This window comes from Dermacentor albipictus, chromosome 7, assembly GCF_038994185.2.
Source record: "Dermacentor albipictus isolate Rhodes 1998 colony chromosome 7, USDA_Dalb.pri_finalv2, whole genome shotgun sequence".
Taxonomy (NCBI): Eukaryota; Metazoa; Arthropoda; class Arachnida; order Ixodida; family Ixodidae; genus Dermacentor; species Dermacentor albipictus.
Genome location: NC_091827.1, coordinates 96496867 through 96785224, shown reverse-complemented (window position 1 = coordinate 96785224; position 288358 = coordinate 96496867). Strand labels below are relative to the sequence as shown.

The 288358-nt window shown below is 46.0% G+C and overlaps 2 protein-coding genes, 6 long non-coding RNA genes, 1 other non-coding gene and 2 pseudogenes across 12 annotated transcripts; 8 read left to right on the top strand and 3 right to left on the bottom strand.

The window, feature by feature from the left end:
- Nucleotides 1-5992: 5992 nt before the first annotated feature.
- Nucleotides 5993-22375, bottom strand: LOC139047554 (uncharacterized; annotated as a pseudogene).
- A 3183-nt stretch (nucleotides 22376-25558) lies between these two features.
- LOC139047553 (uncharacterized) lies at nucleotides 25559-35444 on the top strand. The gene is made up of 6 exons (XM_070521380.1): nucleotides 25559-25901; nucleotides 26025-26113; nucleotides 29107-29217; nucleotides 30508-30735; nucleotides 33485-33562; nucleotides 35340-35444. The coding sequence occupies exons 1-4, from the start codon at nucleotides 25718-25720 to the stop codon at nucleotides 30646-30648; spliced, it is 525 nt and encodes a 174-aa protein (XP_070377481.1). The 5' UTR covers nucleotides 25559-25717; the 3' UTR covers nucleotides 30649-30735; nucleotides 33485-33562; nucleotides 35340-35444.
- Nucleotides 35445-40632: 5188 nt separating this feature from the next.
- Nucleotides 40633-44714, top strand: LOC139047552 (uncharacterized). Its single transcript, XR_011507208.1, has 4 exons — nucleotides 40633-41059; nucleotides 41750-41820; nucleotides 43855-44065; nucleotides 44540-44714. It is a non-coding gene; the product is annotated as an uncharacterized lncRNA (long non-coding RNA).
- A 9506-nt stretch (nucleotides 44715-54220) lies between these two features.
- LOC139048101 (uncharacterized) lies at nucleotides 54221-241864 on the bottom strand. Its single transcript, XR_011507504.1, has 3 exons — nucleotides 241802-241864; nucleotides 69360-69414; nucleotides 54221-54521 (listed from the first exon to the last, which is right to left on the bottom strand). It is a non-coding gene; the product is annotated as an uncharacterized lncRNA (long non-coding RNA).
- On the top strand, nucleotides 74800-79932 carry LOC139047551 (uncharacterized). Its single transcript, XR_011507207.1, has 3 exons — nucleotides 74800-75154; nucleotides 75925-76011; nucleotides 79766-79932. It is a non-coding gene; the product is annotated as an uncharacterized lncRNA (long non-coding RNA).
- On the top strand, nucleotides 144459-226424 carry LOC135897110 (uncharacterized). 3 transcript variants are annotated; one of them, XR_011507501.1, is made up of 7 exons: nucleotides 144459-144619; nucleotides 156039-156178; nucleotides 156267-156373; nucleotides 168488-168586; nucleotides 173149-173332; nucleotides 225670-225918; nucleotides 226014-226424. It is a non-coding gene; the product is annotated as an uncharacterized lncRNA (long non-coding RNA). The 3 variants fall into 3 exon arrangements; XR_011507500.1 differs by lacking the exon at nucleotides 226014-226424 and having other exon boundaries at nucleotides 144460-144619; nucleotides 225670-225998; XR_011507499.1 differs by lacking the exons at nucleotides 225670-225918; nucleotides 226014-226424 and having other exon boundaries at nucleotides 144461-144619; nucleotides 173149-173408.
- LOC139047550 (solute carrier family 2, facilitated glucose transporter member 8-like) lies at nucleotides 180108-181297 on the top strand (annotated as a pseudogene).
- LOC139047549 (uncharacterized) lies at nucleotides 196771-201602 on the bottom strand. The gene is made up of 2 exons (XR_011507206.1): nucleotides 201331-201602; nucleotides 196771-199571 (listed from the first exon to the last, which is right to left on the bottom strand). It is a non-coding gene; the product is annotated as an uncharacterized lncRNA (long non-coding RNA).
- Nucleotides 207794-207985, top strand: LOC139048199 (U2 spliceosomal RNA). Its single transcript, XR_011507625.1, has one exon. It is a non-coding gene; the product is annotated as a U2 spliceosomal RNA (small nuclear RNA).
- Nucleotides 234826-262452, top strand: LOC139048100 (uncharacterized). 2 transcript variants are annotated; one of them, XR_011507503.1, is made up of 6 exons: nucleotides 234826-234982; nucleotides 235095-235208; nucleotides 239223-239365; nucleotides 239455-239537; nucleotides 256424-256522; nucleotides 262193-262452. It is a non-coding gene; the product is annotated as an uncharacterized lncRNA (long non-coding RNA). The 2 variants fall into 2 exon arrangements; XR_011507502.1 differs by lacking the exon at nucleotides 235095-235208 and having other exon boundaries at nucleotides 234832-234982.
- Nucleotides 253901-255605, top strand: LOC139047548 (uncharacterized; the record flags this gene model as incomplete). Its single annotated transcript, XM_070521379.1, has 1 exon — nucleotides 253901-255605. A coding segment is annotated over exon 1 (1287 nt), but the record flags the coding sequence as incomplete, so codon positions are not given.
- Nucleotides 262453-288358: the final 25906 nt, after the last annotated feature.

Here is a 288358-nt window from a genome sequence, read left to right as displayed (position 1 = left end):
ACCATGTCCAGTCGTGATCGAACTAGGCTCCTGTAAAGATTCAATAAACACTATCTGTCGCTACTCCATGTTGTGTGGGATTAGATTTTAAGTAAGTTCATTGTTTTAAGACATTTTGCTTTAAGATATTCTATGTGTGGGATGAATGTAAGCCTGGAGACAAGTATAACGCCTAGGAATTTGTGTTCCTTGTTTACGGGCATCCGTTGCCCATATATTTTAACAGTGGGACCTACAGAAAACCTTTTTTCACTGGTGCAAAGAAAGCAAGAACTTTTGTTGGGGTTCACTTTGAACCCGTCTTCGTCCGCCCACTTGGAAACTCTGCTACAGCACTGTTGTACTTATCTCTCAGAGACTGTTACGTTGAAGGATTTGAGACCTACTTGTATGTCGTCTACGTAGACGGAATAAAAAATATATTGGGGTAATGTTTTACGGAGCGTGTTCATTTTAACTACAAGGGGCATGCAGCTCAGTACGCCTCCCTGGGATACCCGTTTCCTGTATGAATGCACGCGATAGCGCATTACCTATATTCACTCGGAATGTACGGTTGTGCAGGTAGCTTTCTATAATGTTTAACATAGTACCGCTAATGCCCAGCGTCGATAGGTCACGCAGGATACCGTAGCGCAAAGTTGTATCGTACGCGTTTTCCATGTCGAGAAACACGGATAAGAAGGACTATTCATGCGCGAAGGCGTCGCGAATGTTTGCTTCCATGCGCAATAGATGGTCGGTTGTAGATCGTCCTACTGTAAAACCACACTGATATGGATCAAGAATTTTATTTAATTCAAGGAAATGTAAAAGTCGACGGCTTATCATTTTTTGAAAAAGTTTGCAAATACAATTTGTGAGTGCAATTGGGCGGTAACTTGTTACTAATGTGGCGTCTCCCTATTGCAAAAACCAGCGCCTCCAAGTGCCTTTCCAGTGCGTTTTCTGCACTGGGAACGCTGTGAATGCGCTGGAAGCGACAATATTTCACTGGGTGGCACACGCTGTGACGCTGGGAGTGCTGATTTGCACTGGTTCTGCGCTGGGCCAACGCTGGCATCGCTGTATTTCACTGGTGCCAGTGCGCAGCGCACTGGATACACAAGTTGTAGGCGGCACGCTGGGACGCTGGGCGCTGGAGCCAGTGCAAAATGCGCTGGGGGCACCGAAAAAGGTCTGCAGTCGCTGGTACACTGGCACGCCGTGCGCTGGGGCGCTGGGGCCAGTTCGCTGGAGAGGCATGCACTGGTTGTTGGACGCTGGGAAGGTGGCGCACTGGGCCGCACTTCAGCGCTGGGAGCTGCAACGGCTGCGAGGCCTGGCGACATGGAACGCTTCGCGACTGTGATGTGTTGTGCACGGAGGACGACTTCGTAAGCGTGTATACATGTGCGCGAATAAATGTACGGTGAGAAAAAGATGGATAACCTCACGTTGAAAGTTCCTTCGACGATCGGGGAGATATATGCAGGTGAGCGCGTATACCGCAGTTGCTATCGGGAATCGGAGCTCTAGCTCTACGGGCGAATCTAGTTTGTTGCTACATTATCGCAGAACCATTAATGTATATATCGAACCGCGTTCCGTATAAAAGCAGCTGCATTGTCAAAGCACGGTTGATCGATCCGTTTTGATCGAGCTGCCGTAATCACCACGCCAACTCGACTTGATGCGCGTACGCGCTCACCCTAAACACGCTCGTACGATGCGCAGAAATGACATTTTCGAGGCTATAGCGTAGCCTGTGCACGAAAGCAGATATTGTGAATCTTCGTGGATCTTATGCCTGCCACTGACATAGTGTTTTGCTCGCAGAAGTGTATATATTACAAAGCTTACGCTCGGCCATCGGCCGGATCGTGCTACCGTAAAGAATTGATATCCGATAATCACTAGGAGCGGTATGTTTCCTTTCCACTTATTCAAGAGTCCCGAGCGCATATTTAACTATGGGCTGGTAATTCCGAGATCTGCCGGCCGGCGGGTGCAAACCACGCGAACGTTAAAACTTGACATTTACGGCAGACCAAAGTGAAACTGCATGCTGATCGATCGAGCTAGCTTCATGGTTAACTTAATCTGTGACAGATTTCTTTCTCGGCGCAGCACGGTCGCATTCAGAAATTTTTAGGATACTAGGTCATCAGTCCTATATCGGGGAAAACAGCTACATCACGTACTCCAGCTAATGGATCAATATAATTAATTGCTCGTGAAGTCATTTGATCGTTCCCATAAACGAGCTGCTGAAAGCAGTTTTGCAATGCTGTGCCGACAGAGGTTGTGAATAAGCCCTGTGTGTTGCTGACTTTACAGAAATCTGTATCAGTTTTTTTTCTAATTTTTGGGTTAACGATTTCCACTGCATTATTATTCCATAACATATGCACAGCAACATATTTGCATACCTGCACTGCATATGCCACACTGTTTAAAGGAGCTAGCTGGTATTACAAGCTGTGCTGTCATTACTTTGAAATAAAGTGGTTTTATATTAAGGGTCCTGTCAATGTGGTTCATAACTTGTTAATACTAAATCGAATCTCATTAAAACACAGGAGTCCGCACATATTGTTTAATTCTTTGGATTGTGTACAGTGTGCTTGATGCATCCTATTACTTTTTACGTCATCACAACAATGCCTATGAAATCAACGGAAAGAAGTCGGGTACATAAACACACCAGTAAATATTGCAGAAATGTCCATAAAGCAAAACTTGCTGCATAGATAAAATAAACATTGAGCATAAATGCATTCAAATTACATTATTTTCAGCTTGCTAACTTGCATGCTGTGATTAAGGCAGTGTATCAATTGGTTAATGTAAATTTAAACTGTGAAAGAACGCATAACTTGTTGAAATAAGTTAGTCACCTTCTACAGCAGCATATGCGCTGATATTACCAATTACAAGTCAATTAAGTTCATGAAGTTCATGTATGTCAAGAAAAGGAGGCTGGGCCACTTAGGAAGATTGAGCAGAGGATTGCCGGACCTCGCAAATCCTGTATTACATCTGCAGCGTAGCTGCATGAGCTAATCTTCCAGTCAATATAGGCCTTGAGGTAAGTCAACACAGCTGATGTGAACAGGACTAAAAGCTCGACCATGTTCTGCAGCAGTGGCATATATCTAAGATGTGGTATATGGGCTAGGTGGTGGATGTAATGAATGCCTGGTGGATATCAGTGCCTCACGCCGTCCATATTTGAGTCCACTGATAGTTATTTCATTAGACTTTAATTATAGAGTAATTCATATTTGAGTCTAAAATTGTTGTTTTCCTCACTTATTGCACAGGCTGTCTCTGCAGGCTTTAGACAAATGATTGTGTGACATATTGTTTGGCTCCACAAGATAGTTAATTCATTATATCTCATAGATACACCAGTTTCTTTCGTTGATTTTTCTACACGATGTGTTGCAGTCACGTATTAACACTGCATCACTGAAAGCTCATTTGGTTGTTTAAAGGTACTCTTCTTTTTCACCATAGTACTGAAATATATAATAATTTAGATGGTTTATTTTAATTGCTTGGAAACTCACCCGAGGTGGTCTTTGCTCAAAAAATTGTGAACTTCATTCATTTTTATTTGCTCAGCCATTTGTTGATTACCTACATTTTTCTTTTAGTAAGTGTTTTCTTGTAACTGAGTGGTTTTTCATTTCACTTCTTATATGTACCCACTCCTACTATGTCTCATTTCTGAGATACCAGTATATGTAAATAATATGCATGTACAAAATGGTATGCATACTTCAGATTAATTAGGGAAGCGCAGCACTATAGGCGATATAACAAAAGCCACTGTCACCTTCACCCATACTCCAAATCATTGCTTCAGTTTCACCAACCACAATCATAAATGTCGGCCTGAGTACCCCAAAAGTACACAGTGGGCTAGGAAGGATGCCACAGTTGGAATCTCGGCCTGGAGCTCTTTGGTGTTCATCTAAATCAGGGTCGGAGTATTTTTGCAGTTTGCGCCAGTGCACAACACCCAATAATCAAAGCTGTGAGCTAACGCTTTTATATAAACCTAATGCCTCGAGTCCCAAGTCAGCACAGCGGGTAGACACAGCACCATGTATAGTGCACAAGCTTTCAAGAGATATAGATACAGCGGGCTTCCAGTATACATGAACTTTCGATTACTGTCAAAGAATCAGTTGTTCTAACTTGCTACTGACAAAATATCAGCTGTAGACTACTTCGGTTATGCTTGTGGTTGATCTGGACCTGTAATGTAAAAGTTCTAGCCATTCACCTGCGGAAGATTGTTAATCAGCTATAGTGCAGACAGTTTGCTACATTTTTCTCTGTATTCATGTCTGTTTTGCAAGTTTCCTGTTACGTTACGAGTAATGCAAGACTTGTTGCAGCAGCTTGGTATTTAGGACCACTAGCATGAAGTGATCAATGCGATGGAAACCTGTCAGCCAGGGTAGGCTGGAGTTTTGTAACAGACACAGTGCATAGAAAATACTACAGAAAGGGTAGAACACAGTTTATTATGCATATATGCTGCAGTAATTTGCCATATAGGATACAGGGTCCGTTGGTAACATTTGTATTCATGAGAAATAAATAATTGAGTGGAAAAAACTAACAAATATGTCAGAGGCAAGTGGAGTGACACATCATCTTCCTCGGGTAAAAATAAAAGCTACTGTATTACATTATACAGTGACTAGATATATACATGTAAAAGAACCTTTCAGAATATTTCTTGCACAGTGGTACAATATAACAGCCTTATACATTGCTAATGGTGAGGCATTATTATAATACACAACAAGTACAACCACAAGTGAGCCTGTGCTTAGCCCCTTACATACTTTCTATGCCATCGTGATCCCTTCGGAAGCACCGTGCCATTCTACCTCCCGGATTGGCTTCCTCATATTTCACCCATGGAGCCCGTAGGGGCATTGCCTGCCCAGAATACCTAAGCCACACACAAGCAGTGGCCGGCTTGCAGAAAAGATGAAAAGTTATGTGTGCGTGTCTGCAACTGTTCTAAAGCATGACAAAATGTGCTTGCCTGGACGAAGCAGTGGCCAAGTATAAAGCACCAGCTGCTGCATGCAGAGCCGAAAGACACTTTCATCTGTGACACTGGCTATGGACATACGCTTCCTGGGAAAAGTACAGATGAGCCTGTCCTCACATATTTGTTGTTGTGCTTAGTACTAAAACTTTAAGAACGTTTTAGAAATCCAGTAGCTTGCTTTTCACAGACAACTGCACTGGTCGAGAGCTTCATGCACCACGTGTTACTAATTCGGTTAGCTTGTTTTGTGCATCGTCACTGACAGCCAATAGATTATGATGTGGCTGTATTTCAACTGCTATGTAATGTATGCATTGTCCACTGTATACTGCATCCTGAAGGCTCAAAGAGCATGCAATTCTTGGAAGCTCGATCAGCATCATTTTGATTATAAATGCGAGATAGCGACTTTAAGAGCATTACTTTGGCGTAGATGGTGCTGAAGTGCTGCAACAGTGTGAAGTATTCAATGGTTGATTATCATGAGAAGCTGGTAGAAGCATTGCCAAGTTTTTTCGCTCTCTGTTCACTAAATTTGCCTTTAAGGTTATGACCAAGGCTGACAATTGATGCCAAAATTTTTGCAGTGAAGCCACTGCTACGGATGGTCCACAATATTTAGCTGCTAATGATGGAAATAAATGTATTTGTGCTGCACTTTTCAAGTTCCATATTACTTTGTCACAAGGCTAGCATGCAATACCTCTTCAATATAGAACGAAAGTGCACGGAAGCACCTTAGAATAAACGAAAAGTTTCTTATGCTTGTTTATTTTTTGTATGCATATTATTTACTGCTGACACAATTTTTGGCAGACTGTTTGTGCCAGTGAAAATGTTACTGGCACTTAGATTTATAAAGCAATAGAATCTGTGCAGATAAAAGGGCCAGCTACAGCACATGCCACTTTATAATGTCGTCTCTTCTATTCTGGGCAGGCACCCTGTATTCTTGGCATGGATGGGCTGGCATGAAAGTATATAGGAAACTAGGGCCTGTACTACAAGCAAAACCTGAACATGCAGACAATGTACAGGCTACATAGAAATTAACTTATAACATGTTTATAAAAACAACCTTTTCCCCTTTACCACGATTTTTTCACTGTAACGTATATTGGCTGCAGACCAGCAACAAAGCACTACTGGTCCATGCTCACACACAAACCTAATGTAAAATTTTTCCATTAAATTCAAGAATAATGCTGCAAACTACCCTGCACATGACTGAAAAAAAATTGTCCGAGCTCTACGAGTCTCATCAGTCATGCACAGCTTTGCCCCAGACAACAAATAGTTATGACATCCTGGTTGACAGCGCACATAAGTGTACCATGTTGTGTAGCCTGTGAGCCATCAGAGGCTTTCAGTGACCCGTTGTATGACGTGCCAAGTGAAAGGTTGGAGAAAGTGCACCTAGAAGAAGCCAACTTTGCATCACTGTGTTGTCCCCCTCGTTTATATTAGTAGTGGTGGTACTAGGCAGTGCATTCACTGCTAGCAGCGTGTTCACTTTACGTAACAAATGAAGTTTAAAGCAGAGTCCACTGAGTGCTTGTGTGCATGACACTACATCTCGTAAGTGGTTTGCAGCACTGTAGCAGATAAGAAGTGTATACAGGCAATATCTTTGCGCAGGCTTAACTGTCTGATAACCGGCGTGATTAGATTTATTTGTGCTTGACACGATACATTGCAGCGATATACAAGATATTAGACTCTTTGCACGTGCACGTCGAATTACTGTGCCAGCTATTGCTGGTAACATTAATAGCCACCCTAACCTCGATTACACAGCAACATGGCAGCACCCCATGCAAACCAGACTGCCCACTTTGATCCTAATTCGAGCTCGTTACTGGCTCCCCACCCTGACTGCAACAAATAAATGATAAAATCTACCATCACTTGGTCTCATTTCACGCTGAGGACAAAGCATTAGGTATATTTGGTCATTACTATTGAGATCAGCTGTTTGTTTTGATGCTGCTAGGACTACAGAGGCAGTGAAATTGCAGTAAACGTGGTTCGATTTCAATTTAGCAGGTGCTGCCACAGGATTAGAGTTGGTGATGCGTTGACGATGCAGAATGCTACGAAGGCTTAATTGTTAACTGCATCAATAATTTACTACTCCGCTCTAGTATGGTACGTACATGTTGACGGTGGCTAGTAAACGCCAACTAGATGCCGAGCAGATGGTACGACATGTGTGAACATTTATCAGGGCATTCGATCTTACTAAAACTGGCTAAGGGCGTGAAGGGCGTTCAGCCTTCTTATTGGCTGAGGAGCCCTGCAGCTTCCCCAGTGCTGCAAGGAATTACTGAGATGGAGTATAGTTGAGCATTCTTTTCAAGTAGAGCGCCACCAACCCGTGGTGGCGACTGACAGCAAAGTATGTGTGAAGCGGGTCACCCGGACTGGCGGACTAGGACTGAACATGGCACAAAATAAATGCAACTGTCGTACCTCTGTTCAAAGTGAGGCTTGCAAATTATTTCACCATTGGCAACATGACACTGAGTGTGCATAATTTTTTCTGTAACGCATGTGCATGCGGATCTCACTGCCTCATTAAGTTTTCACACAAAGAGAAATGGTCTTCCATGTGACACGCCTACTCATTAGTTCCTAACTATGCGCTAGTGTTCATACAATCCTTTGTGCCGAAACTCAAGACACTTCAGCCGCTGACACTCAAAGCCACGAAAGTACTCTACAAGAAACAGGCTGACCAGCGCCAAGCTATCAGCAGGATCATCACCTAAGTCGCTAAGCTGCTTCAAAAAACTGCCAGTCCTTTTCAGCTTGAACATTTACATGCTTCAAGAAATCAGAAAAGCCCGAGACTGTTAATCACAGTCAAAAATAAAATATACATTCAAGAGCTCAAAGCTGTGCAAGCTTCTTGCGTGACATATAATGAAAGGATCTGCAACACAAAATCAAGAATTACATGAACTTCAAAACTAACCATCTAGCATTAAAAAAAACAGGAACATCATCAGTGACCGGAAATATTACCGACCATGACAGACAGCTTCTTACTACTCCATTGATCATAACAGTTCAACGACCACCTCTAGCTATCAAACTACCAAAAGCTACAAAATGCTGAATTCGATGGAGACCGCTCGTGGCAATGTTATGGAACTGGCTTGAACTGAATGTTCACACCAGTGTCCTATTTTCAGCATCCGAATTCTAACACCTGATGAGCTGCTTCACAAATAGAGCTGCGCTGCCATCAAAGGGCTGTTTTTTAGCAACAAGCTAAAGCATCGGGGTGCAGACTGTCACTGAGAAATTCAGTAAAGATGTAATAATTGAAAGGCACGCATTGTGCTTGCTTGGCATGCACCCAATGCACAGCTTCTGTAGCATCAAGAGAGAAAGGACGCTTTACAATAAGCAAAGCGGGAGCCTGAAGTCTAGAACCAATGAGAGTGTTGCCAAGCACTTACGACACGCTACTACTGCTTCACAAGAAGATATCAAGCAAGCTCTGCCTTCAGTACTTCAGAAAGATAACCACATCTGTATATGCAGATTACCTTCTCGAGTTCTTGAAATTTTGCAGGCAATGCTAGAAACCAGGGAAAGTCCAACTAGCACACCACTAAGCACCAAGCACAGATGTCCAACAGAAGCATCGCGGTTTCGGAGAATTTTATGCAAGAAGTGCTAAAGTACTGCATCAGTGTTAAAGAGTAGTGAACCATGAAATCCCATGCACCTGTCGCACGGCAGCGAGGGCTCTTGCTCTTAACTATGAGACACCTGTTACCGTTGAATAAGAAAAAGTAAGTACTACAGAGTAACGAGCACTGCCACAAGTGCTCAAGAATAAAGCAGTGGGACTGCAGGAAAAGTGGCTCGAGGGCTCCAAGTACTCAGCCTAACGTATCACAGGCATCTGTGACTAGAACAAGCAACTGCTGCGACTTCCTTCAGATAATGTTGTTGTACCTCCCAAGTCAACCATGCAATAACTGTTGCAAGTGGCAGAAACATGAGGGAGCAAACCACATGTTGCTTCAAACAGCATAAGCTTAGGCAGAAGGGCAAAGTAAATGGCCCTTTTGTTCTGTTCGGCAATTGCAGCAGAAGGACCTTCATGCTGAACTGTTCTGCCAACTTTACTAAAAGGGAAAGCAAAGTTTCACTATTTACTATTTAGGCAGCTACAAGCTAATCGCCAAGAGAGTGTCAGTAAGTAAAATTGTGGCTGCATAACATGTACGATGCCAGAGTGCATTTCAAAGCACTCTAAATTTGTGCGCTCTGCAAGGACTTCCTACTGCTACCACATGACTCTACAGCCAGCCTCATGGAAAAGCAGGGGCTCCGACTTGCTGACTACGCATGAGCTGAACTTTGCTTTGGCATTGGGAGTCTGGCCACTGCTCAAGCTGATGATTACTATGATGTGAAGAGCAACAATGACAGGCACATAAATTACCGGCTCGTGGCGGTCGAAGACATTCTCAGCGGTACATTACAGGTAACAGCACTTGCATTGTTTGCTGTGACTTATTTCACCGCTACAGGAGCGATACAGGTGTCCATAAGCTTTGACCATGACAAGCGCTACCAAAAACCAAAGTCGTCATGAGAGCTCAGTCATTTGGTGATAAAGAACAGAGAAGAAATAGCCAACCTGAGCATTCGATAACCTTGGAGTGTTAAAGGGACACTAAAGATAAACATGAACAATTTCGAATAATGCAATATGTTTTAGCCCTCTTTCTTCTTAAATTTTGTGGTGACTAGAACAAAAAATGAAGCTCAGAGTTCCATTGTTTTCAAGTTCATGGCATTCTTTAACATTTAGGCCAAGTAGGCTCAGTGAAAGTTCCTGAAACTTGCCATATTCATTCTGGCTCCTTTAGAACACAATGTAGTTAATTTTTACCCATAAATAATTAACTAGGCCCTAGCAGACACCATCCAAATCTATAACATTACACTGAGCTGGTGTGAGAACTTTAAGGCGGCAGTGCTACTCATTTTTCCTTTTTGTGCCTTTTTCCACTTGCCAAGCCTCTTGCAGTAAGGGTGGCATTTTTGGTATCGTATAAGGGTAATTTACTAATGAAAGTGAAATCATTTTTTCTTTTTCATGTCCCATTATATTCCATTAATAAATAAAGTGGCACACACGTCTCCAGAATGCAGTTCAATAATCTAGAAAACAGTAATATGTCTGGCGCATCACTCTATTCTTCAGTCTCTCTCAATCATGTTAGGCATAGGGCACAAAAATGCTTTGCGTGTGTTGCTGAATTCTAGGTACACACAACTTTTTTAAAATGTCTGATGGCCTGAGAACTTTTGGTGGAGCCTTTGCTGACAGGAAACATGGCCGGATGTGCTGCGGAAAGCGTTGGTCATCCAGGAAAAGGACTTCTCGGCACAGCAGCAAGCAAGTGTGACCTGCCCTCAACAACACACGAACCATTTTCTCTATGCGGAAGAAGCCTTCTGATGTTTGCACAAATGTGCTGTCGCTTTTAGTTGGCCTTTTGTACAGTGTGCTGTGGTACATCTGTTTCTTAAATACAAGCCTCTCGTAGCACTCAATACTACTGCCACCATAGCCAGTATTATTGAGTGCTTGCATTTCGGAAGCACTGAGTGTAGCATGCTTGTTCAAGCCAAGAAACGTTGTACCACCTTCTTCAACTGCATTCTGGATATGTGGGTGTCCAAGGAAACTATCACAAACTGCCCTGTCCTCTTCCGAGATATTTGCAGTGGCAATGAAGTGCTCTAGATATTGCCCCATAACCACACGCTCAACAATCTGATGGGGCAGGCCATGAGCAGCGGTCACCGACTTTACAAGATGCCCATTCCCACTCTCAAATGAAAAGGCAGAATGGCCCCACAATGGCCCCAAATGTCGAACACTCTCTGCAAGGTGGTAGAGCTGGTGCACATTAAACGTCGCTGCTGTCACACCATACAGTGCCTCACAGCGTGCTGCAAACATTGACAGAAGGCGCTCCGAAAACAATAAAATGGAGCAATCAGAAAAGTGAATTTTTGTAATGTATAGAAAGCTTGAGGGTCTAATCACATTTGCTGCAGTTGAGCTTATATTTTGAGTGGAATTACAAGCATCTCCAAAAGGCAGCACCTTAGCGAGCATTTAAAATAAAACATTTTTGATGTGAAAGCATCAAATGGCCCAATGATCGAAAAAAGCAGCGCCTGTGGCAGCGAAACATCACTTAAGTTGGCACTGGCTGCAACGCGACATCACGAGCAGATGAAACGGTTACCTGCTGCTGTGTTAGCGTGCCAGGTGTTGTGCGAGGATTGCACTTGTGTATCTATATTTGTGCTGACACAGTCACTGTTGTGCAGAGACCTACTTTGAGGCATCCTAAGGACCACATGGCCTGCCAAAATGAAGCATTCATTAATATACGCTACTTATGACAAATGGTTTAGTAGTGCGTAATCATCATGCTCTTTCTCTGGCACAACTTTCACTTTCCTTACTCTCTTCTAGCACATTGCTTCAACATTTTAACATTGCATCAGATGCGGCTACATGGTTGATATACAAAATCTGATGATGTTAAATGGACACTAAAGATGAACACTAAATCCGTGTAGACCGACAAGGCACGCTTTCAAACTATTTTCGTTAATTGCACACTAAAATTTGATTAAACAAGGAAAATAAGGCCAAACCTTTTTTTTTAAACTTCACATTGAACCCCAAGCACCAGAACATCAGTGTGATGTAACAGATCTCAAAGTGTTTTCTACTGTCCATTGTATCACACTAAAAGTTCTTGAAACTTGCAAATTTCAGTCTTTGCCTCTGTTTCAATACAATGTAGCCCAATAAACTAGGCCTGAACAGACACTGAAAATCACTGACATCACGGCAAGCTGAAGTGAGAACTTACGGTGGCGTTGCCATGTCTTTCCTTTTGCATCATGCTAGATTACCAAGTTTCCTCCTATGGTAAGAATGGCTTTTCGTGTTATACAAATAAGGGTTATTTGCTAACACAGCTTAACTTTCCTCTTTAGTGTCCGCTACCCCCGTGGTTGCTTAGTGGCTATGGTGTCAGGTTGCTAAGAATCAAATCAAGGGATCGAATCCCAGCCACGGCTGCCGCATTTCAATACAAGAACACCCATGCACATACATTTAGGTGCACATTAAAGAACACCAGGTGGTCGAATTTATTCGAGTGCCTCATTACGGCATGCCTTGTAATCAGATCATGATTTTGGCACGTTAAATGCCATAATTTATATATTTTATCTTTAGTGTCTGTTTATCACTACTACCAAAATGCTAAATTATGCCTTTTACATTTTCTAGAAGTTGTGTGGAGAGGGGCTCCAGAGAAACTGCATAATGATGCATAATTGCAGAAAAAGTACGAGTGCTTGTTAGTTTTAGGTATCAGCATGGCCCACAACAAAACATGGACAAACATGTGGCACAAACAGGAAAAATTAGCATCATCCTTTAGAGCAAAAAAAAAGCACAAGAACATGGCAAGAATAAAAGAATGTTTGAGATGCCCAACCTAATAATCCCCTAGAGCTACGTTTCAATGAAATCTAGAGCAAAAACTGACACCACAGACCTTTAAGTGCACTGACACCAGTTAAATTAAATGTGAGTGCACACAAGAGTGTTGCAATCTTTCTAATATATGTGCTTGGCTCACAAAATGGTGAAAATCTTTGCATGCAACAAGAATTTTCTATAGCTGGCAAAATAGATGTCGGGAAGTCTTGTGGCTTCCAGAATAGAAGCCTCTGTCCTCTAGGAGCATGTCCATATAAAACTGTGATTACAAGTTGTGCCCCCTTGAGAATGTTTTTGATCTTTCCCTCATGCTATTACCCCTTTACAGTTATGCAGGCAACACTTTCTTTTTATGACCTCCAGGGGGAAGGCACATTTTCCTTCCAGCTCAGCTAGAAGAAACACATGCAAGGAAAAACATATATGCACACTCCACACACTAAGAAAATTCGGAAGCGAAGCTTTCAAGAGCCAGCAAGGGAAAATGCCATATTATGATGATGAGACACACTGCAGATTTTAGTGATGAATGCATCCCTCAGCCACCATGGCCGACCTTGCAGAGCAAGCAGAAGTTTTATACGGCATTAAAACATGTTAAATTGCAAGATGAAACATGCTTGACCTTGTAGAAATGCACCACTATGTGATAAGTGCAGCTAATTTTGGTAAAGAATGTGTCCCATAAGTTCTATCTGGTTTACACAAGGGAAATTCTTAAGGGTGTTTTGTTATGTCTTTTCAGGTATGCATCCAAGGCTTAAAGGTTAGAGCATCAGGCTTCTGTGTTGGGGGAACTAGGTTTAAACTATCCATCAGATGTGTAATTTTATATATTATTCACTCTTAGGCATATGTCAAGGCCATGTACACATCCAGATAGAAACACACAAACCGCAAAGTCGGTAGAATAGCCAAAGAAAGCTGGTAGAGCATGGCAGGTATTCAACCTTGTGGACCTCTCAATACACCCCTACTGCATTGCACGGCATCACAATAAATACGGTCGTAGAGCATGAACATTTATTTTTACTTTTTGGTGCACTATTTTCATTTTCGAACCATTTTAAATCCTGCTTATCAGCAGCAGCAGCGACCTGTTTTTATGTTTACTGCAGGATGGAGGCCTCCCCCAAGTAATCTCCAATTACCAAGTTGTGCATGTGAATTTTGTGATGTCATCATACCAGACGCAATACTCCGCCGTCCTCAATTGCGCTTCCATTTCCTTGGCATCCATTCTGTGACTCTACTATACCACCAGTTATCTGCCCTACATGAATGGTTTGTCCAGCTCCATTTTTTTCCTCTTAATGTAAACTAAAATATTGGCTACCCCTGCTTTCTCTTTAATCTACACACTGTCTTCCTGTCTCTTAATGTTATGCCTAACATTTTTTGTTTCATCACTCATTATTACAACCTGCTTATTGAAAATTTTGCCAAGACAAAACTCAATCTTAATGCACCCAAGTTGAATGCACATAAGCCGTTTTACACCAAGAAACTTTCACATCTGGTGGGCCAAATAATGCAATTTACTAAAGATGCATAAGTAATTGCAAAGTAAAGACATACAGACACATATGATTACATAAGCTCTAATCTGTGCATGGACAAAGCTTGGTGTTGAAGTGCACATAGTTGCATCTATACACACCCCTTTCAGTCCATGTTTCTCATACTGTGTCACAAATCCTTTATCAGTAACTGTTGAAGTAGACTAGCTTTCCACAATAATAAAATTTAGGAGAGGGGGCTTACATGATTTTACAAATTGCAGTGTGGAGGTGTAGAACATACATTTTAGAGTGCAATAAATAATACCCAAAACAAAGGTGAGCGAAGCCAGTTGCTTTCAAGAGTGAACTTCAGATTTTTGTCTATAATGTTATCTTGGGTAACAGATTCACACGTATATGTACTTGTTGCCAAAATTCCACATTTTAAGTACATTTCAACAGGATTTGCAGTACGAGTGAAAAGAACAGATGTATACGGAGGTGAGCCTTGTTTTCTGTTTAACCTGAGTACTTCTGCAATTTCTAGTTATTAGCTATTGAATATGACTGATAAATCAACAAACAACCAATACTTACTGTGCCACTCCCAACACATAATTTCTGAACAAAGATTACAAGCAATTATGGTGAGCTATGACGTGGATACTTAACCTACATTTGTGCAGTACTTTACCTGCATGGTCTATCTGCTGAGTAGATATCTCTTCTCTAAGCAGAATATGTACTGCCTCCGACAGCTTTACGAGGTGACGCCAGTACTCATGGGGGATCAGGCATCAAGGCATGGCAGGGCGTAGAAAAGAAGCCAGTGCTTCCATTCTGAAGCCTTCCAATGAGCCCTGTCATCGATGCGACGGGGTAGACGTGTGATGCAGTGAGGAGGTTGAATGCTTAACAAGCGGTTATGAACTTCTCTCACAGATGATGGGCTGCCTGCAAACATAAAAACGGCACAATGATTAATTATACAGAGCATTTTAAGTGACCAAGATGTCTCTCCAATACAGTAAAATTAAACCCGAAGAATGAAATCACCTTATCCATGGCACGTCAGTCAGAGTAACATATGCTTAAAGCATGCAAGTTACTGAAAATGGCAAAAAAGAATTACTTCCAGTCATATCTAGACTCAATTACATTGGTTTTGGTGTGATTTGTGAAGGTGTATGCACTGGTGAGCAGAGCTCTTCATTGTTGTATTTGGTGCGTCAACTACACGAAACTTTGCAGCGTATCAGGCAGCACTTCCTTATCAATACATTTAAAATAATCTGTACGCACTTAACGTGGCATGAAGCACTAAGAGCATAGCAATGCTTCCTCCTCATATGTTTTACAGCCACCTCATCACATTTTTTTTACATATTTTAAATAAGCATGCAGATTGCATACAGTGTACTGTGATGATGCCAAAAATTAATAAACAACCTCGTGCTATTCTCCGTGGGCTTTTCCAGTCACTTCACACATGCTACTCACCTAATACTATTCTTCTAATATGTGCCATAATACAGCAATAGTTAAAAGGGTCACTGAAATTATTTTTGTCATAACCAAGTGATTTATACGGTGGTCACACCTTTTAAAGCAACCTCACAAATTTTGTAACAACACACAGCACCAAGAGAGGTACAAGCAATTATAGATTCAACATGTACGCTGTAGTGCAAACACATGGCGAGAGAAAAGACTGGAATATGGTACAGTGTGTGCCCCCTTTCCACTAGACTGTACACGATGCGATACCAACTAACCCATCAGTCTATACCATTAAAGATTACTCTCCACAAAAGCTACAGCCTTCATCCTCAAAACCTATTCCACACTTGTGTTTACATTCAGCGTAAGATCGTGTGGTTAACATCATAAAGCTGCACACGTGCTGCGAGGGTTAGTGTTGTGGAGAGCTCAGAATTTAGACTACCTGAGGTTCTGTAGCATGTACTTTGGCTTTTCCAAAGCACAGCACCATTGAAACATGGTTACCATGGCTACGATTGAACCTATGACTGCCTGTTGAGCAGCTGAGTGTCATAGCCACTGTGTTAGTAGGGCATTTCTGTCTTGTAACCTACCAGGCACTGTATAACATAGCTTTGCAAGCGTTCTCTACTTCTAGTCCAATTTAACATGTGTGTTGAATTATCTCTTGCTTATGGCACACAATTAACACTTTTTGTAATTGCTGACATGTCGGAAGTCTCTCGTAAAGATCAGCTATGGCGCTTGCGTGCCTTTATGGGGGATAGCTCCCAGCCTGTACTTCCTGCACAAATAGTTCGCAACTGATCCATCGTAGTGTTTGAGGCACAGGCAAGCCACAGTACAGCAGGAAGATGTAACGGTTATACCTTTCTTGCTGCACAAGACGCTGCTGTACCAAATTAGTTTCTACAAAACCTAGTCTCGTAATTGTTCCTTACAACTAACACAGGATAGTCCATCAGCCACCAGTAACTACTTTCAGCCTCTGTTGCTTTATTTATCACTCCCTACCCTCTGTCCATATCCTTCAACAGGTCTTGTCCTTCCCTCCAAAGCACACACTTGCAGAAATGTGCAAATAACAGCTGATGCTTGGTCCTAGTTCTTAGCCATGTGCTTGCTGAAGATTTGAGCAAATGTCTGTGTTATAGCCTTCTATGTTCTGTTTTTTCTTTGTTTTGTTTTTGCTTGCAAAAATGATAAATAAGCATTACAATATGCTATTGTTGCATATCTGCACTGCTACATTGCAGTTGTTGCAGATGCTGCTATGCAAGAAGCAATTAATATACACACTTAAGTGGCATCATCAAGCCATTCAAGCAAGATGAATAGAGATAGATGAAAAGTATACAGAGCAAAGTCACTGAAATCAGCACATCTACAATCTTCAGAATCTGTGTACACTTGAACATGACGCCCCCCCCCCCCTACCCCCATAACAGTCCCTAGAAACTTCCCTACTGGATAAGAACAATTTGTATGCTGCAGTTACGTAATTCAGTATTAAAAACCATAATATGTAAAAGCACAAGCTATATTACTGCAGAAGTAACTGCTCATTGTCATTAATCATTCTATGCTACATTATCACTTAAGAATGCCACAGAACACATTTGTTTACAAATGGCACTCTTTTCGCAAAATACAATCTTTTATTCACTTTTCTATCATCGTACTCATTTGTTTTCTGCCTGTCTTAATAACGTTGCTTCTCTGTTCACCATTCATACATCTCATTTATATAGTTGGTTGATTAAACCTGCTGCATACTGCTTTGGTTTGTTTAATCATTCAACATGTCCTCTATCAAACTCCTCGTCTCACAGAAGCTACTTCTGTAAGTGTTTGCTACAGCTGAAGCCTTGCTTGAATATTGCAAGTATAAGAAGCATGAAACAAAGTTTGAAATATACATACCGACGTAATACCGTTCAGAACAGTTAGTTGTACTGAACAAGGCCTCGCTTATCTGCCTTGTGACTCCTAGCAGAACACAGTGCATGTATTCGACGCTGACTCCCTTGACAAGGTTGAAACCTGAAAAATTACATTCAAAACACACACACTTACTGATTGAAGTCACCCGACGATAATGCTCCTACCAGAAAGGAACCAGGCTAGTGCCCTGCACCATAGGCCTCAGCCTGATATCAGGTGTTACTATATACAGAGTACTACCTCCCTGCCGCCTGCACTATGATAAATATGGAGCAGGGAAGAGCTACCTGCTTAAAGAGCTCCTAAACAACCATGAGCTCGAAAATTGAGTTACATAGTGGCTGATGAGCACTAGTCCATTATGAACATCATCAGCCTATTTTTTTGTCCACTGCAAGACGAAGGATCTCCAATTACCCCTGTCTCGCGCTAGCTGATTCAAACTTGCACCTGCGAATTTTTTAATTTCATCATATCACCTTATTTTCTGCCATCCTCGACAGCGCTTCCCTTCCCTTAGCACCCATTCTGTAACTCTAGTGTTCACTGGTGATCTACACTACGCATTACTTGGTCTGCCCAACTCCATCTTTTTCTCTTAATGTTAGCTATGATATCAGAAACCCCCTTTGCTCTCTGATCCACACCGCTCTCTCCCTGTCTCTTAACATTTCGCCCAACATTTATTGTTCCATTGCTCTTTGTGCAGACGGTAACTTGTTCTCGAGCTTCTTGGTCCACCTACAAGTTTCTGCCCCATATGTTAGCACCGGTAAAATGCTATGATTGTACCCTTTTCTTTTCAACAACAGTGTTAAGCTCCTAGTCAGGATTTGGTAATGCCTGTCGTAAGCACTCTGACCCATTTTTATTCTTCTGTAAGCTTCGTTCTCATGGTAAGAGTCTCCTGTGAGTAATTGACCTAGGTAAACGTACTCCCGTACAAACTTTAGAGGCTGACGAGCGATCATGAATTCTTGTTTTCTTGCCAGGCTATTAAACACTGCATTTTTCTTCTGCATACAAAACTTTAACCACACTCTTGCACTTGCTCAGTTAAAGTCCTCAATCATTTGTTGCAATTGATCTCCACTGTTGCTGGAATATGAACACGTGGCGGCAAGAATATTTTTAAAGTGGTGCAGTAATACCAAAGATACAGGCGTTTGAACAATGAAAATGCAACTGCTACTGTTTCTCGCGCTCTTTTGCTACTCTCCCCATTTGCACTATCTACTCCTTGTCACATACTCACCAACACTACGCAGTCTAGTGAAAGCTACATCTCGCATGCAGGCCAGAAAAAAAGGGTACACGATTGTCCACCCCTAATCATCATCAGCGTGAAACTTACTGTATAGAAGCTTCATAAAAGGTTCGGTTGAGCACAGTGGGCAAGCATCCCTCCATTCTCAGAATACACAGTCAGCTCTTGCCAAGTTGGCACTGTCGTTCCTCAACTACTGACCAATCAAGAGTTTTTAGCCCTGCTGACACCACCTGGAGCACCCTGTTGATGCGTGGTGGTGATGCACAAAGGCAGCAGCAGATAGGGCAAGGGAGCAGTACAGGATTGTTTTTTGAATTAGTGGCATTTCCTGCAGCACATAGGGCTGCAGCATTCGCTGGTGATTATGGTCACAGCATTCTCCAAGCGACGAGCATGTTTGTTTGAAAAGTGTAAAAAAATTTTAGATGTTTATGGGCTCTTTAAGGCTTCATAAGCTGGTTTCACTTCCTTCTTAAGACTGTTACAGCTGGTTGTTTAACACACCACCACATAAAAGCATAAAAGAATGCCGCTGCATGCTTACCTTTAAGGCTCATTAAAGCCGATGGGCCCTTGAAACCATTCACTGTGTTTTCTGTGATGTATGCAATATGCATGTCTCTGATTACTTGACTATGTGTCCTTTCCTCAGCCGGCTGGTCAATGTAGCGCATGCCACCTGAAAATAATGAAATGGAAAGCTTGCTTGTACACTTTTACAAAGGCAGTGCACTACATAAACTATATATGGTGACAACCAAAATATTAATAAGTTTTGCCCACAAAACCACACTGTGCCTGCAGGCTATGCATCCACAATCCAAAATGTAGTTGCAGAGAGACACCACACTTTCCAATTATGAAAATGTACCTGACATTGCTACGTTATCTGGTGCAAACTACAAATTTAAAGAAACTTGTACGTACATGCACACAGTTTATGACAAAAACTGTTATGCTGTAGAGTTCAGAAGTTAGAGAGGGCAGGGCATTACTACTAATTTAAGTGACTGTGACTTGACAGTAGGGAATGATGACATTTGTTAATTTTCAACCATACAATAGTATTTGTTTTTGGTAAAATGTTAAAAAGAATCACTTCATTGCTTTTCAACTTCTTGATTTTTATGAGCCTGCTGCTGTGGGTTTTCTTCACCACCCCGTGTTTTCTTGTTTTCTGCAATCGTAACATTGGCGACTGTGCCAGCTATGGCGGCAGCCCCAACCACGTGACACCTGATTGCGAGTCTTTGCAAAGCATGCTGGTGTGCTTGCCACCAATACAGTCACAGTACTTCAATATGCACCAGAGTGCAATTGTTTTCAGCAACAACATAATGCGATTTGCCTTTAGCGGCTACATGAAGCCGCAGCATCGTAAGGCTTATGTAAGCTGCTTATGTAATGCAGGTGTGTGAACACAAACATTATCACAAAGACTCTTGGCAGCTGTCCATATTTATTTGTTGCAAACTTGTTCATATAGGGTTGCCAACTGTCGATGAGTGGACACAGTTGGAATGGATGGGGAGCGCCATTCTATTATTAAGCAGAAAAAATCAAAGTTGGGACATTTGGTTATCGAAACTGGATCAAGTCACAACTTCGGACATTTACTCAGAAATAGAGACTGTCTCGCTGAATTCAGGACGGTTGGCTACAGAGTACTTGCTTCTACCATAACAAGAAACCATCACCTCTAACAAGCTCATAACAGTATGTACTTAATGTAAAAAGAAAAAAGAAAGCAGTACTGTTGTCTTTTTTCTTTTCGTGTTAAAAATTAGATTGGTATGATCTTGTTACTTGCATGGATAAAAAAAACTGCAAAATGTGGTAACAGGGACGACAGATGCTTGTCCTCATATGCACAAAATTAGCTAATGAACCTATGAGCACATTTACAGTGAGCTCGACAGAAATGAGTTTTGTCGAGGTATGTTTATTTTTGACACTGGCTTTCCAAATTTTCCTCACAGACGTGGTAAGTGAAAGTAACACATGGCACAGAAAACTGGAAAGTCACAGTATCTCTACTGCTGTATTTTGCCTTAATGGCAAATGCCTTGCATGTGTTACTGCATACACACTCATGTGGCATGTTTTGCCACACGTTTTAAGAAACGTAGCATGTCTATCACTTCATCCACAGTCAAGCTAAGCCAGGTTTTTGCACATAACAGACTTCCCAGTGAATATTTTCGAACTTAATTACTTGCACAAATATTCTCAAGATCCCACAAAGAGCATGCTGTGTGTTGAAAGTTGCCCTTGCTTCCCAAGTCTTTGGGTGATATGAGGAGCAATATCTGTCTTGATAGTTGGCATTCTTGTGTGCAGCTACATCTTCTACACCAGTATTCTAGACTGAAAATATTAAAATAAGAAGACTGTTCCGTGCATACAAGAGACACCACTCAATTACAATAATTACGCTATATAATACTGCAATTATAAAAACTGTTTGGAGATATCAGCACATTTCTTACCTTCTCTATGCGTTGCCATCGTGAGGCACCGAGGGGAGCCATGCAGACCGTTGAACTGAATCATGTTCAGAACGGCAGCACGTGCAGGTGCATCCACAGCACAGCACAGCACAAAGACTCTAGATTGGTGTACAGATGATGCAGTCTTCCATGATATGGGCTTCATACTTTTTACCTGCTCAACAAACTTTGCAAGAAATGTCTGCATATTTGGGTGGGTTCTCCCAAACCATAGTGCTGTCAGAACAGGATTTTGAAGTCGTTTGGCAGGTGGTAGCTCATTCACCACAATTTGCAGAGGCCACACTGATGTCTTGGAGGACTTGAAAACTGGACTTCCATCTGTGTTGATGGTCAGAGTCAAGTCATCATAAGTCAAGTTCTCAGCTTTGCTAAGCTCATGAAAGCAAGCAGCACTTGTTATGTCAGTGACAGCATCACATCGCTGGCTTCTCTTCAACAACCCTTCTTCCAGGCTTTCCTTTGTCCTGTCAATGAGAAGGCAAAGCTGACTTGCTGTGTCCAAAGTCACAAAAAATGACCCTTTTGCATGCACATTGGTGACATTTTCTTTGGTGCCACAGACAGTGCATAGTGCGTTGCCGTTTTCCACTGTCAACACAGCCTGACAAACATCACAAAGGTACCAATAGGTAACTAAGCCGCTTTTCTTTGTTGACCACAGCTTTCTAAATGCGTACTTGTTGCGTGGCAACACGTCAGCTCCTGCGATGCTGTTCACCAGCGCAGCCAGATCGCCCAACGCTGTCCACGTCAAACCATGCGTAACTGCATATGACATGGCCATAGCAGCAGCTCCTGCCTTGGACGTACCAAGGTTTGGCAGCGTTTCCGAGCTGAGTGCAGCAAATGTAGGGGCCAATATTTCCTCTTCGATAAGAGGCGGCGGCGATCCACTCTCAACTGAGTCGTCGCAGTCTTCTGCTTCCTCGCGAAACATGCAGCTTTCTTCAGACCCGACGGGTGAGGGTTCGCGGGACAGATCGTCGCCGGTGCAGGAAGGCGAAGCGTCATCCCCGCACGTAGACGGCTCTGCGCTGCTCGGTGCGCTGGAACAATCCGCGTTCTCCTCGCCTTCTTTCCAACGTCTGTAAAAAGTCGTTTTCGGCACGCCGAGTTGCTTGCTATGGTGCAAGTAGGTCTTGCGCGCCTTTTTCGACGGAACGTCGGCCATCGGCTCAATCTGAGCGATAAAACACACGTAATGTGTGCAAAACTGCTGCTACATAGAATAATTAACTAATCATTAATCGAACAGTGAACAAGCTACTAACCATTAATCGAAGACTCCATCGACCCTCAATTGGGCAGCGTCTAATTAGAGTCGCAAAACAGGAGGTCAAGATCAGTCGTTGGTCGTGGCCGCAGCTATCACCGAATGCACCAACCACAGTACAAGGCCTTCGGATTAACCCCATCGGCTTAATCCTGTATATTGGGGGCGAGCTCCACCACTGGAAAAGCTGGCGCCACCGTCGGCATGACGTGACATGAAGGATCACGTGGACACGGCGGCCGCGTCGGCTGCTTCGGAAGCGCCAAAGCGACCTGAAAACGAAAGGTTAATTAAGTCCCCCTTGCGCTGCAGTTCTGATTAAGTGGGGAGGCTTTCCCGCCTTGGGTGTCTGCTTGACAACATCTGAAATCACTATAATCGGTAGTGGCTATACCTTTGGAAGCGTGCAGTATGGTAGGCTACTGCTCGTAGTCGCATTGCCGGACGTACGCAACGGAGCCCGGTGCCAGCCTTATTCACACGTAGCCGCAGGACAAGAAGCTGCGTGAAGCTTGGCCCGCGAAACTTAGAACGGGCAGACAGCCATTGGCTACAACTCGGGTATGCAGCAAGCACAGACACAACGAAGATTTCTGCTACGGCGCCGGGTCTGCGATATTCGGTGAGTAGAAGCAAACGCGCACTGAGACCCTCGCCCGCAATCGCTGCCCGGCGTGTGTATATATATATATATATATATATATATATATATATATATATATATATATATATATATATATATATATATACTTAGATTTAGGTGCAGATTAAAGATCCCAAGATCCCCATGTGGTCGAAATTTCCGGGGTCGCGCCTCCACTAAGGCGTGCCTCGTAAAAGTGGTTTTGGCACGTAAAACACACTATTAAATTTTTTTTTTGGAATGGAATAGGATATAGGTAAGAAGCATATTTAAAAAAGGCGTATATGGTCATGTTTCTTTTATGAATTAACGCACTGGATTACGAAAGAGAAGCAGCGGGAAATTGCCCGCTGCATGAGAATACCAATAAACATATACAGTGCGATCGCTGCATTGAGACTTCATTCTGTTATGCGCCATTTGTTTATACGACAGTCCGCTATATGAACATATTTCACATAGCTTGCGCTCAGCGACTGCCTACCTTTCACGCAAGAAGCCGGTTCGGGAGACTCCATCGCCGCGACCGCGTGCAGTGGCGTTTACTATACGTACGTATTCGGTAAAGAGATAGCGTCTGTAAACGATTCTGTGCTTCCAGTTTGCCAATATAATTACATATCGACAGTTATATAACGAAGGAATAATTCTGTTCCGCGGTTCTATTGTGAGCTGCATATGGTGCCACGAGGTGACCGCATGCACTTCGTTATAAAGGCGTTCGACTACAGCTAGGCCTGTATATTCGATCGTACGTGTTTCTTATAAATGTGAAAATATCACTATTAAAGTACACCAAACAGGTTGTCTTGAGGGTTATGTATATACATATACGCTTTATTGCCGAGAGCATGTAGCTTGTCCTTAAGGACAAGCTGCATGCTCTCTGCAACACGGCTTTGTCCACGTAGTACAATTGTACTACGTGGACAAAGCCGTGTTTGTTGTTGTGGAATATATATTCTACAACAAATGGTGATGCTGATTATGTCAGCATAAGGTGAAGCGGACCGGTATACCGCTTTACCTATGCTGACATAAACGCATGTGGTACGGAGACACTCTATCCCTGGTATATGTTAATTGACGCAGCGTCCGGTTCTCTTGCTTTTGTCATATGTATACATATATAGCGACACGTCGGTATAGATGAAATTAATGTTTATTTTGTCGACCGCTGATGACAAGACTACGAATACTCAACGTTCATACATTTCCGCTGGCACATAATTGATACACGCGTGGTAAGACGCAATCGCGTCTGATTGAAATTCAAAAACGGTTGAAGGCAAAGTGCAACATAATGTACAAGAGGTGACAACCCTGTTAGATCTGACCATGGTGTAAGAATATTATGAGCTGTGATCTGATCTGGGTTGAATTAGAGTGAAAACTGCGTTACGGAAACGGCGGGGACAGTGGTCTTTCGTGCAAGTCGGATTCCTCGTTTCCGTTGCAGCTTTCGTGCATCGAAATATGACGTTTGGGTGCTACTTCCTTAGGATGTAAATTGTGAGCACGCATGCGAGCTAAGATCCTCTGTTCCAGCTCGCTCAGGTCTTTGAGAGATGAATACGTTCTCACATCTACGGCTGCACTTGTCTGCCTCCAACTAGTGCCGCCCTATACGCGCTATCGCGCTCGCCTATCGCAGTCTTCAGCATGCTTCCGGTGAACGACTTCATCGTCACTGCAAATCGAAAAATTGTGATAACAAATTTTTCCACGGCGTTTTCCACATCATTACTACCTTTATTCTATGCTACTACTTCATGGTTAGAGCCGGTAAGCTTTCCATATTGCACTAAAATGTGGTTACCATGAAAATTAGTTGTCAGTCGCTTTAACGATTAGGCCGGGCACTGAAAAACATTTTCGTAGATGTAAATTAATGACACCTGCTTAAGCCTTTTGTAAACGAGTGTATATAATGATATAAACAAGCCGTTTATTTGTAGCGCAGCATACAGACGCACTTTCGTCCCCGTGTGGTGTACTCATCGGTCGTGGACGAAGCACGAGAATAAAACCGATGAACAAAAAAAAAACTTAAATTTCGGTGGCTACGCTTGTGACTTTATACGAGAAATAAACATCTGCAACACCCACCTTACCATCGTAAAGAGCAAAATCATTAACATCGGGCAAAAAAAAAACTCGTTACTGGCGCCATCTAAACTTATCTACCACCATGGGCGGCCGTGTCCTTTAGACTAGGTCTGTATGTATGGTAGGGCTTTGTAGTAACGCTGTAGTGAGACATTTTGCATAGGTGATCTGTGATTTTACAAGTAGCTGTTTTATCATATCTATATTACATTTATAGTAAACTGTAATTATATCCGCGGGAACCGTTGCTGGTGCTGATAGTTTGTCGGTCGTGAACGAGCGTTCCTCGTGTGTCTCGAAACTCCGCCTGCACGACAATCGGTCGACAATGTTTGCATGTGTACAGTACACAGAAGATAAGGAGCGGGCAGCGCTGCCTGTGGCTCTTATAAGAGATTTCGAGCCACAAAGCACAAGTGATTTCAAAAAGGACGACGTTGTCATGGCGTATTGGGCGAACGAAGATGGAAGAGGCGAGAACTTTTACCCGGCCAACGTCACTGCACTCGCGGGTAAGCCGACGCGTCGCCGCCGCAGGCCATTTGCACCTAGAGTAGGTATCTAAACACGTGGCCCACCGTGCTGTTCTTATAGTTTGCCTTCTTTCATTTGAGTTCTGTTTTAATCATTGTCAGACACCCTTGAGGACCTTCTGTGCAAATTGAAGAACTCCCGACATTCATTTCCAAGAGTGATATTGGGAAAGCTGCACAAAGGCAACTTGGTAAGATTTTTTTCAATTATAGTTTACAATGTGCTGTGTGGACGCGTACATTAGTTTTGGTTGGTTATGTCAGTGGTAAAACACCTAATGGAATATATATATATATATATATATATATATATATATATATATATATATATATATATATATATATATATATATATATATATGACTTGAGTGCATCTTGCACATTAAGCTTTTTCGGTTTTTAGCTATATTTGATTCATGTGTGGTTCATTGTACAGTCGCCCAAATCTTTAAATGGTGCGCGGGAGCGGCGACTTTTCCGGGCGTCAGCGCCGTATGACGCGGCGAGGCTGGAAACAGCCTAGTGGACGATGGGCCCAGCTGAGCGCGCTTTGTCCGCATGCGCTTAGCCTCAGACTGTTTCCAGCCTCGCCCCGTCAAACGGCGCTGACGCAAGGAAAAGTCGCCGCTCCCGCACACCAGTTAAAGATTTGGGCGCCTGTACCATCCGCACTATTGCATAGTTTGCCTCGTCGCAGATGTGAATGCTGTGGTAAAAGAAATGCCCCTGCACTGCAGTGTGGTACAGTCACAGTGCATAGTTGCAGATAGTGGTTGCTGAGGTCATGCTTGCTGGCCTGTCTTTGTCTTTGCACAAACAGTTTTGTAACAAGGCTATGATTTTGGCTGCTACCTGGCTCCTTGGGAATGTGCATGAGACCTCTTTACCACACATGCACATGTATTGTGTGGCAGAAAGGTCTTTGTTTCTTTCTCTTCAAAGTTTGGTTACACATGAATATTGCAATTATCAGGTTGAGGCACCGAAGAATGTGCACACATTGTACTCCTATCTTATTCAAGCTGCGTATACCTTAAGGGCTTCTATGTCATTTGTGCGGAATTCCTGGTAACTACATCCCACTAGTCTTTCTTCCTGGTTGGCTGGCTGCCTGGTCTTGGTCTGTCAGGTCGCACATGTTGCATAATGGGGTTGATGGGTCACCGTATCTGCTCTTGTGAGGTTGACAGTGACCAAGTGACCACCTGAGCTTCAGTGTTTCACTGAAGATATGCTGTGCACCCACTCTCTTTGCATGATTGGCACAGTTGTAGTCTTGTTTTTTTTCACACATAACTTGAGGACCATATGGGAATGAAATAAGCCCTTAGTTTTCTATATCATCAACCTACTGGGTTTCTTACGAGCGTTACTTTGCTCCTCAGTTAAAGCTTACATAGCAAAACAGGTGCAGCTGCTGTAGTTTATTGCTGAGTTATCAAAGTTCAGTTCAGCAGTAAAATAAATACTGCACTGCAGCACCATCTTGTGGTACTTTGTGTTGTTCAAGACAACTTTTCAAGGGATGAAACATTGGTGAATCGTGCTGTGGCCTGCTAGTATAATTATACACTGAAAACGTTCAAAAGCACTGCTTTGGACTACAAATAATTTGCTAGTGTGGTGTGCACCTGCGCATATTATTTTTCATGATTATTATTATTATTACTGTTATAATAATAATTATTACTATTAGCACCCACAATTAGCTGCAAAATTGAGAGCAGAAGTGCAGCTTGGCAGACCATTACTGCTTACTTTAAGCATACCATTTGCATCAAGCCATCGCTTTAGCCTTCTTGGTGAAACTTGAGTATTTATTGTGATGTACTCTTGGCGTCAAATAAGACGTGAAGATTGGAGCGCATGGCCAAACCATAATGGAAGGTGTAGTGCGCACCATCCAGTCATCACCATTGACAGGAGTGCAGATCCTGTTGACAGCACTGCACAAGGATGCTCTCCCTGTGCTGCAATATTTTCGTTTGTGTTCTGCTTCTCTTTTACTTGAATGCAAGAAAACAAAAATAAAATGCAATGGAAGCTGAAATATTGCAGTATAGGGCGAGCATTATCACAGTGCGACGAAACTGTATGTCCTATCGGTGTCAATTGAAATGTGAACAGCAGCGTCATCTTTTCTTGCTTTCAAATGAAAGAGAACCAAAACAGAAACATAAATATTGCATCATAGGTGGAGTATCATTGTGCAGTGCGGTCAAACTGGATGTGTGTGCGTGTCACTGGTGCTGACTGGATGGTACACATTATACCTTCAATTATGCTTTGGTCACGCGCTTCACTGTTTGCGTTTCATTTGATGATAGTATGTTCATGGGGGGTTCTAGCTTCCTTTTGTGCATTCAGTGGCTTGTGCAGTTGTCTACTTGTGCTATTAATTTGTTCTTATTTTTCCTAAGTGTTGCAATGCTGTTGGTGATAACGCCCTGATTATAAGGCCCCAGATCTTATACATTTGTAAAAATGCTGCATAATTGTGAGGCATATAGCGCGTTAAAAAGACAAGGACGAAAGGGAGACGTGATACACACAGGCACTTTTTAATGCGCTATATGCCTCACGATGTCTTACCAACAAGCCCAAATCACTGCTTTACTGCATAGATGTATGATACGTAATTGCAAAAACATGGCTTTGGAGGCTATGATGTGGTGCTTTATTGACCTTGTAGAGTGTAGCAGTAGAACTGTTTCAAAATGTGCAGCTGCTACCTTAATGATGGCAAGTGCTTTTGCAATGCATAGAAAGAGGCCTGGATGAAATCAAAAGTCAAGTGACATCTAGCCTGGTCAGGGCAATGTTTAAGTCAAACCCAAACATAACAAAAGGGGAAGAGGAAATAAAAGCTGGCCAGCTATGATTAGTGCCACACTGAAAACCTTATTGCACTACATGTGTCATTTTCTTATTTATTTATCCACCTAAAAGCGCAGTTAATTTCCCTCGTGATTTCTTCAGCTTTACCATCTCTATGGGGCTGCTAAAAAAAAGTCAGTTCCCCTGTTTCCTCTCATTCAACCACACACTTTTGTTGCAGTGGTCAGTGTTGGCTGCTGGGAGAGTCCCTGCAGATATGAAGATAAGAAATAGATCCCGATGCCTGCATAAATGTTCTTCAGGAGATGTGTTGAGTTTTATCTTGCATGCCTTTTTTATGGTTAAGGCTGATGAAGGGCTCTCCAAGAGAGAAGAGAGCAAAAGGAAGCGAGAAGCTGCCAGGAAGGAACTTGGCAACATACTGAAGGCATTGAAGCAGTCGGAGAACTCGGAACTGGTAAGCAACATTTATTTGAGCCCAGCTACCCATTATTGCTGTCAACATTCAAACCTGATGGCGATGCTGAAACAATATTTTGGTTAAAGCTTAAAGTAGCAGTTTACCTTGCTGCTTCATTATCATGTCTGTGATGTGATGAGGGGGCTGTGATTGTGCCTTTTACTTTGTTATTAGTAGTCTTTTCTTTCTGCACATTTTCATTCAATATACAGGTCTGTGTAATTTGGCCTTCTGGCAGCACAACATAGCACTATTTTCAACTGGACACGACTAGCATACACGAGACTGCACACATAAAAAAAGAGTAGTATGCAATATTTAATGTTACTTTCACCTGTTCATCACTAAACCATACAAGGGATTGTTAAAAATAGAAATATTCACTAAATGCCACTTGCATTAGCATGTGCAAATAAAGAATTGTATGTGGTGTGCAGAGGTAATGGCAAAACCTTTGTGGGAAAATAAGAATAAAAATATGCATCACTTGCAATGCACAAATGGTGCCAAAGTACGTCATAAGATAAACTGTTGCCTTGATTTCCTTGGCTAGTACAAAATCCTACTTGGTGCTTTATAGGTGGTCATGCATGGAAAACTTGCATTATCATAATCAAGACAACCTGCCTGTGCAAGATGTCATTATTACCATAATTTTACCTGACTGGTATATACTGGTATTTTTAGTGTGTGGCTTCCTTTGTGACCTCAGAAGTGACACACTGCATTGAAAAGTAATTGCAGTAAAACAAGTTGTAAGGCTAGTTGGTGCATAGCTATAAAAAAATGAAGCACCAACGGTAACGGCACACTAAGAAGGAACGGAAAGACAGGACAAGGCGCTTCCTGTCTTTTTGTTCCTTATTAGTGTGCTGTTACCGTTGGCGCTTCATTTTTTGAAAAGTAATGCCACAACATGTGGATGGGTGAGATTTTACGCACCTTTATGGCTGGCTCATGTTGGCCTGTCTCATTTAATACCAGTACAGGTGTTGCCTGGTTTGCCAGAAGTGCACTGTCGATTGGCTGATACACATTTATGGATTTTTATTGCAGCACATATTTCCTTTGATTCTGGTAAACACTGCTAATCAGAGATAACTTGGTGATATCTGGTTCTGATTTCTGGTAGTAAATTATTGGCTTGCATACGCATGCAACTAAGTGACTTCTTCATAGTTCGTATCGTTATTGTATTGTTCTAGCGCAGTTCAAGTATTATTCATAGTTTGCTCTTGAGAAGTCTCGTCATTCTCCCAAGGTTCATGGTGTCATGTATTATTGCAGTTTCAAGACTTTGACGATGAGAGCAAAGAATCTGTTGAAAATCACACTAAGAGCAAGAAAGATAAAAGAGCTTCCCATGAAATTGAGTGGAAAAGATGGAAGCAAGAATTGAGGACCTCGAAAAAGAACTACAAAATATAGAAGCTGAGAAAGAGGAGCTTGCTCGGCTGTTGGAAGAGGAGCGAGAGAGGTCAAGAAGGCTGACGGATGCCCTCCTCAACAAGATTGGTAAGTTGCAAGCTCGTGTTTGAAGATGAGTGTTGACGTTTGCTGCTATGTGAAATGACCGAGAACAAATTAGTGGACACACAAACACAGACTTCAAGAGTCACTTTATTGGAAACAGATGCACATACAGGCATGCAAAGCATGCTCACTTGCAAACAAAAATGCAATGCCAACACAAAATCGCGTTGAGAAAAAACAGTTCATGACAAAGCAAGCGAAAGCATGCTCACGCATTTATAATTAGGCTTGCTGTTCGGGCTACTTCAATGACCAGCCTAGTGAGTCCATCTCTGTGTCTCGGCACATCAAAGCCTTTGTTAAACAACGGCTCACTGCCACATGTCTTGCAACAGAGCCAACCAACCACCGCATGCTTTCATATGTTGTTGCTGTGGTTTCTCAGTTTGTCTTTTAGGCAGTGTTTTATATGGCCTACCTAGAACTTTCCGCATGAAAGTGCAGTATGATGCACAACACGATCTCTAGTTTACAAAGTGCATTTTATTATGCCTGCTGCAGCCAGCCAATAAAGCCTTAAAGTTAGTGCTTGTCTGTGCAATTGCTAGTCCTCAATTTCAGTGCGCTTATACAATTCCAACTCATGTTCGTGTAGCATGACTTTTTGAAGTGAGCTCCTTAAATTCATTATTTTTTAACACAGAAGCTGAGAATGCCTAACAAGTGCCACGCAACAGCGATAACATGTTTCAGTATTCAATGAAAGCAGTAAAAGCTGGGGATCAAAAGGAGATTGAATAGACACAAACCAAGTAAGAAACATACGTGCAGCTACATAGGCATGCACTGTAGAGTGTCATATAATCAATAAATGGGTGCATATCTATGAGCCAAGTATAATACAGAAGCATCTATGTTTTGTCTTAAAGGTGCACTGACACAATTATTAAAAATCTATTCTTAAAGCTGCCAACTCTATAATAAGGCCTCAGTTTCTCAAACATGCAATAAATCATGAATTATACCACATTTTAATGCAATTAATTTAGATTGGTACCATATAGAGTACAGCTTATTTACATACCATTCGTTTGCAAGGGCTCCTCTACACAGAGAAAGGAAATAAACTAGGAGGAAATGTCACATTGCATAGCTGGCCTTTGTAAACCAATTATTCTTGGATCCATACCCTTCACTTTCTTTCTCTTGGCCTACCGCATGACCCTGCGCTCAGCAGACTTGGCATTGTAAGCTTGGCTCGTGGTAGGTTTTAATCAACATAAAGGCGCCTACAAAAGTGGTATACTGCAGCGGCGTCGCTCGGTATTTTGGCGAGCTGAAGCACGAAACATTGAAACGAGTCAAGCGACATGCCTGCAGATAATAAAGGGCACCGATTGGCTGTCTCGATCCCAGGTGCTGCCTGTAGATGGCGTTGCGATGCAGTTTGCCGTTGCTGCGGCTCCCGTTGTGTGGAGTTTACCACTTTTGTTGGTGCCTGTACATGTGTTTGGGGGCTTTGGTAACTGCCGTGTGATTACTTCTTTGCAACATGCTTACGCAACTTAGGTATCTTATGCTGGCTTGTACATTTAATAGCCATTGTGCAACAGTGCAGTTACTATCACACTCATTTTATTTTCAGAAGAGTGCAGTTAGTGCGGCAGTGAAAGACAGTAAAAACTGTCTTGACAAGATCACTTGTTGAGTCAACTTTTTTTGGCTGCAATTTTATCCTATGGTGCTCTATTCCAATTCTTTCATTCCTTCTAGCTTCACTACATGTGCAAATTGTGGTTATGTGCATGTGTTATCACTGATGAGTTGTTTGGTGCAGTGGTAAAAGCACAATGTTATAGAGTTGTGAAAGCTTTTCAAGGCGAGAAAGCTTTAGATGACGAGGAATAAGTTACCGAAGGGGAGGAGGGCAAAGGGCACTGCACATTCTAAGAGACAGTAGAGGGCCAAGCTTTTATTATTACATGTTGAATGTGAACAAGTGGAAAGAATAGGCCACGTGGTGTGCTTCCAGCTTGCGGCAACACGGTTATTTTGTGGCTTGTGAACACTGTATCATCAGGCTCATTTGTATGTCAGCAGCTTGTGATACCATGTGAGCATTGCCTCTGATATGCGTGACATGTAGAGAAACCCTTGTAAAAAAACCTTAGGCCAACTGATCGTAGCATTGGAAGAGGATATAATTAGCAATTCTTTGTGCATTTAGGGAATTCTTTTGCCATACTATGTTTCTCAGTTCAGCAGTTATCTAATGAAGCATGGAAAACAGGATGCAAAAGTATTGTACCAGTACTCTTTTAAGTTGTGGTAGGCTCATAGTGTGCATCTGATTTTCCAAACTGAGTTCATGGCAGATCATTTATACCTGACATGCTGTCAGTTCCTGGCCAAATATTACCTCACTTCTTGCAATATTGTGGTATATGTGCATGTAGCAGCTAAATCAACATTGCAGGTTATGTAAGGCTTATGAAAAATATACTGTGTACACTGAATGCATGACTGCGGGGCTCATTATCTGTGTTCGGAGCATACAGCTTTGGAAGGTGGGAGCTTCTGTTCTTCATTATTGTAAGCACCATGAGTGGCACACGAGCCACGTATGCATCTTAGCCACAGCTATGTCCACAGGCACGAGCACATATAAGGATTTTGCTGCACCATGTTGTGCATTATTTGCAGCCATTGGCAAAAAAATGTCTGGCTTTTCCTTGTTTTTAATGCTATTTTCTTAGCTGGTGTTTTATAACAGTAATTGCTTTTCATGCAGAAATCGCTCCCACTGCCAAGACAGCCACAATCGCAAAAGAGGTTGTTCATGAAATCTTGGTGCCAGATGTATCCCCAGGTTTGCTCATCAGCTCTCTCTCACTTGGTTTTCCTGTTCCAGACGTGGCATTCTTTAAAGGGCCCCTCACCAGGTTTAGGCATTTTGAACAGACAAGTGTGACGCATAGATCACTCTGTGGAAACTGTCTGCAAAATATTGAAAGCTACACGGTGTAACAGCATAAACGTCACAGAAAAGCTTGCATGCCCTTTTTTTTCACGTGAGCTCTGCTTCCAGCCACAGAGTCAAGGTTACATGCACAAATGCCTCTATGTAAGATGCACTGCCTGCAGCGTCACCAATTATGGCTTATGACCTTGGTATTTTGCCTAGCACAATGCTGCCACTGGTAGTATGCCACACAGCGAAAAGTGGAAGGGGAAAAAATGGAGGCAGTGCTTGTGACGTAAATGGGACAAGGTCCCTTGGCTCCACTGAGGGAGTTGGCAGGTAACAAAAAGTCGCCTGTGGGCATCAGACATAGCAGAAGGAGAGAGTGCTTACGTTGGCAGTGAGCCCTTCCCTAGGTGATGCCCTGCTACTTGCAGTGCACAAAGAAAATTATCGATTGGACTTGGTGAGGGGCTCTTTAAGCTGCAATTGTTAAGAATATGTTAAAAAATTTGCTTTTTATTTAAACTAAATAACTTCATAAAATTTAATTTTTTTTTTCATGATAAATTCAGGAAACTTTTGACCTCTTAGTTGATTGCAAGTGATTTACATCGGTGTGGCTTCATGTGACAGATATTCAGCGAGACATACTATTTAACTTCGACGCATGGGAAGATGTTAGTCTAACATACGCACAAGATGTAACAAAATGTTGCATGTTGTTGGCAGTGTATTTATCTTATTCATGCAACAGACAGGTCCTAGAATTAATTGCTATATTGTCTTCATTGTTGATATGTACAGGTGCACCTAGCTATTACATTGCCTTGGAAAAGGTATGAGTGGTTTGTCTTGACCCCTTTGGAACAGCTTCCTTGTAGACATTTTTTTAAAGCATAAAATGCTGTTAGCTCCCGTTGTCCGCGACCTTCAGCCAAATTCGAGCTGTTATCCGGGCACTCAAGATGAGAATGAGACGAGAATGGGGCAAGAATGAAACAAGAACATATGGTGCGCGATCGAAGATCTTTGTTCAATACGCATTCTGTTTGGTCGCTGCAACGTCACAAAGTGGCAGTACGCAGAATTTGCGAGAACGGGGCGGAGAGAGAAGCCAATCTGCAAGTGGTGAACTCCCCGGAAGTCTACTTCACTCGTTTGTCATCTGCTTGCAGAATACTACAGTTTGTAACTATTAGTTTCTCTGCGTTGTCCCTAGGTGGTGTCACGCACAGCGAGGAAAAAACAAAAACAGAATAAACTGCTGGAACAGTGGCGCGCTTTTCAAGATCCAACAACATTGCAATGGCTCACTGGCATTCAATGATGGTGTCGAGTTAACTGCACAACCAACGCACTGTTTCGAGAAACAAAACAATGCCAGAATTCGCTTCAGTCGAAACTCAGTTTCGCCCCAGTCTAAACTCACGGTCTCTGGTCCCCAACCCTTTGTACAGGACCACATTACATATGCTAATTACTGCCCTTTAAAAATATTGCTTCTGATTTCTTCCTAATGTTTGTTCACAATACCACTCTATCAAGCTGTAACTTCTTGTACGCTGAAGTTTAATTTATCATTTCGAATAGCGATGTTCAAAAAGGCAGATACAGTGCACCATACACTTGAATGTCACCTTTTGCGCTGAAACAGGGTTGCTTGTGCTCTTTTCATGGCTAGTGTTCTATGATTTCCGTGGCACAAGTTTTGTGCCGCCTCCTGCAAGAGCTGGCAACGTGCTGAGTAACCAGGCCGACAGTGACCGGCACGCCTCAAATGGCTGTGAGTAATCGTCGTAATTACTCCAACCCATCTGATTTGCCGGTAGCTGGTTCATGCTTACATCTACTCTCGGTTATGGGAGAGCCAGCATCTTTTTACTGGACTTACTAAGTACAATCAGTCAGATAACAACATCGGGTGAATGCTTGCCAATTAATGATCCATGCTTTTTGCTGCAGTGCAAAGAAAAATCTAGTGTAGGTGCACGCACACTTAATTGGTGCCATCACAACATTTGTCTGCTGGGCTGTTCTCTGAAGTGGATGCTACCCCTGTAGTTATAGTCATTCGTCTCCTCGCTTTTTCTACATTGTCCATTACAAAGCACTGGACCAACTTGCAAAGTTTTAGCCTACTGCCACAAATGTTTGGTGAGAGCTGCATGCCAGTAAGTGAATTTGCAGCATTTCATATACTTGCACAAAATGTTTAACCTTTCCATGCCTATGCGAAAGCTCCACGTGAGTTTGGAACAAAGCAGTTATCGTCGGGCAGCACTCGCTTGTTGTCAATTGTTTGGCTGATTGTACAGAAATATGTGCATTGCTGCAAATAACTAATGTAATGATGACTTCCAAGGGTGTTAGAGTGATTTGTGAATATTTACTTAATTAAGTCAATTACAGATGATAGTTCCTCTGGCAGCATCCTTTGTAATGCTTCAAGCACCCCTAGTAGAAGTCTTTAAGACTTTTTTTGCAGGATTTGCTTTGTTTTGTTCTTTTTCGTCCAGATAAAAATCATGCAGGAGGTACAGTAGAATGTTTCTCATACTGCTATATTTTTGTTTTAGGTGGTCCACCGCAGTCATACGAAGTGTTGGCGGAGGGTTCAGTGGAAGGCAAGTGAACCCTTGTAATACTCATTACGAGTGTGTCTTTACACACTTCTTATAATATTTGTGAAATTTCATTCCACGGGATATGTGTATACATTTTGTTTATGAAATGTTAAATGGGCTGCACTATATTTTTGTTTGTCAGCTGTGAACTGGGGTTATACAACTAGCCCTTTTGCACCTCTGACTAGGAAAGACGGCCATTTTAAATAAAAACACTATTTTTTGGAGACTGCTGACAAATTTCACACTATGCTGAACCAGCACAACACTGTCCATAATCAGTATTCCTTGCTTTCAGTTCTTGTTCTCTAGAAAGTATGCCATACTTCTCTCTTCATTTCATCTTACACCAAATGTACAGAACCCTAATTATAATCATTGTAAAATGTACAGGGTCGTCCACTCTTGGTATGAACACGGCGCAGCGTGGCCGTGCAGCGCAAAGCGTCAGCGTGCACCACTTGGCCGCGCATCAAAACCAAGTGGAGCAGGCGCACAGCGGCTTGGAGGTGGGGCATTGCGTCGTCTGCTGAAGCGAGGGAGCTTACCATGCTTTAGCATACTACACAGGACATGAAGCCCTACCTCCAAGCCCCTGTGCACCTGCGTCGCTTTGCTTCGATGGGCGGCCAAGCCGTTCGTGCTGGCGCTCCGTGGTGCACGGCCATGCTGCACTGTGTGCGTGCTAAGAATGGATGACCCTGTGCATTGCTCAAATCGTCATTGAAATATATTTAAAGCACATAAAATGCTGCGACCATAACTTGCCCATGTTTGTTCCATTTGGCAGTTTCTAGCATGTGTCAATGAGTTATTCAGCTGGACAAGAACCTTCTCTGGCCTAACAATGACGTGATGCTTGCAGTTCCCTCGAAAAGAGTTTGCATGATAGTGGAAATTCTTTCTGCAGAGTCCTGCTCTATAAACTTGCAGGCTTCCCCAGAACTGATTTACCACATTCATTTACCTAGTGTATTGGGAACAGGAATATCAAAAAGTACTACAAGTTGAAGTCTGTTGCCATATTAAGGTAATTTCTACATATATAATTTATTTTGTGGGTATGTTGCTTAGGCAATGTTCTTTTTATTATCTTTCTGTAAACTGATCTGCTCAAGTACTCCTAAGTTGCATTGGGAAGTTGCACTGCCTTTCAAATTTAATAAGATTGGACATTTTACAGTACTGCAATAGAAATGTGCTATTAACAGTAAATATAATGCTGCACTGCATGCATTGCTGTGAACACATTTCTTCTCATTTTGCTTTACAGTCCACTGGCATAATTGACAATTTGCAATAAGCAAAGACATACATCTTTCAGAATATTTAAATATTCGACATAATGACCACATTTGTGTGCATCCTGCAGTTTGTTATAAGTGTGTTTAAAGTATGTGCATACTTCAAGTGAAATTAAATAGGGACAGAAGAAAGGAAAACCACCTAGGACAAGTGCTCATCCCGTCTGTTCTTCCTTTCTTCCCCCCGCCCTGTTTTTTTGCGCTTGAAGTCAAATATGCATTCTCACAAACTTGCCTAAATTTCAGCTTTGATTTGGCTAATTTGTTGGCTAATTTGTGGCTGATTGGTTAGATATGTGTGCTGTGCAATAACCAGCACCCAAGCAAGACTAATTTCTTATACTTATGTCTGAAGTTGCCAACCACACAATGCACGCAAGCTTGAGTCTGCGTGCCTTCGCATACTCAAGCTGCGTGCAGCTTGAGTATGCGTAGATAATGCGGAATAGCTCGTATGTGTTGAAGGCTGGTGCGAGTGCGGAGATCTGTTGCAGGGAAACATTAGTGCTCGGGCTGCCTTAAATTGCCATATTAGCCAAGCACCTTGCTAAAATCAATTCTCAGGGAGGCTGATTACCGTATTATGTGGAATATAGGTTAGGGCGAAATATTGGTCGACCCCCTTGCATTGAAGCGAAGAAGTCAACATAAAAACTATAAGGCACAAGACTTCGTTTATTTACTGGCGCCGTCAGACCAGTCATCTGCTTATTCATTCGAGCTGTCTGAACTCTCGTCTGAAGACTGCTTCTCACTGGCTGCGACCCACAACATGTCTTCCTTGGTGCCATCCAAGGAGTTGCTAATGCAACACCTCTTCAATGCCCGCACCACCATATCGTCGGGCAGCGAGCGCCAAGCCTGCAACACTCATGTGGCCACAGTGGCGAGGGCCGGCTGGTTTGGGTCGTCGCGTTGGCGCCGGCCATCTACTGATTATACTGTTCACGAACACGGTCTTTAAAGGGCATGTTAAGCACGACGTCCATTGGCTGAAGTGCTGAGGTCATACCTTCCGGAAGGACGGCGAACTCTGTCCTCCCGTGGTGGAGTGCCTGCTTTACACCTGTGATCAAGTGCTTGCGAAAGGCAACCAAGACGAGCATGCTCGAACACCGCAGGAGTGCACCGGGTCGCCGATTCCAGAGGGTCTTGATCCAGTTGATCATGAGGGCCTCGTCCATATAGCTCTTTTCGCTCACGCAAATGACAACATCCCGTGGGAAAGCCTCTTTCGGGAGCGTCTTCCTCTTGAAGATTATGTATGGGGGCAGCTTTCTGCCGTCTGCATCACACACGAGCATCACCGTGAAGCGCGAATGCTCATTCCTCGTTGAAAGAAGCTTGACTTCCTTCGCGCCGTGTTTGCACATTGTGGTGGACGACGGCATGTCGAACCGCACTGGCGTTTCATCAGCGTTGCCGATCTGTCCCCATGCTGCTGCCAGAGACAGATAACATATTGCTGGAATTCCACCAGCTTGTCCTCGTATGCCTCGGCATCTTCTGGCAGATGGATGTGCACCGTCAAAGTGCGAATTCCTTGCGTCGCGTGAAGCGACGAACCCAATAAATGGAGCCTTTGAATTGTTCCTTGGACAGTCCGGATTCTCGAGTGATCTCGATAGCTTTGATGCGGATGAGTTCTGCTGTCACTGGCAAGGATCTGGCACGATGCTCGCGGATGAAATCTGCCCCCTTGCCTTCGAGCTCCAGGTGCACCGCGTGACACCCGCGATAGGACATCTTCCACACATTGCAGGCAGACAGCTTGACTTTCTGCGTTCACCAGTACTGGATGCTTTTTTCCAAAATGCCAAAGTGCCGCTGGGCGGACATGCTCCCATGCATTTCAGCATATTCGATCACTTTCTTTTAATATGCTGTGGTGATCTGACGTCAAGTACTAGTACTTATCTTGTGGGTTGTCGGCAAATTAGCTATGCTAGGAACGATTACCGCACAAAAAGGGAAGATGGTGTCGGTCCAATTGCGTAGGCCGCGTCAACGTTGGGCCTCATCGGTCACCATGGAGGCGATAAAAATGTGGATGCTGAAAAGTCTGCGCTTCTTGCTGGCATATTCAGGTTGTGCCAAGGACCGGTATATATAAGTCAAGGGGTGACCTTTGAGTAATATTTTTTTGGAAAAAACGTCGACTTATATTTCGCACTATACGGTAATGTTCATGTGAGGAAGTGCTTTTTCTTTCTTCTTCGCATGGACTTTACATCCCTAAATTTAAAACAGTTACTTTGATAAATATTTAAGAATTTTGAAGCACTGTCGATAGCAATATGAAATGATGCCTGCTGAGACATCTATGTGAGAGCAGGCGCTGGCGCACGTCTATTGTAGATGCAAACCGCCATTCCTTGTGAGTCGTGGCAGGCACAAGGCACGTAGACTCGAGTTTGTGTGCATCGGCAAATAAGGCTGCCTTTTCTGTACTCCCGCTGTGTTTGTTCCATTATCGCCTTGATGAAGCATTCAAATTTGATAAGTATCTAGAATTCAGTATGATTCTCAATGTAAAAAAAATGTAGCTGTATTAAGTTGTCAGTACATCCAAATTTGCCCTACAAACTGCTGCCCTCAAGGTTCTAAACAAATTTCATGAATTTTTGATAAGTTTTCTGAAATGCATTATTCACAGCAAAGTATGTCTGCCTCATCTAGAAACTCCACAAAAGTAGTGTGTCGCTACACTCATGCACTTTTTATAAACAAAATGTTATGGTTTAAAGAGAACTTTATATATATGCTACACCCCCAGTTATCCTTGACAATTACTTTTATGACTTCATTGCAGTAGTGAAAAGTAGTTGTGTATATGTTGTTGATAGTATAAGGGGAAAATTGTCATCCACCCCACTGTAGTATGAAGCTACAAAGGAAACGCGTACCAGCTTCTCTAAACAGAGCTTTGCAGTTGAAAAATTCGTCCTTGTCCGGGATTTTCTTCAACTGCAAAGCTTTCTTTCTGAGAAACTCGTATGGGTTTCCTTTATAGCTTCATGCTACAGTCAAGTCGATGACATAGCAGATCACGGTCAAGCATGCACAAACAAGGACAAACTGAGGAGTAGAAAACACAAGCGCTTGTGTTGTCTACCCCTCACTTTGTCCTTGTTTGTGCGTGCCTCACCGTGATCTGCTATGTGCAACCAGCTAGCCCAAAAGTCGTTGCTCTTGAGGTCAATGACAATTTTTTCATCTTGTAGACTTTCCTCCAACTTGCAGGCTTCCCTAGAACTAATTTGCCGCACTCATTTACATGGTGCTTTGTGAAGTTCATTAAAGATGTGTTCAGACAATTGCATGATGTTTTGCTGGCATAGTTATGCAAAAAGTACAAATTGCTTATGAAACTAGAAATTGTGATGCAATATTGTGATTTTCAGGTGCCAGTTACAGCCATGCACTGGAAGATGAGCTTCTGGACCTGGGGAGGACAGACCAGGCTGATATTGGTATGTGGAATAACTTGCTTAAACTGTGTTTGAATGATCGTTATTGTAGAAAATTCAACATATCTCATCTAGGAGGAGGAGAAAGTTATCTTGTTTTTTACCAGCTGCTTCAAACTTTGCCAGTTTTCTGCAGATACATCCTTTAAGCCGCAGTTAACATAAAAATGGTTTCACCTGCATTACTAAATTACTCTTCCACAATACCAAAAAGGCCCTCGCGGTTACTTCCAGAAGACGGCTTAATTTTGATAAGCCAGAAAATGTGCAAAAGAGAAGGTGAGCGATGATGCCTTAAAGTTCCTGCACCAGAGTGTCTGCTAAGCCCAATGGTTAATTGTTTGTGGGTAAAAATCGGCTACATTGTGTTTTAAAGGAGCCAAGCATTGAAAATGGCAAGCTTCTGGCACTTAGGCAACGAAGCCCAAATATGAAAAACAAAAATGTATGCTTCGAAATTAATGATGTCACACTGACATTCTGCCAGTTTGGCGCGGCAGCATGAAATCCGGAAACTAGAACTTTGACCCTAATTTTTCAACTAATATTCCACCTATTGCATAATAAGTGTCCCATTAATGCATGATTATCTAGGGTAACCTGTTTGCTGCTTTAATTGTGCTTCACATTTGCTTCAATATTGCTGACTTTTTCTTGTGGGACATTCAGTGACAATATTATTTGCCTCTTCAGATGACAGTTCTCTTGCTGCATCAAGCTCTGCACCTCAAGAGCCCAAGCTGTTTGAAGTGGTAGATGGGAATGTAAGTTTGACTTAGACACTTCCTTTATGCTGTGCTTTGATTTTTTATATTTAATTGTTTCATATTTTTAATAATTGCCTAGTAGTAAGTGCTATGGCATTGTTATTTGTTTTATGTATGAGGAGCAATGCATGTCACCTTTTTCGAGTTAGTAGTTTCTAAGCTTTGCTTAGATGTACATTTGTGCCTGATGCTCACTGTGGTTATATTTCTATTTTTTACTGACATTTTTGTTCATTGTGTTTTGGCTGGCCAGTTGTCTTGTGTAAGCACTCTGCATGTTTCTCAAGGTGCATTGAACAGCATATTCATGCACACTGAGCAAATTTTCTTGCAAAGTAAACATGAAACTAACGCACTTACATTTGTTGCTGGTCTAGTCGATTCATACTGTATTACGGACCATAAGAACTATGGCCAGTTAGCGTAAATCGGCATAAAAATAAGGGGAGGAAGAGGCAAGGTGAGCGCAAACTCTCAAGTGTTTATTGGGGACACAGGTACATTGAATGTATACCAAGAACCTATGAACATGCATTTACAAGCACGCATTACAGCACCCACACAATATTTTTTCAATAAACTTACTCTCCAAGAGAAAGAAAGTAACTGATGTGTTGCCGATACATGAAGCCGCAAGTTTCCTGATGTGAACGGCTTCTGTTAATTCACCTACAGCTGCATCCTTACTTCGACCTATAATCCTGATCTGGTCTAGCCATGGCTCACACTGATGTGCTTGGCAGTGGGCAGGCAAATGCGTCCTGTCTAAATTTACTCTTTAAAAACAGCTCGTGTTCCCACGCATGCTCGTTTACGTAGCGCCAGTCTGGCAGACGTTGCTCTTACCGCAAGGTAGCGGTATTCTGTACAGCAGGAGCTTGATGTGGGTGAGCTGGTGTAACATTTGAAGAAAAACAGCTCTAGAGAGATGAGGACGAAAAGAAGAACATGTACAATGGACAGGCACTAAACTTCCAACTGAATACATGTTCTTTTCGTCCTCATCTCTCTAGAGCTGTTTTTCTTCAAATGTTACACCAGCTCACCCACATCAAGCTCCTGATGTACAGAATACCGCTACCTGCGGTAAGAGCAACGTTTGCCAGACTGGCGCTGCGTAAACGAGCCTGCATGGGAACACGAGCTGTCTTTGAAGAGTAAATTTAGACAGGACGCATTTGCCTGCCCACTGCCAAGCACATCAGTGTGAGCCATGGCTAGACCAGATCAGGATTATAGGTCGAAGTAAGGATGCAGCTGTAGGTGAATTAACAGAAGCTTTTCACATCAGTTACTTTCTTTCTCTTGGAGAGTCAGTTTATTGAAAAAATATTATGTGGGTGCTGTAATGCGTGCTTGTAAATGCATGTTCGTAGGTTCTTGGTATACATTTAATGTACCTGTGTCCCCAATAAACACTTGAGAGTTAGCGCTTACCTTGCCTCTTCCTCCCCTTATTTTTATGTCGATTTGCGCTAACTGGCCATAGTTCTTATGGTCCATGATACAAAGTAACTCACAGCTGATATTAATTTTTTTCTAGCACCTAAAATTAATATAGAAACTATGCACAGCAAACTTGCCATATTTTTATCAAAACTACCATACAGAAATCATTATTAGTAGTGCGACAACCTGAAAACGTGTTTAGAAAACGTTTTTGATTAGGACCCTTCACGGTGGCTCATGGCTAATGGGGGTGTTCTGCTCTTGATCATGAGGCTGCAGGTTCCGTACCTGAGTAGTGGCAGCTGCATTCTGAGGAAGATATCTAAATGCAAATAGATGAGCGTTTGCTAACATAAGAGAACCACAGGTGATAAGAATTCATTTGGCCCTCACTGCAGCATCCCTCATCACTCATAGTGTTGCTTTGGAACAATAAAAGCCCACAACTTAAATTTTTGCCATTAAGGAAAAATAATTAAGTCTGTCAATGAGAGATTATCACCCTGCTGTGTTTTCCCTTGTTATTGCCTGACTGAAAAATTTTACAATGTGCTTTGTTTTCATACTTTTTCATGCTTGTAGGTACACCTTGGGCCAGGCTTAACTATGCCTGAGAACAAACTGTCGTTCATTATGAAAGCTGGCCACGAGATGAAAGTGGCCAGGGAAATGGCACGCTTTTTTTGGACGGTCAACGAGCTGAAGATTCGCTCGTTAACCGGCCATTCTAGCTGGGAAAATTCTGACACCGGAAAGCAGCAGGCGACGCCTAATAAGGTGACTGCCATAATGAGTAAGTAACACTGCACAAATTCATGCCCCCTTTTAGTGTCTGCAGTATCTATGAACGTATGCTTTACAATAGCTGGAACAGTTATATACGGTTTGCATACTGGTTATATGATGGTTTTATTAGCAAATGCAACCATGTTTTCGCAGCCAAAGAGTGTGCTTGCACAGTGTATTACAAAAGTGTGTTTTTTGCAGAAGCTTGCAGAATTTGCAAACTGCTACGTCTCTAAATTTTCTGAATTATGTCCAATGGTTGAGCTCACTGCTGGTGTTGCATAAGCGACAATACGGGTTCGAACATCTTTGCATGCATAATGTGAAGGTTTGGTGAAAGTAGCCTTATATAGGGACATTTAATTTGTTGCACGGTCTATTGCATAATTCCTTTTACAAAGGCTGTTTGCATGTAGACTTCAATATAGTTACTTGATTGTCATGTGTGTTTTAAATGTAATCTGGTGCATACATTTTTCAGATGTAGTGGAAAAGCTGATAGCAGAAACTCCGAGCGACATCCCCGGAGGCAAGCGGCGGGCGCAAGCTCGGAAAGCGATCCGGGATCTCTTTGCAGAGAGCGCTCGGCTAGGCCAGCGCGCAAAAGCTGTGGCTTGAAGGGGCCTATTTTAATCTTTATTTCAAATAAATAACTTCCTAAGAAATTGATGTCATTTCTCATACATTGTCATGATGCGGGTGCAAGCCATGTGCCTTTGCTAAAATGCCATGGCTGTGCACACCAACGTCCCAGTGTGCGGGCGTCCCAGTGTGCCGGCGTCCCAGTGTGCTGGCGTCCCAGTGTGCCGGCGTCCCAGTGCGCTGGCATCCCAGTGTGCCAGTGTCCCAGCATGCCAGCATTTACTGGGCCCATAATCAGGCGCACTGGGTCCCAGTGCACTGGGTTTTGCAATAGGGCTTTGCTCTGTTTAAAGATCGGAACGACCAGCGCTTCCTTCCATGCGGTAGGGAGGTATCCCGCCGCCCATATAGCGTTAAAAAGTACCAGCAGCGTAATTTGAGGATCACTGGGGAGGTGTTTAATTATGTCGTACATGATCCTATCCGGTACAGGTGCGGAGCTCTGACATGCAGTCAGGGAGGCTCTCAACTCGGCGATGTTAAAAGGCGCTTTTAAGGGTTCGTTCTGTCTGCATTTGCAGTGGATATCTTTGCGTTCTGCTACTTTTTTGTGTTTTAGAAATGTTTTGGAGTAATGGTTAGAACTGGAAACGTGCTGGAAGTGTTCGCCAAGGTCGTCAGCTTGGTCTTCGAAGCGGTTTGCTTCACCGTTTACAAGGGGCAACGGATGAATTTCTTGCCCCTTAAGCCTTATGAGCCTATCCCATACTTTAGATTCTTGAGTATACGATTTTATACCAGAGAGAAACCTCTGCCAGCTTGCCCTCTTTGCCAGTCGTCGCGTCCTTCTTCTCGGTGATTTAACCTGTTTAAATACTATAAGATTTTCCATTGTAGGACATTCACGTAGTTTGCTCCAAGCTTTTTTTTGTCTCTTCCTCGCCTCTCTACAATCGTCATTCAACCAGGGGCCTTTGGGGGCACCTGCACGGAGGTAGATCGCCCCTTCTGCTCGGTTGGCGTAGCAGCGCTAGCTGCAACCGCCGGGGGGGGGGGGGGAGGTGCTGATTGCGTTACTGCCGCCTCACTGGGTGTGGGTCGGACAGCCGCCGGAGACGGTTGTGGCGCTGCCCCCTGACGCGCCACTTCGGCAAATGTGTTTTCGGGCAGGTAGGATACCCGCCTGCGTGCCTCCTTGAAAGTTATGTTTTCCTTTACTATCATCGTGAGAATTGTTCCCTCTTTTTTTCCAGGTTGGGCACGACCGCGAGTATGGGGCGTGCTCCCCTTCACAGTTTACACAATGGAGACTGTTCTCGCAAGCTTCAGAAGTATGTTCGTGGGCACTGCATATCGCACAGGTTTGACGGCCTCGGTAGCTGTGCGAATCGTGGCCGAAACGTTGGCATTTGAAACATCTGAGGGGATTTGGCACATATGGCCTAACATGGAGCTTGATGTACCCGGCCTTAGAGACTCGGGCAGAATACTTGACCCGAAAGTCAATATAAGGTGTTTGGTCTTGATTTCTTTACTGTCACGCTTCACCTTTATTCTTTTAACTTTGATAACATTATGGTCACTGAAGTCTTCCAAGAGTTCATCCTCAGTGAGCTCCAGCAAGTCATCGTCCGAGACAACACCGCGGCTTGTGTTCATTATACGGTGCGGGGTTACAATTACTTGGGTTTCCCCACATGACACTAGTTTTGTCAATTTCTCATAATGTTTCTCATAATCCTCGCCGCCTTGTAACCTGGACCAAACACTTCAGTCAGTGTCTTAGAAACAAGGAATGGTGAGATTGTTCGCACTGGTTTTTCAGAGTGTATCACATGAAAACAAGGGAAAGATTCTCTTTGCCGACCAAGAAACTGGAATACTCTTTTCTGAGGGCGATCAGGAAGCGGAGGGAAGGAGGTTGCCATAAAGGAATTGAATTTTCGGCAATAACGCCAGCCACCCACCGTGGAGCCCTACAAGGGGACGTTACAGGGACTGTAAGAACAGGTCCTGCAAACGCCAGCTGTACGTTATCACTATAACTAAATATGAGATAACCTAGGTTGGTTATTCGCACAAGGTTAACCCTTGCTACCTGGAAAATTGGAAGTAAGCGGAAGCTAGGAGAAGACAGGAAAGATGAAAAGGAAGAGAAAGACGAAGATTGGGGGGAGAAAGAGAAGCAGCAAAAGGCAACTACCGATTTCCCCCGGGTGAGTCAGTCCGGGGGTGCCGTTTACGTGAAGCCGTGGCCAAAGAAGCGTGTTGCCTCCGCCGGGGGGCCTTTAAGGTCCGAAAACCCGGCATCGGCTCAACCCCCAGGATCCCCCTTCCCCCGAACACGGCTGAGCTATGCACGGCTACATGCGGGAGAGTCCAGCCCTCGTGTGCTCGGGTACGTGGTGTCGCAACACACCAAACGCCTGCTGACGCAGACGCCCCTGCGGGGTCGCCTGTGGTTAATGGAGAACCAGATACGCTTGGTGCTGCAATAGAATTCTCGCAACGAATGCTGCTTTGACAGTGCTCGCTTGGGTTCGACTGCCAGGCGGCTGGCGGAGAGGTTTCAGAGGCTTGGTATGCCGGCTACAAGAGAACCGGAAGGAGACGACAGGACGTCACATCACGATGCACAGCCAGTGAAGGCGGAACTTAGTCTGGTGAATTAGTTGGGAAAAAAGCATGGCTAGGGAGGAGGGCAACTTGTAATTGACCAAAGCTCTGTTAAAGGGCCTCTCAAACTGTTCGGACAAATTTTTTAGACGCGTAGGCTACATCTAAAGTTAATTATTCAGACCACAATTTGTGTGAAGCATTGGATGTTAAGAGAGCTACGGACGATTACAAGTTACCCTCCTCCGTAGCCATGCATTTCCTCCTCATCTCGTTCGCTAAGTGATCGGGGCTAAGATCTGCCTTCACTGGCTCTGCATCAAGATGTCACGTGTCATCTACTTCCAGTTCTCTAGGAGCGAGCCTGCAAATCCTCTCCAAGCTCTCCTCCAGCTGCTTGGTACTCGACCCCAAGCGAGAGCTATTGAAGCAGCATGCATTGTGAGCATTCTGTCTCAGCGCTGAACATGTGTGGTATTCCGCTAACCACAGGTGAGCTGGGCATTTTGACAGATGGCTGGAGGTATAAACTCCAGCTGATGAAGGAAGTTTAGTGTAGACGTACATGAGCGAACTGATTGGTCTACACGGTCTAGCCACCTGTTGGCGCAGAGCTTAACCACCCAAACAAAGAGCAAATATTGTTCTAACCCAGAGTAAAACATTTTAAACATTTACAAAAACAACATGTTAACGATTACGTTCCTGCGAAAAATTTACACCAGCAGCATAGAAGAACATACTTGGTTACTGCTACTGTGTTTGATTGAGCTCTGTGCCACCAGGTGGCTGCACCGTGTAGTTTGCGCTTCTGCTCATCCTGTGAAACACCACAGTCAGATGGCCAGGCCTGGTCTCCTTGGGCTTGCATTTACCTGAATACCGGACTCGCGAAATGCTATTGTAGTAGTAATCCTCCTGGGTAGAGTGACGGCTACAAACGCACACATCCTTTCACCAATTGGATAGCGACAGTTTCATGCGCTGCAGCCACTCCGCTCGTTTTCTGCCTAGCAGAGGGATATAATGTTTCAGCTTGACATATTGCTAGTCGCTACGTTTGCAGCCCTCAACGCAACAAAGGCGAATCATGGTTCTCGCGAAAAGACAGACCGACGCTGACCGTGGAGCTCTCGTCAAAATGGAGCATGTTGGAGCATGTTGGAGCGTGGAGCATGTTGTAACAAAAGCAGACGACGCTTGCTATGTGCCGCAAGTGCTTAAGTGTAGTGAGAAATTTTTCTTGTGCATTGTCTTTGTTACTTTCTTTTTATAGAAACAAATTAACTAACATTTCAACTATTACGAACATTTCTTCAAAAGTATGAACAATTATTGAAGAAGCACCCTGGGCAGCCAGTCGGGTAGCTCACCCTACTAGCATCATTAGGGAAATTCACATCAAATGGTTAGGGGCAGCTGAATATTCAGCCGAGTGGTGTGCCGTGATCAGCAGCGATGTAAATTCTTGAAACCCTATAATAGATTACGTGCTTTACCCGGAGCACTTAGATGCGTCAATTAATGATCAGAAGGATATATACTCGAACGGTTCAGTATGTTTGTACAAAATCATCAAACTCGTTTCAGGGTCCCTTTAATGTAAGACGCTTTACACAGCTTGTTGTGCAATGCTTTACTGTAGCTGTAGCCCACGTGTCCACAAAATTTGTCTGGACCGTTTCAGGGACCCTTTAAGTGTGCCTTACCAACAAGGCTGTATGTCAACGCCTGTTAGCCTTCATGTAGTTGTGTTACTATAGTGTAGCTAGCACTGCGTCTAGTTTTGGGTGAAACTTCAGCTTTCTTTGTTATTGAAATTCATTTTTTCTAATTGCCCGATGATTTGATAAGGCTTACGCACTCTTTCGGGTAAAAAAATTTGACGGTGGCAAAAATTAAATTTATAAAAAGGAAAATTATAACTCAAAGAATTTTGATGCAATGAAGTAAAGGGCTGATTTTACCGGCTGTCACACAGGCTTAACTGTACGTGCAAATTAATTATATAAAATTCCACTGAATGGCTGCTAACATTCTGACCTGTTTTTATGCATACATACTAAAGAGCTTGGCGCCAGTACTGGGATGTTTCTCTTCATTCTGTCTCTGCTCTTTACAACACTGTGGCGCACACCTGATGACTGCAGACCCTGGCTCAAAGTACACAACGTATAGCTAAATTACTCTGTGATGATGTTTTATGACTTGCGCTAGCAGTGTGGCTTGCACTTAGACATAGTATAGGACTTGAATGTGTATTGTTTAGTGGCGCAAGGGCCAAGTATGGCCAAAGAGCGCCATGACTGATAATGTTGCGTTAAGTGCCGATTTGTGAGTTGCGATGGTGGGATGTGACATGGATGTAAAGTGGCCTAAAATCAATCCGTATCATAAAAGCGTAAAATTATATATAATATAAAATTATGATAGTGATACATATAGTTGTCTATGGATCTAGTACGCGTGATCAGTGATCGTGGAGCTAAAATGCAAAAATGTGGAAATACCACCTAAGCCTCCGGGAGGCCTTTGAGCCCAAAGGCTGGGAGGCAGGTGCTTTCTTTAGTGCAGTTATCGCAGCAGAAACCTCAGCTAAGAGCCGTGCTACGGATTTCCCGGTGATATGACATGAAAACTGTGTACATCTTTTAAAAATGCGAACAAGTATTGATATTTAAAGAGCGGTTCCATACCTATGATCATAAGAGGATGAAGGGGAATTTGTTGACGGTGTGGTAATGGAAAATGCTTTTTCCTATTAGCGTCTAATTCAGTGCATTGCAGCAGGATGTGAAGCACAGTAAGTGGCTCACCACATTTATCACACATGCGTGGATCGCTACCGGACAAGAGGTATGCGTGTGTGCTGTATGTGTGTCCTATCCTGAGTCTGCGAAGTGTTACTTCTGTGTGGCGGTTCTTTGATACCGGCGGCCAGTTGCCAAGATACGGCTTGATAACATGTAGTTTATTTTCTGTTTGTTCGTCCCACAAGCACTGCCAGAAAGCCCTTAGCTTTTTTCTTATTGAGGGCTTGAGGTCCATTACAGGGACAGTCGTGGAAGTGTTGGAAGCGTTCGCGTTGAGGGATGTGGCCAGCTCGTCAGCCAACACGTTTCCCTCTATCTCTCGGTGCCCCGGCACCCAGCATACGACGATATGCTGTTTGGACCGATAGGTTGTGCATAAGGCTGAGTAAAGAGCTAGAATTACAGGGTTTTTATATTTCCTGACAGTTTTCAAAGCATTTACAACACTCAAAGAGTCTGTGTATATAACTGCCTTTGCCCCGCAGGGGCGTCTGCGTCAGCAGGCGTTTGGTGTGTTGCGACACCACGTACCCGAGCACACGAGGGTTGGACCCTCCCGCGTCTAACCGTGCGTGGCTTAGCCGTGTCCGGGGAAAAGGGGATCCTGGGGGTTGAGCCAATGCCGGGTGTTTGGACCTTTACGGCCCCTCGGCGGCGGCAACACACCCCTTTGGCCTCGGCTTCACGTAGACGGCACCCCCGGACTGACCCACCCGGGGGAAATCGGTAGTTGCCTTTTCCTATCCCCCTCTCCATTCTGCGTCTTTTTCTCTTCCTGTCAATCTTTCCTTTCCTCTCGTCTCTTCTATTTACTTCCGAATTTCCTGGCAGCGAGGGTTAACCTTGTGTGGGTGGCCAACCTTGGGTACTCCAGATTGGGTTATAGCGGCACCGCACAACTGGCGAGGGCTTGTCTTACTCGTAAGACCTGCTCCGTCCCCATGTTGGGCTCGGTGGTGGGCGGTTGGCGCTGCTGCCGAACTCATGATCTCTATATGGCTTCCAGCAAACCACTTTCCCTTGATCGCCCTCTAAAAAGAGGGCGCACCGATGCAACCTTTCAATTCTTTTTGAAAAACAATGAAGAAAATTTCCCTAAGTACCATGTGATCCATAGTGAAAGCAACACGAGCATGCGTAAATTCTCCCCGTTCTTGGTGGCGAAATGCCTTGGCAACATGATCGGACATGGCTACAAAGCCACAAAGATGTCCAATGGAGATCTGCTCCTTGAATTTAAAGACAAAACTCAATATGAGAAAATGAATGACTTGAAATGCATAGGCGATGTAGCAGTCACTGTGTCCGCACATCGAACCATGAACACGAGCCGTGGAGTAATCTCTGAAGACGACTTCATGGACCTTAGCAATGAAGAGTTGCTTGAAGGTTTTCAGGACCAAAGTGTAATCAAGGTAGAACGAATTCTAATCCGCAGGAATAACGAGCAACATCGAACAAAGCACAGTGTACTAACTTTTGGTACCATTGTGTTGCCTAGTACAGTGGATGCAGGCTATATCAAAGTACGTGTTAGGCCGTACATTCCAAATCCTCGACGGTGCTTTAAGTGCCAGAGGTATGGGCATGGATCCCAGACATGTCGAGGAAGGCAGACTTGCGCGAAATGCAGCTCCAATGAACATCAATCAGAGACTTGCGACTCATCTCCACATTGTGTGAATTGTGAAGGAAGCCATCCAGCCTATTCCAGGACATGCCCTAAATGGAAGAAAGAAAAAGAAATCATTGCACTAAAAGTCAAAGAAAATATTAGATTTCACGAAGCAAGGAAACGTCTTTCGTACTTAGATCACACAAGCTATTCCGAGGTGGCGCGACGGGGGGGCAGCGTCACAAATACCTCGGGAGTCTACCGCGGTCACTAATAGTGGTCCGGTAATGACTCCGCCTGCCCCTCTGGTGGCAGCAGCAGATGCTGCTCCATCAACATCGAAGGTGGGCCTGCAGACTTCGGTTCCGCAGGCTCCAAAGCTAAACCGAACTCCACGGCCTGGGACGCGAGTTTCAGCGCCTAGTTCACGATCCTCCAGCGCCTCCGAGAAGGTTATGGAGGTCGATCAGAAATCTCCGGCGTCATCGACGCCGAAAGATCAGCGCTCTCAAGAGCGCGCTAGAAGAGATAAAATACCTGTAACTGTTCAAAGAAAGGGAACGGTAACCTAAACGGTTACCGTCCTTGTATACATATTTACCTAACTTTACCACGTGCTCTTGAACAAAGACAACAAAAATCTTCCTCGATATGGCTACACAAATAATTCAGTGGAATGCCAGGGGCCTATTACGCAATCTAGATGATATCAAAGATCTTCTAGCGGAATATCAGCCACGACTGCTCTGTGTTCAAGAAACACATTTAAAGTCTATACACCAGAACTTCTTAAGACAGTACATAGTTTTCCGTAAAGATAGAAATAATGGTAATTCTTCTTCAGGTGGTGTGGCAATTATAGCCCAAAAGTCAGTAGCATGCCAGCATGTATCACTCCAGAGTTCATTTGAAGCAGTGGCTGTTCGGGCTATATTGTTCAATCATCTTATAACGATTTGCTCCATATATATATCGCCTGATGAGCGGTTAGACATTGCAGAATTTGAAAAGCTGATTGACCAGCTTCCTGAACCCTATATAGTAATTGGAGATTTTAATGCTCACAGCCCATTTTGGGGTGATTCAAGATGTGATACGAGAGGACGGGCAATAGAAAAATTCCTTCTTTCATCTGGAGCCTGTCTCTTTAACAAGACAGAGCCAACTTTCTACAGTCCTACACACAACACGTATTCATGTATAGATTTAGCCATAGGGTAGCATCACTTCTCCCACACCTGGAATGGAGAGTTATCACTAATCCACATGGGAGCGATCATTTCCCGACACTCCTAGAAACAACAAAGTGCCACGATGGACCAGCTTACCCCCAAAAATGGAGACTTCATGCAGCAGACTGGTCAAAATTTAGAAACATAAGTAAACTGTGTTTAGAAGAAGTGGACCATCTAGGTGTAGAAGAACTGACTAGCTACATCACTGAACACATCCTCTGTTCCGCTCGAAACTGCATACCTCAATCCTGCACAGATAAAGTAAATCCAAAACCGTGGTGGAACAAAGACTGTGAAACTGCAAAGAAACTCCAGAACAAAGCGTGGAGTAGATTCTCACGCTACCCAACCACAGAAAATCTAATAGAATTTAAGCGGTGCAAGGCAAATGGCCGCCGTATTCGCCGAGTATCGAAAAGAGAAAGCTGGACACGCTACGTATCCTCCATAAACTCATACACGGATGTTAGCAAGGTATATAACAGGTTACGCAAACTTAAAGGACAACGCCCAAATCCTTTTCCTCTCGTCAATGGCTCTGGTGAGTCAATAGAAGACCAAGCAAACTCTCTTGTTGAGCACTTTGAGAGAGTATCAAGTTCGGAAAATTATTCCGAAATTTTCTTAAAGCATAAAAGAATAGCTGAGAATATCCCTCTACATCCAAAAAAGACATCAGAAGGGTACAATAGACCATTAACGTTCCATGAACTCAAGCTTGCCCTAGGCTCTTGTGGTAGCTCGGCTCCAGGTTCTGACACAATAACATATGAAATAATCAAGAATCTGCCTAATGAGACCCTAAACTGCATCTTAGGTCTTTACAATAAGATTTTCGCAACTGGTCATATACCTTCATCTTGGAAAGAAGCAATAGTCCTACCAATACTAAAACACGGTAAAGACCCTTCCTTAGTTAATAGCTATAGACCAATTGCACTCACCAGCTGTCTACTTAAGGTTTTTGAAAAAATTATTAACCGTCGCCTTGTGTTCTTTTTCGAATATAACGGTATATTCGACCCCCACCAATCTGGCTTCCGAAGAGCGAGGTCGACAACCGATAATCTTGTTCTGCTTGAGTCGTATATACGTGATGCATTTGTACACAGTCAATACTGTCTATCTGTATTCTATGATCTTGAAAAGGCGTATGATACTGCCTGGCGATATGGTATTCTGCAAGACCTGTCGTCCTATGGAATTTGTGGAAGTATGCTGAACATTTTGCAAGATTACTTATCTGAAAGGAAGTTCCGCGTAAGAATTGGCAATGTATTATCGCGAACTTTTATTCAAGAAAACGGTGTACCACAGGGAGGTGTGCTAAGTTGCACACTTTTTATAATCAAAATGAACTCTCTCCGCTCTGTTATACCACCAATGGTGTCTTATTCTATCTATGTGGACGACATCCAAATCAGCTTTAAATCCTGCAACCTGTCCATATGTGAACGCCAGATCCAGTTGACTGTTAATCGGCTCACGAAATGGGCCGACGAAAACGGGTTTAGATTCATTGCAGAAAAGACTTCCTGTGTGCTGTTTTCCAGACGAAGAGGCGTATGTCCGGACCCTCGCATTACGATGCATGGGAGAAGCCTGGTAAATAGAAAAGAACAAAAATTTCTCGGTGTAATCTTCGATAGTAAGCTAACATTCATGCAGCATGTAAAACTGTTGAAGCTGAAATGTCTTAAAACTATGAACCTTTTAAAGATTTTATCCCACCAGTCGTGGGGAACAGATAGGTATTGCCTCATATCTCTTTTTAAAAGTCTTGTGTTGTCACGTATAGACTATGGATGTATTGTATACCAGTCGGCTACAAAGACAACACTTAAGGTACTCGATCCTGTATATCACCTAGGTATCCGTCTAGCACTTGGTGCCTTTCGGACGAGCCCCGTCCAAAGTCTATATGCAGAATCGGATCAGTGGCCGCTGGATTATCAACGTACATATCTGGGAGTCACCTATGCAATAAGAATCATGTCACTAAAACAACATCCATGCAAAGCACTGATAAGTGATCAGTCCATAAATCAGTTGTATTTAAACAGGCCTTCACACGCCCCGCCGTTCCCGTTAGCAGTAAATTCTGTTGCAGAAAAACTCGGAGTAAATTTCACAGAACTGCAGGAAAGCGACTACGTTGAACCCATCCCACCTTGGGATGAATGTACAGTGACCTGTGATTTGTCCTTTACAGAACTTAACAAAAAGAGTTGTCCAAATGCTCTCATTCAGCAACATTTCTTGGCCCTTGAAGAGAAGTATAAATCATTGGCATTTTTCACTGATGTTTCAAAGACTGCAACTTCGGTATCATGTGCAGCCCATGGCCCGAACTTCTCCAACTCTAAAACCTTGCATAAAAATAGCAGCATCTTTACAGCAGAAGCATACGGTATTCTGATAACTGTTGAGCATATAGTACAACACAAAATACAAAAGTCTATAATATACACAGATTCTTTAAGCGTTGTCACAGCCCTGTCCTGTGGCAAAGCAAGCCGAAACCCTGTATTATACATGCTCCTTAAACACATTCACGTAGCGTATAAACAAAACCTAGCCCTTGTTGTGTGCTGGGTGCCAGGACACTCTGGGATCGCAGGCAATGAAATGGCGGATAAAAATGCCGGACAAGAGGCTCACAGGAATACCGTTGATGTAAGCAGGATGCCTGGTGTGGACATGAAACCTGTGGTACGAAAGGCGCTCCGTATTCATTGGCAAGCTGAATGGGACAAGGAATTTGAAAATAAGCTCCACCTGCTCAAACCGCAGTTAACCAAACCTTTCCCACTGAAGCTTGATAGACACACCGAAGTCACACTGGCACGACTCAGAATAGGACACACTTATGGCACACACAAACACCTCTTGACTGCAACTGACCCACCGACGTGCACACGCTGCGGTGAGAACTTAACTGTCCTACATGTCCTCATACAATGTCCTGAACTTCACCGAGAGCGAGTGGCTCATTTTAGGGAACTTTACTCAAATCATATACCTCGCCGTCCATCAATGTTTTTATCAGAGGATGCACTTTTTAACTTTAAGAGAGTGCTTAATTATCTCGCAGAAGTTAATTTTCTAGACATAATCTCATATCATCCTAACCATCAGATTGTGCCTCACAGGTGAGGCACGGTCTGATGTACAAAGTATGTCTGAGCTCTCTTGCACTTCTTGCGTAAGCAAGAATTGTACAGCAAGGGACTCGGTCTATCGGCAATCCTTTACTATAGCCAAGCATTCGAGGCTTTATATTTATCTTCGTAATAATTTTACCATTCATTTACTAATATTTGTAGATTTGTCTTACGTGTAGGCCTCTATACAGCCTCTATTTTAAGCCATAGAACTAAAACCACAATTCTCCTAAACCAAACCACATGTCCTGGCGCTCTTTGGCCTTAGATGCCTTTGCGCCATTAAACTCCAATCATCATCATCATCATATAACTGCCTTTGGGATATTAGATTCATTTATGTGTTTAACGGCAGCCAATATCGCGTAGGCCTCTGCTGTGAAAATACTTGTGTTAGGGTGCAGAACACCGGCATCTGAAAAAGATGGACCGACCGCTGCGTAAGATACGCCAAAATTACACTTCGATGCGTCGGTAAAGAATTCAGGAGAGGAGTATTTGTGCTGTAATTCGAGGAAGTACATTCGTATATGCGCGACAGGCGCGTGCTTTGTGACAGCTACGAAAGATGTATCACAGTCTATTGGTTGCCACTGCCACGGCGGGGGCCGTATAGCAGGGGACATAAGGTGGTATTCAAGCAGTGGAACCCTTGTTTATTCAGCCATGTCTCTAACACGCATGGAGAAAGGCTGTGCCACTCTGGGCCGGTTGCGGAAAAGTTGGCAACTGGACAAATCGTTTACGGTGTAATACGCGGGATGCTGACTGTTTCCGTTGACTCTAAGAAAATACGTGAAAGATGAATATGTTCTCTGGAAATGCAGTGACCACTCATCCGATTCAACGTACAGGCTTTCCACTGGGCTTGTTCTAAAGGCGCCTGTGGACAGGCGAATTCCTAAGTGGTGAACAGGGTCAAGCATCTTTAGAGCAGTTGGAGTAGCCGACTGGTAAACTATGGCTCCATAGTCTAGTCGTGTGCGTATGAGGCTTTTGTACAAGTTCAAGAGGCATTTTCTATCACTGCCCCAGGTTGTGCGTGAGAGCACCTTTAAGATAGTCATTGTTTTCATGCACTTGTCTTTAAGATATTTTATGTGCTGAACAAAGGTTAGTTTCGCGTCTAAAATTATGCCTAAGAATTTATGTTCCCTGTTTACGGGCAGACGCTCACCATGCAACACAATTTCAGGATCAGGGTGCAGGCCTCTTTTTCTAGAGAAAATGACACAGGTGCTTTTTTGTGGGTTCAGTCTGAACCCGTTCACATCAGCCCATTTGGAGACCCTGTTAAGACAAAGCTGGATCTGTCGCTCACAGATAGCAAGAGAACTTGATTGAAAACCTATCTGCACATCGTCAACATACGTTGAATAGAAGATCTTATGTGGTATGTGTACACGAAGAGAATTCATTTTTACTAAAAAGAGCGTGCAGCTGCGCACCTCGCCCTGCGGCACTCCAGTTTCCTGTACAAATTTCTGTGACAGAACACTGCCCACTCGAACACGGAATGTCCGATTCGACAGATAACTTTCGATAACATTGAACATATTTACGTGTACACCTAACTGTGAGAGGTCTCTCAAAATCTCAAACCGCCACGTTGTATCAGAGGCTTTCTGCATATCTAAGAATACTGATAAGAAAAACTGCTTATGGACAAAAGCTTCACGGATACGTGCCTCGATACGTATGAGATGGTCAGTAGTGGATCGACCCTCCCGAAACCCGCACTGGTATGGGTCCAGCAATTTGTTTGATTCTAGGAAGTGTAGTAGGCGACAGTTAATCATTTTTTCGAATACTTTGCAGAGGCAACTTGTTAATGCTATAGGCATGTAACTCGATACCGAGGAAGGATCCTTTCCGTGTTTTAGGATTGGAATTACAATAGCCTCCTTCCAAACAGAGGGGATCTCGCCGGAAGACCAAATAACGTTGTATAGGTAAAGGAGGGTTTTCTGTGTTTCAGATTGTAGCTGTTTTAACATCTCATATATTACGCCGTCTGAACCTGGGGCGGATGTATTACAACAGTTTAGTGCTGCCTGCAGTTCTGCTATACAGAATGGATCGTTGTACGCAGCACTTTTAGCAGATTTTCTTTCTAATTTTTGCTGTTCTATTTGTGTTTTGTATTTTAGGAAGGTTTCGGAGTAGTGTGAAGAGCTCAATATGTATTCAAAATGTTCACCGAGAAAGTTGGCTTGGTCTTCAAGGCTTTCTCCGTGGCTATTTACTAGAGGTAAGGAATACGTTTGTTGCCCATTAACTTTCTTCACTCTATTCCAGACTTTTGTCTCATCTGTGTACGAGTTGATGCTTGATATGAACTTCGTCCAACTCTCTCGTCTTGCTTGTCGGCGCGTTCTCCTTGCCTGGGATTTGACATGTTTAAAGTTTTCCAGGTTTTCAGCAGTTGGAGAATCGCGAAATATCGCCCACGCTTTGTTCTGGTTTTTCCGTGCCTGCCTGCATGCATCGTTCCACCAGGGAACACCCCGTTTGGAACACATGCCGCTCACTTGAGTAATACATTTACATGCGGCATCAAGTATAAAAGCTGTAAAATATCTAAGAGCGTCATCTATGGTTATACCGGACATCTCAGTCCAAGTCATATGTGTAAGAGTTCGGTATTGTTCCCAATCGGCTGAGTCAACCTTCCACCGAGGGACCTGCGGAGGAAGTTGGTCTTGTTTCGGGGTAGTTAGGATTATTGGGAAGTGGTCACTCCCATACGGGTTGTTAACCACATTCCATTTAAAATATGGTAAAAGCGTCGGCGATAAAATGCTAAGATCTATGGCAGAGTATGACTAGTTGGCTAGGTTAAAATACGTGGGCTCCTTCGTGTTCAAGAGACATGTTCGGGAGGAAAAAAGTACCTGTTCAATGACGCGACCTCGCGCATCACAGCGTGAATGGCACCACAAACTACTGTGTGCATTAAAATCACCGAGAATCATATAGGGCTCGGGGAGCTCATGTATTAATGATTCTAAGTCGCGTCTGTGAAGCTGATAATGTGGTGGTATGTACAAAGAGCAGATGGTAATGAGTTTATTTAAAAGTACGGCTTGAACGGCCACGGCCTCAAGGGCGGTTTGGAGCTTCAAATGCTGACACGCTACACTTCTGTCAGCAATAATGCCTACACCGCCAGATGATGTGACAGCATCCTCGCGGTCTTTGCGAAATGTAACATACTTTCGGAGAAAGTTTGTGTGTATAGATTTTAAGTGTGTTTCCTGTAAACACAGCACTTTGGGATTGTGTTTGTGGATGAGTTCTTGCACATCATCAAGGTTTCTAAGGAGACCTCTCACGTTTCATTGAATTATCTGTGTATCCATGTTGATAGTAAATGGGTGCTGTGTGTACAGAAAAAGAAGTAGTGATTGTGGAAATTACAGAGATTAAATTACAGAGCCCTTTCGAGGCCGTGTAATTGGGGTTTTGCCCTTTCTGGAGCGTTCGAGAGAGCCTCGCCGCTCCTTAGGCGTTTGGTGCGCCTTCAGGACAGGTGTAGTGTCCATTGCCTCTAGTGAGGCTCCGGACACGTGCTCTTGCGAGCGAGAGGTTACCAGAGGGAGTCCCGCCTTGGAGGGCAAGACCCCTGCGCCCACCGGCCCGGAGGTCGATGGGGCTCCCTGAGGGATTTGGCTGCGCCGGATGTTGCCAGCGCTGGAAGGGGCCGGGGGGGCCGGGGAGGCCGGGGCAGCCTGGACAGCGCCAACCTTCGGGGTCGATGATCCGTCATTCTGGGTTGACGGAGCAGCGCTAGCTGCAACCGTCGCGGGGGCAGATGGCGTAGCTGCCGGCTAACTGCTTGTGGGTCGGACAGCCGCCGGAGACCGTTGCGGCGCTGCCCCCTTACACGCCACATCGGCAAAGCTGCTCTTAGACAGGTATGACACCCGCCTACGTGCCTCCTTAAAAGATATGTTTTCCTTGACTTTGATGGTAACGATTTCCTTTTCTCTTTTCCAGGACGGGCAGGCGCGTGAGTATGCGGCATGCTCGCCATCACAGTTGACACAATGTGGGGTGTTCTGGCACGCTTCGGAGGAATGTTCATTGTCACTACACTTCGCACACGTCAGCCGGCCTCGACAGTTCTGTGAACTGTGGCCGAAACGTTGGCACTTAAAGCATCTCAGAGGATTGGGAACGTATGGCCGGACACGAAGTTTGATATAACCAGCCTCGATGGACTCGGGAAGGACACTTGAGCCGAAAGTGAGTATCAGGTGTTTCGTCTTGATCTCTTTTCTATCTCGCCTCATCTTAATTCGTTTAACATTTATAACATTCTGGTCACTGAAGCCCTCCAAGAGTTCAGCCTCAGTGAGATCCATCAAGTCATCGTCAGAGACAATACCACGGGTGGTGTTCATCGTGCGGTGCGGGGTTATAATTATTTGGGTTTCCCCAAATGACACTAGTGTTGACAATTTTTCATATTGTTTTTGATCGCGGAGCTCCAAGAGGAGATCACCGCTTACCATCCTCGACGCCTTATATCCAGGACCAAAGGCTTCAGTCAATGACTTCGAAACAAGGAAGGGTGAGATAGTTCTTACTGGTTTATCTGGTTTTGCAGAATGGATCACGTGGAAACGCGGGAAGGATTCTTTTTGGCGGCCGAAAAATTGGAAGACTTCATCGGTGCGCCATCTTTTCTGAGGGCGATCAGGTAGTGGAGGGAAGGAAGTAGCCATCTGTGGACGTGTAGTTTTCGGCAGCAACGCCAGCCACCCACCATGGAGTCCAACAAGGGGACGCTGCAGGGCCTGAAAAACAGGGCCTGCTAACGCCAGCTGTACGTTGCCGCTATAACCCAATATGATATAACCAAGGTTGGCTACTCACACAAGGTTAACCCTTGCTGCCAGGAAGGTCGGAATAAAGAAATGAGAAGGAGACAGGAAAGGTGGAAAGTAAGGAAAAGACGAAGGTTGTAGGGAGAGAGAGACAGGAAAAGGCAACTACCGATTCCCCCCGGGTGGGTCAGTCCGGGGGTGCCGTCTATGTGAAGCAGAGGCCAAAGGGGTGTGTTGCCTCCGCCGGGGGGCCTTAAAGGTCCAAACACCCAGCCTCAACTCAACCCCCAGGATCCCCCTTTCCCCAGACACGGCTAAGCCGCGCACGGCTACACGCGGGAGGGTCCAACCCTCGTGTGCTCGGGTCCATGGTGTCGGAACACACCAAACGCCTGCTGACGCAGACGCCCCTGCGGGGACATAGTATAGGAATTCAATCTGTTATTCTGTTACTAGAAAGTTTGAAAATTCTGCATGCATTGGTAATCATAAGCTGTATATGTTTTCCAGATTACGCATGCTCCAAATTTCCGTCTGCGAGCCTCAGCTACAACTTGAAGAGCTAGTTTTCTATGGTTGCAAAGGAGATGAAGGAGCCCGAAGCACAATAAATTTGTGATATTCTATTAAACGAATGATTCATGTGCTTTTTCTTCATCACGAAATTGTAAGTTTCTTTTCCATAACATCACAGGGAAAGAGGCCTTGCAGTGGAAAACTAAAAAATGCACCTTGGAAATGGTCCAACCCCAAGCAATGCCTCAGTGGCAAATGTCAACTTTAGTTAATTTGATGTTGCATTGCACCTTACAATCCATAAATTTATTATTGCATTGTACTTTACAATCCATCAACTTATTGCTGCATTACACATTACAATACATCAACTTATTGTTGCACTCCACATTACATTTCATGGAAATAGAATATTTCATCTATGGAAATTCCATAGGAACTCAACACATCATGATCATCATCATCAGCCTGGTTGCACCCACTGCAGGGCAAAGGCCTCTCCCATACTTCTCCAACTACCCCGGTCATATACTAATTGTGGCCATGTCGTCCCTGCAAACTTCTTAATCTCATCCGCCCACCTAACTTTCTGACTCCCCCTGCTGCGCGTCCCTTCCCTTGGAATCGAGTCCGTAACCCTTAATGACCATCGGCTATCTTCCCTCGTCATCATATGTCCTGCCCATGCCCATTTCTTTACCTTGATTTCAACTAAGATGTCATTAACTCACGTTTGTTCCCTCACCCAATCTGTTCTTTATCCCTTCACGTTACACTCATCATTCTTCTTCCCATAGCTCGTTGCGTCGTCCTCAATTTAAGTATAGCCCTTTACTTAGGCCTCCAGGTTTCTGCCCCATACGCGAGTACTGGTAAGACACAGCTGTTATACACTTTTCTCTTGAGGGATAATGGCAACCTGCTGTTCATGATCTGAGAATGCTTGCCAAACACACTCCAGCCCATTCTTATTCTTCTAATCATTTCAGTCTCCCGATCCAGATCCGCGGTCACTACCTGTCCTAAGTAGGTGTATTCCCTTACTACATCCAGCTGCCTATCGTAAACTGCTGTTCTCTTACGAAACTGTTAAACATTTCTTTAGTTTTCTGCTGATTAATTTTTAGACCCACTCTTCTGGTTTGCCTCTGCAAGTCAGTAAGCATGCATTGCAATTGGTTCCCTGAGTTACTAAGCAAGGCAATATCATCAGCAAACCGCAAGTTACCAAGGTATTCTCCATTAACTCATATCCCTAATTCTTCCCAATCCAGGTCTCTGAATACCTCCTGTAAACACGCTGTGTGTAGCATTGGAGAGATCGTATCTCCTTGACTGACGCCTTTCGTTATTGGGATTTTAATGCTTTCTTTGTAAAGGACTACGGTGGCTGAGGAGCCGCTATAGATATCTTTCAGTAATTTTAGACACAGCTCGTCTACACCCTCATTCCGTAATGCCTTGGTGCCTTAATGCCTTCCTTAATACCTTAGTAAATATTTTGTAGGCAACGGACAGTAAGCTGTCCGGTCTATAAATTTTCAAATCCGTGGCGTCCTCTTTCTTATGGATTAGGCTTATGTTACCGTTCTTCCAAGATACCGGTACGCTCGAGGTCATGAGGCATTGCGTATACAGGGCGGCCAGTTTTTCTAGATCAATGTGCCAACCATACTTCAACAAATGTGCTGTTACCTGATCCTCCCCAGCAGCCTTCCCCGTTTGCATAGCTTCCAAGGCTTTCTTTACTTCTTCCGGCGTTACTTGTGGGATTTCAAATTTCTCTAGGCTAGTCCCTCTTGCATCATCGTCGTAGGTGCCACTGGTACTGTATAAATCTTTATAGAGCTCCTCAGCCACTTGAACTATTTCATCCACATTTGTAATGATATTGCCGGATTTGTCTCTTAACGCATAGATCTGATTCTTGGCAATTCTTATTTTCTTCTTCACTGCTTTTAGGCTTCCTCCGTTCCTGAGAGCATGTTCAATTCTATCCATATTATACTTCCTTATGTCAGCTGTCTTACGCTTGTTGATTAACTTGGAAAGTTCAGCCAGTTCTATTCTAGCTGTAGGGTTAGAGGCTTCTATACATTGGCGTTTCTTGATCAGATTTTTCGTCTCCTGCGATAGCTTACTGGTATCTTGTCTAACGGAGTTACTATCGACTTCTGTTGCACACTCCTAATGATGCCCATAAGATTGTCGTTCATTGCTTCAACATTAAGGCCCTCTTCCTGAGTTAAAGCCGAATACCTTTTCTGTAGCTTGATCCGGAATTCCTCTATTTTTCCTCTTACCTCTAACTAATTGATCGGCTTCTTATGTAACAGTTTCTTCCGTTCCCTCCTCAGGTCTAGGCTAATTTGAGTTCTTACCATCCTATGGTCACTGCAGCGCACCTTGCCGAGCGCGTCCACATTTTGTATGTTGCCAGGGTTAGAGCAGAGTATAAAGTCTATTTCATTTTTAGTCTCGCCATTCGGGCCCCTCCACGTCCACTTTCGGCTATCCCACTTGCGGAAGAAAGTATTCATTATCAGCATATTCTGTTCTGCAAAGTCTACTAATAGGTCTGCCCTGCTATTCCTAGTGCCTATGCCATATTCCCCCACTGACTTGTCTCCAGCCTGTTTCTTGTCTACCTTGGCATTGGAGTCGCCCATCAATATAGTGTATTTTGTTTTGACTTTACCTATCTCCAATTCCACGTCTTCATAGGAGCTTTCGACTTCCTGGTCATCATGACCGGATGTAGGGGCTTAGACCTGTACGACCTTCAATTTGTACCTCTTATTAAGTTCGACAACAAGACCTGCCACCCACTCGTTAATGCTATAGAATTCCGGCGTGTTACCAGATCTATTCTTATTAATCAGGAATCCATCTCCTAGTTCTCGTTTCTCCGCTAAGCCCCGGTAGCGCAGGACGTGCCCGCTTTTTAGCACTGTATATGCTTCATTTGTCCTCCTAACTTCACTTAGCCCTATTATATCCCATTTACTGCCCTCTAATTCATCCAATAGCACTGCTAGACTCGCCTCACTAGATAACGTTCTAGCGTTAAACGTTAAATCTGCAATAGTGCGACAATGATATTTCAACAATTTTTTTTTATTTAGCAATAGGACTGCAATGGAATATCTACTAAAATTCAACACTAATTTTCGTCAGGGCTGAGAACCATCGACGACGGGCAGTGTCTGCGCTGTGCTGTGTTTTCGCGGCGTAGTTTGTGTAATAAATGCGTAATAAATGAACGTAGCGAATTTATCCTTAGAACAAAAAAGTTGAACTAAGTACTGCACCCGGTGCTACCCAGTCTCCTCAAAAAATGGTCTGGATAATAGCATTGGGAACTATGTCAACAACATGCGGTTAGATAAACAATTTTCTGTTAGATTAGGCATATTGGCACGTATGCCCATTTCCAAGAAATTTCGCTAAATTCCGTACCGCAAGCTAGTGTCATAAGCGTGTTCCATATCAAGAGCACCGGCACGAGCTGTTTGTGAACAAAAGCTTAGCGAACGTATGCCTCAAATCACACGAAGTGGTCAGTTGTGGATGGGCTTTCTCTAAATCTGCTTCGCTAAGGGTCAAGCAAGTTGGCCGGTTCGACGAAATGTAATAGCCGGTGATTGACAACTTTTTTAAATAGCTCAGTAAAGCCGTTTGATGCGTTATAGGCCGATAACTTGCCACAGAAGATTGATCTCTACCTTCCCACAGAAAAAAAAAATCTGTCAGAGCTATCACGTTAGACATCTAGAATTTTTAAAAGTCAGTCACAAGTTTCTACCGGCATTCTCCCAATACCATGAAGGTTATTTCCAGCAATTCAAGAATTTATACTGACGCCTTCCCAAGAAAATTAGGACAATTTAAGGTCAGTCAGGAATTGCTACGTGCGCCTATACATTACCATTGGGTCTCCTGACGGTCATTCAACAGCTTTTACAGGCACGTTGCAATCACCGTTAGAAGGCTGACATTTCAATCTAGAATTTCTACAGGCGGCTACCGAACACCGTTAGGACTCGGCCAGCCTTCCAATCCCAGTGGAGGCAAAAGAAAATGCCAGCTGCTCTGCATGTAAAGTGATTTTCGGGCATGACACAAATCGGATGTGCGCAAAATTTTCACGTCGACATTACGCCGAGTGGTCAACAAACCGTGTCATTCAAATACAAGTTTGTCACATAAAGATTGATTGATGTGTGGCGTTTTATGGCGCAAGGACCAGGTATGGCCAAAGAGCACCATGACAAATTTAATGTTTACGGTGCATTGTGAATGGTGTAGACACTGAATTCCTCATGGTTTATGTGACATGGCTGTAAAGAGGCCTAAAATCTGTTGCTGTGGATGGCGTAAAACATATTGTTGCTAAAATAATGACACCAAGTAGTGCAGTGGGTTATGGCAATGGGGTTTCGTTAAAAGCATGCTGCAATAAAACATGACGTTGACACTTTAGCTTCAAGAAATTCTTTGAGTACAAGGGCTGTTAAACTTGCGCTAAAAATTTCCAGGCGAAATGATTTCCAGAGTGTCTGTTTCACCTAAAAATTCTGAGACTAGTTTTGGATTAACAAACCGGTTCATTGCTAAGAAAAAATTTCGGGCGACGAGGTATACTTTCGCGATATACAGAAATGAAATACTTTTTCCTCTGTGGTTCTACTGCAGGGCATTGAATAAAACGTGCAGGACTGTGAGATTTTGGCCGCACTTACTACATGTCAGAGGATACCCCCCAGTCAAGAGGTAAGAGTGAGTGCCGTGAGTGTGTCCTATTCTTAATCGGCAAAGGAGCACTTCATTATATCGTGATGTTCTCTCCGATACCCAATATCCTAATTTGGGTTTTATCAAGTGCAATTTATTTGATATCTGGGTACTCCACTGTTGCTGCCAGTGTACTTTCAGCTTGTGACGCAAGTATGCTTTAACATCTGTGGCTGGGATGGGTAGGTTTATGTCCGTGTCACTAAAAGCTTCTGAAGTAGCTTTCTCGTCAGCAGCTTCGTTGCCCTTTATACCACAGTGGCCAGGTACCCAGCATAGGATGATCATTTGTTTAGTACTATAAGCTGAGCATAACAATGTATACAGTTCATTAAAGACAGTGTTTTTATGTATACGAACATTCATTAAGGCTCGGACTACACTCAATGAGTCTGTGAACACAATAGCCCTAGTGAGATTTGTTTGCTTGATGTGCTTTACTGCAGAGAGTATTGCATATGCTTCCGCTGTAAAAATACATGTGTGTGGGTTCAATGTACCGGATATTAAAAATACTGGCCCTAGTGCAGCATAAGCAACACCAGAAGAGGACTTAGAGGCATCCGTGTAAAATTCAGCGCAAGAATACTTCACCTGAAGCTCAAGAAAATGTGAGCGTATGTGTGCTCCATTTGCTCGTTTTGATATTTCTGCAAGCGACACGTCACATTCGATAGTTTGCCACTTCTAAGGCGGTGGAAGCCGCGTAGTAGCCATTATGACATTCTCTAAAATCGCCGCGCCCGTTTCTTCGGACAATGCTTCCAACCGAAGGGACAGAGGAGGTTTAGTGCCTGGGCGGTTATGGAAAAGCCTAGCGGTAGACAGGTCGTGAATAACGGAATGACATGGATGATGAAATCTGATTTCACTTTGAGGGCGTAAGAGAGACCTAAATATGTTCTTTGAAGATTTCGGAACCATTCGTTACATTCAGCATACAGGCTTTCTACGGGGCTAGTCGTGAACGCACCAGTAGCAAGACGCATACCTAAGTGGTGGACGGAATCGAGCCTCTTCAAAGCACTAGGCGTGGCAGAGTTATACACAATGGCTCCATTGTCAAGGCCTGACCCTATAACGCTTTTTTTACAAGCTCAAGAGGCATCTTCTGTCACTTCCTCAAGATGTGAGGGACAAGAGCTTCAGTAGATTCATTGTCCTCGAGCACTTTAGTTTGAAATATTTTAAGTGTGGGATAAAAGTTACTTTGGAGTCTAAAATGAGGCCTAGAAATTTATGTTTATTACTCACACATAGCCGTTCTCCATTAAGATCAATGACGGGCTCAGGTATTACCCCTCTCTTATTGGAGAAAAGAATGCATGTACTTTTTTCAGGGTTTAGTTTAAAGCCGTTCTCTTCTGCCCACTTATACAACTTATTCAGGCCACGCTGCACTTGTCGCTCGCAGATACTATTAACAGTGGTGGTCCAACTGCGCCACTTGCGCCATTCTGCTACAATTCGACTTGCCTGCTCCTGGCTGCGCCCACGCGCGCAGAAGAGCAGTATTTCCGTGTTTTTACGGCAATACAATGTTTTCAGTAGGGTTTGCAACTACAGCCAACGAACGATTTTCTGGACGCCCGACTTTTCGTACATGCCTAATAATCGGACGCATTCGCGGCACTGCCACGGTACCCCATAGTCAGTGTATAAGAATGTCTGAAATTCCTGATCCAAAAACTCTTCGCCGTCCCATTTTCCGGACCTTTTTCCATGAGCGTAGATCCGAAACGGTGTTAATCGAAGTCACCTCCGCCGCCATTTGTATTATCTTGCCGTTTAGAACAGGCCCTCTCGCACGCAAATCCACTGGCCGCCACCCGCTGCCGCGGCAACGCTGCGCTAGGCCACCGTAGCTAGGCCTATAGCTACTTCAACGTTCGCAACCAAGCTTCTTGCTGTTCGGGGCCGTGTTTTTCATTAAAGCAGTTCGTCGCTGTTAGCAATCGCGCCGACTCCGTCTTTGTAATCCTGCCCAATGGCTTCAAAGCTCTGAAAGCACGACGCGTTTAAATAATGCCGGTTTCTGAAAGTCAGCTTCTGCTTAATGCAGTATTGCTGCGGTGAAGCGTACGCGAAGCATTATTGCGGTGAACCATACCAAAAGTGGAAGGGGCCATTATCACGGGTCACAATATGTATTCATTAATTAGACATCCGTGCACTCGCTGTCCTGTCACAGTGCGAGCACCGATAAGCCTAATAAGTGTAGTGACAGCCCTTCAGAACTATTTCGAACCTGTCTGTGGCGATTTCAGCCCTTGAGGGTAGTAAAAGGCATAGATTCGTTTTTTCGGACCTTTTCGCGGCCGCTAGGGATTACGAAAATCAGACGTTACGTATCAACTATACGAATAAATTTAACATTCAAATAATTCAGTTCGCGACTCGATTATCTATTACTTTGTTTTTGCATATTGAATGAAATATTCGGCTGAGGCTGATGCATTGCACGTAGCTTAACCGGAGCACTCAGATGGTTTCGGGACAGAAACGTCCGGGACAGAATCAGTTACGTGGCTGAACCACAATCTGATTATGAGGCATGCCTGTCTTGGTACAAGGGTCGTCCGGGTAAACTCTAATCGAAGTAATTCTCATACCCGACGCCGACAAAGGCAACGGGAACGAAAGCCGAGCCTATGTGCTAAGATATAGGGCAGATTAGCCACTGTAAGGCACGGAGATCGTATCGTATACGTGTTCATGCACGCGGATTCATGCATTTGCACATGCAGTTCTAAATGTTCTGTCAATCTGCAAATTATGCGCGATTGCAGCAGCTGCCAGCTTCGACAGTTGTCAAAAACCCGTGTGCATGATCTCGGAACCGATCGCCGGTTAGCCACTCATACGAACATATTAGCGGCAAGCTTTCCGTGATGGCTTCTGGAAAGCTTGCCGGTCAAATCGGCTAACAGACAATTTTCTTCACGGCGCACTGCCTTGGCCTAGTTAGGTTTAGCCGGTAGTGCTTCGAATGGTCAGTCGGGTATAGGTGAAAAAAATTACGGTTTTACGCCGAATCGACTGGTACCTATTCGCGAGGCCACACGACACACGGGAGGCAACAATCTGCCTCACAGCGAAAGCGAGCGAGCCACATACCGTACAGAGGTACTCACCTTGGCACCCTTATGAAAATGAACCATGAGTTTCTGTAGAGGACGTGATGTGTTCCTAAGGTGACATCAGACATGCATAAGAAATGCATCGTCTAATGTTTTTTGGCATCACAAGTACGTACATCAGAGACTCAAATGACAATGCACCTTAAGATTTCTGATGAGAGGAGTATACAGCTTTTTTGTGTTATTGCTAATGTCAAAGTACATCACGTATGAATGTGTACGATGCCAAGTCGTGAAAAATTCTTTGTAATGCGATAGCATTAAATGGCTCATGAGCCGGAAAATCCGGCATTGTCGGCCTGAGCACTCGATGTACAAAGAGGTTACAAACTCTCAACCTTTCATGGGAGTTAAACCCACTACCTTTGGCGGTAATTAAGGCTACGAACCCACGACCTTTGGTGTTGATTAAGATACCGTTAATTAAGACAGTTATTGAAGATATAGTTAATTAATGCACTCGAACGCACGTACCACCCTTAGTGGAAGTCGAAGCATGTTAATGAATATGTTAATTAATGTGCACCTGATTATTATGTCGTTAATTAAGACACTCGTACCCACGACCTTTGGTGTTAATGAAGGCGCTGTTAATGAAGGCGTAGTTAAGATACAGTTATTTGAGGCACTCGAACCCACGACCTTTGTTAATGATGACGATGCTAATTAAGGCGCAGTTAATTACGACCTAGGAATTAAGTCACTCGAACTCATTACCTTGTGTGGGAATCGAACCCACGAACATTGTTGTTAATGAAGGCGATATTAATTGAGGTAATGTTAATTAATATATAGTCAATTAAGACACTCGAACCCACGATCTTCAGTGTTAATGAAGGCGGTGTTAATTGAGCACAGTTAAGATACAGTTATTTGAGGCACTAGAACCCACGACTTTTGTTAATGATGATGGTGCTAATTAATGCACTGTTAATTAAGATCTAACAGTCAAGTCACTCGCACCCAGTACCTTGGGTGGGAATCGAACCCACGACCTTTGTTGTTAATGAAGGCGATGTTAATTAAGGTACTGTTAATTAATATAGTCACTTAAGGCACTCGATCCCACGGCCTTAGTTGGTAAAGTTTATGTTAATTAAGGCATATTTAATTAATATATTGTTAATGAGAACACTCGAACCCATGATCTTGTGTAGGAGTTGTGCCCACGAACGTTGTCGTTAATGAAGGCGATGCTAATTAATGTACAGCTAATTAAGATATAGTTGATGAAAGCACTCGAACCCATGACTATTGGTGGGAGTCGAACTCATGACCATTGGTGTTAATGAAGACGATGTTAAGTAAGGTACCGTTAATTAGGATACAGTTAATTAAGACACTCGGACCCTTGGCCTTTGCTGGGAGTGGTTTTGATTCATCGTTGGGGGCAGTCTAAGAGACAAAAATGAAGAAAACGATATAACACAGCGTGAGCACCGAGTACTCTGGAAACGCTTCCGATATATCAGGGCTAGGCACAAAACAACGACGTCATTTTCTTTCCTTTTTAAAGAGCACTGTAAGATTGTGTTACTCCGTTATCACATTTGGTAAACAGTGCCAAACTATAGCGTATGCCTTGTTCTGGGCAGTTTGATTACTCGGATGTGTTACTAGTCTTTAAGTGGCAAACCGACAATTCTGCAGATTGACATGATCATGACATGGAAAACTGCGCGTAAAAAATTATGGGGTTTTACGTGCCAAAACCACTTTCTGATTATGAGGCACGCCGTAGTGGAGGACTCCGGAAATTTCGACCACCTGGGGTTCTGAACGTGCACCTAAATCTAAGTACACGGGTGTTTTCGCATTTCGCCCCCATTGAAATGCGGCCGCCGAAGCCGGGATTCGATCCCGCGACCTCGAGCTCAGCAGCCCAACACCACCATAGCCACTGAGCAACCACGACGGGGAAAAAAGGAAAGAAAAAGAAACTGCGCGTAAACGGCAGCGTCTATTTGCTGGAACGCACTGTAGTACTTGGTTGCACGCACATCGTACGCCAGCGCACACTTCTGGCATATACCACATAGGACAAATGCACGCTGCCGAGACATGTGGGTTTTTCGAGGAATCTTCGTGGGTAGCACGATCAACACAGAAGGCACGAGCGACAGGAGTGCAACCCGCGCACGTTAAACACGCCAACACGAAAGCAAGATACGGACGACAGGGGTCTAAGCTGCGCCACACGAGCAGATTTGATGATTTCCGACTGACACTGTTGCAACGGGCACTAAAACATCGCACACTGCACATGTGTCGCTCGGAGATCGCGTCAACGATGTCTGAGGCTATATAGTTGATGTGAACGACAGCAGGAAGTTATTTAAATTGAAGTGACGGCGCAGGTAGCACGGGGAGCAGCGAAATGCGTAATTAACGGTTTTTATGAGAGGTAACTGAAGTGAAAATCGTTCGAATAGCGTCACCGCAACGGCTTTCTATAGGGTTAACATTTTCAGATCTCGAAGGCCATGCTTTTGCTGGCTGCAGATAGCCGAAGCGATTCAAATTGAAAATGCGTTATAGAATTTCTTTCTATGCCAAGCTGTAGCTTACAATATAGACTTATCTTTGGTTCTCTTTGTCTTGCAACAGCTATGCGCAATTAGGCAGCCGCACAAATCCTCAGATGACGCTAGCCGAGACATTGGCTGGCCCCATAGAGTTTCTAAATAAATACCTAGAGGGAAATGTGGCGCTAGTGTCTACGGGGGTTCTCATGAGCGCTGCCTCAACCTACATGGGAATGATGGGAAGTACAGGCTTCGGATTGACTTCGATCTTTAGACTAGTGGCGTTTGCTTGCAGCGCAGTAAACAAAGCTATACTCAAATATTATCGCGTGAAATCTAATTTTATTTCTGTAATATGTTATATAATGTACAAGACGCTACATAAACTTTGTATGACTTTAAGATGGAAGCATGGTTTACTATGGTTTGTCACCAGGACACACCAGGGTATGCATACTTGTGCGATTCTGTTCCCGATTTAACCCCCAAAAATAATTATTTATTTATTTTTGTAAGAGCAATAACAACCGTGCATGCACTTACATAAAAATGCTCATCAAGTATTTATGGAAATAAAAATGTATTGTGAGAAAGTGTTGCGTCCTTGAGTGGAATGCTACAAGTGTCGTCTGCTACGACGCCTGCTCGCTGCAAACGCGAGTCTTTTCTCGCAGACGACAGGCACTTGCTAACTGTCTCTCGCTCTTTCGAAAGGCTGCGTCGGCTGTCACGATTGCTGCACGCCTTCACATACTTTTAAGCACATCTGCGGCAGTGCTAGCTAGGACGCTAGTGGCCTCCTAAGAAGGGCTCTTGGCGTTCCGCAGACTGCTCCTAACAATGCAGTACTTTATGAATCTCTATCGAGACCTCTTAGCTTAGTCGCTTCACAAAGGTTATTGATGCAAATTGGCCGCCTCAAACAGACGGCAGCTGGCCGAGCCCTTCTACAGCGCCTTCGAAAGAGATCCGAGTCCCGAGCGTACTTGGCCCTTAATACTCTTGGTTACCTGGGTCTTGACGCTAGAGGTCGAATTAAGAGGTCGAAACCACCTTGGTCTTTCGCGAGCCTCGATAGTTCGTTGGCAGTTCCTCACGTTCGTGCTAAGCGGAGTTCTCCTTTGGCAGCAACGCGTTCGCTCGTACTGGAACATCTTGAAACGGAATATGCACGTCATCTTCAAATTTTTACTGATGGCTCTGTGGACAAGGTCAGAGGATCTAGTGCAGCTGCTTTTCACATTCCCTCTTTGAACTTTGATTGGTCCGTTCGCTTCACTGCAGTCGTGTCCTCCACAACGGCCGAAAGCGTTGCCATTGAGGCAGCTCTCAAAACGCTACGGTTTTGTACGCCTCAACCTGTGGTCATTCTTACAGATTCGAAATCCGCCCTTCAAAGGTTAGAGCACGGATTCCCTACTGATGCCTTATCTCTAAGCTCCCTACGTTCGGTGCAAAATCTCAGTGTCAAAGGCTTCTCCATACGATTCCAATGGGTGCAATCATAGGCAACGAGATGGCGGACAGCCTCGCCCATAGAGCGCTGTCTGGGAATCCTTCGAGAAAAGTGCCTCAAGAAGACAGGAGACTCTTCAGAGAAGCGGTGTCGTGCCACTTCAGTTCTTTGTGGAGCTCACCTCACAAGCCATGTGTGATCAAGGGTCTCCAAAGAAACCAAGCAACCTTACTGCTCCGCATTCGCACGGGCTCTGCTCGTACCCCTGCGTGGATGTTTAAGACTGGCCTGGCGTTATCACCATTATGTTCAACGTGTGGTGTGTGTGGTGACATAGAACATTACCTAATGTGCTGTACTGTGTATAACGCGGAAAGGAGGGAGTTATTCGGGTCTCTCAAGAACACAGGACTTCCTCACAGTTCGCTTCAGGACATAGTTTTCCCGCGCGGGAACCGGTTGTGTAGGAAGGCGGTCTCTCGCCTTCTGTTAAATTACCTACAGGACACGGATTTGGCTTCAACATGGTGAACTGAGGAGTGAACATTTGTAATTGGGAGGTCTGTGTCGGATTACGTGATTTAATTATTTTAAGTGTCGCTACGGTGGAGCAATTGCCGGCAGCAACTGCAAGGCTAATCCCGCCAGTAGCCTACAACAACTCAACTCAACTCAACTATGAGTATGCTTCATCATATTTTATATTGACGTACCGCTTGCGAAGCGTTATGGCGTGGCTTTGCACTTACGCATTTTGTGACACTAGACTACAGCCAGGAAGCAGCAACCTTTCCTACCACAAGTAAGTTTGTGTTCTCAAAGACCTAAAACACTCATTTCAATGAGCCCATAAACGAGCAATGCATAATGAAGTCCTCAATAAAATTTGATTGTCAAGCCACTAGAAATACAACTGTATATGTCTTGTATCAGTAGTGCCTTCTTTTTCCTATTCTGAAGCTTCATAAAGCACGTCACGGTACAGTGCCAACCTAACACACTTAACAAACAAAAGTCCAAACGATCAAAACATATTCTTTCAACGTTTACGATGCGTCCACTTTCTCGTCAGGGCTTCGACGCCACATCGCGACACAAGCATCGTCCCAGTCGCTGGCCCAACGCGCTATTGCCACTCCGAGCAACATAACAAAGGCAGAGAGCTTTGCGTTGCGCTGTCCCACTGCAGGTTATAGCAATTGCGCTTGGAGCGAAACCAAAACTGCCAAAAAAATACTTGTAGACTAGTTTGCCAGTCAATAGAATGCCAATCCGAAGCCTGTACTTCCCATCATTCCCATGATGGTTGAACGATCGCAGCGCCAGATTTGCCTCTAGGTATACTAATATGAAACTCTGTGGCTGGCCCCAACCGACCTGTTCGTGCCGCCACCTACCGTCCCGTTTCCTATCCAATCCAATCCAATCAGTCTGTCGCTCTGTTTTCGAGTCGGTCGGGTGTGCGAGCTGCAGCAATGTGCTTGTTAGATCGTGTGTTTTTGTGTTTGCTGTAACCAAATGTGACTTAGTTCGCGTGCGCATAAGCGCCACAGACAGCTTGTGTCTCGCTGCAAACTCGCCGTGTGCGTGGCGCGCCAGCGAAATGTGGACCAACGATGTTCATGCTGTCGAGTGCGTTCCCTTTGTCTCTGGTTGTCGTGGAAAGTTGGGTGGACGTCGCGAAGAAATAGTGCGTGTTGTTAGCGTGCCACTGCTCGTCCAGTATGCACCGGTATGTCTGCTGGGAGTAGCATCGAAGCACTGGCAACTTGGAGGGCGCTTTTCGACCGCGTCGGGCCGTTCAAAAGGTGAGTAACCGTGCTTGCTAACTACACACGTGTTGTGCGTGCTTCTCGTGTGGGCATAGGGTGCCTTGCGAACGTAGGAAAGAGAACTCCCACGACAATAGTGAAACCTATGCCGATGCTTGCTGGGTGTCAGAGTTTAGTTGCGCGAATTAATTGCCATAATGCAGAATTGAAAATCTTGATAAGCGTTTTCTTCTGATGAGAAAGATTACGTTCAGAAATAATCGTGTTCATCATGCGCGCTTGTGCGTGAGCTCCTGTTTTTCTGCTGAAGTCGCATGATAACGACTCATCTACCTCTTGACCGATTCTTACTGCTATGACGTTTCCTCGCTTATAAATGATTCGACGTTGTAGATAATCTCTGCTTACAAGGTTTTCGATTTACGAGCAGTATTGGGGGAAAAAAATGTAAGCAATCACAGCGTGCTACTAGTACAGGTTTGTTTTGAAGGGGTGTTGCCATAACTTCGACGTAAGTAAACATTACAAGGGATAGTTACTTAAAGTTATGAAAGAAACTCTAGAATCGTTATGTAAACAAACATTCATGTAATGCGCTGCTGCTCCTGCGTGTGAAATTTTGCCTTGTTGAAGGGGTCCCTGTTATCGTGACATTCATCAGTAACTTTGACTTTGTGCTCTGTTGCCACCCTGCACCAGTGCAGGCATTGTTTTCATGACTGTTTTTACATGCTCCTTGCATGTGTTCACTATGTGATAGTCTTACTGTGCCACAGCTATAAGTTAACACAGAATTCTCTTTGTAGTGGTGAAGCCGTGACCCACAACAGTGTCCACATAACCCGTGGCCATGGCTGCAGCAACACGGCGTGTAATCTGGATGGATATGTCAGGTATGCTTTAAAGGGAAGCTGAAGAGTCTGTCGAATTCAATAAGACGCTCATATACGGATGCGGGAACCTTATCAACCATGTCGGTAAAATTTGGGTTTTTTTTTTCAATTAGGAGCGACGTAATCGTCGGTTGAAATTGCGCTGTAGCTCCGCCCCCCTTTGAGTGAGCGAGCGGAGCGGAGACCGGAAACCGCGGTGTTGTGACGTCAACTCTGCTTCGTTCCTTCGCAGCGTCCGCGACCGTGCCTGACCGCGCTTGTTTCTGCGTGCGTGCCATCGTGTATCTGCTTCGATCGACCCTGCATTCCTTTGTTGGTGCGTCTGCGTGTATGTAGAGTGGTAGTCAACGTGCGTGGTAGTCAACGTGAGTGGTAATCAACGTGAGTGGTAGTCAACGTGAGTGGTAGTCAACAGATGAAGGTCGCTACACGTACCGCATGAACCGGGAAGCTTTTCGCGCGTTTAAACCGTCTTTGTAGATTGCCGACAGCTTTGGACAGCGCACAAATGCCGACGATCGCATCCCCGCTTACGTTCCACGAGGAGGCATGCAGGAACACAACACTACAGTTGTTTGACCGGAAACTAGCTCACTAGATCACCGAAAGATCGCCGAGATCACTAGATCGCTTTGGAAAAAACACACTCACTAAAGAGCATTTCCAACACGAGGAGATCACAAGGCTTTGCTTTCGTTCGCGTCTAAAGCACTGCTCGCACCAGCATCGTTTGCTTCTTCGAGAGGCCGGCTCTTCGCAATCGGCTCGTACATGTAGGGAGTAACGCCGAACTCCTCAGAAAGACGCAGTCTCTCTAAATTTTCCATTACCGTCTCAGAAAACAGCACCAAACTACCTGGCACCGCGCTTCATGTGTAGCGGCAGCGGTCGGCAGCGGCAGAGTTGACGTCACGACGCAGAGTTGACGTCACAGGCGGAAACGAGACGCACGAGCTGGGCGTGTCCGCTGCTGCACTTTTCGTCAAAATAAAATATATTTGCGCTTTCTTTCGCTCAATTTGGATACGATATTCGAATTCGGAGGGTTGAAAACCATTATGTACAGATGTTCACTCATTTTTTCTGGAAAACCTTTCAGCTTCCCTTTAAGTGTACGTGTTCACAAAAGTAGGATCTCGGTATCATTAGTGGATAAGTGTATCGACATATTACTTAATGCATCTTGCTAAATAGGCTAAATATTTCTGCAACATCATTCCACTTGCTGCTTATTTGTGTTTGTAGATATTATGCACACATTATCTTGTTCTGTTAAAACTACACGTCGCATGTCCTGACGTTTAGTATTTTTCTCGCATCAATTGCTTGGCTGCAAGTCCATTTTATTTTTGCCTATTACACAGTATGTTTCTTTTTATCTTGGTTTTATTTGTTTGGAACTGTTTCTTATGCTGTAGCCCATATTTCCCTGTTTTCCTTTCTGCTTATGATACACACATGTGCTGTTTTTGTCCATGTAAGAATTCGAAGTGTAGTGTGTCATATATGTCACAGGTCTAAGCACGCAGTGTGCCTACCATTGTTTAACATTGATATTTGCAATCATGTCTGTCTTGTTCTCAGAATAACTCTCACTGGGAAATACACATTTGATGAACTAGAATTTCTTGAAATGAAATAGGAAGGCCAGTATTCATTGTGCTGCAGTTACTTAAGTAGTGAGGTGTTTTCTGGTAAGCTTTCTATTTTTTCTCTCACTTTCTCCGTATTCTTTTCTTTGCAAGCTGCCCTTATTAATGCTGGTAGGCATTGTAGCAGTTGTGAGTGTGTTTACTGCAGCAATGTCACAGCTAGTTTGCACACACTACAGGATGCCAACAGATACCCATCACTGTTTTTGTGCATTTCTGAGAACCAGCTGTGTCCACTCGGCGAAACTTGTAGTGTCCATTTGAATTTACCAATCAGTTCATGTAACATTTCAGGACAAAATTTACGCAGTGAGAGAAGGGAGACTATGCAACATGACCTTGGCTAACAACTGACTGTTTAAGTTGTTGGAAGGACTAACAAAAATAGCACTGGATGTGCACTTGTGTTGTGCACCAGTTAATTTGAGAGGGATGGCAGAAGTTATAATTCAAAGGCATAAAATCATGGTAAATGGTGTCTGCATAAAAAGAAGTAAATAGGCACAGACTAATTTCTATCCCTTGTAATCTACAAAGGATGCCTTTCTTCATGCATTGATAATGGGGGCTGGCTCACACTTATTGTTATTTATGTGGTGCGCCTGACTGATTTCTCTTGCCAATTTTCAGCCATGGGTGAAAACAGATAAACAATCCTAATCTGGCCTGAAGCCCCATTGCAGATATGTGTGGCCAAGTCGGACGAGCATACTGGTCTTTTGAATGAAATATGGTGATCTCACAGGTACATATTTAGGCACCAGCCAGTCTGCGCTATGTACATTTGACCACATGTGAAAGGAATACAGCACAGTGCCTCTGACACGCACTGGACAAATTTGGTGCTACCTTTAACCAAGCAAGCCTCGTTTGCCTCCTTGCATTTCTCGATTCAATTTTCAATTCAATCAGTTCATGTAACTTTTCAGGACAAAATTTGCGCAGCGAGGGAAGGGAGACCATACAACATGACGGTTGTGCATATGCTGCCTAATTTATTTTTGCTGAAAATATACGTGCATTGCAGTCCACAAGTGAATTGACAAAGGCACCCAGGCATTGGAGGCTTGCTTAGTTAAAAATACCCAAAATTTGTCTCGTATCTTTCAGGGTTAATGTAGGCTACTCTTTTGATCACGTGCATATTTGGTCCAATGTACATCGGGCACGCTGACTAGCCGGTGCCTCAGCATGCGCCTAGGAGAGCACCATAATTCACTCAAAGGACCAGTGTGCTCGTCTTATTTGACCATGCATTGACACGACAAGCTGTGCACTGGATTTAGCTTGTTTATCTGTTTCGTTCGCCTATGGCAACCGACTAATACAAGAAAATCAGTGAAGAATACCACAGCCAAAAATGGGACGTGTGTCAGTCGACGCTCATTATGATTGCATGACAAAGAGGAATACTCTCTAATGACGTGGCATAGCAACCACCATGCTTATTTATTAAATTATTTTTATGCAAGCTTGTTTGTCATGCTTCTACGCATTTGTTTTTCAACTTGTGCCCTCCCTCTGAAAGCAGTGCTCGGGTGTAAATGATAAAAAACCCCAGACATGGTGTGGTGTATTTCTTGAATGGGATACATGCCATCATTCAGGAGGCCAACACATGCATGACATAGTAGGCTTGGAATGTACGAGAACTGTGCCCGTAGCTGATGCAAATATTCTATAACGACTGGCACTTGGATGTCTCTGGGATGCATTGGGTTGCCCATACACAAACACTCCTACGCTCATTTCCATGCCAAGTAATTAGTGAGAATTTCTCATTCACGCTAGCAATCCACAGACACTGCTGTCCTTTGTCAAGTGGAAACCCATATAGCTGAAGTAGTTCACGACATGTACACACGCCACAGCTGATCCATGTTGCACATTTGTTCAGCCAAGAGCAATTTCTGCTTACTGTAGTTACTGCTGCACCCAAAGGCCACACAGTGGTTCCTCAACTTTGTGTGAACCGACACCACATAAATTTTTCGCAGAACTAGCTATAACGTCTCCAAACCGTTCTGCAGCAAGTGATACAGCGTGTATTTCTGTGGTTGATTGCCAAGTTTTGTTAATTATCTGTCCTTTCTACCATGCAGGGTACACATGCACTTACTTCAAGATAACGACACTCCACCTCAAGAACAGCCTCTCCTCAGTGATAAGTAGCGAGATTAAATGAAAGGGAGATATCACATCCGTAACCAGGCTGATAGTGTGTTTTCCTTTCATTTAACCTCCTTCTGCATTTAAGGAAGCATTGATATGCCCAATAAATGTTTTTGTTAAATTTCTTTCGTTGAGTAATGTCTAACATGCAGCATATGTAGGGCCCATGTACATGTCAGAAGTGCTGCATCTTCACTGGACATACATGCATACAGGCTGCATATATATAGCACCAAAGATAGTCACGCACAGGTAACATATTTAAATAAGGTCTGACTGCCATTGGGACACATGAGAAAATGTTACCACACGTGGTGGCCAATTTTGTTATAGGAGTAATACGAGCACCGGCAGTCTAATGTATAAGCTCATTAGAGATTCGCTAGGAAGACGTGAGAAAGTCACAAGAAAACTGCTTTGGAGCGCACATTAGGAAGACATTTCATGCTCACAAGAAAAGCACTCGTCAAGAGTTCTACAGAAAGACGGTGGCCAATATGTTATAGAATGACATTAGGAATACATCAGAAAATTCCAAATAAACTCATCAGAAAGTGTAATGGCTGTGATGTCAAAACTCGTCAGACTTTCATGTGAAACTCATCTCATATTTTCATAAGGGCATTCTTCATAGACGCATAGTCTTGTCGAGCTTCTAGCATTGTTTTTAGGCGTACGAATACACATTTTGTCTAGTGTGGTAAAGTAAATCATGGCACATTGGTCATTTGGAATGCACATAAGATATTTGCCATCACATTTTGTGTTGTACATGCCTAACGGAATAAATCGTTCTAGAACATTTGTAATTTAATGCTGCCGTTAGCCTAGTGTCTTGCGTCAGTCTTCACTCACTGATTGCACAGTAATAACAAGCTTTGCCAAATGGATACAGATTACTGTTGTACTACTCCAAACGCTCCAAAAAGACAAAGTCTTGTGCTCCAAAACTGCTCCATAATGCTGGTGTAGCTACACTTAAACTGCTACAGAATTACATTTTTCCTGCTCCATAAGTTGCTCCACATTCTAGACTGGCTGGACCACCACTGATACTAAGATTAACCCATTAGGGACCAGTTTCTTTTTTTTCTTGCTATCTTGAAATAAATCTAATATATTAACTTACCTTTATACTAATAATTCACATGCAAAAAATTACTACTCTTCCCTAATTAGTTTTTGAAATATAGCCCGTGACCATATGGTCACACTGGGCCCTTACGCTACAGCAAAATACGCGAAGTGAAAAACATTTATTTCAAGCCATAAAACGTCGCAAAAAACATACATAGCGAATAGTCGAGCACTTATATAGTGTGATATGGTTTAAATCATGGAATACACATGCCGACGTCATACTTTGTGCGTTTTGTGTGAACCGCATTGTTGCAATTATCTCATGCACACCTTCACCTCTTGCCATTAGACTTGGTCATACCGTGTACCAGTCAGGACATCACCAGTCTTTGGAATTCTGCGTCTACCAGGTCCTCTAGGCTTATTGTCCCATCCCATCAGGTAGCTTTGCGCAATTTGCCTGCGGAATTCCACCTGCGTGACGGTGAACTCTGTGCTACGAATGAGCGTCCAAGTGGTGCTGATAGATACATCCCAAAGTGAAAATCAGCCACCACCACTTTTTGCCATGGATTGCAATCCTGTAGGCGCCTACATTTGCATCCATCGGGTCCGTACTTCCCATAAATCTTGTACTGAGCAACAGTGTTTGGACGGGCTACCTTGATTCACTTCTTCTGAACACGATAGCACCTGTCTGCAGATGACATTGGCTCTACGCCGTGCATGGTGCTTACGATCATTACTACAGAATTGTCCATCCATCGGACCACAATTATCCAATTGTCGCTCAGCACGGGCTCTTCCTGCCCGCGAGGTTGGTGCTTGGCGAATTCTGATGGAGCGATAGGGCATTCTTTGGGAACACGGTTCTACTTCACTGTGCCCGTGCCTTCGGAGCCCTGTGCTTTGAGATGCCTGAGTGGCTGCATGCTTGTGAATAAATTATCGAAATAGAAAAAGAAAGAAAGGTCGTGCGTCTCTGCTGCGAGTTCATCCACCATCCGGAGAAGTGGCGCCACTGCTTTTCCGAAGTCCTTTTCATATTTTTCAGATGTTCCGGGATCCCCTGCTTGCCTTGATACACGTTGAAGTTTACAAGGTATCCGTTCTTGGCATTTAGGCAGCATACTGTATGCCCGAAGCGGATAAGCTTTCCGCGTATGAACTGTTTACAGCCATGACGACCATAATGCTCAATCATACTTTCGTCATAGCTCAAGTGACGCACAGGTCGAAAGTGTTCCAGAAACCTTGCTTTCAATAGTGCCTTCAATGAACGCAACTTTGTCAACTGGTCACTAAGTGTTAGGCTTGCATTTCGCGAAGTGCAGGAATCTCATTATCTGTACGAAGCGATTTCTTCGCATAGCATTGTAGGCCATCGTGCTGCGCATATCGGTGCCGCTGTTCCAATAGCACTTTTTATCTGGCAAGCGGTTATAGCCGGACAAAACAAGTACTCCAAGAAAACTTATCTTAATTCTTCTTTGGTAACCTCCCGATCAGGCATATTCAATTTACCGCATACTTTCTTGTTTTTTCCACTAGCAGCTCGGCGACGGCTTAGTCAAAAATTAGTTCGAACAACTCAACAGGTGAAAAGTCCATGTAAGCAAGAAAGTTTGGGTCGGGAAATATACCAAGGCTCCTCTGGAGATCACCCTTCGTCCATTTAGAAGCAGTGGATAATTTCGCAGGAATGGCCGCATCAACTACAGCAGAAGAAACGTCTGATGTTCCGTCACTTTGCCCGCCGGGGTCATTGGGGTCCGACTCGCATCCACCAATGCGACGTCCGTCAGGGAAAACAGTTTCAGCGCCCGTTCATAGCTGCCGCCCACTTAGATTGTCAATGAGCCCGTCTGAGTTTTCATCGGCCGAGCCTTCATCCAAATAGGTGCTAGCCTCTGGCGGCTCGATATAAATCACTGACACATCGTCCTCTTCCTCTTCGAGTATCTTCGCTATTTCTTCCAAAATCTACCTATTCAGACAATAAAATAGCAAATAACCACTGCGGGAACGGGCCAGCAGCCGTGCAAGGGATGAGAATGCAGTTTTAAAAAAAATAAAAAGTTAGGTATCCTAAAGGCCCAGCGTGCCCATATGGCAACGCACAAGATAACGTACTCGTTCATGGATAAATCAAACGTAATTCTTTCACAAATGCTCGTCGAAGGTCACATACTCAAAGAGCAATATGGAGTAACGATATCCGACTATTACTTAAACGAGTAGTGAAAAAAAAAACACTTAACCCTTGGAGCGAGGCACCGCGATGCTACTCGCAGAGCAACACTTATTCCCGCCTTTGCGAGGGGTTCCTACAAAACGACTGACAGCTGCTGACACTTGGTATCCATAAAGGGAACTCTAATCTGTCAATCAGCATGTCAATGGCGATTTTGGTGCCGTTTTGTTATTCTTAATTAATTGAAATCCACTGTGCACACTATGCACAGTGGATATGCACAGTGGGTCCACTGTGCATATGGTCACGCTGGTCTTTAATGGGTTAACTCACTTGTAACCTATTTGGATGTCACCCATGTATACGGAACAAAACATTGTACGTGGTATGATAGTATGGAGAAAATTCATTTTTACAAGGAATAAAGTACAGCTCAGCACTCCACCTTGCGGCACACCTGCTTGCTGAGTAAATAGACGAGACAGGACGTTACCATTCCGAACATGAAATGTGCGGTTGAACTATGAATCACCTTTTTAGCAAGTTGCCTCGCACGCCCATTCCAGCTAGATCACGAGGGATTCCGAAACGCCAAGTAGTATCATATGCTTTCTCCGTGTCTAAATATACTGATAAGAAAAGCTGTTTGTGCACAAAGGCATCCCGGATATTTGTCTCGATACGGACAAGTTGATCTGTTGTGGATCTAGGTTCCCTGAAGCAGCACTGCAAGGGATCTAGTATCTTGTTACTTTCAAGAAGATGCACCAGGCGACGGTTAGTAATTTTCTCAAAAAACTTGCACAGGTAGCTTGTTAACGCTATAGGCCTATAGCTGCTGGCCAAAGACGGGTTCTTGCCCTCTTTCATAATAGGGATTATGACTGCTTGCCTCCAGGCTGACGGGCTCTAGCTGGCAGAGAATATGGCGTTAAAACGAGAGAGGAGTGTTTTGAGTGCTTCGAGATGTAGGTCTTGAATCATCTCGTAAATTATTCGATCGGTTCCAGGAGCTGAGTTATTATAACTATGTAGTGCAGCCTGAAATTCCGCCATATTAAAAGGACGGTTGTAGGATTCGTTGTTCTTTCCTTTTAGGTCCAGAGGCAGTCTCTCAGCTCGTTGCTGCTATCTAAGGAATGCATCGAAGTAATGCAATGAGCTAGAAATGTTTTCAAAATGTGCCCCTAGAGAGTCAGCTCGGTCCTGAAGAGTATTTCTTTGCGTGTTTATTAATGGTAGACGATGAGTTTGCCGACCTTTGATTTTATTCACTCTGTTCCAGGCTTTTCGTTCGTCAGTATAAGAGTTAATGCTAGAAATATATCTTTGCCAGCTTTCCCTTTAGGCACGGCGCCGCGTTCTTCTACCCTCAGACATTATTTTCTTGAAAATGATCAAATTCTCCGTAGTTGGAGAGTCTCGAAGGTTGTTCCAAGCTTTATTTTGATTTCTACGCGCTTTCTTGCAGTCATCGTTCCACCATGGAACACGTCGCTTACAGGACGATCCATTTGTTACGGGGATACATATTGAAGCCGCATCAACTATGAGCGCCGTGAAATATGCCACTGCATCTTCGATAGAAAGATTACAGATGTGTCAGATGTCTCTATCGTGTCCAGTCGGCACAATCGACTTTTCACCGGGAGACATGTGGAGAGCACTCATCAACTCTTGTTAGTTTTATGACAATTGCCACATGGCCAGACTAGGCGAAGGCGTCGTTGCAGTCTTTTCGATAAACGGCATACTGCCGGAGAAAGTTCGTGCGTGAAGGATGAAGATGTGTTTCTTGGACACACAGCACCTTTGCACTGTACTTATGTAAGAGTTCCTTACTGTCGTCTAGGTTGTGGAGTAAACCCCTGACGTTCCATTGTATTATGTGTGTATCTATATTGTATTTCTTTTGGTGCTGTGTGTCTAAGAAATATAGATTAAATTATCTCACGAGACCTTTCCAGGCCCCATGAAACGAAATCTCTCTATCTTCCCGACGCGCTCGAGCGAGCTGCGCCGTTCCTTGGGCGTCTGAGACATCGAATTTGTGCTCGTATCCATCACTTCGTCTGAGGCAGGGAATACTGCCCGCGCGGCGGGTACTTTCGCGAGAATGTTGGCCCGATCTGCTTGGGCAGTGGCCGTGGGTCCAACAGGCACGAGGGTCTGCTGGTCCTCCTTTGCGGGGGCCGGTACAGCGCTGGCTGTTACAGCCGGGGGGCTGATGGCGTGACCGCCTTCACACTCCGTGTGACTTGGGCGGCCGCCGAAGGATGTAGCGCGGCCCCCCGACGCGCCGCATCGGTGTAGGATGGACTAGATTGATTGACGGAGAAGCGTTTGCGCGCCTCTTGGAAGGAAACGTTCATTTTTGCTTTGGTTTCGATGATTTCTTTTTCTTTTTTCCAAGATGCGCAAGAACTAGAGTATGCGGGGTGATCCCCTTCAGAGTTAGCGAAACGTGTGGTGGAAGTGAAGTGTCGGACGAGTGCTCGTTTTATCCGCATTTTGCACAAGTAGTGCGCCCTCGGCAACTTTGCGAACCATGCTCGAACCGCTGACACTTGAAGCATCGGCGTGGGTTAGGAATGTATGGCCTTACCCGTAGTTTGCAGTATCCTGTTTCTATTGAGTCTGTAAGTTGCTAGTTCCAAAAGTGATGATTATATGCCTGGTTGGTGTTTCTTTGTCATCTCGCCTTATTTTTATCCTTTGTACCTTGACGACGTTCTGTTCTTGCCATGCTTCTAATAATTCACTTTCGGTAAGTTCGATAAGGTCATCTTCCTAGATGACACCGCGCACTGTGTTCATCGACCTCAATTGAACAGTAAACAATCCGGTAGAAAATAAGTGGTTTTATATATAAGTATTGTTCACAGCTAGCTAAAGTCAAGGCACTCATCATCATCATCATGATCATCATCATCATCATCATTTATTGGACCCTTAAGGACCCTTTACAGGCTATTACATAAGGGGGGGAGTCATAGATATACATAAGTCAAAGATGTTACATGAAGAATGAATTGAAATAACGCAGGTTAAGTAATGCAGCAAAACAAAATAGGAGTACAGGCGACTTCAAATGCAACAACACTTCGAATGAAAAGAGAAATCGTTCAATTGTAGTTTCCAAAATGTGAAAGCAACCGCTCTTTAAATTCTTCAGGATCATGCACCCTGGCAATTGCATCTGGAAGGGCATTCCATTCCTGGATTGCTGTGGGTAAAAATGATTTACTGGAGGCAGAAGTTGATCCATACAGGCGCAGTAAACTGAGTGAATTGAACAGCCGTCGTGACGAACGTGCTGGTGGTAGAAGAAGTGATTTGCGCAGATGTTGAAAATCGTAGCACAACTTGTGGAATAAGCATAGACGTGATATCTGGCGTCGATAGACTATAATGTGGGTAAATAGAGCGCCGACTTAATACTACTTATACTAGTTTTGTAGTCATATTTTGAACATATAAATCGAGCAGCGCTGTTCTGGACCGATTCTATTGCATTGATTAGATATGTTTGATGTGGACACCAAATCGCGGAAGCGTATTCAAGTTTTTTTCGAACAAAAGTTTCGTATGCCAGTTTACGGTCGGAAGGGGGTGACAACGATAATGTTCTTCTGGTGAAGCATAGTGTTTTACAGCTGTCGGCGATCAGTGTCGTGATGTGTTCTGACCAGTTGAGATTGCTAGCGATTAGGATACCGAGGTAGCGATGCGTTTGTACTCGCGAGATGTTGACTGTGCGTAATGAGTACTCATGGGTGAGGTTAGTTTGCTTGCGGGAAATTTGAATAAATTTGCATTTAGAAATGTTAAGCTGCATCAACCATTTGGTACACCAGCTATCTATTAAATGCAGGTCGTTCTGCAGAAGGGCCTGGTCAGACTCAGTAGAAATTCGATTATAAAAGACACAGTCGTCCACGAAGAGGCGTATGGATGATGAAATACCACAAGGGAGGTCATTAATGTAGATGAGAAAGAGAAGGGGACCAAGGACTGATCCTTGTGGAACTCCAGAAAGCACCTTGCTTGAGGCTGAAGAACGTCTAACGGTGTACTGAAGGCGGTCGGTGAGGAAGCATTTAATCCAGGCTAGAATTTGCGGGTGTAGGCTGAAAGAAGAGAGTTTGCAGATTAGTCATAGATGGGGAAAACGATCGAATGCCTTTGAGAAGTCTAAGAATATTACATGAGTTTGAAATAATCAATCTAGGTTTAAATAAAGCTCGGTGGTAAATTCAAAAAGTTGCGTTTCGCAAAAAATATCAGACCTGAAGCCGCGTTGATTGGCGAAAAAGAACCCGTTGTTATCAAGGTGTAGGGCGACTTGAGAATAAATTATATGTTCCGTTAGTTTACATGCAATGCATGTTAAAGGGATTGGACGATAATTTGAAGGATCAGACAGGTTACCACTTTTGAATACTCGAACTACTTTGCTGACCCTCCAGTCATCTGGAAGCGCGACTTCATTGAGGGATTGGGTAAAGATTATTTGTAGTAAAGGACTTGATGGGACTACGGCTGCTTTGGGCACTTTAGCAGATAAGTTATTGGGAGCGGGACTGCTTGATAATTTCAACTTGTCGATCAGCTTTGCGATGCCTTCCTCCGTAACTGTAATGGGCAGCATCTGAGAAAATTTGGGATCAGAGAAGTCCGGAATGTTATGATGCGGTCCATGAGTGCATATCGAAGAAAAGTAAGAGTTCATAACATCAGGTCGTTCGTCAGGCGACACATGCGAACCATCCGGGTTGGAAAGCGATATGTTGTGCGATTGATAGCTACAAGGGGAAATCAGATTCCAGAATTTTTGTGGATTTTTGCTCATTATGTTCAGTAGATCCTGATGAAAGAATTTATTCTTGGAGGTCTTCAAGAGGCTTGTACACTCTTTCAGACATGTGAAGTATTTTTCCCACCTGAGGGCTGATGATGTATGGGGTTTTATGGCGCAAGGTGCCAGGAATGGCCAAAGAGCGCCATGTCTGTGGTAGTGGGTGTGTAGTGTAACTATGATTACTATGAAATTGGTGTTACGTGGCTGTAAATGGGCTTTAAAATATACGCTCTAAAGTGCGCAAAATCTGTGTGATAAAATTATGGCGACGACATATGACTTGTACTATGAACATTTTGATGCATTTAAAAAGAATGATACGATAGGTAAAATATATCAGATTATAAGAAATGCTAGAGCACTACTGCCTCCTTAGAGGCCTTAGGAAAACAAGGGCCTGGAGGCATGTGCTATGCAAAGCAATTATCGCAGCGGCATCCTCTGGAGAGAGGAGGCGCTACGAATGCATGGGACTAATAACATGTAAGACCACATCTCTGAGAAAACCTAGGACTGTATCTGTATTAAAAAGCGGTTCTGGACCAAGAAACATCGCAGGATGAAGGGGAATGTGCTGTCGGTATGCTAAGGAAAAATGTCTCTTTCTCTCAGATTCGGCTTCCCGACACTCCAGGAGGTCGTGGAATACGGTCAGCCTCTCCCCACATCTACAACAGGTTGGAGGTTCACTACCGGTGAGTAGAAAATTATGGGTGCCAAATGTGTGTCCTATCCTTAAACGACAGAATAGGACATCTGTTCGGCGCGATTCTGTTGCAGAGGGCCAGAGTCCTAACTGTGGCTTTATTAGGTGGAGCTTATTATTCTTTTCCGCGTCCCACATGCGTTGCCAGTGGGCCCGCAGCCTCCTTCGCAAGAAAGGCCTAAGATCTGTGACAGGCACCTCAACGGTAGGGTTAACAGCTTGCGATGCTATAGACGTGGCCATCTCCTCCACCAGAACGTTGCTCTCGATGCCCCTATGGCCAGGCATCCAGCATATAATGATATGCTGGTTTGATATGTACGCTTTACACAAGACGGAATATAGTTCATGAAGTACTGAATTTTTGTGTGTATAGAGTGACATCAAGGCCTTCACGACACTTAGGGAGTCTGTATACATCGCTGACTTTTGGAGTTTTGATTTTCTTATATGCTTCACAGCAGTCAGTAATGCGTAGGCCTCAGCCGTAAATATACTTGCTTCCGGATGTAGTACATCGGATTCTGAGAAGGATGGGCCGACGGCAGCATACGACAGCCCGGCATGAGACTTCGAAGCGTCTGTGTAGAACTCTGCGCAGGAGTGCTTGTGCTGGAGTTCTAGAAAATGAGTTCGTATTTCGATCTCTGGTGCGTGTTTTGTTACCTCTAAAAAGGATATGTCACATTCTATGACCTGCCACTCCCAAGGCGGTAACACTTGGGCTGGATGCATTAGACGAGGCTCGAGGAGTGGGACATGCATCTCATCACTAAGCTCCCTGACTCGAAGCGAGAAAGGCTTTCTTACAGAGGGGCGATTATGGAAAAGTGTAGTGCAGGTCATATCGTTAACAGTGTTAAAACATAGATGTTGATTATTGGAGTGCACATTAAGGAAATATGTGAAGCTGATGTAAGATGTCTGCAGATAGAGTGGCCACTCATTCGATTCTACATACAAGCTTTGAATGGGGCTAGTTCTGAATGCGCCTGTGGCCAGACGGATACCTAGGTGGTGGATAGGATCCCGCATCTTTAGTGCACTCGGGGAGGCAGAATTGTACACTATGGCGCCATAGTCTAACCGAGATTGAATAAGGTTCTTATAAATATTCATTATACATTTCCTGTCGCTACCCCATGTTGTGTGTGATAGCGTCTTTAGTAAGTTAATAGTTTTTAGACATTTAGGTTTGAGATATTTTATGTGCGAGATGAAAGTGAGCTTAGAGTCAAGTATTACACCTACAAATTTCTGTTCTTTGTTGACAGGTATTTGTTGTCCACCCAGTTCCATGCACGGGTCTGGAACCAGGCCTCTCTTTCTTGTAAAGAGAACACAAGAACTTTTGTGGGGGTTGACTTTAAATCCATTTTCGTCTGCCCACTGAGATATCTTGTTCAAACTCTGCTGTACTTGTCTTTTGCACACTGCAACGTTACACGATTTAAAACTTATTTGTATGTCATCTACGTACATGGAATAAAATATAGCTGGTGGTAATGAAGCGCGGAGTGTGTTCATTTTAACTATAAAGAGCGTGCAGCTGAGCACACCTCCCTGGGGTAAACCAGTCTCCTGTATAAATGGACGTGATAGTACATTCCCGACTTTCACGCGGAAGGTACGGTTGGACAGGTAACTTTCTATCAGTTTTAGCATATTGCCATGGATGCCCATTCTCGACAAGTCTCGCAAGATTCCGTACCGCCACGTTGTGTCGTACGCCTTCTCCATATCGAGAAATATCGATAGGAAAAACTGTTTGTGTACGAAAGCGTCGCGAATATATCCTTCAATACGTATAAGATGATCGGTTGTGGACCGCCCTTCTCTAAAGCCACACTGATAGGGATCTAGCACTTTGCTCAGTTCAAGGAAGTGAATTAGTCGTCGATTAATCATTTTTTCAAATACCTTACGGAGGCAGCTTGTGAGGACTATCGGGCGGTAACTTGCCACTGAGGAAGGGTCTTTGCCTTGTTTCAAAACAGGGACCACAATGGCTTGTTTCTATGCGGTTGGAAGGTACCCCACAGCCCAGATAGTGTTAAAAAGTGCAAGTATTGTAACTTGCGTGTCACTGTGTAGGTTTTTGATCATTTCGTACATTATTCTGTCCGATCCTGGTGCAGAGCTCTTGCATGCGCTCAAGGCAGCTCTCAACTCTGCAATACTAAAAACAGGGTTGTATGGTTCATTCTGACGACATTTTCTGATTAAAGGCTTACATTCTTCTATTTGTTTATGGTTGAGAAAGGATTGTGAATAATTTGTTGAACTTGACACGTTCTCAAAATACTCCCCAAGTGAGTCTGCCTGGTCTTGTAGTGTATCACCCTGTGTGTTTACCAGAGGGAGTGAATATGTTTGCCGCCCTCTAATCCTATTAACCCTGTTCCAGGCTTTGGCCTCATCTCTGAACGAGTTAATACTCGATAGAAACTTGTGCCAACTTTCTCTTTTGGCCTGTCGGCTGGTTCGCCTGCCTTGGGACTTTACTTTTTTGAAGTTGATAAGATTTTCTGCAGTGGGAGAAGCGCGTAGCAACCCCCACGCCTTGTTCTGATTCTTACGAGCGATCCTACATTCGCTGTTCCACCACGGTACACGTGGTTTGCATGCCAAACCAGTTATTTCGGATATGCAATTTGATGCGGCATCTATCATGAATGCTGTAAGATAATCCAGAGCAGCATCAATTTCTAGAGAAGACATGTCAGCCCATGAGATGCTGGTGAGAGTTCGAAATTTCTCCCAGTCGGCTGTGTCTATCTTCCACCTAGGAGCTTGTGGAGGATATTCGTTTTCTTTACATGTTCTTATCAGTATGGGGAAGTGGTCGCTCCCGTAAGGATTGTTTGTAACTTTCCATTCGAGTTCAGGCAGTATGGACGGGGAAAGTATGCTGAGATCAATTGAAGAGAAGGTTTTGTTTGCAAGACAGTAATATGTGGCTTCCTTCTTATTCAGAAGGCACGCACCAGAAAAGAAAAGGAACTGTTCAACAAGGCGACCTCGCGCATTTATACGACAGTCGCCCCACAGGCAACTGTGCGCATTGAAGTCGCCAAGAACAACGTAGGGTTCAGGCAATTCGTCTATAAAGGACTGAAATTTATGTTTGTTTAATTTGTAGTGTGGGGGTACGTAAAGCGAGCAAATGGTGACGAGTATATTTAGAAGAACAGCTCGAATCGCCACTGCTTCAAGGGGCGTTTGTAGCTGTAAACGCTGACAGGAAATACTTTTATGAATAAAAATGGCAACACCGCCTCACGATACGACAGCATCATCGCGATCTTTACGGAACTTAACATACGGTCGGAGGAAGTTTGTGTGTTGTGGTTTTAAATGAGTTTCCTGTAGACACAGCACTTTTGGATAGTGTTTTTGGATGAGTTCCTGCACATCATCCAGGTTTCTAAGAAGACCTCTAACGTTCCATTGAATAATTTGTGTATCCATATTTAAAGTGAATTAGTGCTGTGTGTACAGAAACGGAAGTTATGCCTTAGACTATAGAGCCCTGTCGAGGCCCTGTAATCAGGGTTTTGCTCTTTCTGGAGCGTTCGAGGGAGCCTCGCCGCTCCTTTGGCGCTTGGTGCGCCTTGAGGATGGGTGTAGTGTCCATTGCCTCTTGTGAGGCGCCGGACACGTGCTCTTGCGAGCGGGAAGTTACCAGCGAGGGTCCCGCCTTGGAGGGCAAGACCCCTGCGCCCACCAGCCTGGAGGTCGATGGGGCTCCCTGGGGGATCTGGCTGCGCCGGCCGTTGCCAGCGCTGGAAGGGACCTGGGACGTTGAGGCAGCCTCGGCTACGCCCACCTTCCGGGTTGATGATCCCTTCTCCTCCGTTGACGGAGCAGCGCTAGCTGCTACCGCCGCGGGGGCAGAAGGCGTAACTGCCGACTCACTGCTTATGAGTCGGACAGCCGCCGGAGGCCGTTGTGACGCTGCCCCGTGACGCGCCACATCGGCAAAGGTTTTCTTGGGCAGCACGGAGGTAGGATACCCTCCTCCGTGCCTCCTTGAAAGTTATGTTTTCCTTGACTTTGATTGTAACGATTTCCTTTTCTTTTTTCCAGGAAGGGCACGACCGCGAGTACGCGGCGTGCTCGCCATCACAATTAACACAATGTGGAGTGTTCTGGCACGTTTCAGAGGCATGTTCTTTGTCGCTGCACTTGGCACAAGTCAGCCGGCCTCGACAGTTCTGTGAACTGTGGCCGAAACGTTGGCACTTAAAGCATCTGAGAGGATTGGGAACGTATGGTCGAACACGAAGTTTGATATAACCGGCCTCGATGTACTCGGGAAGGACACTTTAGCCCAACGTGTGTGTAATGTGTTTCGTCTTGATCTCTTTTCCATCTCGCCTCATCCTAATTCGTCTAACATTGATAACATTCTGGTCACGGAAGCCCTCCAAGAGTTCAGCCTCAGTGAGCTCCATCAAGTCATCGTCAGAGACAACACCACGGGTGGTGTTCACCATGCGGTGCGGGGTTATAATCATTTGGGTTTCCCCAAATGACACTAGTTTTGACACTTTTTCGTATTGTTTTTGATCCCGGAGCTCAAAGAGGAGATCACCGCTTTCTATACGCGACGCCTTATAACCAGGACCAAAGACTTCAGTCAATGACTTGGAAACAAGGAAGGGTGAGATTGTTCGTACTGGTTTATCTGGTTGTGCAGAATGAATGACATGGAAGCGCGGGAAGGATTCTTTTTGGCGGCTAAAACACTGGAATACTTCATCGGTGCGCCCTCTTTTCTGAGGGCGATCAGGTAGTGGATGGAAGAAAGCAGCCATGTGTGGATGTGTAGTTTTCGGCAGCAACGCTAGCCACCCACCATGGAGTCCAACAAGGGGACGCTACAGGGCCTGAAAAACAGGGCCTGCATACGCCAGCTGTACGTTGCCGCTATAACCCAATATGATATAACCAAGGTTGGCTACTCACACAAGGCTAACCTTTGCTGCCAGGAAGGTCGGAAGTAATAAAGAAATGAGAAGGAGACAGGAAAGGTGGAAAGTAAGAAAAAGACGAAGGTTGTAGGGAGAGAGAGACAGGAAAAGGCAACTACCGATTCCCCCCGGGTGGGTCAGTTCGGGGGTGCCGTCTACGAGAAGCAGAGGCCAAAGGGGTGTGTTGCCTCCGCCGGGGGGCATTAAAGGTCCAAACACCCAGCATCAGCTCAACTCCCAGGATCCCCCTTTCCCCAGACACGGCTAAGTCGCGCACGGCTACACGCGGGAGGGTCCAACCCTCGTGTGCTCGGGTACGTGGTGTCGCAACACACCAAACGCCTGCTGAGGGCTGAACTAGAACGCCTAGCTTTGCGAAAAAGACGTTTTTTAGAGCGCAGCTCTTTGGCGTCCGTTCCTGGGTTTCGCGTCGTCGTCGGCGTTGTCGTCGGCCTCGTAACCAGCTCCGCCCCCCTTTCATCCCTCCAGCGCTAGCAGCGACCGACTGATACCGCTGGATGCCGCTGACGCCGCTAGAGAGTCAAGATAACGTAACTGCATAGAACACCGTCGCGGCCATGCAGAAAGAGGAGGAAAGGGTCCCCCCCCCCTGTTCTTGGGTGGCGAATAGGGTGCTCTTCAGTTGCCGACGCGCCGGTTATTTCACGTAGGCCCCGGCACGTCGACGAATACGTGACCACCTTCCCACGGCTAGACCTGGTTCTTAGCGCTGCGGAAGCGAGGGTATCATATTGTTTGTGTCGGCATCGGCGGCGTTGTCCCTGAAACCAACTCCGCAGCTGGGGTTGACTCACTATCGGCGGCAGCGGCATCAGTCAGTCGCTGCTATCTCTTCCCTCCTCCCTTTATCGTGTTGTCCGCTTGCTGCGCGCGCTTCTGCCCCCATCGTTTGCCGCTGGGTGTACACGCCGCCCCCCTCCCCCCTCTTCCTGCGAGTCTCCGGTTGTCAAAGCGCCGGCTCGAACTTAATTCCTTTCTTCGCTCCTCCTCCAATGCAACCCCTGTGCGGTGGCAATCAGAGAGCCAGATCGGTGGCGGCGGATCTGTATATGTGCACCGCCCGAGCCGAAATTGCCGCTGCCGTTCGCCCTGTGCGGTGGCCATCAGAGAGCCAGATCGGTGGCGGCGGGTCTGTATATGTGCACCGCCCGTGCCGAAATTTCCGCTGCCGTTCGCCACTGCGAAATTATCTGCCAGTTCTCTCTGAGCCATGAGCGAGACGACCGATGGAAGTCCTCCGTCTGCTGCTGCTGCTGCTAAACGAGCTGCCAGAGCAGAGGCCCAGCGCCGTCGCCGTCAGAATCCAGAGGTGCGTGCCGCCGAAGCAGAAGCTTACCGTCGCCGCCGTCGAGATGATCCAGGAGTACGCGTCGCCGAAGCAGAGGCTAAGCGCCGCCGCCGAGAAGACCCTGCCGTTCGCGCCGCCGAAGGGGAGGCTCATCGCCGCCGTCGAGAGCAACCAGCAGTAAGCGAGGCTGAAGCAGAAGCTCATCGCCGCCGCCGAGAAGACCCTGCAGTTCGCGCCGCCGAAGCGGAGGCTCATCGCCGCCGTCGAGAGCAACCAGCAGTAAGCGAGGCGAAGCAGAACTGTTAGTGGAGTCTTTGTTAAAGGAATACGTGTGAAAAATAAAAAAAAAATTCTGTGATAGCGCATACATGTGTTGCTCGATTTCTTTGCCTCAATCTATCGAAAAGGTGAAACAGCTTATTTGCTGCGCTCAAATTTCGCATTAGGAAGTAACGTAATCGTCGGTAATTTTTTTCTTCCGGGATAATTTAGTTAGGGTACTACTGAACCAGGGTTTGCCAGCGTAGCCACGAATGTAAATGACTAGAACACAGGCTTCAATTACGGCCAAGAGTTTGCGCTTGAATATTAACCAGTTTTGGTTGACAGTCCTCGATGGAGCGAGCTGTTTAAAGGTGTGAAAAAGATTCGTAACTTCAGCGTTCATAGTAGTGAAATCTGCTTTGTTATAATCACGGACAACTTTAGTGGAAGGGTTACGGGGAGGCTTCGATACTGATAGGTTAAATAAAATTATATTGTGATCGCTGAGACCGTTACAACGAGATATTGAGTGGATCATTTCTGGGTGCGAAACAAAAACTAGATCAAGGGTGTTGTTGATCCTAGTTGTCATATTGACTGTCTGTGTAAGATTATAATAAGTACAAGATCGAGGAATTCTTTGGATTGGTCAGAAGTAGCGCATGAAGTATCCCAGATTATATCTGGCTAATTGAAATCACCGCAAAGAATAACGTACACTGTAAAAATGTTTACACCCTTAACGGTGTTTTCTTGTCGCACAGGTAACACCCCTACCGTTAGGGCCTTACAGAAGCTTATAGAGGACGACAACGGACCTCTAACTAGGCGCGCGATGACAAAAGACGTAGTTGAAAACGATGTAGGCATCCTGACAGCCTTGGGCGCACAGAAATATCCGACAGAAGAGTTTCATATCTATCCCTGTGAAATTCTCCTGTCGGATATTTCTGTGTGCCCAAGGTTGTCAGAATGATTACATCGTTTTCAACTACCTGTTTTGTCATCGCGCGCCTAGATAGAGGTCCGTTGTCGTCCTCTATAAGTTCTTGTAAGGCCTTAACGGTAGGACTGTTACCCATGCGACAAGAAAACACCGCTAAGGGTGTAAAAATCTTGCAGTGTAGGCTCTAGGAAAGCGGTTGTGCAACCCGAGAAGGACGTGTGTAGTTCTTCCACAAAGGAAATGTCACAGTCAGGCGCACGACAGCAAGCGATGAGTATGTTAGTGCTTCAGGGAGAGATATGTTCACGCAGAGAATTTCGTGATGCCATTCAATTTCGAGTGCAGAGGAAGGTAGGTTGGGATTCACGAGAACTAGAACACTACCGCCTTTCCGTCCGACCCTGTCACGTCTGTGCACAGGAAATGGCATATTGGTCAGTAGCTCATCGGATGAGATATCAGGGGTTAGCCATGTTTCTGTAGGAACAGCGATGTCGGTAAGGTTATCTTGTAGAATGGCTTCGACACGCTCCCTTTTAGGAAAGTAGCTACGGATATTGGTACGTAGGGCCGATTTTGTTTGGTCTGCTGGTGCGCTGACAGGGCGATGTACTGGCCGATACGATGTTGGCTGTGGAAGCCTTGGAATACGCAGTAAACCCTCTATTTTCAATTCGAGTACAGAATCCGATCCGGCATCGTAAATGTATTGCTTCTCACCAATGACTAGTTTATCAAAACGGATCTTAAAATGCAACTTACTATTGAGGCCATATGCGTATAACTTTGCTCGAGCTTTGCGTACACGTCTAGAATAATCTTCTCGAATTGAAAATGACGTGTCCTTCAGTTTAGGTCCAGCAGACAAAATGTTCGATTTCGTTTTAAAGCTGCTTCGTTTGACTATAATGGGACGTTGTTTATTATCGCAAAAATTACCAAGCCTGTGAGCTCGCTCGATATCAGAACTAGAGATTGTTACTTTAAGGTGCTCCGCACAGAATGATATGATATGCGACTTAGACCTTGCCCACGTTTCGCCACTGGCATGTGTAATTCCGAAAAAATACAGGCTGTTTCGGCGAAGGCGGTTCTCTGAATCGTCCCATTTCCTAATTTCTGAGGACAGCATTTCGAGGACAGTATTAGCGACGGGTTGGTCAGTGGATTGGAAGACTTCAACTTTTTTTTTCTAGTACATCAGCACGGCTGCAGAGACCACTGACAATGTTTTCTATATTGTCTGAGCAGAACGGATCAAAGCAAGTTCGGACAATATGGTTTTTTGCGAGAGCTCCATTCGGGCAATGGCCGCTGATATAGACTGAAGGTCTGGGGGTCCATGGTTCCATTTAATGTCGCCAGACAAAACAAGTAAAAGAAAAACTAGATGGCCATTGATACAGAAAGAGCAAAGCGTCAGGCCTAACAGCCACCGCCAAACGTCAAGGGCGTCCAGGGGGCACGACACCGCAATTAAGAAAGGATCATTACATCGAATGCATTTCGCGTTCGGGAGATAACTAACCTGCAGCAGAATAGGCATCTTTGAGACCCTGCTCGATGCGGTAGCGTGCCCCAACTGGCCTCCAGACTGCGGCCGTTTATGTAGACCAGGCGGATCATGAGTGCTGATAGTAGCGCTCGGTTGCCAGGCGAAGTAGTTGTCGATGCCAAGAGCGCTCGGTTGCCAGGCGAAGAAGTGGTCGATGCCAAGAACAGGTGCGTGCGGAGTGCCGTTGTTGTTCGTCGGGCGGTGTTCGGGAAACCGGCAGTCCGTGTCGCAGAAAGGTAGTGCCTGGATGGGCTCGGCCGGCCAAAGATTGCTGAATTCCAAGGGGAACATCCAAAGCAGGAAAACCTCCAGCAGAATAGGCATCTTTCAGACCCTGCTCGTTGCGGTAGCGTGCCCCCGCTCTTCGAACTATGTGCACACAGGAATTGGCGAGACTCCATGCTATGGCAACAACAATCAATAATTATGTTTCCGAATGATATCAGTCGCACACGACGGCTATTCCTTTAAAGAGGTATTTGACTCTTATGGTGGGGAGATTAGAACGCATTGTTGTCAAGGATTTGAAGGAACGGCGTCATTGCCAGATAAAGTCACAGTTATAAATCCTAATTGTAACAAAGCAGTAAAACGAACCTATTGCCATGCTGTCAAGTGACCTTTTTTTGTAGATGCGCAGTTTGCTTCCAATGGCAAACAGATAACAATATACAGTCCTTTATCCCCAGGAACTTGAACAACCACCCAGATAAGTGCCAACGCGGTTCCCGCACTGGCATCGGCCTTTTCGCGTCAAGCAGCTGCACCACGAGCAAAGCTTTTATTCCTATAGCAATTAAGTAGACAATCCAGGCGCATTTCTACCATGTCCGTCGCCGTCCGCGTCGACGTGATGTTCTGTACAACGTCACAGGGCGATATCACCGTCGCCGCGCGCCTTAAGCAGGAGACAGACGGTACGATTAGGCGTCCGATCCGACACGCGGAGCCGCATGCTCCGGTATGCGGCATACGACGATTCGGGGCACACGGTGCGTGCATCCGAAAGATTGAGCGGCGCGTAAGCTCCGCCCAGATCCAGCCCCCCGGCTTGACTTCAAAGCCAAGTCGAGAAACGCAATATAAAGAACTCTGCACAACACTACTTCCCTTTACGCGAACACTGTCAATAAAATTTTGCGCCCGCGAGGGACAGAACGCATCACGACGGCGCGTTGTCCACTGACGACTCCGCTAACAGCCAGCGATAGGGCCGGTAGGCCTAGCTAGGTAGACGCCGCGGCTGACGGCGCTTACGATCCAACCCAAGTTCCTCGACAAGCGCTTATATTTGCAAAACAATTAACACTGTACACTTAGGTCACCCGTAATTAAATACAATTCGCTTATTCGACGCAGTCGTTGCGAAGGGCAAACGTGCCAGCGAAACGAGCAGCCTCGCTCAGAAGGTCGGTCTGTGCTATCTGACCACGAAATGCCCTCGCGTCGTGGCTCCCGATCTCGCTAGTAGCTTAGTGCTAGTGTACTAGGCGCTGCTTTGCATAACAGGCCCACGTTCTAGATAATTTTACAGAACCGATAACTACATCGTGTCGGAAACAAACTGCAGCAGGCAAGGAAAAAAAACACTGCGTGAAACCGGCCAGCCAGCGCCGCCTTCGTGGAGGGAACGTCAGAGAACGTCACATGCCAGCCGCGCTGTCATTGGCTGCGGCCAGACGACGGTGCGGTTGTCGGACGCGTCGGACGATGAAAATCTGCCCGGTATTTCGCACGCCGGACGTCCGATCCGGCGCTTCGGCACGGCAAAACACCCAGGTGCTGGCTTCCGTTCCGGCACGTCGGACGCCGGATCGAACACCGAATCGGACCGTGTGTCTCCCGCTTTACGCCGTATGTGCGAGTGAAAGCGCGCCCGATGGCAACTCATAATCGCGTCTCAATTTCGCTGGCGCGAAAGGGAGGCAAGCGGACAGGAAGCGCGCCGTCTTCCGTCGCGCGCGATCCACCCATCGTCGACAGGCACCGGCAAGAAGGGAGCGAGGGGGGCGGCGTTCTACACCGGCCGTAACTGCGCATATGGCGGTTGCACGCGCCCGCATCTTGACAGCGATCTGTAGTGGGGCAGAGTATAGGTGCGCCGGCGGCTCGTACCTTTCTGCGTGCTGTGTGTTCTCGGCGCTCAGTTTAAATGAAGCCACAGACCACACGAAAGTCGCCTCGTTCGCTGCTGCTGCCGCTTTTTCTCACGCCGGCGTTTTGGCAGCGAGCGTCAGTGGTCAGCGCGTTGATATGTTCATGTTTGCTGTGCGCATTGACACTCGCTTCTTTATTTAGTTAGTATGCCTATGTTTACAAGTTTTATAACGCCGATAAAACTTAAATCCTTACTTTGAGGAACTCCCTACAACATTGCTTAGCAACCGGTATTTCGTCTTCAGGCCGGAATTGCGACGTTCTATTAAAGCAGAAATGTATTTTTGTAATATGAACACACACTACGGAAAGTTTACCAGCCTGTTTGCCGGAATCTTACTGTGGAATTTTAGTGCGCATTAATTCTTCCAATTATTGGTTGGAACAACATTCTTCACAATCACAGCTGACGTAGAGATTGTAGTAATGATTTGGCTTTATTTATCTTCTTCTGGTATAGCTTCTTTACTAAACAGAAAGGTTTCTCTTTCATTTGCTACCAAACAGACTACTATTTCGTGCTCTTTTATGCATATGGCGCTTGGTTTTGCGATTTTATTGATGCCGTATGTTCAATTGTGTTGATTTCTTGCATATTTATCTGTTATAGCTTGTTCGATAAACATAAATCTTTGTCGGCTGCTGCTAAAACGCTCTGTATTTTGTTGTTTATCCCAATGATGTTCTTGTCGTTTAGTTATCAACTTGTCTATTCAGTTACGCCTGATGTAATTTCTTCGTTATATTCTTGTATGGGAGGGCCCGCGGCAGTTGCTACGTTTGGACCTCCACGAGCATTGACAACGATACATGTACCTTTAGGTAAACATGACATGGCTGGAAATTAAAGTGAAGTAAAGAATACTCCGACAGAACACATCCTTGGTGGTTGTCTGTGTAAGCGAAGCTTTCGTAGTTTCGGAGAACAGCGCATTGAAATACAACACAGGGCGTGCACAGGGTGTAAGTATATTTATTTACAGGATCCAACATTGTCATGCTTTCTGATCCTTGCGCTATTGCGCGTAACAGTAGTCTGTGGATTGTGAAGTAGCACGGGTACTTGAGGCTTCCATGTAGACAATTCTTCTGTTGAGCAAGTGATCTAACGTTCAACAAATCTTCGCGTAGGTAACCCGTCGTTTAACACCGACCTTATATTAACGCCAGCATTCGAACGCATTAGCCGCCAGCACTTCCTGCAGGCGTCGCTCTTTGGCTTCTTTCATAAAGGGCAGCGTAGATACGACTAGGTTATTCGGCGCGGGGTCGTTTCTTGTTGCTGAACAGCTGTCGGGACCTTCCGAGGGAGTGCCATTCACAACTGAGCGAAAGCACCTTTAAATTCCCTTTCGTGTACGTCCGACGACGTCAATGGACTCTTTCTGGTCGGTCAATAGCTAGGAGTACCCTTTTACAGCTATTCGTGAAAGACGTCTGCGTTTGCTACTGCCGAAACAGGGGAGCAACTATGAAGACGGCACGCCGCACAGCCTAAGCCGTAACGACTTTTAGATACTCATATAATTGCGGTCCTAACCTTTACGAGAAATGTAAAAATGCAAGATTACAGTATCAGTAATTAAATTTCAAGTCAGTGAACTGACTTAGAAAACGAGTGACGTAATACTGAAGGTTATCGTTGTAACACAAGGCTGGTGGCTAATATTTCCTATAACCCTATTCTGTAAAGCCGCCGTCATACCTAGACAGAACACGCCTTGACTAGGAACTAGGAGCCAGGAGCATTTTTTCTGCATTTCAGATTTCTTTTAACTCTAATTGCCTATACTAAAGACAGCAAATTATCACTTTCATTGGTGTTTCTTTGAGATGCATCTTTGAAGCTCCAAAAAGCAATTCTGAAAACATTTCAGAGCAATTGCTGCATACTGCCATTCAAAACACCAGTGACCAATCTACAATTTTACGTATCGCCGTATACGTTCCGAAAACCTTTTGAAATGAAATGCTAAAATATAAAAAACCCGAAAATGAGCATAATGACGCGCCTGATTCTTTATTATTTACCGGTGACGGCTCTTTCACGAGCTAACAAATGTTAAACGTGATGCCCAGCAGAGGACACGCCTCCGTGTATTGCAAGTTTCTCGGATGTTATCTATAGTTCTATCCGTTGTCCCTTGTCACCGAACCTTGTGTAATGTGATTTTATGCGGAATAGAGTTGTACTTTCAAAAACCGACGCGGGCACCCGTAATTACGCTGGAGGGTTCGACGAATCATGTATAAAAGCCGACGCGCATGACCTACTGATCATATCTTCAACGATCGCCAACTGGGTTCACCGCTATCTTTGTGCTCTGTATGTGACTTGCTCTTAGGGGAATAAGTCCGCTCAATAAAAAGTTGGTTTTGTCATCACGGTTTTTCTACTGTGTTCTTGACCGTCAGTACAAGGTTACAATATTATACCGCAGCTGTTAGTGGCCCGTTACTGCGTCAGCGTAACCGAGCTAGGAACACAACGAAAGATGAAAGCGAGTTCAGAGAGCAGCGGGGGAACGACAGACGCGAGGAGGAAAGCAGAGAGGGGGGTGAGCGCAACTAGGAAGCGGAAAGCGCAAGAGGCTATGGAGACAAGATTGAGGAGGAAAGCGCAGTGCCGACACGAGCAGACATGCGGCCAGGGCGAACAAAGCGCTGGCGTGGGCTTCGGGCCCAATGCGCATGCGCGACTTCGCTCGTGGCGCAGCCGCCATGAGAGAATGCGCTCCGCGTGAGCCAGATGTTCCCGTGTTGAGGCTTTCTTTCTGCACAATTAGCGACCTGAAGCAGCTCTCAGCGCTGCTTCCGAGAGCACCTTCTCCTTCAGAATCAAGCTCTTTGTCATAATACATCGCGAATTCAAAACACCTAAAGAGCTACACTCGAAATTCGCGTTACGGAGTATCGTAATCATCCGTGAAATGTTCTCTAGCTAAACGAACGAGCTCAGCGCCATTGAAACGCGCACACGCCCACAATATAATATCCATTGGGAACATGATGGTTGGGTGAAAAACAACGCGAAAAACATAGACAACGTTAATCACAACAGCGATGTTAAAGCTACAATGCCACGATGTTTGCAATAGGACTTACAGCGCCAAGTGTCCTACGAAGCTGCACTGCAACTGTGAAGGCAATATGAAATCGTTCAAATCTCAGAGTTCCCGCAGTGTTATCGTGCTCGTCACAAGAGTTGCAGTACGTATTTTGCCTCAGAGTCGATTAATCCTCAAGCGGAACCTTCAAAACTAGTTATCGAGCACGAAAAAAAAAATGTTTTTAAAGCAGCAACTGCCTCCTCGCCTTAGGGCCTAAGTATGGAGCCACACAATAACTGAATGATGTAAGAAAGTTTCAAGTTTTACGGTCATATCAAGCGCTGCGCTGTAGTGACGTTGGGCAAGTAGCTGAAAGGACGTTGTCCTGCTGAACTAAACTAAAGGTGTCTGTTTTACGCAAGTTAATAGGAATTGTTACACAAAGTACAACATCCCATGACATGGATAAAAGGCACTAAAAGCGGAAGCATATATGTTGCATCAACATTACCAGCATAAAATGTATTCAAATAATAAAACATTGAGCCGCATCTAACAACAAAAGAGATTAGCATAAGCCTACGTTTCATAATGTTTTACATTTTAAATAAATAAATCTAGCCTACTCAGGGCACGCTAATATATGTGGATGCCCGCACTTCGAATTTGACAACATGCATTACTTTGACAAAGAAAAGAATGCTGCCAAAATACATAAACAAAGATGTAAGAAGTTCATCTGATTCATGCAAATCTTTCTTCGCTATCACACAATTATAACCACGTTTTAAATATTATGTTAACTCTTCATTGTTTCTTTTTTTTGCAAGTTCATGTTTTAAATTCTAATATTTCTATGAGCTCACTCACCCCTTCCCTCAACAAGCTATTCTATAACCACTGGTTTCTTGTCCAGTTACCTGTATGTAGCACACGAATGGAATTATTTGCCTAAAGAAGAGGCAAGCGAAAACATACTGATGGTGTTAACTGCAGGAGATTGTTTTATGTCGCAATAAACAATTTCGGAGCTCAGGAAAGCGCTGAATACAGCTATCTTTTTTTATGATGGGTTTCAAATCAAATCAAGTTAAACTTTCTTCTATGCACGTAGCATTCGGCAACAGGAGCGCTAAAAAAAAAATTCTGGCGCTTACCGAGGTTAGAGCCCCTCCTTAGTCGACAGCGTAATATTGAAAGTTTCAGTGTAGGCTGCACGAAATAATAGTCAGTAAGCATTTATACAGTGCCACAACACATTGCTTTGAAATTATAAACAATGTTATGATACGATGTTTTATACAAACTACAAAGACCAAAAGGTTAGTGGAAAAATTCAGTATCACTCCATTCTGTGAAGGTAGATGACCAGCGAAGCTATCTATGTGGACAGCGTAATGTCTAACTGTCCTTTGCCATGCGTCAAACGCTGTATGCACATAAATTGAACCGAAGAGCGACCAGTCGCTCCTCCAATATGTAGAACCTGCGAAGATGATGAGGCACCGCGGGGTGCACAATACCATGTATCGTTGCGAAACGCGCGGCGACACTTTTCACTAATGAATCCCGGCCCGTAGAACAGACAGGCACCTCAACGCACTCCCAGAGCTAACACTCATTCACTATAACCAAGGCGATCGTGCGTTGGTGGATGTCCCGCAGTGCAGCAATGATTGTGAGGTCACTCCAAGACCACAAGCGTTCACACTCAGCACTTGCCGCGCCGAATTCGTTCTCCACGAACTCCCTCGTTTGAATATATTTGTATATCCATTTGGTTATATGTATATATAAGTTCGGTTATGCATTATATATACATATTTACACACAGAGCGCCGTCACGGGAGAGCGGATGGAAAGGAGATACGCGAGCGTTTGGAAAGCCGACAAAAAGGGCGATCCGAACGCAGACATGGCCGACAGGGACAAAATCTGGTATCTCTTCTTATTAACTTAATATCTGGTACGGGTGGAATTTGAACGAAGATATTAAACTTATTTTTGCAAGCTGGGGGAGTGCAACAAGTCTGCTCCACCTCCACCGCGGGTCGGCAGCGTACTGAACTATCATTGTGATGGGCCCACGCTTTTGGGCTATTGATACCCATCCGCTGAAAACTAGCTATATAACGCTCTACTGTAAAAAAGACACTTCAGCCGTTGTCAGACATTATGCCAGCGTAGAAGACTCGTTTCTAGCGGTTTAATTTAGACAAACCCTTCTTACAAGGAACAAACATTAGGTGTTGTGTAAGTAATACGCATGAAGCCAGAAAACATGAATGCAATCCCTCCATAACTCACTAGCCGAAACAACTGTAGAATAAAAATGCCGCTGAACTCTTGCAGTCGAGCTAGAAAAAAATTCACCGACGAGTACGATACTCCGAAATGCGAATTTCGAGCGCAGTTCTTTAGGTGTGTGGAATTCGCGGTATATAATGGCAAAGGCTCGATTGTGAAGGACAATGTGCTCTCTGCGGCGGCGTTGAGCCTCTTCTCGGGTCGTTCATTGTGCACTGAGAAACCTTCAACACGACAACACGTGGCTCGCGCGTGGCCCATACTTTAGCGTCTGCGCCGCCGCAGGCGAAGTTGCGCATGCGCAGTGGGTCCGAAGGCCACGCCAGCGCTTTGTTTCCGCGCTGGCCGCATGCCTGGTCGCGCCTGCACTGCGCTTTCTTCCTCAACCTTGTCTCCACACCCTCCTCCGCTTTCCGCTTCCTGGTTGCGCTGCACCCCCCTCGCCGCTTTCCTCCTGGCGTCTTTCATCGCCTCGCTGCTCTCCGCGTTCGCTTTCATCTTTCCCTGGGTTTTTCGCTCGGTTACGCCGAGGCCGATGCTGATGCAGGAACGGGCAACGAAAAGCTGCGCTGTAATATTGTCAGTTCGTACTGACGGTGAAGAAAACAGTAGCCAAACTGCGACGACGAAACTAACTTTTTATTGAGCGAACTTGTTCTCCTCAAAGCAAGTGACACATAAAGCACCGCGACAGCCGCGAATACAGTTGGCGCTCGTTCAAAATCTGATCAATGGGTCAAGCACGTCCGCTGTTACACGTGACTCGTCGAACGTTCCAGCGTAATTGCTGGTGTCCGCGTTCCTTTCATAACGTAGCGCACAATGCGCATGAAACCACTTTGCACAACGTCCGGTGACAACAGGTAGAACTGCAGATACCATCCGAGAAACTTCCGATACATGCGGGGTTGTCCTGCGCCGGATGATTGTGCCTAATATTGATCAGCCAGTGAAAAAGCCGTCTCCAGAAATAATTAAACAATTACACGCCTCATTATGCTCATTTTTTCGGGCTTTTATATGTCAGCATCTTATTTCAAAACCTTTTCGCAACATATACGGGGATGCATAAAACTGTAGACCGGTCACTGCTGTTTTGAATGGCAGTAGAGCAACAGTAATTGCCCACATAATTTTCCAGAACTCCTCTTTCAAGCTTAAATGATGCATCTCCAAGAAACACGAATGAAAGTAATAAGTTGCTGCTTTTATTATAAGATCTGAGAGTTAAAAGAAATCTGAAATACATAAAATACACCTCTGGTTACAATTTCCCGTCTTTTGTAAGTCAGATCACTTTTAAAAAATTATTATGAAGACTTATTAGCCTAAACTTAAGCCATAATGATGTAAAATCTTTGCAAGAAAGCTCTTGCTGCGAAAAAGTGAAAACGGGTGAGTTCCTATGCGCACGGAGCATTTATTTTTACTGATTGCTGTAGGCTCCTAGTTCGTTTTAATGCATTCGTTAGACTCGCGAATGAAAGGTTGCCAGTCCAAACAACGCCTCCTAGAATGGGTCCAAAGAGCACGCAGAAGTCGCTTAATACTTGATTATTGCTCTCGGTCAGCGCTCCCTTGCAAGCACGGCGGTCTAGTGTGCGTTCAATTGGCGCTGGTTCCTCCACTTGCTTTCTTCAGTCGTGTGCAGTGCTGTGCAGCAATGTGGAGTATTGCGCAATAATTTACACTACTGAATGAGGCTACCTGCTTCAAACATCGTTAAAACTGTCTTGAGGTCGGAACGAAAAACTGGACAACGCTGGAGGAGTTCGCGTTCTCCAAGTCCCTGCTGCCTTAATTTAAAAATTATGTTGCCTAGCTGACGAAAGTGCAAGTCTTGAGCATTTTTATTGAAACAATGAGAGAAGCACTGGAGGCTAGTTTTGGCGATGCTTCCAGTTTTATTTTCTCATGGTTCCAAATCCGCCATAAATGGTAAAATACGACAAATAGTTGAAGTTTAGTCGTCATTTCAGACAGTGCATGATGCTGTTAGTAGAATTCCTACGCAAGTAGTTAACAACGCGCTCAAAAGCTATCGATAAAATAATTGGTTCTTACAGAAGTGATAACAAATCAGTTAAGGCGTGTTCTGTCTATGCATGAGGCGCCTCAACAGAATAGGATTATAGGAAATATTACCCATCATCCTTGTGTTACAGCAATCAACTTCAGTATTGCGTTATTAATGTTCTCCAAGTCACAAGACTGACTTGAAATTTATTTACCAAGATTAGAATATTGTATTTTGACGGTTCTCACAAGAATCAGGAAAGCAAATTATAGGGTACTATAAGTCATCACTGCGTAGGCCGTACTGACTTAGCCGTGGGCCGTAATGACTACGTGGGCCGTAGTTCCCGGTGGACCCTCTCCATGACTATTCCCCTGTTTCGACAGTAGTTAACGCAGACGCAGTTCACGAATAACTGTAAAAGGGTACTCTGACCTACACACCGACTAGAAAGAGCCTCTTGACGTCCTCAGACGTATAGGAAAACGAATTTAAAGGCGCTTTCGCTCAGTTGTGAATGGCGCTCCCTCGAAAGGTCCCGACAGCTGTTCAGCAATAAGAAACGACCCCGCGCTGAAGAAGCTAGTCGTCTCTACGCTGCCCTTTATGAAAGAAGCCAAAGAGCGACGCCCGCAAGGAGCGCTAGCGGCTAATGAGTTGAAATGCTGGCGTTAATTTAACGCCGGTGTTAAACGACGCGATACCTACTTGTTGAACGTTAGATCATGTGTTCGGCAGCAGAAATGTCAACATGGACGCCGCCAGTACGCGTCTTACCTCATCATCCGCACAGCTTTATTACGCACAATCACTGAAAGATCCGAAAGCATAACAACCTTGCATAATTTAAATAAAGATACCTGGACATTGCACGAATTTCCTGATTTCATCACCCCACCTAGCCTTCTGCCGTCCTCGAATGCGCATCCCTTCTCTTGGTACCCTATCTGTAACCCTAACGGTCTATCCGTTATCTAACCTGCGCATTACGATTTCTCCCCAGCTCTATTTCTATCCCTCTTAAGGTCAATTAGAATATCGGCCATACCCGTTTGTTCTCTGACCTAAAACGCTCTCTTTCTCTGTCTTAAAGTTATGTCTAGTATTCTTGGTTCCATCACACTTTGCGCCGTCCTTAACTTGTTCTCTAGCTTCTTTGTCAGTCTGGGAGTCTCTACCCCATATGTCAGCACCGGTAAAATGAACTGAGTGTACACCTTCGTTTTCAGTGATAATGGCAAGCTTAGACTCAGGAGCCGACAATGTCTGCCGTATGACCTAACACCCATTTTTGTTCTTTTGTGAATTTCCTTCTCATCACCAGGATTCCCTGTGATTAACTGACGCAGGTACACGTACTAGCCCACAGACTCTAGAGGCTTACTGATGATCCTGGGCTCTTGTTCCCTTGGCCGCCTATTGATATGTATCTTTGTCTTCTGCATATTATTGTTCAACCCCACTCTTACACTATCTCTCTTCAAGTGCTCAATCATTTGTTGTAACTCGTCTGTAGTGTTGCTGAGCAGAACAATATCATCTGCAAACCGAAAGTTGCCGAGATATTCGCGGTCGATCCTTACTCCTAAGCCTTCCAACTTTAATAACTTGAATACTTCTTCCACGCACGCAGTGGATAACAAACAAAGATTGTGTCGCCTAGACAGACCCCTTTCTTTATAGGTATCTTCCTAATTTTCTTCTGCAGAATTAGGGTAGCTGTGGAATATCTGTAGATATTTTCCAAAATATTTACGTAAGTGGTCTGTACTCCTTGATTACGTAATGCCTCTATGACACCTGGTATCTCTGCTGAATCAACTGTCTTTTGCGTAATCTACGAAAGCCATATATAGGGGCTGATTGTACTCTGCTCATTTCGCAATTACCTGATTAATGGCATGGATGTGATCCAGTTTAGAGTATCGATTACTGAAGCCAGCCTGTTCCCTTAGTTTAAAGTCTAGTTTTGCTCTCAATCTATTGGAAGTTATCTTGGTAAATATCTTATATAGTACTTGAAGTAAGCTAATGGGCGTGTAATTTTTCGATTGTTTAACGTGTCCCTTTTTGTGGATTAGTACAATTTTTGCGTTCTTCCTGTTTTCTGGGACCCTTGTAGTCGATAGACACTTGGTATAGAGAGCCGCCAGTTCTTCAAGCGTTATGTCTACTCCATCTTTGATTACACCGACTGTTAGTCCATCTTCTCCTGCCGTTTTTCCCCGTTCCATACCTTGCAAGGCCCTTCTGACCTCATCGCTTCTGACCTGCCCATTCACTACTGAGGAATTAAATATTTTTGTAAGGAACTTAGACGCCCATTCAGCATACCTCACTAAGGATTCATTAGTAATATCGTCTGGTCCGGCTCTGTTTAGTGCTTATATTGAGCAAAAGGTTTAGAACACCTTCCTCATTTATCTCAGCATTCAATATGAGAGGGTACGCAGAGAAATGCTACGCATTGCACCATCATTCTTTGTTAAAACGGACCAGAAGAAAATATTAAACTGTTCAGCCCTTTCAGCGTCATTAATTTTATCGTTAGAACAGCACTGCTTTGAGGGCAGATTTACATAACGCCAAAACTTAGCTGGTGCTCCTGAGAGGAACCTCTTCAATGTTACGTTGTAAAATCGGTCCTTTAACTTCTTAATTAGCCGCTTCAATTCATCGCTCATGTTTCGAATTGATGTTTTGCCATTTCTATTACTACTTTAAGAACATGCTTTCTATTTTCTTTTAATTTTCCGTATTGCCTGAATAATGTTTCGATTCATCCAAGGATTTGTCTTCCCGCACTTTTTCTTCTTGGGAATAAATTGATCTATTCTTTGAGTAACTGCATTGCTAAAGAAACTCCATAAATCGTGAGTGCTCATGCCCGATTTATACAAGGAGACGAGTTTATCAAAGGAGCTTTCCGAACAGACCCTTTCATTAGCCTTGCATATGTACCCAGGCTATCCTTTTCTAACATGACCAGATCCTCTATGAAACGGCCAAGAATCTTAATGGCACCTTATGTGCAAACGTTCTTGTCTTTCACTAGCAGCCCCAAGTTTATGTCTAAAAGCGCTGAGCGATACTTTACACTGAAGATTAGCAGAAAAAGTACACAACAGTCAACTTCTGCTTTCTCCGTTCGCTGTCTAGTGGGTTTCACAGTTCGAATTTATCTATGCACAACTACAAGCAAATCATCCTCTCGTCGACAGCAAAGAAATGATGTATGGTGGCCTCACGGTCGCACAGCAGCAGCCAGACACCCTTTCCCCTTTTTGACTCAGTAAAATCTTATCGCGGAGTGTGCGGGAAAAGGAAGTTATGCGAGCGTGCGCAACCGAGCCGTACAGGCTGGACAATGTTGGACGAACACAAAAATAAAGTCAGTTATTGCTTGTTCTTCAGGGACGCATTACTCGCTTCTTTCTGCTGATTTCCAGCACTGAGTGCCTAGGAGCCTGCATCTACATACAAGTCGTGGAGAGTAGAAACACAGTGACTTTATCGCCACCCCAGGACATCCGTGGTATATGAGCACGTGCAGGCAAAGTCATGCTACCTCATTGTGTACGACGAAGTTATCCACCCAAACGAGATACTCGGGTGGTAAGCGGCATTTGCGAAGAGCTAGGCCGGATATTTGCGTCCCCTGCTTTACATATTAAACTTACGCCTAACGTTCCGACTTGTGACGAATCGTGGCGAAGCCTAACGCATTGCGTATGGCATAGACTTTCTCAATAGAATGGGTGTTTTCTGTAGGCCCAAAATCTTTAAACGAAGGTAGCTTCCTTTAGATTCGTTTTAGCCCTGGAGCAATATTTGCGGTCATAGTACCTTGCTGGTGAAGCAGCGCACAAACACGGACACAGTGAAGACAAGCAGGAATAGACGACACTCACTTTTGCGGTTTGCGGTTACGGCTGGCACAAGGTAAGATACAGATTGATTGATATATGGGTTTTATGCCGCATTGGCAGCTATGGCCAAAGAGCGCCATCCACGTGGTGATGGTTTTTGAATTAATCGTTTATAAAATCGAGAATTCTACTTTTAATGGTGGATGTAGTATAGCTGTAAATAGGCCAAAAATGATACGCTTCAAATTGCACAAAATATATATGTGATAAAACAGTGATAATCACCGGAGACGTGAACTATCACCATAAATGTTTTGTTACGCGGGGATGATCTAATAAAACATGTAGGGGAACGTAGCACTACTGCCCCATCAGGGCCCCTGAATTTTAGGGCCTGAAGTGATGATGTGTGGTGTTTTTTGGCGCAAGGGTCAGGTTTGGCCAAAGAGCGCCATGACAAGTTGTAGTGTTAACGACGTATTATGGAGGATGTGACTTGGCTGTAAAGTGGCCTAAAATAGTAGCTGTAAAGTGCGTAAAATCTACTTGCTATAAAATTATGGCGATGACAAATGACGAATACTATGAACAATAAAATCCATCGTAGAAGAATGATGTAAAATCAAGTGCATAAACGCTATACGTAATAAAGTTATAGCAATGAATAGTGAGTACTACTAAGAACACAAAACATACATTGTGATAGAATGATGATATTTAAAAATACATGAAGGTAAACGTTTGCAAGAAGCACTACTGCCTAAGAGAGCCCTTGGAACAGAAGGGCCTGAAGGCATGTGCTATACAAAAATATTTTATTGCAGCAGCGTCCTCTGGAGAGAGGATGTGCTACAAATTCGTAGGGCTAACAACATGTAAGACAACATCGTTTAGGAAATTTAGGACTGCTCTGGTGTCAAACAACGGTTCGTTATCAAGAAACATTACAGGATGAAGGGGGATGTACTGCCGGTATGCTAGCGGAAAATGTTTCTTTCTCTCTGTTTCGGCTTCTCGACACTCCAGGAGAGCGTGGAGGACGGTGAGCCTTTTACCACATCTACCGCAGGATGGTGATTCATTTCCAGTTAGCATAAAACTGTGTGTGGCATATGTGTGTCCTATTCTGAGACGGCAGAATAGGACTTCTGTTCGTCGTGTTTTTGATGCGGGGGGCCAATAACCCAGTTTTGGCTTAATAAAGTGAAGCTTATTATTTGTTTCAGCATCCCATAAGCGCTGCCAGTGGCTTCTGAGTTTCTTTCGGATGAAAGGCTTTAGATCTAAGGCAGGTAGTGCAGTGGTAGGATGGATATGTTGTGATGCAATTGATGTGGCTATTTGGTCAGCCAGCATATTACCCTCAATGCCCCTATGTCCAGGTACCCAACATATTATGATTTGCTGCTGAGACATGTAAGATGTGCAAATGACAGAATAAAGCTCGGTAAGTACAGGGTTTCGGTGATTGCGGAGGAACATTAGGGCTTTTACAACGCTTAGAGAGTCCGTGTATATAATGGCTTTGTGCAACTTTGCTTTCTTGATTTGTTTAACAGCACATAGAATTGCATAAGCTTCCGCAGTGAATATGCTTGTTTCCGGATGCAGTCCGCCGGACTGGGAGAAGGATGGTCCGATTGCAGCATAAAACACGCCGGCATGCGACTTAGAAGCGTCAGTATAAAATTCTATGCACGAGTATTTAAACTGAAGTTCCAAGAAATGCATTCGAATATGTGCTTCTGGAGCGTGTTTCGTCACCTCTACGAATGATATATCGCATTCTATGGGCTTCCACTGCCATGGCGGCAATGGCTTAGGTGGGGTCATCAGGTTTTGCTGTAGAATTGGGACTTGCATATTCTCAGCAAGCTTTCTAATGCGCAGAGAGAATGGTTCTGTAGTTGCAGGTCGGTTATTAAAAAGCATTGCAGATGTCACGTCGTTTATGCTTACATAAGAGGGATGGTTGCGGTTTGCCTTCACTTTTAGAAAGTACATGAAACTGGGTGACTGCGAGTGACTGCGAGCCAGAACGCTATTTTTCTAGCTCAGCAATTTTCGAATGCAGCAAGCTGCCAGGAGCGTGCTGGTATCAAGTTTCAAGGTGGGAAACGTTGTTTGGCTACTTTAGAAAGCACTTCCGCCCGAGCAACGCCGACGCCGCGTTCAGACGCTGGGCACGCCTGGAGGCAAGCCTAGGCGAGCTACCGCCCGCCAGGCCTAACAATACCCAAGCCCTAAGAATCACTTTTCGCCAAGCATGGAGGTCCAGGTCGACGGACAGGAGATGTCTCCTGAGGAATTCGGTGAAGATGCCGGCTGGTGCATGATCGGCTCCAAAAGCCGGTCCGGCCCCAGCGCATCGCGGGATAGACCTAAGAACGAAGCCTACTCCCGCACCGGCGAGGGAGACGGTCGACAAACGCCACGACGCTCACGGAACGTAAAACAACAAATACTCAAGGCCAGCAGAATGCCGGCTCTCCCGAGGAACGACATCAAGATCGTCGTTAGACCCAAGGGCGGCCTCAACACCGCAACGGTTGGCGCAGTCAGGATTGCGTCAGCTATATACCGGGCTGCAGGAGTGTCCGATCAAGACGCCAGCGAAGACACCGTCTGCCCCAACACCCACCAAAATATCGTCGTTATCAGCACACCCAGCAGCACCAACGCAGAAAAATACAGGAAGCTCGAGGTCATCAGGATCGGCGACCGCCAATACGAAGTCAACGCCTATGAAACGGCGCCCGATCATACGGCCAAGGGGGTCATCCGAGGCATACCACTCGAAGAAGACTCCAGGACAATTAACTCCAAGATCGTGAACGACAGGAACCCGACAGCCCTGGCAGCCAAGCGTCTTAGCAACACGACCACAGTCATCATCGCCTTCGAAGGCCTAAAAGTGCCCACTCTCGTCAGGTATGGAGGCACTCTGCTTCGCTGTTCGCTGTACAGGAAGCAGGTCGACATCTGTCACCAATGCGGTAGACTGGGGCACCGTATGGACGTCTGCCCAAATCCCCAGGACAAGATCTGCAGGGGCTGCGGTGCCAAGAACCCAGACCCCAATCACCAGTGCACGCCAAACTGCCGCTTATGCGGAGGGAAACACCCTACGGCAGACAAATCCTGCCGAGCAAAATTCAAGACCCCGTATATAGTTAAGAAACGAAGATGGGAAAGGAAAAGAGCCGAAGCGGAAGCAGAACTCGAGGCGGTCAAGGAATCCGGAGAGGATCAAGCCCCCGCCCTGCAAAAGCCAAGATCCAGATCCAGAGGCCGGGCCAGGTCCAGATCGACGTCGGCTACCGGGACCCCTCGTTCCCGCCAGCACAGCCAGTCGAGGAGCAGAGCTCGCAGTCACACCCCAGGACCGGGCCGAGCCAGGTCCAGATCCATCCAGGCCCTCCCAGAAAAGGTGAGCTGGGCAGACGCGGTCAAGGGTGCGCCAAGGCGCGGGGTATACGGAGTAACTGCCTCAGAACCGCAAGTCACAAAGAACATAGACAATGAGATAATTGCAGAAATAAAACGTAAGAACGCCATGCTCAAGAGCCTTGTACAACAGCTAACCCAAGAGGTACGCGAACTGAGAAAGGTCGCGCCTCCCGCGCAAATCCCCATACCCACTCCCGTCAGTACTCCTGCTCCGAGCAACAATGGCGAGGAACCGGACAAAGCAACCCCACCCGCGAAAAAGCGAGCCGTACAAAGCCAAGACACCAGCCGCGCCGAACAGGCTAGATCGGAAATAAAAGCCATGCTTACCGAACTACAAAGTGCAATCGGCAATCTGTCTTCCGCCATATCCGGCCTCACAACCAGGGTGGTCAAGCTCGAAGAACGTGCGATGTGGGCACCGTCTCTGTCGCAATCACCACAGCCAAACATGGGAACTCATAATATAAATCCCGTAATCTCAGACGTTCCCATGGTGGCATCGCCCCCCGTGCACCGCTCCAGTTTTTCAACAGCTTCTTCTTCAAGACTCCAGGATGGCCAGACACGATAAAGAGTTATTGGTCTGGCAGTGGAACTGCAGAGGTATAGCCGGGAAAAAACCTGTCCTACAACAATACGTAAGAAACATCCAACCCAAACCCGATGTGATAATGCTTCAAGAAACCGTGGGCGCGTCGGCCAACATTCCGGGCTACCACGCCCTCGTCCCTAAATTCCAAAACGATAGGGGCATTGCCACACTAATCAGAAAGGGCCTAGTACCCATTGAACATGAGATTACAGGCCCGCAGGCCGAGCATATAATGATAGAAATTATTCCTAACAGAACGCAAAAGAATAGCATCTTCATATTGAACATATACAGTAGCCCATCCAAAAGACGGCAGCGTTTTCTCTCCCTGCTCAAAAAGGCAGCCGAGCTCGCCGGCCTGAACCCGCTAATAGTGGGTGGGGATTTCAACGCGCCGTGCCATGCCTGGGGATACGGCCACACCACAACCAAGGGCAAACAGTTATGGCAGGACTCGCAAGACTTGGGATACACGCTCATCACGGATTCCAGCGCCCCAACGCGTATGGGCAATTCGGTTGCAAGAGATACCACACCGGACTTAACAATGGTCAAAAACATCGAGAGGGCTACCTGGAGAAACACCCTAGAAGACCTAGGTAGCGACCACATGATCATCGAGATCACGATCCCCCGAGCGGGAACCACCCTCCCAGTCAAAAGCTTCAAATGGACAGACTGGGACAAGTTCCGCAAGCACCGGGATATCAGGCAAGACGACGAGCCAATCGGTGACATTGACAGATGGATCGCAGACTTGACCAGGGATGTCGGGGAGGCCACGCAAACCATCACTCCCGATTTCCTGACGGAGAAGATGGACAGTCGCCTCGCCCACCTCTGGGAAGCCAAGAAATCCATAAAAACCCGATGGCAAGGCCAGCGGTTCAATCGAAAGCTGAGAAAAAAGATAGCCGACTTAAACAAACAAATCGAAGAGCACTGCAACACCTTGAGCAAGCAACAGTGGGACGAAGTCTGCAATGCCGCGGATGGCCAACTCCACAACGGAAATACGTGGCGACTGCTGAGGCACCTACTGGGCGAAACCCAGTGCAAATCCAAGCAAAGAGCCGACATGCAGAGACTTCTGCACAAAGAAAAAGGGGTGGCGAGCGAGAAGCAAATCGTCATGAAACTCTGCGACAAATACCTCCCGCAACGACCGACGGTCGACCACGGCCGGTACACTGGCAGTCCTAGTCCCATGTTAGATGAAGACTTCAGTGAGGCGGAAATCAGAACGGCACTCCAAGGACTCAACAGCAAGTCAGCCCCAGGACCGGACAGGGTTAACAACAAAACGCTCAAAAACCTGGACGACAAATCTGTTACCAAACTCACGGGCTACATGAACAAGTGCTGGAGAGAAGGCCGCATCCCGGAGCAGTGGAAGAGGTCCAAGACTATCCTCATACCCAAGCACGGAAAGCCGTTGAGTTTGGAGAACCTACGCCCAATCTCTCTCACGTCGTGCGTGGGTAAGGTCTTGGAACACGCCTTCCTGAACCGTATCAACAGCCATCTAGAAGAGACTGAAGCCTACCCCCACACCATGATAGGCTTCCGATCCCGCCTGTCCACGCAGGACGTCATGTTACAACTAAAGAACCAGATCCTTAACGACAAGACAAGAAACACCAGAGCCATCCTAGGACTAGACCTGGAGAAAGCATTCGACAACGTCACTCACGAGTCGATCCTTAAACACGTGTCTAATCTGAACCTGGGGGAAAGGTCCTACAACTACGTGAGGGACTTTCTGAACGATCGCAAAGCCACCCTTACGGTTGGCGACCTCGAGTCCGAAGAACGAGCCCAGGGAAGTGGAGGTACCCCCCAGGGCTCAGTTATATCTCCGCTCCTTTTCAACTTAGTCATGCTGGGTCTCCCCAGCAAACTGCGCGAAATCGAAGGAATCCACCACGCTATATATGCAGACGATATAACGATATGGGCAGACCGCGGCAGTGATGGGCAAATTGAACACGCACTACAAACGGCCATTAACAAAGTGGAAGAGTACCTCCAAGGAACGGGCCTCAAATGCTCCCCGAGCAAGTCCGAACTACTCCTTTACCGGCCCACGCGCAGAGGCATGCCACCAAAGAGCTACACAGGACCCCGGGAGTACGAGGAAATCCGCCTGTACACCCAAGACGGAAACGCAATCCCCAAAGTGAACAAGCTCAAAATCCTCGGAATGATCATTGAGGCCAACGGAGCTAACGGTGAAACCGTGAGGAAGATCGAAGGCAAAGTCATCAGCGCCACGAGACTCATAAAGAGAATAACCAATAGACACGCGGGCATGAAGGAAGACAACGTCATTCGACTGATCCACTGATTCGTTGTCAGCCACATCGCCTATGTAGCCGCCTACCACAACTGGTACGTCGCGGAAAAGAACAAGATTAACACGCTCATAAGGAAAACGTACAAGATAGCCCTGGGCCTACCGGAATCGACGAGCACCGAGCTCCTGACTCAGCTGGGCATATACAACACCATAGAAGAAATAGCCGAAGCACAACGCATCTCGCAGCTCGAACGCCTGTCGACCACCACGACGGGAAGACACATTATGAACACGCTCGGCATAACGTACCACAACCAGCACGGCCAGAAAATGCAAATCCCCAACAAAATCAGAGAGACCATTACGGTGGCAACCATCCCAAGAAACGTGCACCCCGATTACAACCGAGGTAGACGAAAGGCAAGAGCCGAGGCTCTGCTCCGTTCATTCGGCAGGGACAGAAACGCGCGCTTTGTCGACGCAGCCGAATATGCGAACGGCCAAACATACGCCGCCGTAGTCATAGACGCAGAATCAAAAATCAGAACTACATGTAGTGTATACACCAAACACCCAGAAATAGCGGAGGAAGTAGCGATTGCGCTAGCCCTCACAGAACAGGAATGCGAAGTCGTACTAAGTGACTCGCAAACGGCAGTAAAGAATTATGCCAAAGGTCGAATTTCCAAGGAAGCCATGTCCATTCTGGCCAAAGCGGGCAGATCCAAAACCGCGAGCTCGAGGATCATATGGTTCCCCGCGCACGTCACCACGGAAGGCGACGCGCTCCCGAACCTAAACGAGACGGCGCACCGGACGGCGCGAGACATGACCCGCCGCGCCGAACAGGGAAACGCCTCTCGCACGACAGCGAACGCTTCTCGAGCAGAACGGGACAGGCTCACAAGATACAACGACATCACCAGTGCATATTTGAACGCCAGAAGGATATACCCCCCGCCGAGTCCCAAATTGAACAGGAGGCAGGCTGTCGCCTGGCGACAACTCCAGACAAACACGTTCCCTAATCCATTCCGTCTCAAACGCATCTTCCCAGATAAGCATCAGGACGACACGTGCAAATTGTGCCAGGAAAGACCAGCAACACTCAAACACATGCTGTGGGAGTGCAATGTAGTTATTGGAGGGATGGCAGTTACTCCGGAGACCCTGTCGTCGAGGTGGGCCGCCGCTCTGCGCAGCTCAGACCTCGGAATCCAGACGTGGGCAGTCCAGCAAGCCCGTGAGGCGGCGTTGAGGCAGGGCCTTGACGTTCCTCCATGGGAGACCTGAGCCCGGGTCGCGTTAAACCTTGCCGGACGTACAAGAAAGTTGTATCCATCCATCCATCCATGAAACTGGAGTATGACCTTTGAAAATGGAGCGACCACTCATTAGCTTCAACGTAGAGACTTTCTACAGGACTTGTCCTGAAGGCACCGGTCGCCAAGCGGATACCTAAGCGGTGAACACGGTCAAGCATCTTCAAAGAACTTGGGCTGGCAGATTGTATACTATGGCCCCATAATCTAACCGTGTGCGTATAAGACTTTTGTACAGGTTTATCAGACACTTCCTGTCGCTGCCCCATGTTGTATGTGATAAAAGTTTAAGAAGGTTCAATGTTTTTAGACATTTCTGTTTTAGGTGCTTTAAGTGTGGGATGAAGGTCAGTTTTGAATCCAATATGATTCCTAAAAATTTGTGTTGTTTGACAACTGGTATGTGCTGTCCATGTAGTTCTACACTGGGCTCTGCAAATAATCCTCTTTTTTGTGTGAAAAGGACACATGAGCTTTTAACAGGATTCAGTTTAAAGCCGTTTTCTTCAGCCCATTTACAAACTTTGTTCAAGCCAAGCTGGACATGTCGCTCACAAATAGAAAGGTTACATGACTTGAAGCCTAATTGAACGTCATCGACGTATACCGAATAAAACATGCTCTGCGGTATAGATGAGCGCAACGAATTCATTTTGATCATAAAAAGGGTGCAGCTTAATACCCCTCCTTGCGGGACGCCAGTTTCTTGTGTATATGGCCTGGATAGAGCGTTGCCCATCCTAACGCGAAATGTACGGTTTGATAGGTAACTTTCAATTACATTAATCATATTCCCTCGAATACCCATTTCTGAGAGGTCTTGCAAAATCCCATACCTCCAAGTCGTGTCATATGCCTTTTCCATGTCTAAGAAAACAGAAAGAAAGAACTGCTTATGGATAAAGGCGTCGCGAATGCCTGCCTCAATGCGCACGAGCTGGTCAGTAGTCGACCTACCCTCTCTGAAGCCGCATTGATAAGGGTCGAGCAACTTATTCGATTCAAGGAAATGTAAAAGACGACGATTTATCATTTTCTCGAAGAGTTTGCATAAGCAGCTTGTGAGTGCTATGGGACGGTAACTTGAAACATCGGATGGGTCCTTGCCTTGTTTCAAGACCGGTACTACGATAGCTTCTTTCCAGGAGGATCGGAGGTATCCAGCAGCCCAGACAGAGTTAAAGAGCGCCAGAAGTGTCATCTGTGTATCAGTGTGTAGGTTTTTAATCATGTCATACATGATTCTGTCAGCTCCAGGTGCAGAGTTCATACACGAGCGCAACGCAGCTCTAAGCTCGGCAATATTGAAAGGGCAGTTGTACGGTTGATTAGGTCTGCATTTGCGGTTTATTGACCTAAGTTCTGCTATTTGCTTATATTTAAGGAATGTTTGTGAATAGTTTATTGAACTAGATATACGAGCAAAATGTAATCCAAGCGCATCGGCCTGGTTTTCCAAAGTATTTCCACGCTCATCAATCAAAGGTAATGGATTGATCTGCTGCCCCTTTAGCCTTCTCAGACCGTCCCAAACCTTAGCCTCTTGGTTATAGGAGTTGATGCCTGAGAGAAACCTCTCCCAGCTTGCTCTTCTAGCCTGCCGTCTCGTGCGCCGTCCTTGCGACTTGATATGTTTAAATGCAATGTAATTTTCCGCCGTAGGGTATTGGCGCAATCTGCCCCATGCCTTATTTTGTCTTTTTCGTGCATCTCTGCACTCTTCATTCCACCAAGGAACTCGTTTCTTAGATGAGTGACTATTTTTTTGTGGAGTGAACGTTTCAGCTGCATCAATAACAAAATCGGTAAAATATGCTACAGCGTCATCCATGCTAAAATCGCGTATAAAATCTTGTGATAAGTAAGTAGATTCCTTAAAACCCTTCCAATCAGCGGAGTCAAGTTTCCAGCGACGTACCTGTGGGCGAGTGTCGTGTCGTGTTAGTAAATTTAAAGTTATCGGAAAGTGGTCACTCCCAAATGGATTTTCTATAACATTCCATAGTAAGTAAGATAAACGTATAGAAGATCCAAGAGCCAAATCTATGGAGGAGTATGAATTGTGCGCAGCATTGTAGTAGGTGGGTTTTTTTCTATTAAAGAGGCACACACCGGACGTAACAAGAAAGGATTCGATTAGTCGACCCCTCGAATCAGTCCTGGAATCTCCCCAGAGACTGTTGTGCGCATTAAAGTCCCCGACAATAAGAAATGGCTTTGGAAGTTGATCAATGAGTTCGTGGAATTCAATTTTACTCAAGTGATAGTTTGGAGGTTTATAGATAGAGCAGACGGCTACTAACTTCTTAAAAAGAATTGCGCGAACCGCAACTGCCTCGAGGGATGTCCGAAGCGGCAACTGTTGGCAAGCAACAGTTTTATGGACAATTATCGCTACACCGCCGGATGAGGTGTTGACCTCGTCACGATCTTTACGAAAAATAATGTGTGACCGGAGAACATTTGTCTGTGTAGCTTTTAAGTGCGTTTCCTGAACACACAGTACCTTTGGATTAAGTTTGTGAAGGAGTTCTGTTACGTCGTCAAGATTATGGATAAGACCTCTCACTTTCCATTGCATAATTTGTGTATCCATTTTGATGGAGTTGGATACTGTGTGTTCTGGAAAGGAAAGGTTTTTTCACCGGCGCTTTGCAGGTGCCGTGACGGGAGTTTTATCTCTTTTGGAGCGATCGAGAGATTCTCGCCGCTCCTTAGGCGCTGGTGGCGCCGTATTGCTGGTGGTAGTGTCCATCGCCTCTAGCGAGGCGCTGGACACGCGCTCTTCCGAGCGCTTTGCTTGATGTGAAGGCCTCGGCACGTTGGACGACGAGACCTTCGAGGTCAGCTGCCCGGAGGTAGATGGCCCCGTCTGCTGGGGTGACGGAGCAGCGCTGGCTGCAACCGCCGCGGGGGCAGGTGGCGTAACTGCCGACTCACTGCTTGCGGGTCGGACAACCGCCGGAAGCCGTTGTGTCGCTGCCCCCTGACGCGTCACATCGGCAAAGGCTTTCTTGGGCAGGTACGATACCCGCCTACGTGCCTCTTTGAATGAAATATTCTCCTTGACTTTGATCGTTACGATTTCTTTTTCCTTCTTCCAGGAGGGGCACGACCGCGAGTATGCCGCGTGCTCCCCGTCAAAGTTCACACAGTGGAGAGCATTCTCACAAGCTTCAGATGTGTGTTCGTGGGCACTACATTTAGCACAAGTTTGGCGGCCCAGGCAGCTCTGCGAGCTGTGGCCAAAGCGCTGGCATTTGAAACAACGGAGTGGGTTGGGCACGTACGGCCTAACACGGAGCTTGATGTACCCGGCCTCGATTGACTCGGGCAGGACACTTGAACCAAAGGTGATTATTAAGTGCTTCGTCTGAATTTCTTTACCATCTCGCCTGATCTTTATTCTTTTAACATTGATAACATTTTGCTCACTGAAGCCCTCCAGGAGTTCCGCTTCAGTCAGCTCAAGCAGATCATCATCGGAAACAACACCGCGGGTGGTGTTCATTGTACGGTGTGGCGTTACTGTTATAGGGGTCTCCCCGAATGACACTAGTTGCGGTAGTTTCTCATATTGTTTTACGTCGCGGAGCTCCAAGAGGAGGTCGCCGCTTGCCATCCTCGACACCTTGTAACCTGGTCCAAAAACATCAGTCAAGGACTTTGAGACAAGGAATGGTGAGATGTTTCGCACTGCTTTGTTTGGCCTTTCAGAGTGAATGACGTGGAACCGGGGAAAATTCTGGATTTGGTGTCCGAAAAACTGAAATACATCTTCGGTGCGCCCTCGTTTCGGAGGGCGATCAGGAAGTTTGGGGAAAGAAGTTTCCATGAGAATATATAAGATTCTGCAACAGCGCCGACCGCCCACCACGGAGCCCGACGAGGGGACGCGGCAGAGCTTGTGTACAAGCCTGCACGACGCCAGCCGTACGCCATCACTATAACCCAATATGGTGTACCCAAGGTAGGATATCCACACAAGGTTAACCCTTGCCGCCGTGGAGAAAGGAAGTAAATGGAAGAGAGAAGAAGACAGGAAAGATATAAAGTGAGAGATAAAGACGAAGGTTTGATAAGAGAGAGACAGGAAAAGGCGACTACCGATTTCCCCCGGGTGGGTCAGTCCGGTGTGCCATCTATGTGAAGCAGAGGACAAAGGGGTGTGTTGCCTCCGCCCGGGGGCCTTAAAGGTCCAAACACCCAGCATCAGCTCAACCCCCAGGATCCCCCTTTCCCCAGACACGGCTAAGCCACGCACGGTTAAACGCGGGAGGGTCCGACCCTCGTGTGCTCGGGTACGTGGTGTCGCAACACACGAAACGCCTGCTGACGCAGACGCCCCTGCGGGGCGGGCCTGAAGTAACGTGCTGTACAAGGTCTGCGTAAGGTAGCAGAAGCCTCCAGTAAGACGCCATGCTGATAATGTGCAAAATAAGAGTGTCAATTATAAAATGTAAAACAGCTTTGGTGTAAAATAATGAATGGGTTTGTGCCAAAAAACTGTGCGCGATGTAAATGAACACGTTCTCGATAAGCTAAAGCAAACTCTTGTATCCTCTAAACTTCCATTTCCCGACACTACACAAGAACATGGATGACTGTCAGTCTTTCACCACTTCTACTACTTGTAAGAGGCTCGTCACCAGTCAGCGAGTAGTGTGTACCGTATGTGTGCCCTATTCTTAGTCGGAAGAACAGGACATCGGTTCCTCGTGATTTTATTGTTGATGGGGAAGTGCTGAATTCTCCATTATTTAGATGAAGTTTATTCGAGGTTGAAGCAGCGGTGGCGTAGAGGTGGAACATCCGCCTCGCGTGCAAGAGGACCGTGGTAGGAATCGCAATGCCGCGCAATTTTCCACCGGACTAAAAAAAATATCCGCGCGTTCATAAAATCGCATAAACAGGCCTGGGGTGCGGCCCGATCCCGGTGACCAGAACCGGTAACGCACTCACTCACCAGAGCAGGATTGGCAACCCTGGTACAGTACTTGGACACTACCTCCCATATGAATACAACAATCAAACCCCGGCCCTCAGTCCCCAGCAGCTGAGAAGCAACTGACCACCGCGGCAGTCAGACCTGTGACGCAGCAGAGGGTGCTAAGGATTCCTTGATCCGGAATGGCCGCCATTGGAATCTGAACCTGCAACATTTAACGCTAGAACGTTATCTAGTGAGGCGAGTCTACAAATGCTATTGGAGGAATTATAGGGCAGTAAATGGGATATAATAGGGCTCGGTGAAGCTAGGAGCACAAAAGAAGCATAGACAGCGCTGAAAAGCGGGCACGTCCTGTCCTACCGAGGCTTAGCGGAGAGACAAGAATTAGGAGTCGGATTCTTGATTAATAAGAATATAGCTGGTAACATACAGGAATTCTATAACATTAATGAGAGGGTGGCAGGTCTTGTTGTGAAACTTAATGAGAGGTACAAATTGAAGGTCGTACAGGTCTACGCCCCTACATCTAGTCATGATGACCAGGAAGTCGAAAGCTTCTATGAAGACGTGGAATTGGCGATGGGTAAAGTTAAAACAAACTGCACTATACTTATACGCGACTTCACTACCAAGGTAGGCAAGAAGCAGACTGGAGACAAGTCAGTGGGGGAATATGGCATAGGCACTAGGAATAGCAGGGGAGAGTTATTAGTAGACTTTGCAGAACAGAATAATATGCGGATAATGAATACCTTCTTCCGCAAGCGGGATAGCCGAAAGTGGACGTGGAGGAGCCCGAATGGCGAGACTGGAAATGAAATAGACTTTATACTCTGCGCTAACCCTGGCATCATAAAATACAGATGTGGACGTGCTCGGCAAGGTGCGCTGCAGTGACCATAGGATGGTAAGAACTCGAACTAGGCTAAACCTGAGGAGGGAACGGAAGAAACAGGCACATCAGAAAAATATCAATGACTTAGCAGTAAGAAGGAAAATAGAGAAATTTCGGATGAAGCTACAGTACGGGTATTCAGCTTTAACTAAGGAAGAGGACCTTAGTGTTGAAGCAATGAACAGCAATCTTATGGTCATCATTAAGGAGTGTGCAATAGAAGTCGGTGGTAACTGTGTTAGACAGGATACCAGTAAGCTATGGCAGGAGACGAAAGATCTGATCAAGAAACGCCAATGTATGAAAGCCTCTAACCCTACAGCTAGAATAGAACTGGCAGAACTTTCCAAGTTAATCAAAAAGCGTAAGACACCTGAGATAAGGAAGTATAATATGGATAGAATTGAACATGCTCTCAGGAACGGAGGAAGACTAAAAGCAGTGAAGAAGAAACTGGGAATTGGTAAGAATCAGATGTATGCGTTAAGAGACAAAACCGGCAATATCATTACAAATATGGATGAGATAGTTCAAGTGGCTGAGGAGTTCTATAGAGATTTATACAGTACCAGTGGCACCCACGACAGTAATGGGAGAGAGAATAGTCTAGATGAATTTGAAATTCCACAAGTAATGCCGGAAGAAGTAAAGAAAGCCTTTTAAGCTATGCAAAGTGGGAAGGCAGCTGGGGAGGATCAGGTAACAGCAGATTTGTTGAACGATGGTGGGCAGATTGTTCTAGACAAACTGGCCACCCTGTATACGCAATTTCTCACGACTTCAAGCGTACCGGAATCTTGGAAAAACGCTAACGTAATCCTAATCCATAAGAAAGGGGATGTCAAAGACTTGAAAAATTATAGACCGATCAGCTTGCTGTCCGTTCCCTACAAAATATTAACTAAGGTAATCGCAAATAGAATCAGGAACAGTGGCGTAGCTAGGTCGTCTGGCACCCGGGGCCCTTAGCTCTTCTGTCACCCCCCCCCCTCCCCGGGGGTAGTCGAGGAAGGCAAGGATATCGACAATTTTCGGGTGTCTTCAGACGTATATGACACCCACCCCCCCTACTGGCCCCGTGCACCCGGGGCCCACGGCCCCCCGGCCCCCCCTGTTGCTACGCCACTGATCAGGAACACTTTAGACTTCTGCCAAGCAAAGGACCAGGCAGGATTCCGTAAAGGCTACTCAACAATAGACTATATTTATAGTACTATGAATCAGGTGATAGAGAAATGTGCGGAATATAACCAACCCTTAAATATAGCTTTCATTGATCACGAGAAAGCGTTTTATTCTGTCGAAACCTCAGCAGTCATGAAGGCATTATCGAATCAGGGTGTAGACCAGCCGTATCTAAACATACTGAACGATATCTATAGCTGTTCCACAGCCACCAGTCCTTCATAAAGAAAGCAACAAAATCCCGATAAAGAAAGGCGTCAGGCAGGGAGTTACGATCTCTCCATTGCTACTCACAGCGTGTTTACAGGAGGTATTCAGAGACCTGGATTGGGAAGAATTGGGGATAAGAGATATTGGAGAATACCTTAGTAATTTGCGATTTGCCGATGATATTGGCTTGCTTAGTAACTCAGGGGACCAATTTCAATGCATGCACACTGACCTGCAGAGGCAAAGCAGAAGAGTGGGTCTAAAAATTAATCTGCAGAAAACCTAAGTATTGCTTGACAGTCTCGAAAGAGAACAGCAGTTTACGATAGCGAGCGAGGCACTGGAAGTGGTAAGCGAATACATCTACTTAGGGCAGGTAGTGACCGCGGATCCGGATCATGAGACTGAAATAATCAGAAGAATAAGAATGGACTGGGGTGCGCTTGGCAGGCATTCTCAGATCATGAACAGCAGGTTGCCATTATCCCTCAAGAGAAAAGTGTATAACAGCTGCATCTTACCAGTACTGGTACGGGGCAGAAACCTGGAGGCTTACTAAGAGGGTTCTGCTTAAATTGAGGACGACGCAACGAGCTATGGAAAGAAGAATGATAGGTGTAACGTTAAGGGATAAGAAAATAGCAGATTGGTTGAGGGAACAAACTTGAGTTAATGGCATGTTAGTTGAAATCAAGAAAAAGAAATGGGCATGGGCAGGACATGTAATGAGGAGGGAAGATAACCGATGGTCATTAAGGGTTATGGACTGGATTCCAAGGGACGGGAAGCGTAGGAGGGGGTGGCAGAAGGTTAGGTGGGCGGATGAGATTAGGAAGTTTGCAGGGACGACATGGGCACAATTAGTACATGACCGGGGTAGTTGGAGAAGTATGGGATAGGCCTTTGCCCTGCAGTGGGCGTAAACAGGCTGCTGCTGCTGATGATGATATTCGAGGTTTGCGCACCTAGATATTCGAGGTTTGCGACGTTTGCCGGCCGCAAACGTTAGGCTGTTATTTTTGCCGAGTGAAAGGCTTCATATCCATGGCGGTGACAGCTATGGGAGCGTTGAAATATTTCATTGCTCTTTATGTGGCGACTTCGTTGGCACACATTACCATCGATGCCTGTGCACCTGCGCACCCAGCATATTAGGACACGTTCGTTACATGCATAAACAGCGCACAAAATTGTATAGAGATGAATAATTAAAGGATTTTTATGCCTATGTAGCGACAATAAACCCTTGACAACGTTTCGAGGGACGGTAAATATAATTGCCTTTTCTAGTTTTAATTCTTTGGCGTGCTTTGCGGCTGATTATAGTGCATAGGCCTCAGCCGTAATGACAGTTGTTGGCAAATGTAGACAGCCAAACTTCGAAAAGGACGCACTAACTGCTCCATAACATACGCCAACTTGTAACTATGATGCATCGGTATAAAACTCTGGGCATCAAGTGCAAGGAAGTGCATTCCAACGTGCATCTCAAAGCACGTTACTGACTTGAACAAACGACGTCACATCCCGCGATCTGCCATTACGACAGCGATAACAGTTTCGCTGAAAGCATTACATGGTGTTTTGGAAGTGGGACACAGATTTCTTCACTGAGATTTCTAACGCGCAGTGAGAAGGGCTGCGTGGCTATGGGCCTATTATTAAAAACTATGATACAGGTCACATCGTTTACAGTTGTGTAATGAGGATGTTGACGATACGAGTTTACTTTCAGGTAATTGTGAAGCTGGAATATGACCACTGTAGACGTAGTGACCACTCGTTTCATTCTGCATGGAGGCTTTTACAAGGCTTGTCCTTAAAGCACCGGTCGCTCAGCGGATAGCTATATGGTGCACAGGTTCCAGGATTTTTAGCGCGCATGGCGTTGCAGAATGATATATTATAGCACCATACTCGAGACGAGAGCGGTCGAGGCTCGTGTACAAGTTCAGCAGGTATTTTAGATCACGAGCCCATGTTGACCGCGGCAGAATTTTTAAAAAGTTCATCGTCTTCAGACATTTTGCCTTCAGATATTTAATTTGGCGGATTAAGGTAAGCCTACAGTCTAGAATTATTCGCAGGATATTGTGTTCACTGCTCACAGATAGTTCCTCTCGATTGATCATGAGATTTGGAACTTCTGTCACGCCTCTTTCGTTTGAATATAGTATACACGTACTTTTGGGATGTTTATTTTAAACTCTTTCGCATCCGCCTATTTAGACAATTTGATTAGTCCAAGCTGCACCTGTTGTTTGTAGAGAGTAATGTTGAATGATTTCACGCCTATCTGCACATCATCTACATACATATAATAAAACATGGTGCAGGGAATGACTGTATATTGTGGATAACAATAGCCATATGGGTTAGTTGGTTTAAGTCAGTGGTGTAAATTTAGCGCTTTACGCTGCAGACGTTTTGCGCCATGGGGTCCGTATAGGGAGTACATTTTCAGAACAAAGAGTTTGCAACTAAGCACACTTCCTTGCGGCATGCCGGTCCCCTAGGTGAATGTTCGAGATAAAGCACTGCCCAGTCTTACACGAAACGTGTGATTAGTCAAGTAGCTTGCGACTGTGTTTAACAAATTTCCACGAATCTTCATCGCGGAAAGATCTCGCAGAATCCCGAACCGCCATTTCGTGTCGTACGCTTTCTCTAAATCTAGAAATGCCGAAAGTAAAAACAGCTTATGCGCACAATTATCTCTGGTGCTCCCTCGATGTGATCAAGGTGGTCTATTGTCGACCAACCTTCTCGGACGCCTCACGGGAAGGGTCTAGTATTTTGCTACGCTCAAGAAAACAGATTAAGCGCATTTTCATTTTCTTCGCTCAGTTTGCACAGACAGCTTTTTAGCGCTATTGGTCAGCAGCTGCTGGCTAGGGACGGGTGTTTACCTTGTTTAAAGTGTCGGGATGACTTTGGTTTCTTTCCACGAGGACTGTATACACTCAGACGTCCACATGGCATTGAAAAGACACAGAAGTGTTCTCAGTGCTTTAGGATGTAGGTATCTCATCATATACAAAATGTGATAGCCACATGGCGGTGAGTTGTTGCAACAAGAGAGATATCCCTTAAGTTCAGCTAGGCTAAATGGGCGATTGTAAGCCTTACTTGATCAAGCTTTGCGATTAGGGAGCTGCTGCTCTTCGCTTTCTTTGAACCTCAGGAAAGTTTCTGTATAGTGCGATCCCCTCGACACATATTGAAAGTGTTCGGCTAAACAATCCAACTAATCTTCCAGGCAATCACCTTGGCTATCTACAAAGAGTAGGCGATATGTCTGCCAGTATATTAATTTATTCACCCTATTACAGACTTTCGTCTCTTCCTTGTAAGAATTTAAACCAGGGATGTAATTCTCCCAACTCTCCCTTGTAGCACGTCGACGTGTTCTTCTACTTTGGGACTTGATTTGTTTAAAGGTAATAAAGTTTTCGGCAGTTGGAGAGTGGCGAAGGTGTCCCTAAGCTGTGCTTGGGTCTTTCCGTGCTTTTGCACATTCTTCATTCCACCACGGGATACGACATTTATTCGCTAGTCCGTTAGTCTGACGGATACATATTGTGGAGGGCTCAATTATAAGGCCTGTCGTACACACCACAGTACCGTCTGTATTAAAGGAGGCAATTTAATCTCGCCTCAAATGCGTAAGTTCTGGGAAAATTTCCCAGTTAGTTGGGTCAACCTTCCCTCTGGGAACGTGTGGCGAGCATTCGCCTTGTTTTGTTACGCTTAACATAATTGGCAAGTGGTGGCTCCCAAACGGGCTCTTGAGCACGGACCACTCCAGGTACGGCATTACTGTACTCGACAATTTGCTTAAATCTATAGAATTCTATACTTTATGTGCCACGCTGTACTACGTTAGCTTGTTTTTAATAAATATACATGCTCCTAAGGAAAAAAGAAAGTTTTCAATGAGGCGACTCATTGTTTTCAATGAGGCGAAAGTTTTCAATGAGGCAACGAGTATCCTCAGAAAGTGTTATGTGCATTTAGATCTCCGATAACTATATATGGGACCGCCAGTACATGTATGTAGTTTTGAAATTCGTTTTTGTTAAGTTGATAATTTAGAGGGTTGTATAGACAGCGCATAGTGATGAGCTTGTCAGGCAACACCCCACGGACTGCACAGACTCTGTTACCTCTTGATAGCCACACCACCGCATGACACGACAGTGCCATCGCGGTCTTTAAGAAAAATAGCACACTCTGGAAGAAAATAATTTGCGTATGCTTGAGGTGTGTTTCTTGAAAACATTACCTTGGGACCTAATTTGCGAACGAGCTCTTTAACGTCATCAAGATTGTGAAGCAAACCTCTAACGTTTCGGTGCACTATTTTAGTGTCTATCATGATGTATAAGGTTTTGTGGCGCAAGGGCCAGTCATGGCCAAAGAGCGCCAAGCAATGGTGATATGTACTCGATGAGAGAAGTAAGAACAAAGGGTATGGTGGCTGTCTATGACGAGATAGTGTGCTGTATAGAGGCATAAGACAAGAAGCAGGGTATAAACATGTTAACATAATGACTATGGCTTGTTAGGTGTGCTATTAACCTAAAGGTTATACCATGAAGGTGTGAGGTACTAAAAACGCATATATGTCAGTAGCACTACTGCCTCAACAAGGTCCTTAACTGAAAGGGCCCGGAGGCAAGTGCTATACAAAGCGCTGATTTCGCAGCAGGAGCCTCTGATTAGAGGCCGTGCTACGAAAGTTGTGGGCCCAGTATTTGTAATGCGTCAACATCTTGTAAAAAGTTAAAAACTGTTTTTGGGTTAAAAAGCGGGTCAGCACCAAGGAACATACATGGGTGTAAAGGGATCTGCTGTCGGTATGCTAGAGGGAAGTGCTTTTTTCTTTGAGATTCCGCTTCTCGACACTCCAGCAGGACATGGAGGACGGTCAGTGTTTCGCCACATTTACAACAGGTTGGAACTTCGCTACCGGTCAATAGATAAGAGTGTGTGCCATAGGTATGGCCTATCCTAAGGCGACAGAAAATGACTTCAGTTCACCTTGTTTTTGTTATTGGTTCGTAATTTCCTAAGTGTGGCTTAATTAAATGGAGTTTATTGGAAGTTTCGGTATCCCACATCTGCTGCCAATGCATTCTAAGTTTTTTGCGCAAAAATAGCTTTAGGTCTGAAGGTGCGATACCTATGGAAGAGTTGCCAGCTTTTTTTGTAATGGATTTGGCAATTTCATCAGCGAGCGTGTTGCCCTCGATGCCCCTGTGCCCAGGCACCCAGCATACTATAACCTGTTTATTACACGAATATAATTTGCACAGGAGTGAATATAGATTAATGAGTATGGGATTCTTGAGGTTCTTGAGTGATATCACAGATTTTACGACAGATAGGGAGTCTGTAAATACAATGGCTTTCTGTAGCTTTGTTTTCTTGATTTGTTGGACAGCAGACAGTATTGCGTAAGCCTCTGCGGTGAAGATGCTCGTTTCCGGGTGCATAGCGTTGGATTCGGAGAACGATGGGCCGACAGCTGCATAAGAGACGCCAGCGTGCGACTTCGAAGCGTCAGTGTAAAATTCTGTGTACGGGTACTTGTGCTGGAGTTCTAAGAAATGCATTCTTATGTGTGCCTCTGGAGCGTGTTTTGTAACCTCTATGAAGGATGTATCGCATTCTATGTGCTGCCACTGCCACGGCGGCAGTGGCTTTGCTGGGGCCATAAGGTTTTGCTCAAGAGCCGGAACTTCCATTTCCTCAGCAAGTTTTCTAACGCGCAGAGAAAATGGTTCTCTAGCTGCAGGTCGATTAACAAACAGCGTTGCAGATGCAAGGTTGTTTATGGTTTCGTAACACAGATGGTCGCGGTTCGCGTTAACTTTCAGAAAGTAAAGAAAACTGCAGTACGACCTCTGAAGATGAAGCGACCACTCGTTGGCTTCAACGTAGAGACTCTCCACAGGACTCGTCCTGAAGGCACCGGTAGCTAGGCGGATACCTAAGTGATGAATAGGGTCAAGAATCTTTAAGGCGCTTGGGGTGGCAGACTGGTAAACCACGGCCCCATAGTCTAGGCGTGTACGTATAAGGCTTTTGTAGACATTCATGAGGCATTTCCTGTCACTGCCCCATGTTGCATGCGACAGGATTTTTAGAATGTTCATTGTTTTTAGGCATTTTTGCTTAAGATATGTTAGGTGCGGAATGAAAGTTAATTTTTTGTCAAGAATAATGCCCAGAAATTTGTGTTCTGTGTTTACAGGTATGCGCTGTCCATTTAAGTCTATATTGGGATCTGCGGTCGGTCCTCTCTTTCGTGTGAATAACACACATGAGCTTTTATTGGGATTGATTTTAAATCCATTTTCTCTGGCCCATTTAGACACTTTGTTCAGTCCAATTTGGATGTGTCGTTCACAGATTGCGAGATTACATGACTTGAAACCGATCTGTATATCATCTACATATAGGGAGTAGAACACGCCGGGTGGTATTGCTGAACGTAAGGAGTTCATTTTATGCGAAGCATATTACGAGAGCTCAACCCAGCTCCTCAGGCGCGGCGGTGTCGCCTTGAAACCACGTGACACCGTGACGTCACGACAGAGGAGAAGTGGCTTTGGCTCAGCTCTTGCAAGGTGGGCTGGGTGGGAATCGAACCAGGGTCTCCGGAGTGTGAGACGGAGACGCTACCACTGAGCCACGAGTACGATGCTTCAAAGCGGTACAAAAGCGCCTCTAGTGAATGCGGTGTTGCCTTAGAAACGAGCTGTTTCTAAGGCTCAGGCGTGCGTCGGTTGCTCAGGCACACATTTCGTTGCCGCGCCGAACGCTGCGTTGCTCGACGCTTACCGCGTCCAATGCGGGCGTCCAAGGCGAAGCAGAGTAACGCATGAGTTGTTTCTTCGTCTAGCCGAACCAAATATAGCCAAGCAGCAGCAGTTCACCAAGCTAAACAGTGGTTCAACAACTAAAATAAAGGCTAGTATGCTTCGCATCCTGGGCTTAACCTTACCTAAGCCACAGCCATTTTTTATGATGAAAAGCGTACAGCTCAGCACGCCTCCCTGCGGCACCCCAGTTTCCTGTGTATATGGTCTGGACAGAGCATTCCCAACTCCAACGCGGAACGTGCGATTTGTTAAGTAGCTTTCTATTATGTTCAGCATATTTCCGCGGATACCAATTTCTGAAAGATCTCGTAATATTCCAAACCGCCACGTTGTATCATATGCTTTTTCCATGTCGAGGAAGACAGACAGGAAAAACTGTTTGTGTATAAAAGCTTCGCGGATGTTTGCTTCTATGCGAACAAGGTTGTCTGTTGTAGAACGGCCCTCTCTAAAGCCGCACTGATAAGGATCGAGCAGTTTGTTTTCTTCAAGGAAATGCAAGAGCCTGCGGTTTATCATTTTTTCATAAAATTTGCAAAGACAACTTGTTAAAGCAACGGGACGGTAACTTTCCACTGAGGATGTATCTTTACCTTGTTTTAGAATGGGTACTACGATGGCTTCTCTCCATGCCAGTGGAAGGAATCCAGTTGCCCAAATAGTGTTAAAGAGGGACAGCAGAGCCATTTGAGCGCTAGAGTCCAGATGCTTTATCATCTCATACATAATACGGTCAGCTCCGGGAGCAGAGCTTTGACAAGTGTTTAATGATGCTCTGAATTCCATAACACTGAAGGGACTGTTGTAAGGTTCGTTTTCTCGACACTTTCTATTGAACGGCTTCCTTTCTGCCGATTCTTTTAGTTTGTGGAAATGCTCCGAATAATGTTCGGCGCTGGACACATGTTCGAAATGCTGTCCAAGGGCGTTAGCCTGGTCTTCAAGGTTATTGCCTTGGACATCGACCAAAGGCAGGAGGTAAGGTTGGTGGCCTACTAATTTTTTCAGCCGACTCCATACTTTTCCTTCTTGTTTATAGGAGTTAATACCGGAGATGTATTTTTCCCAGCTTTCCCTTTTAGCCGTGCGCCGTGTTCGTCTTCCTTGGGACTTTATGTGTTTGAAGTTAACAAGGTTCTCAGTTGTTGGAGAGCGGCGCAGCATGTCCCAGGCCTTATTCTGTTTTTTCCGTGCATTCCTGCAATCCTCGTTCCACCAGGGCACTCGCCTTTTTTTCGGGGTCCCGTTTGTTTGTGGGATGCACTCCAATGCGGCGTCAATCATAAAAGCGGTAAAATAAGCAACAGCATCGTTTATATTAAAATCGTTAAGAGCGTTTCGAGGCATATACGTCAGAGTCCTAAATTTTTCCCAGTCTGCAGATTGTAGGGGTTGAAGGACGGACTTCGGGATGAAAACCCAAAACTTGGGAGGATTTATTCTACATTATTTACAGGGGACGTGAGCGTCAAATAACGTTCGTACAGACATTACGGGCCAGCAGCAACTCGGACGCTGCGGCCCGCGGCAAGAAGTTCGAGAGAGGTGAATCAGGGAATCAGGGACTGTCCCAGAATCTCTGGAAGGCTTCTTATAACCCTTCGAGCACTGTAAGTCACGTCATGTTTGACCAATGGGAGAGTCCGCTCCGATGACGCCACTTTCAGCCAATGGTAGGCGCCCGTGTCGCGGTGTCACACCTGGCGGCTCTCTGCGGTCTTGCCTCGCAGACTGGCAATGCACTTCTAACGAGGAGAAGGGGAGGGCTGCTCATGCTCCATTGTCCGAGGCCCACCTGCTAATCCCGGCGGCGCACGAACTTGTTGGCACGTGAACTTGTTGCCTTAAACTTGTTTGCTCGGCCGCTCCTCTGGAATGTGCTTTCCTGCTTCGGCATTCCTCAATTAGCTGTGCTGCGACTCGAAGTGGTTTGGGGAACTCGAAGTAATCGCAGGAAACAGCTCCATATCTAACAGCTCGTCCTCGCCCCGGTAGTTCTGAATGGCCGGTGAACTCAATTCGCTGGCCATGAGGAACGCTGAAAGAAGCTGCAGGGTACTGGGGTCGAGCCTCGTTTGACAACCCTCGGGATCCTGGGCCCTGGAGAACATACGTCAAACAAACCAAACAACACAGCGCCGCACCACGCGTAAGCGCAGGCTCTTCACCCCTGACTCGCCAGGCTATTACTGAGTCAAAATCAACCCTGATCTTTTAGTTCCCCAATTTTGACAAAACAATTGTAACCACCGTTCCAAACAGCTATCCATTTCTCCTCGATTGCCGACAAGACCAGACTACTATTGTTGTTGCAAAACAAAAGGGTCGTTGGCGATGCAAACAACAAATGAAAACAGCCGAACATTACTTAAGTGGCCTAACTACACGAACAGCATGTTTCCAATCTATCGCAGTGGCGTACTTATTGCACGTATTGGTGCCACTGAACAATCTGGTCAACCTCACAAGTACGTAATCACAAGCGCACTAGCCTTGTGGTCACTAAACAGAACACGTACTTGCGTTGTAGGCAAACTTTTCCTTTACGCTTACTCACGTTTCTTCCCTGAAAGTCCTACAGGACACGTGACATAAACGAACAATTAAACTTGCGTGACTTACACACTCCGCAGAACTCTTAAAATAATGCGTCTTTTAATAACTCGTTCCACGCGTACTTATCAGAGAAGTCAGAATACGGCTGCCCTCCACACACACTAGCAACCCAGTCATAAAGTCTGCTTCCTTACGTCCACACAGGACACGCGCTAATGGAACTAAGAACGCTTCTCCGTGCAAATCATGCACTCACTGAAAATCTACGCGCTTAACCTTAGAAAATTCAACACTTAAAAAGAAAGAAGGTTAAATAACACACACGCGCGTTACGATAGGCCTCTCAACAATAACCTTGACCCTCAGGTTACTCACACACACAAAAAAAGCCTATCTACTTATTAATGAGCATCTCGCGAGACTACATGTTTACTTAAAACGCATCTTTCAAATCTCGAGCTTCTCAAACGAAAACACAAACAAAGCTCATACCTTTACATATTGAAAGAAATCCTAGTCTCAATTCGCGAAAAACTTTCCGATGCTCAAAATAAAAAACAAGACAATTGATTCCTACGGAAGCGCTCCTGGCCTCCCTTTCCAAACGCTTACGTCAGACTCATACTTTGAGTCGAACGCGGGGTGGTCGCGTGCCGAAAGCTACTCTGGCTACGGAGGAACAACAAAAGGGCTGACTCACTATCAGCTCCCCCAAGACGCTACGGTCTCCTGCCAATTTGCGTCCTCCCGCCCCGCTTTCAACAGGACCTCGACTGACCGCGTCGCTACTCCCCACCTGGTCTCGTCCTGCCACCTTGCGTTTCTTCGAACTGCACGCTGAGCTATGAAAAGAACTACGGAACGACGAGGAGTTTAACTGCCCCGTGCCCTTTGTCCGCGTCCGCGCAGAACATGCTTCGCGGTCCCCCTTTGACCGGTGGCTCGACCATACTGGATGCGTCAACATCGTCCTTGACGACCGCACCTTTTTCCTCGCGCCTTGCCCTTTTGGGTTTCTGGCCATCTTTGGCGGCGCTACATAAGTTACCGTCTTTCGGTCTTTACCGCGCTTCTTTTGACGGCGCTTTCTCTTTGCACTCGCTTTCATGTCGCCTCGTGCCTCGTGCTGGCCGGTACACATTTCGTCGGCCCGGATCGGTCTCTTACCCGCACAGTCTGAGTGATTTACATTTAAATCTACTCTCACTTTGCCTCGACTGGCGGACAGCCCAACCGACTCTGGCACAATGCAGCAGGCTTTACTCGAGTTAGACAACTCGCACTCTTGCGAACTGCCCTCTACTACATTGCCCAGCTCACGCTGTGCATCGGCACACAGCCCGTCGGTATCGGTCGCTGTCTCACGCGCACAGTCCGAATGATTATTAACTGAATCATCCCTATCTAGGCCATCTAGACTGGCGGAGAGCCGCACCGATCCCTGAACAATGCAGTTGTTCTCTCGTGAGCTACGGAGCTCGCCACCCCGAGAGCTATTCTCAACTGCATCGTCCAGCTCGCACTTCATTTCTGCACGCAGATCTGGCTCTACATGGGTGCTCGCCTCTGTCGGGTCAGCAGTACCCTTTTCTTCGCTAGCAACCTCGCTAACATTACCAGCGACGCACACGCTCGGTAACTGTGCCAATTTGTTCGCAGCTGGCCTAGCTGTCTCCACAGTCATCTGTTGGCACAGCACCTCGTCGCTCTCCTTGCGGCCTTTAACGGCCTCTGTTGCCACTAAGGCATCGTTAGCACCTAGCCCTTTCCCTTCACTTATGACTCTGCAGCTAATCTCACAGGCACTACTCTTCTCGTCGGCTTCTGGCGAAAATCCGCTCGATGCTGCCTCATTCTTTCGCTCTGTATTACCTACAGAATTCTCAGACAGCCGTTGTCTCTGTGCCAATAACTGATCACAATACTGTATCTCTTTGATCAGTGCTGCCTTCTCTCTCTCATACTTTTGCTCAAGCTCAAGCTTACGTTCCTGATACTCAAGTTCGCGTTCATTCTCACGTTCGTGACGCTGACACCTAAGAGTAAGTTCTTGAAGCTCCTGCTTCCGTTCATTCTCGCGTTGTTCACGCTTACGCTCACTCCTAAGTTCACGACGCTCCCGCAAACGTACACGACGCGCACGCTCCTGTGGCTCCTGTATCACCTCCCAAGCAAGCTCAATGCTTTTGCCATCATTGCCACTATCGTTAATCGCCTTTATGATAGCTGGCGTTTTCATCCGTTCGTCCGCCTCAACTCCCAAATCGTCGCACACCAACAACAAGTCTAACCTCGTCAACCTTCTAAGATCCATGGCAGCTGCCCCGACAGGTGGTTAAAACTGTTTTCCTTAATTAATTTGTGCAAATACACAATGCAACAAACTCCCGATTCCCAGAACTATCAAAATGAACACACAACATTTGAGTCTGGCGAATCATAAGGAAAAAAAACCACGCGCTCACTTACGGTTGCAGCACCCTGCCATCCGGTTCGTTCGTCCGCTGCTCCCGGTTCCTCCGGACTCCCTGGGTCGAAGGCTCGCTCCTTCTTCGCTACTCCCAGTTTCTTCGGACCTCTTTCGACGAAGGCTCTCTCTTCTTCGCTCTTCCCGGTTCCTTAGGATCTCTCTCGACGAAGGTTTATCCGTAGCGCTGCCACCAGCTGATGCATTCGGAGGCGATCCTACCGCTGCCAACCAGATGTAGGGGTTGAAGGACGGACTTCGGGATGAAAACCCAAAACTTGGGAGGATTTATTCTACATTATTTACAGGGGACGTGAGCGTCAAATAACGTTCGTACAGACATTACGGGCCAGCAGCAACTCGGACGCTGCGGCCCGCGGCAAGAAGTTCGAGAGAGGTGAATCAGGGAATCAGGGACTGTCCCAGAATCTCTGGAAGGCTTCTTATAACCCTTCGAGCACTGTAAGTCACGTCATGTTTGACCAATGGGAGAGTCCGCTCCGATGACGCCACTTTCAGCCAATGGTAGGCGCCCGTGTCGCGGTGTCACACCTGGCGGCTCTCTGCGGTCTTGCCTCGCAGACTGGCAATGCACTTCTAACGAGGAGAAGGGGAGGGCTGCTCATGCTCCATTGTCCGAGGCCCACCTGCTAATCCCGGTGGCGCACGAACTTGTTGGCACGTGAACTTGTTGCCTTAAACTTGTTTGCTCGGCCGCTCCTCTGGAATGTGCTTTCCTGCTTCGGCATTCCTCAATTAGCTGTGCTGCGACTCGAAGTGGTTTGGGGAACTCGAAGTAATCGCAGGAAACAGCTCCATATCTAACAAGATGCAATCTTCCATCGAGCGGCGTGTGGGAAAGGATCATGTTCTTTTGTAGATTGGAGGATCACAGGAAAATGGTCACTGCCATAAGGGTTTTGAATAACTTTCCAATCTAAACGGGGTACTAAGGTCGGGGATACTATGCTTAAGTCTATGTAACTGTATGTGTTGTGTGCAAGACTGTAAAATGTTGGTTGTTTCTTATTTAGCACGCAGGCGCCTGAAGAAAACAGGATTTGTTCAATTATTCGACCTCTTGCATCGCATCGGGAATCCCCCCAAAGAGTATTGTGTGCATTGAAATCCCCAACCAGTATGTATGGTTCTGGCAGGGCATCTATTAACCCCTCGAGTTCTGCTCGAAGGAGCCGAAAGTTAGGCGGTATATAAATAGAACAAATGCTAATTAGTTTTCCCAACAATAAGGCCCGAACCGCAACTGCCTCAAGAGGTGTTTAAAGTTCCAGAGCACGGCATGCAACGGACTTATCAGCTATTATTGCTACACCACCGGAAGAAGTGTTGGCATCGTCACGGTCTTTCCGAAAAATGGCGAATTGCGTCAGAAAGGCTGACTGTGTTGGTTTTAGATGTGTTCCTTGTACACACAGCACCTTGGGATTATATTTATGTATGAGTTCTTTGACGTCGTCGAGGTTGTGGAGGAGACCTCTAACGTTCCAATGTAATATTGGTGTATCCATGTTGTTATTGATATGTGCTGTGTGTTTAGGAGAGAGAAGCTACTTTAGCCCACAGGGCTCTTTCCAGGCCCCGTGATGCGGGTTTTGTCCTTTTTGGCGCGCTCCTGAAAACTGCGCCGGGCCTTCGGCGTCTGGGACGCCGACGCACTTTGTGATGTATCCATCGCCTCTGTGGAGGCGATGGATGTCCGCTCGCGGTGTCCGCTCGCGGGTGTTTCGGGCTTCTCTACGCGTGCAGAGGCCCTTAAAGAACTAGAAACGGCAGACCCTGAGGGCTGCTGGATCTTGCTGGGTAGCAGGCCAGCACTAGCTGGTCCCGCAGTAGGGGCGAGTGGCGATGCCGCCGGTCCACTCTGGGTGGTCCTAACAGCCGCCGAATACCGTTGTGGTCGTGCCCCCAGCCGTGCCACTTCGGAAAATGTAGGTCCCTGTGCAATAGAAAGACGCTTGCGCGCTTCTTTGAACGAGATATTTTCTTTTATTTTAAGTGTTATGATTTCTTTTTTCTTCTTCCATGAAGGACAGGAGCGAGAATAGGCGGCGTGTTCGCCGTCACAGTTTGCACAGTGAAGTGGGTCGTTGCAGTTGTCCGCAGGGTGGTCATGGGACGCGCACTTTGCACAGGTGGTACGGCCTCGGCAGCTCTGAGAGCCGTGGCCGAATCTTTGGCACTTGAAATATCGTCGTGGATTCGGTATGTACGGTCTGACATTAATTTTCATATAGCCTGTTTCGATGCTTTCAGGGAGAGTGCTGGTACAAAAGGTAAGGATCAGGTGTTTCGTGGGTATTTCTTTGTCATCTCGGCGGATCTTGATTCGTTGCACGTTAGTGACATGCTGCTCCTTCCAGCCCTCTAGGAGCTCTGCCTCAGTCAGTTCTAGAAGGTCCTGCTCTGAAAACCACACCTCTTGTGCTGTTGAGGGAACGGTGAGGGGTTACTGAAATTGGGGTTTCACCAAACGAAACAAGATTTGGCAATTTGTCGTGTTGTATTTTGTCACGAACTTCAAGGAGAAGGTCGCCACTGGCCATTTTAGTAATTTTGTATCCAGGGCTCAGTGTGTCAGTGAGGCACTTCGCAACAACAAATGGAGAAAGCGTTCTTACAGTCCTTTGGTTCGTTTCAGTATGGATCACGTGAAAATGTGGGAAAATATCTTGGCTCTTGGCGAAAAAGTTAAAGGGTTCATCGGTGCGGCCTCTTTTCAAAAGAGGTCGATCAGGTAGCTTGGGGAATGAGCTAAAAGCCTAGAAATTTCTGAAATTTCGGCAGCTGTGCCAGCCACCCACCATGGAGCCCAACACGGGGGCGTGACAAGATTCTGTATAAATGCAGCCTGCCAGCGCCAGCAGTACACAGCCACTATAACCTAATGTATATACCCGAGATTGGATACATTACACACGGTTAACCCTTGCCGCCAGGAAATACGGAAGCAAAAGAAGTGAAGAGAAGACAGGAAAGATGCAAAAGTGGGAGAGAAAGACGAAGATTGGAGAGGAGGACAGGAAAAGGCGACTGCCGATTTCCCCCAGGTGGGTCAGCCTGGAGGTGCCGTCTATGTGAAGCCGAGGCCGAAGAGGTGTGTTGCCTCCGCCGGGGGGCCTTAAAGGTCCAAACACCCGGCATCGGCTCAACCCCCAGGATCCCCTTTTCCCCAGACACGGCTAAGCCGCGCACGGCTACACGCGGGAGGGTCCAACCCTCGTGTGCTCGGGTCCGTGGTGTCGCAACACACCAAACGCCTGCTAACGCAGACGCCCCTGCGGGGTTAGTGTCTATCATAAAAGACCTTTCTGCCATGTGTTTTAAAAAGAAATTTACCGTACAGAGCCCTTTACGGGCCCTGTGATGGGGAGGGGGGGGGTCTCTGTTTTGGTGCAGTTGAGTGATTCGCGCCGCTCCTTAGGAGCTGGCGGCGCCGTGTGGCTGCGTGTTGTGTCCATCGCCTCATAGAGTGTCCACTATACTGCCTAGAGGGAAATCTGGCGCTGCTGCGCAGTGGTATGCATGGGAATGCCGCCATATTATGACTTCGAATTGACATCCTTCTCGGAGAGCCAGGACACCTTGAAGACGCGCCTGGCAAGCCCCGTTCTGTCTGTCAAAATGAGTCATTATCTACTAAAACAGCACGAAAAAAGCTGTTTTGGCTTTATTATTGCACAAAAACATGTTTTGTTAACTATGAGAATTTGTTATCGGATGCACAGATATGTGAAACGTAAAACTTATCAGCGGGCCGCAAATGTTGGAGGACAGATGACAAGATTCGCTCTCGCTTTGGAACAGTTTGTCGTCTCTTCTTGCTTTTCTTCACTTTGTTATGCATTGTACGTGAGTAAACTTCATTGGCAGATGTAATATGCGTGAATGGAAACATTTTTTGAAGATTTTAATTTAGGAACGCGTTAATTGTGTAGCTGTAGCCAGGTTTTAGACGAAGCCTCTACAACCCCAGCCGACACAAGCCTCGCAGACACACATACCATCATTCCCATAACGGCACGGCGTCCCTTAGGAAATTCCCATAGACGGTGGCGCTAGATTTTCCTCTAGGTGCTATAGTGAGAAACTCTATGCATCGCCTCTTGCATAGCGCTGGACATGGGCTCTTGCTAGGAGTTGTGTTCGTTGCTAAGGCCTCGACACGTCGTACGACACTTTTAAGCCCATTTGCCCGGAGGTCGACGACCCCTTTTGCTGGGGCTGCGGAACAGCACTAGCTGCAGCCGCTAAGGGGGGCGGATGCCGTCGCTGGCGGCTGACTGCGTGTGCGCCTGACAGCCGCCGGAAGCCGTTGTGTAGCTGCCCCCTGACGCAACGCATGGGCAAAGCTGTTCTTTGGCAGGTACAATACCCGCCTACCTGCTTCCCTGAATGACATGTTTTGCTTTACTTTGATTGCCGCAATTTCTCTTTTTATATTTTCCATTACGGGCAGGACCATAAGTATGCGGCATGTTCCCCATTATTGTTCGGGCAGCGTAGAGAGCTCTAACAGTTTTCAAGAGTGTTCGTGAGCACGGCATTTTGCAGCAGCTTGGCTGCTTCTGCAGTTCTGTGAAGTGCGCCCGAACTGCTTTGCATTTGAAGCATTGCAGACGGTGCGTGACATACTCTCTGACACGGATCTTTGCCTACCCTGCCTCGATTGTCTCGGGCAGCAGACTTGAACCAAAGGTGATAATAAGGTTCTTTGACTGACTTTCTTTCCCGTCGCGCATCGTCTTAATTTCTTTGAAATGGATCACATCTCGCTCTTTCCAACCTTCCAAATGTCCGGCCTCTGTCAGCTCCACCAGGTCGTCATCAGAAATAACGTCGGGGATGGTGTTCATAGTTCTGTGTGGAGTCACGCTAAGTGAAATGTTCCCGAGAGAGACAACGTTGTGTAGCTTTTCATCATATTTTTGCAACGAAGCTGTATATAGATAACGGATTCGTCCGTCCGTCTACCGCCTGCATGCCGAAACCTCCTCTGGCATAACCCCATGCGCATGAGAGAAAAAAAAGACGCTCGCGATTGGCAGCACCAGTAGTGACGTAATCGCTCTCCGTCGCAGATGAGTGCCCGCGCAACAGCTTTTATCCGGCTCCGAAATGGGTAGTCCACGCGTCATACTTTCACCTGAGCAGTAGGCAGCTTTCGATCAGAAACGCCGCGAGCCGACCGGGAACGAGCTCGTCTACACCTTGCCAATGTTGCAGCCCGGGCACAAGAACAGGCCCATGCAGCTGAGCACAAGCAGCAACTGCGTACCGAGGATCCTGCAGCCTACCAAGCCGTTGTTTAACGAACCGTCGGGATTAACCAAGTGATAAACACCGGGGCCGCACGTTTCAGCATCGCTGGTTACCCATCTCTAAGGAGTGCTTGGGCGGCAATTTTCTTATCTTGCAGGAATGAAAGAAGGTCGCCATTAGCTAGATTCGTAGCGCTGTAATCTGGGCCTATGGAATCACTTAGACATTTCCCGACAAAGAAAGCTGATATGACTCTCACGCTCTTTTCTGGTTTTTCAGAATGTACCACATGGTACTTGGGAAAGGTTTCTCCCTGGCCCAATATTTAAATATTTCGGTGCACCCTCGTTTGTGAGCGCCATAAGAGAATCTCCAAAAGGAATTTTGCATAAAGAGCCTTCATCGTTCGGCGGTAATGCCAGCCACCCACCATGGAGTCCAACAAGGGGACGCCACAGAAAGTGCAAAGCACGTCCTGCTAGTGGCAGCTGTACGTTATCGCAATAAGCAAATATGGTTTACCCAAGGTTGGCTACCCACACAAGGTTAAACCTTGGCGCCCAGAATACTGGAAGGAATAGGATGTGTGTAGGAGACAGGAAAAATAGAAAGTGAGAGAGAGAGAGAGACGAATACTGTACAGGAGGACAGGAAAAAAACGACTGCTGAGATTCCTCCAGGTGGGTGGGTCTGCAGGTGCCGTCAATGTGAAGCAGAGGCCAAAGAAGCGTGTTGCCTCCGTCGGGGGCATTAAAGGGCCGTACACCCAGCACCGGCTCAACCTTCAGGATCCTTTTTTACTCAGACACAGCTAAGCCGCGCACGGCTACACGCGAGAGGGTGAAACCATTATGTGCTCGGGTAGGTGGTGTGGGTGTACACCAAACGCATGCCCACGTAGACGACCCTGCGGATGATTTCATGATTGGCCACATTCGTATAGAGCGCTTCGCTTTGCGCTATTTATATTCTCTTTTTAGAGAGTGAAATTTTCAAGAGCCCCTGCAAAGCGTACGAAAATGTGCCCGTGAGAAAGAGAAACAAGAGACGCCCATCTACCGAGCTAGCATTCCTGCATTTGACCTTTGCTTTCTAAAATGTCGGGTCGCTCTCCTCAAGCAACTGAGCTTCATCGGCAGGTTGAAAAAGTTCAAAAGTTGTGGGTTTTATGCTTAACTTTTTTTCAGTACACATATTCGCCGGAACAATACACTGAAAAACCTTTAAAATGCTGCAGTTGCTTTGGAAGCAATATCAAACGCGTTCACGAGCAAGCATGCTGGCGCTCAGATTTTGTACAGCTCTTATCCTCGTTTTCTTGAGCATCAGGAAAACATATGCGTTTAAACCCACGGACCTGCGTGATGGTTGTAACACCACTGATCTCAAAAGGGTAAGCGAACTCACCGCTATAATTTTCGTTTGAAAATTCTATTAGTATTATAATGAAAAGCAATAACCAATTTACACTTAATAGTCTGTACTTCTTCCGGCACTTTGCAGGATGTACATTTGAGGCCATTGTGGCAGTCACAGAAAGAGCGCAGATAAATCAGGCCAGCCCTCGCAGGTATCGTAAGGCTTTGCCATAGGTGGATAAAGGCAGCATAACAAAAGGTATTGAGGTCCTAAGGGAATTAACTATATAGCCAGCAATTTAATTCGTTGCTGAAGAACATTGACATCAAAAAACAACCCCTGGGAAATAACTAAGTAGTCGGCCATGAATCATGAAGCCGGAGAAACTAACAAACCAGGTCCTGTCGGCTAAACTGTGGCCGTTAAAGAGGCAGCACCTGTTGCATATTACTAAGCTGAACATCGCAATAACCAGGAAGTAAAAAATAAAAACAGTAAGAATATAAGCTCGCAAAGAAAGGTATTCGGCATTGGCAGGAAGAAGGTGTATGGAGGCCAGGCACACAGAAATAGTGCAAATATATCAGTAAGTTAGCAGGACGTGTTGCTGGGGTTGTTAGTTCATACTAAGCAATTTCAGACCATGTTTCTATATATTGGCTGTCATTGTAAACGGAATTAACAATCGAGAGTTAGCCCTCCGCTTCCCTTTTTATTTCTATGTTGCGCTACGTGGGCGTAAGTGTAATGATTTCAAAGTGTTTAGTTATCTGTAAGTTGCATGATCATTTGACCAACCAAGAACTTATAAAGTAAACAATAGCCCGGCACGAAGACGCGATTAAAAGGGTTTGGGACGAAGAATTTCAATCCCCATCATTTATTAGCGTTAAGCTTAGAAATATGCGAGACCTCTTGCCGGGAAGAGCACAGAGAAAAAATAATGTAAGTCGGAATTTTTCAATTATGGCGCAAGCAGTAGGGTTTCAGGACATCTGCGAGGGAAGTACGCAACACCATTCTGCGAAGCCATTGCCGTGTTACTATTGTTTAGCTAGGTTATCGATCTTAGGTCATACAGATTAGGCCTGTCAAGTACGTTATTGATGTATTTGCAATCGTTATAGCGCACCGCCGACGACCTTGTTCTCTTTTTCCACCGTAACACGACCCTTGGCAAAAAAAGCACCGTCTCAGTGCTTCAGACGGGGCCGTCGATAAGGGCATAGTAAGGCTTAAGTCGAGAGACGTGTGCGACATCAGGTGATGTGGGACCGGGTGGCATGACGGAGGCCTAGGGCATTATCTAGTAAGTGACATTGGTCCCTTTATGTCGAACACGGGCCTGTGTAGCACGGAAGGACCTTCTAGGAGAACCTCACTCTGCGTAAAGGGGACCATAGTAGCACGAGAGAGCCTGGTGAAAAATATGTGTCACCATGGCGGCGATTGTAAGCGCACTGTTGAGATTCTTGCGATGCCAACAGACGAGTACAGGCAAGCTGACGCGCATGGTCAGCATGGGCGATGGCGTGGCGCGCATACCCGGTCCTCGAATCCTGTATGAAGGGGAGTGAAGTGCCCAATGGTAATACAAGGTCACGAACAAAGAATAAGTAAAAGGGGGAATACCCAGAAGTATCGTGGCGTGATGAATTATAGGCGAACGTGACATAAGGGAGCGCTACACTCCGTCCTTGTGGTCGGGTGAAACGTATTTCGATAGCAAGTCAGTAATGGTCCGATTACGTCGCTCAGTAAGGCCGTCGGTCTGGGGATGACAGGAGGTGGGCCGTTTGTGCTTGGTAGAACATGAGCGAAGAATATCGGCGATGACTTCGGAGAGGAAAGTTTGGCCGCGGTCAGTAAAGAGCTGTCGCGGGACACCATGTACTAAAGTGATATGCCGGAGTAGGAAATCTGCGACATCGGTTGCGCAGTTCGCGGAAAGTGCCCAAGTGATGACATAGCGCGTCGCGTAATCAGTAGCGACAGCGATCCACCTATTGCCGGAGCTGGACTTGGGGAAAGGGCCAAGGAGATCCAAACCCCCCGCGAAAGAATGGCTCAGGTGAAATGCCGATCGGCTGTAAGTACCCGGCAAGAAGCGTTGCTGGCTTTGTACGATGTTGACAGGGCTTGCAAACAGCTACATAGCGCCGTACGGAGTGTGCGAGGCCGGACCAGAAGCGGGGGCGCACGCTGTCGTAAGTGCGAGCAAACCCAAGGTGTCCGGCAGTTGGAGCATAAGAAGCTCCTGAACACGGTTGAGTGGAGGTCTTGAAGAATGACAAGGAGAAGGGGAGGATCGTCAGGATGAAAACTGCGTCCTTGCAATATCCCGCCTTTCAGAACGAACCACTGTGACGATGGATCAGCATGAGGAGAATCCTTTCGGTCAATGGGGGTCTTCAATGTAGCGTTATAGCGTTGCTCATTGGCCACGTCCAAAAGCTGGGAAACGGAAAGACCACTTGCGGAATCGTCCATGACGGCGTTGGCGGGCGTGTGTACAGGGTAACGGGACAAGCAGTCGGCGTCCATGTGTCGACGACCAGACCTATACACTACCGAACAGTAATTCTCTTGCAGCCGAAAAGCCCATCGTCAAAGCCTCCCTGTATGATCTTTTAAGGACGAAAGCCAACAGAGAGCGTGGTGGTCCGTTAGAATGGAAAAGGGCCTGCCGTATAAATAGCGGCGGCCCACTCAACGGCCGAACATTCGCGCTCGGTAATAGAGTAGTTCCGCTCCGCAGGTGACAAAAGACGGCTGCCGCACGCGATGACACCTTCATGGCCGTGTTGAACTTGTGCCAAGACGCCACCGATTCCATGGCCACTGGCATCGGTGCGCACCTCTGTAGGGGCTGAAGTAGCGAAGCGTCCTAGTATCGGTGGGGTGGTGAGCATGGTGGCAAGGCGTGAAAAGGCTGTTGGCCTAGAGGATCCCCAAGAAAACGGCACAGTTTTCTTCAGATCTGTGAGAGGGCGTGTTATAGTGGCAAAATTATTAACAAAGCGATGAAAGTAACAGAAAAGGCACACGAAACCTCGGACATCTTTTGCGGACGGTGAAACAGGGAACTCTTTAACGGCGCGAATTTTCTTTGGGTCCGGTCGGATGCCAATCGCTTTGACATGTCCAAGAACAGTAATCTCATGATGGCCGAAGTCAAATTTCTTGGAGTTGAGCTGTAGACCGGCCTTGCGAAAAACGCCAAATACAGTTGAAAGGCGCTCAATGTGTGTGTTCAATGAGGGCGACACAATAACATCATCTAGGTAGCAGAGACACGACGACCACTTGAATCGTCGGACTAATGAGTCCATCATGCGCTCAAAGGTAGCCGGAGCGTTGCATGGCCCAAAGGTCATAAAAGTGGTAAAGACCATTAGGCGTTACAAGGGGGTCTGTTCCCGACATCGATCATCGACATACAATTTGTCAATATCCGGACCGTAGGTCGATGGACGAAAAATACTCTGCCCCGTATAGGCAGTCGAGGACGTCGTCAATACGAGGTAGTGGGTAGACTTCCTCCTTCGAGATGCGGTTGGGTGGAGGTAATCAACGCAGAATCTCCATGAGCCGTCCTTCTTTTTGACCAGCACGACAGGGGATGCCCAGGGAGTTGACGATGGCTCAATTATGTCTTTCGCTAGCATCTTATCTACTTCCGTTTTGATGACGTGATGCCCTGAAGCTGAAACTCGGTAGGGTCGCCGATGGATGGGTGGATTATCGTATCGCCTGTATATATACGGTGTTTGACGAGTGACGTCTGGCCTAAGGGTTGGTTGTTCAGGTCTAATGTACCCTTGTAGGAAAGCCATAGACTGCAGAGCTGAGATTAGCAGGAGTGAGATTCGGGGCGATCATTTTCCTAATGTCGTTGTCAGTAAATATGGCAGACCGGAAAGTCGCACAGGAAGCGTCAACGGCAAAAGTCCCAACGCAACTAACTTCTAAAGCAGTGATTGTAGTCAGCGTGATATCTTTAGGTAGAATTTGCTTAGCGAGCCCGAAATTCACCAGAGGGAGGTACGTGCGATTGTCTATGGCCCTCAGTATTGTATGCGGGACAGTAACGCTGTGAGTGAGAACGATGGCAGTTATGGGAGCGGAGATGTAATTACCATCGGGAACTAGCATAGAAGGCGACATTTCGATGTATGTCAAGACCTGTGGTGGAACGTGAACAAAATCACTCAGTCTTAGGCGAATTTCCTGTAGTGTTGGACGAACGTTCAGTAGAGGCAGGTCAAAACGCACCGTACTTGAGGAACAAAAGATGAGCGCTGAATGGGAAGAGAGGAAGTCTAGGCCTAGGATGAGGTCATGGGGGCATTGGTCAAGCACAATGAAAAGGACGACAGCATTGCGGCCAGAAATGCTCTCACATGCAGTGCACATTCCGTCCACGGTCACCGTGCTACCGTCGGCGATCCGTATAAACCGAGTAACGGCAGGGCTAACAATTTTCTTTAAATGGCGGCGTAGGCGGCTGGTCATAATCGATATGTGTGCTTCGGTATCTATGAGGGCTGTGACGGGTGTGCCATCAACTTGGACATCAAGAAGGTTATCTCGTAAACAGCGTGAATGGAGGATTTTGAGGCGAATACGACATTTCAGCACCACCTCGGGGTGCCGCATTGCGTAGTATTCGTGCTGGGACGATCCTGGGTTGATCGGCGACGGTGAGTGATAGAACTGGGGCGGACGTGGCTGGTAACGTTGAGGCGAAGGTTAGCGAGCACAGCGGCGAGTCGAGATAGTGGCGTCGGAAGCGTCGTAGAAGCGACGGGGTGTGGAACTTCGGGGCGAACTTTAATTCCGGAAGGTGTTTCGAGGAGGGGATAGCCAACGGCTCCGGCAGTGATGCGAAACGTGATCGATTTGGCCGCAGCAGAAACAGATCGGCCTGTCGTCACGTGTACGCCAGTCCGTGGGATTTCTGATAGCGTAGCGATAACGGACACTGTGAGGTGGACTGCGATAGGACCGAGACATAGGAGCAGGGCAGGTGTCAGGGCGACTCAAGGAGCAGGCGCTGGGAAGACCCATATTAGCGATTCTGTTATGAGACATCTGTTGAGGCGAGGCAGGAAACAATGCTTCGAGTTCGCGGCGTACAATTGGGGTTTCATTTTCGCTTGGTGATAGCGAGCTAAATTGATCGGTGGGGTCAGTACAGCAAGAGGTAGCTGCAGTAGTTGGAAGCCGTGTATACGGCGACTCTTCGCCTGCTCGAAACGGCGGCATTCCTTCATGATTGCGTCGACAGTTGATGAGTGTCTAAAGAGCAGAAGGTGGAATGCGTCGTTCGCGGTGCCTTTGGTAATGTGTCCAGCCTTGTTCTTCCTGGCATGGATGTGTCGATTTTATGACAGAGGGCTAGGACGTCCTGAATGTAGGAGACACACGACTCGGGAGCAGATTGGAAACGCGTGGCGAGTTGTAGCTTGGCGGCTAGTTGTCGGCCGGTCGGATTGCCGAAAACGTCAGACAGCTTTTCATTGAACAAGTCCCAGCTGGTTAGCTCTTCTTCGTGTGTGTAAAACCACCTTCGCGGTGTTCCGTCGATGTTGAACAATACAATGGTGAGCATTATGGTCGGATGCCACCTGCTCACCTTGTTGACGCGCTGATATATCTTCAAACATTCTTCTACGTGAACACTATCGAGGCCGGTAAACTTGTCGGGCTCTTGTGGCTGAGGTAGAGCAACGTACTGGCTATGCGTAGTCGGCATTGCACCTGCAGATGCGGTGCCTTCCGCTGGAAGCATCGTCCCAGGCTGGGTGAGACGTCCGCTGCGGAGCTCCGTGGCGAAGGCGCGTACCCCGCACGTCCACCAAAATGTCACAGGTATAAAACTATTTACACGTTGTGTTTCCAAAGCGTATATAAACAGCAGCCGAAACTCCTGAGAGGCTGTTGCCACTTCGTTGTGATCTTTTTCCACCGTAACAATATTATTCTTTGCAATTCTACAGCCGTTTCCCCCTCAATAATGAAGGCTGTACGTGCGTTGCCGCAACATCAAATAAGCAGCATACAAGACCTGTCTACCAGTCTCAATCCTTCCGGCTTTTCTAAGGATCCAGCGATAGTTTTATTTAAAAGAATTTCTGCTTTTTGCCCCAAGCGCAACATTCTATGTCACAGTATGTATTCGAGGAAACAGATCAACTACGCCTGCTTCGATCGATGTGGGGCAGATGGGGCGCTGGCAATGGCTGGGGCTGAATTCATGGCACGCAGCATTCGGTATGGGCCTCTATACCTACACAGGAGCTTTTACGACAGCCAAACGTGACGGCTCGCGGACCAATATAGTACTAGAGATCTAGGCAAAACGTTCACATCGCTGTGTTGTCGAACATACAAACACTTAAGGTTCTCTTGGGAAGTCACGAGGCGAGTGGGGGCAATTGCGGGCGTTCGGGCGGCCCTGGTGATCGCCCCAAGTGCATGCTCGCTGACCTCTACTGCAGCAGTTGGAAGGGATGTGTCAAGTGGCAACGTTGGTTCTCGGCCGAGCAACATAAACAACGGGGAATAACAGGCGGTGTCGTGGCGCAATTATATGCAAATGTGACATAGGGTACGGCAAGGTCCCAATCAGTACGGTCAGACGAGACATGCTTAGCAAGCATGTCTGTCTGCGTTCGATTGAGGCGCACCATGAGACCATTAGTTTGTGGATAGTAAAATGTAGCCTGCTTGGGCCTCGTTGAGCAGAAGTGCAAGATGTCGGTGATTACATTTGGAAGGAATGTCCGCCCACGGACAGAAAGCAATTTGCGAGGAGCTCCATGTTGTAAAATCACGTCGTGTAAAAAAAAGCTGCGACATCTATGGCGCAGTTGGAAGCCCCCTTGTGCTTGCGTACCGCGGGGCGTAATTTGTCGCCACAGTGACCCCTTTGTTGCCAGACGTTGACAGAGTGAAAGGGCCAGGTAAGTGCAAGCCAACGCGAAACAAGGGCTGCGACGGGACGTCGAGTGGTTGAAGGCACCCGACCGGGAGCGTCGTTGCTGCTTTTTGGCGCTGGCACTTTCCACACACCACAACGTATTTCCACAGAGAGTGGGCAAAGCCTGGCCAAAAGGAGCACCGGCGAATCCAGGCGTAAGTGCAGCAGACACCGAGGTGACCGCCATTTGGTAAGTCGTGAAGTTCACTGAAAACAGGCGACTAGAAGTGCATAGGAATGCCGAGGAATATGGCAGGGCCATCGAGACAACCGTTGTGGCGGTGCGATACGCCATCCCAGAGGCGAAACAAGTGAATGGGTGAATCCTAAAATGACGACTCGAAGCGTTCAATGATGGCGCACAAAGTGGAATCATGGCGTTGCTCGTCGGCGACGTGGAGCAGTTGCGAAACGGAGACAACATATGTGTCTGTATCGGTGTCAGAGACGGCAGGTGGTTCATGCACTCAATATCGTGACAAGCAGTCTGCGTCTCGATGTGGGCTGCCTGAACTCTCCACACCTATATAGGAATATTATTGTAGCCACAGAGTTCAGCGACCAAGCCGGCCGGTAGTATCCTTCAGTGACGAAAGGCAGCAGAGCGGGTGATGTAACGTGATTACACGTAAGTACGTGCCATTCAAATACAGGTGGACTTTGGAAACCGCCCAGACGAGAGCCAGGCACTAACGCTGTGTAATCGAATAGTTGCGCTCCGCTGCTGTGAGGAGGCGGCAAGCGTACGCGATAACAACCTCTGGTTCACGTTGGCGTTGGGCTATGGCGGCTCCGATCCCACGGCCCCGCCATCGGTACGAACCTCTGAATATGACAGGTCAAACTGCGCCAGTATAGGGGGCGTGGTGAGAACGATGGTGAGGTGGGCAAATGGTGCACCTAGAGCAGCAGCCCACATAAACGGCCCATGCCTGTTCAGAAGAATAGTAAGTGGTCGGGCAATCGTCCCGAAATCTTTCACGAACTTCCTAAAGCAGGAGCATAGTTGTAGTATCGAAGACCATGCGTATTTTTTCTGTTTGTGTAGCAGTGCCTATATTATCGTTTATTTGGATTGCACAGCTGGTCTTAGTCATAGCTGCAATTTCCTGCGATCGACTTTGAAGGTGCGATGCCCAAAGGAACAAAAGCGAACACAAGACATCATGGTGAGCCTTGCCCTTAATTGCTGTTTCCACGAAAGGAAACAGAACTGTGCACGGATGGTCTTTGTCACAGCTGCAATCTCCAGCAATTAGCCTTGAAGGTACAGTGCACGAAGAAAGAAAAGCGGAGAGAAGACCTCATGACGACCCCTAACCAGAAATTTTGTTTGCAGCAGCTCTGATGCGAACGCTACACTTTCAAAGCTGTTTATTGCAATCTTGTAGTACACTGAGGGGTTGCTTACAACAAGGGGCTGAGTTTTCGTCACCATCCATGTTGGCTGTATCAAGGGAACATTATCGGCAGGGGCAGCGCCATGGTAATAGGCTGTAGGGCTATAAGGTTTTTGATCGAAACGAATCACCAAAATAAAAAAAGAGAAGCACCGATTGGGATACCAAATTATTAGATAGCTTTACGAATTAACGATAGCTGTTTTAGTTGCCGTAAAAACTAGTAAACATTCTCTTACTGACTAAATTAACAATGATAGACTGTGTCAGCGTGACGGAACGAGCACGTAAGAAGAAACTTGCACACAGAGGCAGCGCTGTCTTTCTGTGTCTGTTTCTTTCTACGTCCCTGTTCTATCGCGCTTACATATTCTATTATGGATTCAGATCAGCTAGCCCGACAACGTGTTTTAACTCAATGAACAAGCACTGTGTCACGCGCGCACAGGTAAACATGAACACATCTCGCTCGATGAGCAGGCAAACGCTCTTTAAAAATGCTGGAGTGAGGAATCGCAGGAGCAGCAAACGAATGGAGCTTCGTGCGTCTCTCGCGTCAACGCGAACGAAACGTCGAAACCAGAGCGCATACGAAGCTACCGGAACTACGCGCACTCTGAAAACCTTGCAGATCGCTTCGAAGATGGGGCCCGCGCCGGCGCGGACTTTCGCCACGTCGCAAGTCACTTTCAAAACCACGGAGGAAGGAAACTAAGGAGAGGCCCTACCCCCTCCGCGCGCTAGGAGAAAAGTGTGGCGGAAATGACGTAGTAGGTTCTCATGTTTTTGCTGCTTTTTTATTTTTTTTTTGTTGTATGGCCACGCCTTTGGGCCACAATGGCGGCGTTGTTCTGATTTTGAGCGCGCACACGTGTTGCTCTGCTGGTAGGTTTCGTGCCGTGGCAAAGGCGCTGTGTGGGCGGGTTTGCGTTAGTCATCGTGTCTTGTTGCGCTGTGTTACCTGCACCGTGCTCTGCCGGATGTTGCGCGAGCGCGCGCGCTCCGCGCGCGAAACCATGCGCAGCGCGGCGTGGTTTCGCGAAAGATGTAAACAAGAGAGGAGGGTGGCACAAAAGGCGGAGCATCGCCATGAGCAACGCCAACTTCCGGCTTCACTTTTGCTTCACAAAGAGTGACGTCAGGGCCTCTCCTTAGTTTCCTTCCTCCGTGTTCAAAACACACACAAGCGCCGGCAACGCATCCCCGAGGCGTCCGCCGAAGGCGTCTACTAGGGCGTCAGCTATTCGCCTGGCAACGCCGCAGTGGACGCCTCGGTTGTCGCCACTCTGTACGGAGCGGCGGGCAAGGAGGACATCGACGCACCCTAGCAGCCGCCGGAGAAGAATGACCCTCTTTCCTTGCCCTACCCCGCTGCCACGTGCGCGCCAGGAGAGGGCACGCTTCCGGCCCGCGTCTCTCGCTCGCGCACGCGAGATTGGACCGCGTTCCTCGGCTCACCCTCACGCGCTTTCACTCAGACATACAGCAAATGGCGCGCGGCGACGGTTTTATCGCCCTCAGACTTTATACGGACCCTCACAGCGACGGTTATGCCAACGGCAGAAATGCTACTGGAGTGTACACATAATTGCTACCGCAGTAAAATACCGAGAGCACATATCTTGTACGTTAGCTCTTGTCAGACTGGAATGTTAAAAGTGCGAAACAATCACATGAGATCGAGCCATGCAAGAGACCGCATTTCTACCACAAAGCTTGCCTTCGTGCATATCGCTCACTGCCAGCGTTTCCTGGTGAACGTTGCCGTTGCATAGGCTGCAGTTGCCGGGAAAAATGAACAGAAATAAAGGGTCTCTGAATGCTATTGTGTTCCACTTTTAAAGGCGAAGCTTATTCGTCCTCCAAATTTTTTTTATCAGGAAGCCACAATTAATATGGCGATTTCGCAACAAAATTTGGTGCGTCGAATTTTTTTATCCGACTACATTCATATACTCAAAATAACTCAAACAGTGATAACACAGACGGCACTAACAAATCAATCATAAAGTATTCCATTTTTATCATGGTTGTTCTGAGTTTTAATGTTCAGCTGTGTGAGGGGATCATTCTTAAGCTTACGGAATTTTTAATGTCGCCTGTAGCAGATAATATAGGTTGCGTCTTTGATCTGGATTATTCAAAGCAACGAACGTCATTGCCAAGAGAAATCGAAACACATATTCGAATAATTACTCAACATTCACTAGTTAAGTTTTTACTTATTTAAATCACGGCACATACAGCAATTCACGAATAGTACGTGGTGAACTTACAAGATGCATCGGCTTGAAATGAATTATTTTCTACATGAGGGACTAAATAAATGAGCGTTCCGGTTGTTTTCGTGCTTCAACGCAAAAAGTAGAGTTTTGTTCAAAAATACAGTGGAACAGTGCATTTCTACGGCCAACATCATGGTGCACGTCTCACGACTGGCGTGGTTATAATTCATAAATTGCCATGTGTGCCGTAATCAACAAAGAAAATATTTAATGAATTTCTGGTAATTAGTTGAATATGTAGAATAAGTAATGTTCACCTGTCTGAATAACCCTGCTCAAGGACTAGAATTATTTTCTTTGCAACAGTTCCGTTTCACAAATTCGGTAACACTAAAAAATAATTACCCTGTACAATACTAAGCACTCGCCTGAAACAATAGGGCCTGTGTGCCACCCCGAGAGGTGGCGTAGTGTCGCTGCGTTTTAGAATAAAACGTATTTATTACACAATGAAATCACTTTCTGATTTATTAACGGCCTCTGGACAGATAATGAATATAGTGACATTGCATTTGGTCGCAAACATGCAGATGCACACCGCCAAACGGGTGCAAGTCGTGTTATCTCTGTACTTAAGTACAATATTCCGCTATTTACCTGTGCCCTACGCTTGTCAACTTAATTTGTGATCTTTTATTGCTTTAGCTTGCGCCAGCAAACGTACATACTTACTGTCCCATGTGTTTCCTGCCTACATAGGTTAATTACATATTTGAAAAATGCATTCGGTGAGGTGCTTATATAGTAGCGGTATATGGATCTCTACGGTCAATTTCCCCGTAGTTTTGGAACACAACAGAGCCAATATGGACCGTTACTACAGCGGACACTCCACAATCTGACCTTTCTTGTCTAGTAGACGTCAAGGAAAATGACACTGGAAGTTACACATATTTCCGAAGATCTCACGTCTCAAGCACAAAGTGAGTCTTTCACACCTTGATATCGGCGTTTTATGCAGTGTCTGTTCATTTCAATTTTTCCTTACAATATCCCATTATTATTTTCTAGAGAGAGGAAGACTGTCGAGTTCAAGGGGTCTATTTCTTCAGAAAAAAACTTTGATCGAACAGGCATGCTACTTAATCGAACAGTCATGCTACTTTATTATCCAACAAGTAAGCCACCACAACTTCACTATAGTGCCGTTTATGCTGTTCTAACGAGTATTGTGGCGCAAAAAAAAGCATTTAAGGTCAGCGCCAAAGGGAACCTTTAGGCTAAAACAAAATTAAAAGATTATTTTAAAATAGTCTACTGATTTCTGAGGGACCATTAGGATTTTGAAGCCTGTGTAAGATTTTCATTTATTTTAAACTATCGTAACCTCGTCAAGTTCTATTTCTCGCAGGTCTCCGCATAAAAGTTCCCACTAAAATGCCGAATTTTCTGTACCAGTGCTAAGAAAAAAATTGTTTTTGTTCTCGCATTAGTTCCGAATAAGGCATAAAAAATGAATAGCACATAGAATATTTCCTCAGTTATTGCATTTCGCTCGTTCTTTACCTAGGAAGAATTTGTGTGAGCGGTATGTGTTAGGAAACGATGGGGTTTTACGTACCAAAACCGCTTTTTGATTATGAGGCACGCCGTAGTGGATGACTCCGGAAATTTTGACAACGTTGGCTTCTTGAACGTGCACCTAAATCTAAGTACACTGGCGTTTTCGCATTTCGCCCCCAACAAAATGCGGCCGCCGTGGCCGGGATTCGATCCCGCGACCTCCGTGCGCAGCAGCCCAACACCATAGCCACTGAGCGACCACGGCGGGTGCCAGGTATGTGTGCCCAAAAGTCAGCAAAAATGTGGTTCTATGAAACTGACTAACGCAAGTGATCGGGCTAGTTGTTGAATATCTTGCGCGAAAGCGCGAAACGTTAGACAGTGAGACAAGAACACAAATGTTTTGCTGTCCTCGGTGAAATCGCAGGTAAACAGCGCAAGGAAACACGTACAAGACGAAGGAGGGACACTAGAAGGCGCTGAATATCGACGAACTTTTTTTTTGTCATGTGCGCAAATATAGAGGCCGGAAAGCACCACTATCAGACATAAAAATAAGAAGCAAAAAGACTGACGAATTAGGTAAGGCCAGTTTTTAGGTGGCGAACATGGCCGAAGCCGGCCCTACACCTTCATCACCCAATCTGATAATATGACAAGCTTCCGTGATCAATCGTGTGAGAGTACGCTTAGTCCTAACCATTTCCATAGCTTCTTCTGTCTTACGACATAACTGGAACAAGCGGCGGTGCGCGGAAAGCGCCACAGTCTTGCCTTGTTCCTTCTTCCCCATATAGGTTTTACTTGGCGCTATTTACTCACAATAAATTTATACCTACTAGCTCAGCTTTTCATGCTCTTACAGTTATTGACGTGTGTAACATTTCCACTCACCAAGAGTTAGTTTTGGTAAATGAGGTACTTATAATTTTATACCTTCTTAACTAGGCTTGTTTCTTTGGTGTTTTTTTAGCGCCACGGTGCTTTAGTGGCGATGGAGATCCGCTGCTAAGCACAAAGTCGCGGGTTGAATTCCCGGCAGTGTTGACCACATTCACATGAGAGCAAAATGGAGTAACTCCCACGTATCGTGGATTAGGTGAACGTATAGGGATCCCATGTGCTCAAAATGATTCTCGAGGCCCCACTACGACGTGCGTCTTAATCGAATCGCAGTTTGCGCATGTGAATTCCCAAATTTATGTCAATTTTCATTTCTGTCCAACATTTTTAAATACTAAAATGATCAGCATTGCTAGGTGATGCGCTGTAAATAAGTTAAATTGGTTCACTTTTATTTTGGCAGTGCGTGAGAGATGGAAATCGAAAATAATATATTAAGGGGCCTTATCTTCCTAGAAGCAGAGACTGGATGTCGACCCGCTTTTTCTTTGCAAGTACGAAAAGCGGGTTGTTTCGGAACAGACGACCATGGGGCGCTGGGTGTCGTGTGCTCACCAATCGTTAAAAAAAAGGCGTTTTGACCTCACTGCGGTAGCCTTGTTCACAGTGAAGGGAATGCAGTTAAGTTTGGTTATACACGCCTCATGATGCGAAAAAAAAGCATCGGATATATATCGGGGGCAGACTGCCTGAGTTTCCATTGCGCGTCGTCTTGCTCCTAAGGAATTCCCGGTAAAGCCTTGCCGTCTTGTTCTTTTCTTTTTCAATTACCTTCGCGTTGTCCCAGTCAATGCCATGAGCTGTGGAATCTGCGTGTTCAGCTGACGCGTTTCTTGCCACGTGCTTTCTGTTGATATCATAGTCATGCTGTTTAATACTTTTTCCGAAATAACCTGTTTTGCCGATCGGCACGTGTTAACACACAGTGCAAGAATTTCTTCACGCGAAACCCGGGACCTTCTCTTGCGCGAGCTCGTCTTTCACCGACACCATTGTGTGTCTGAGGTTGAGAGTAGAGAGATGTGGTACGTCGACTTTGTACGATCGAAAGTTTCCAGACATCCCGGCCACGGCGGCCGCATTTCGATGGGGGCGAAATGTGAAAACACCCATGTACTTAGATTTACGTGCACGTTAAAGAACCCCAGGTGGTCCAAATTTCCGGAGTCCCCCACTACGGCGTGCCTCATAATCAGAAAGTGGTTTTGGCACGTAAAACCCCATAATTTAATTTTAGTTTCCAGACAGGCTTTCGCTTATGCCGGGGACGTGTTCTAAAGGAATCCCTTTCTTATTTTTTTTTTGTCACTGAGGCGCTTGTGGCGCCGGATGAGTTAAGCGACTTTCGACAGTTTTGATAAACCAACCATGTCACGTCGTGTGGTAGCCAGATCAGCCGCTCGGTCCCCATGGTTGAGCGGAGTTTTTCTGCACCGCATACACGTGAGGGGACCACGGACCACATAGTGTGACAAGTCGGCCGTATGGAGCTGAAGCAGAGGTACATGCCGGCGCATGTGTCATATGTGAAAACGGTGAACTACATTCTGTGACCGTCGGCGTTTTACTAGTGTTTGGAAGAAGCAGCCCACCGTCATCTTCCTGCTCTGTCTTGAAATGTATGGCCGGTTCTATGCTATTGAGACGCAAAAGAACTGCATTCAAATCCGTTTTTTCTAATCACAGAGAAGAATCACAATGATAATCTACGTTCCTAAGGATCATCATTGGACGTGGTGTGAAGCTGAAGACGCGAGACTCTAGTACCTCAATTTTCAAGTTCGCTGCGCTGACCGAAATCGAAGCACCCGTCACCGTTCTATGCACCTGGTTAAAGATGTTCTTCAGGAACTTCTTCTGGCCCACATAGAACTGCAGAAGTCTGCTTAGGTCTGGAAGGTTGATTAGTGTTCTTTCTAGGCGAGTTGTGCCTTATTCCAGTGCATTTGTACAATGCTTAACAATGAGGTGTGTTGGCACGCTCGTGAAAAGCAATTCCAATTCGAAGTACAGCATTATTTTGTCTTCATCAAAAGCAGTGCCGCCAACTTTTTCAGAGAAGTCGTACGAGTTCTGAACGTGCGTTTCACTCATGGTGCGATGAAAGTATACCTAGAGTTCGTGCAGAGGCGAGCCGGTGAAGTCGACGGCGTGGATTAAAACCACACAACTGGGATGTCAACAGCAATCACGCGGCCAGAAACGCGCCACTTGAACACACTGCGTCCACAGGCCATGGCTTCCACAGGGACAGTGCGAAGAAAATTGGGAAAGAAGGACAGGACAGCAAGGCTCCACCTGCAAACCCTTCATATCCAGACGACGGCAGAAACGCTAAATCGTAACTGAGGCAACTTGCCCCCGATATACACCCAATGCTTGCTTCCCATCACGCTTATGTTACCAAACTTCATTTTACTGCCTTCATTATGAACAACGCCTCCGTAGCGGGACCGAAACATCTTTTACTTTCAACGATTGTTCGGTGCTAGGTATTTCCCGCCTTCTCTTTTCCCGACCAGCTGGGTTTCCGTAGAGCCCTGGATTTGATCAGAAACCGCCCACACAGAAGGCATTCGGTTACGCTGAATGCCTGAAGGGGCCGCGCTTTTTGCTCACGCTGTCCCCTGATAAACGCACCACTAGGGGCAGCAGATGTCGCAACATAGCCTATAGTAGAACCCGCCCGAGGTGTGCTGGCCGACTTTCTGGGCCTCACTTTCAAAGCAGCGGCCATTTCAGCAGCTAACAGCGGCTCGCTGGGGTAAGATGAAAGGCCAGAGCAGCAAAGCTTTTCTGGGTGCTTGCAGACGCTGCACGCCAAAATCATAAGCCATTTGAACAGCCGACAACTGCTCGTTGGGCTAAGGCGAAAGGCCAGAGCAGCAACGCTCTACTGGCAGCTTGCAGGTGCTAGAAGTCGAAAGCATAGGTCACTTGAACCGCCAACAGCTGTTCTTTGAGGCAAGATGAAATGCCAGAGCAGCGAAGTTCCACTGGCCGCTTCAAGACGTTACTTGCCGCTCTGCCATCCGCCGAGCTGCGTTGGCAAAACCTCAACCCGAATACTTTTCCTGTTTGCAGCGTGCTCCTGGCAATGTTAGAAATCCAGGGAAAACACGGGGAAGGCGGGAGATGGAAATTCAAGACGATGAGCAACGCTCCTGCTTTCACCTTGTTCTCGTTTTGCTCATGGCAATGTTAAAGTCTCTCATATCTGATTGAATTTTATTTGTTGCATTTGACATCGAACCGCTAGTGTGTTTCTTGACGACTATTGCGACGGGGTAACACGTGTTATCACAGTTCTCACACGGCTTACTATTGTGCGCAGGCTTCGCGCAAGTCAGTTTTTTTTTTTTGGCAAGACTTCGATCAATACCGTAGCATTCTTTTTTATATTGCGGCTTAATACCCTCTCACGGGACAGCCTATATACACCTCAATTACTTTATCTGGAAGACTGCTGCGCTTGAACGTGATCTCTCTGTGCGCGGTTTTTATCTCTTCAATCGCCCTTCGGAAGCACATACGTTGACAAACACTAATTCCTCAGCTTCCGAAATATTTGAGTCTGTTTTCTTTATAAACCGTATTAACGTCATTGTGTTCAAAATCGTTGATAAATGCGTGGCCACGCATTTGTCTCCTTAGGAACAAACGTTTTATATTCATGTTTGAAATAAAGGTGTCGCTGGTATCAATGACGGGATATTTTCAGAAGATTAAAAAAATCTGCGTTGGGCTGAAACCTCGCACCCGAAGTTCTTGTCAGAGAAAACCGTATTCAGCACTAAAGCGGAGAGCAAAACGATCATACTGCTGAGAAAGTCCCAAGAATAAGTAAGTCCAAAGAAGCAAGTCCGTTAGCCACACGTGATTTTGCATTATTTTCCCTTTCTGCGACACATGTGAGCTACTTCCTTTGTTTGCGACACTTCCAACTTTCCTTCAGGTTGCAACTTCAATCAGTGAATTTCATGAACACTATATTCCGTAAAATTTATTCTACGCTTTATGTGCGTTTCCGCAGAAATTTCACATCGATGTAGCAATAGTGCGCTAGAATCATTCACCAATCCTCCTAAAGGTAAAAAACAATCTTAGGAATACTCAGCCTGTAAATACCGCTTGACTTTAATGGAATGACAGCTGACCTTTATAAACTTAAGCCCAGCCTGGCAGCTAATGCGAAATCTTTTTGCATTTCTGCAGGAGCACAGGCTTCAGCGATGACGTCTCTATTGACCTTTCGCCTGCTCGATGCGAAGCCACATCGCACATTCTTTTTAACGCACGTTGAACTTAAGCGAGATCCACTCCAGCACAGCGAAATGTCAATATCGCTAATAAATCTAGTGCGCTGCTACTTCTAGCTGAACATGAGGCTCCAGTTCTGCGAGGGGCAGCGAAAACCTATGATCACGGAAAACCTTCAAAAATCAGTTTAGCTTGGTGCTTTTCTACGACAAGCAAAAGGGCTGCAAGGAATAGTGAATTTTGTGTATTGCTGCGGCTTCTGATGTCATATTAATTAGGTGAACACTGCTCTCTAGCAATGAAATGCAGACGTGGTCCAGTTTTCATGGCAATGTGATTAAACGGGCCCTGAACCACTTTTTAAAAAACTGAATATTTCAGAAATATTTTGCCGCAAAAAGTACTTCAGTGCGTTCCGTTGAAGCGTAGCTCTTGGCAAGCATTTCGTGTGTTTCCGTCCCTACGACAATGTAACGCATGAAGCCATCCTTGATGCCCTGGAAAATAATGGAATTGGTGGACGCATGTTTCGGTGGATTCGGAGCTATCTATTCAAAAGATCCTTCTTTGTGCACTGTGCAGATGGCCGAACTACTGACCATTACACTTATCGTGGCGTCCCTCAAGGTGGGGTTCTTAGCCCCACTTTGTTCAACCTTGCAATCCTTGGCCTTGCCGACGTTCTACCGCATACAGTAAACCTCTCAATATATGCTGACGACGTATGCATATGGGCCTCGGCAGTTACACGTCTCCAGGTGCGTGCACGGCTCCAAAAAGCAGTGACTCTAACATCATCGTACCTGCGTGCGCAAGGCCTAAGCATTTCGACCGTGAAGTGCGCCTTAGTCGCCTTTACCCACAAGCCCATGACATGGTACCCCATTTCTATTGACCACCAACCAATTTCGTACGCAAAAACTCACCGATTCCTAGGCGTTATTATAGACAGAGACCTTTCATGGAGCCCCCACATCTCATACTTGAAGAAGAGGCTTACTTCTGTCTCCCATATACTAAGGTTTCTTGCCGGTAAAACGTAGGGCACATCCGTGGCATCTATGCTTCAACTATACAGGACGCTCTTCCTAGGATACTTGCGATACAGCACACCAGTGCTGTCCAATGCTAACAAAACTAGCATCCATGTCCTACAGAGCATTCAAGGCCAAGCCCTTCGAACATGTCTGGGGCTACCTCGAAATGCTTCAACCGTGGCAACAATTGCCCTCGCGAGAGACAACCTAATAAGGACCTATATAGATATCGACACACTACGGGCGCATGTTCGCCATATATCCAGAGTCCCTGACCACCATCTCGCTCACTTGCCTGAGAAAAGACCCAAGGCAGCGTTCTCCAGATCGATTGCGGCTAACCGGCACTCTTTGTCTTTGAGGCACTCACCCGCAACAAGAACGCCATCCCCTATGTGGTGCTTGAAGAAGCCTCCTGTGTACCTTGCTGTTCCAGGAATAGTGAAGAAAGCTAGCCTGACCACCGCGGCTCTCAAGCAGACCACATTGGAACTTCTACATTTTTCATATGCTAACCGAATTCATGTTTACACGGATGGTTCCGTGTCCGAAAATTCTACGGGCGCCGTTGTTCTACCATCTCAATCGGTCGTCATCAAGTTCAAAACTTCTCACGTAACGACATCTACAGGTTCTGAACTGGCCGCTCTTCGCGCTGCTGTCGAATACATTGAAAAAGAACCGCCCAACAAATGGGCAATATTTTGTGACTCGAAAGCAGCCCTCCAGAGCTTGCGAAGCTTACGACGTGGTAATTATGAACAGCTGGTGTCACAAATCAACGAAACCTGCCATTGCGCATCTGAACGAGGACATGACATCATATTTCAGTGGCTGCCGGGACACTGTGGCATCGTTGGTAATCACCTCGCCGATGACGCTGCCCGACGTGCCCAGGCTGGCTCACCGACAGTCCTTATTCCTTTATCCAGAGTCGACGCTGCAAGAGAGCTTCGCAGTCTTGCTCGTGCAATCACGTTAGGTTGCTGGCATACACCACAGAACTCTAAGTGTCGTTTACACAGTCTCGACCCATCACTAAAACTTACATTACCAGCGAACCTTCCACGACGTGACGCAACACTGCTGTGTCGGCTGTGGGTAGGAGTAGCTTTCACCAACTCCTACAGCTACCGCATTGGAATGGCGGATTCACCAATGTGCGCTAAGTGCAAGTGTGAAGAGACCATCAGTCACCTTCTGTGCCACTGTTCTCGCTTCGATAATCAACGTGAGACTCTCCAGTGTGCATTAAATAGACTGGATGACAGGCCATTCACGGAAGCGAAGATCTTGGGAGCCTGGCCTCACAGCTCATTGGCCCAAAAAGCAGTTAGAGCGCTTTTTCGCTACCTGAAGGCAACGGACTTGAGTGCCCGACTATAGACAACCTACACTTAAGTTCTCTCTCTTTCTCTTTCACTCCCCATTCCCCTCCCCACGCGTAGGGTAGCAAACTGGACTCAGTCTAGTTAACCTCCCTGCCTTTCCGTCTTCCCTTCTCTCTCTCTCTCTCATTCAATACTTTCCGCAATGAAGGCTACGGCGGAACGGAGCGTGCTTACAGTGATGCGCCTGCTAAACGTTACAGTGGCGCGCAGTTGAAATTTCGTTTTGGATATTCACGTAGATGCCACTACTTCTAACTTTGGCATATACGACGCGCGAAACGCAATGATCGCGGTTGTCCTCAGTGACTCGCAGCGCGCTGAGACAGCGAACTCGTCGCGCAACACCGCGGTATCTCCACTACGTGGAAGATCGCAGCTACATGCAACAGTAGTGTGTATGCGCAACGCTTCCTTTGTGAACGACAGGGCTTGAGTATACGCTCGGACTCGTATGCTCTAGTGTTGCCGAGCTACGTGGTGCAAACCGGCTTTGTCCTGCGCCATCGTGACCGACGGATGGTAGCCACATCCAAATTTGAGCATTTTTAAGCGCTATCACTCTTAATATTGTGGGGACACCTTGCAACACGGCGGCACAGCGGTGTCGCCGTCATCGTCATCGCAGAGGGGCTCATGAGGCCGGACCATGGGCAGCAAGTTTGGAATAGGGAGCGGCGATCATGAAGCTGGGCCTCGGTCGGGCCTCCCGACAGTAAGGGTTGTTATTTGCATGTCTCCCGCACTCTGTGTCATCTCTGAGACCTTCAGCTGGCCACTGGCTCTGAAGCCACGGTCCTGAGCCCACATTTGGCACCCGTGGCGTGGGACCAGCTGGTGGTCCTGGGGTTTTTGGTTAACTGGGGTTTTTGGCATTTCGCCGGGAGCCGTTCTGGCATCATTCGTGGTTGGCCTCACCGCGTCTTCTGCGGCGTTACATTTGTGCTTACATATTTTGTGTCTTGTTTGCCTGCTTTGTTTTGTCTCTTTGTCATGGTGACGCGTTCTTGGACATGCAAAGCAGCCTCACAAGATGAAATGCGTCCTGGAGCCTCAACCGTGGCGGGAGCTGGAGTTGGTAAAGCCGCTGAGCGATGAGACCCAATGGCCTCGTTGCCTTTGAGCCAAATTTCAGCATTGTGCCAGATTTTAACGGCTCAGCTCGAGGACATGACTGCCGCTACAAGCACGGAGCATGAGCGCGCGCAGCCCGTGGCACTGACGAAGCTGATGTTGGACGTTCATCGTTTAGCGACGGTGACGCCGGGAAATTGGTCACTGATATTCTGCATGATTTGGCCCTTTACAGGACGGTTTTGGGTGTCTCGGAGCTTGACTTGCTCGAACGAGTCTTGCCCGTTTCTCTTCGGGGTACCGCGGCGCAATGGCTGTGCCTGCAGCTTCTTGTCCTGCGACGAATTCGTCGCGGCATTCCGAGCAGTGTTCCAGCCGGTAGACTACGACTACCGCATCCGACGCTAGCTGGAAGCCCGAACACCAGACCCAGATGAGAGTCTGCAAGAATGTCTTCGGCCCATGCAGGAACACGTTTGGCGACGGTGCCACCCTCGATTCAGGCCCATATCTCTTTGAATATTTATTTTGCTTCCTTGCGGAACATGTGGGCTTCGGCCCGGAAATCAAGGAGACACTATTTTTGAAGCACCACTACGCTCCGGCACCACCTGCTGACGTTGCTCCCAAGCAAGGCTGTGCCTGGGGGGAGACAAATATTGGGACAGCACCATTCTTCTGTCCCCAACCACGAACTTCCGTGTGGCGGGAACGCATTGAGAAATCGGTTCTCTTGGCCCCATTAGCGGAAACACTCCGTGGTGGCGGGGGCCCTGCACGACAGGAATGCCTGCGACGACTTCCCCTTGCCACCACCCTGGTTCACTTCCTCAGTCTGGCAACGAAATCCTCTGAACACCGAAGTTCCCTCTCCTGCCACTTATAGGCCGCAGGCACCGAGAGGGTGCAGGCAAGACTCATACCAGGCTGGCTCATGTCCAATGACGGCCTCGACTCACCGTGTGTCCACCCAGGAAAGCGGCTACGGCCCGTGGTATGAAGGAGCTCCCAAACACCACAAAATGCCGAAATTACTGAGGGTCAGCAAGGTTTCTTCTTTCTGTTTTCCGCATAGAGCGGACTAGCTCTGCTCGCTCTTGTCCTGCACCATGTATCAAGCTACGTGTTTCCGGCACAGAGACATTCGCACTTCTAGATACTGGTGTCAGCACCTCGCTCATTGCAGATGGCATTTCTCATTTTTGCCAGACGAGTAAAATGCAACTCGCACGATGTAACACGCGCTTGAGACCTGCTAACGGAACATTAATAGCAGCTCGAGCTGCGATGAGTCGCAAGCTGTCTCTCATGAGCACGAGATGTCAACATCGTTTTATTTACTTCCCGGCAGTATCCTTGCTACTGGGTCGTGACATTATCGCTCGTGAAAACATAGTGTTGGACTTGGCAAACGGCGGCTTCTGAGTTAGGTGCACTAGTGATTTCCGTCAGATTGCCCCGGCTTCTGTTTCTCTGCACAGCGTTCATGACTCGGCCACGTTTCTTCTTAACACAACTTTGCCGTCTTAGGTACTGGACACTGTCGAGAAATGCACTTTACATATTGAAGCGCTATCACGCTGAAGTCTGCATGTGAATCTAACCAGGAGCGGCCAGTGGTGAGCGCGCGCTGGCAAGCGCGCCCGTCGTCTGACCTTTGGTTTGGCGTACTGCGAGGCTAGTTGACTGTTCAAACGTAGTCTAAATTAGAGCGACCCAACGGCTACGTGACTGATAAGCAGGTGGCAAGAGTGTATTGCATACACGGGCGGCCGCGGCCGAGCATGATCAGACCATAGTCGGCTTCATCCTCAGCAACATAATTCTTATCTAAATGGGAAAGAACGTGTTAGCGCTTTTCAGCCTGTTTATTAAACTTCGAAATAAATATTCACAGTAATAACACGAAGAAGCGCACTGATCTCCGCACCCTTCTTGACTGATGCCAGATATTGGCCGAAAGCAGCAGCGCATGGGAATCTGCTATAATAGGAAATAAAGCGTCCACCAATTTGTGAAGTGCACGGTTCTGTTCAAAAGAAAGCGTTTGAGAAATACGATGCTGATTATAGCGAAATGTGAGTCTATCTTCAATTTCTTTTCAGTTCGCGATATATTGGCTGGCGCAGAAAATCTGGTTCGTGCGGCAATATGCATATGGAGAGAAGCATGGCGCGACTGCCTCGCTGATCGGGTGATCGCGAGAGGGAGCGCATGGGTGACCTGTGGGCGCGTTTCACAGTAGCTGATGCAGAAAGGTATCCGCTCATGCAGCGCTTTGTTTACATATAGGGTATCGGCAGACGGGCTCGCCGCATGCCATCGGTGAACAGACGACGATGCACTGCAGTGACCCCATCTCGTAGCGGTCGTCGTTTTATAGTCCGTGTTGGGCGGAACTACAACTTTCTTGTCAGGCTTTCGCTATGCCTTCCTCCACCGCTTTGTTCCTCGCGCTTTCAATGCTACCGCCGTATTTCATGTCCCGCTGCGCTCCTCATTCACGCTCTTATCTATTGCTGTGCTCGTTCGCTCGGTTGCGCCAAGGGACGACGCCGACGCGAAAGGCAGGAACGGGCTTCGTTACTTCTTGTTCCGCTTGCGAGCTCCACGCGGCGCGAATAAGTGGAAAATTTGGCTGAGGTGTTCACATGAACCTGTGCTGTTCGCGAAGTTTACTTCTCGCCAAGCCCGAGGAGTCGTTCAGGATCCCTTTAATTGCTCGTCACAATAATAAAGCAGCGCTGCAAGATATTTCCTCCTCACCTCTCGTCAACCCAAGCAGGTCTTTTACAGCCTTGTTATGTGTTCGAGCATGCCTAGACTTTGTTTAATTGCCTGTTTTTGCAGTGCTAGTGATGCCAAAGATTACTGCGATTGTTTGTCGCATTTTCCGACTCCTCAATAACCGAAAATCAATTTTTCTCATGCGTGGTATGTGCCTGTGTAGTGCGCAGTATTACAGGGGTTTCTCTTATGCCTCCCGCTGCGAAGAGCCAATTCATGACTTAGCATTGTGAGAAGGTTGGGTAGTCCTCAAGCTGCTTTATCTTGGTTGCTATTCCAGATGGCACACTGTATGCCAAGGAGGAGTTGCTGTACGAAAGTCAAGATAGCAGCTGTGGTGTCTTTAAGTTCACCAAGCATCTGGATGCTAGGCATAATGGTAACTTTGTGGCTTTGCTAACACTCAAATCTGTTCTCTTTGCTCTATTCCGATCACTTTGTACAGATATGTAACCAGAATACGATCTTGATGACCCAAAAGTCGCGATCGTGCGACGAAACTGGCGTAGAGCCGAGACCGGAGGAGTGACGCCTGAGGAATGTCCAAGGAGTAAAACGGGCTTTGTCTTAGGAAGGCCGGCAGCGGCGAGATATAACTGACGCTTCAGCGAAACTTTGCAACAAATTCATGTACTTCTGCGGACAAGTCCACGCGACACGTTGAATTAGATGCGTCGGTGACGCGATGTCACTGAGCAAAGTGTTTCAACGTAATACCGGTTTACCAATAGCTTTCACCATTTACGCGGCGATTCTTATAACCCATATTCTTCCGATTTTTACAATTAGTGCAAACATAAATCTTTACGCGAAATAGAAAGCCACTGCGCCGAGTAATCTTGGTGTGTGTTGCGCGTTAGAGATTGCGCACTACCGGCTCCGGATTTCGACAGCCGATGACGTTGAAATGTCGTCCGCGATGATCACGCCGCGTCTTGTGAGCTTTGTGAATGAACTAAATCGGAAGAGCCAACCCTGTGTTGACGCTAAAGAAGACAAGGTCGACGTACACAACCGTAAAATTGAATCCGGTAATACATGTGTATTATAATGCGGCAGCCTTATATGCCCCATGAAGCGGAAAATCCGGCGTCTGGAGTTAACATTAGATTGTACCGAAATCCACGTGATCGACTGGTGACGTCACGTTCCCATCGCTTGCCCTGCTGTAGCTTGGACCATGAATTGCCAGGATCAACAACCACGGCCCACGCCCAGGAAAAATTGACTTTGCCCAATTCCAAAATTGCATTCACCCACGTTCAAAACCGACCTCCCAAACTCCCAAAATTAACCTGGTCCACGGCAAAATTATGGTCGCCGGCCCCCAAAATTTACATTGCCCAATTAGAACAGATGACCAAGTCACGAGTATCGCGTGGAAGAGTCGTACTGCTTTCGCATTCAACGCACGTAAGGAGTCTAAGGGGCCTGTGTAACTTTTATCACTGTATTTTGCACATTTCTGTCCATTTTTCATGTTCTTTATTCACTAATTTCTTATCTTATTTGTGTCGTACTTCACACGCAATTACGCAGACATACTCTCATTTAGCGTCGACACTTGGTCGGTCCTTTCAGTGACTACGTGAAGCGATCCCGGAGATGTGCTACGAGTCTACGGTACAATGTGGATAATTTTCGATAATGCTGGCGTGGATTAAAACCGTATCGTTCGTTTTTCCTACCCTGCGCATAACACTAATTCCTTCGTGTGGGCACTGTCGAGGCAATCTTCCAGACACCATTGCCTCAAACGTGATCTGGTTAGTCCAAGTGCAATTGCTAATTTCTCAAAAATGTACTGTACGCCGGCTTTGCCTCAGTATGTACACTGTATGCGGTGGTGCACCCTTCAGAGCAGTATGATGCCATGTGGTCAATTTTTGAGTGCATTGACGCTAATTACGACCCTATTGGTAATTGCACCTACCCTAATAGCAATACCCAAAAATTCTTATTGAAATTTGCACCGTCACACATCTTGTGACTCGCCACGGAATTGTGCAAGCGCTGTTATTAGTGTACGTGGTTGGACATACCCCGATGCCAATTACGCCATACCCGTGTGACGTCAGCTAAGACATAAAGTCTTCAAAAAGCAACATGACGCCACCGTCTCGTCGATAACCAAGACGCCCCGGAACAAGAAAGTCCGTTTCTACGCAGAGGCTGCTTCAGGGCTGATGTTAATGTAAAATCTTCAAGCTTCATGACAAAGTGCGCATTAATATACATAGCAGAAAGTTGACAGTCACTTGAGCATGCCCTAAAAAGGATCAAGTCGAAAGGGAGCGCGCTCACGGGAGATCCATTAGATTACTTGATATCTTCATTCTAACGCGCTGTTGCTCCCTGTTATTTGTGTTCTCCCACCAAAGGCGTAGGTTCGAGTGACTTAATTAACTTTATCTTAATTGTCTCTACCATAATTACCACCAAACGTTCCGGATTCGACTCCCACAATGATCGTGGGTTCGAGGGACTTAATTAATTATACCTTAATTAACAGTGCCCAATAATTATCTTCGCCTTAAATAATAGTAAGTGTGGTGGCTTCGAGTGTCGACCTTCACGATCTTAATTGTAATCTAACATGGAGATGTCGCCGTTTCATGCACATCTCCATCTTGGATCGTTGGTTCGAGTGCCTTAATCAACTTCCCGTTAATCAACACCAAAGATCTTGGGTTCGACTCTCGACCTTCACGATGTCAACTGAAGTCCAGCTTAGAGATATCGCCGGTACGCCCATATCTCCAAATGGGTTCGACTTCTACAAAGGTCGAGGGTTTGCCTCCCACCGGAGGTCGTGGGTTCTAGTGCCTTCATAAACGCCCTTCTAAAAACTCTGTCTTAAATAACTTCGCCTTAATTAACACGAAAAATAGTGGGTTCGACACTTGACATTCCCGATGCCGATTGGAATACAACTTGGACATATGGCCGGTTCGCCCATACGCCCAAGCTGTTTCGACTCACAGCAGAGATCGAGGATTCGACTCCCACCAAAAAATCGTGCGTACGAATGCCCTAACTAACTCTATCTTAATTAAAAGTGGCTTAATTACCACCACCGCTTTTGGGTGCGAATCCCACCAATGTTCTTGGTTGCAGTGCTTGAACACTATCTTAATGAACCGTCCCTTAATAAACTTCGTGATAATTAACACCAAAGGTTGTGGCTTTGACTTCCACCAAAGGTCGTGAGTTCGAGTTTCCTAAATAACTATATCTTAATGAACTTTCCATAATTAACACCAAAGATGAAGGTTTCGACTCCCACTAAGGGGCGAGGGTTTAGCCACCAACTACAGTGCCATAATGCCAGAACGTCAAATTTTGGCAACACCGGACGGTCAATTTTTTTGTCCCATTAGCCCTCTAAAGCTTCTGCGGTAATAGAAAGAAACCAGAATCAGCGCCATGAAAGGACATCAGGCATCGGCAACTCCAGGACAACGCAGGCGGGCCTCTGCTGCATTAGCAAGCTTTACTATGCCCGCAACTAAAAAGGAGTAATGATCCGCACACCTAATTTGGCAATAAGCAATTCACATGCACTTTCCCGAGGAAAAGCTGCTACACGTTCGGCAAGTCTTGGGAGTAGGCTAGCTGGTATTCTGTCACAGTTAGTGTAGAAGTGTGCACGTCTCTCCTTTCGTCCATCTTATTTTCTGCTTGCGTGGGCTTGCGTCGCATATGTTGCGCGAACGTTTGCAGTTGAGTTCTGACGCGAAACAGCTCTTGGCTAAGCAAAAAGCACTTCGGAAAAATAATTTCCTGCTGAAGGCTTGACGGCTTTGGCAACAGCACAGATTAAGTATCGCAGTTCATAGACCGTGGTGTCATCATGATCAGCACAGGTATTGTGAACAAAGACATTCAAATAGTTGCCATGAGTTTTGATTTAGACGGACATATGTAAGAGCAAAAATGAAATTATCTGAAATTGCGCATTCGGCATGTAGCCTTTGTGTTACTGGCAAACCAAAACGAGGAATAGAAACACAGACGAGCGAAGCTACAAGTAATGTACGAAAAAATACACCGGCAAAGTACATGCGTAGGAAAAAGACCTAATCAAAATGCGAAGGAAATAGTATTGGTAGGTCGTGAATTGATATGAATGTAATGGGTGTGAACGGTGGATTATTGTAGCAGTTGATCACCAGTTGAGCAAAAAAAATTATACTTCTTAAGAAACGGTAAAGTGTCATCTACGAAAATACATCGAAAAAACTAACGCAAGGGGGAAATAGAAACTGAGAATAGTGCACTGAGTTTAGTGCAAACAAAAATCAAGACGGATGAGCCCTACGTATGATTTCCCACCCTTGTAACACACTTTAGCTGGTCGTCTACCTGGTATCATAGAAAACATGAAACAGCTCGTTTCGTTATTCAGCTTACACCTACAAGGTGCCCACTTCTTGAGCAATGGAGGAACACTACTCCTCGTCGTCCACAACTGCCCAAAATTCACGTTAATGCGAGGTCGGTCAGTTATATGAAGAAACGCCTGCCGCACGTGAGCGTCAAAAACGCGCCAGCAAGGAAGCGGTATGGTTTCTATCAATAATTGTTACGATACTACATTATAGCAACAATATCAACGTTTAAGAGGGGTTCCGGATGTCCATGACAATTTAAAATGGATTATCTGCAATACCTTAAAATAAAAAGAAGTAGATGCAAATTGTACCAAAATCGTGCAAACAAAGGGCGAAAAGAACAGCGGGCACACGTACACGAGCTCTCGGTTCAATTACATTTATAGAAATGGCCGACCTTTCTGCTCTGATGACCGTTGAATATCATTTCAAAAGTTCTTCACGATAGTCGCAAAATGAACTGTGTATGCTAACTTCAATTGGTGGAAAGTGTATAGAAATCAATTCTCAGTGAACCTTCTTACTATACTTTTTTTTTCTTTTGCAGTCTTTAGACTTGACCTACGTGTGAAGAATTCTTCGATAGAAAGGGGACCCCAACCTATCTGCTTCCAATATTTTCTTGAAGCATATGACCACTACCGATACAAGCCTCCGTTCCCCTATATCAAGAATACGACACTCTATAATTCTTCATGTCAAGCGATACTTCAATCACTTCAAAGTGAATGGTAACCGACATAATCATTACGCTTGAGTATGTATAAGAAAACAGGAGCCTGGGACTAAAGTTTTTCAGGATTATCATGACCCTTCATTCTTTGTCGCTATCGTTTTTGGCTTGCGCGATACCGCGTACATTGTGTGGTATTTCGTGCGCCATCGAAACGATTTCCTATTTTCCTTTTTTAAAAGGCGTTTATGGTCTATTGCTTGTTTTTCGGCAAATTTCAGCGTTGGTTTTACGGCTCTGCCAACCTTCTTCGTTTTACTGTTTTGTAGAAGATATACTTGCGTAGTTTTATGCATAATTGAAGGGCAATACGAAATAAATACTCCAGAGTGCAAGAGTAATTAAAAGCTGAAGCTTCCTTTCATCAATGCCTTTTCTCGTTTCTTTTTTTTTTTATGGTCTCCCCAACAAAATTCAGCAATAGCGAATGGGATATCGCGAATGGAAAGAATGGTCAAAGTATTCCCCATTCTTTCAATTCGTTGTGTTCCATGCAATGTTGCAATGTTTAGCTATCGGATTTGCGAACCAGCAAAAGTTTTCATCTCAGCTGTTCGGTGATGCGCCTCGCTTGCGCTATATAACAGTGCGCATGGTAAGTAAATAAGCAGGTTATAAATCCTAGTAGTACTTTGCTAGTCGATATGTTGTTTATTTGCGGTGCAGCCTAACCGCTCCCTCCTCTAACAGCACTCTTTTCGCAAAATCGAGTGGTCCGTAATGACATAGTGATACCGTCATTGAAGTAGCTTTTAAGATGGCACATGCTAGGGCCTCCTTCGTATCCTCTCCATAGCTGAAAGCCTCTACAAGGGAGAAATGAAATTCTGGGGCTCCAAGTGCGAAAACCTTGACACGATTATGGGGCCCACCGTAGGGGTACTCCGGAATAATTCTGTCCACAAGGTGTGTTTGTTTTTTTAACGTGCAGCCAATGCACGTTGCAATGCACCAAAAGCAGCGTCGTTCTTCTAAATAATTTCTGAGTGCGGTTGTCATAAGCTTTTCCAATCTCCTCGCATACTGTAGAACCGCTTTGATAATAAGTGGCTGTCGCTGTAAAAAACGGAATCTTATATTTTAAAAGTATCAATTGCATTTTCTGCAAAACACAAGTCCTTCAATTTTCGCCGCAGACACAGCAAACGGTCGATGCTGCGCTACATCTCAGGCCAAAAGATATTTTGCAGTCGTATGTCTACACTTCCAAGGAAGACAAAGAACAATGCTGAACGAGTCCAAGCAGAACATATCATCCTTGAGCGCCTTGCATGGTTGTCGAGCATAAATGTGCAACGAAAAGTTACAACGAACAGTCAGGCAACACAAGAGCAATGTCAGACTTTTCCCAATTATACTCAATGTTTTCGCCGCAGATACAAGAAATACTGACAAGGAAACTGCCATTGAAGTTAAGAAAAACTTGAATAGAGGGCCCACTAACCCACAAAGGTTCTCACCAGAATCTTTGCAAGCCCAAAATGCTCTATACGGTATCCTTCAATAGAATGGGCTAGCTTGTAATTCGTCTTCGTTACGTTTTAAAGAGTGCTTCTGCTCTGAACTATTTATCATCTGGCGGAAGAAGATGAAAATTTAGTTGGGTCTCAGCGTGGAAACGTAATGGTAATGAAAATACGTACGTAATGAAACGCAAGTAATGAAAATAAATCGCTGCTCTCATTAACGACTCTCATAGGTGGCAGTGAGGAAGAGTTGGGTGATCCTGAAGAGAAATGCGGGGACAATCATGAATTGTAGACTATGCGATTCGTCTCTAGTCTAATGACCAGAGCATGGGACTTCTCTGCGTGTCACACCGGGCTCGAAACTAACTGTCGGAGGACCAAGTACTGCCACTGGGTATGCGACACAGGATATGTAAAGCCCTTAATTGAACCTATTTACCACTAGCATTAATCACGGGGTGTGCGCCGCTGGCTATGCACAGCTCTTCCGTGAGAAAAAAACATTGTTAGCCATCTGCTGCTAACTTTCTATGGTAATTCGTTTAGCGATACGATAGCGACACACGTATTACCACAGTCGAAAGGCTTTATGTATAGGTTGTGCACTTCAACAGGACTTCTCCCGCGCGCGTCCATGGGAACACTACGCTGCCTAGTGGTGCCGCCGTGAAGCCTGCGCATGGCTTCCAAAATGCACGGCAGGCCGGTACGTGAGAACGCTGCAAAACGCATCATGCTGCAGCTAGGCACGTCTCTCGCGCTTTCTTTTTGCTACGCTGCGCCAACTAGTACCACTGCCGACAAGTCGACAGAGGTCTTCGAGACGAGAGGCGTACGAATGCTGATGATTGTTCACTCGTTGGCCTCACACCTGGTGGCATTTGTTCAGTGCATTCGTGGCACAGCTCGCAAAAGCGTTGGACTGAAAGGCGTTAATCGAAAAGCAGCAGATATCACGTGAATATGTGGCGCAGCTAGCTAAAGCTGTCGTTGAGGAACCCTTGTGAAGTGGGTTTGATCCTTCCCACTATGTAAGAAATTTTAAAATCGTTTAATGTTTCATTCGATCAGTGGAAATGCAGTCGGCTTCCTCTCCCGTGCTTCCGAGTGCACGCGCCGCGCCATCTAGCGGCACCGTTATGGAGTGCGCGCTCGGGGTGTGTTCGACCCCGCTGAGCATCGCCAAAGTTAAAAGTTTTGTCATTTTGTAGCAGCGCAATTCCGGTGCAAATGAACTGGTCACACAAGTTGCCGTCAAAGACGTTCCCTGAAGATCGGCGTATTCCCACTGGCGCATAACCAGTCTCCCAAGTCTGTATCAAAGAGGTTCATTGAAGGGGCCCGCCGCATGGTTTTCAACCCTGTTCCCTGAGCACACCCGTCCAATGCGCTACCCAATAAACCTTGGACTGCCCATAGAACCAGGTGTGCAGGTAAAGGGTCAGATAAATCGGTAGATAGATTGATAAAAAGTAAGCGCCCGGAAAGTGCGTGAACTACGTAAAGAATACTAATCGCCTATTAAAAAGCCTTTCAAATTTCTCATACTCATGGCGGAATCGAGTGCGCATCATGCATATTTACGTAACCTTGTCTGAAGATATATTTACACATGCGCAGCACGCGTAATTCGCGGCGGCAGCGCAACACATCGAAGGGTGTCTAGAAGGAAGCGCGACAGAGTAGTCTGGCAGCACACACGCCTCCCGCATTGCGCATTTCCGCAGTGGCATTATGGTGCATTGATACAGTGTTTCGAAACTATTCGCATTAACGCTGACATCCACGGTGAGATCAGCCGCCGGAATATGTCCTGATCCTGGGGAACAGCAGTGAGGATCAACTATTACCGTGGAAGAGGAATATTGTCAGACTAGATCATAAGCACTCCTTTTGGCAGGTTATGAAATGACGTATTGAACAGCAAATGCAGTGGTGTCTGAAAGGCGGGAGCGCAAGCGGTTAATAAGTAGAATAATTTGTGTGGCCATACGTATTCATGTATGCATCATACGAACTGTTGCAAGACACGACGTCGACAAACGAGCTGTCACATCTGGTAGTACACTATATCGAAACTGCAAATTTAAGATGCGCTAATATGTCCTTGCTAACAACAAAGTGTGCAACAAATAGTACGAAACAGTAGATGAACTTGTTCGTTGTGGGATCCGGTTGAGCTGCACACTAGGAGGAGCTGTGGGCTGTCGCTTGGCACGCTGAAAAGTAGATATTTGTAAAGAGGACTGCACGCGGAACGAGAGGCCAAGAAACAATCCTCACTCAAGTAATGCGTGTCGTGGATTGTGTTACAAACAAAAAAACAGAGAACAGGTCAGAAAATAAGGAACGTGCGTAACACTGATACGATGTGTTGCATAAACATGCATAGCCGAGACAGGAACCTAAGTAATTAGAGATTAATGCTTCACACAGGAAGGAGCAGGTAAGTGCCGCGTTGAAGTCGCAGCTCCAACGTTCTGCCCTGCAGGCCTCTGTCATCGACTAGAGGTTTTTTTCGTCTTTAACTTCCAGCTGCGCTGTCGCTTCGACTGGTGCCCTGAGCTGCTTGCTAAAGAAGTGAACGAGTCGTTATCAAGTGCCCAACGTACCTAAAACTGAATGGCTTCACGGACACGAATGAACAGGTGGTCCTGTTACCATTCATTATTCTGACAGCTGCCATAGTAGGTAGCCTGTCTTTAGAGTAGGTCATTTAGTTCGCAAGTTCACATTTAGTTCATTTAATCGCAAGCAGAGTGGTCATCCGCCTACATGATGCGCAGAAAATGAAACTGCGAAAGGTCCATAGATATGTCATCGCTATTCTTGTGATGAGATAAAGCTTATTCCGGAGATGGTGCCCGTACTACACCATTTTATCTGGAGAGCAACGGCTCTTTGGTGTCATGTAACTGGGCTCCACAAGTAGCTCGCAGCTAGGAAGTAGAGAGCTCAGGCAACAGTAATATAAGAACCAGTAAGGTGTGACTTAAGGCGAGTTCGTCTTGCAGCATTGCTAGGGTATAACGGGAGACAAAGCAGACTATAAGAAGAGGAGATGTGCTCAACATTCAACTATCCACATTTATAATCAAAACCGTATCTATAGACATGTTTCGTGTGCTGGCGTCACAAATAAAGAAATAATTCAGAAACAAGTAATACAAGAGCGGAAGAAAAAAAAACAAGACATCACAACGAAATGTCCTACCCCATGCGTACACTCTACCGAAGACATGAAACGTCCAACTTTATATTGTGATAGCAATTATGTGGAGACTCGAGGCGCATCTCTGCCTCGCCGTCGCCGTGAGGTTCCGTATAAAGTCCAAGGCCGATAAATTCGCTGACGCGTGCCGTATGCTGTATGTGCGAGTGATGCATGCGAGTCAAGCGTGTGAAGATAAGCCGGCTAACGCGGTTGAATCTCGTGTTTGCGAGCGACGAAGGCGGGCTGGAAGCACGCTATCTTCTATCGCGCGAGAGGTAGGAGAGGGAGGCGATCGCTCTTCTCCAGCGGCTGAGGCTTACGGCGTGGCTGTGTGGGCGCCGTATCTTGAAAGCAGTCTGCAATGTTGCCAAAGTGCTCACCCGCGCAGGTTTCATCTTCGAAGCGATCTGCGATTTTTTGCAGAGTGCGAGTTGTGCCGGTGGCTTCATATGCAATGCGCTTTCGACGAAGGTCAATTCAATCGCTGCTGCTACCGCGATTCCTCAGTCCAGTATTTTGACAGCGAGTTTTGGCGCTCATCGAGTGACATGCGTTCGCGTTTTCCCGTGCACACATGACGCCGTGCTTGTTCATTTAGTTAAAACACGCTGGCGGGCTAGTTGGATTGAATGCCTCATATTATGTGGGCGCGCGACAGAAGGAGAATATAGAAAGAAGCAGACACACAAATACAGCGCTGTCTCTGTGTGTCTGTTTCTTTCTACGTCCTCGTTCAGCCACGCTTACAAATTCTATTATTGTTAATTTAGTTAATAAGCGAACGTGTACAAGTTTGTACTGCCGATAAACATACCATCCCTACTTAGTACAGCTTACAGCTATCTACTAATCTTTTACCGCAATCAGTGCTTCGCCTTTCGGGCGAAACTTTGACTATTTACGGTCTTCATTTCACTGGTCCGCCAACCCTCGTGGACGCACGTGCGTTCAAGAAAACAGCAGCTGTAGAGGCGACGCGCTGCGAAGACGAGAAGGCTGGTGTAGACATTTTCTCTCTTTCTCTTAGTTGGCCCTTTTCTATTGGCCTTCGGGATTGCGCGCCTATTTTCATAACAGAATTATTGGCCAATGTTTTAGCAGCGCTTTCTGTGAATCAGTGGTCAGCTGTCGCATTTACAAATTCTATGTCGCTTTGTGCGTCGTCATCCTAATACAACTATCTTAAATTCTTTCCAAACTTTAGTTCCTATAACATTACAAAAATAATTCGACCTGGGTAACTGGACACCGCGGTTCATACCTAAACGAAATGGCAGATTTATTAGCCCGAGCGCCTTTAAGTGGACCTCTGATTTCTTTATTACCGGATACAGCTTACGTCACGGCATCAACATACAGAAAAGTTTGCCTACAAAATGATTTAAGACAATTATCGCCGATACCCTTTCAGCACTTTCAGCATCTCAGTTTTTCCTGAAATAAACATTGGTGTTCTTCTCGGCAGTTGGAAGCCACCTACTCCAGATTACACTGTCGCATCTTTCACTTGAACTTCTATTTACATAAGTGTTGTCTGACGATGTGCCCTCTGTGCCACAGTCGTAAGAAAATTGAATGAAATGGCCATTACTTTATAATCATGCCGAAGATATTCAAACGATAAAAATGTATCACTGGAAGCTCCACTCTGCGAAATGGGATTAGAATTATGTGTACCAGTAATATTATCATTTGGGGCCTTGATCTGAGCCTATATCCAGTTACTTCTTTTGCATAGCGTTTGATTTCTTCATTGAAACAGAACGATTGCCCTGCTAATTTTGTACCTTCATTCTCCCTATTTAATCAGCATTGATTTCACTGCAATTGCTTTCTCCAAATTCTTTATTCACATTGTATTTATTCTCTTCTTGAGTATAAAGTATTCTAAAATTCACCCTTCCGTTAGTCTTACTTCTCGCTACCATACTAGTTTAGTTATTACAAGATCTTCTTCGGCATTTTTTTTTCTTTTACACTGCCTTTTTAATTTTTCAAATAAGAATTTTCTTTAGCCAGCTACTGCCCCCCCGATTCTTGGCCTATCCCCTTTAGTGGGTACCAGCCATAGTAAAGGTTCATTATAAACATCTTCATCTCGGCAGCCAGACTAGTCCTATGCAGTGAGCGCTCAACCTTCCCGCATTCGGTTCTGCTATCGTGGCTTGATTCGGTGACCAATCTACTCGGCACTGATGCTAGCCAGCTTGGCGACCCGTGGCGTACACACCACGCGCTCCCAGGAGACTTGGTTTGGCTCGGTGCTTCCCGTGGGCGCCCTCATGGGCAGTCTGGTGATCGGCTTCCTCATCAAGCGGTTAGGACGCGTGCGGCCCATCCAGCTGTCTTCGCTGGGTTTCGTGGGCGGCTGCCTCTGCATCGCGCTGTGCAACCCCAGCCATCTGTGGCTATGCTCACCGACAGTGCTCACTGGCTTCTCCTGCGGCCTCGTCTCGTTCGTAGTTCCCGCGGTAGGGACCGGGACCGGCCCGGCGCACGTTCACGGCCTCCTGTGCAACTATGTCCAATTAGCCATCGCTCTGGGCGCGCTGACCGTCTTCGTGGGCGGCAAGTTGCTCGACTGGCAGGCGCTCGCTTTGCTGTGTACTGTGTGCCCCGTGCTCACGGCCATCCCCATAGAGTTCACCGTCGAGTTCCCTCCCCTCCACATGGCTGTTGGCCCATGGCGGACGTGACAAGGCACTCGAGGCTCTGCGATTCCTGTACGGGTCAAAGTTCTGCGCCGAAGCCGACTGCCCTACCACTGAAGTCAGCTTCCTGCGTCAGCCGGCTGACGTTGGAGACCCGATGCAGCGCAGCTTCTCGGTGCCGCACACCTACAAGCCGCTGCTTGTGCTTTTCCAGGAGTTATGCGGCATCAACGTCATCACCTTCTACGAGCTCAAGATATTTGAGTCACCCAGTTCAGAGATCTCAGCCGCCGACTGTACGATTATGCTGCGCCTGCTGCATGTAAACTCGTCGCTCGCAACGTCGCTGCTCATCGACCGCAGAGGGCGCCGCGGTCTCGTGCTACTCTCGTTTCCACTTGTGGCGGCCAGCACCACCACGTTGGGTTTCTTGTAATACTACGGGGACATCGACAATGGGAAGTTAAGCCATCGCTATGGGTATGTGCCGCTCACGTCGCTCACGACTTATACTGCCGCCTTCTGCCTCGGTGTCGGCCCGGTGCCCTGGGTCATTATGGTTGAGATTCTGTGACCCAAATCCCTCGGTCTCTCCACCAGCATCAGCACCGCCTTTTGCTTCTTCTGCGAGTTCCTTATCACCAAAGAGTTCCAGGATCGCATCCGTGTATTCAACGTCTCCGGTCTCTTCTGCATGTTCGCGTTGGTCAGTGTTGTGCAGCTCATCTCTGTCTACATGTGCATTCCAGAGACCAAGGGAAAGTATCTCGAAGACATGAGTCAGATATTGGAAAGCTTTCCCGAGTTCATTCCAGTGCCACTTCATTGCATTCACTTCCGACTACGCCTTCTTTCGAGGGTGTCACGCGATAGGGAAGGCGGCTGATATGTTTATGTACCTGCCAAGTACAGTCATGCTGGCATGCACTTATCCAAGCCCAGTGGCCAGTAAGCCGTCGCCTATAGAGAGCACCGAGCCAGAGCCCTCCTTGCGCAACTGCGGAGTATGTCGTCCTCCAGGATTTCTATGCGGCATACAATGCCGAGTTAAGTCTGTGCCAGCTTTATTAGTACATCATTCATAGAGAAAATGTGCAATGGAATGTTAAGGAATATAGGTTTCACCTCCAATATTGTGTCTGCTTTGTTGTCCTGAAGTGCTATAGTTGCAAACGTAAATTTTTAACGCGCAATTGACGGACCAGCTGCTGTGCTAAAGCCTTCTTGATGTTCAAGCTTGACTAGTTGTTTCGGCTGGAGATTGTTCACCTTGCGGCCAAAACTTCTACAACGTGTGTCAATTGCAAAATGACAAAGTGCCGACTACGAGATTTGAGCGAAAGTCTTCTTCTTCTGTTGTATAGAATTCCCCGAAGTGCATTATTATGCCATAGAAAGAGGCAGTTATGCATCACAAAAAATATGGTTATTATCACAGAATTTATAACAGTATATTCTTAAATATCCCCGCTTCCCCAGCAAAAATCTTATAGCCGCTGGCATCGCCTCAATCCCTCAATTTCCCCCGAAGTTGGTGAGCGCAGTTATACGAGGAAAAAACAGCCACGCAAGTAATCTTCACTCTGCGGGAATGCCTCTGTCGCAATAGATGAGTTCAGCCGAAGGAATCGCTGGTGTGCTATCTGTTTACCATAGGTTTCCTATTATGCAGTATATATTTTGCAGAGCCCCGGAAAGATTCGGTAGCTCTGAAGAATCCGCAAATCGGAAGATCGGAACATAGCGTAGGATTATTATGTGCTGTTTGCTGCCGTTTCCGTACTGGAACAGTAGACTCGGGCTTTTACAACACAGTGTCTTTTTTTACTTCGAACACTGTTTTTGAAAGCCTACAACATTCAACCACTTACGCCACTACAGAACAGTTATCGGCCCTGGTGGAAACCAGTTACATGAAAAATCAAACTAATCCATCCTCTAATTAAATTAATTAAAATAAATAACTTCGAAGTTACTAAAGCCTCGTGACACGTGTTTATACGGGATCCTTGAAGGGAACCGTCACAAAAGTCCAGTTTCATGTTTCTAAATTTCAAAATGGTAATGTAGAGGAGGAGGAGGAAAGAACTTTATTGTGTGCCCTGCGAGTTGGTGGGGAGGGCCAAAGGCCCCGCCTAGGTGACGGCCAGGAGTTCTTGGGTCCTGGCGGCATCCTCGGCCCGCTGGACGGCCCATAATTGATCTTCGAGGGCGGGGCTGGGCAGCGCGGCTTCCCAGCGTGTGCGAAGGCTGCTGCTAGAGGCCGCGTTTTCTTTATTGTTATTTAGCCCTCGGCATTCCCATAATATATGCTCCAGAGTGGCTCTGGATTCACATGTTTTGCATTTCTCCGTAGGATATACATCCGGATATATTATGTGCGAGAGCGCAGGATTCGGATAATGTAGACTAAAATAAATAATTCCTTCAGTTTGCCTGAAAACAAACGTGGCACACGAAAGCGCAGCTCCTGGTGCAACCCCTGAGTGTCGTACTAGGGCGATGTAAAACAAAGCGTCGCCATACCTTGGCCCTGTTACCGAAGTGACTGTGTTTAAATAGAGATTTGCACAAAGACCAATCGGAATATGGTCACAAGAGAGGAGTGATACGGACCGATTGATTTTTTAAGGGACCCTGTAATGAGGCTTTTCTAGGTAATCATAGAAACATGTCGCTATTAAATTAATTTGCCTCACGAAACTCCCGCCGCGAGAATGTTTCGTATCCTTCAAGCACAAGTGACCTGAGACGTAGTTACAGGACCGACCAGCTGCTTTGCATCTGCTTTCGCTTTCACAAGCAAGCTGGAAGCTACACAGGGGAGATGGCAAGGGTGCGCAAGGGATTAATGCCCTACTGGCTCCGCGCGAAGGTTAACGCGAGATGGCTCGCGGCGGCGCCAAGTGTGGCAACAGCAGTATCTACGCTACGCGTTTCATCTTTGAGGTCATGCGCAGCACACGCAGCAACGCGCAACTGTCGTGTTTAGAGTGGCAGTGCAAAGAGAAAACTTATTTAATACAATTGAGCAATATTCGTAGTAGTGTGATTTTCTTCGGGATTGCGAAATCGGCCAATATGTGTTGTGGGCCCAGATGATTACGATGTCCCTGCGTGGCGACACTGCGGGACCCAGACCAAGCGATTCCTGACTGTTTTTGACACAATATGGTAAAATCCTTCCACCATGCAGTGCAATAATCTACGGCTCACAATGTAAGAGGAGGTTCGTTAACAAATCGAAATTTTCTTACCATGTTCAAAAAATTGTTTCAGGGCCCCTGTAAAGCAACATCTCGGCATGAGCGACACGGTGGTGTAGGACTGCTGATTAATCTTCGGTACATTTAATTATTTTTATAGCAATAGAAATCATAGGGACACTCCAGGCGCATCTTTGCCGTCTGCATGGCCGTGACTCTCTTTATAAAGTCCAAGGGCGATAAAATCGTCGGTGCGCGCCGCATGCTGTATGTGCGAGTGAAAGCGAGCGGGCAGTGACTCAATCTCGCGCACGCAGTGACGGTATGGATGGATGGATCAGAATCAGAATCAGAAATCAGTTCATTCAAACGGCAAATCAGAAATACATGTGAATCATCTGGGCCCTTAGCCTTCTCGGCTAGACTTGGGCCCATGCAGGAAGTGCGAAAAAATAAATATAGCGAGACAACTCAGTATTTTACACAGGATTCATGTAACAGCAGTTATACGACAGTTATACACAAAGGCAGGCGTAATGCTCAAGAAATTATACAATAGTTCGGAGGACAACATAAAAAAATAAAAAAAGTAAAAAAAATAAAAAATAAAAGGAAGAATGCATCAAAGAGAAAACACAGACTTATAGAGGAGTCGAATATTGCTGGCTTCGGAAAAAATTTTTTATATCGGCGATTGAGAATTGACCTATTTTTAAGTTGGCAGGGAGCTGGTTCCAAATTTTAGCAGTGGCATAGGCGATAGTTCTTTTACCATCCACATTATTAACAGCTGAAAGGTTAAATCGACAACTGAAAAAATTTCTAGTTGGACGGGATGGATATACAAAAACAGATGATGATAGTGGGATGTTATGGTGTAGTATATGTATAACCACACAAGCTAGTTTGAAATCCCGCATAGCAAAGAAAGGTGAAATGTCTAAGTGACGAAATAGCGGAGCGGATCTATCTGTCTGTTTACTATGTGTTATTATTCGAAGTGCTCTTTTTTGTAAAATTACTATTTCATTTAAGTACGTGTTATAGGTAAGTCCCCAGGACTCCACGCAGAAGGTCATATTGTTTTGAAAAAGGCAATAATACAAAATTTTTAATGTGCGAAGCGGGAAGAACTTTCGAGCTTTTATTAGGATAAAGCAAGCCCGTTTCAATTTACTGCTTACTCGAATTATGTGAGGATTAAAATTGAAAGCTGAATCTAGGGTTATACCAAGATATACCTGTTGATCGACTCGTTCGAGGGGGTTTGCGCCTATTCGTAACTCATTTAAGCTATATGAATTTTTATATGGACTAGAGAACACAATGTATTTAGTCTTTGAGGTGTGTATTGTTAATTTATTTTGTAAAAACCACTGGCACATCTGAGAAATATCACTATTAGCGTGCCTTTCGAGCATATTAGGGTCATGACTAGAGAAGAGAAGGGCTGTGTCATCAGCATACATAATAGTTTGGGCATAATTCAAAGCATCTGGCAGATCATTTATGTACAAGGAAAAGAGTATTGGTCCCAATACCGTGCCCTGAGGCACGCCACAAAGGATTGAATGAACACTTGATACGGATTTGTCGATTTTAACACATTGCTTGCGACCAGAAAGATAGATTGCGAGAAACTGCTTCGCTTGACCTCTGAATCCATACCGATGTAGTTTTGATAGTAGTATATCATGGTTCACAGTGTCAAACGCCTTTTTAATATCAACAAAAATGCCAACTACATACTCTTTGTTATTTAATCCTTTGTTAATAAATTCACTTAAACATTGTACAGCCGTGGAAGTAGATCTGTTTTTCCTAAAACCATGCTGGTTATCTACTAGTACGTTATACTTATCTAGAAAATGGGTAAAACGTTTCATCAATAACTTCTCAAATACTGTGTTAAGGGCACTAAGTATAGATATTGGGCGGTAGTTCTGGATGTCATCCTTACTACCGGACTTGTATATTGGTGTGACTTGCGCTATTTTAAATGCGTCTGGATATGTGGCCATGTAGAAGGATGCATTAAATAATTTTTCTAAATGCCCACTCAGTTCCTCGATGTGCTGTTTAATGACGAGTAAGGGTATCTTATCTTTACCTGGTGTTCTTCCTCCAGTCATTGTTTTAGCGGTAGAAATGATTTCATCCTGAGTAATGTCATCAAAAACAAACGAATTAAGTACAGGAGCTGGGAGCTCGGGGTCTTCGTGCATACTTAGTTGTTTCGCAAGAGTTGGACCTATATTACAAAAGCATTGATTGAAGTCTTCCGCAAGGCTTTCTGTGGTTCTAGTAGGTGGGATAATTTCTGGCAATATATGATCCTTCTCTCGAAGTGTAATGACCGAGTTTATTATTTTCCACATTTTACGCGGGGCATGTTGATTGCTTTCTATAAGAGTTGTATGATAGTGCTTTTTGAATTTTCTAAGTAAGGCCAGAGCTTTATTTCTATGTATTTTATATTGTATACGATAGTATTCATTATCTTTGAACTGCTTGTGCTTTCTATACCATTTATCTTTAGTTTGTATAGCAGCTAAGACCTCAGTCGTTACCCAAGGACATATTGGGTCAGAATAATAAGATTTTGCGTTAACAATTGTTTCTGTAAAGCAAGATGAGATAACATTAATAAGGTGGTCGAATTCTTTGTTAATATTCTCACTGTTCTCAACATTGATCACTAGAGTGCGTATGCGGTAACTTAACAGGCTGTGATCAATAGTTGTTTTCACGCGTTTCTTAATTTCTTTTTTGAGAGGAGAACACGATGCTAGAAGAAACACTAGAAAATGGTCAGAAATATCAGCATCAATAACGCCAGAGAAAGACAGTGAGGTTTCGAAATTGCATAGGATATGGTCTATGAGCGTCGCTGTGGAGGGGGTGACTCGAGTTGGCTGTGTTATTTGATTAAGGAACCCGTAAGACTCAATCAGGTTCACGTATGGTGCTGCATTGTCATTAAGAGTGTCGATATTAATACCTCCACATAATATTGCAGGATTATTCATAGAAGCGAGATGTTCTAGAGCAGGTTCAAAGGCATCCAGAAAAAGACTAATGTGCGAACTTGGGGAACGGTATAAAACATCTACAGTTAACTTGGAACTCAGTTGAAGGAATAAGAAATCATATGCCTCAGGAACCTGACATGTCAGTTTGGGACAATGCCTGAAAGGAATATTCTTGTGTACATACAAAGCAACTCCTCCGCCACGCGTCTTTGTTGGTCGCGAGAGATAAACTGAATTAAAATTCGGAATATTAAAGAATTCATCAGGTTTTAACCACGTTTCTGACAACGCGATTATATCATACTCAAAGGAATGGGATTTTAATAAAACCAGCAAAGAGTCAATATTTTTAGTTAAGCTTCTAATATTGCAGTGTAGTATCTTCAGAATATGCGCAGCTGAGAAAGCCGCGTTCAGATGCGACACATTACACATTTCTGGAAATGGCTTACTTACTGCAGAGGCCACAAAATCATGCAATTAAATTCAAGTCTTCCTCACAAGTGATGTGAATGACTGACGAGGTTTCAGTTTTCCGGACAAGAATTTTTCCATTGGAAACCCAGGAAAATTTCCACTGTTTTTCTTTCCTTTTCTGAGTGGTCTTGCCGAGCAAGATCTTCAGTTCCGGACATAAATGTTCATTTATGTAAATAGGATTGTCATCGTTGAATTGCAAGTTTAATGTGGAAAGTTTCTTCCTTTTTGCGAGTTGGAGGAAGTTGTCTCTGACTTTGCGAGATGTAAATCGGACAACAATGTTGGATTTTGTTTTATCTTTAGTTGATACGCGATGAACTACATCAATGTCAGATGCGGAGACTTCCGTGCCAAGTTTAGTTCCAAGTACCTGCACGGTATTTTCAAGGTTCTCATCAACAGTAAAAGGAAAACCCTTAATTTCCAAATTCATTGCTCTGCTGTATTGTTTCAAATCGATTATGTCCTTCTTTGTTGTGGCAAGTTCCTGCTTAAGGTGCAGGTTTTCTTTTTTTAGGCTGCTCATTCTCTTCTTTCAGAGTCTTGAGTCCGCGCAGGCACTTTCTAGCTTGGTCTTAAAATCATCAAAGGAATTACTAATATACTGAGTCGCTTCCTTGATTTCGTCAAGGTCAGTCCTGATTGCATCAATTTTGTCAAGCTTCAGTGACATGTCCTGAACAATTTTCGCCAATTCTTTGATGGTGGTAGGTGCTTTTTCTCCCATCATAGAGCCAGAGCAGCGAGCGACTTAGAGTAGGTAATAAAAATAAAGCGTCTAAGTCACGCACCTGCAAGTAGGCGAAGGGCGTTTTTAGCAGCGTTGTTCCATGCGAGCTATTCCCACTGAGTCGCCCGCTGCTCTGTGCCGACAGGGTTCCACCACCTTGCTTTTATAGCTGCAGGACCGGCGGTGCGCAGGCGCAGTGATGGCTTCTTGTCAGTATAGTTGAGGGGGGGTCATCCAGGCTCTCCAGGTAATCACCACGTCGATCTGCAAGTAGGCGAAGGGCGTTTTTAGCAGCGTTGTTCCATGCGAGCTATTCCCACTGAGTCGCCCGTTGCTCTGTGCCGACAGGGTTCCACCACCTTGCTTTTATAGCTGCAGTACCGGCGGTGCGCAGGCGCAGTGATGGCTTCTTGTCAGTATAGTTGAGGGGGCGTCATCCAGGCTCTCCAGGTAATCACCACGTCGATCTGCAAGTAGGCGAATGGCGTTTTTAGCAGCGTTGTTCCATGCGAGCTATTCCCACTGAGTCGCCCGCTGCTCTGTGAGGATGGATGGATGGATGGATGGATGGACAGATATTGCAAACGTCCCTTTTGGAACGGGGAAGCGCGTTGCACAACCAACCTCTTGTCATTCTATTGCCTAATGTCCTACCTACGTTAAAAAGGAAAACGAACAAACCCTCGGTGAATTCCAATAACCAAAGTTTCTCAGCGCCTGTTGTGAAAGGAAGCCTGCCGCCTTTCATCGGAAGCAAGGCTTCGTAGGAAGGGTAGGCAGGGCGGGTAGGTGGGGAGGGGGGGAGGCGCGTCTTACTGCGGGCGGCCCGGGAGGCCGCGAGCGCCGACCTGCCGCCTCTTGAGTGCCATCGACGATGGCCAGCATCTGCGCTGTGCTGTGATTTCGCGGCGTAGTTCGCGTTGATGCGAGCGGTGGCACGAAGGACAATGCGCTTGTAGTAAACCATACTGCGCAGAATAAATGGACGTAGCGAATTCATTTTTACAACAAAAAAGTACAACTAAGTATTGCACCCGGTGCTACCCAGTCTCCTAGATAAATGGTCTGGATCCAAAGCACTGGGAACATACGTTTAGATAAACAGTTTTCTATTACATTAGGCATATTGGCACGTATGCCCATTTCCGAGACACTCCGCGAAATTCCGTACCGCAAGCTGGTGTCACAGGCGTTTTCCACATGAAGAACACCGGCACAAGCTGTTTGTGAACAAAAGATTCGCGAATGTATACCTCTAATTGCAAGAGGTGACCAGTTGTAGGTGGGCTTTCTCTAAATCAGCTTCGCTAAGTGTAAAGCAAGTTGTTCGATTCGAGGAAAAGTAATAGCCTGTGACTGACCACTTCCTTTTGGAGATAGCTTACAGAAGCCGCTTCTTCCACTATAGGTCAATAACTTGCCAGAGAAGATTGATCCTTACCTTCCCACTAAGAAAAAAATCCGTCAGAGATATCTTGTTGTACATGTAGAATTCTTAAAATTCAGTCACTAGTTTCTACCAGCACTCTCTCAATAACATCAGGGTTCTTAGCGGCCATTAAATAATTTCTCATTAAACCTTCCCAGTCATACCAAGGAAATTAGGGAACATGTAGCAATACCCCCAATCCCGAGAAACATCCACCCGGAGTTTCACCAAGATTGAAGAAACGCAAGAGCGAGAGCTCTCCACAAAAGATTCCGTAGTGCTGGGGACGTGGCGTATGTGCACGCGGCGGAGTACGCAAATAGAGTATGTCAATAGTTGCTACGAGTCTAGAGGGTGACTGCAGAGTTGGTGGGACGGTAAAAACGGGGAAAGCGGAGGTGGCGGAGGAGGCTGCCTTAGCAATTGCAACAGCCCCCGCGGAAGCTAGCATCGTAGTAAGCGACTGCAAGACAGCCGTCAAGAACTATGCCAAAGGAAGAATCTCGCCGGAAGCGCTGATAATTTCAAACAGCTTTCGTGAAGATCACGACATTCACATTACATGGGCACCCGCACACTCCTCTCTTCCGGGAACGAAATAGCACACAACCTGGCTCGAGATCTGACAGGCCGAGCAGGTGACACGCAAAAACTACTGGCAAGGGAGAAAAACCGGATGAGCAGCTTTAACTAGATCACCAAACACTATAAACTGGGAAGGCCCCATTTCCTACCGGCACACTCCTCGCTGAGTAGACGGCAAGCGACGGTATAGCGCCTCTTACAAACCGATACATAATCGAACCCCCCGGCCAACCACAGCTACTACTCGGACCTTTACACGGATAGATGTAGATTCTGTCAGGAAAGGGCGGACCTACAACATATGGTTTGGGCTTGTCCTCGGATACCCACACAGAATAATATAAACAAGACCAGAGAGCAGTGGGAGGCCGTGTTGCACAGCTGTGCACCGGAAGACGAACTCAAGGCAATCCAGCAGGCCTAAGATGCCGCCAGGGCCCAATGTTCGAGGCCGCCACCTAGGTAGAGAGGCCTAGGCCTCAAATCTGCTGTACACAAATAAAGTTTATTCCTCCTCCACCTGACACCTTCCACAAGAACATTACGACTGTTCACGGTCGTTCAGGAATTTCTGCGGGCGCCTGCACATTATCATTGTGACTCTTCACAGTCTTTCAAGACCTTCTACAGGCACGATGCAATCACCATTACAACTCAGAAATTTCAATCTAGAATTTCTACAGGTGACTACCGAACACCGTTAAGACTTGGGCAGCCTTCCAATCCCATTGGAGGCAAAAGAAAATGGCAGTCACTCTGGATGTACACTGATTTTCGAGAATGACACAACTCGGATGTGGGCGAAATTTCCACGTCAACGTGAGGCCGACTAGTCAGCAAACCGTCTCATTGAAATAGGAGGTTGTCACATAGAGGGACAAGGACGTCAACGCAACCGACGTTTGCGAGCAGTCGTAGTGTGACAGGGTTAAGAACCGATTGCCCCCTCCCCCCCCCCACCCCCCCCCCCCCGGTTCAACTGTCGTTTCGCTAATCTCGACGGCTGAGCGAAAATATCGCTCCAACAACGCTTGTGCAACGCCTTCACTCATGTATATTTATACCTCCACAAAATCGCACAAAATTTTCCTTCGCAATTGCAATGCAGAAACATCCGTCCTCGCCAGCCGACCGCATTGTTTGAAGCCGATGTCTTCACTCTTCAGTGGAATTATAAGCCTAGCGTGTTCGTCGGGTTCGTGCGATAGCTGCGGAACATCTCAATTGAAGGGCAAAGAATCCGGTAGAATAAAGTGCTTGTATATTTAAGTATTGTTCACAGCGAGCTAAAGTCAAGCCACTTTTCGCACGATGTACGCACAGGAACCGGTGACACTCCCTGCCATGGCAACACCAATTAGTAATGCCGCTTCCGAATGAAATCCGTCGCACACGATGGCCATTACCTTAAAGAAGTATTTGACTCTTATGATGGGCAGATTCGAACGAATTGTAGTCGAGGGTTTGACGGAAAGGCGTCATGGCCAGATAAAGTCAGGTATAAATCCTAATTGTAACAAAGCAGTAAAACAAACCTATTGATCTTCTGTCAAGTGACATCTTTTTGTAGATGCGTAGTTTGCTTGCAATGGCAAACAGGCGACAATATACAGTATTCGATGCCCAGGAACGTAAACAACCACCCAGATAAGTGCCCACGCCGTGCCCCCACTGGCATCGGCCTTTTCGCGAGAAACCGCTGCGCCCTCTGCAAAGCGTTCATTGCTATAGCAATTATGTGGACACTCCAGGCGCATTTCTACCGTCGCCGCACTTTGCGCTGTATGAGCGAGTGAAAGCGCGCACCGAGCGGATCTGACAATCGCGTGTCAATCTCGCTCGCGCAAAGGGAGGCAAGCGGAGAGGAAGCGCGCCGTCTTCCGTCGCGCGCAGATCACCCCGCGTTGAGTGGTTGTAACAGTGCATATCACGGTTGCGCGCGGTTTCACGCACCCGTATCTTGACAGCGACCTGCACTGGGGCAGAGTGTAGGTGCGCCGGCGGCTATTACCTTTCTGCGTGCTGTGTGTTCTCGGGGCTCAGTGTAATTGAAGCCACAAACCACACGAAAGTCCCTTCGTTCGCTGCTGCTGCCGCTTTTCCTCATGCCGGCGTTTTGGCAGCGAGAGCCAGTGGTCAGCGCTTTGATACGTTCAAGCTTGCTGTGCGCATTGAAACTGGCTTATTTAGTTTCTATGCCTGTGTTTACAAGTTTATACAGCCGATAAAACTACAATCCTTACTTTGAGGAGCTCCCTAGAAGTTTGCTTAGCAATCGATATTTCGTCTTATGGCCGGAACTGCAACTTTTTAATAAAGCAGAAAGGTTTGTTTTCTCAAATGCACACACACTACGGAAAGTTGACCAGCCTATTTGCCGGAATGTTACTGTGGAATTTTAGTGCACAATAATTCTTCCACCTAATTGTTGGAACAACTTTCTTCATTATCAACCCCGACGTAGAGATTGCAGTAATGATATATGTTCTATTTGGCTTTATTTATCGTCTTCTGCCACAGCTTCTTTACTAAACAGAGAGGTTTTCTATTACATTTGTTACTAAACAGTCTGGTATTTTGTGCTCCTTTATGCATATGCAGCTTGCTTTTGCGATTCTAATAATGCCCCATGTGCAATTGCGTTGCCGCTTTCTGCATCTTTATCTGTTATAGCTTGTTCGATAAACGTGAATCTTTGTCGGCTGCTACTAAAAAGCTCTGTCTTTCGTTATTTATTGCAATGATGTTCTCGGCGTTGAGTTATCAACTTGTCTATTTAGTTACCCGAACCATTGCCTGGTGTAATTTCTTCGTTATGTTCTTGTATGGGAGCCCCCGTTGTAGTTGCTACGTTTGGACCTCCCTGAGCATTAACAACAATACATGAACCTTTAGGTGAAAGTGACACCGCTGGAAATTAAGGTGAAGCAAAGAATAATAAGACAGAACACATCCCTGGCGGTTATCTCTGTAAGCGCAGCTTTCGTAGTTTCGGAGAACAGCGCAATGAAATACAACACAGGGCATGCATTGTGTGTGGGTATATTTATTTACAGGGTGCAACTATGTCATGCTTTCTGATTCTTGCGTTATAGCGCGTAATAGAAGTCTGTGGATGGTGAAGTAAGGCGCGTGCTCGAGGCTTGCATGTTAACGTTACTTCTGTTGAACACGTGAGCTAATTTTCCACGAAACTTCACGTAGGTAACCCGTCATTTAACACCGACGTTCTATTGACGCCAGCATTCCAACTCACTAGCCGCGAGTACTTGCTGCAGGCGTCGCTCTTTGACTCCTTTCTAAAGGACACCGTAGAGACGACTGGCTTCTTGGTCGTTTCTTGTTGCTGAACAGCTGTCAGGACCTTTCTAGGGAGCGCCAATTATAACTGAGCGAAAGCACCTTTAAATTCCTTTTCGTGCACGACGTCGTATGACGACGTGAACAGACTCTTTCTGGTCGGTCAGTAGCTCAGAGTACCCTTTCACAGTTATTCTTGAAAGGCATCTGCGTTTGCTACTGGCGAAACAGGGGAGCAGCTATAAAGACGACACACCGTGCACATAAAGCCTACGCCATAGCCACCTTTAGCAACTTATATATTTGTTGTCCTAAGCTTTGCGAGAAACGTAAAAATGCAATATTCCAACCTCGGTAATTAAATTTCAAGTCAATGAAATGGCTTAGAAAGCGACTAACGTAATGCTGTAAGTTATCGTTGTAACACAAGGCTGATGGCTAATATTTCCTATAACCCTATTGTGTAAAGCCGCCGTCATTCCTAGACAAAACACGCCTTGACTAGGAACTAGAAACCGGGGACATTTTTACTGTATTTCAGATTTCTTTTAACTGTAAATGCCTATACTAAAAAGAGGAAGTTATTACTTCAAAAGCCCCAAAATAGAGTTCTGAAACTTTTTCAGCGCAATTGGCTGCATACTGCGATTCAAAACACCAGTGACCAAGCTACAATTGTATGTATCGCAGTATACGTTGCGAAACTTTTTGAAATGAAATTCTAAAATATAAAGCACGTAAATGAGTATAATGACGCGCGCAATTCTTTATTATTTGGCGGTGACGGCTCTTTCACGACCTAACAAATGCTAAACGTGATGCCCAGCGTTGAACACGCCACCATGTATTGGAAGTTTCTCGGATCATATCTATAGTTCTATCCGTTGTCTGTTGCAACCGAACCTTGTGTAATGTGATTTCATGCAGAATTGACCATGATGATGGTGATGATGTGTGGTGATTTATGGCGCAAGGGCCAGGTATTCCGAAAGTGCGCCAAGCCAATGCTAATGAAACGAATGTGAAGCGATAAATTACGATCAATGGTTGTAATAGGGCTGTAAAGGGACCTAAAAGAAGGTCACTGTACTATAAGAGCTACATGTAATACAACTATGACAATGACTATGAAGCGTGCCATAGAGGCGAAAGAAGCATTGTAAAAGAATGACAGTGTGCTAAAATTGGTCATCTTAAAAAATTTGAAAAAGCACTACTGCCCTAACAGAGTCCTTGAAGCGCAAGGATCTGAAGGTGTGTGCCGTCCAGAACTACTATCACAGCAGCATCCTCTAGAAAAAGGATGTGCTATGATACTATTCGGCTATTAACATGCAGAACCACATCATTAAAAAAAATAGAACAGCTTTGGTGGTTAAAAGGGGTTCCTTACCAACAAACATACCGGGATGGAGAGAGATACAATACCGGGATGCTAGAGGAAAATGTTTCCTTCTTTCTCTTTCGGCTTCCCGACACTCTACGAGGCCGTGACGACGGTGAGCCTTTCACCACATCTACCACAGGTAGGAGATTCGTTGCCAGTAAGCACAAAATTGTGAGTACCACATGTGTGTCCTATTCCGAGTCTACAGAATATGACATCAGTCGGTCTTGTTTTTGTAACGGAGGGCCAGAAACCTATCCTTGGGTTAATCAAATGCAGCTTAATTTTTGTTCATTGTCCCACATGCGTTGCCAGCAGCTTCGCAGTTTCGTTCGCAAAAAAGGCTTGAGGTCTGTGGCAGGAATCGTAGTGGTGGTAATACATGCTTGAGGTGTAACTGATGTGGCCATTTGGTCGGCAAGCACATTACCTCCGATGCATCTATGACCACGGAGCCAGCATATTGTCACATGTCTACCAGACGAATAAATATGGCACAACAGAGAGTAAAGCTCAATGAAAACATTATTTTTGTCTGTTCTTAAGGACATTAGTGCTTTTACAACACTTACCGAATCCGTGAATATTATCGCTTTCTCTAGTTTTAATTTCTTTATGTGTTTTACCTGCAGACAGTAGTACGCAGACTTCTGCAGTAAAGGTGCTTGTATGGGGGTTCAGTACACCAGCTTCAGAGAAAGAAGGTCCAACAGACACGTAAGACACACCAACAAGCGATTTTGACGCATCGGTGTAGAATTGCGGACAAAAGTACTTCAACTAGAGTTCATGGAAATGCATTTATATTTCGAGCTCTGGTGCGTATTTTGCAACTATTACAAAAGATATATCACACTCTATTACCTGCCAATCCCAAGGCTGTAGCAGCTACGCTGGAGGCATCAAGCGGTGTTCGAAGAGTGGAAAAACCATTTTTATATGCAGACCACTCTAAATCAGGGAAGATAGAAGCAGAACCGATAGACATGTCTATTGAGGAGTATGAATTATGCTGTGGTTTATAGTAGGTCGGTTCTTTCTAATTAAAGGAAATTTTCAATTAGTCGACCTCTCACGTCGCATCGTGAGTCTCCCCGCATCGGGTTATGAGTGTTAAAATTTCCCACGAGTACGTAAGGCTTGGGAAGCTGATCAATGAAGTTATGAATGTCAGCTTTTTTCTAGACGCTGGTTCGGCGGTATGTATATGCAACAGACAGTTACTAATTAAAAAGGATGGCCCGAACTGACACTGCTTCAATGGGTTTGTTAAGGGCGACGGCTCGGCAAGCGACAGATTTGTGGGCTACTATTGCTACACCGCCAGAGGCGGTAGCCTCGTCGCGGTCATTCCGAAAGATAGAATAATTACGAAGGAAATTAGTATTTGTAGGTTTCAGATGTGTCTCTTGAACACACAGCACCTTTGGATTATGTTTGTGTACCCGTACAAAAAAAATTCTTGAGAAGGCATTGAAATATTGTTGGTCAATGTTGAGTTTTTTATTGAGGAATTATTGAGAGTATGTTGGAGAATTGTTGGGTTGAGTGTTGAGCACTCTTGGATAGTGGCCACTGAAATTGAATTGAAACACCATTGGGTACCTCGATGTTAAATAATTGTTAAGTTACCATTGAAAGTCCAGTGTGCTTAAACGGCCCGTAGTGTTTGTTTTGTTGAATGGTTGTTGAGTTACCATTGATACAACGTTGAACTAACGTTGTGGTAGTTCTGTTGACCTGTTGTTGAGTTATTATTGCCACAGCATTGAAAAGCATATCGTGCCACAGTTGAGATGCCATTGAGATTCCAGAAGTCGCCATTGAAATATGATTGATGTTTCGTTGGGCTAGTGTATTTTTATTCATATATTGAAATTGCTTCGCTGTTCACACTTGCATGCCCCGGTCCCTGCTCATAACTTTCCCAAACACAAACAAAATCAAAGGAGAGACTGATCAACTTGAAGAACCTTTATTTACACTAAAGATGTGTGCACGTGAAACATTATTACAGTACATAAGGCACCACTACATCGAACCTGGAGACACAGGCTAGTACCTACAGCACTCTAGCAGTGTAAATACATCTGAAAAAACCTATACATATGAATCCAATCAAAACGATCATTGTGCTCTTCACTTTCGACTTAAGTTTATGACTAGAAGGCAAAGCGACTCAAAAGGCAGGGCTTAAGCATACCCTTGCAACAACCAACTTTGAACACGTGAACACTTGGAGCTGCTTGCATGTGAATACACAAAAGACATCTGAATATGTTACATTAAAATGTTGCGCACACTAACACATCACAGGAAGAGCTACGGCTGACTGTGAGAAGGCAAAATAACCAACTTGAAACGAATGACTTCACGTAAATATATACAACCTTTAGCACACGTCATTCACCGTGATTAAAATTTAATGAGGTACCAAAGTAGACTTGCCTGAGCTTTGTCTTCGAGATATATATATTTTCATGTTGCCCAATTATTTTATAAAATAACATCACTCAACTTAGCTATTATTTGACCAGACATCATTTAGAAAGTTGTCGGGCATGATGGACACCTGAATCGTGTTTCTGACAAGCCAGGATTGCTTTCTTCAGAAATAAACTTGTAAAGCTTTTGTGTAATGAAAGCAGCTTATCTCCCTGGTACAAGTCAAGAACAAACAGTACGCCATTTGATTATATTAATTTGGGGTACAGAGGAGTTTGTTAGTGGCATTTCCTCAATTTAGTGAGCTAATTTTCAGGTAATATTTCTGGACTTGCACAAAGCTAATTAAAGCACTTTTTGGGGCCTTTGTTCCTATACCCAACAACTAAGTGCTACCTCAGTCAATAAAGAGATAAGGAAAGGCTAATACCTTGAACGATAAGAGAAAAAATAATTATTTAGCACAGAAAATTGGTAGTAACACATGGCTAACACAATTCCAAACAGCCAAATAAATGGTCACCTGCACTTTCAGTATCAAGCACCCCAGAAATAGTCTTACAGTATGAGAAAAGGTTCCAATGACTCGACAGCCCGATTGCTGAGACAGTGAAAAACGCAAATAAACCATATACGAAACACCAATTACCTCAATTTCACAGATAAAATGTTATTAAAATAGCACCAGAATTTTGCTGCATAAAATATATAAAGGTTGCATAAAAATTGGGACAAAGCAGTAACTTAAAGACAGAGGGAGCTACAGCGCACCCATGTTGAAAAAGATTACAAGGAAAATGATATATATGCATATTTAAGTTTACAATTTTCACTCCAACACATAGAAAAAGAACGCATGCACTTAGAGCATAAAAAGGTTCATGTGCCTGGAGAATGCAGCGCAGTACAAAGAAGCGTCATGAGAACCGAAAAACAGATCTTACTACGAATGCTTGCAACCTACAATCAGGCATGTCCCATGTCATGCCTTGAATGGATGAAATTCATAAATCTTACACACAAAAGAAGTTACCATCACTCTTATTGGCTTCCTGAGGGGACTCCTTGAAATTGAACTAGAAAAATGTACTCAGTGTCAAAAACAAAGAGAAGATACGACCCTATAGCGTTCTTCCTGAAATGAACAGCGCAAATAACTTCATGTATCAATTCTATGGACACTTCGCCAATTCGGTGTACATTTATATTTCACAACCACCCAAACAGAGACGAGAAGGATGAATTAAGGTAGGAACACACATGAACGCTCACTCAAGTAGAAGTTTATTCGTGAAGACGAAGATTTTAAACACACTGGCCAACTTCACAAAGAAAAACCCATGGATGCGCAGCATACACAGCCCGGCACAACAAAAAAGGACCGAAATACGTCCTGTAGAATAAACATGTGCGCCAAAAACTAACAAAAACATCAAAACTGAAAGGTTTCTCCTGTAAGCGATAGTAACGAGAAGTACTGTAGCAACTCTTTCCCACTAAGGGTCACAGAAATCTTGTTTATGAATATTTCTTCGTGATCAATAAATAATGCTTCCGTAAGTCCTTTTGTGTTCTGGTCTCTGTGATGAAAGAATCGTTCTTTCTGCTCTATACCGCAACACCAGAGGAGTTCCAGAAGCAATCTTTATTGATCACAAACGAAACAATTGCGTAACCAAGTTATCTGTTGCCCTTAGTGGGAAAAAGTTGTTCTCAAATGAGTATTTCCCGTTGGGTAGTATCACTTATCGGACAAATCTTTCGCTTTTTCAATAGATTTGACCGATAGTTCTCGTTTTGCACGCACGATTATTCTACATGACATGGCTTTTTCATATTTTTTTCTTGTCGCACGTGGCTGTTTCTGCCACGCACGCACGGATTTTTACCTTTGCCAAGTTGACCAGTGTGTTTAATACATTTGTCATCAAAAGCAAACATTTAGTAGAGCTTGCGCTCGTGTGTGCTCCTACCTATTTCGTCGTCCGCCTCTGTTCGTGCTGCTGTTTACAGTACCCACGTATCACTTGGTTAGGCTGGTAAACATTCTCACAAACAAAAGTAAATGCCTCCCCTCAAAAGGTAGCCCATCCTTTACTACTAAACGCCAGAGCAAATCGAAAGTAAGCCTTCACAGCGTCCGTGCAGCAGCTGGTACACCACAGAGTAACACAAAAAATAGTTGAAAATCCCACTTGATGCGAGCTTGCTAGTGAATCAGCCACATATCAACGGGTGTCTCTTGCACGACGCCAAGGTGCTTTTGGCGGAGAACACTTTAGCATCTGGGAATTTACTGCATACGTAACCTGTGAGAAGGGAATGTGGACAGAAAATGAGATTGCGCGGATTAAGAATCTGCCACGCACTGCACATAACTACGCACGAAATAGAAGTACACACTATACTGACAAGTAAAAATTTGGGACTCTTTACGAGTGCCATCGAGAAAAGGAAGGTATGGGTTGCTACGGTAAATGTTAGCTAAAACACGCACAGCGATGTTTCACAGTGGGGAAAATATTCCCGGCTCTCTCGCAGAACCAAAGACCACGCGACAGTGCATAACCCATGCCAAACTGTTATCGAATCTTTTGGTAGAAGTCCAGTAGAAGGGATGACCTAAACATACGCCGAGAGCGATGCGAGCGTGAGCGTGCCTGTACGAGTGAGAACATGTACCGCTTCTTTGAAGCTAGCCGCGCTCCGGCGTGGCTCCGATCATCCCGCGCGATTTGTGTGCAGAACGTCGCGTACACGCCCTTGCGTTGCGCGGTAGCGTCCGCGCAGTGAGCTAGCTTCATGCACGCGCCATTCTTCACCGCGCAAACGGTGCTCGAGTGCGACGCTTAGCTAGAGGCGACAACGCGCCGATTGGCGCTCCTTTCGCTTCTGGAAAAAACCCATATTCGGATCGGTCCAACTCAAAGAGGCAGCAGAGAACGGTGGCATGTTTCGGTTATCGCTTATTAAAATTGTACAGTACGTCTTCAACGGCAAACCGCCGCGCTAGATAAAGATGCTTACTGCGGTAGTTTTGGCGGTGATAGACGATAAGGTGAGCCCGTCGGCGGCTGTGTTCTTTGACCACGTCACCACACCTCTGTTCATTTGCGCTGTGTATCCATGTACAGTCACCGCGCGGAAGCTGTGACTAATCGGTTGGCCGTTCTCCGAAAATCCCAGAGAGGCGAAATATATTTCGCGGTGCGCCGCATCATTAGACGCAACCTAAATCGAGGCGCGCTTAATCGCTACGGCACAAAAGGCGATCACACTAACCGTATGGTATACGATGAGCCACTACGGAAAAAAAAAATTCTGATGTTCCACGTGCCAAACCAACGATCTGATTATGAGGCACGTCGTAGTTGGGGGCTCCGTATTAATTTTGACTTCCTGGAAATTTTTACGTGCATACAATGCACAATGCACGAGCGTTTTTGCATTCCGCTCCTTTGGAATGCGGCCGCTGCAGGGATCGTATCCACGACCTCGATCCCCAAATTGCCACGGAGGCCGCCATAGTTACGAAACGCGTAAGCGTAAAGTGCAACACTGCCTTCCGGTACGAGTGTGGTACAAGCGCAGCACAGCTGCACACCTGCTGCACGATTATTTGTCGCGGTTCTCCTAAACTCGTTGTGCCTGCCTAAATACCTTGAAAGGCAGCGCGCCTCTCACGTATCGGAACGCGATAACAAGTGCTTAGACGGCATACGTGAGCCCCCATGAAAAATGACGTGGCCACTGTACAAAATTATCACTGCGCAGTGAAGCCGATCCTTATGTTCCAATTGTGTTCTCTCATACAAATGAAGGAAACGTTATTAGACAGGAACAAATGAAGCAATGCAATTTTACGCACATGGGGCGCCGCTGCCTCTTCGCCTACCATTGTTTCTGTTTCAAACGAGGTGACGGCGGCAGCGAGAGTTAGTATCGCGCGCATTCGCTCCGGGGCATGCGGTTTGCTTCAAGAAAGTGAACGGTGTGCTTAACATGTCACGCTCGTCAATGTCAAAATAGAAAAGAAGGCTACGTGACCAAGAAAACGAGATTACTTACCCATCTTCAGAAGTGCGGCTGCGACTGTTTCGGGGTGCCTTCTCTCCAACAGGCATCATGGCCTCTGCCGCGCAACTCATCAAAACCGTCAGGCTCGCACATCAGTAGAAGACTAGTTGTTGGGTGAGCCAACCACTTCACCGGATAAACGTCCCACTTATCGTCGTTAAAGCATTCCACTAAAATGTGCGTCATGATGTCCGAAAAGAAAATACTTTCATGAAGAAGCACGAGGCGTGAACCACCGCACAACTGCAACCGAATAACTGAGTCCGAAAGCCGTTCACAGCTTCACATGGTTTTACTATCGTATTCAGTTATAAAAACCTTTCAAACACAAAATAACGGCACTTAAGAACCACTAATTAATTAGCAATAATTTTTTATCAACTAACCTTCATAAATTATTAAGAACTACCTAATTTATAGCGTAAACAATAAATACTACGACCAAAAAATGCGACTACGAAACTAGCGGTAACCATGTGCACTGTTGCAAAAGTGTGCACAAAACGAAGCTCGGTTGCGCCCGTTTGCGCGCACACATACACACGCAAACGCTACCTTAACGTTTGTCGCGCCACCTAGAAATAAAAATTACTACTAGTTTCGCTATTTTTACAAAAATAAAGCTTCTAAAATAGTTTGTAGCATTTTTGCAGATGACGAGGTGACAAGTAAGGTACAATAAGAGTCCGTTACCTGTATTTCTTTCATTTCCCTTTGGTTTTCTTAACTGAACATACGAGACCTGCAGGCTTGGGAGAAGACGACCGTTCGGCGAGGCTCAAATAAATCGCGTGCTGCTTGCAAGGCGAGAAACGGGAGCAGCCGCAGATACAGCGATTAGCTGTGATACTGTTGCGGCTGTTGCTGAATCTGAAGCTCTTTGAAGTCAATGGTTATAGCGGCTGCGCGCTGCGATCTCAAAGCGCGTTCATTCTTTGATCTCTAGTACCACGGACATTGGACAAAAACTATATTTGCTTTACGGACAGAGGGTACGTCGCAGGAAATTCGAAGACCTCACCCGTGTATGTTTGTAGCGTGTGCGCGCTTGCATCCTACGGTTCCCACAGTGCGTCCGATGCTCGAAGGTAGCGTCGTCGCCTGTCGGCACCTGTCTTATCGCCGGCCGCGCTGCCGCCGTGTCTACTTTTGGGGAACTCCACATGCGCGTAGTCACCGTGTTGGCAACTGGGTTTCGCATTCTTCTGCTCCCCAAAACGTGTTCATTTCGGATCGTACCAATGGTTATGTCATCTAGTGTATGTTAAAACGACGATGGCATTTATACACCGGTGAAGAAATAAATCGTTATGAACTTGGGCGGTCATGAATCTAGTCTAACGTTGCAGTTTTTACGTAGCGAAAATGGCTACGAAAGTGGGGCGGTCCCGGAGATAGGCGCTTCAAAGCGCCAGCTGTAGCGACAGCACCAGGAAGTGGCACGCGGCGCACACGCCAAGCATTTCAGAGCTCACTGGCTTTCGAATGAGAGGAGTATGCGCGCGCTCGTGGCCTATTGCTTAGAGTACCGGGCTCGACGGCCGACGTTCGATTCCACCCCATCGGTCACACATAATTTTCGATTAATGAAAGCGAGGCGAAAGAAGAACCTACTTGCCGCAAAGTGACAGGAATGAGGTTGGAACGCATCGCAAAACATGTTTGGAATGTCTTCATATGCGAGTCCTAATTATTGTATACTGGACTCAACTGCTACACAACAAAAGAACAACTAAAGAAATCAACACAAATTACCCAATAAATTGTTTATTGAGAACACTCAACGGTAATATTGATGTGCAAGGGTTGAGTGAACTCAATTGCTCTTGAAAATTTGTTGAAGTCAGTCGGTTCAACAATTCCCCAACAATATATCAATGGTTAATCAACACTCATTTTTGTACGGGTAGGTCTTCTCTAATATCGTAGAGGTTTTGGAGAAGTCCTCTAACATTCCATTGTAGTATTTGTGTACCCATTATGCTATACGTGTTGGGTGCTCGGTGTTTAAGAGATGAGGATTAGCTCACGGGCCTTTTGATGGCGCCGTGACGGGAGTTTTGTCTCTATTGGAGCGATCGAGATTGCGTCGCCATTCCTTAGGCGCTGGTGCCGCCGTCTGGCTAGTCGTTGTGTCCATCGCCTCTTGCGAGGCGCTGGACACGCGCTCTTTCGAGCGCTTTGTTTGGCGTGAAGGCCTCGGCACGTTGGACGAGGTCTTTGAGGCCACATGCCTGGAGGTAGACGGCTCCCTCTGCCAGGATGGCGTAGAAGCGCTAGCTGCAGCCGCAGGAGGGGCGGATGGCGTCACTGCCGGCTCACTGGCTGTGAGTCGGACAGCCGCCGGAGACCATTGTGGCGCTGCCCCCTGACGCGCCATTCCGGCAAATGTGTTCTTGGGCAGGGAGGATACCCGCCTGCGTGCCTCCTTGAAACTTATACGTTCCTTTACTTTAATTGTTACAATTTCTTTTTTATTTTTTCCAGGATGTGCACGACCGCGAGTATGAGGCGTGCTGCCCTTCACAGTTTACACAATGGAGAGTGTTCTCGCAAGCTTCAGAAGTATATTCATGGGCCTTGCACTTCGCACAGGTTTGACGGCCTCGGCAGCTGTGCGAACTATGGTCGAACCGTTGGCATTTGAAACATCTGGGCGGATTGCGCACATATGGCCTAACACGGAGCTTGATGTACCCTGCCTCGATTGACTCGGGCAGGACACTTGATCCGATGTGGTTATGAAGTGCTTGGTTTAGATTTCTTTGCCATCTCCCCTCATCTTAATTCTTTCGACATTCATTACATTCTATTCACTGAAGCCGTCCAAGAGTTCAGCCTAAGTGAGCTCCAGCAAGGCATCGTCCGACACAACGCCGCGGGTGGTGTTTACAGTAGGGTGAGGTGTTACTGTTAGTTGGGTCTCCCCAAATGACACTAGTTTCGGCAGTTTCTCTTATTGCTTCTTATCGCGGAGCTCCAGCAGGAGATCACCGCTTGCCATCCTGGTCACCTTATAACCGGCTCCAAGAACATCAGTCAAAGTCTTCCATACAAGGAAAGGTGAAATGGTGCGCACTGGTTTTCTGGGGTTTTCCCAGTGACCTACATGGAAACATGGGAAGTTGTGGACTTGGCGGCCGAAAAACTGAAAAAACATCATCGGTGCGCCCTCTTTTCTGAGGGCAATCAGGGAGTTGCGGAAAGGAGCTATACATAAAGATATGTGATATTTCCGCAGTAACGCCAGCCACCCACCGTGTAGTCATACAAGGGGACGCTGCAGGACCTGTGAAGCACGCCCTGCAAATGCCATTCTGTACATTACCACTATAACCAAATTTGAAATAACATAGGTTGGCTATTCACACAAGGTTAACCCTTGCTGTCTGGAAAGATTGGAAGTAAAGGGAAAGCCAGAAGAAGATAGGAAAGGTGGAAAGCAAGGGAAAAACGAAGGTAGTAGGGAGAGAGAGACAGGAAAAGGCAACTAACGATTTCCCCCGGGTGGGTCAGTCCGGGGGTGCCGTCTACATGAAGCAGAGGCCAAAGAGGTGTGTTGCCTCCGTCGGGGGGCAATAAAGGTCCGAACACCAGGCATCGGCTCAACCTCCAGGGTCCCCCTTTCCCCGGACACGGCTACGCCGCGCAAGCTTAGACGCGGGAAGGTCCAACCGTCATGTGCTCGGGTACGTGGTGTCGCAACACAACAAACGCCTGCTGACGCAGACGCCCCTGCAGGGCATGCGGAATTGAGTTGTACTTTCTAAAAGGAACGTGGGCACCCGCAATTACGCTGAAGCGTTCGACAAGTCGTCTATAAAAGCCGACGCGCTTGACCTACTGATCATATTTTCGACGATCACCAACTGTGTTCACCGTTATCTTTGTTCTCTGTATGTCACTTGCTTTTGGGGAAATAGGTCCGCTCAATAAAATGTTAGTTCTGTCGTCACGGTTTTGCTACTGTCTGCTTAACCCTCAGTACAACGTTACAATATTAGAGCGCAGCGGTTAGTCGCCAGTTCGTGCGTCAGCGTCGGCGTAACCGAGCGAGGAACACAGCGAAAGGTGAAAGCGAACGCGGAAAGCAGCGGGGGTATGCAACTAGGAAGCGGAAAGCGGAAGAGGGTATGGAGACAAGGTTCAGGAGGAAAGCCCAGCACCGGCGCGACCAGTCATGCGGGCAGTGCGAACAAAGCGCTGCCGTGGGCTTCGGGCCCACTGCGCATGCGCAACTTCGCCTGCGGCACCGCCGGCACTAGCGAATGCGCTCCGCACAAGCCACGTGTTCCGGTGTTGAGGCTTTTTTTGTGCACAATTAGCGACCCGAAGCAGCTCTCAGCGCTGCTTCAGGGAGCACTTTCTCCTTCAGAATCAAGCTCTTTGTCTTATAACTTCGCGAATTTAAAACACCTAAAGAGCTACGCTGGAAATTCGCATTACGGAGTATCATAATTGTCGGTGAAATTTTTTCTAGCTTTAATGAACGATCTCAGCGCCATTGAAACACGCACATGCCCACAGTATAGTATCCATCGGGAACACGATGGTTGGGTGAAAAACAACGCGGAAAACCCAGGCAACGTAAATCACAACCACCATGTTACAGCTACAATGCCACGATGTTTGCAATAAGATTTACAGCCGTGTCCTACAGAGCTGCACTGCAACTGTAAAGGCAATATGAAGTCGTTCAAATCTCACAGGTCGCGCAGCGTTATCGTGCTCGTCACAACAGTTGCAGTAGGTGTTTTCCCTCAGAGTTGATTGATCCCCAAGCGGAACCTTCAAGACCAATGATCGAGCACGACAAAAATGAAGCTTTTAAAGCAGAAACTGCCTTTTCACCTTAGAGCCTAATATGGAGCCACACAATAACTGAACTTAAAGAATGATGTAAGAAAATTTCAAACTTGACGGTCGTTTCAACCGCCGCGCTGTAGTGACGTTGGGCAAGCAGCTGGATGGATGTTGTCCTGCTGAACTAACCAAAACTAAAGGTGTCTGTTCCGCGCAAGTTCATAGAAATTGTTACACAAAGTACAACACCCTATCACTCTGATAAAAGACAAAAAGGCGAAAGCATATATGTTGCATCAACATTACCAGAATAAAATATATTCAAATAATAAAACATTGAGCCGCCTCTAACAGATTAGCATTTTTGTAGATTCCATAAAGTTTTACATTTCAACTAAATGCATATATAAATCTAGCATGCTCAGGGCACGCTAATGTCTGTGCATGCCCGCAGTTCGAATTCGACAACGTGCATTACTTTGACAAAAATAAAGAATGCTGCCAAATTACATAAACAAAGAAGTCAGAACTTCATCTAATTCATACTAATCTTTCTTTGCTATCGCACAATTATGACTACGCTGTGAATATTATACTAACTCTTTATTGTTTCTTGCAAGTTCATGCTTTAAATTCTTATATTTCTATATGAGCTCACTCGCCCGTCCCTTAAGGAGCTTTCCTATAACCGCTGGTTTCTTGTCCAGTTCCCTGTAGCGCACGAATGGAGTTATTTGCCTAAAGAACAGGCAAGCGAAAGCATAACGATGGTGTTCACTGCGGGATATTTTTATGTCGCAATAAACAAGTTCAGAGCCCAGGAAATCGCTGAATACTGCTGTCTTTCTTGTGATGTGTTTCAAATCAAATCAAGTTAAACTTCCTTCCATCCACGAATCATTCGGGGACAGGACCAATAAAAAATATATTCTGGCGCTTAGCGAGGTAATAGCCCCTCCTTAGCTGACAGCGTAATATTGAAAATTTCAGTGTAGGCTGCACGAAATAATAGTCATTGTGCATTTGTACAGCGCTACAACACATTGCTTTGAAATTATAAACAATGTTATGACACGATGCTTTATACAAACTACAAAGGTCAAAAGATAAGTCGAAAACTTCAGTGTCATTCCATTATGTGAAGGTAGATGACAAACGTAGCTATCTATGTGGACCGCGTAATAGCGAACAGTCCAATGCCATGCGTCAAACGCCGTATGCACATAAATGGAAGCGAAGGGCGACTAGTCGATCCTCCACGATGTTGAGCCTGGGAAGATCATGAGGCACCGCGGGGTGCACAATCTCACGTATCGTGCCGAAACGCGCCCGTACAACAGACACGCACCTCAACGCACGCCCAGAGCTAACACTCATTCACCATATCGTGCGTTGGTGGATGTCCCGCAGTGCAGAAATGGTTGTGAGGTCATTCCATGACCACAAGCGTTCACACACAACACTTGCCACACCAAATTCGTTCTCCACAAACTCCCTCGTTTGGATATATTTATACATTCCTTTTGTTATATGCTTATATCAATTCGGTTATTTCTCATATACACATGTTTATACATAGGGCGCCGCCACCACCGTAGAGCAGATGAACAGGAGATACGCAAGTTCTTGGAAAGCTGACACAGAGAGCGCAATCCGAACGCAGACGTGGCCGACAGGGGCAAAATTTAGTATCTCTTCTTTTCAACTTAATATCTGGTAAGGTTTGCATTCGGACCAAGATATTAAACTTATTGGTTCAAGCTGGCGGAGTGCCACATGCCTGCCTCACCTCCGCCGCGGGTCGGCAGCGTATTGCACTATCATTGTGATCGGCCCACGCTTTTCGGCTACGGACACCCATCTGCTGGAAGCACGCCATATAACGCTTCATTGTAAAAAAGACACTTCAGCCGTTGTCAGACATTATGCGAGCATAAAACACGAATTTCTAGCGGCTTAATTTAGACAAACGCTTTTTGCAAGGAATCAACATTAGGTGTTGTGTAAGTAACACACATGAAGCTAGAAAAATGAATGCAGTCCATCCAGAACTCACTAGCCGCTCTAACTGTACAATAAAAATGGTGCTGAACTCTTTCGGTCAAACTAGACAAAAAAATCACCGACGAATACGATACTCCCAAATGCGACCTTCGAGCGCAGCTGTTCAGGTGTTTGGAATTCGCGATATATAATGGCAAAGAGCTTGATGCTGAAGGAGAATGTGCTCTCTGCGCGGTGCTGAGCCTCTTCTCGGGTTGCTCATTGTGCACAAAGAAACCTTTAACACGAGAACACGTGGCTCGCACGGGGCGAATTCTCTAACGGCTGCGCCGCAACAGGCGAAGTGGCGCCTGCGCAGTGGGTCCGAAGCCCACGCCAGGGCTTTGTTACCACGCTGGTCGCATGCCTGGTCGCGCCTGCACTGCACTTTGCTTCTCAACCTTGTCTCCATACCCTCCTCCGCTTTCCGCTTCCTGGTTGCGCTGCACCCCCCTCGCAGCTTTCCTCCTGGCGTCTTTCATCCCCTCGCTCCTCGCCGCGTTCGCTTTCATCGTTCCCTGTGTTTCTCGCTCGGTTACGCCGGGGCCGACGCTGAGGCAGGAGCGGGCAACGAGAAGCTGCGCTATAATATTGTCAGGTCGTACTGACGGTGAAGAAAACAGTAGCAAAACTGCGATGACGAAACTAACTATTTAATGTGCGAACTTGTTCTCCTCAAACCAAGTGAAATGCAAAGCACAACGATAGTGGCGAACACAGTTGGCACTCGTTCAAAATCTGATCAATGGGTCAAGCGCGTCCCTTCTTATACATGACTCGTAGAACGTTCCAGCGTAATTGCTGGTGCCCGCGTTCCTTTCAGAAAGTAGTGCACAATCCGCATAAAATCACACTACATAATGTTCGGTAACAACAGAGAATAGGTAGAACTGCAGATACCATCCGAGAAACTTCTCATACATGCAGGGTTGTCCTGAGCCGGATGACTATGCTTAATATTGATTAGGCAGTGAAAAAGCGGTCCCCAGAAAGAAACAAACAATTGCACGCGTAATTATGCTCATATTTCCGGGCTTTTAGATGTCAGCATTTGATTTCAAAATCTTTTCGCAACATATACGGCGATGCATAAAACTGTAGACCGGTCACTGCTTTTTTGAATGGCAGTAGAGGAATAGTAATCGCTCAGAGAATTTTTCATAACTCCTATTTGAACCTTCAATTATGCATCTCCAAGAAACACGAATGAAAGTAATAATTTGCTGTTTTTGATATAAGCACTGAGAGTTAAATGAATTCTCAAATACATAATATACGCCCCTGGTTACAACTTCTCTTCTTTTCTAAGTCACATCACATTAAAAATTATTATCAAGACTTGTTAGCGTAAATTTAAGCAGTAATGATGTCATTTCTAAGCGGGAAAGCTCTTGCTGCGAAAAAGTGAAAACGGTTGAGTTCCTATGGATAGGGAAAATATATTTTGAACGATTGCGGTAGGCTCCTAGTTCGTTTCAATTCATTCGTTAGACTGGCGAATGAAAGGTTGCCAGTCCAAGGAGCACGGAGAAGTCGCTTGATACTTGATTATTTCTCTCGGTCAGCGTTCCCTTAGAAGCGCGACGGTCTAGTGTGCGTTCAACTGGCGCTGGTTCCTCCACATGCTTTCTTCTGTTCGTGTGCAGTGCTGTACAGCAATGTTCAGTATTGCAGAATAATTTACACTAATGAATGAGGTTACTTGATCCAGACATTGTTAAAATAGTTTTGACTTCGGAAAAAAAAAAAACTGGAGAACGCTCGAGGAGCTCGCGTTCCCTAATTCACTGCTGATGTAATTTAAAAATTATGTTGCCTAGCTGACGCAGCGCAAGTCTTTATTATTTTTATTGAAGATATACGAGAAGTACTGGAGGATAGTTCTGGCGACGTCTCCAGTTTTATTTTCTCATGGTTCCGATTCAGGCATGAGTTGTAAAATACGAAAGTTTAGCCGTCATTTCAGACAGTGCATGATGGTCTTAGTAGAAATCGTACGCAAGTGGTTAACAACGCCTACAAATTATTTCGATAAAATAATTAGTTTTTATAGACGCAATAACAAATCAGTCAAGGCGTGTTCTGTCTAGGTATGAGGTCGTCCCGACACAATAGGATTATAGGAAATATTAGCCATTAGCCTTGTATTACAACGAATAACTTCATCATTGCGTTACTCATCTTTTGCAAGTCAATTCACTGACTTGAAACGTATTTACCAAGATTGGAATATTGTATATTTACATTTCTCACAAAGGTTAGTACAGGAAATTATAGGTTTCTATTAGCCATTACGGCGTGGGCTTTATGTGCCCGGTGGGCCCTCTCCATTGCTACTCCCCTGTTTCGGAAGTAGTAAACGCAGACGCATTTCACAAATAACTGTAAAAGGGTACTCTGACATACAGACCGACTAGAAAGAGCCTCTTGACGTCCTCAGACATATAGGAAAAAAAATTTAAAGATGCTTTCGCTCAGTTGTAAATGGCGCTCTCTCGAAAGGTCCCCACAGCTTTTCAACAACAAGAAACAACCAAGAAGCATGTCGTCTCTACGCTGCCCGTTAGAAAGAAGCCAAAGAGCGACGCATGCAGGAAGTGCTCGCTGCTAATGAGCTGAAATGATAAAATTAATACAATGCCGGTGTTAACCGACGGCTTACCTACCTGAAGATTTGTTGAACATTAGCTCACGTGGTCAACAGAAGAAATGTCAACATGGAAGCCTCAAGTACGCGTCTTAATTCACCATCCACAGACTTTTATTACGCGCAATCACTGAAAGATCCGAAAGCATAACAACCTTGCATGATTTAGATAAAGATACCTGGACATTGCGGGAATTTCCTGATTTTATCACCCACCTAGTCTTCTACCGTCCTCGACTGCGCTTCCCTTCTCTTGGTACCTATTCTGTAACCCTAATGGTCCACCGGTTATCTAACCTGCGCATTAGGATACATGCCGAGCTCCATTTTTTTCTATTACAGTCAATTAGAATATCGGCCATACCCGTTCGTTCTCTGACCTAAAACCGCTCTCTTTCTCTGCCTTAAAGTTATGCCTAGCTTTCTTCGTTCCATAGTTCTTTGCGCTGTCCTTAACTTGTTCTCTAGCTTTTTTGTCAGCTTCGGAGTCTCTGCCCCATATGTCAGCACCGGTAAAATGAACTGATTGTAGACCTTCCTTTTCAGTGATAATGGTAACCTTCCACTCAGGAGCTGACAATGAGCTACAAACCATTTTTACTCTTCTGTGAATTTCCTTCTCAAGATCAGGGCTCCATAGAGACTTTTTGATGATCCTAAGCTCTTGTTCCTTTGCCCGCCTATTCATGGTTGTCTTCTGTGTATTTGTGTTCATCCCCACTCTTACACCATCTCTCTAAAATGCTCAATCATCTGTTGTAACTCGTATGCAATATTCCTGAATAGAACAATATCATCTGCAAACAAAAGGCTGCTGGGATATTCGCTGTCGATCCTTACTCCTAAGCCTTCCAACTTTATTAGGTTGAATACTTCTTCCAAGCCCGCAGTGAATAGTAAATAAAGATTGTGTCTCCTTATCTGACCCCTTTGTTTATAGCTATCTTCCTAATTTTTTTGAGCAGAATTAGGGTAGCTGTGGAATCTATAGATATTTTCCAAAATATTTGCGTTAGTGGTTTATACTCCTTGATTACATATTGCCTCTATGACAGCTGGTATCTCTACTGAATCAAATGTCTTTTTTCGCAATCTATGAAAGCCATATATAGGGGCTTCTTGTACTCTGCTGATATCTATTATCTGAATGACATGGGTGTGATCCATTTTAGAGTATCGCTTACTTAAGCCAACCTGATCCTTTATTTGACTAAAGTTGTTTTGTTCTTAATCTATTGGAAGTTATCTTGGTAAACATTTATATAATACTCGAAGTAAGCTAGGGGGCGTATAATTTTTCAATTGTTTAACGTTTCCATTTTTGTAGATTAGTATAATTTTTGCGTTCATTCTGTTTTCTGGCACCCTTGTAGTTCATCGACACTTGATATAGACAGCCACCAGTTTTGCAAGCGTTATGTCTACGCCATCTTTGATTAAACCGACTCTTAGTGCATCTTCTCCTGCCGATTTTCTCCGTTTCGTGTCTTGCAAGGCCCTTCTGACCTCATCGCTTCTGACCTCACCATTCACTACTCAGGAATTAGATATTTTTGTAAGGAAATTAGACGCCCACTGAGCATACCTCACTAAGATTTCAGTAGGAATATTGTCTAGTCCAGGGCTCTGTTTAGTGCTTATATTGAGCAAAAGGTTTAGAACACCTTTCTCATTTATCTCAAAATTCGAGATGAGAGGGTGGGCAGAGAAATGCTGCACATTGCACCATCATTCCTTGCTAAAACAGACCAGAAGAAAATAATAAATTGTTCCTCCCTTTCAGCGTCGTTAATTTTATCATTAGAACAGCACTGCTTAGTGGGCGGATTTACCTAACACCAAAGCTTAGCTGGTCTTTCTGAGAGAAACGTCCTCAATGTTACGATGTAAAATCGGCCTTCTGACTTCTTAATTAGCCCCTTCAATTCTTGGCTCATGTTTCGAATTGAAGTTTTGTCATCTCTATGGCTATTTTAAGAACATGCTTTCCATTTTCTTTTAATTTTTCGTATTGCCTGAATAATATTTCGGTTCATTGCAGAAATTGTCTTCCCACACTTCTGATTGTTCTTGGGAATAAATTGATCCATGCTATGAGTAACTGCATTATAAAAGAAACTCCCTAAATCATCAGTGCTCACGTCCGATTGATAGAAGGAGATAAATTTATCAAAGGGGCTTTCCAGACAGACCCGTTAATTAGCCTTGAATATGTAACCAGGCTATCGTTTTCTAACAGGGCCAGATCCTCTATTAAACGGCTAAGAATCCTAATGACACCTTACGTGCAAACGTTCTTGTCTTTCACTAGAAGCACTAAGTTTATGCCTGAAAGCGCGGAACGATACTTTACGCTGAAGGTTAGCAGAAAAAGTACACAATAGTCAACTTCTGCTTTCTCCGTTCGCTGTCTAGTGGGTTTCACAGTTCGAATTTATCTGTGCACAACTACAAGCAAATCATCCTCTCGTCAACAGCAAAGAAATGATGTATGGCGGCCTCACGGTCGCACAGCAGCAGGCAGACAGCCTTTCCCCTTTTTGACTCGGTAAAATCTTATCGCGGAGTATGCGGGAAAGGGAAGTTGTGCGAGATCGCGCAACCGAGCCCTATAGACTGGACCACGTTGGATGAACACAAAAATAAAGTCCGTTGTTGCTTGTTCTTCAGGGACGCATTACTCGCTTATTTCTCCTTATTTCCGGCGCCGAGTGCCTAGGAGCCTGCATGTACATACAAGTCGTGGAGAGTAGAAACACATTGCCCTCGATGCCTCTGTGCCTGGGCACCCAGCATATTAGGACACGTTCGTTACATGCTTAAATATCGCACAAGATTGTGTAGAGATGAATAATTAAACGATTTTTATGCATAATAAGGGATAATAAAACCTTGACAGCGTTTCGAGAGTCGGTAAACATAATTGCCTGTTCTAGTTTTAATTGTTTGGTGTGCTTCACAGCTGATTATAGTGTTTAGGCTTCAGCCGTAATGATCGTTGTAGGCAAATGCAAACTGCCAAACTTCGAAAAGGACGGACTAACTGCTCCATAACACACGCCCACTTGTAACTACGATGCATCGGTATGAAACTCTGGACAGCAAGTGCAAGGAAGTGCATTCGAATGTGCACGCTTGCTGACTTGAAAAACGACATGTCACAACCCGCGAGATGCCATCACCACAGTGATAGCAGTTTTGCTGGAAGCATTAGATGGTGTTCTAGAAGTAGGAGACACATTTCTTCACTGAGATTTCTAACACGCAGTGAGAAGGGCTCCGGGGCTGTGGGCCGGTTATTAAAAAGTATGACACAGGACACATCGTTTACAGTTGTGTAACGAGGACTTTTAGGAAACGAGTTTACTTTCAGGTAATTGTGAAGCTGCAATATGACCACTGTAGCCGTAGTGACCACTCGTTTCATTCTGCATGGAGGCTTTTACAAGGCATGTCCTTAAAGCACCGGTCGCTAGGCGGATAGCTAGGTGGTGCACAGGTTCTAGAATTTTTAGTGCGCTTGGCGTTGCAGAACGATATATTATAGCACCATAGTCAAGGCGAGAGTGGACAAGGCTCGTGTACAAGTTCAGCAGGTATTTTCGATCTCTACCCCATCTTATCGAAGGCAGGATTTATAATAAGTTCATCATCTTCAGACATATTGCCTTCATATATTTAACTTAGGGGTTCAAGGTAAGCTTAGAGTCTAGAATTATTCGCAGGATATTGTGTTCACTGCTCACAGATAGTTCCTATCGATTGGTCATGAGATTTGGAAATGGTGTCACGCCTTCTTCGTTTAGAAAGAATATACACGTACTTTTGAGACATTTATGTTAAACACATTCACATCCGCCTATTTAGACGATTTGATTAGTGCAAGCTGCAGCTGTTCTTTGCAGATAGTAATGTTAAATGATTTCACGCCTATCTGCACATCATCGACATACATTTAATGAGACATGGTGCATGGAATCACTATATATTGTGGACAACAATGACCATGTGGGCGAGTTAGTTTTAGTCAATGGTGTAAATTCAGTGCTTTACGCTGCAGATATTTTACACCATGGACTCCGTATAGGGAGTTCATTTTTACAACAAAGAGTGTGCCACTAAGCACACTCCCTTGCAGCACGCCGCTCTTCTAGGTGAATGTTCGAGATAAAGCACTGTCCAGTCGTACACGAAATTTGTGATTAGTAGCTTGCGACAGTGTTTAACAAATTTCCATGAATCTCCATCGCCGAAGGATCTCACAGAATCTCTAAGCGCCATTTCGCGTCTTACGCTTTCTCTATACCTATAAATACCGAAAGTAAGAACTCCTTAAGTACAAAAGTATCTCTGATGCTCCCTCGAGGCGAACAAGGTGGTCTGTTGTCGACGAACCTTCTCGGAAGCCACACGGTAAGGGTCTAGTATTTTGCTATCTTCAAAAAAACTGATTAAGCGCCTTTTCATTTCTTTCATCCAGTTTGCACAGACAGCTTGCTAGTGCTATTGGTCTGCAGCTGCTGGCTAAGGAAGGGTGTTTGCCTTGTTTATTGTCGAGAGAAGAGTTTGGCTTCTTTCTATGAGGACTGTATATACTCAGACGTCAACATGGTATTGGAAAGAGACAGAAGTGTTTTCAGTGCTTTAGAATGTAGGTATCTCATCATATCATACATAATGCGATAGCCGCATGGCGGTAAGTTGCTGTATCAACTGAGATAGACGTTAAGTTCAGCTAAGCTAAATGGGCGAATGTAAGCCTCACTTGCTCAACTTCTGCGATTGGGGGCTGCTGCTCTTCGCTTTCTTTGAGCCTCAGGAAAGTTTCTGCATGGTGCGATCCCCTCGACACATATTGAAAGTGTTCGGCTAAACAGTCCAACTAATCTTCCAGGCAATCACCTTGGCTGTCTTCAAAGGGTAGGTGATATGTCTGCCGGTATATTAATTTATTCCCCCTATTACAGACTTTCGTGCCTTCCTTGTAAGAATTTAAACAGGAGATGTACTTCTCCCAACTCTCCCTTTTAGCACGTCGACGTGTTCTTCTACCCTGGGACAAGGTTTGTTTAAAGGTAATGAAGTTTTCGGCAGTTGGAAAATGGCGAAGGTGCATCTAAGCTGCGTTTGGGTCTTTCCGTGCTTTTGCACATTCTTCATTCCACCACGGGATACGACGTTTATTCGCCAGTCCGTTAGTCGGACGGATACATATTGTGAAGGGGTCAATTATAAGGCCTGTTATACACACCACAGTATCGTCTATATTAAAGAGGCAATATAATCTCGGCTTAAATGCGTAAGTTCTGGGAAAAGTTTCCAGTTAACTGGGTCAACCTTCCATCTGGGAACGTGTGGCGCGCATTCGTCTTGTTTTGTTAAGCTTAACATACCTGGCAAGTGGTCGTTCCCAAAGGGGCGCTTGAGCACGGACCACTCCAGGTACGGCATTACTGTTATCGACAATATGCCTTAACCTATAGAATTATATGCTTTATGTGCCATGCTGTAGTACGTTCGCTTCTTTTTTTAAAATTTACATGCTCTTGAGGAAAAGAGAAAGTTTTCAATGAGGCGACCTCAAGCCTCGCCACGAGTATCCCCAGAAAATATTATGTGCATTTAGATCTCCGATAAATATGTATGGGACCGCCAGCACATGTATGCAGTTTTGAAATTCGTTTTCGTTCAGTTGATAATTTAGGGGGTTGTACAGACAGCTCATAGTGATTAGTTTGTCAGGCAACAGCCCACGGACTGCACAACCTCTGTTACCTATGATAGCCACACCACCGGATGACACGATAAAGTCATTGCGGTCTTTAAGAAAAATAGCGTACTCTGGAAGAAAATTCATTTCCGCATGTTTGAGGTGTGTTTCTTGAACACACAATACCTTGGGACTTAATTTGCGAACGAGCTCTTTAACGTCAAGATTGTGAAGCAAACCTCTAACGTTCCCCTGCACTAGTTGAGTGTCTATCATACGAGAGCTTTCTGCCGTGTGTTTTAAAACGAAAGTTACCTTACAGAGCCCTTTACGGGCCCTGTGATGGGGGGGGGGGGGCGGGGGGTCTCTTTTTTGGTGCAGTTGAGAGACTCGCGGCGCTCCTGAGGAGCTGGCGTGATGTGTCCATCGCCTCATAGAGCGTCTCACTATACTACCTAGAGGGAAATCAGGTGCTGATGCACTGTGGTATGCATGGGAATGCCGCTATATTGTGACTTCGAATTGACATCCTTCTCGGAATGCCCCGTTCCGTCGGTCACAATGATTCACTATCTTCTAAAACAGCATGAAAAAACTGTTTTGGCTTTATTATTGCACAACACATGTTTTGTTAAACTATGAGAACTAATCGTTATTGGACGTACAAATATGTGAAAGGAAAAAAATATCAGCGGGCCGCTGAAGTTGGAGGACTGGACGAAAAGATTCGTTCTCGCTTTGGAAATGGTTGTCGTCTCTTCTTGCGTTTCTTTGCTTTATTATGCATTGTACGTGAGTAAACTTCATTTGAAGATGTATTATGCGTGAATGGAAACATTTTATGAAGATTTTACTTTAGGAACGCGTTAATTCTGTAGCCATAGCCACGTTTTAGACGAAGCAACCTACAACCCCAGATGACGCAAGCCTCGCATACACACATACCACCATTCCACAACGGCACGGCGCCCCTTAGGATACTCTTATAGACGGTGGCGCTAGATTTTCCTCTAGGTGTTATAGTGAGAAACTTTATGCATCGCGTCTTGCATAGCGCTGGACATGGGCTCGTGAAGGCGTCGACAAGTCGGACAACAGTTTTTAGCCAATTAGCCCGGAGGTCGACGACCCCTTTTGCTGGGGCTGCGGAACAGCACTAGCTGCAGCCGCAAAGGGGGGCGGATGCCGTCGCTGGCGGCTGACTGCGTGTGCGCCTGACAGCCGCCGGAAGCCGTTGTGTAGCTGCCCCCTGACGCAACGCATGGGCAAAGCTGTTCTTTGGCAGGTACAATACCCGCCTACCTGCTTCCCTGAATGACATGTTTTGCTTTACTTTGATTGCCGCAATTTCTCTTTTTATATTTTCCATTACGGGCAGGACCATAAGTATGCGGCATGTTCCCCATTACTGTTCGGGCAGCGTAGAGAGCTCTAACAGTTTTCAAGAGTGTTCGTGAGCACGGCATTTTGCATTAGTTTGGCTGCCTCTGCAGTTCTGTGAAGTGCGCCCGAACCGCTTTGAATTTGAAGCATTGCAGACGGTGCGTGACATACTCTCTGACACGGATCTTTGCATGCCCTGCCTCGATTGTCTCGGGCAGCAGACTTGAACCGAAGATGATAATAAGGTTCTTTGACTGACTTTCTTTCCCGTCGCGCCTCGTCTTGATTTCTTTGAAATTGATCACATCTCGCTCTTTCCAACCTTCCAAGTGTCCGGCCTCTGTCAGCTCCACCAGGTCGTCATCAGAAATAACGTCGAGGATGGTGTTCATAGTTCTGTGTGGAGTCACGCTAACTGAAATGTTACCGAGAGAGGCAACGTTGTGTAGCTTTCCATCATATTTTTACAGCGAAGCTGTATATAGATAGCGGATTCGCCAGTCCGTCTACCGCCTGCACGCCGAAACGTCCTCTGGCATAACCCCATGCGCATGAGAGAAAAAAAAAGACGCTCGCGATTGGCAGCACCAGTAGTGACGTAATTGCTCTCCATAGCAGATGAGTGCCCGCGCAACAGCTGTTCTCCGGCTCCGAAATGGGTAGTCCACGCGTCATACTTTCTCCTGAGCAGTAGGCAACTTTCGATCAGAAACGCCGCGAGCCGACCGGGAACAAGCTCATCTACACCTTGCCGATGCTGCAGCCCGGGCACAAGAACAGGCCCGTGCAGCTGAGCACAAGCAGCAACTGCGTACCGAGATCATACAGCTTACCAAGCCGTTGTTTAATGAACCGTCTGGATTAACCCAGTGATAAACACTGGGGCCGCACGTTTCAGCTTCGCTGGTTAACCATCTCTAAGGAGTGCTTGGGCGGCAATTTTCTTATCTTGCAGGTATGAAAGAAGGTCGCCAGCAGCTAGATTCGTAGATTTGTAATCTGTGCCTGTGGCATCACTTAGACATTTCGCGACAAGGGAAGCTGATATGACTCTCACGGTCTTTTCTGGTTTTTAAGAGTGTACCACATGGTACTTGGGAAAGGTTCCTCCTTGGTGGCTCAATATTTAAATATTTCGGTGCACCATCACTTGTGAGCGCGATCAGAAAGTCTCCAAAAGGAATTTTGCATGAAGAGCCTTCATCGTTCCGCGGTAATGCTAGCCACCCAACATGGAGTCCAACGAGGGGACGCCACAGAAAGTGCAAAGCACGTCCTGCTAGTGGCAGCTGTACGTTATCGCAATAAGCAAATATGGTTTACCCAAGGTTGGCTACCTACACAAGGTTAAACGTTGGCGCCCAGAATATCAGAAGTAATAGGATGTGTGTAGGAGACAGGAAAAATAGAAAGTGAGAGAGAGAGACGAAGACTGTACAGGAGTATGAGTACACTATGATGTCATTGCAATATCTGAAACTTGGCTCAAAAAAGGTGAAGATGTTGTTATTTCTGATTACCTCACAATTTCCCATCCACGTGATTCACTTTCGCGTGGTGGTGGTGTAGCCCTTTTTGTTCATAACAGTCGCACCTACTCAGCATTGCCCAATGTCTCCTGCAGCACATCTGATATCGAAGCCTTATTTATCAGACTGGACAACTCTGTTATCATAGGTGTAGTATATCGCCCACCCAATTCGCCTGTAGCTTTATTTCTTCAAAAACTTGAATCTATATTTTTTACACTAGTGTCACGACACAAAGGTCCGGTTATAATTAGTGGTGACGTTAACATAGACACCAGTCATACAAACCATAGTGACTACACGTATCTACTAGAGTCCTTTCATTTTAAAAATCTCACCACTGTCCCCACTAGAATAACAAGTACATCCGCAACTGTCGTTGATCATGTTTTAACTAATATAACCTCCAATATTAATGCCGGGGTATGCAACCAACCCATCTCAGACCATCTCCCCACCTATGTAACGGTAAAAGACGTCATAAAACCTAAATTAACGCACGCCAAAGTAAGTACGAGGATTGACTACGCTTTGCTGAGATCGAATATCCAGTTAATCGACACTAGTACCATATATCACGATGACGTCGACATAGAATTCTCCAATCTAATCGACATCCTGACTTGCGTTAAAACGAGCAGCAGTATTCAAACATCTGTTCGCTCATATAAGTTGCCCGTCTCACCCTGGATGACGGAGCAGATTTTAGCAGTATTGCAGCAGAAGGACTTTTGGTATCATAAATGGAAACAACATAAGGACAACAGCTATTACTTGAGTCAGTACAAAAAGGTACGCAATAAATCTGTGGCAGTTATGCGTACACGAAAAAAAGAATACTATACACGTTTAATCGAACACAGCTCCGGTAACTCTAAAAAAACTGTGGGAAATCGTGAATAGCGTTGTAGGCAAGCCACACAAACAAACGTTTCCGGACGTGGTTGATCAGAATGTTGTAAACAGCTTTAATTCATATTTCACTACTGTTGCAATTTCTTCAGGTGCCAATATGAATAATACAGATATAAATTCTTTGTTACCAAGCCCACTCCCAAACTCCTTTCGTATGGATGACATTGAACTTAACGAGATACACTCAACATTAGCAACCATGGATAGTAATAAAGCTGCAGGTATAGATGAAATTACAGTACGTATGTTAAAAGAAAATATCCATGTTCTGGGTCCCATATTATGCCACGTCTTAAATCACTCACTTGCAACCGCCACGTACCCAACGTCACTAAAGACAGCCCGAGTTGTCCCAATATACAAAGACGGCGATCGCTCAAGCCCTTCTAGTTACCGACCAATATCCGTGCTCAGCACCATTAATGTACTTTTCGAGAAAATCCTTGCGAATCGAATCAATAGCTTTATACACAAATATAACATAATTTGCCCACAGCAACATGGTTTTAGGCCAAACCATTCAACCTCATCAGCGGTGCAGCCTTTAGCCCACATTATAAACAGTGCTTTAAATGACAACAATTGATTGATTAAGGTTTTTTGGCGCAAGGGCCAGATGTGACCAAAGAGCGCCAAGTCGATGGTCTGTACTTCTGAATGATATATGGGTGTTAATTGCGGGGAGTAATGAAACACGGCTGTATAGTGGCCTAAAATATTCGCTAAAAAGCGGAGTATATGCATGTGGTGCGATGTGGCTGTAAAAGGGCCTAAAATTTATTTACTCTAAAGTGCGTAAAATACAAGTATATACATAGTATAAAAAATGACTGTGATTGATCGTTTCTGCGATGACAACAGATGTTTCACAAGATGGGGATGGTCAGTAAATTATGTAATCTGTAGCACTAGTGCCTCAGCAAAGCCTTGAAATGAAGGACTGGGAGGCAGGTGCTCTAGAGAATGTTTTCATTGCAGCTGCGACCTCCAGGTGGAGGCCGCGCTACAAGTAGCCTGGCCAAATCACATTTAGGGTGTCAGTTTCAAATATAAAGTTGAATAGTGTTGAAAAGTAAAAAGGGGTTCATTGCTAAGAAAAAATGCTGGATGTAACGGTATGTGTTGGATATAAGCAGAGGGAAAGTGCTTTTTTCTTTCTGCCTCTATTTTAGTGCATTGGATAAGAACATGAATAACTGTAAGCCTGTTGCCACATTTGCTACATGTCGGAGGTTCGCTTCCCGTCAAAAGGTAGGAGTGAGTGGCGTACGTATGTCCTATTCTTAATCTACACAGAAGCACTTCCTTATGTCTTGTGGTTCTTTCAGTTATCCAGTTCCCTAATTTTGGCTTAATAACGTGTAGCTTATTCAATACTGCATTATCCCATTGGTCCTGCCAGTACTTCCTCAGTTTGTTGCGTAAGAAGGGCTTAAGTTCTTTTGCTGATATAGGTTTATTCATATCCGTTTCATTAAAGGTGACTGACGCTGCACTTTCGTCAGCAGCTACATTGCCTTTTATGCCCCTATGGCCAGGTACCCAACATAGGATGATGTTCTGGTTGTACATTAATGCTAGGCATAGTTGTGTGTATAGTTCATTAAAAACAGGGTTCTTATGTTTTCCTAAACTCATTAAGGCTCTTACTACGCTTAATGAATCTGTGAAAATGATGGCCTTATTGAGATTACTTTGTCTGATATGTTTTACAGCTGAGAGTATCGCGTACGCCTCAGCCGTGAAAATACTTGTGTTAGGATTTAGAGAATCCGAGGTGGAAAAAAATGGCCCAAGAGCTCCATACGCAACACCAGCAGATGACCTGGAAGCATCTGTATAATATTCGGCACAGCAGTACTTCGCTTGGAGTTCGAGGAAGTGTGATCGTATGTGTGCCTCAGGTGCTTGTTTTGTTATTTCGACAAACGAGATATCGCACTCCATGGTCTGCCATTCCCAAGGCGGTGGAAGGCGAGTGGGAGGCAGGATATTTTCTGGGACATGGATGTCTGTTTCGTCTACCATTGCTTCCAAGCGTAGGCTCAAAGGGTTTCGAATACGTGAGCGGTTACTGTAAAGTCTGGCAGCGCGCAGGTCGCTAACAATGGAATGGCATGGATGTTCGGTGTCTGATGTTATCTTAGAATAGTATGATAAACTTAAGAATATTCTTCGCAGATGTAAGGACCATTCGTTGGACTCAACGTAGAGACTTTCAACAGGGCTCGTTCTGAAGGCGCCTGTTGCCAGTCGTATACCGAGGTTGTGGACTGGGTCGAGAATCTTTAGCGCACTCTCAGTTGCGGAGTGGTACACCACGGCTCCGTAGTCGAGGCGTGATTGTACGAGACTCTTGTACAGGCTAAGGAGACACTTCCTGTCACTGCCCCAAGTTGTTCGAGAGAGCAGCTTGAGGAGGTTCATGGTCTTCAGGCATTTTTCTTTAAGATATTTTAAGTGGGGAATGAAGTTAAGCTTTGTGTCCAGGATAATACCTAAGAATTTGTGTTCATGACTAACAGTTAGTCTTTCTCCATTAAGGTTAATGTCTGGTTGTGGCAGTACACCTCTCCTGTTTGAAAATAAGACACATGTGCTTTTTTGGGGGTTCAACTTAAAACCATTCTCGTCCGCCCACCTTGAGAGTCTATTCAAGCCAAGTTGTAGCTGCCTCTCGCAAATGCTAGCATTGCATGACCTGAACCCTATTTGTACATCGTCCACATAGACGGAGTAGAAGAGTGTGCGAGGCAATACGGTGTGGAGGGAGTTCATTTTAACAATAAATAACGTACAGCTCAGTACTCCACCCTGCGGTACACCTGTCTCCTGCAAAAATGGTCGAGACTGTACGTTGCCAACTCTAACTCGAAATGTCCTGTCAGAGAGATAGCTTTCAATTATTCTTAGCAGGTTGCCGCGAATGCCCATTGCAGAAAGATCCCGAAGGATCCCGAAGCGCCACGTAGTATCATATGCCTTCTCCATGTCAAGAAACACTGATAACACTAGCTGTTTGTGGACAAATGCTTCCCTGATGTACATTTCCATGTGTACAAGCTGATCTGTCGTCGATCTGCCTTCTCTAAAGCCACATTGATATGGATCTAATTTCTTGTTAATTTCTAGATAATGTACCAGGCGACTGTTTACCATCTTCTCAAAAACTTTGCATAAGCAGCTCGTTAATGCTATAGGCCTATAACTATTTGCCAAAGAAGGGTCCTTACCCGATTTCAATATAGGAATTATGATGGCCTCTTTCCAAGCAGAGGGAATGTGGCCGGACGACCATATAGAATTGTAAAGCCAAAGAAGCGTTTTTTGTGTTTCAGGCGGCAGATGTTTTAGCATTTCATATAAGATGCGGTCAGAACCGGGGGCAGATTTGTTGCAGCTGTTTAGGGCTGCCTGAAGCTCTGCCATGCAAAAAGGTCTATTGTATGCCTCGCATTTTGTGCTTTTCCGGTCTAGTGGTTTTCCTTCTATTTGCTTTTTGTACCTTTGGAATGTTTCAGAATAGTGCGACGAGCTGGATATCTGTTCGAAATGTGCACCGAGAAAGTTTGCCTGGTCTTCCATGCTGTCGCCTTGAGTATTCACCAAAGGTAACGAGTAAAGCTGTCGACCGTTTATTCTATTCACTCTATTCCAAACCTTTTTTTCATCAGTGTATGAGTTAATTCCCGATATATACTTTCTCCAACTCTCTCTTCTAGCTTGTCGCCGCGTTCTCCGACCCTGGGATTTGACCTGCTTGAAATTAACTAGATTTTCTGCTGTCGGAGAATCCCGAAGTAAAGCCCATGCCTTGTTTTGCTTCTTTCGCGCTTTTCGACACTCATCGTTCCACCACGGAAGACGGCGTTTTGTGGACAATCCACTTGTTACAGGGATACATTTGGAGGAGATGTCAACGAGAAAAACCATGAAATATTCAACCGCAGCGTCTATGCTTAAAGCAAACATGTCGTCCCAGGATAAAGTAGCAAGATTTTTGAACTTTTCCCAGTCAGCTGAGTCAGTTCTCCATCGAGGTAGTTGTGGAAGGCATTCATTAGACATTGGTGCGCTTAGAACCACAGGGAAATGGTCACTCCCGTAAGGGTTTTTAATAACTTTCCATTTAAAGTGGGGTAGAAGAGTTGGAGATGCAATGCTAAGATCTATTGAGGAGTATGTTTTGTTTGCCAGATTGTAATACGTGGGCTCCTTCCCATTCAAAAGACATGCCCCTGAAGAAAAAAGGAATTGTTCAATCAGGCGACCTCTCGCGTCGCAGCGCGAGTCGCCCCATAGGTTGCTGTGTGCATTTAAATCTCCAAGCACAAGATATGGTTCGGGTAACTGATCTATTAATGTTTGGAATTCTTGTTTGTGAAGCTGAAAATGCGTAGGTATGTATAAAGAGCAAATGGTTATCAGTTTATTTAAAAGTACAGCACGAACGGCCACTGCCTCAAGGGGTGTTCGTAGCCGTAGGTGTTGACAGGCTATAGATTTGTCAGCTATGATGGCTACGCCGCCGGATGATGCGAGGGCATCATCGCGATCCTTCCGAAAAATAACATACTGACGTAGGAAGTTTTTATGATTAGATTTCAAGTGAGTCTCCTGGACACACAGCACTTTTGGAGTTTGTTCTTTAAGGATTTCTTGGACATCGTCGAGGTTGCAAAGCAGGCCTCTGATATTCCACTGAATAATTAGTGTATCCATATTAACATAAATGTTGTGCTATGTGTCAAGGAGAATGGATTTGATTTAGCTTACAGCGCCCTTTTGAGGCCCTGTAATTGGAGTTTTCTCTTTCCTGGAGCGGTCGACAAAGTCGCGCCGCTCCTTAGGCGTCAACTGCGCCTTCTGACTGGGTGTTGTGTCCATAGCCTCTTGAGAGGCACTGGACACGCGCTCTTGCGAGCGGTGAGTTTTCCGCGAAGGCCTTGTCTCTAAAGACAAGGCCTTGGAGCCCACCGTCCTGGTGGTTGGTGGGCTTGTCTTGACCTCGGAGCTGGGCTGACTGGTGCCAGCACCAGCAGAGGCCTCCACTGTGGATAATTTCGGGAGAGGTAGGGCAGCCTTCGCTGCTCCCACCGTGGGGGCGGGTGGCGTTGCCGCACGCTCGCTATGCGTGGCGCTGGCGTCCGCCAAGTGCCGTTGTGGTACTGCCCCCCCTACGTACCACTTCGGCGAAAGATGTGTTCTGTGCAAATGTTGGTGATATGCGCTGTCTTGCTTCTCTGAAAGTTATGTTTTCTTTTACCTTTATCGTAATTATTTCTTTTTCTTTTTTCCAGACTGCGCATGATCGAGAATATGCAGGGTGGCCACCGTTACAATTACTACAACGGGGCTCAGCCTTACAGTCATCTGCAGAGTGATCATTGGTGCCGCATTTCGCACATGTTAGCCGCCCTCGGCAGCTCTGAGAAGCATGACCAAACCTCTGGCATTTAAAACATCGTCGAGGGTTTGGGATGTATGGTCGTACTCTGAGTTTGGTATATCCAGTTTCTAATGTCTCTGGTAGTGTGCTAGAGCCAAAGGTAATAATCAGGTGCTTAGTTGGCAGTTCCTTGTTGTCACGTCTAATTTTTATTCTTTGTACACTTATTACGTTTTCATCCTTCCATCCTTCTAGGAGTTCTTCATCGGTCAAGTCCATCAAGTCTATGTCAGAGATTACGCCTTTGGCTGTATTCATGGTTCGGTGTGCTGTCACACTGACAGGGATGTCTCCAAGTTGTACAAGGTTTGTTAGCTTGTCGTGTTGTGCTTTGTCTTTTAGTTCTAGTAATAGGTCCCCACTGGCCAGCTTGGTGATCTTATAGCCGCCTCCAATGGTCTCTGCGAGATGCTTCGCGACAACGAATGGTGAAATAGTTCTTGCTTTCTTGTCGGGTTTGTCACTGTGGACAACATGAAATTTAGGGAAAGTCTGAGTGCCTTTTAGAAAAAACTGAAACGTAGCATCGGTGCGCCCCCTTTTAGAGGGACGATCGGTACAGAAGGGGTTGGAAGTTCCCATGAAATGTATTGTGTATTCAGCGTCGATGCCAGTCACCCACCACCGAGCCCAACCAGGGGACACGGCAGGGTATGCGGTGAAGCAAACCCTACCATGCCAACTGTACATCGTCGCTATAACCACATATGTTATAACCAAGGTAGGTCATAGCACACCAGGTTAACCCTCGCCGCCAGGAATATTGGAAGTTATCAGAAGAAAAAGAAGACAGGAAAGACTAAAAGTGAGAGGGAAAGACGAAGGTGTGCGAAGAGGGAGACAGGAAAAGGCGACTGCCGATTTCCCCCGGGTGGGTCAGTCCGGGGGTGCCGTCTATGTGAAGCAGAGGCCAAAGGGGTGTGTTGCCTCTGCCGGGGGGCCTTAAAGGTCCAAACACCCGGCATCGGCTCAACCCCCAGGATCCCCTTTTCCCCAGACACGGCTAAGCCGCGCACGGCTACACGCGGGAGGGTCCAACCCCCATGTGCTCGGGTACGTTAAATGACAACAAACTTGCAGCTGTAGTCTTTCTAGATTTAAAGAAGGCTTTCGATACGGTCAACCATTCCATCCTTTTGTACAAGCTAAAGCACTACGGTTTTCGGGAACGGATTTTCGATTTGTTCTCTAGCTACTTCAATGAACGTCATCAGATAGTCGTCATAAATGATGTCTCATCGTCACCACAACGTATTCATGCAGGCGTGCCCCAAGGGTCTGTTTTGGGACCCATACTTTTTTCTATACACGTTTCCGACCTTCCACGTGTCTTAAAATTCGGAGAAATGCTGACGTATGCAGACGACACTGCTATAATAATTACAGGCAATAGCATCGATGATGATGATGTGTAGTGTTTTATGGCGCAAGGGCCAGGTTTGGCCAAAGAGCGCCATGACAAGTGGTAGTGTTAACGATGTAATATGGGAGATGTGACTTGGCTGTAAAGTGGCCTAAAAATAATCGCTGTAAAGTGCGTAAAATCTGCGAGCTATAAAATTATGGCGATGACTAATGACGGATACTGTGTACATTAAAATCCATCGTAAAAGAATGATGCAAAATAGAAAATATATAAGATTCTAAAATTCACTAGAGCACCACTGCCTCGTTAGAGCCCTTGAGACACAAGGGCCTAGAGGCATGTGCTACATAAAAGAAATTATCACAGCGGCATCCTCTGGAAAGAGGAGACGCTACGAGTGTGTGGGGTTTATAACATGTAATACAACATCTTTCAGGAAGCCCAGGACTGCGCTGGAGTCAAACAGCGGTTCTGGGCCTAGTAACATTACTGGATGAAGGGGGATGCGCTGCCGGTATGCTAAGGGAAAATGCTTCTTTCTTTCATGTTCGGCTTCCCGACACTCCAGGAGGACGTGGAGGACGGTCAGCCTCTCCCCGCATCTACCACAGGTTGAAGGCTCGTTTCCGGTGAGTAAAAAGTTATGTGGCCCAAATGTGTGTCCTATTCTTAGACGACAGAATAGGACATCTGTCCGGCGTGATTTTGTTACTGAAGGCCAGAATCCTAACTGTGGCTTTATCACGTGGAGCTTATTATTTGTTTCCGCGTCCCATAGCCGTTGCCACTGGTTCCGTAGTTTCCTCCGTAAGAAGGGCTTCAGGTCTGTGACAGGAACTGCAGCGGTGGGATTAGCAGAATGCGATGTAACTGACGTGGCCATCTGGTCCGCAAGAACGTTACCTTCGATGCCCCTATGACCTGTCACCCAGCATATGATGACATGCTGATTACCTATATACGCTTTACACAGAGCAGAATAAAGTTCGTTAATTACTGGATTTTTGTGGTTAGAGAAAGCCATCAAGGCCTTCACAACACTAAGGGAATCCGTATATATGACTGCTTTCTGGAGTTTTGATTTCCTTATATGCTTCACAGCCGACAATAGTGCGTAAGCCTCAGCCGTAAAGATACTAGTTTCCGCATGCAGTACATCGGTTTCCGAGAAGGATGGCCCGACGGCTGCATAGGACACCCCGTCGTGTGACTTCGATGCGTCTGTGTAGAACTCCGTGCAGGAGTGTTTGTGCTGGAGTTCCCGGAAATGCATCTGGATTTCAATCTCTGGAGCGTTTTTTGTAACTTCCATGAAAGATGTATCGCATTGTATCAACTGCCACTCCCAAGGAGGTAGCAGCTTGGCTGGATGCATTAGGCGAAGTTCGAGGATTGGAACATGCATTTCATGACTAAGCTCCCTCACACGCAGCGAGAAAGGCTGTCTTACGGAAGGACGATTACGAAATAGTGTAGCATATGTCATATCATTAATGGTGTTAAAACAGAGATGTTCGGGATTAGAGTGGACTTTCAAAAAATATCTTTGGCTGATGTATGTTCTCTGGATATGAAGTGACCACTCATTCGATTCTGCATATAAACTTTGTACGGGACTCGTTCTGAAAGCTCCTGTGGCTAAACGGATACCCAGATGGTGAACAGGGTCTAGCATCTTTAGTGCGCTCGGGGTGGCAGAGTGATAAATGACGGCACCGTAGTCTAGTCGTGATCGAATGAGGCTTTTATATAGATTCATTAAACACTTCCTGTCACTACCCCACGTAGTCTGGGAAAGAAGTTTCATTATGTTCATTGTTTTCAGACATTTTTCTTTAAGATGTTTAATGTGGGGGACGAAAGTGAGTCTGTAGTCAAGTATGACACCTAGAAATTTATGTTCTTTGTTTACAGGTATCTGTTGTCCACACACTTCCAAGCAGGGATCCGGAACTAGGCCTCTCTTCCTTGTGAACAAAACACAAGAACTCTTATGAGGATTGATTTTGAATCCATTTTTCTCTGCCCACCCTGACACCTTGTTCAAACCATGCTGTACCTGTCTCTCGCACACTGCGAGATTACAGGATTTGAAACCGATTTGAATGTCGTCCACATAGACGGAATACAAAATGGCCGGTGGTAAGGAAGCACGAAGTGTTGTCATCTTAACAATAAAGAGTGTGCAACTGAGCACGCCACCCTGGGGTACACCGGTTTCTTGTGCAAAAGGACGTGACAGCACATTGCCTACTTTCACCCGGAAGGTACGATTGGACAAGTAGCTTTTTATTATGTTTAGCATATTACCATGAATGCCCATTTCTGACAAATCTTTCAAGATTCCGTAGCGCCAGGTCATATCGTACGTCTTCTCCATATCGAGGAATATCGATAAGAACTGTTTGTGTACAAACGCGTCACGAATATGTCCTTCAATACGTACAAGATGGTCGGTTGTGCAGCGCCCTTCTCGGAAGCCACAATGAAAGGGATCAAGCATTTTGTTTTGTTCAAGGAAATGGATGAGTCGCCGATTTATCATTTTTTCAAATACCTTACACATGCAGCTTGTGAGGGCTATCGGGCGGTAACTTGCCACTGAAGAAGGGTCTTTGCCTTGTTTCAAAACAGGGACCACAACGGCTTCTTTCCATGCCGTTGGAAGGTACCCTGCGTCCCACATAGTGTTGAAAAGTGTAAGTAGTGTTTCTTGCGTGTCATTGTGTAAGTTTTTGAGCATTTCATACATGATTCTATCGGATCCCGGTGAGGAGCTTTTGCATGCGCTCAAGGCAGCTTTCAATTCGGCAATACTAAAAGGGCAATTGTACGGTTGATTCTGTCGGTATTTATTGTTGAGTGGCTTGCATTCTTCTATTTGTTTATATTTTCGGAAGGATTGCGAATAATGTTTTGAGCTTGATACACTCTCAAAGTGCTCCCCAAGTGAGTCGGCCTGATCTTTCAGTGTATCGCCCTGTGTATTTACTAGAGGGAGTGAATATGTTTGCCGCCCTCGAATCCTATTAACCCTGTTCCAGGCTTTGGCCTCATCTCTGAACGAGTTAATACTCGATAAAAACTTGTGCCAGCTTTCTCTTCTGGCCTGCCGGCGGGCTCTCCTACCTTGGGATTTTATTTTTTTTAAATTGACAAGATTCTCAGCGGTGGGAGAAGCTCGCAGCAACCCCCACGCCTTGTTCTGATTCTTACGGGCGGTTCGGCATTCGCTGTTCCACCACGGTACACGTGGTTTGCATGCCAAACCAATTACTTCGGGTATGCAATGTGATGCGGCATCTATTATGAATGCTGTAAGATAATCCACAGCAGCATCAATTTCTAAAGAAGATAGGTCAGCCCATGAGATGCTAGAGAGAGTTCGAAATTTCTGCCAGTCGGCTGTGTCTATCTTCCACCTAGGAGCTTGTGGAGGATATTCGTTTTCTTTAGATGTTCTTATTAGTATGGGGAAGTGGTCGCTCCCGTAAGGATTTTTCATAACTTCCCATTCGAGTTCAGGCAATATACATGGGGAAACTAGGCTGAGGTCAATTGATGAAAATGTTCGGTTGGCGAGAGAATAATATGTGGGTGCCTTCTTATTCAGCAGGCATACACCAGAAGAGAGGAGGAACTGTTCAACAAGACGACCTCGCGCATCTATACGAGAGTCGCCCCACAGGCTGTTGTGCGCATTGAAATCCCCAAGTACAACGTACGGTTCTGGCAATTCATCTATGAAGGACTGAAATTCATGTTTGCTTAGTTTGTAGTGTGGAGGTATATAAATCGAGCAAATAGTGATAAGTTTGTTTAGCAAAACAATTCGAACCGCCACTGCTTCAAGGGCCGTTCGTAGCTGTAAATGTTGACATGCTATGCTCTTTTGGATTACAATCGCAACACCTCCCGATGATGCGATTGCATCATCGCGATCTTTGCGAAAAGTAACATGCTGTCGAAGAAAGTTTGTGTGTTGTGATTTCAGGTGTGTTTCCTGTAGACACAGCACTTTTGGATTGTGTTTGTGTAAAATCTCTTGCACATCATCAAGGTTCCTAAAAAGACCTCTGACGTTCCACTGTATGATTTGTGTATCCATATTTAAAGTAAGTTGGTGCTGTGTGTACGGAAACTGAAAGATGTCTTAGATTACAGAGCTCTTTCGAGGCCCTGTAATCGGGGTTTTGCCCTTTCTGGAGCGTTCGAGGGAGCCTCGCCGCTCCTTAGGCGCTTGGCGCGCCGTGAGGACACTTGTAGTGTCCATTGCCTCTTGGGAGGCGCTGGACACATGCTCTTGCGAGCGAGTTTTCTGTGAGGGTCCTGCCTCGGAAGGCAAGATCCCTGCGCCCACCAGACCGGAGGTCGATGGGGCTCCCTGACGGGTCTGGCTGTGCCGGCTGTTGCCAGCGCTGGATGGGGCCGGGGAGGTTGGGGCAGCCTCGGCTGCGCCCACCTTCGGGATCGATGGCCCCGTCTGCTGTGTTGGCGTAGCAGCGTTAGCTGCAGCCGCCGAGGGGGCGGATGGCGTCACTGCCGCCTCACTGAGTGTGGGTCGGACAGCCGCCGGAGGCCGTTGTGGCGCTGCCCCCTGACGCGCCACTTCGGCAAATGTGTTCTTAGGCAGGTATGCCACCCGCCTACGTGCCTCCTTGAATGATATATTTTCTTTCACTTTGATCGTGACAATTTCTTTTTCTTTTTTCCAAGATGGGCACGACCGCGAGTACGCGGCGTGCTCTCCATCACAGTTTACACAATGCAAAGAGTTCGTGCAAGCTTCAGACGTGTGTTCATGGGCACTGCATTTTGCACACGTTTGGCGGCCTCGGCAGCTCTGCGAGCTGTGGCCAAAACGTTGGCATTTGAAACATCTCAGGGGGTTTGGCACGTATGGCCTAACACGGAGCTTAATGTATCCTGCCTCGATTGACTCGGGCAGGACACTCGAACCGAAGGTGATTATCAAGTGTTTCGTTTGGATTTCTTTTCCATCTCGCCTTATCTTAATTCTTTTGACATCTATAACATTTTGTTCACTGAAGCCCTCCAAGAGCTCAGCCTCAGTGAGCTCCAGCAAATCATCGTCCGAGACAACGCCCCGGGTGGTGTTCATAGTACGGTGCGGGGTTACTGTTAGTTGGTTATCCCCAAATGACACAAGCTTAGACAGTTGCTCGTATTGTTTCTTATCGCGGAGCTCAAGGAGGAGATCACCGCTTGCCATCCTGGTCGCCTTATATCCGGCTCCAAAAACATCAGTCAAAGTCTTTGATACAAGGAACGGTGAAATAGTGCGCACTGGTTTGCCAGGTTTTTCCGAGTGAACTACATGGAAACGTGGGAAGTTGTGGACTTGGCGTCCGAAAAACTGAAAAACTTCATCGGTGCGCCCTCTTTTCTGACGGCGATCAGGGAATGCAGGAAAATAGCTATCCATAAATATATGTGAAATTTCGGCAGCTACGCCAGCCACCCACCATGGAGTCCAACAAGGGGACGCTGCAGGGCCTGGAAAACAGGGCCTGCAAACGCCAGCTGTACGTTGCCGCTATAACCTAATATGATATAACCAAGGTTGGCTACTCACACATGATTAACCCTTGCTGCCAGGAAGGTCGGAAGTAATAAAGAAATGAGAAGGAGACAGGAAAGGTGGAAAGTAAGGAAAAGACGAAGGTTGTAGGTAGAGAGAGACAGGAAAAGGCAACTACCGATTTCCCCCGGGTGGGTCAGTCCGGGGGTGCCGTCTACGTGAAGCCGAGGCCAAAGGGGTGTGTTGCCGCCGCCGAGGGGCCGTAAAGGTCCAAACACCCGGCATTGGCTCAACCCCCAGGATCCCCTTTTCCCCGGACACGGCCAAGCCGCGCACGGCTACGCGCGGGAGGGTCCAAGCCTCGTGTGCTCGGGTACGTGGTGTCGCAACACACCAAACGCCTGCTTGCGCAGACGCCCCTGCGGGGGGCAATAGCATCGAGGAAATACAGCCGAAAGCAAACGTAGATTTGGAAAACGTCTCTAAATGGTTTACAGCCAACAAGCTTACTGTAAATCTCAAGAAAACAAAATATACTATATTTCACTCCCGCAGAAAACAAGTAGATGCCAACTCTGTAAACATTAGCATTGACAACTCTGTGCTAGAATATACCCCGTGTTTTAAATGTCTTGGCGTAATCTTTGATAGTAACCTTCACTGGCAAGACCATTTATTAGCAGTTGGGGCGAAGGTGGCATCGGGATGTGATAAACTGCTTCAAGCACGTGACTTTTTTGACACAAGCGCATTACGTATTTTATATTTCTCCTTTATCCACAGTCATCTATCATACTGTCTGGAATCATGGGGATGGACCTACAATAGTCATCTCCAGCCAATCAGAAAATTGCAGAAACGATCATTACGAATAATAACGCAATCTAAGCAGGATCACCCCAGCAACCCATTATTCCACGATCTACGCATATTACCCTTCGATTCACTACGCCTCCTAAAAACAGCAACTGTCGTAAACAGTATAGTAAGAAACAACTACCCCTTCCATATGTCCCTCTTTCATACATCATCGCGTACTACCAGAAATGTACTATTAGGCAACTTTAATCTACCTCCCACGCACAACGTTTATGGAGAACGACGGCTATCATTCACTGGTGTTCAGATATGGAACACTCTTCCACAAGAAGTAAAATACGCTCCAAATTTTGCACTTACAGCTAAAAAATTCTTTCAGCGCATGCTTTAAACAAGTTACAAGACATGTATCGGACTGTTTACACTTCATTTATTATATATAGCGTGCACGATGTTTTCGAATTGAATCAACTGTTTCTTGCTATGCCTAATTTTTGTCATATGTATTATGTATATATCTCCCCTCTCCACTTTTCCAAGTTTTTATTGTTTATGCGACAAGTGTCTGCATTATGTAATTTCATTTCTTGGACCCATAACTAGCCTACGGCTACGGGTCCAAACAGTACTGGACACACTTTTTTTGCATTTTCATGGAAAAATAAAGAATTTGAATTTGAATTAGCCAGAACAGGAAAAAAAGGACTGCTGAGATTCCTCCAGGTGGGTGGGTCTGCAGGTGCCGTCAATGTGAAGCAGAGGCCAAAAAGGTGTGTTGCCTCCGTCGGAGGACATTAAAGGGCCGTACACCCAGCACCGGCTCAACCTTCAGGATCCCCTTTTCCCAAGACACAGCTAAGCCGCGCACGGCTACAAGCGTGAGGGCGCAGCCCTCATGTTCTCAGGTACGTGGTGTGGGTGTACACCAAACGCATGTCCACGTAGACGACCCTGCGGAGGATTTCATGATTGGCCACATTCGTATAGAACGCTTCGCTGTGCGCTATTTATATTCTCTTTTCAGAGAGCGAAATTTTCAAGAGCCCCTGCAAAGCGTACGAAAATGTGCCCGTGAGAAAGAGAAACAAGAGACGCCCATCTACCGAGCTGGCATTTCAGCATTTGATCTTTGTTTTCTAAAATGTTGGGTCGCTCTCCTCAAGCAACTGAGCTTCATCGGCAGGCAGCAAAAGTTCAAGAGTTGTGGGTTTTATGCTTAACTTTTTTTTCAGTACACCTATTGGTGGAACAATACACTGAAAAACCTTTAAAATTCTGCAGTTGCTTTGGAAGCAATATCAAACGCGTTCTCGAGCAAGTATGCTGGCGCTCAGATTTTCTACAGCTCTTATCCTCGTTTTCTTGAGCGTCAGGAAAACATATTCGTTTGAAATCAAGGACCTGAGCAAAGGTTGTAACAACACTGATCTCAAAAGGGTAAGCGAACTCGCCGCTGTATTTTTTTCATTTGAAAATCCTATTAGTATTATAATGAAAAGCAATAACCAATTTACACTTAACAGTCTGTACTTCTTCCGGCACTTTGCAGGACGTACATTTGCGGGCATTGTGGCAGTCACAAAAAGAGCGCATATAATTCAGGCCAGAACTCGCAGACATCGTAAGGCTTTGCCATAGGTGGATAGAGGCAGCATAACAAAAGGTATTGAGTTCCTAAGGGAAATAACTATATAGCCAGCAATTTAGTTCGTTGCTGAAGAACATAGACATGAAAAAACAACGCCTGGGAAATAACTAAGCAGTCGGCCATGGATCATGAAACCGGCGAAACTAACAAACCAGGTCCAGTCGGCTAAACTGTGACCGTTAAAGAGGCAGCGCCTGTTGCATATTAATACGTTGAACACCGCAATAATTAGGAAGTAAAAAATAAAAACGGAAAGAATATAAACTCGCAAGGAAGGGTACTGGGCATTGCCAGGAACAAGGTGTATGGAGGCCAGGCACGCAGAAATAGTGCAAATATACTAGTAAGTTAGCAGGACGTGTTGCTGGGGTAGTCAGTTCATACTAAGCAATCTCAGACCATGTTTCTATATACTGGCTGTCATTGTAAACGGAATGAACAATCGAGAGTTAGCCCTGTCTTTCCCTTTTTATTTCTATTTTGCGCTACGTGGCTGTAAGTGTAATGATTTCAAAGTGTTTAGTTATCTGTAAGTTGCATGACCATTTTACCAACGAAGAACTTATAAAGTAAATAATAGCCCGGCACGAAGACGCGATTAAAACCATTTGGGGCGAAGAAATTCAATCCCCATCATTAATTAGCGTTAAGCTCAGAAATATGCGAGATCTCTTGCCGGGAAGAACACAGAGAAAAAATAATGTATGTCAGAATTTTTCAATGATGGCGCAAGCACTAGGGTTTCGGGACATCTGCGAGAGAAGTACGCAACGCCATTCTGCGAAGCCATTGCCATGTTACTATTGTTTAGCTAGGTAATCGATCTTAGGTCATACAGATTAGGCCTGTAAAGTACGTTATTGATGTATTTGCAACCGTTATAGCGCACTGCCGACGACCTTGTTCTATTTTTCTACCGTAACACGACCCGTGGCAGAAAAAGCGCCGCCTCAGTGCTTCAGACGGGGCCGTCGATAAGGGAATAGTAAGGCTTAAGTCGAGAGACGTGTACGACGTCAGGTGATGTGGGACCGGGTGGCATGACGGAGGCCCAGGGGATTATCTAGTGACATTGGTCACTTGACGTCGAACACGGGCCTTTGTAGCACGGAAGGACTTTCTAGAAGAACCTCACTTGGCGGAAAGGGGACCATGGTAGCACGAGAGAGCCTGGTGAAAAATATGCGTCACCATGGCGGCGATTGTAAGCGCAGTGTTGAGATTTATGCGGTGCCAACAGACGAGTACAGGCAAGCTGACGCGCATGGTCAGCATGGGCGATGGCGTCGCGGGCGTACCCGGTCCTTGAATTCTGTATGAAGGGGAGTGAAGTGCCCAATGGTAATCACGAACAAAGAGTAAGTAAAAGGGGGAATACGCAGCAGTATCGTGGCGTGATGAATTATAGGCGAACGTGACATAAGGGAGCGCTACATCCCAGTCCTTGTGGTCGGGTGAAACGTATTTCGATAGCATGTCAGTAATGGTCCGATTACGTCTCTCAGTAAGGCCGTTGGTCTGGGGATGACAGGAGGTGGGCCGTTTGTGCTTGGTAGAACATGAGCGAAGAATATCGGCGATGACTTCGGAGAGGAAAATGTGGCCGCGGTCAGTAAAGTGCTGTCACAGGGCGCCATGTACTAAAGTGATATCCCGGAGTAGGAAATCTGCGACATCGGTTGCGCAGTTCGCGGAAAGTGCCCGAGGGATGACATAGCGCGTCGCGTAATCAGTAGCGACAGCGATCCACCTATTGCCGGAGCTGGACTCGGGGAAAGGGCCAAGGAGATCCAAACCCCCCGCGAAAGAAAGGCTCAGGTAAAATGTCGATGGGCTGTAAGTACCCGGCAAGAAGCGTTGCTGGCTTTGTACGATGTTGACAGGGCTTGCAAACAGCTACATAGCGCCGTACGGAGTGTGCGAGGCCGGATCAGAAGCGGGGGCGCAAGCTGTCGTAAGCGCGAGCAAACCCAAGGTGTCCGGCAGTTGGGGCGTAAGAAGCTCCTGAACACGGTCGAGTGGAGGTCTTGAAGAATGACAAGGAGAAGGGGAGGATCGTCAGGATGAAAACTGCGGCGTTAAAATATCCCGCGTTTCAGAACGAACCGCTGTAACGATGGATCAGTATGAGGAGATTCCTTTCGGTCAATGAGGGTCTTCAATGTAGCGTTATAGCATTGCTCATTGGCCACGTCCAAAAGCTGGGAAACGGCAACACCACTTGCGGAGTCGTCCATGACGGCGTTGGCGGGCGTGTGTACAGGGTAACGGGACAAGCAGCCGCCGTCCATGTGTAGACTACCAGATCTATACACAACCGAACAGGAATTCTCTTGTAGCCTAAAAGCCCGTCGTCCAAGCCTCCCTGTAGGATCTTTTAATGACGAAAGCCAAGACAGAGCGCGGTGGTCCGTTAGAATGGAAAAGGGCCTGCCGTTTAAATAGCGGCGGCCCACTCAACGGCCAAACATTCGCCCTCGGTAATAGAGTAGTTCCGCTCCGCAGGTGACAAAAGACGGCTACCGCACGCGATCACACCTTCATGGCCGTTCTTTTACGTTAGCTCTTGTCAGACTGAAATGTTAAAAGTGCGAAACAATCACATGAGATCGACGCACGCAAGAGACCGCATTTCTACCACAAAGCTTGCCTTAGTGCATATCGCTCACTGCCAGCGTTTCCTGGTGAACGTTGCCTTTGCATAGGCTACGGTTGTGAGGCAAGCATGAAAAGGAGTAAAGCGTCTCTGAATGCTATCGTGTTCCGCTTTTGAAGGCCAAGCTTTATTGTCCTCCAAATTTTTTTATCAGGAAGCCACCAATAATATGGCGGTTTATGCGACAAAATATGGTGCGTCGAATTTCTTTATCCGTTAACATTGATGTAATCAAAACAAGTCAAAGAGTGATAACGCAGACGGCACTTACAAATCAATCATAAAGTATTCCATTTTTTGTCCTGGTTGTTCTGAGCTTTAATCTTCAGCTGTGCGAGGGGACCATTCTTAAGCTTGCGGAATTTTTAAAGTCGCCTGTGGCAGACAACATAGGTTGTGTCCTTGACCTGGGTTACTCAAAGTAATGAACGTTATTAGAAAGAAACGAAACACATATTCCAATAATTACTCAACATTCACTAGTCAAGTTTTTAATTATTTACTTCACGGCATATACAGCAATTCACGAACAGTAGCTGGTGAACTTCCAAGATGTATCAACTTAACACGAATTGCAGCACGGCACTGGTATAGAAATATTGTCTTCAAATGTGAGGGACGGAATAAATGAGCGTTCCGGTTGCTTTCGTGCTTCAACGCAAAAAATAGCGTTTTGTTCAAAAATTCTGTGGAACAGTGCATTTTTACCGCCAGCATCATGGCGCACGTCTCAAAACTGGCGTGGTTAGAATTCATAAATTGCCATGTGTACCGTAATCGACGAAGAAAATATTTAGTGAATTTCTGGTAATTATTTGAATATGTAGAATAAGTAATGTTCACCTCTCTGAATAATCCTGCTCAAGGACTAGAAATATTTTCTTTGCAACAGTCCCATTTCACAAATTCGGTAACACTCAAAAATGATCACACTGTATAATACTAAGCACACGCCTGAAACAATAGGACCTGTGTGCCAACGCCAAAGGTGGCTCACTGTCGCTGCTTTTGGAATAAAATGAATTTAGTACACAGTGCAATCACTTTCTGTTTTAATACCGTCCTCTGGACATATATTGAATATAGTGACATTACATTTTTTCGCAAACTTGTAGGTGCATATCGCCAAACGGGTGCAAGTAGTGTTATTTCTGTACGTATCTACGCTATTCCGGTATTTACCTGTGCCCTATACTTGTCAAGTTGATTTGTGCTCTTTTATTGCGTTTGTTTGCGGCAGCAAACGTGGATACTTACTTATTGTCCCGTGTGTTTCCTACCTACGTAGGGTAATTACATATTAGAAAAATGCATGCAGTGATGTGCTTAATGTAGTAACGGTATATGGATCTATGTGGTCAATTTTCCCGCAGTTTTGGAACACAACAGAGCCAATATGGACCTTTACTACAGCGGACACTGCGAATTCTAGTCTTTCTTGTCTAGTAGACGTCAAGGAAAATGACACTGGAAGTTACACATATTTTCGAAGATCTCACTACGCCTCAAGCACACAGTAAGTCTTTCACACGTGGTTATCAGGCGCTTTATGCAGTGTTTGTTCATTTCGGCTTTTCCTTAAAATATCCCATTATTATTTTCTAGAGAGAGGAAGACTGTCGAGCTCAAGGGGTATATTTCTCCAGGACACGCCTACGATCGATCAGTCATGCAACTTTCTTATACAAGTAAGACACCACAACCTCACTATAGTGCAATTTGTGCTGTTCTAGCGAGTATTGTGGCGCAAAAAAAGGAATTTGAGGTCAACGCCAAGGGGAACGTTTAAGCTAAACCCAAACGAAAAGATTATTTAAGATAATCTACTAATTCCTGGGGGACCATGAGGATCTTGAAGATTGTGTAAGATTTTCATTTATTTTAAACCTTGGTAACCTCGTCAAGCTCTATTTCTCGGTGGTCTCCGAATAAAAGTTCCCAGTAAAATACCGAATTTTCTGTAGCAGTGGTAAAAAACATTTCTCACAAAGTTCTCGCATTAGTTCCAAATAAGGTATGAAAATGAATAGCACATAGAATATCTCCTCAGTTATTGCATTTCGGCCGTTCTTTACCTAGGAGGAGTTTGTGTGCCAGGAATGTGTTTAAAAAATTTGGGATTTTACGTGCCAAAACCACTTTCTGATTATGAGGCACGCCGTAGTGGAGAACTCCGGAAATTTTGACAACCTGGGGTTCTTGAACGTTCACCTAAATCTAAGTACACGGGTGTTTTCGCATTTCGCCCCCATCTAAATGCGGCCGCCATGGCCGGGATTCGATCCCGCGACCTCCTGCTCAGCAGCCCAACACCATTGCCACTGAGCAACCACGGCGCGTGCCAGGTATGTGTGCCCAAAGGTCAGCACAAACGTGGTTTTATGAAACTAAGTAACGCATGTGATCGGGCTGGTTGTGGAATATCTTGCGCGAAAGCGCGAAACGTTAGACAGTGAGGCAAGAACACAAATGCGTTGCTGTCCTTGGAGAAACCGCAGGTAAACAGCGCAAGGAGACACGTACAAGTCGAAGGAGGGACACGAGAAGGCGCTGAATATCGACGAACTTTTTTTTGTCATGTGCGCAACTATAGAGGCTGGAAAGCACCACTATCAGACATAAAAATAAGAAGCAAAAAGACTGACGAATTAAGTAAGGCCCTTTTTTTAGGTGGCGAACATGACCGAAGCCCGCCCTGCACCTACACACACCGCAAGAGTTCCTGTACACGAAACCCGGGAACTTCTCTTCCGCGAACTTGTCTTTCACCATCAAAATTGCGTGTCAGAGGTTACGAGTAGAGACATGTGGTACGTCGACATCGTACGACCGAAAGTTTCCAGACAGGCTTTTGGTTACGCGGGGACATGTGCAAACGGAATCCTTTGCTACTTTGTTTTTGTGTCAGTGGGGCGCTTGTGACGCCGGATGAGTTAAGCGACTTTCGACAGTTTGGATAAACGAACCATGTCACGACCTGTCGTAGCCAGATCAGCCGTTCGGTCCCCAGTGTTGAGGGGAGGTTTTCTGCACGGCGTACAAGTGAGGCGACCACCGACTACTTATTTCGACAAGTCGGGCGTTAGGAAATGAAGTGGAGGTACATGCTGGCGGATGTGTCATTTCTGAGTAACCTGAACTACATTCTGTCGCAGTCGCCTTTTACTACAGTGTCCGGAAGGGGCAGACCACCGCCATCTTCCTGCTCTGCCCTGAACTGGATGGCCGGTTCTATGCTATTGAGACGCAAAAGAAATGCACTCAAATCCCTTTTTTCTAATTACAGAGAAGCAATCATCCACGTTTCTAAGGAACATCCTTGGACGTGGGGTCAAGCTGAAGAGGACGCGAGACTCTAGTAACATAATTTTGAATTTCGCTGCGGTGACCGAAATCTAAGCACCCATCACCGTTCCATCACCTGGTTAAAGAGGTTCTTCTGCAACTTCTTCTTGTGGCCTACAGAACTACAGAAGTCTGCTGAGGTCTAGAACGTCAATTAGTGTTCTTTCTGTGAGAGTTGTGTCTGATTCGAGTGCATCGGTGCAATGCTTAACAATGAGGTGTGTTGGCATGCTCGTGAAAAGCAATTTCAACTCGAAGTACGCCATTATTTTGTGTTCATCAAGAAGAGTGTCGCCAACTTTTTCAGAGAAGTTGTACGAGTTCTGAACGTGCGCTTTACTTCTGCCGGCCAAAGGGGAGATAGTGCGATGAAAGTATATCGAGAGTTCGTGCAGAGGCGACGATTTGGCGCATCGGGACGTCTGCACTGTGAATCTTGGGTAATCTATACAGAGTGAGCGTGGATTAAAACAGTACAACTATGATGTCAACAGCAATAACGCGGCCAGAAACGCGCCAGTTGAACACACTGCGTCCACAGGCCATGGCATCCACAGGGATAGTGTGAAGAAAATTGGAAAAGAAGGACAAGACAACAAGACTCTACCTGGAAACCCTTCATATCCAGACGACGGCAGAAACGCTGAATCGTAACTGAGGCAACCTGCCCCCGATATACACCCAATGCTTGCTTCACATCACGCTTATGTTACCAGCCTTCATTTTACTGCCTTCATTATGAACAACGCCTCCGTAGCGGGGCCGAAGCATCTTTTACTTTCAACGATTGTTCGGTGCTAGGTATTTCCCGCCTTCTCTTTTCCCGACCAGCTGGGTTTCCGTAGAACCCTGCATTTGATCAGAAACCGCCCACACAGAAGGCATTCGATTACGCTGAATGCCTGAAGGGGCCGCGCTTTTTGTTCCCGCTGTCCGCTGATAATCGCACCACTAGGGACAGCAGATGTCGCAACACAGCCTATAGTAGAATCCACCTGAGGTGTGCTGGCCGACTTTATGGGCCTCGCTTTCAAAGCAGCGGCCATTTCAGCACCTAACAGCTGCTCGCTGGGGCAAGACGAAAGGCCAGAGCAGCAAAGAAAGGTTTTCTGGGTGCTTGTAGACGCTGCACGCCAAAATCATAAGCCATTTGAACAGCCGACAACTGCTCGTTGGGTTAAGACGAAAGGCCAGAGCAGCAACGCTCTACTGGCCGCTTGCAGGTGCTAGACGTCGAAAGCATAGGTCATTTGAACAGCCAACAGCTGTTCGTTGAGGCAAGATGAAATGCCAGAGCAGCGAAGTTCCACTGGCCGCTTCAAGACGTTACTTGCCGCTCTGCCATCCGCCGAGCTGCGTTGGCAAAACCTCAACCCGAATACCTTTCCTGTTTCCAGCGTGCTCCTGACAATGTAAGAAATCCAGGGAAAACACGGGGAAGGCGGGAGATGGAAATTCAAGACGATGAGCAACGCTCCTGCTTTCACCTAGTTCTCGTTTTGCTCATGGCAATGTTAGAGTCTCTCATATCTGACTGAATTTTATTTGTTGCATTTGACATCGAACCTCTAGTGTGTTTCTTGAAGACTATTGCGACGGGGTAACACGTGTTATCACACTTCTCACACGGCTTACTATTGCTCGCAGACTTCGCGCAAGTCAGTTTTCTTTTTTTGGCAGGAGTTCGATCAATACCGTAGCATTTTTTTTATATTGTGGCTTAATAACCTCTCACGGGCCAGCCTATATACACCTGCTGCGCTTGAACGTGATCTCTCTGTGCGCGGTTTTCATCTCTTCAATCGCCCTTCGGAAGCAGATACGTTGACAAACACTAATTCCTCAGCTTCCGAAATATTTGAGTCTGTTTTTTTTATAAACCGTATTTTTTCATTGTGTTCAAAATTGTTGACAAATGCGTGGCCACGCATTTGTCTCCTTAGGAACAAACATTTTATATTCTTGTTTGAAATAAAAGTGTCGCTGGTATCAATGACGGGATATTTTCAGAAGATTAAAAAAAGCTGCGTTGGGCTGAAACCTCGCACCCGAAGTTCTTGTCAGAGAAAACCGCATTCAGCACTAAAGCGGAGAACAAAACGATCATACTGCTGAGAAAGTCCCAAGAATAAGTAAGTCCAAAGAAGCAAGTCCGTTAGCCACAGGCGATTTTGCAATATTTTCCCTTTCTGCGACATATGTGAGCTACTTCTTTGTTTGCGACACTTCCAACTTTCCTTCAGGTTACAACTTCAATCAGTGAATTGCATGAACACTATATTCCGTAAAATTTATTCTATGCTTTATGTGCGTTTCCGCAGAAATTTCACATCGATGTAGCAATAGTGCGCTAGAATCATTCACCAATCCTCCTAAAGGTAGAAAACAATCTTAGGAATACTCAGCCTGTAAATACCGCTTGACTTTAATGGAATGACAGCTGACTTTTATAAACTTAAGCCCAGCCTGGCAGCTAATGCGAAATCTTTTTACATTTCTGCAGGAGCACAGGCTTCGGCGATGACGTCTCTATTGACCTCTCGCCTACTCGAAGCGAAGCCACATCGCACGTTCTTTTTAACGCACGTTGAACTTAGGCGAGATCCACTCCAGCAGAGCGAAATGTCAATATCGCTGATAAATCTAGTGCGCTGCTACTTCTAGCTGAACATGAGGCTCCAGCTACTGCGAGTAGCAGCGAAAACACTATGATCACGGGAAACCTTCAAAAATCGGTTTAGCTTGGTGCTTTCTTACCAAAAGCAAAAGGGCTGCAAAAAATAGTGAATTTTGTGTATCGCTGCGGCTTCTGGTGCCATATTAGTTAGGTGAACCCTGCTCTCAAGCCATGAAATGCAGACGTGGTCCAGTTTTCATGGCAATGTGTTTAAAAGGGCCCGGAACCAATTTTTATCGAACTCGAGCAATGTATTTGAAGTTAAAAATAGAATATTTCAGAAATATTTTCCTGCAAAAAGTGCTTCAGTGCGTTCCGTAGAAGCGTAGTTCTTGGCAAGCATATCGTGTGTTTCCGTCCCTTTTTTCAGTACCTTCCGCAATGAAGGCTACGGCGGAACGGAGCGTGCTTACAGTGATAAACGTTACAGTGGCGCGCAGTTGAAATTTCGTCTTGGATATTCACGGAGACGCCACTACTTCTGATTTTGGCGTATACGACGCGCGAAACGCAGTGACCGCAGTGCACTGAGACAGCGGACTCGTCGCGCAACACCGCGGTATCTGCGCTACGTGGAAGACCGCAGCTACATGCAATAGTAGTGCGTATGCGCAACGCTTGCTTTGTGAACGACAGGGCTTGAGTATACGCTCGGGCTCGTATGCTCTAGTGTTGCCGAGCTACGTGGTGCAGACCGACTTTGTTTTGCGCTATCGTGACCGACGGACGGTAGACAAACCCGAATTTGCGCATTTTTAAGCGCTATCACGCTTAATATTGTGGGGACACCTGGCCACACGGCGGGACAGCGGTGTCGCCATCATCGTCATCGGAGAGGGGCTCATGCGGCTGGACCACGGGCAGCAAGTTTGGAATGGGAAGCGGCGATCAGGAAGCTGGGTCTCCGTCGGGCCTCCCGACAGTAAGGGTTGTTATTTGCATGTCTCCCGCACTCTGTGTCATCTCTGAGACCTTCAGCTGGCCACTGGCTCTGAAGCCACGGTCCTGAGCCCACATTTGGCACCCGTGGCGTGGGACCAGCTGGTGGTCCTGGGGTTTTTGGTTAACTGGGGTTTTTGGCATTTCGCCGGGAGCCGTTCTGGCATCATTCGTGGTTGGCCTCACCGCGTCTTCTGCGGCGTTACATTTGTGCTTACATATTTTGCGTCTTGTTTGCCTGCTTTGTTTTGTCTCTTTGTCATGGTGACGCGTTCTTGGACACGCAAAGCAGCCTCGCAAGATGAAATGCGTCCTGGAGCCTCAACCGTGGCGGGAGCTGGAGTTGGTAAAGCCGCTGAGCGATGAGACCCAATGGCCTCGTCGCCTTTGAGCCAAATTTCAGCATTGTGCCAGATTTTAACGGCTCAGCTCGAGGACATGACTGCCGCTACAAGCACGGAGCATGAGCGCGCGCAGCCCGTTGCACTGACGAAGCTGATGTTGGACGTTCATCGTTTAGGGACGGTGACGCCGGGAAATTGGTCACTGATATTCTGCATGATTTGGCCCTTTACAGGACGGTTTTGGGTGTCTCGGAGCTTGACTTGCTCGAACGAGTCTTGCCCGTTTCTCTTCGGGGTACCGCGGCACAATGGCTGTGCCTGCAGCCTCCATTCTTGTCCTGCGAAGAATTCGTCGTGGCATTCCGAGCAGTGTTCCAGCCGGTAGACTACGACTACCGCATCCGACGCTAGCTGGAAGCCCGAACACCAGACCCAGATGAGAGTCTGCAAGAATGTCTTCGGCCCATGCAGGAACATGTTTGGCGACGGTGCCACCCTCGATTCAGGCCCATATCTCATTGAATATTTATTTTGCTTCCTTGCGGAACATGTGGGCTTCGGCCCGGAAATCAAGGAGACACTATTTTTGAAGCACAACTACGCTCCGGCACCACCTGCTGACGTTGCTTCCAAGCAAGGCTGTGCCTGGAGGGAGACAAATATTGGGACAGCACCATTCTTCTGTCCCCAACCACGAACTTCCGTGTGGCGGGAACGCATTGAGAACTCGGTTCTCTTGGCCCCATTAGCGGAAACACTCCGTGGTGGCGGGGGCCCTGCACGACAGGAATGCCTGCGACGACTTCCCCTCGCCACCACCCTGGTTCACTTCCTCAGTCTGGCAACGAAATCCTCTGAACACCGAAAATCCCTATCCTGCCACTTATAGGCCGCAGGCACCGAGAGGGTGCAGGCAAGACTCATACCAGGCTGGCTCATGTCCAATGACGGCTTCGACTCACCGTGTGTGCACCCAGGAAAGCGGCTACGACCCGTGGTATGAAGGAGCTCCCAAACACCACAAAATGCCGAAATTACTGAGGGAGATGATGATGATGATGTGTGGTTTTTTGTGGCGCAAGGGCCAGGTTTGGCCAAAGAGCGCCATGACAAGTGCTAATGTTGACGATGTATTATGGAACATGTAACTTGGCTGTAAAGTGGGCTAAAAATATTCGCTGTAAAGTGCGTAAAATTAACTTGTTATAAAATTATGGCGATGACAGATGACGAATACTACAAACATTAAAATCCATCGCAAAAGAATGATGCAGAATAGAAAATATATGAGAAGGTAAAAATGCCTAGAGCACTGTTGCCTCGCCAGAGCCCTTGAAACACAAGGGCCTAGAGGCACGTGCTACACGAAAAAACTATCGCAGCGCCATCCTCTGAAGAGAGGAGACGCTACGAACATGTTGGGCTAACAACAACACAACACTGAGGGTCAGCAAGTTTTCGTCTTTCTGTTTTCCGCATAGAGCGGACTAGCTCTGCTCGCTCTTGTCCTGCACTATGTATCAAGGTACGTGTTTCCGGCACAGAGACATTCGCACTTCTAGATACTGGTGTCAGCACCTCGCTCATTGCAGATGGCATTTCTCATTTTTGCCAGACGCGTAAAATGCAACTCGCACGATGTAACATGCGCTTGAGACCTGCTAACGGAACATTAATAGCAGCTCGAGCTGCGATGAGTCGCAAGCTGTCTCTCATGAGCAAGAGATGTCAACATCGTTTTATTTACTTCCCGGCAGTATCCTTGCTACTGGGTCGTGACATTATCGCTCGTGAAAACATAGTGTTGGACTTGGCAAACGGCGGCTTCTGAGTTACGTGCACTAGTGATTTCCGTCAGATTGCCCCGGCTTCTGTTTCTCTGCACAGCGTTCATGACTCGGCCACGTTTCTCCTTAACACAACTTTGCCGTCTAAGGACGCATATTGAAGCGCTATCACGCTGGAGTCTGCATGTGAATCTAACCAGGAGCGGCCAGTGGTGAGTGCGCGCTGGCAAGCGCGCCCGTCGTCTGGCCTTAGGTTTGGCGTACTGCGAGGCTAGTTGACTGTTCAAACGTAGTCTAAATTAGAGCGACCCAACGGCTACGTGACTGATAAGCAGGTGGCAAGAGTATTGCATACACGGGCGGCCACGGCCGAGCATGATCAGACCATAGTCGGCTTCATCCTCAGCAACATAATTTTTATCGAAATGGGAAAGAAGGTGTTAGCGCTTTTCAGCCTGTTTATTAAACTGCGCAAATAAATATTCACAGTAATAACACGAAGAAGCGCACCGAGCTCCACACCCTTCTTGACTGATGCCAGATATTGGCCGAAAGCAGCAGCAATGCGAATCTGCTATAATATGAAATAAAGCGTCCACAAATTTGTGAAGTGCACGCTTCTGTTCAAAAGAAAGCGTTTGAGAAATACGATGCTGATTAAAGCGAAATTTGAGTGTAGCTTCAATTTCTTCTCATTTCGTGATATTGGCGGCGAGGAGTTACGGAGTCGCCATCTATCGGACGCGCCTCGCTGGCGTAGTATGAGGGATCACGTGGCGCGCTCTTCATAGGTTTTGCTGTCAGCGCTAACTGAAAACACCACGCGCGAGCTCTCCCGGACATTTCTGTCAGTACTTTAGAAACAAGGGAAGTTTTTTACTGTCTAAATAATAAGCTTGGGCAAACTGAAAGCACACGATCGTTTACAGACGCTTTCTCTTTACCGAATACGTACAGTGAACGCCACTGCGCGCGGTCGCCGCGATGAAGTATCCCGAACCAGCTTCTTGCGTGAAAGGTAGGTACACGCTGAGAGCAAACTATGTGAAATATGTTCTTATAGTGTTTGTATAACTAAATGGAGCGTAATAGAACGAAGCCTCAATGCAGTGATCGCGCAGATTCGCAGCGACCGACTGCGCGTCTGCATGCTTGTCCGCGCACTGCTTCGCTTTCTCCGCGCGCGCGCTTTCGCACCGTGCCATGAGCTTTAGGCCGCAGAATATGAGCATTTCACAGTATACAAGCAACCATTGTTGCGTGGGTGCTATCAGAGCTGTTCAAGAATAATTTCATTGTAGAGACTTCGACGCCTACAGGGACTGTGATGTGCCGTCGCGACGATTCAACATTTTTTTTCTTCTAAATTCTTTGAACTTTCAATATTATTTCTCGAGTTGCGTCGCACTGTATGTTTAACGGTGTTCTCAGCGTGCAATTTCCCGCTGCTCCTTTTTTGTAATCCAGTGCATTAATTCATAACGTAAACATGACCATATGCCATGCTTTTTTTAAATGTGCTTCTTACCGCTGCTGTTCCACTCCACTGAACTTGCCAGTATCTATAGCATCGACAAGTTCATAGACCAAACCATCATGACATTAGTCGGGCAGCGGACTGGCGCGAGCGTCTCAGTGCGCGTTTTCAGAACATCGCAGACCGGGCGCCGTAGCAGAAATCTTCCTCGCGTCTTTGCTTGCTGCATACTCGAGTTGTAGCCGATGACTGTTTGCCGGTTTTATGTTTCGCGAGCCAAGCTTCACGCAGCTTCTTGTCCTGCGGCTACGTGTGATCAAGGCTGACATCGGCCTCCGTTACGTGCATCCGGCCCTGCGGCACCGAGCAGTAGCCTACCATGTTGCGCGCCTTCACAGGTAGCCACTACCTATTGTGGTGCTTACAAGCGTTGTAAAGGAGACACTCGAAGGGGGAAAATTTCGCCACTAAATGAGGACCGCATCGTACGAGGGAATTTAAACTCGTTTTCAGCTCGCTTCGGCGCTCCCGAAGCAGCCGACGCGGCCGCTATGTCCACGTGATCCCTCCAAGCACGTCACGCCGACGGTGGCGCCAGCTTTTCCAGTGGTGGAGCTCGAGGCCAATATTGGCTGGCGCAGACAATCTGGCTCGTGCGGCGCAATGCATATGGAAAGAAGCATGGCGCGACTGCCTCGCTGATCGGGTGATCGCGAGAGGAAGCGCGTGGGTGACCTGTGGGCGCGTTTCACAGTAGCTGATGCAGAAAGGTATCCGCTCATGCAGCGCTTTGTTTACATATAGGGTATCGGCAGACGCGCTCGCCGCATGCCATCGGTGAACAGACGACGATGCACTGCAGGGACGCCATCTCGTAGCGGTCGTCGTAGTATAGTCCGTGTTGGGCGGAACTACAACTTTTTAGAGCGCAGCTCTTTGGCGTCCGTTCCTGGGTTTCGCGTCGTCGTCGGCGTTGTCGTCGGCCTCGTAACCAGCTCCGCCCCCCTTTCATCCCCCCAGCGCTAGCAGCGACCGACTGATACCGCTGGATGCCGCTGACGCCGCTAGAGTCAAGATAACGTGACTGCATAGAACACCGTCGCCGCCATGCAGAAAGAGGAGGAAAGGGTCCCCCCCCCCCTGTTCTTGTGTGGCGGATAGGGTGCTCTTCAGTTGCCGACGCGCCGGTTATTTCTCGTAGGCCCCGGCACGTCGACGAATACGTGACCACCTTCCCACGGCTAGACCTGGTTCTTAGCGCTGCGGAAGCGAGGGTATCATATTGTTTGTGTCGGCATCGGCGGCGTTGTCCCTGAAACCAACTCCGCAGCTGGGGTTGACTCACTATCGGCGTCAGCGGCATCAGTCAGTCGCTGCTATCTCTTCCCTCCTCCCTTTATCGTGTTGTCCGCTTGCGGCGCGCGCTTCTGCCCCCATCGTTTGCCGCTGGGTGTACAAGCCGCCCCCCTCCCCCCTCTTCCTGCGAGTCTCCGGTTGTCAAAGCGCCGGCTCGAACTTAATTCCTTTCTTCGCTTCTCCTCCAATGCAACCCCTGTGCGGTGGCAATCAGAGAGCCAGATCGGTGGCGGCGGATCTGTATATGTGCACCGCCCGAGCCGAAATTGCCGCTGCCGTTCGCCACTGCGAAATTATCTGCCAGTTCTTTCTGAGCCATGAGCGAGACGACCGATGGAAGTCCTCCGTCTGCTGCTGCTGCTGCTGCTGCTGCTGCTGCTGCTGCTGCTGCTGCTGCTGCTGCTGCTGCTAAACGAGCTGCCAGAGCAGAGGCCCAGCGCCGTCGCCGTCAGAATCCAGAGGTGCGTGCCGCCGAAGCAGAAGCTTACCGTCGCCGCCGTCGAGATGATCCAGGAGTACGCGTCGCCGAAGCAGAGGCTAAGCGCCGCCGCCGAGAAGACCCTGCCGTTCGCGCCGCCGAAGCGGAGGCTCATCGCCGCCGTCGAGAGCAACCAGCAGTAAGCGAGGCTGAAGCAGAAGCTCATCGCCGCCGCCGAGAAGACCCTGCAGTTCGCGCCGCCGTCGAGAGCAACCAGCAGTAAGCGAGGCTGAAGCAGAAGCTCATCGCCGCCGCCGAGAAGACCCTGCCGTTCGCACCACCGAAGCGGAGGCTCATCGCCGCCGTCGAGAGCAACCAGCAGTAAGCGAGGCTGAAGCAGAAGCTCATCGCCGTCGCAGAGAAGACTCTACCGTTCGCGCGGCCGAGGCCGAGGCCAAACGCTAACAAAGGCTCGCAAACAGTCAGGGTGCAGCAAATGCTTTCCGGCGACAGTTTACAGACAATCCGTTTGGAAGTGTGTGTTCAGTGTGTGATCGGCTCTGGTTCCAAAATGACGTGAAACCGCTTCCGGATACGTGCCGTGAGAATCTCCGGTGTGCGTTTCCCAACTCGGACTTGTGTCAATTCAGACTGTGTTCTTCATGCATGCAATCTGTGCGGAAAGGTGACATTCCTCATTTTTCGACAACAAACGGTTACAAATATCCCTCGAGGCCAGCGCACCTTCCACAACTTAATGCGGTGAGTGTAAGACTCGTATCTCCGCGAATCCCATTCATGCTAGTGCGACGACTGATGCACGGCGGAGGCCAATATGGCATTAAGGGTCCAGTTGTGAACGTTTGCGTTGACGTGGACGAGATGGTTACATAGTTGCCCCGTGCCATCGAACAAGATCGCGCTCTCAATGTGCATCTGAAGCGGCGTATTCTCGCGAAGACGACCTACTTGGCGGAACAGTGAGAAAATGTGATTTGCTGCCGTGGCTCAAGGTGCTTTGCGATAGCACACTATACAAGCACTACAACATCAAGTGTGACTTTGCCCGTTTGGGTGATATCACTGAAGTGGACAAGCAGGACGAAATTGAGTCGCTCCCGGAATGCGCGGACCTCAACGATCCCATCCAGGCGGCCACAGCCTTGACGTTGGCTCAGCACACCTTGATATGGGATGAAGACAAGTTTCTTGTCATTGCTCCCGGTGAGGGAAAGAAGCCCCTGAGCATTCTTTACGACGAACATGCGGAGGAGCTGTCATTCCCACAGATTTACCTCGGTGAACCACGCCGAGTGGACGCCAGTGCCAAACCAACCGTCTTCACGCACGCCATGAGCGACATCCGCAGGTCTGATCGTCGAGGTGCCACCCCACAACACGTACTCTACATGGCCATGAAAGTGTTTAGGCACCGAGTAGCCAGCGACATGTCTGTGGCCTTCCGCAACGTCAGAGCGGTGGAAACCCTAACGAAACAACAGCTACTCGACAAGGACTTCGTTCAGGAAGCAGTAGAACATGACATGGCTCTTATGCATGGCATACCCAATACCGTGCAGTACTGGGCCAGGCGCAAGAAAGACCTCTTTGCCATGATCCGCCAACTGGGTAAGCCTACGGCGTTCCTCACACTGTCTGCCTCGGAATTGCACTGGCCCGAGCTGTTAGTGTTGCTTCAGCGACTTCGCCTACAACCTGATGAGAGTGCAGTTGCCGTAGAGGAAATGAACAGCATTTATCGTGCCCAGCTAGTAAATGACGATCCCGTAGTCTGTGCCATCTACTTCGACCGCCTGGTGCGCATCATTCTAAACATACTCCAGAATACCCGGATATCCCCCTTCAGACCATACGTAGTGGTCGACTACTTTAAACGCATCGAATTTCAACATCGCGGGTCGGCACACGCGCACATTCTTCGCTGGCTTGATAATGCCCCCGATGAGGACCTCTCCATGCACATGCCCCGAACTCTGGAAATGGCCACTACTCTGCTTTCGCTGGACACTACGTACTTGAAGCGGGAGCGCACGGAGGTGCACCAACACACCCACACCTGCTACAAGCGCAACAGCACCAAGTGCCGCTTTAACGTCCCCTTCATGCCCATTGATGAACCCATGGTCGTAGTGCCTTTCCCGAGTGTGGAGAGTGAGGCGCAGAAGAAACTCATCGAGATGCTCCAAATCAAGTACCAAGCCATGCACCAGGCTTTGGAAACGACCAACTATGATTCACTACAGCAGTTCTGGGAACATCACGGCATCACGGACAGGGAGCAGTACATTTCGGTTCTCCGAGCAGGTACACCTCGTCCCACCGTCATGCTACCCCGTACCGTGCAGCAAAAGCGGGTTAATTACTTTAACCCATGGGTGGCGTCCGTTCTAGATTCAAACATGGATCTTCAGATCGTGCTCGACACGTACGCGTGTGCTGCCTACGTGGTAGAGTATGTAAATAAGGCCAATCGAGGTATGTCCAATCTGAACCGTGCGGTGCAAGAAATTGTCAAGGATAAGGGGGACATGGATTACACGCAGGCACTGAGACACTTGGGCGTGAAGATGCTCAATGCGATCGAGCTCTCAGCACAGGAGGCCGCCTGGTGTTTGCTCAAGCAGGACATGTCGCAGGCTAGTCGCAAAATTGTCTTTGTAAACACTGCCTGGCCTGAGGAAAGGACGCGCATCCGGAAGTCTAACGCTCAAATGGAACGCTTGGACGAATCTAGCACGGACGTTTGGAAAAGGACGAGCGCTACGAAGACCGCGCGCCTGAATTGGAAGCCGTCACTCTGGCGGAGTTCGCTACAGACTACAACATCTACACCTGCAAGAAGAGAGTTCAGCGAGTGATACTTCGCTACCGCGGTTACTCCATCGACGATTCAGTTAACTTCAAGAGAGAACATGTCCTACTCTTCTTTCCGTTTCGTAAGGAGGTGGACATCTTAGACCAAAATTGTTTCGAGCGGCTATACGAGGAAAACACTGACGTCATTCGGGAGCACAAATCACGCTATCAGAGTTATGTAAATATTGAAGACCTCCGTGCGGTTTGTAATTCCCTGATACGACCCAATAACGAGGAACGGGAGACGGCTTCTGAGATTTCTGATGTGACCGTGCACCCGGCAGCCATGGAGAACGACGACTCTGATCTCCTAGACATTGGTGCAGTCGAGTCCAATGCCCCGTTTAAACAATGCCCCGCCGTGTGCACGCGCCAAAACGTCATGAGCAGAGATCAGTACCTGGACACCATGCGGAAGACAAATGATGAGCAGTACGAGATCGTCCGAGAAGTCCTACACCGACTGACAACTCCGAACTCTCCACCACTGCAAATATTCTTCACGGGAGTGGCTGGATGCGGCAAAACATTTGTACTGCGCCTAATCATGGACCTCTACAACAGGTACTGTAACCCTGCTGGCCCATACAATCTAAACGCATATGTGGCTTGCGCTACAACAGGAAAGGCGGCGGTGGCACTAGGCGGAGTAACTGTGCACGCAGCGTTCAAGCTTAGCCTCAAGACAGACAGCGGACTCAGGGACAACGAGTTGAACACCTTCCGCTATGCTTTCAGGAATGTCAGATGCGTGATTATCGACGAAGTTAGCATGATGTCTGCTGATATGCTTCACAGAATCGACTCGCGGCTCCGCTCCATCACCTGCAAATATCTGCAGCCCTTCGGAGGGTTGGACGTCATTCTCTGTGGGGACCTGCGTCAGCTTCCCCCCGTTCGTGCAGCTGAGGTGTTCAAGCGCGTCAAAACAGACGACGTGTTTAACACAGAAATCGCGTGGCACCATCTCGCCTACTTTGCACTCATTAAAGTGGTACGACAAAACAATCTCAGGTTCTCCACGTTGCTTTCCAAAATTGGAGATAGTGTCGAATTAGACCCCGAGGAAATCTCACTTATCGAGAGTCGGTTCGTTCCACAGCAGGAAGCAGAAGCTTCTTGCCCCGGTGGCATACGCTTGTTCTACTCCAACAAGGAATCTGATTACTACAACACAACAAAGGCCATAGTAGCACAGGATAATGCTGTACCATGCACGGCACAGGATACAATCGTTGGGTGTAGGTCTATGCAAGAGCAAACAGAGGCCATGCGTAAGGTCGAAACGTTACCCAAGGCCGAAATAGGAAATTTGCCAGCAAATATAATGCTGTGCATTGGCAAGCCTTACATGATCACCCTCAACGTGGATGTTTCCGATGGCCTTGTTAATGGATCGGTGGGAACACTGAAATTCATCGAAAACGACACCCATGGGAAACCGCTGCGCATATGGTTGCAGTTCGGGGAGCTTGGCTCCAAACTTGCGATCGGAACCGTAGCGGCCGCAAAATCACACCAGTTACGCAAGCTCAACAGAAACATTCAACCGAACTGGATACCGATTGAAAGGCGTACCGTCACCTGCGTTATCGATAAGAAGACGAAGGTATCGGTAAGAAGATGCCAGCTTCCCGTTGTGCAGGCGAGCGCCATTACCATTCATAAATCCCAGGGTGGCACATATGATGAAGTCGTGTACTCCTACGCCAAGAATCATCCACAGAAGTTGGTATACGTGGCACTGAGTCGCGCTACAGACATCAACGGACTCTACCTGACCAATGTTGACAACGACATCACATTCTACCACGGAAAAGCCAATCCGGACAGAAAGCTAGCCGATGAATTTCGTCGGTTGCAGTCCCACAAACTTGACACCATCACCGCCAAGTGCCTCGCCATGACTGAACAGCCGCACTACTTGTTGATCTCCGCTCTTAACGTACGCTCCCTTGCCGCACATGCCAAGGACGTACACCACGATCACATTCTGCGCCATTCCTCTGTACTTTGCTTTGCTGAAACCTGGATGGATCCCGAAGAGCCTCTCGAAATCATAGATTTCCTATACTGCTGTGGTGCTCGCAGAGACCACAACAGAGCGGCGGGAGTCGCTATCTACTTGCGCACAGGTCTCTCTGCAATACCAGTCGAAATGTTTGGCACGTCACATGAAGTTGGCGAACTGTGCGCCGCAAAGTTGCCCAACGGCTTGCTGGTAGTAGCTGCCTACTTCGCCCCTACCGCACTCACGAAAGACGTCGTGCACTTCCTGCAACTCGCATTAACCGTCCATCGATCCACGCCGATGTTAGTAGTGGGGGACTTTAATGTTGACATAAAGACAAGCAGCAATTTCCTAACACTTATGCGGGAGAACATCCCGTTCCTCTCGCTCGTAACGCGTCCCACGGCTGTGACAACCTCGCGAGGCACTTGTATAGATCTCGTCTTTGAGAATCAGGCATTGGTGTACCAAGTCGAACATATATCAGTCTATTTCTCCGACCACAAAGCTTCCTTCATGACTGTCAAGAACTGTTAGTGGAGTCTTTGTTAAAGGAATACGTGTGAAAAATAAAAAAAAAATTCTGTGATAGCGCATACATGTGTTGCCCGATTTCTTTGCCTCAATCTATCGAAAAGGTGAAACAGCTTATTTGCTGCGCTCAAATTTCGCATTAGGAAGTAACGTAATCGTCGGTAATTTTTGTCAGGCTTTCGCTATGCCTTCCTCCACCGCTTTATTCCTCGCAATTTCAATGCTACCGCCGTCTTTCATGTCCCGCTGCGCTCCTCATTCACGCTCTTACCTATTGCTGCGCTCGTTGGCTCGGTTGCGCCGAGGCACGACGCCGACGCGAAAGGCAGGAACGGGCTTCGTTACTTCTTGTTCCGCTTGCGAGCTCCACGCGGCGCGAATGAGTGGAAACAGCATGAACCTGTGCTGTCCGCGAAGTGTAGTTCTCGCCAAGCCCGAGGAGTGGTTCAGGATCCCTTTAATTGCTCGTCACAATAATAAAGCAGCGCTGCAAGATATTTCCTCCTCACCTCTCGTCAACCCAAGCAGGTCTTTTACAGCCTAGTTATGTGTTCGAGCATGCCTAGACTTTGTTTAATTGCCTGTTTTTGCAGCGCTAGTGATGCCAAAGATTACTGCGATTGTTTGTCCATTTTCCCACTCCTCAATAACCAAAAATCAATTTTTCTCATGCGTGGTATGTGCCTGTGTAGTGCGCAGTATTACAGTGGTTTCTCTTATGCCTCCCGCTGCGAAGAGCCAATTCATGACTTAGCATTGTGAGAAAGTTGGGTAGTCCTCAATCTGCTTTACCTTGGTTGTTTTTCCAGATCACACACCATATGCCATGGAGGACTTGGTGTACGAAAGTCCAGATAGCAGCTGTGGTGTCGTTAAGTTCTCCAAGCATCTGGATGGTAGGCATAATGGTAAATTTGTGGCTTTGCTAACACTCTAATCGGTTCTCTTTACTCTATTCCGATCACTTTGTACAGATATGTAACCGCAATACGATCTTGATGACCTAAAAGTGGCGATCGTGCGACGAAACTGGCGTAGAGCCGAGACCGGAGGAGTGACGCCTGAGGAATGTCCAAGGAGTAAAACGGGCTTTGTCTTAGGAAGACCGGCAGCGGCGAGGTGTAACTGACGCTTCAGCGAAACTTTGCAACAAACTCATGTACTTCTGCGGACAAGTCCACGCGGCACGTTGAATTAGATGCGTCGGTGACGCGATGTCGCTGAGCAAAGTGTTTCAACTTAATACCGGTTTACCAATAGCTTTCACCATTTATGCGGCGATTCTTATAATCTATATTCTTCCTGATGTTTACAATTAGTGCAAACATAAATCGTTACGCGAAATAGAAAGCCACTGCGCCGAGTAGTCTTGGTGTGTGTTGCGCGTTAGAGATTGCGCACTACCGTCTCCGGAATTCGACAGCCGATTATGTTCAAATGTCGCGAGCGATGATCGCACTGCGTATTGTGAGATTTGTCAATTAACTAAATCGGAAGAGCCAACCCTGTGTTGACGATAAAGACAAGGTCGACGCACACGACGGTAAAAATGAATCTGTTAATACGCGTGGATTATAATGCGACAGCCTTATATGTCCCATGAAGCGGAAAATCCGGCGTCTGCTGTTAACATTCCATTGTACCAAAATCCACGTGATCACTGATGACGTCACGTTTCCATCGCTGCGCCTGCTGCGGCTCGGATTGCGAATTGCCAGGGTGGACATCCACGGCCCACACCCCGGAAAAATTGAGTTTGCCCGATTCCAATGTTACAGACCACGCACATTCCCAAAGTTAACATAGCCCACGGCAAAATTATGGTGGCCGACCCCCAAAATTTACATTGTCCAATTCGAACTCATGACCAAGTCACAAATATCGCGCGGAAGTCATACTGCTTTCGCATTCAATGCACGTGAGGAGTCTAAAGGGCACGTGTAACTTTTATCACTGTATTTTGCACATTCCTGTCGATTTTTCATTTTTATTATTCACTAATTTCCTATCTTATTTGCGTCGTACTTCACACGCAATTACGAAGACATCCGCTCATTTAGCGTCGAGGCTTAGTGTGTCCTTCCTGTGAACATGTGAAGCGATCCCGGAGATGTGCAGTCTACAGTGCAATGTGGATAATTTTCGATAATATTGGAATACATTACGACCGTATCGTTAGTTTTACCTACTCTGCGAATAATAATATTTTCTTGTGGGCGCCATCGAGACAACCCTCCGGACACCATTGCCTCAAGCGTGTTCTCCATAGACCGACTGCGATTGCTAATTCCTCAAAAGCCTACTGTACGGCGTCTTTGCCTCAGTATGTACACTGTATGCGGTAGCGCAACCTTTAGAGCAGTATAATGCCATGTGGTCGATTTTTGACTATACTGACACTAATTATGACCCTATTGCAAACTGCACCCACCCTAATACTAATTGCCAAATATTCCCTGATTGAAAGTTGCATTTTCAGACATATTGTGACGCACTACGGCGCCACGGAATTGCGGAAGCGCCTGTTTTTTACTGTAAGTGGTTGAAGATACTCTGACACCAGTTACGCCATACCCGTGTGACGTCAACTAATACATAAAGTACTCAAAACGCTATCTGACGCCACCGTGTCGTCGATGACCGAGATGCCCCGAAAAAAGAAAATCCGTTTCTACGCAGAGGCTGCTTCAGTGCTGGTTTTAATGTAAAATGTTCAAACTTCAAGAGAAAGGGAGCATTAATATACATAGCAAAAAGGTGACAGTCAAAAAGGCGACAGTCACTTTAGCATGCGCTAAAGAGGATCAAGTTGAAAGTGAGCGCTCTCACGCGAGATTCATTACATCACTTAACATGTTAATTCTAAGGCGCTGTTGCTTCCCGTTACTTGTTTTCTCCTACCGAAGGCGTAGGTTCGAGTGCCTTAATTAACTTTACCTTAACTGTTTTTGCCACAATTAACACCAAATGTGGAGGATGCGACTCCCACCGAAGATCGTGGGTTCGAGTGACTTGATTAAGTACATCTTAATTATGGCGGCCCTAATTAACATCACCTTAATTATTACCTAATGTAGTGGTTTCGACTATGGACCTTCAAGATGTCAATTGGAATCGAACATGGAGATATGGTCGGTTCGCCCATATCTACATCTTGGATCGTAGGTTCGAGTGCGTTATTCAACTTCGCGTTCACCAACACCAAAGATCGCGGGTTCGACTCTCCTCCACCTTCACGATGTCAACTGAAATCCAACTTGCAGATATCGCCTGTTCACCCATGTCTACAAGTGGGTTCGACTCCCACAAAGGTCGAGGGTTTGGCTCCCACCCGACGTCGTGGGTTCGAGTGCCTTCAGAAACTCTATCCTAATAAGCTGTACCTGAAATAACTTCGTCTTAATCAACACGAAAGGTAGTGGTTTCGACTCTTGACATTCACTATGTCGATTAGATTCCAACTTGGAGATATGGCCGGTTCGCCCGTATGCCGAAGGTGTTTCTACTCCCACCAGAGGTCGAGGATTCGACTCCCACCAAAAATCGTGTGTACGGGTGCCCTAGTTAACTCTACCCTAATTATATCTGCCTTAATTAACACCAAAGGTCGTGGGTTCGAGTGTCCAAATTACCTCTATCTTAATGATATGTTTCCTAATACACTTTGCCGTAATTAACACCAAAGATCATGGTTTCAACTCGCACTAAACGTCGGGCGTTTGGCCACCAGTTTTAGTGCCATAACGCCAGACGGTCAAATTTTTGTAAAGCCAGACAGTCAAATTTGCGTAGCACCGGACGGTCAATTTTTTGCCCCATGAAGCATCTAAGGCTTCTGCAGTAATAGAAGGAAACCAGAATCAACGCCATGAAAGGAGATCAGGCATCAGCAACTCTAGGACGACGCACGCGAGCCTCTGCTGCGTTAGCGGGCTTTACTATGCTATGCAACGAAAAAGGATTAATTGTCCGCAATCCTTCTAAATTGGAAATAAGCAATTTACATGCATCTTCCCGGGGAAAGGTTGCTACACGTTCGGCAAGTCTTGAGAGTAGTCTAGCGAGTATTCTGTCACAGTTAGTGTTGAATTGCGCGTGTCTCTCCTTTCGGCCATCTTATTTTCTGCATCTCACTTAAAGTGCACTTACGTCGGATATGTTGCGCGAACGTTTGCAGTCGAGTTTCGACGTGAAACAGCTCTTGGTTAAGGAAAAGTATTTCGGAAGAATAATTTCCCCGTGAAGGCTTGACGGCTTTGGCAGCAGCACAGATAAAGCATCCCAGTTCATAGACAGTGGTGTCATCATGATCAGTAGAGATATTGTGAAGAAGACATTCAAATAGTTGCCATGAGTTTTGATTTAGACAGACATAGGCAAGGGCATAAACAAAATTATGTTTCATTGCGTGTTCGACACGTGAACAACAGGCGTTGTGTTACTGGTACACCAAAACGAGGAAGAGAAACACAGATTAGAGAATTTACAAGTGCCAAAAATACAGGGGCAAAGTAGATGAGTCGGAAAAGAACATCACCAAAATGCAAAGGAAGTAGAATTGGGAGATCGTCAATGCAATGAATATTATTGCGCCGCAGTCGCATACCTGAGCTTATATCGCTGTCACATTATAGTCGCACCGCGATATCATAAAGAACTGCGACTTTTCCAGCCAAGGGTAGCAAACCAGATGCTCGTATATTTGACCTCCCTTACTTTCCTCTCCTTCATTTCTTTCTTTCTCTCTTCACAGCGCTAAGCAATCAGGCACGATCATTCTATGTAACCTCACGCTCAAGCGCACTGGCAGATAAATTTTTTAAATCCCACATTGCTGGTGTTGGATGTCTGTTCGTATTCATGGACTTTGACAAACGTTCTCCAGTGTTTCCCTTTCGACATCATACCGGGTTCACATGTACAACGCGTGTTCTACAACTTCTGCAGTCCTGAGTGAATGCACAGCCGTTAAGCATACAAGTGATGTACTCAGCGGTTGTATGTGTCGTCACAGAACACGTTTCTGCCTCAGCGAAATTAGTGAGCCAGATATTTGCCGAGCGAATGACTAACGGTAAGTCCACAGCAAAAAATTATGCTCCTAAAAAAAAACGGTTTGGTGGATGTCTCATTTTCCCTTTATTCAAAAAAAAAACGGTGAAGCGTCATCTATGAAAATTCTACTAAAATATCGAACACAAGTGGAAAATAGAAACTGAGAAAGGTGCACTGAGTTTAGTGCGAGCAAAAACCAAGAAGTTTGATCCTTACGTATGATGTCGCACCCTTGCAGCACACAATTGCTTTAGCTTGTCCTCTATCAGGTATCATCGAAAACATGGAACAGCTCGTTTCGTTATTCAGCTTATACCTGGAGCCGTATAACGTAAAACTATTCCAATATGTTTTTATTCCAATCTCCTGACGTCAAATTTGCGTAACCACCGACGCAAGCATCGGGCGGTCACCCGCAAGGTTGTCTGAACAAACCAATCAAATGCTCCCCTCGTTCATCGGAGGTCACTTTTGTTTGCTTGAAAAACGAATAACATTCCCTGCACTGTGCCGCTTGTCTTATCTAAGTGGCTCACAAGAGGCGAGGAGCATGCTCAAGCGGAGAGGGATTCGATGGGGCCGAGCCACTGCACTGAATGTCGATAACCGGATAAAAAGGTGGTGCCGGCATTTGCGATTCGTGAGAGGCAGGTGAAGTGGCTGCAACCGGAAATCTTTTGACCAATACCGAGAGCTAATGGCAAAAACGCGTCTAATCATAAATAGCTATTTTTTGTTTTGTTCAGTCAAATCATGCATAATCAGTGTGACACGTCATATCACATGGGGATCTATCGCGGTTTTCGTGACGTCGCGTGATAGACAGGTGAAGACAGGTGAAGTGGGGGTGGCCCAAAATAGTTTTTCGCCAATCGCAGTGGGCTGATTGCAGAATTGGAATAGAAAAGTTTGGATAAGTTTTACGTTATAGCGCCCCTGCATGTTATAGCGTTATAGCGTTATAGCGTTATAGCTGTATTACGTTATAGCGCCCCCGTTGAGCATTGCAGGAACACTGGTCTGCGTCCTCTACGACTGCCCAAAGGTGCCGTGAGTGCGTGGTCAGCCAGTCTGATAAAGGCCTGTCCCATTTGAGCGTCAAAAGGGCGCCAGCAAGGAAGCGGTTTGTTTTCTATCAACAATTGCTACGACCCTACATTTTTTTTCAATGATTTATAGCAACAATACCAACGATTAAGAGGGGTTTTGGATATCTAGAAAAATTTTAAATGGACTCTCTGGAATACTTGAAATCAAACAAAACAGATGCACATTTCACCAAAAGCGTCCAAACAAAGGGCGAAGAGAACAGCGGACGCGCACACACGGCCTTTCGGTTCAATACATTTACCGAGAGGGCCAAACTTTCTGCTCTGTTCACGGTCGAATATCATTTCAAAAACGCTTTAGGACAGTAGCAAAATGAACCGCATGTATACTGACTTCGTTTGGTGGCAAGTGTGCAAAAATCAATTCTCAGCGAAAGTTATTTTCTTATTATAGTTCTTTTTTTTCTTTTGCAGTCTTCAGACTTGACCTACGTGTGAAAAATTCGTCGATAGAAACGGGACCTCAAGATATCTGCTTCCACTATTTTCTTAAAGCTTATAACTACTACAAAACGAAGCATCCGTACACGGATATCAAGAATAGGACACTCTATAATTCTTCATGTCAAGCAATACTTCAGTCATCTGAAAATGGATGTTAACTGACGTAATAATTACGTTTTCGTATGTAGAAGAAAACGGCAACCTGGGACTAAAGCTTCTCAGCATTATTACGACTTTTCATTCTTTAATCCATCGTTTCTGGCTTGCACGATTCCGCATACTATATGTAGTATTTCGTGCGCCATGAAAACTATTTCTTATTTTCCTTTTTTTAAACGGCGTTTATCTTCTATTGGTTTTCTTTCTGCAAATTTCCCCGACGGTTTTACGGCTTTACCAACCTTATCCTTTTTACTGTTCTTGTATAAGATATGCTCCCTTAGTTTAAGGAATAATTGAAGGGCGATTCGAATGACAGTCTTCAACGTGCAAGGGTAATTAAAACTGTAGCTTCTGTTTATCAATGGCTCTTTTTCTTTTGTTTCTTTTTTTTAATGTCGTCTCCCGAACAAAATTCAGCAAGAGCGAATGGGACATCACGAACCAAATGATTGGACAAAGTCTTGCCCGTTCTTTCAATTTGTGGTGTCTCATGCACTGCTGGAATGTTTAGCTATAATTTCTACCAACGAACGAAAGCTTTCACCTCAGCCGTTCGCTGATGGAGCCTTGCCTGCGCTATGTAACACTGCGCATGGTAAGTAAATAGGCTGGTTATAAATACTAGTATTTTGTTGGCCGACGTGTTATCGTTTATTTGCGGTGCAGCCTAACTGCGCCCTCCTCTAACAGCACTCTTTTCGCAAGATCGAGTGGTGCGTGATGACATAGTGATACCTTCACTGAAGTTGCTTTTAAGGTGGCACACGCTAGGGTCTCCTGTGTATCCTCTCCATAGCTGGAAGCCTATACAAGGGTAAATGAAATTCTGGGGCTCCGAGTGCGAAAACCGTTACATGATTACGAGGCACACCATAGGGCCATAGGGATATCCGGAATAATTCTGTCCACCCGTTTTTTTTTTTTTTGATGTGCAGCCAATGAATAATTTCTGAGCGTGGCAGTCTTAAACGTCTCCCAATTCAGCTCGCAAACTGTAGAACCACTTTGATAATCACTGGCTGTCGCTGCAAAGAACGCCACATTATAATTTAAAATATTCAATCGCGTTTTCTGCAAAAGACAAGTCCTTCAATTCTTGCCTCAGGCACCGCAAGCGGTCGATGCTGGACTACATCTCGGGCTAAAAGGTGCTTTCGCAGTGGCATGTGTACACTTCAAAAAAAAAGAGAAAGAACTATGTTGAACGAGTCCAAGCAGAACATATCCCACAAAGTTCCCACTAGAATATTTGCAAGCGCTAAATACTCTACACGGTATCCTTCAGTAGAATAGGCAAGCTTTTAAATCGTCTTCATTAGGTTTTAAATAGTGTTTCTATTTTGAACTATTCATCATCCGGCGGAAAGAAATGGGAATTTAGTTGGGTGTCAGGGTGGAAACGCAATTGCCATGTAGACGTCCGAGTTCTGCGTTTGAGGGAGAGGCAATGGAAAGAAATCGTTGCCCCCATCGATGACTCTCATTGGTGGCAGTGAGGTAGAGTTGGGTGATGCTGAAGAGAAATGCGGGGACAATGATTAATTGTAGATTGGTCGCTAGCCTAATGGGCAGAGCATCGGACTTATCTGCTTATCGAGCCGTTGTGGAAACTGTCGGAGAACCAACTTCTGCCACTGGGTATGCGACACAGGATAAGAAAAGCTCTTAATTGAACATATTTAACGCCAACTTGGATCACTGGGTGTGTGCCACTGCCTATGCACACCTCTTCCGTGAGAAAAAGGAAATCGACAGCAGCCATCTGCTGATAATTTTCTAAGGTAATGTGTTTAGCGATACGATAGCGACACACGTATTACCACTGTCGAAACGCTTTATATATAGGTCGTGTAGTTCAACGGACTTCTATCGCGCGTTTCCGTGTAAACAATCTCCGCCACCTAGTGGCGCCGCCGTGAAGTCTGCGCATGGCCTCCGAAATGCATGGTGGGCCGGTACGCGAGACCGCTGCTAAACGCATCATGCTGCTGCTAGGTACGTCTCTGCAGCTTTCGTTTTGCCACGCTGCGCCATCTAGTGGCGCTGCCGACAAGTCGACGCGACGCCTTCGAGACGAGAGGCGCGCCGGTGCGTGCGAATGCTGAAGATTGTTCACTCGATGGCCGCACACCGAGCGGCATATGCTCAGTGCATTCGTGGCACAGCTGGCAAAAGCGTTGGCGTGGAAGGCGTTAATCGAAAAGCGGCACATATCACGTGCATGTGTTGCGCAGCTAGCTACAGCTATCGTTGAGATGTTGTCGTTGAGGAACCCTTGTGAAGTGGGTTTGATCTTTCCCACCAAGCAAGAGATTTCAAAATGTTTTTTAATGTTTCATTCGGTTAGTTGGAATGCAATCGGCTTCCTCTCCCATGCTTCCGAGTGCGCGCGCCGCGTCACCTAGCGGCACCATCATGGAGTCCGCGCTTCGGGCATGTTCGATCTTACTGAGCATCGCCGAAGTTAAAAGAACCTCTTTTGTCATTTTGTAGCAGCAAATTTCCAGTGCAAATTAACTAGTTACATAACTTGCCGTCAAAGACGTTCACTTAAGATCAGCACACTCCCACTGGCGCATGACCAGTCCCAGAAGTCGATATCAAAGAAGTTCGCCGAAGAGGTCCGCCGCATGGTATTCAACCCTCTTCGCTGAGCACAGCAGCCTCATGCGCTACTCAATCGGCATTGGACTGCCCATACAAACAGGCTTGCGGGTAAACGGTTAAATAAATGGGTAGATAGAATGAAAGTCAGACAGCCCCCGGAAAGTGCGTAAACTACATAAGAATGCTGACGGCCTTTAAAAAGTCCTTTATAGTTCTCCAATTAAGGGCGGAATTGAATTCGCATCATGTATATTCAGACAACTTTGTCTGAGTATATATCTGCACACGCGCAGCCCGCGGACTTCGCGGCGGCAACGTTAAATAGCGACGCCTGGAGTCTGGCAGCATACACGCCTCCTAAATAACGCATTTCCGTAGTTGCATTACGGTGTGCCGGTACATTGTTTCGAAACTAATAGCATAAACGCTGACATTCATCGTGAGATGAATTCAGCCCGAAAAGACAGATCTTGGGGAACAGACAGCGAGGATTAACTCTTACCGTGGAAGAGGACTATTGTCCGAGCAGATCATGGGTCTCCGTTTTGGCAGGTTATGACATGACGTTTGAACATGAAAAGCAGTGGTGTCTGAAAGCCCAGCGCGCAAGAGATTAGTAAGATAAAGAATTTGTCTGAACATACCGATTCGAGTATGCATCATACGAACTGTTGCATAGCGCTACGTCGACAAACGAGCTGTCACCTCTGGTAGTATAGTATACCAAACCTGTAAATTGAGACACGCTAAGATGTCCTTGCTAACAACACAGTATGCAACGAACAGTTCAAAAGATTAGATAAACTTGCTCGTTGTGGGGTCCGTTTGTGCTGCATAGTAGGAGGAGCTGTGGGCTGTCGCCTGGCGTGCCGAAAGACAGCTATTTGTAAACGGGAGAACACGTTGAACGAGAAACCAAAAAAGAATTCTCACTCAAGTCCTGAGTGTCATGCATTGCGTTAGGAGCAAAAACAGAGATCAAGTAAAATATAAGTAACATGCGTAACACTGATACGATCTGTTGCATGAGCATGCATAGTGGATGACATGAAGCTGAGTAGTTAGAGATTATTACCTAACAAAGGAAGGAGCAGGTAAATGCCGCGTTGAAGTCGCAGCTCCGACGTTCTGCCCTGCAGGCCTCATTTATCGCCCAGAAGATTTTTAGCCTTTTGCCTGTTTCACATGCTGCGACTGGAACGACGAAAATCGGTGCTGTCGCACGCGTCGCAGAGCGATTTTTAGAGGGCCCATTTCACATGATTGCGATTTTAACAATGCGACTGGTGCGATTCCCAGGGTTGCTTACTGCCAGGTTTCATGGCACACGTTGCACAATTATTTTATTGTAATGAATAAAACGTTTAACTTATAATATTGTTGACTTTTCTTTATTAGGAGCAAATAATATGCTTGTTTTGTAATTTAAAAACGTGTTGAAGTTAACATTTGTTTCGGAGTGCGTGACGGCGGTTTCTGTAGTTCAGTGCGACATCGCGCACGTAAACAATGGTAAACAGCTGTTCGCAGGTGGTTCAGCGATTCTTTATTCTATGGTTCAGCGCTGTGTGTTATTTTATCTACCTTCTATGACCGTTTCGTTCTGCCTGCGCTACAACAATATACAAGATGACCTATCGACAAGTTCATATAGCTACCCTCACCGTATATGCAGTATTCGGAATTCGGCTGCCACGAAGTTGTGTCAGCCCAACAAGATCCTCGCGCTACCCGTGCTCGGCGTCAGCTTCTGGAGAAATGATGCGTGTATATTGCCCGTCATTGCGCATATGTGGTGCCTGCTCCTAGCCATATTCTTACGCCAAACGCAACAAGAAGCACCAACCCGAACGCCCGCGTGTGCCCCTGAACGAAGCCTCAAACGATCTGTGTGATTACGACGTGGAATGAAAATTGTGTTGTGAAATTCAACCTTAGCGCTAGCCTGGTTCGTCCATCGCCGCGCTCGCGCTGCGAATGTATATATGGGAGCCCTCTCTAAATATTTCTAAAGGCGCAAAAGCCGACGCATCAAATGTTTCGAGCAGTTACCGTCACTTTTGTAAAAACCTGTACGTTGTAACATAGCATTCTAAAAGACACGCTTCTCGTCCACTTTGTTGTCCCGTGTCTCGCGCTGGTAGTATACTAGGAACTTCTAACAAGAAGACCATATCAATACGCGCTATTCATAACGCAGGATCGTAGGCCCACGGCAGGCGGACTTGCCGTAGAATTTTTCAGCTTTCTGCTCAGCCTCGCACGCCTCTCAAGGTTAGCCTGTTTTGTGGAAATAAATATTATTATTATATTATTAATGTTATTAGATATTATAGCTTCTTCACTGTAATTTATAGCAATCATCCGGATTTCTTAAGCTAGTCATGCATTTAACCTGTATTAGATCAACATTGTTACGACGTGTTTACGGGAGTCATTTAAAACTAGATTGCTCAGCCAGAGAAAGAACAAATGCAAGCCTCAGTGTTTATTCCAATTTGGTATTCCTAAACAGATTGTATTGGCAGAATTTTATGCCTGCTTGCATTTCCTGCAATTCAATGTTCAGAGCTGGAGAAACTTATTCCTTTTCTTGCTGTCGAAAGGCTGCTTCAATGTCGATAGCAAGCTATAATTATTCATTTCGAAAGTGTTAAGCAATGACTATATGTCTAAGCTTATCAATGCATTTTTGTTCTACGAACACAATTAAGTTTTCTCTCTCCCTCTCATTGACAGCCATGGAGTGAAACTGTTCACTTTCATAAGTATCCGGATGCAAACATTCTGGAGTTTGTCCTGAGCATTTATCTGCATCCTATAGTGTGCATGTTTGTATCAAGTTTTTGTGTTACAATCGCAGTGATCTACACATATTGTTATATTGCAACAAACAAATTTATTTCACTTTGTTTTCAAATCTACAATGTGGCCATGCAGTAACGACTGCATTAATAAGCAAAGAAGAAAACTGCAGATTCAGTGTACGTGTTGGAATCTATGCGAAGTGAAGTTTTTGTCAAGTGGTCAATTAAATACTGTTAAAGTAACTGCGATATATACAATTTGTCTTATTTTCAACAATCCAACATGTCATCTTTTGCAAGGTTTGCTTATGCACCGCATAGGTCACAACCTTAATGTAATGTAATTTTTATGCATTACACTGTTCACAAACCATACCGAAACGCAAATGGCAGTTAATGTAGATGCACGCTGCGAGACATCAATGCAGTGACGTTTGTTGAGCAAGAAATGATGCGAGGTATATGCAGATAAATGAATGACATGTGCTTATATACATATTTATTTATATACCTCGCAGGCTGCAAGGTTGGAGTATTATGCGAGGGGGAATAGAAAAGTAGCTACAGAAGGAAGAAGGGCACAACATAAAAAAAAACATCAAAAAAAGCAGTGCCAATACATTGCACCAACTAGTCCGTGTTTTACTGGCACAACATTATACAATACTTAACAAACAATAACAGAAAAAGTTACTGCCCGTGCACCCTGTACAGACAGTAAACCAGCAAAGCTGAAATGTGCAGCCCCGGTGTTTATCACTGGGTTAATTTCAATGGTTTATTCAAGTCTTTCTATATTATTGGTTATGTCTGTGTTTCTTAATGAGGTTATGCACATGTTTGGCTTGGGTTTATCACATTGTTTATTTGGAATGCCACACATTGCACTTTGCAAGATCACTATCATGGAAAGTGCAATGAGTGGTTCATTGTGGTATTCCAGCGGGTCCATCAAAGTCTTTCTGAATTATGTTACACACTTGTGTTTTTTAATGCATTAATCATAATGTTTATGACTCAGTTATGCACTGCAGTTACGAAGTGACACACCGGGGCTGCACATTTCATTTAATTAAATACAGGGACACATTTTCGAACCTATTGGGAAGTCGGAGAGAGACTGCTGCACGCGTGCTCTGCTGCTAGAGAGAAACGACGTCACTATCGGTCTAGCCAATGGCCCACCACACCTTTGCTGTGAGATAATAATGACATCATGATCTTGTCTTAACCCCGTCCCCCTCTGTGTCCCTTCCCTGCAATAATACGCAGATAAATGTATGTTTGAAATGCATAAGCATTTCTGTCTACCCAAAAAGAAATGTCGCCGTCCATCATGCAAGACGAATGCAATGGCTCACACCCCCTTAAACAATGGCTCATACCCCTACACTAGGGTTTTTGGGATCGGACCATGAGTGTTTCGCCTAGGCATATACAGCTTCACTGTAAAAAGAATGAACACCTTTCTGCTAGAAACCAAGGCAATCATGAGGTGTATTAATATATGAAAGTTTATTGAACATGCCGAGTAAATGCTGTTCGACAAGCAATAAACCGAATTTACACAAAAAGCAGAAGCAAGATCTGATGTGTGTCCATACAGATTCCAACAGGAAACGCATCCATCTCTGAAAGTGTAACAGTGGCCATGCTGACACAAGATTCTCCCAGTGTGTTTGCATCTACAACATCCATAATTTCTCTAGGCAGCCGATCTCCACAGAATGCTAGCTTCTTCCTCTACAATGCACTCTCCACATCTGAGCGTGCATTGTAGAGGAAGAAGCTAGCATTCTGTGCAGATCAGCTGCCTAGAGAAATTACGCAAGCTGTAGATCTAAAAATGCTGGGTTAATCCTGTCAGCAGGGCCTCCGTTAGAAATGGATGCATTTCCTCTCGGGAAACACACATGAATTTTTGATTCTCCTTTTTGTGCATGTTCAGTCTATTGCTTGTCAGCGAGCATTTACTCGGTGTGTACATTAAACTTTTGGTTGTTAGATCATCTCGGTTTTCTTGTTTGTCCTATGTGTTCTCTGGTGCCATCTGCAGCCAGGCTATTCGTTTTTTTTTTTTAGACTGCAACAAGTCACTTTAATGGCCCTCATGATACCTTATAAAATCTTTTATTTGGCCAATGTAGCAAGAATGTACAGTGTGAAGCAGTAAGAACAGGGTATGCTAACTTCTGATTAAAAGGTTTATTGTGAAAATGCAGTGATCTATAAAGTTACCACAAAGTAGTACAGCAATAAAACCTGATAAAGACTAGTGCTTGATGAAACCAAACATAAAAGCAGGAAAGGGAGAAAATACATATAGATATACAAGTCCAGGGAAAAAAAAACATTGTGATCATCAAGTGTGCATGTGGCTACCTTCCAGGAAACTCATTTTTTTCCCAGTGGCATGGAACTGGAAGTATGTGCTTGCATAAACAAGCTGTCAGTCCGTCTATTGGAATAACAACAAAGTTTCTTGAAAGGTGCTGGCATGCAGGATTGGCAATTGTAATGATTTTTTTCTTCTTGCACTTGGAATTTTTCTATATTTTCTTTCTGTAGCATCTTTATTTATGTTTGCCTGTATCAAGCACCAATTTTTATCTATCCTTCAAAGATGTCTTTCTTTTTCTGGGGAAAACTCGGGGAAGACAGGAGATGGAAATTCAAGACGATGAGCAACATGAGAACAAGGTGAAAGTAGGAGCCAACGTTTTCACACGTGGACCTTGAAGAAGACAAGTCCACTTGTCGAAACGTTGGCTCCTGCTTTCACCTTGTTCTCGTTTTGCTCATCGTCCTTTTTTTTGTGCTAATTTATATAACTCGCCACATTTTTACAAATGAACCTCAGTTGAAAGTTCGTCCTCATCCATATCTAGTGTCATCCTGTTGATACTGCTTCATGCTATCCACTCTTGCAACATTTGTGTGTGTGTGTGCACACGCGTGGATTTGGATGTGAGATCGGGCCCTTGGGCAGAGGTATCATTCTTCTCCTGTGCAGCCTTATGAATTCATTAACTATACTGCAACAGAAATTCGATGGACAGGAACGAAGTGAACACACCGAGTACTTCTTTCTTGTCTGTTGTCTATCTGTAGCACTTTAGTTAATAATGAATATACACAAACTCATCTAGTTCTCAGTTATTATGTCAGGCTTATAAGCCCGCTTGTTTCCTGAAATATCTGCATGGCTATGTATTCTGTAATTTAATTTCTGGCTATGTGCTTGCAAGTCGCGTGTCAATCTCCTGATTTTCCCGACAATCTTGTGTGATGTGCAGGCCCAGACAGTTTCTGGTGAATCCATGCAGGGTGTAATCTGCACTACAAGTGCTGCTTTGATTGCCTTCAGTTCAGCTTTTCTAGGTGTAGGATGACCTGGAATGGTACTCACTTATATGGCGTTTAGTTTTATGTAGTGTCATACTACTGTTACACTGGTATTGCCAGATGAGTGTACTATATGTGCCTTATGTTTGCTTGCATTTTCATGATTAGCAACCTCCTCTGTGTGTTTGGCAGTTGCATATAGTCTCCTGCCCTAATTGTTTGCCCCCATATTCCACGGTATGGGCCTGTTGTGTTTCAAGTTCAGGTACTCCCGAGGTTGTGTTTCTGAAGGGAGGGGTAGTCATCTTTGCATCTCGTATGCTAGCTGGAATAGTATCTTGGGACGAGGTTCTGAGCTCTTGAGACAAAGAATTTGTGCTGCAGGCTGCAACTCTACTCCGTCTAGGAGCTTGTTCGTCAGCTCTTTTTCATAGAGGTCATCAAGCATGGTACAGTTGGAAAGACCTGTTATTACTACCCGATGCCTGTATTCGATGAGTTGTCTTTTTTGTGTGCTGCTGGTAATTCATACCGTGCCATACCTTGGACACAAGCACAGCATCTGCGATTTTCTATAGTATGCACTATTCCACCCCCATTATTTCGAGATTATTCTGTTCACCAGGTGTGGAAGTTGCGTCCAGGCATTGCATAATTGTTTCACCCACGTGCTGGCTCTGCCGTCACGGGCTTACACTAGCTGAGGATTTGTGGATGTTGACTTGCGGGCATATTTGTCCAGCTATGTGGATCACAATGTGCAATCTTGGGTAGTTCTTGATTCTAGTCTTTCTTTTTTTTTCCGACGTCCATATGAGCTGACTTATCAGAAAGCGAGAGGCCAGACTGGCCAAGAAAGTCTGCAGTGTTGTCGAGGGCTTGTTGCATCATTCTTGATTTCTGTATAAGATAGCTTTCCCATGGACTGTAATACACCATAGGCTGTAGTGTTTCTTGTAGTATGCCCGTGTTGTTGGTGTGTGTGCGCCAAATGTACCTCCAACTCTCACCTGAAATTTTCTGTCTTTCAGAAAGTTGCTGTTTAAGTGCTCTACCAGAAATGTTTTTGCTTATCGTTCCTCTTATTAGAGCAGCATGAGGTACTGCTGTTAAAAGCCTTTTCACTCTCTTCACTCTTTCATAAGCAGTATTACACAATGTCCTGCAATAAAGTTTCTGCTGCTTATGTCCCACTCATATCTGCCAGAAGGGACAACTCTCGAAAAAGGTTTTCTTTGTGCTATGTGTGCGACGTAGTATGAGCATTCATGCCTTTTATACATCTGTAGAACCAGCTTCCTGACAGAGTACTTGCTACACCTGCTCATGCTTATTTGTGCAGTGCTGTTGAACAATACATATCGATGCAATGAATATTTACACACTCGAATTATCACGAAAGATGGTTGGTTTACAATTCTGCCCTTTGCTTTCTATTGGTGTTAGATTTTGCATAAGCATGCCCCCCTATGCAATAGTATTTTGAAGTGTAAGGGTTCAATAAAAGGTGATGAACTAAATCTAAGTGCAAGAGCTTTTTTTCTCACCTACAACTCCCATCGAAATGCGACTTCCATGGCTGGCAAATCAACCCCTCGCCTTGTGTTGGCAGCAGAATGCTATAGCCACAGTGGCAGGCGAACAAATTGAAGAACAATATTTCTGTCTATAATTTTTTTTCTTGCCTGTATGTAAGTAAAGTCTGGAATAAATTTGTCATGGCAAAAAAGCCCAGTTTATGGTCTTTTATTGAATAAGCCACATATTGTGTATAGTTGAAATGCAGAAATTTGTTCTGAAATCCTTGGGTGATATATGTTCTTGCAAGTAGCATGGTATTTCATTACTTATAAAAATAATAATCGCAGCGGATATCGTTATATGGATTTACACACTAATATATGTGATCACAAATTTATTAGAAACTTACTAGAAACATGGAAGGCATGTTTCTGCACACTTGATCCGCTGTGAATGTGCAAGAACTGCTTGTACTGGCTGACTTCACTGCACAGTTTTGATTTACTTTTCTTCAGCGTGTCGTTTTGTACTGTTTTATCCCCACAAGAACAGGCCGTTTGCCTGCTTTTCGCATTGTTGCACGAGTTCTACATAATTGTGCTGGAGGGTACGTTGTCACTTTGCCTCTATAGCAAGCAATTTAATTAATCTGCTAGCTGTACAGTTGATTACCTTGCAGAGCAAGTGTTCATACAGATGCAGTAAGGATACAAAGTCCGCAACATAGCCTATGTTTATTGGTTTCTGTGCAAGAAAAAAAAAAAATCTCCAGAGAAGAGGTGCAACTTAGCGTGCATGTAATATTTTATTCAAGCCACGGATTTAATACTACCGTAGCAAATTCATTACGGTAGCCTACACTTTTGCTCTGTCAAATTTAATAAGAGGCAAGATAAGCTTTCAAGATGAATCGGTAAATTCATGCTTGAAAACCGACAAGAAAATGCAGCTGAACGGTACCGCGTTCAGCGCAACGTAGAAACTTCGGGTACTTTGCTGTCTTGTCATTTGCCCTTGCCGAGGTTGAAATAATTCAAGCTGCTCCGTAAGCGCGATTTTTGCATGCTACTCAACAAAAGAAAATTGTGACGACCTCGTCGTCTGCTGGGGATCGAACACCTCCTAGGACTGACAACTCGCAAAGGCGCACGAAGCAAAGGTGAAAATGCACTTCATTTGCTGTGTAGCGTGTCAACAAACGCATAGCAATAGGAGAATGCAATCTGTACAAGTTTTTTATTCTCCCTTAATTCGCGCACGTACCTAATTCGACGATCCACGTCTCCGCGATTGCACTGCTCGTGCGAGACGCCATCAAAACAAACCGGCGCAATAGCTCCGTTGACAGCTCTCCGCGCAATTTCGACGGAAAATCGCAGCGATCGGTGCGACGGTGCGACTGTGCGACCAACCGGTTGGTCGCAGCCGAAATTCGGGGGGTCGGCACTGCGACTGCGATTTTCATCGCAAACGACGGAAATCGCACTTCCGGTGCGACGAAAATCGCATCATGTGAAACAGGCTTTTCACTTCCAGCTGAACTGTCGCTTCGACTGGTGCCCTGGACTGATCACTACAGAAGTGAACGAGCCCTTGCAAAGTGCCCACCCTAACTAACGCTGGCTGGCTTCACGGAGGTGAATAAACATCTGGTCTCCCTCCGCTGCGTTACTCCGACAGCTGCCATAGTGGGTAGACTCCAGTTAGAGTAGTGTACTTGGTTCCGATCAATCGCAGAGTAGTCATCCACCTAGATTATGCGCAAGTAACGAAACCGCAAAATGTCGATTGATAAGTCATCGATATTGTTGGGATGAGATAAGGCTCATCCCGGAGATGGCACCCGGCCCATTTTCTCCGGAGAGCAACGGCTCTTTGCTCTCATGTAACTGGGCTCCACAGCCTGCTCGCAGCTAGGAAATAGTGAACTGAGGCAACAGCAATACAAGAACCAGTTCGATGTGACTTTGAGCGTGTTCGTAGCACATTATTACTGGGGCGTAACGGGAGACAAAACACACAATAAGTCGAGGAGATGCGCTCAGCAATAAACTGTCTATATCGATAATCAAACGCGTATTGATAGACATGTCTCATGTGCTGACGTCACGCATGAAGAAATAATTCGGGAAGAAGGAATGCGAGACAGGAAGAGAAAAAAAACGAAACATCACAACGAAGCCACAATGCCAGCTTCATTATGGTTGTGGGCATTATGGTTGTGTCCGTAGGTTTCGTACCGCGGCAAAAGCGCCGTGCGGGTAGGTTTGCGTTCGTCTCCGTGTTTGGTTGCGCTGTGTTATCCGGACCGTGCTATCCCGGATGTTGCTGTGGCCAGGTGGGACAGGAGGAACTAAAGTTCGTGAACTGAAGGCACTTGCAACGCTGTACGCAATGTACCGCGCCACGGTAATGGCAACGGACGAAGGAATATACGCGGGAAATTTTGTCCTCATGGGCGCAATCATGCTAACGTGCCATCGCACGCCGAAGCCGATACGTTTCAGAATGTGTACAATGGACGCCTTGCAGGTCACTGATTCCTGCTTTTGACAGCATATGCTGCATTTGCAGCACGTAGAACGCACGTTATGCAAGAATGCATAGTACTGGTTTTAGAACATTCGTGTTCAGTAACAACTTGCTTTTGTGCATATTAAAACACATGTTGCTTAACTGTTGCTTGTTTCTCGCAGTACTCGCGACAACACGAAGGTTGATGCACAACTGCACAGGTGTATTACCTCAATACATGTGCTGATAGAGCGTTATGCAGAATATGTGGATTTTGCTGCCCTCGGCACCGTGCTCCGACCAGCCGATGCTTTATCCTGGAAGATGGGAAAAAGCGCCTGCTTTGACTTAAGGAACGAATCCTCCCTACCACAGGCGTATGTTATCTGCGCGCGCAAGAAGCGCAGCGAAGTTAAGGTTAGCGGATGCGATGCAAGAATGAGCAAGGCTCCACAGAACGTGCGCCCGCGAACGCATCAAATGGCTGTTCCGTGCGGTCGCACGTAGACCAGCTCTACGTGCGTACTGTTCTGCACCGTGCACCGGCTACCGCAAAACTTTCGTTCTGTGAAGATTCACTTACCGTGGGAAGAAGGCACCACAGGTCGCAGTCAATGCATCTAAACGCGGAGTCAGAAATGACATTCTGCCTCCTCGCCGGCGCGCTGTCGTAGTGATGCGCGGCCACGCGAAGTTTGTTCAATAAAGTACGACGATTCCTCAAGCCACAGCGAGAATATGTGTTTGTGCTCATGAACTCCACATGGATCGCAAATGGGTCGGTGTGTCGTACGTGTCTCCAGTGCGTTCTTGCAGTGCAGTGAGAATGCGTACATTGTTTTTTTTCGTAACGCCAGTCATCTAGCTCGGAAAATCGTCTGAGAGCCCCAGGACAGCCCAAGGAGAGAAAAGTAAGTAGAGAGCAACGATAAAGGTGACCTTTTTTTTTTTAAACGGACCAAAGAACTGGGCAGCGGCCGGTACCTACGGTGAACGAGAACAGTCCAGTTGGCTGGCCTTATAAGGCATGTTTATTTTCGTAAAAGCAGGTAAAAGCAGCCAATTCAACTTCATGGCCCAATTTGCGAAGTTCATTATGAACTTCTTTCAACATGACTTCGGCCTATGCACTTTTGTCGGCTGTGAAGCATATAAAGAAAACAAAACACAAAAAGTCGTTTATATATTGTAACAGCGTAGTAGGAGACGGGAAAGCTGGTGTAGAGGACGTATGAAAGCACTTTTTTAGAGCAGTCAACGCGACATCGTTGTCGTCTTTGTTTTTCTACTCGCGCGCTATTTCAGCGCCGTTTTCATCGCCTGGCACATAGTCGCGCTACCATATAGGATGTGGCCTTTGCCCCTCCTTTGATAAAAGGCATCGCCCCGTTGCACTAACTTCCGAAGACTGTGCATAGACGGTGCAAAGTTGAGGTCTGAGGAAAAGTACGGCTTCATACGAAGCACGTGCACAACCTCGGCAGATGGCGCCGGCGTTTGGAGCAGTTATGGCTGTCGGGGACAACTTCATAATTCAGATCGCTGATGCGGCACAGAACTGTATACGGGCCGAAGTATCTTCGCAGGGGCTTCTCAGAGAGGCCCCGCCGAGGAATCGGAGTCCAGATCCACACCTGGTCACCGACGTTGTATGTGACGGGTCTGTGCCAAAGATTGTAGTGTCGGGCATCTTATTCCTGTTGTTCTTGGATTCGGAAACGCGCATGCTTCCTGGCTTCCTCTGCGCGTTGCGTAAACTCCTCGGCACCAGTCTCGTCGTCACCGCACTCGTGTGGCAGCATAGTGTCCAACGTGGTTGTCACTTCCCGGCCGTAAACGACGTTGAAAGGCGTCACGCGTGTTGTCTCTTGGCGAGCCGTGTTATACGCAAATGTAACATAGGGTGAAATCTCGTCCAAGTTCTTGTGGTCGACGTCGGTGTACATACTCATCATGTCTGCCAGAGGCTTATTCAAACGTCCTGTCAGCCCATTGGTTTGGGGATGATAAGTCGTGGCCTTTCGGTGAGTGGTACCACTTAGTCGCAAAACGGTGCCCAGAAGCGCAGCCGTGAACGCACATCCTCTGTCTTTTATGACCACTGCGGAAGCGCAATGCCTTCGGACGACGGCTTCGATGAAAAATCGCGCTGCTTCGGCTGCTGTTCCACGTTGTACAGAAACTGTTTCGGCGTATCGAGTAAGATAATCTGTGATGACGATTATCCATTTATTTCCGGCAGTAGACAGTGGAAACGGACCTAAAGGTTCATGCCAATTTGTTCTAACGGCGCTTGCGGTATCTGAACAGGATGCAGCAGTTCAGCTGGCTTGCCGGGTAGGGCCTTGCGGCGCTGGCAATCCAGGCATGTCTGTATGTAACGTTTCACGATCGACGCCAGCCTCGCCCAATAGTACTTTAGCCTAATTCTGGCCAATGTGCGGGTGTAGCCCAACTGACCAGCGGTCGGCTCCTTGTGACAGGCATGTAGGACTTCGTCGCGAAGAGATGCGGGAATGACGAGTAGGTAGCTGCTGCCACTAGGTGAAAAGTTCTTTTTATGGAGAACGTCGTGGCGCAAGCAAAACGAAGGCAGCCCTCTCGCGAATAATCTTGGCACGCTGCTTGTCTTTCCCTCTAAGTAATCGAAAAGAGGAACCAGTTCTGCGTCCACGTGTTGGGGGCGTGAAACGGCGACACTATCATGCACGCCTAGAAAAGCCGCGTCATCATCGTCATGCACTCCAGTCTCAACAGGAGACTGAGAAAGACTGTCGACGTAGGTGTGTCGTTTCCCTGACTTGTAGACAACCGCGAAGTCGAACTCGTGGAGCCGGAGGTTCCAGTGCGCAAGCGGACCAGCTGGATCTTTTAAGTTAGCCAGCAAAGTGCATGATGATCACTGACAACGGTGAAACACCGACCATACAAATACGGCCGAAATTTCAGGACGGCCCACACCAGTGCAACACATTCTTTTCCTGTAGTGTAGTAGTTAGCCTCCGTCCTTGATAGCGTCCTGCTGGCGTAAGCAATCACTCTTTCTGTGCCGTCCTGCCACTGTACAAGCACTGCGCCAAGGACGACATTACTAGCGTCGGTATGAAGAATCGTAGGAGCGTCGTCATCAAAGCGTCTGCAGCCGTTGCCGTAGGTCGTCAAATGCCCGTTGCTGGTCTTCACCCCACACGAAGGGGACATGTTCTCTGGTGAGATGAGTTAATGGCCATGCGATGTGCGAAAATTCCGCAATGAAGCGTCGGTAGTAGGCGCAAAGGCCCAGAAAACGTCGCACGGCCTTTTTATCTGATGGCGTTGGGAAATTAGCAACGGCAGAGATTTTATCAGGGTCAGGCTGGGCACCTTCTCGACTAACAACAATGACCGAGAAATTGAAGTTCTTCAAAGCCAAAATGGCACTTTTCAGGTTTTAAAGTTCGGCCAGCTGAGCGTATTGCTTCAAAGACCGTCTGTAGTCTCCGTAAGTGTTCCTCGAACATGACGGAGAAAAGAATCACGTCGTCCAGGTGCACCAGACAGGTTTGCCATTTGAGGCCTGAGAGTACCGTGTCCATTAGCCGTTGAAATGTTGCTGGCGCAGAACACAAACCGAAGGGGAGTACCTGAAATTCATGAAGTCCGTCGGGCGTCACAAAAGCGTTCTTCTCACGGTCTCTCTCATCAACTTCTATTTGCCAGTAGCCGCTTTTCAAGTCCATCGACGAAAAGTAACGTGCGTTTCGTAGCCTGCCCAGTGAATCGTCGATACGCGGCAGCGGATAAACATCTTTCCTTGTTATCTGGTTGAGTTTTCGATAGTCGACGCAGAAGCGCAGGCTACCATCCTTCTTTTCCACCAATACGACGGGCGTTGCCCAAGGACTCTTAGATGGCCCAATAACCCCTTCCTCAAGCATCGTCTTCACTTGTGTTCGTATTGCCTCGCGCTCTTTTGCTCTAGCCATGTGGTCGGACCCACGGAAACAAGGGTCAAGACTCCGCCAGGCTACAAGACGCATTACGCAGCACGGACCTGGCGGAGCAGCTCTGGGCCGTCCAGCGAGCCCACGATGCGGCCAGGAAGTTACAACTCCCGGTCCCAACGTGGGAGTAGCCCGCTCTAAGGGACCTTGCGTCCCGTAGCTCGCAGGACCTCTCATTAAAGTTATTCAATCAAAAAAAAATTAGCTGCTGCACGATAAGGATTCTGCCGAATTGGTCCGGCGTCGGCTTCGGTGACAATAAGGTGCTTAGTGAGCAGCGTCTGGTTGACTCGTGACGTGGATGAAAAGCAGCTCTTAAATTCAAAAAGGCTGTTGCGTACGACGGGTGACAAGGTGGGACTGATATCAACCACAGGGGCATGCATAGCCACGGTTGACGTCGCGTGCTCCACTGAGAGGCAGTCTTGTACTGAGGTAAATTCGTCGAAGTAAGCAACAGCCGTGCCTTTAACAATGTGTCGACGTTCCTTGGTAAAATTCGTTAGCAGGAGTTCAGCACGTTCGTCGTGTACGTTAATTACGGTCTTGGCGATGGAAACGCCTTGACTCAGTACCAGTGCGTCGATGTGTTCAGCGACGCCCGTCCCGGTGTTCAAGTTGTCGCTGATAACAGCTACGAGGGAACAGCTTCGACGCGGAAGCGTGACGCCGTCGTCAGCTATACGTAAGTGGGGTCGCTGGTGTTCCGCGTGCTCGACGCCGTCTGAGCTCGTAGAAAATGTGACGACGAGGTCACGGACAATAATCACTGCACCGTACTCTCTCAAGAAATCCATACCCAATATAAGTCCCTTGCAGCACTCAAAGGGAATGACGAGAGTGGCGACGAAGGTTGCACAGGCGATTACTATTCTGGCTGTGCATTTTCCAATCTGCATCATCAACTGGCCGCCGGCAGTTCTGATGTTGAGCCTGGTCCACGGCGTCTTCACTTTTCTCAGCATGTCGGCCAGCTGTCGACTTATTATCGAAAAATGAGAACCAGCATCGACGAGAGCGGCCACTTGGTGGCCGTCAATGCAAACGACAAGATCGGCACTGACGGCATCGGTTACGGGGAGTGTGGTTGGAGTCGTCAGAGCGTTAGAGTCGTCGGTCGTCGCTGATGGGGGCTCTTGGAAAGTTAGACGGTTTGCAACCTCTCCCCCGGAGGTCGCTGCCTATAGTTTCCCCGGCGCGGGCTAGGGGACCTGCCCCTAGAGGCCTCAGAAAAAGCGCGACGGGTCGGTGGGGTGTAACGAGCCGGAGAAGAGGAACGCGATCGCGGCGTCGCTGAACCTTCCGGCCGAAAGTTTGTAGAATTTTCTTCGCAGATAGGTAAGTGCAGCATCAAACACAGGGTAATTGCAGTTGGGAAACCTTGGATACCCCGCTGCGCGGTGGTGGCACGCGCGGTAAACATGTCCTGCTTCGCCGCAATGAAAGCATAGCGGCCAGCGGTCAGCGCTGCGCCACAAATCGGTCTTTCGAAGCGGGTCGCCGGCAGGGGATTTGCCGTTAGACCGAGGCGCAGCGATCGGCTGGCGGGGGGGGGGGGCGTCGGGGGTGGCGGTGATGGCTGCGCCATAGGGGTTGACAGTGTCAGCAGCATTGAAGTCGTGGGAGGTGGACGACAGACAGCTTCCGGGTAGGTTAATCGTCGCGGCACCGCCTGCCGGTCCGGCGACGAAAAGGCCTGTCGAATTTCCTCCCGAACGATATTAGCGACAGAAGCCACCGCTGGTGCTATAGTAGAAATCCCGAGCTGTTGGATCTCCTCTCGCACAATCTCTCGGATGACTTCACGCAGAGACGTGCCGCAGCTCTCAGGTACAATTGAAGCATTCACCGGCGAGTGCGTGCGGTCATATTGGCGATATAGTTGCTTTAGTGCCCGTTCTATAGCGGTAGCCTCCTTGGTGAATCCGGCCACTGTCGTCGTTGGGTTCCTCACGACTTGGCAGCAGTGACAGCTGATCGGCGCAACGCTAAAAACTTGATCCCTGTACTGCAGATATCGCGAATCTTAATGACCACCAGGAGCCTTGGTCTGCTTGCGTCACTTCCTTGACGGTTCTTCCGCTGAGGACGTCATCACGACAAGCGGTACAAAAGCCGGCTGCCTTCGCTGGACCGACACTTGGCAGCAGTGACAGCTGATCGGCGCAACGCTAAAAACTTGATCCCTGTACTGCAGATATCCCCAATCTTGCTGACCACCAGGAGCCTTGGTCTGCATGCGTCACTTCCTTGACGGTTCTTCCGCTGAGGACGTCATCAGGACAAGCGGTACAAAAGCCGGCTGCCTTCGCTGCACCGACACTTGGCAGCAGGGACAGCTGATCGGCGCAACGCTAAAAACTTGATCCCTGTACTGCAAGTTGGTGTCCAAATTATACATGCTTTGTAACTAGATAGTTTATGCTCTCGCTGCTGCCTTTCTGTATTGCTGTGTATCTATTGTATATTTGTTATACCTTCTGTCCACTGGTACTGTTCCTTTGCGAAAGCATGACCAAATCTACAGCTGAAAGAGAAAGCCGATGCGAAATCCGAGAACTTCGTGCTGAAATGAAGTCTCTCGTCGACAGTGTTAAATTTATGAGCGATCAATTTGAGGACATGAAAAAGAAGCTTAGAGAAGCCGCAGAAGACAGGGAAGCCTTGAGAAAGGCGAATGAAAAGTTATGTGCTAGGTGCATGGAAAATGAAAACGTTGTTCAACAACTTCAGAAGAGGGTTGTTGAATCGGAGCAATACTCGCGCAGGTCCAATATAGAAATTAAGGGACTTGTGCAACAGGACGATGAACACGTTACCGAACTTGTAGGGAAAATTGGTGATGCGCTAGCTGAGCCCATAACTTCTTCTGACATTGAAGTCTGTCACCGTGTGCCCACCCGAGAAGCTGCAAAATCTAATATAGTTGTCCAGTTTAAGAGCAAACAGAAGAGGGACAGTGTTCTTGAAAAAGCGCGGAAGGCTAGGTTGCGAAAAAATCAGGTTGGAATTCCTGATGATACCAGAGTATTTATTAATGAGCACCTCTGTCCGACCTTGAAACGTCTTCTTTCGCTGGCATTAGCAAGAAAGCGCGAATGTCAGTGGCGCTTTGTCTGGACGCGAAATGGGAAAGTACTTGCACGCTAGACTGATGCCAGTAGTGTTGTCCACATTGCCTCAGAGACTGACCTTCAAAAGATCGCCTAAACTGCAGCGTCTAAAGAAGTTCAACTTTGCTCTCTTTCGACTACACGATGTATCGTGAGTATAGCTTTCCAAGCGAAATTGCTCTGCCCGCACACGCAAAAAACATTTCCGCGCTTCACGTCAATGCGCGTTCACTTGCCTATAAGCACGACATACTAACTATGTTTCTAGCCGAGTTTACTATTCCATTTGACATTATCATGTTCTCTGAAACGTGGTATCAGGAACACAGTGAAATGCTGATCATAGATGGTTACAGATATTTCTTTATAAATCGCACCGATAAACGTGGGGGCGGTGTAGCATTGCATGTCAAGCGCGGCATACAGTGTGATGTACATGAGGAATTCACCTGCGTCACGCCACATTACGAAGTGCTAAGCGGTAAATCTGAAAATAACCTGTTTGTTGTGATGTACCGACCACCTACTGGTATTATATCTAATTTCTTAGAATTTACTGAAAAGCTATTAGACCATGCTACTTTTCACAATCACAAAGTGCTTCTTGGTGGTGACTTTAACATTAGCGTGCTTGATGACAGCGCTCCAACTCGTGCAGTAACTAATGTAATCAATTCTTCCGGTTTCTGCAGCGTTATTACGACACCTACTCGCGTGATACAATCTTGTCAATCAGGTCTCGACAATTTCATTGTTAACACTGGTGCAGAGATTTACACAGCCGGGACTATCAGCTATGATATCGGTGATCATTGTCCGATATTCATAATATGCTCATTTTATATTCACGAAAGAACTTTACCTGATACCACGTTCAGCTACAGATGCCTGTCAGACGAAAATATGGAACACTTTCGCGCACTTGCTTTGCGCACAGACTGGTCTTCTCTTTATAACAATAAAGATGCTAGTCAAGCGTACGATGAATTTCTGTCCATATTCAGTCGCCTATACAATTTGTCTTTCCCGCTTAAAACGGCAAAGGTAAAAAAACGCATTAGAAAGCCGTGGGTGCAACCACAGCATGTTAGAATGATTAACAAAAAAATAGGATGCGCAATAAATTCCTGCGTACGCGTCAGCAAAGTGATCTCGTTGCATTTAGGAAGTTAAGGAATACACTGAATAAAGAACTGCGAAAAGCTAAAGCACTTTATTACGAGAGCCTTTTTGCAGCCGTGCAGAGAAAAAATCCAGAAAAGACTTGGACAATTATTAATGATGCAATCAGACAGGGGAATGTGAATCGCAGTTTGCGTGAGATAACCGTGAATAATGAAAAGGTGTCGGGCATCCTCTTAACCGAACGTTTTAATGAACACTTCGTGAACATGACAGCATCATCAAATAACACGGTCAGTGGTACTACTGTTCAGAGATGTAAGCACAGCATTTTTCTCGAGCCGACTGACGATGCCGAAATTTGTCGTAAATTTTTGGGCTTAAAAAACAGCAATGCTGTTGATGCAGACGGCGTTCAAATCAGACCTATAAAATTTGTAATCTATGTCATCGCACTTCATCTCGCATTTGTGTTTAACCTTGTTATGGAATCGGGACATTTTCCAACAAGTATGAAGAAAGCAAGGGTGTCAGTTATTTTCGAATGTGGGAACCGAAGTGACCTGGGGAATTATAAGCCTATTTCCATTTTATCCGCTTTTTCTAAGGGTTTAGAAAACTGATTTCTGCTCACATTAACAATTTCTTTGCGAAGAATGACATTCTTTCTGAATGTCAACACGGATTCCGCTCGGGCAGGTAAACTGAAACAGCTTTGTTACGCCAAAAAGAACTGATAATTAATAATATTGATGCGGGAAAACTAACGTTGGGTATATTTATTGATTATAGCAAAGCATTTGATCGTTTAAGTCATCAAATTTTAATAAATAAACTAGAAGGATATGGTATCCGTGGCCTGGCAACTCAGCTCTTTCAATCTTATCTGTCTGGGCGGACGCAGTGCGTTGCTATCGAAAAATACTGCTCTTCATATAGGGAAATTAAATCAGGTGTGCCCCAGGGTAGCGTTTTAGGCCCGATTTTGTTTAATATCTATGTAAACGATATTGCTGAAATAGTAAGTGACACATCCATTGTAATATACGCTGACGATACGAGCCTGTTTGTCTCGCACAATGATCTTGATGATCTCTTACAAAGATCTCGCAGCATCCTTTCTAAATTGTCGAGTTGGTCTCGTGATAACGATCTAACAATTATTAGCTCCAAATCAAAGGCCATATTGTTCAAGGCAAGAGGCAGGCAGTTTTATTTAAATGAAGAATTATTGTTAGATGGCGCGCCCATCATGATTGTAACCAAATACAAAGTATTGGGCCTGACGCTGTCAGAAGATATGAACTGGACATATCACATTGAACAAATTATGAAATCATTGTCATCTGCCGCAGGTGCATTGTCCCGTTGCCGTCATTTTTTTCCAGAGAAAGTAAAGTTGTAATATATTATGCCTTGTTTCAATCGCATCTGAATTGTCCGTTTGTATGGGCTACCACCACGAAACGTAATCTTCATGCACTTCTTCAACTTCAAAAACGAGCACTTCGACATGTAGCGAATGTACCTTATTTCCATTCTACTGCGCAACATTTTGAAAGTTATAACATAATATAAGTAACTAACATTTACGAATACAGGCTACTGCATTCTTTTTGCTTCGGCTCCGAAAAGTTTCCAATATTTTTAAAAAATACGTCACGACTTGAATATGACAGAAGTGATGCGTGTACCCGCAGCAAAGTCAGATGGTTAGTACCGTATAGGCGTACAAATTACTTCATGCAGTCGCTAAGACACACGCTACTTTCACTGTTAAATAAATTTGGGAAGGAAATTGTTATGACAAATACCTTGACTCGAAAACAGCTTAGAGCACATTTTTGTAAAGAAATTTTTGAAATGTGATCTTTGTTATTATTGTAAATGTATTGTAATATTGAAGTATTGTATTACTGTATTATATTGTATTTGTATATTGTATTTGTATTTGTACTGCTGCCATGTGAGGGCCTTCAGGCACATTCAAGCTGTATGTCGCAGCTTTTCGCTTGGAGTACCCCCAACAAGTTTTGTTGGAAATAAAACATTTGATTTTAGTCTGGCAAACAGTTCCTCCTTCACTCCGCGCAAGAGATAGCGTAACTCAGGGTCTGCTCTGCGTAAAAGGCGGGTCATACCTTCTGCAAACATGGCAACGCTCTCGTTTGGTTTTTGAATACGGGATTAAAAGGCGCTGCGCGTTGTCTCTTCTGTCGCTACTAGTGAATGTGTCTAGCTGCTGGGTGCGGAAGGCATCCCATGTGGTTAAACTTCTCTCCCGGTTCACAAACGATGTCCGCACACTGTCGTGAAGCGCAAAATAGACATTAGCCAGCTTTTTATGGGAGCCCCAGTCATTGTAACTGGCGACACCCTCAAATTGGTCCAGTCAATCTAGGACATCTTCAAAAGCTTCACCATGGAAACTTTCTGGTATCTCAGGATTCTGCAGCGTCACCAGCGATGGAGTTGCAGTAGGCATAGCGGAAGTAGGTAGACGCATTGCAGCAGGGTCCTGCACAGGGTTGAAATCGGGCGTCAGGCCTAGCAGGCGGCGGCGGTACTGGTGAACAGGAGTTTCGACGAACGAAGGTGCTTCCGCGTTTGAGGTATGGCTCCGCGAAGGGGTGCCGAGCATGAGGCAATCCTACCCAGCACCTCCACCAGTGTCACAGCCCAGTAGGAGACGGGAAGCCGGTGTAGAGGACGCATGAAAGCACTTTTTTAGCGCAGTCAACGCGACGTCATTGTCGTCTCTGTTTTTCTACTCGCGTGCTACTTCAATGTCGTTTTCACCGCCTGGCACATACCCGCGGCGACCATATAGGATGTGGCAATATACGGACTCCCTAAGTGTTGTGAAGGCCTTGATGTCATTCTGTGAGCACAAAAACCCAATATTTAATTAACTGTATTCCTTCCTGTGTAAAGCGCATATATCTAACCAGCATGTCATCATATGCTGGGAGCCCGGTCATAGGGACATAAAAGGTAACATTCTGGCGGACCAGATGGCCACGTCAATTGGATCGCATTCTGTTAATCCTACCGCTGCAGTTCTTGTCACAGATCTGAGGCCCTTCTTGCGCAGGAAACTGCGAAACTACTGGCAACATTTGTGGGATGTGGAAACAAATAATAAGCTGCACGCAATAAAGCCGCAATTAGGTTTCTGGCGTTCTGCAACAAAATCACACCGAACAGATGTCCTATTCTGTCGTCTAAGAATAGGACACACATTTGGCGCCCATAACTTTTTACTCGCTGGAAATAAGCCTCCAACCTGTGATAGATGTGGGGAAAGGCTGACCGTCCTCCACGCCCTCCTGGAGTGTCGGGAAGCCGAATATGAAAGAAACGTTTTCCCTTAGCATACCGGCAGCACATCCCCCTTCATCCTGTAATGTTACTTGGTGCAGAACCGCTCTTTGAGACCAGCGCAGTCCTAGCTTTCCTGAAAGATGTCGTGTTACATGTTATTAGCCCCATACGCTCGTAGCGCGTCCTCTCTTCAGAGGATGCAGCTGTGATATATCGTTTCGTAAAGCGCATGCCTCTAGGCCCTTGTGTCTCAAGGGGTCCGTCGAGGCAGTAGTGCTTTAGGCAATTTTACTATCTCGCATATTTTATGTATTGCATCATTCTATCTTAATGCATATTAGTGATCATAGTACACGTCACTATACATTTCCATAATTTTATTATGCGTAGATTTTATGCAATTTACACCAACTCTTTTAGGCCCCTTTACAGCCACGTCATCTTAAATTCACAGAACCCATCAGACCACAACGAACTCATTAACGCTAGCATGGCGCTCTTTGGCCATACCTGACCCTTGCGCCATTAAACCTCAAACATCAATCAATCATCAACATGACTTCGGCAACGCTAATGCAGTGAGACATCGCGATTGTTTAGTATTGCTGCGGAGCGCGCGCGTCCGAGCAGCCCGGTTGAGCGCAGCGCGACGTGGTTTCGCTAGAAATGTGAATAAGAGAGGAGAGCTGACCCGATAGGCGGAGCAACGCCATGAGCAACGCCGACTTCGGCATCGCCGGCATCAGTTGGCAGCAGCGGTTGCGGCTACGTGCACGCATACTGAACCACTTCTTTCCGCCTGTACAGATCACAGCTGCAAGGAACTGCCGGCAAGAAGACTTCATCTACCCAGGCTGCGCCGCTTATCGCCCCAAGAAAAAGCATCTTGACAGTGGCCGAGTCTGCCGCCTGCCGTCTACCGCAGCGCGCCTGCGCGGGACCCCAAGCCCCTTGGTTTAAAAGCCCTGCAAGAAGCACGTTCGCATCAGTTGGCAGCAGCGGTTGCGGCTACGTGCACGCATACTGAACCACTTCTTTCCGCCTGTACAGATCACAGCTGCAAGGAACTGCCGGCAAGAAGACTTCATCTACCCAGGCTGCGCCGCTTATCGCCCCAAGAAAAAGCATCTTGACAGTGGCCGAGTCTGCCGCCTGCCGTCTACCGCAGCGCGCCTGCGCGGGACCCCAAGCCCCTTGGTTTAAAAGCCCTGCAAGAAGCACGTTCGCATCAGTTGGCAGCAGCGGTTGCGGCTACGTGCACGCATACTGAACCACTTCTTTCCGCCTGTACAGGTTGGTGATTTTTATGCCCCTCCTAAATAGTGGGATGCACATTCGGCCGTAGCTGCTGCTGCCACATTCCTGTTACTGTTGTTTCCGTTGTTTATCTCGCGTTCTTGTTCGCTTATCTCCGTTTTGTCCCGCGCTCTGGTAGCAATGACAGGCAAGCAAGAGTTATCTAAACTTTTCGAAGAACTTAAACGCGAGTTGAAGAATGAATTTAGAGAACTGCGCGAATGCCTGGAAAGAGACTTAAGGAAAGAAATTAGAGAAATGAAGGGATTCTTGGAATTTGCGAACAAGAACTATGAGGAAATGAAAAGATCTGTGAGTGAGCTGAAAAATGAAAACTCTGAT

Bases quoted from the DNA above. Each gene is read 5' to 3' on its own strand.
- LOC139047553 (XM_070521380.1), top strand. From the start codon at position 25,718: ATGTTTGCATGTGTACAGTACACAGAAGATAAGGAGCGGGCAGCGCTG. The intron at 26,114-29,106 runs GTAAGATTTTTT...TTTATGGTTAAG, and splicing joins AGCTGCACAAAGGCAACTTG to GCTGATGAAGGGCTCTCCAA. The intron at 29,218-30,507 runs GTAAGCAACATT...GTATTATTGCAG, and splicing joins AGTCGGAGAACTCGGAACTG to TTTCAAGACTTTGACGATGA.